Raw genomic sequence first — 271,484 nt, 5'->3', positions numbered from 1 at the left:
TTTTAGGAAACGGACTAAAAAGCCTGTGGAATACCACAAAGAAAACTCTCAATAGAACTAAGGCAGACGGAAACCTTTGGATTTTCTCTCAAATATTCCAACTAGTACTTATAATTAAGGAGGAGATATGGTGTAAGAGAATAAAAATTATAAACAATAGTAGCTAGCTAGCTTGGTTTCAAAGCTCCAAATTGATAAGAAACACATCAGGAAAAAAAAAAATTAATCCCATAAGGAACGGAACATATAAAAACAAATACCAAAATAGAACATAAAACCAACATAATATAAGATGAGCAAAACTCCAAAGAGAGAGATCTGACACCATAAGTGATAATAACACGTTATTAATTAAGGGATATTGTTTGTTTGTGTGGATGGATATATACTGGGTCATGATCATGATGTTGGAAGAAATTAGTAAAGTCAAGGGAAGACTAATATGCGGAGGCAATCCATAAAGTACTACTCGATGGAGAAGAAAAATAAAGTTTTTCCAAAGCGTTCTTACTTTGTCAAATATGGGTATAAGTTTTCTTTATGAATTGGGCAGTGAGAAAAATCCAAAATAGAGATCCCATCGACACTGGAGATCGGAGAGATAGGGTAGATCAGAGGTGGGCACATAACCAAGAGTACTGATAGAATTAGCTATAAAGTCAGAGACACATTGCATGACTTTTCATCTATATCGATGTGGTGTCCCACACGTTTTGGTAGCTAGATATGTCTCAATGGATTTATGTTTCTGTCTGCTCCGGATAGATATCATTTCCGGCATCGTTGGGAAAATGCACTTTGCTAGCTAGCAAGTTATAATCATTTATAAGGCCATTTCATTTTATTAATTAATTACTTGTTTATTTGCTTTTTATTATATCTAACCATATTTTTGTTTATTATTGTTAAGTAATTAATTCTGCTATTGGCTCCTGATCATATATATATATATATAGCTTTTTATTCAGCAAAAACAAAAAAGAATTCTGCACTTACTGGGATTAAAATATATCTTCAAATGGTTTAAATTATAAAGTCTGCATGCATGTACGTACTTATCCCTAACTAAAACTATACAATATTCATAAATGTATGGCGAATGACATTTATTGATGACAATCAACAAAACAGTAACTGACCCAATAATAAGCAGTACTAAAAATCGATCAAAAGACTGTCTAATAATATTATAATCGAACGTGCACAAAAAGAAACACCCTGGAAACAGTAGTAGTAAGGGACGCTCGATCGGAACAATATGCTCCAATATTAATAACACACACTGAAAGAAGATTCTGATCTGAAAGCTTTAGAAATTGAATCTTCAACAAGATCAGGATATATATTTTACAATATAGCATTAAACCAGCAGCTTTAATGTTGTAATATCAGTACTACTGCATCCTCTCAATATTAGTACAGTATGTAATAAGGCGAAACAAATGAAAAATAATCCTTTTGGAGGACAGAGTCACAGACCTAACCCTCTCTAAAAGATCAGTACGATGAAGGCTTTGTTGAGTAATGTGGAGTCTGGTTCACACCGCTCGAGCGGAGTCATTGGCCGCTCGAGCGAAGTCAGGCAGAGTCGAACGCTCGATGTTGGCTCGACAGTGAGCTCGAGCAGGAGGAGTTCGCTCGAGCGGAGGCATTGGCCGCTCGAGCGAAATCAGGCAGAGTCGAACGCTCGACGTCAGCTCGACAGTGGGCTCGAGCGGGATGCGGAAGGGAAGTTCGCTCGACGCGCGCTCGACACGCCGCTCGAGCGAACATGCGTTTTAGGGATTCCGCCGTTTGAACTATATATATGATTTTTGCCTCTTTTGTCTGCAACAGAGCAGCTACGAAAACACTGTGGATGAACAGTGTTGTGACCCATCTTGTAGTGTGATTCCTCAATAATAAAAATCCTCTGCAGCTCCCGTGGACGTAGGCAATTTGCCGAACCACGTACATCTTGTGTCGTGTGTGATTGCGTGTGTGATCGTTTTCTCATTCGGTGTTATTTTTCAATTCATTGTCATCGTTTTTCACAACAATTGGTATCAAGAGCCAAGGTTCGGGTCTGAGGAGAAACGATGGCTGGAGATGAATTGAAGGTATCGGGGATCGAGAAGTTTGATGGCACGGATTTTGGATACTGGAGGATGCAGATAGAGGACTACCTCTATGGGAAGAAACTCCATCTTCCACTATTGGGGCAGCAACCGGAAAAGATGGATGATGCTAGTTGGAATCTGTTGGATCGACAGGTTCTGGGGGTTATTCGATTGACCCTGTCGAGATCCGTTGCACACAACGTCATCAAGGAGAAGACGACGGCGGATCTCATGGCGGCTTTGTCAGGTATGTATGAAAAGCCGTCAGCGAATAACAAGGTACATCTGATGAAAAAGTTATTCAATTTGAAAATGGCAGATAGTACGTCTGTTGCACAACATCTGAATGATTTTAATACTATCACAAATCAATTGTCGTCTGTTGAAATTGAATTTGATGATGAGATACGTGCACTGATACTATTGGCTTCATTGCCAAATAGTTGGGAAGCCATGAGAATGGCTGTTAGTAATTCTGCTGGTAAAAATAAACTGAAGTATGATGATATTCGTGATTTGATTTTGGCTGAGGAGGTGCGCAGGAAAGATTCAGGCGAGACCTCGGGTTTGAGTTCAGCCCTGAATGTTGAATCTCGAGGGAGATCACATGACAGGAATTCAAACAGAGGAAGATCAAAATCAAAGTATAGGGGCAAGAGCAAGTCGAGGCCTGGTCAGCAGGCAACTTGCTGGAATTGTGGCAAAGCTGGTCACATAAAGAAAAACTGCAAAAACCCCAAGAAGACGGAGAATGATAGTGCTAATGTGGTAACTGAAGAAGTACAGGATGCACTATTGCTTGCAGTTCATAGTCCAGTTGATGACTGGATACTGGATTCAGGGGCTTCCTTCCATACATCTTCCCACCGGGAACTAATGAGGAATTATGTTGCAGGTGATTTTGGGAAGGTATATTTGGCTGATGGTGAGGCTTTGAACGTAGTGGGGATGGGAGACATTGACATTGCACTCCCTGGCAAGAACAAATGGACCTTGCAAAAGGTCAGGCACATTCCTGAGTTGAAGAAGAACCTCATTTCTGTTGGGCAGCTTGATGAGTGTGGTCATTCAGTGGTGTTCTCAGATAGCACCTGGAAGGTCACAAAAGGGGCATTGGTACTAGCTCGGGGTAAGAAAACTGGTACACTTTATATGACTACTGGTTTAATTGACACTATTGCTACTACCGTTGCAGAGAGCACAGCAGATCTGTGGCATTGTAGGCTTGGCCATATGAGTCAGAAGGGCATGACGGAACTTCTGTCTAGAGGCAAGCTACCAGAACTGAAGACAGTTGATCTCGGTATGTGTGAGAGTTGTGTTATGGGGAAGCAAAAGAAGGTCAGCTTCTTGAAAAGTGGCAGGACGCCAAAGACAGGAAGACTTGATCTTGTGCACACAGATGTGTGGGGTCCTTCTCCAGTTGCATCTCTTGGAGGTTCTCGCTACTATGTTACGTTCATTGATGACCATAGTAGAAAGGTATGGATTTATTTTTTGAAACATAAATCTGAAGTATTTGATGTTTTCAAAACTTGGAAAGCCATGGTTGAGACAGAGACAGGCTTGAAACTGAAGTGTTTGAGGTCTGACAATGGTGGTGAGTATGTTGATGGCGGGTTCAAGGAGTACTGTGCAGCTCAGGGTATCAGAATGGAGAAGACCATTCCTGGGACACCACAGCAAAATGGAGTTGCTGAGCGTATGAACAGGACCATTAATGAGCGTGCTAGAAGCATGAGGTTGCACGCTGGACTACCACCCACTTTCTGGGCAGATGCAGCCAGCACTGCCGTTTATTTGATAAACAGAGGGCCATCAGTTCCACTGGATTGTGGATTGCCTGAGGAGGTTTGGAGCGGGAAAGAGGTTAAGTTTTCTCACCTTAAAACCTTTGGTTGTCTTTCTTATGTGCTTGTTGATTCTGATGCTCGCAGTAAGCTTGAGGCTAAGTCAAAGAAATGCTATTTCATTGGCTATGGAGACGAGGCATTTGGCTATCGTTTCTGGGATGATCAGGGTCGGAAAATCATAAGAAGCAGGAATGTGATTTTCAATGAGAAAATGATGTACAAGGATAAGTCGAGTACAGTTCCTGCAGTAGCTCCTCAGGAGTCTGAGTTTGTAGGATTGGATGACCTACCAGAGGTCACAGTGCAGTGTAGAGATGAGAGTGACGGGGAGAGTGGGTCCAGTACACCCATTCCTATTATTCCGCAGGCAGTTTCAGAACCGTCTACTCCTACAGTTGCAATTCGCAGGTCAGTTAGGACTATACGTCCCCCACAGCGTTTCTCACCTACTTTGAATTACATTCTGTTGACAGATGGTGGAGAACCGCAGAGTTATGAAGAAACCTTGCAAGATGAGAATTCTAGCAAGTGGGAGCTGGCCATGAAAGACGAGATGGATTCCTTGCTAGGGAATCAGACATGGGAGTTGACAGAACTTCCATCAGGGAAGAAGGCATTACACAACAAGTGGGTGTACCGGGTGAAAACTGAGCATGATGGCAGTAAGAGGTACAAGGCTAGACTTGTTGTAAAAGGCTTTCAGCAAAAGCAGGGTATTGACTACTCTGAGATCTTTTCTCCTGTGGTAAAGATCACAACTATCAGGATGGTACTGGCTATGGTTGCCACTGAAGATCTATTTCTTGAGCAGTTAGATGTGAAGACAGCCTTTCTTCATGGAGACCTTGAAGAAGACATCTACATGCACCAGCCTGAGGGGTTTGTGGTACAGGGAAAGGAAGGTTCAGTTTGCAGACTGAAGAAGAGCTTGTATGGCCTGAAACAAGCTCCTAGACAGTGGTATAAGAAATTTGACAACTTTATGCACAGTGCAGGGTATATTAGATGTCAGGCAGATCACTGTTGCTATGTCAGGCATTTTGGCAATTCTTATATTATTTTGTTGTTGTATGTGGATGACATGCTTATTGCAGGGGCTAGTATTGATGAGATCAATAATCTGAAGAAGCAGATGTCAGAGCACTTTGCAATGAAGGATTTGGGAGCTGCAAAGCAAATCCTTGGCATGAGAATTGTCAGAGACAGAGTCAGAGGTACGTTGAGACTCTCACAGGCTGAGTATGTGAAAAAGGTACTCAGCAGGTTCAACATGGACAAGGCCAAACCAGTTGGCACACCCTTGGGAAGTCACTTCAGACTCAGCAAGAATCAGTCACCAGAGTCAGAGGAGGAACGAGATTACATGAGTAAGGTTCCTTATGCCTCAGCCATTGGTTCACTTATGTATGCTATGGTTTGTACAAGACCGGATATTGCCCATGCAGTGGGAGTTGTGAGTAGATACATGAGTAACCCAGGAAAGCAACATTGGGAAGCAGTGAAGTGGATTTTGAGGTACCTAAAGGGTTCCTCAGAAACCTGTTTATGTTTCTCTGGAGAGAGCTTGGAGGTGCAGGGCTATGTTGATGCTGATTTAGCTGGAGATATTGACAGCAGAAAGAGTACCACGGGCTTTGTTTATACACTTGGTGGTACTGCAGTGTCATGGGGTTCTAATTTACAGAAAACAGTTTCTTTGTCTACAACAAAAGCTGAGTATATTGCAGTGTCAGAGGCTGCAAAGGAGATGGTATGGCTACAAGGCTTCTTGGAAGAATTGGGTAAGAAGAATCAGAAAGGCACTCTCTACAGTGACAGTCAGAGTGCCATATTCCTTGCCAAGAATCCAGCATTCCATTCCAGGACCAAGCACATTCAGATCAGGTACCACTTCATACGGTCATTGTTAGATGACGGACAGTTGTTACTTGAAAAGATATGTGGAAGCAAGAACCCTGCTGATATGTTGACAAAGGGTGTTACGCTTGAGAAACTGAAGTTGTGCGCAACTTCAGTTGGTCTTCTAAAATGAAGACAGGAGCAGTGAGTTGCAGAGGTGGAGGATATCATGTTTGAGGAAGACGGTGATACAGCGAGTGTACCAGTCTCCAAGTGGGAGAATTGTTGAGTAATGTGGAGTCTGGTTCACACCGCTCGAGCGGAGTCATTGGCCGCTCGAGCGAAGTCAGGCAGAGTCGAACGCTCGATGTTGGCTCGACAGTGAGCTCGAGCAGGAGGAGTTCGCTCGAGCGGAGGCATTGGCCGCTCGAGCGAAATCAGGCAGAGTCGAACGCTCGACGTCAGCTCGACAGTGGGCTCGAGCGGGATGCGGAAGGGAAGTTCGCTCGACGCGCGCTCGACACGCCGCTCGAGCGAACATGCGTTTTAGGGATTCCGCCGTTTGAACTATATATATGATTTTTGCCTCTTTTGTCTGCAACAGAGCAGCTACGAAAACACTGTGGATGAACAGTGTTGTGACCCATCTTGTAGTGTGATTCCTCAATAATAAAAATCCTCTGCAGCTCCCGTGGACGTAGGCAATTTGCCGAACCACGTACATCTTGTGTCGTGTGTGATTGCGTGTGTGATCGTTTTCTCATTCGGTGTTATTTTTCAATTCATTGTCATCGTTTTTCACAACAGGCTTTCGGTTAATGATCTTCATCAACCTGTGTACAAAGCGTGTGAAAATCCGACGCTTGATTGATCCTCTCCTGGGGGGCAGCTGGACTCTTTCTCTGTTGTTGCACTTTCTTATTTTCATTTTTGGCTCTTGAAGTTGGAAACTGATGCTGGCTACTCTTCTTTCATCCATCTTAAAGAACAAGATGTTCGAATGTATACGTATCATGAGAATGAGTACTTAGAATATCTCGGGCTTTGTCTGCCTGTGTCCTATATATAGAAAGAAAAATTAAGTAAGAGCTCGCAAACTTAAAGAAAAGGCAATTTGCTGGCCAGTACAAGACAACATAAAAGTGGTTATACTTCGTCAAGGACAAGGAAATAGCGTGGTAGAGCCGTCGCAGGATCACAACAAGTACTGATCTAGCTAGCTATAGGAAGGTATCTAGCTAGGGAAAGTGATTACTTTAAACCCCAATAAAAGAAAACCCGAGGGAATGTCATGAAATCTTGATTAAACTAGGGTGTTGGGTTGATGATGTTAACGTGGGCAGCGCCATAAGATGAACGGGTTTGGGTTTCTTCAATGAAGAATAAAATATAAAGAAGAAAGATTTGGTATATATATATATAATATATGTAATTTAGAAGTTACTCCAATTATAAAGTACTACTACTGCAGACATCATGAAAATGAAAAAGTGATGATTAAAATAACCGGCCCTGTCAATTGGTCATCATGAAGAAACTCGAAGACCCTTTCCAATATTTATATTATAGATTCCTCGGTTAATTTAATGTATTTTCTCTATATGTGACAACTTTGATGGACCATCATTTAGCGGATTTAACACTCTAGGGAACCCATGCATCATGTGTCAACCATATAATATACCAATAGATCATAGAAAGATTTGTATTAAAGGACCCTCCCCTTTGAATTTAATACCGATCATGACTATAATATATATTAATTTCACCAAATGCTTCTTCTTCCACCCAGATAAATGCAACCAGCCAATATCTATATATGAAGTGCACGCGCAAAAGTCAACGACAGGTACGTAGATAGTAGTACTACTCGATCCATTCATGTGACTCCTCGATCCATTCATGATCGATCATCTGATCTGATGCCCGAATGTCCATCGCGTGATTGACATGGAATTAAGGGTTAGTTATGGAAAAGTACTATAACTCAACCCGTGGATGGCATGGAATATTACTGGCCGTTGACTTGGAGTTAGGTGAAGCGAATTAAATATGAAGCAAATTCTCCAATCACATACCCACCCTGCAGGCCAATAATTTCAAGAGGAAGAAATTCTTGTAGCTGTATAGAAGATATGACCAGCTGGATACACTTAATGACTTTGCAGAAAAATGGGCATATATATGACTGATGGAGAAAGAATTATGAATTTTCAAAGAAACGTTCCTCGAAACAATTTATGACTATTTCAGACGAAGCTGGATCCTCCTATATTTTTCTCCTCCACCAGTGGGACTATGTACCCAAAAAGCTGTCTGATCTTTAATTCGAAGTGATCATCTATCTTTTTCCATATTCAATATGTATCAGATCATGATCTATGTAGGCCACTTTTTAGTATTCCTATTAATTAACTTGTTTTCACATCTAGCTGTTCATTATTATTATACATTATACACAATTATTTATAGACGAGTTATTTTATTCACAAACCGAAATACTGATCTACGTACACAGATTTGAGAATAAAATTAATTTTCTTTACATGATATAGTACATCATTATGATGCATGCTTATGAAAGAGTAATGCCAATTTTCATTTAATTAGAACTCGTCATCTTCAATTTAATTTATACAGTACTTGTTGATATGTCACATCTTTAATAACTGGCTTAGATCGAATATTATGTCATATATATAAGTTTTTTTTCTCGTGAAAATAATGATAAACAGTAACGTTTTCTTCGAGATGATGATGATATATATGAAGATGATCACCCCGGCCACGTGGTACGCGTTCACATGTTCTCGATCGGAAACTTTGGCAGAACTCGTCCATATATATGTACGAACGTGCGAATTGGGTTTTTTTTTTTCTCATAATTAAACGCGTTAATTAATTTCTATTTACACGTGTACACTGTGTACGTGTCCTTGTCATGTTCATAAGTCATAACATTTCGCTGTTAAAGACAAACGTTCAAAGTAGGTTGTAGAAATTCAATTTATCGAACGCCAACGGCCATATCATGTGCATTTGAAACCACTTTTTGAATTTTGTAGTTGTAACTAAATCTGATCTTGTACAACAGTCAAATGTTATCACAGTAGAGTGTTATGTGAAAGTTTTTATACCACATATCATTCATTTAGTATAATTTAATTTGTAAATTTTTTAAATTAAAAAAATAAATTATACTACGTGAATTATATATAATGTAAAGACTATTAAATAGAATTAAATATAGTATAAATAAAGAAAATATTGTTTAAGGAATCATATTCATCAAAATATTTGTGAAACATAATGAGAATATTTATAATAAGATGATAATGTTATGCATATGCATTTTAAGAAATAATAACATGTCAAATAAGGAAATCACACGTCGTTCGTCGTCATGACACCTCACCATCTGCATAAAATGCATATGATTCCCCGCTTTAAAACTTTTGAATGAGTAATTAAAGTTGGGTCGTGGAAATTCATTGGAAGGGCGTTCACATTATCCGACTTGTCGATTTAATTGAGGTTAAGATGATTTGAGTTGAAGTAAGATTAATTTAAATAAAAATTAAATGTTGAATAAAATATTATTAAAATAATATTTGTTAATATTACTATTATTTTAAAATTTAAAAAATATAAATTATTTATTATATTTTACATAAAAATTTTAAAAAATTTTTAACAATTAAACGAGTTAAAATAAGTTACAGATTAACGCTTCATATAATTATCAATTATTAAAACGGCGTACGAATCTGAAAGGGTAAACGTCCTCCTCTAAAGAGTGAGGTTTTCTGCTCTCTTTTGAGGAAGCTTTTGTCTCTTGGACGCAAGGCTTGAGAGTGTCACCATGGACGAAGATCTTAAATAGCGATGGAGTTCCATGAAGCTCATAGACATAGAACTGCAAGAGCTGTTTCTACTTGATGAAGATGTGTTGTCATCCAAGCTTAGAGGTAGCCTTTGTCTCCTTGCCTCAATACTAAATTTTAAAACCACCATGGCCAAGGTATGGAACACTTTTGGTTGGTTAACTTTCAAGGAATTTGGCATGAATAAGTTTCTTCTAGAGTTCCAACTCTTATCCGACAAAAGAAAGGTACTCCAAGGAAGGCCCTGGTCTTTTGACCGTCATCACATATGCATTAAGGAGTTCAGGGGGACCTATCTCCCAACGAGGTAAAGTTCAACTCAAAACCCTTCTGGTTACAAGTTCATAACCCCCCCCCCCCCCCCCTCTTGTAGGTATGAACAAGCAACTAGGGGAAAGGATAAGGGCAACCATCGGCAAGGTTTGCATGGTGGAAGTTGACGACCAAGGGTATGGATGGGGGAGTTTCCTCAGACTTAAGGTGGACGTGAACGTGTCAAAGCCCCTGGTGCTTGGTCTGATGGTTAACGTGGGAGGAAAACAATTTTGGTCCCATTTCAAATACGAACGCCTACCCAATTTCTATTTCAAATGCGGATTACTAAAACATGTAAATGGCAAGTGCCCCAACTTTGGCCAGACCTCCCAGTCCCAAGACCAATATGGGCAATAGATGAGAGCTCCCAATGTTTTCCCTCCTTCAATTCCCATGAAGAAGTATGGCGGGACACCGAAATTCCCACATCAAGGACCCCCTTCCCCGCAGCAGGTAGGGGGCCATGGGAAGTCACAATCAACAGTAGAGATAGAGGAAGAATGGTAGGACAACCTAGCTAATGTCAACACCCCAAAAAGGGTCCTGATCACCACTGGTCAGTCCAATCAAGTCAGGGACATGTCCTCTGAGCAAGTCACCAACCCTACGAGCATGCATGTGGATCCCTTAAATCTTGGGATTCTTGTAGAGTCAAACGAGTCTCAACTCTGGCCCACAGGGGATACAGAACAGGTTAGTCCCACAAGCCATCCTTTCCCTTCTAATGTTTATGGCAACAGTAGGGCAACTGACACCAACAACCCAGATAAAGTTTATTCCCCCTCTAAGCCACAACTTACTATGTCTGGCAACCCTATCAGTGAAGCTCGACCAATGCACACCTTACTTACCAAAGGTAGCACTTGGAAAAGGAAGGCAAGAGGCCTGAACTTAACCTTCTCAAACATCACCAATACCCAAATTGCCCCTCCTGCTCTTACAAAAGCCAAAAGGCCAACTTCAGTTATTGAGACAAGGTCCTGCACCCATGGCCCTAAGAAATCAAAAACCAAACTCACACCTGCAATGAGTCAAAATCAGGCACAAGTAGTGGAGGCTGCTCAGTAGCCCCACCTCACCAAATGAATTGTATAAGTTGGAATTGTCGGGGGCTTGGGAACCCCCAGACAATTCATGAACTTCACCTCTTGGTGAAAACTAAGTCCTCACACTTGGTCTTCCTCATTGAAACCAAGTGCAGTAGTACCAAGATAGAGATAATTCGAAATAAACTGCACTTTGACTCCTGCTTTACTCTTAGTAGTAGGGGTAGAAGTGGTGGTTTGGCCATTTTATGGAACTCTTATGTTGAACTCAAAGTCTCAACCTATACCAACTGGCATATCTCAGCATCCATCAAACTGCCTAGTGAGAAGTCCTCCTGGATGCTAACAGGTTTTTATGACTACCCAAACTCTGCTAAAAGAAGAGAAACTTGGCACCTCCTAAGAGAATTAACCCCAACACAGAATGTCCCTTGGTTGTGCTTTGGAGACTTCAACGAGATCACCAGCACAGATGAAAAATTTGGGACTGCCTTCAGACCTTACAGGCAAATCATGGACTTCAGGATAGCATTAGAGCAGTGCGACCTTAATGACCTAGGATATGAAGAGGTCAAGTTTACCTAGGCCAATAACAAAGAGGGAGGGCAATTCATAAAAGAGAGGCTTGATAGAGTTCTAGGTAACACCAAGTGGATAGCTAAGTTTGAGGAACACACAGTCCAACACCTGGCTGCTTCCTTCTTAGACCACAAACCCCTCTTTGTACAAATTCAAAACATATAAGCAAGAACAAATAAAGAGAGGCCCTTCAGGTATGAAGCTTTCTAGAGCAGTAAGGAGGGTATTGAGGCCTTGATCAAACAGCATTGGGATAAGGCAACAGGCCAGCCAAGTCCTCTACAAAACACCCTCACTGGTTTAAGGTATTGTCAAGAAGCATTGATAAGATGGAGTAAGGATATGCAGAGAAGTCAAGGGGAACTACTCAAGGCCAAAATGAAAATGCTCAATTCTCTCAAAGAAACAAACGAGGGTCAACTATATGCAGACATGGAAGAGCTACAGAAGCAGATGAACTCACTGCTAGAGGGTGAAAACACCAAGTGGCAATAAAGGGCCAAGCAGAATTGGTTAAGAGGAGGGGACATGAAAATTATTTCTCCCATAAATGTGCTAGCCAAAGAAGAAAGCAAAATTCATTAGTAACATCAAGGATAAGTCTGGTCATGAGCACACTAGTCAGCAGGATATAAGCCAGACCTTTCAGAGATTTTTCCAATCCCTATTCACTTCATCTAGCCCATTTGGTATTGCTGAATGCACATCCTCTATGCCCAAGAAACTCACTATAGAAATGAACCTCACTCTCTCTTGACCCTTTAATGCAACTGAAGTAAAAGAAGCCCTGTTCAGCATGAATCCTCTAGGTTCACCAGGTCCAGATACCCTGCAGGATTTTACCATGCTCATTGGTCCATTATAGGGCCACGAGTCACCTCTGCAGTCCTAGAAGCTTTGATCCCCAAGAAACCATCCCCCTCCCAAGTGACTGATTTCAAGCCTATTAGACTCTACAACGTTTTTTTACAAAATCATTGCAAAGACCTTGGCAAATAGACTGAAACATGCACTTCCAAAGATCATTTCCCCCACTCAGACAACCTTTATCTCGGGCAGGCTGATCATCGACAACATCATAGTGGCTTTCGAGTCTCTCCACACTGTGAAGGCCAGATTGAAAGGAAGAGATGGATTCATGGCACTCAAACTCGATATGAGCAAGGCCTATGACAGAATTGAATGGTCTTTTCTGAAATCTTTTACACAGCAAGCTGGTTTTGATTAAAAAAAAAAAAAATGGGTGACTTTGATTATGAGGTGTGTAGAGTCAGTTTCATATTCCCTCATTCTCAATAGAATTCCACAAGACAACTTTCATCCAACAGGAGGGCTGAGGCAAGGGGATCCTCTATCCCCTTACCTATTTATTTTGTGCTCATAATTGCTTAACTGTATGCTTAATGAGGCTGAGGGCTCTGGACATATCACTGGCCTACCAATAAGAAGAAACAAACTCTCTATTAACCACTTGTTCTTTGCAAACAATAGCCTACTGTTTTGTAAAGCAAACCCTATAGAATGGAGAAGCCTCTACCACTTGCTAGAAACTTATGAACTTGCCTCTGGTCAGAGGCTTAATAAGGAGAAAACTTCTATATAGTTCAGCAAGAACACAAGAGAGGAAGCCAAGGTTTTCATCAATAATATAGCAGGGATAAGGGGCACCACCTCTTATGAAAAGTACCTAGGTCTTCCTGCTTTCATAGGAAGGTCTCGAGCTCATTGCTTCAAAAGTATTATGGACAAGGTGCAAGCAAGAATATCTAACTGGAAGAACAAGTTCCTTTACTAAGTTGGGAAAGAAATTCTCATCAAAGCCATCATCCAAGCCATCCCCACCTACAGTATGGGGATTTTCAAATTACCTAAGCTATTGGTCCAGGAATTGAACAAGCTGGTAAGGAGGTTTTGGTGGGGCCAACAAACTCGAGAACATAAAATCCATTGGATTCATTGGAACCAATTGAAGAAAGCAAAGAGCCAAGGAGGCTTGGGACTAAGGGACTTTTCCAATTTCAATTTAGTGTTACTAGCCAAACAAGGTTGGAGAATTATCGCCAACCCAAATTCTCTTACTGCACAGGTGCTCAAGGAAAAATACTTCCATAACAGCTCCTTCCTCTCCACCAAACTAGGCCAAAACTCTTCCTACCTATGGCAAAGTTTCCTAGCAGCTAGATCCCTTCACAAAAAGGGATTGATCTAGAGAATTGGAGATGGGGTATCCATTGAGATTTGGAATGACAAATGGGTTCCAAGGCAAACCACTTTCAAGGCCCCCAACTCTATAAGGTTCCTGCAGGCCGACTCCAAAGTCTCTTATCTCATTAATGAAACAACTAATCAATGGAAGAGAGACCTAGTCTATGCCATGTTCTCAAAGGAGGAAGTTGACTGCATCATTGCTAGGCCTGGGCTCCGACTCCGACGGAGTCGGAATTGCCATTTCCGACCTCCGACTCCGACTGGAGTCGGAACCGGAAGTTCACTCCGACTCCGACTCCGACGAGGAGTCGGAGTTCGACTCCGATCGGAGTTCGGAGTTAGGAACTCCGATCGGAATTCCGATGGCTTCCGAAGATCACCGTCCCAAAAATCCATTGAAGATCACCGTCCCAAAAATCCCTTGAAGATCACCGGTCGTATCCTTCGATTCCGTCGACCTCTCCTTCTTGACGACCGCTACCTTCACTTCCTCTTCCTCACGACGTCGTTTTCTCTCCTTCCGTCGACCTCTCCTTCCGTCGACCTCTCCTTCTTGCATCCGGCTGGTGTTTGGCGTTGCTTTTGCTCGGAAGCGAGATCTCCAGCAAGGGTTGATTGGGAATTTGGGAGGACGAGATCGAAGTAGGGGTGACGTTCTCCTATTAAAAACGGCGTCGTTTAAACTTTAAGGTTTTCCTAAAAAAAATAGTTGCAAAATGTGTAATGGTGCATGAGGGGATTCGAACACAGGATCCGGAGAAACAAAACTGAGCCTCAACCATTGAGCTACCTGACTACATAATATTCATAATACAATATATAATATATAAAGTATAAATAGTCGGAGTTCGGAGTCGGAGTTCGGAGTCAACAAGGCCTCCGGACTCCGATTCCGACTCCGACTATGAGAGTCGGAGTAACTCCGACTTCGACTCCGAATTCCGAGAACTCCGACTCCGTCGGAGTCGAATTCGGAGCGGAGTCGGAAATCTCGAAAATTTGCACAGCCCTAATCATTGCCAAACCCCTCAGCCCTTACCCCAAGCCAGAAAAGCGTATTTGGAGATGTACCACCTCTCGAGAATTCAATGTAAAAAGTACCTACCATCTACTAATTAAGTTGGATGAACAACTGAAAGGCCAATCCTCAACCCCAAGTTCCTCTTAGCCCCTATGGACTAAAGTTTGGAACCTAAACATCCCTATTGCTACTAATACTTTCCTTTGGAGGGCCTACCTCAATGGACTATCTACCCGAGACAATCTATTGAAGAGAAAGGTCATCGAGTACCCTGCATGTCCAATTTGCAGTCTGTAACCAGAAACTTTAGATCATATCTTGTGGAGTTGCCCTTCAGCTAGGGACGTGTGGGCACTAAGTACTAGGAAACTTCAGAAAGCTAGCCCACTCTTCCACCAATTCCAAGACCTGGTAGAAGGTTTCATAGAGAATCTGCCCTTGAGGATCTAAAGCTATTTGCTTTCACCACGTGGTTCATTTGGAAGAGGAGAAATGACATGGTGTTTAAGGAAGTCCTCCTACACCCTTCTAAGGGGATCCAACAATCCTCTTACTTATAAGAAGAACTACAGCAGATATCTCGGCAAGGAAGGACTCATACAACCACTGGTCAGCAGCACACACATTAGGAAGCCCCACCTCAAGGAAGGTTTAAGTTGAATTGGGATGCATCACTCTCTAAAGCCTCTTGCAAAGTGGGAGTGGGAGCAATTATAAGGGATTGGAAGGGACAAGTGCTTGCCACCCTCAGAATGCAGCATGATCTAATCCCTAACCCACTTATGGCATAAGCATTTGCAGAATTTCAAGCCTCTCTATTTTGCAAATCCATCGGATATAGAGACATCATCATGGAAGGGACTCGCTGCAGGTTGTATCAGACCTAAACTCATCATCAGAAAACCAAACCTATACAGGCCAGCTTATAGCAGATACAAGATCAACCCTCAACTCTTTTTCTTCTTGGTCAGCAAGGCACACTATAAGAGCAAATAATTGTGTTGCTCATGCCTTCAGCAATTATGCTTTAAGAATCAGTGATTACACCACATTTTTTTTATTTTATTCCTCATTCAATCCAAGACTTGGTTTAAGTATCATCAATATAGGACACGTTTTCTCAAAATAATAATAATAATAATAATAAAAGTTGTTAAAAAAAATAACTCTGAAAGGTTAAACGGAAGAGGACAAAAATACCTTTTCGCGTTAATTAAAGTTGGGACGTGGAAATTGCATGGAAGGGTTAGCGTTCACATGATAGGAGTCTGACAAATATTTTGGTGTTGTATATATATATATTTTTTAAATGAATGGTATATATAATTAAAAAATTAAATTTTTATATTTTTTATATTTTTTTTATTCTTTTCAAAAGAAATAATTTAACAACTCTCGGTTCCTTTCAACACTCCCAACTGTACATGTGCGATATCATCATGATGACACTCTATGCATGCAACTCCATCTATTCATTCCTCTTTAATTTTTTAACGCTAGGGTGTAGTTTATATAATGAGATGATATGAGATAAAATGAGTTTAATCTTTTAAATAAAAGTTTAAAGTTAAAAAAAATATTATTAAAATATTATTTATTGATATAATTATTATTTTAAGATTTGAAAAAATTGAATTATTTATTATATTTTATATGAAAATTTAAAAAAAATTATAATTATAAGATGATATGAGATAAGATAAAATACTTTTACTATTCAAATGGGGCCTAAATTATCTTTTGATAAATAATCCAGATTGTCAGCTATTTTCTAATTAAATCATAATTACTTCATATTGGCATAATTGATAGAGGGGTTACATGAGTCTAATCCAAAATAATAATAATAATAATAAGCTAAAAAGTGTTAATTCAATAAAAAGAATTATGGCATCCAAATGAGTTGAGATAGATGAGTTGAAATAGTTTCTAACTAGTACTGAGATTGTTGAGTTGAAAAGAGATAAGTTGGTTGTTAAAAATTTGTGTGTTTGGATATAGAAATGAGATGAGATGATTTTAACTTTTTGAAAGATTGGATAGTTGTGGGTCTGGTCCCATCATTTATTGCAAAGAATTTGTAATGATTGAATATTATTTATTAATATATTTTATATTAACTAATAGCAATTAATAAATAACATACCCAACAAAATATTAATATCACATAATAAATAAGCTTATATTTTCCAAAATTTAAGATTAATCAATAACTCTCAATAATCAAATTTTTATTATATTAATATACATCGTTCTAATTTTGGGTGGGTCTAGCGAAAAATTGATTGTTTGATCTTCACATTACAATAAAGAAAAGTTATCACCTGCTTATAGCGGAAATATTATATACATGTCTAATCCCTGCATATATATAGTATTAGCATTATGATCTGGAATGTTGGATGTTAAATTCTCAACGTTAGCTTACTCCAAAAACATTTTAATTTAAAGTTTATTGAATACGAATATTCAAAAACCGCTAAGAAATTCAAAATGTACTTCATAAATGTTTATAAATTTCAATAATACAAGTATACCCTTACACAAAAAAAGAAAATTACATACATGCCCAGTTACGGAAAAAACATTCAATGACGACTCATATCTGCCCACATAGGTATGGCATTCACATCCCTCATTGCAACCATAGATGGGCTCATGTCATGATTCTGCGGTGTCCACATGGTCATTTCAATTGAGCCTCATGTTGCTCCATCTCTCAAACAACCAATTGTTAGGAGTCATTATTCTAATAAAATTATGCAACGTACAACATACTGTCACAATAAGCCCTTGTTGCCTAATTGAATATGCCGACATTAATCTTAAAATTTTAAACTGTTTTTTCAAAATGCCAAATGTGGATTTGATTACATTACATACAAATTGATGAGTGCCGATAATTAAAATAGTCTTTATACCCTTGACGCTCCTAACCCCCTCTTGGGATTAGATGGTGATTGAAGTATCGAGACATATAACTCAAAGCTACATACCCTCATCCATGATAGTTAATATACAATACACCTAGCATATTTATAGTAGTATGCAATAATCGCAACGAAAAATAATTTGATTCTAAGTTAGATTGTGAGCAATTCCAAAAGTATGGTACAATTTAAACTAAAAAAACCAAAATAACATATGTGCTCAAATTCCCAAAATACAAGAGGGTTTCAAAACCATATCCCTCTGTTTCATCATTGTCATAGGGTTTCTTTTTATTTTTTTCAAACTTCTTCAAACTTTTCCTTTGAGCATACTTTGCTTTGTCCTTGTTGATGATTTTCTTCAACTCTTCAAATAACTTTAGTATTTCACTTGTGAATTGGTCGGCTGCCTCTAGTATGTCCTCTAGGGATGGCTCCGCCGAGCACTCAAGGCTCTTTAGGGCCTCCTTAACTATCGAGGGATCCTACCTCTTGCATTTTCCTATAGTCGATCTCTAGTCCTGTTACAACTTTTGCCATTCTAGGAAGGGAATCATAATAGAACTACCACAATGAGATTTCAAGAAATCTCAGTAAGTTAACAAATAATGTATAAGCAGATAACATTAGCATATAAAGGAAAACCATGAGAATTTATGCATGAGCATGTACTTGACCTAAAAACTTGACTTATGCATTTACATTTCAGAAATCGGTGATAGTGAAATCTTGTAACAAAAAATCATGCTTGAATTTTCAAAGAAACGCTTTTCTATTTTCATATTACGCAATACTTACAGCCTTATAATCCTTTAAGCATATGAGTGGACACCTCATGACTCCCCTACTCACTATGAGCTCCTTGCTAAATATCGCATCACTTCTTGGCCCACTTGACAAGTAGTGACTACATCAGAATTTTTATCATGCGGCAATTCGCATTTCATCTTCATCAGATCCATCTTATGACACTCATTAGCGTTAAGTGCTACTTTGCTCGGGAATCCTTTAAAAATGAACCATTCAAGGCCCGCCGACTGTGTTTCGTTAACTCATGAGTTACTACTTCCAATTTATGCACTCCAAAAGTGAACAAAGGAGTTCTAATGGGACATTCCCTTGTCCTAGCATTTGAGATCGTGACAAATCATGCAATGACATTTTTTTTACAAAATGATATACAACCCAAAATGCATGTGATATGTACTTTGAAAACTTTTTATTTCCTTTATGAGAGACCAGGCCAAATCATGCAAGGTTGTGGATTACACATTTTCACGCCAACACTTCTAAGCACATTACATTTATAGCTTGAAAATATTAGAACAAACGATACACTTGTCATAACACAGCAATCGGTACATGGCATGTTGAGCAAAGACATTTTGATCATGGCAAACTAGGTATGGCTGAATATCACAATATCCATAGGTGACACATATAAACATGGTAAAGTAATGAGAAATTGCAAAGAAAGCATTCAACAGTCAACAATTTCATAATGCAATTTCTTCGATAAAATGCAAAGTTTACACATTATATACGAACATTATCCAAAGGTAGCTTAAGAGTGAACTTACAAATATCCAAAGAAGTGAAATATTAATGATGTTATACAAGCTAAAAATATGTTATACAACCATTAGACAACAGAACCCTAATTTGAGAGTGATTGTGTTTGGCGTGTTTAGGGTTTGTTTGATGGTTTAGTGTAGCTTTCCATGTGAACAGCCTCAAGGAAGTGCCCTAGACCAAATGACACACATGTTCAATATGGCTTGGTCTTAGTGGTGTGCATGTGGGGCATGTGTCAAGCATGGTAGTCCTTCCTCCTCTTAGCCAAAACTCCCATAAAAGGAAAGCCCTAACTCAGCCCTAGCAGTGTCCGAGGATCTCTCATACTTCTCAAGGTCTTTTTCACTCATATTTTGCTAGTGAAGGTTCGATCTTCCCCTCTAGGAAGAATCCTAGTTTTCCAAGCATCCCTTGTGAGAGCTAAAACATGGAACTAATCATGCACCCTTTCAAAGTTGTGATACCCAAGCCCTTATTCACCCTCAACTTCCATGTGGCTATGTGTGTATGTAGAAGAAAAGGTTGGGATGAAAGGTAATGGTTCTTACAGTGCGAATTTCCTCCTTGCGTGGGCTCTTTGCTCCTTCTACCCGTGTGGTTAGATGGTAGGGAATGGTATGGGCCTAGGTAGTGTTTGGGTGTAGAGAAAGTCGTGTTTAGTAGGCGAGAAAGTGAAGGAACTCAGTCTCCTCCTAAGGTGGTCATGCAAGAGAGAAGACAGTGAAATGAAAGGTAAGTGTTTGAAAAAGAATGACAAAATGACTCTTTGGATACCCCCTTTAGGCGCTGGCCCCCCTTAAAGGATGCCTTAAATAGTTCCTCATTTTTCACACTAGCCCTCCTCTTTTGTCATCATTTCTAACATTGGAAACCAAAAAGACTTTATGCATGGGTGCCAAGTGGCACCTTCCTTCTTACATGGCCAAAACCCTTTCCTTTTTCTCTCATGATTGCCTCAATTTTGAGAACATCACTAGTCCTCATGCATGAACAACACATGGCACAAGCCTTGCCCTAAACCAAAACCCTTAGTGCCCATGGGCGTGATCCTCTTGTGGTCTAGGTTTATTGAACCTTTTGGTGTGTGTATGTCTTTTTACAAAAACCCTAAGGCAAGTCCTAGGGTTTAGGGGTATGCATGGCAAGAGGTGTGTGTGTGTGTGTGTGTGCCCTAGCCGCACACAAACATTCTTCTAAAATCTTCGAGAATGCATGTGTCCCTTCCCCATGCACCTCTTTCTCTTCCTCATAATTACCTCTTTCTAGAACACCCCCCTCCCCCCCCCAAAACACCTAGCGCATCCATGACAGATAGCAAAAATGGTGGTTGGTTTTTCATGAGTAGGCCTTTAACCCTTTAGCTGAAACCCTAAATCTCTTTGAGACTTGTGCTTCAGACTTTTGGCATCCCTCATGCATTCCTTATCATTGCAAATTTTCTAGGAACTCACATAAGAGCATGGGTGGGCGTGTGCCTCTTAGGATTCTGAAACTCTATTCTCTCTCTCTCTCTCTCTTCTTCCACTTTCATATCCAGGTTCAATGTATTCTAGAAGTAGGTTTGCATTTGAGCCATGTAGCATGTGGGTAAGTGAGATGGGAGTGTGCCCTAGGTGCGCCGAGCCTTGCATTTTCTTCCATTTCTTTAGCTTCTTCTAGAAGCCTCCCTGCATGCTTAACAAGTGGCAATTATGTGCTAACAAAGAATACTTCTTCCCTCCATTCCAATGATAGGATTTCTACGAAAAGCAAAAAAGGTCTTCCCCTTTCAAGTAGGCGCCTCCCATGCTCTAACCCTAATTAGGGTTTTTCCTAAACCCTTCTTGTTCCCTTCGTGGTCGAATGCCACTTAGCCACTTCTGGACCTTTATTGGGCTTGGTTGCCTATGCTATCAAATCCAAGTGGTTTTTCATAACTCCAACATATCCTTGCCTTGTTATGTTATTGGCCAAAATCTAATTAATGCTAAAACAACAAGTGGAGATTTTGGCAAAAATTTTAGGTTTTCACATACCCCCTAAGTGATTACTAACTATGATGGTCACTCAAGTGATACCTTTCTCAAAGTCAAGGATATGGGGGCATAAATCCCAAAGTGTATGGAAATGCCGAATCTACTAGATAATAATAACCTACTAACTCATTGCAATAAAAAAATCTGTTAATTACGAGCTCATCTAAAAAATATAAAAAGATACAATTGCATACAAACAATTAAATAATATTGGAGTCTAACCATCCGCCGACCATGGAAATTGGACTAATGCTTCACTCAATGCACAGAGGAAGAATCAAGCATCATAAATTGTTCCCTCCCACCCTTTCTAGAAAAATATGAACTTCATATAGAAATCACATATACACAACACATTTGGGGCAATTCTCCCACGGCAATTATGATAAGCTTCACACACATCAGCTAGTACAACCACATCCATCATGGTGCAGTCCATCCCACCAATGCATTGTTGCAAACATATAACCAAGTGTATTATCTCATGTGCACAAAGAAACTTGACTTGCTATTACTGAAGTACGAGAAAATGAGGAAAATGTTACCTCAAACCATGGATAATTTCGAGGGTTGCTTGCAATGTAAGGATCATCTTTATACCAATTACATGCAGTGTTAACACTTGTGAAGTGACTATCTATATGTATCGATACCCTACCACCTCCTAGATCCCTCCAATCACATTTAATTAAATATGTCACATTTCCGCCCAAGTATTTTAGCCCAATAATGTCACTATGACACCGTACTAGTCAATATTCTCTGTTGCATGACTACCCTCGACCAACACACTACAATTTTGACTCTTCAAGTTATGTTCATGGTCCATGGTATGGAACCTATAATCTCGAAATGTGTAACCTATGTAGCAAAGTACTCTATTTGAAAGACCGGGTCAATGCATGCAATTCAGAATATACTAATTGTGGATCCTAATCATGAAGTTGCAAAGATTAACATGTGAAATAGTAAACATTAGTCTGGTTAATGTGAAATAGTAAACATTAGTCTGGTTAATGTAAAGTAAAATAATTGATATTGATAAAAAAGAATTAAATTTTTCATTTAAATGCATACACGTTGTTCAAACCATTTCATAAATTCTTTTTCATGCTTTGCCTCTACATGCTCTACACCTTATGACCTAAGTTCATCCATGTGCTCACTAAACAGATGAAAAAATAAAACAATTAACACTTTGTTTGGTACTATAATAGTCTAGAATGTAGATAAAACTTAGCTTCAACAATGGGACATACCTGAGATACTCATCAATCTCACAACAATTATTCAACACGTACCACCAAATTTTTTAAACTTCTCCACCAATTAATTCATAACCTGATCGTGCACCCAATGGCCTTTTGGGAGAATACATATCGCTCATGAGGAGAGTGGTTGGCACAACAATCTGCTCTGCTCGATTGAAATGCATATCAACCCCATGGATATAAAGCGAACAACATGTAAACTCTGCAAAAACTACACCAATCCACCTAGCAGTGTCTCTTGAGGTAAATCTACTTAAGTGTACCATTACATCAAAGAATGAAGATGAAAAGCTATGCTTAAATTTAAATACGATCATTGTAATATCACCTTTCATCCTTTGCAACGCATCCCGATCTAACACTCGTGAGTAAAAATCTCAGTAAAACATCCATAACTCAGTTAATGCGATATGAACATTAGAATTTAACTTTCCACGAATGCCTACCTGTAACAATCTCTACAAGAATATATGGCAATCATGACTTTTCAACCCACTTATTTTCCATTCATCAAATAGGTAGAGATGTAAACCAGTTGAATAGTGATAGGACTCAAACTCAGGATGATGACCGTGATAAGGACTTCTTTAGTCACATGGGGAGATACCGTACCCTGCTAGAGACAAAGAACTCGTTCTAGTATAACACACTGCTACTATCTCTTAGAATGTTGCAACTCATAGTTATAACAAACATAGATCTTGTGGCACATAAAGTCACATTCAATCATACTCGTGCCCAATTCCTTCTAGGCTTGGCACAGGGAGAACCTATTGACTTGCCATTGCGGATATTTGTGAAGATCTGCTATGAGGCCAACTCATCTCCACTAAAAACCTTCCATATGTGGCTGATCATTACTCGGTTGTTACTGCAACGGGGAGTGGCACCCCAAGCTGAGGAGTGATTGGCCTAGCAGATGAGCCCGTTTGACATGGCCTCACATCGGTAAAGCCTTGGACAGGCAAAAGGGCATGCTTAGCATGAGGTTGGGCCTCCACTAGATCTTGTGCCACCAACCTAGGCTGGGGCTGGTGTTGCTCCCCACAATGGGAGCACTAGTGGGGAGCCGATGGATGGAGCTATAAGGGATGCGCATCCTGCTACAACAAATATTGCAGCACATGTCGAGCAACAAATTGGGTCTCCTCGGGCATCAATAGAGGACACTACGTCCTCAATTGGCCATCGTTTAGATATTCTCAATGAAAAGATAAACATGTTGTCAGAAGAATTTCATACATGTTTAAACAAGACATACTAGGCTTTACTAATCCATTTTTTACTTTTATGTTTATCATTTCATTTCATTTTTTGTTAGCTTTATGTAATGAACAATATCAGTTAACCCCATTCGTGTTTATGTATTTCAGTTATCAACAATATTTTAATTTATAATTTTCTGTTTAATATTATGTTCTTTCTTTTGGTTTGGATATTTAAATTTGCAAATTTAAACTTCAATATACAAACGTTCGAAGCTTAAGCACATACATTCAAAAATTCATGCATATTGTTTGCACGAGAAGACATTATTACATTTGAACTATATAGCAGTAATGTTTGCATGTCTCTTGTAACGTTTGAACGTAATTCATTCAGACAATATAATGTTAATTTATAAACAATACTTTCGCACATAAATCTTATAATGTTCGAATAAATTACAAAATTGTTGGTATGTATAAACATATGTTCGAACGTACTATCTACTTTCGCACGTCTAATGATATACGTTCGATTGTAATGAACTAAGAAACGATAGTGCAGTGACGTTAACGTTTGAGAGTATAACCCTTAAGATTTGAATGTTGGTGAATTTATCCTCCAACCACTAAAGATTATATTTGGAGATGGTTTATTGATTCATAAATTCTAAACCAACATAAAAACTCAAATATGTTGTAGTAGTGTGGCAAACGACTCATTGTGAATGACACGCACAATTAATATTCTTGTTATAATTTTTTATATAATTATATTTTAAAATGAGGGTATTTATGTAAAGTAATGTTACTTTTATAAGTTATTTTATCAAGAATGCCTCTCATTTAAACTATAGTTGTATAAAGAGTTGTATGTCTATCATTTTCCTTTGTATTTATGATTGTATTCTAGTAATTGCTAGCGTTGCAAATTCTAAACTAAAAAACTACCATTAATAATGTTTGTATTAATTAATAATGTCGGAGGTTTCAATTTATCACGAGCTGTAGATCAGCAGTGACGCGGTCGTGTACGTTATGGTTATAATGATCTATTATATAATATAATTTCGAAAGTATTAATTAATATCTAGGTACGTAGTTTAATTTGTCAATGGTTTCACGATCATTGATGATTGTCAATGTTTTCACGATCGATCGATCCATTTGTTTCTTGTTTCTTACATGTAATTAATTACTAGCTAGCTAATAGATTTATAAAGATTATTGAATTTGAGAGAAAACCAAAGAAATAAATATTATTGAATATTAATTACAGTACCTAGCTATCCGGTTCTAGGAAACCAAAAATACCATAGGATTTTTTGTTATTAAAAAAATGAAAATTAGGTAGAATCGGTCAAGGACAGGCTGACAGCGAAAGGATGATGATGGCATGATCAAGAATAGAGTCCAACGAGGGGCGCAAATTAAGTGATCAGTAATTCCCATAAAAGGCTTTATATAGTTCAATGTATATATCAATATTATTATAATAACTTAATTAACAACACATCAATATGTACGTAGAGCTAGAATTGTTCAAACCAATGAAAAATCAAGATCCTTCAATCGACTTTGAAACATTTCACTTTTGGTCTTGCATCTAGAATATCATATTTAGGGCCAGGTACTCTGATCGATATATCCATCCATGCTAGCTCGATGCAAGACTAGTCTGCCTTTTGAAAAAACTGTCCCCAGCTCGTTTTCTAACACCATTCATGCACGCATGTTAGGATTGGCTTTTAATTGCCGAAAATTTACAGAAAAAATTAAAACCCATGCAGTTTGTTTCCTACCGATTCGATCGTTGAGCAATTAATACTGGTTCTGGGCGCAGAAATTTAATTATATATAAGCTAGCTGGCTAGTCAATGGAACGAAACTTGTGGTGTGTACTAACCAATCCGGAATAATTACTTCCATGCACATATATATATATATATAAGTACCTTTGTTTGATTGCTTTTTCCTGATCATCATGATCTGCAGGCCGTTAAATTGGGAAGAATTAGTTACCTAATTAATTAATTAACTCCGATCCAGTACCCTAGAATATGTTAGTCCAGGCGCTATCCATGATCTCCACAACGCAAAACAGTAGTTGAAAATCGTTTTATAATATTTAACAGTAAAGGCATCATGCGTGAGAGTTCGAATCCATATATACGAACGTACGTAGGCATGCATCTTTTTGCAATATGCCCATATATCTTGGAACACGAGAGTTTGAAATTTCATGCATGTTTTATATTCAAACCACATGATGACCAAAAGCTGTAACAGAATATATATTCAACATCGATCAACCTGCATATTCTGCTTATCCATATTATATTACTTTGAAACTACATAAAGCGAGCGCACATGACTTCGATCGTACTGGGTACTCTTAAAAATGCAAACATACAAGATTGATGCTACATTATTTGATCTCCATCCATGGTTCCCTGCTAGCTCCTACAAAAAAAGAGAGAAAAAAAAAAAAAAAAGGTTTATCTTGCAAGAAATCTAAACTGAAGTGCAGAGCAGCAGATCGAAGAAGAAGAAGAAGTAACTAGTTGTCACTGGGGCGTTTGCAAAGAAGAATGAACTTCTTTATCTTCTGGATAAAAGAGGCAAATATCTTGCGCTTCATACGACCTGATCTAACGGGAGGGAGTGAATTCCCCTTGCCAACCTTTTTGCTCCCCGCAGAGTGCTTCAGCACTTCAGGTTGATTATGCGATCCTAAAGCCATGGCAGGCTGGTGCGCAGCTAATTATCTTAATCCTAAATTGGAGTTGTAGGCTTCTGCAGCTGGAAGCAAAGAAGCAACCATCTATATATATATATATATAGTTCATGTGGTTCTTACCCCATTGATCACGATACTATTATATGAAGACAGATTCAATATTGGAGGTACATGTCAAAAGATTAATTATGGAAGTAGCAAGAAAATAACTTGTGGGGTAATTTTGAATTAAAGAAAACCCTAAGGGAACCCGATCTTTTTTCTTTTTTCTTTTTTCTCCTAAAAATATTAATATGATTCTCTTCGTATGAAAACGTTTAACTTGTATTTATTTATCATGACCAACAAGATTAAGACACGTACGTGCATGGTTGTTAATTGAAGGACACTCGTAAATTTTGGAAAATGATTGGGGTAAGTTTAGAGTGTGCAACGACTTGCGGTACCTTTGAAAATAACAGGTTCATGCAGTACCGTGTGTTGATAATAATTTTTTTTTATTGTGGAGTTTACTTTTTCTAGATAGACTGTTCAAGATTTACACATCTTAAACTTACCCATTTTAATTTGTTATATGTATGATTACTCGTAAATTTTTGTTATATTTACAATTTTTTGAACCGCCGAAAAGACGGACCTTGTTCGTGGCACGTACACATATGGCTTTCACGCTTGATCTGAACGCGCTAACCGTACGCACGCGGTCATCAGAACGTGATTAAAAGAATGTTGCCACAATTTATCAGTCCACGAGTCGTCTTTTGGTGTCGATGTCAGTAATAAGTATACCAACTTCAACAAAATTGTAGCTGGATACTGATATCGACACCAAAAGACGACTCGTTGGTATACTTAATACTTAACCCTGAAGTTAGTATAAAAATTGAAGGAAATCTTTCCGTGTAGTGCTGCATTTAGTAGAACTCCACTCGTTTGATTTTTTCTTTTTTTTTTTATCAGTGCCTTATTATAATTAGGTTTTAGTCTTCTTTTCTTCTATTTTGTATGGCCAACAATTAATAAGATTCGAGTCCATAACATGATACCTTTCAATCCTAATTTACCATTGAATAAAACATATTCTACACCGTTGAATTACTAGATCTGGACCGGTTGCTTCCTTTTTCATGTACGTGGGTACGTAGCTAGGTACGTATATATATATACATACTCTTGGGGACGCCAATCTTATTATATATCGATCTGCGCTAGCTAGCGCTGAGAATAATAAACTGTATAAAAAAATTAAATTATTAAGCACCGGCCATTAATTAAAGTAGAGAAATATTATGACTTATGAGATTCTCACCAAAAAAAAAAATAATAAATAGAGTAGAGAATTATGACATATATTTACGTACAACTCGGAAAATAACAACATACGATTTCTTATAATTATTTTTTAATTCTACATAAGTAATTTTATATAATTGAAATTCATTTTAGTGGAATAATATGAAGATTGCATTCATTAATTAAAAAAAATTAATATATTATTATTCGATGAAAAATTCTATACATTATATTATCATTTTATTTTTATCACATTAAGTAAATAAGATGTGATATATTTATTATTATTGAATAATTATTTATTATATTTTTTATTATTTAATGATAATGAATATACTATATCTTATTTAATAGGAGATGAAAATATTAGAACGGAAGGTCGATCGCGGCCTGTATGAATTATGGCATTGACTAATTTAAATCCTTTGAATTATAAAGCTATAGATCAGCCATGATCAGCAGCGGTGAGCGCTGAACATGCTGAAATTGACATCTTAAGGAGATGAAAATATTAGAACGTAAGGTCGATCGCGGCCTGTATGAATTATGGCATTGACTAATTTAACTCCTTTGAATTATAAAGCTATAGATCAGCCATGATCAGCAGCGGTGAGCGCTGAACATGCTGAAATTGACATCTTATATATGCCTTTAGGCATAGGATCACATATAGGTACGTAACTGCATACGTGATGAGATAACCAGGAATATCATCAATAATATTAATTAATTAGACACGTCATGCATGCATGCATATATGTGATCATAACCACACATGTTGAGGGAATTGATCGATATCGATGAGTTTGTTGATCATCATCATGACTTCCATCAAAACTTTTTGATTATTCAAGCGTTCGGCTTTCAGCGCGTAATCATGATGATCGTGACGAGTTCCAATTTGCAAGGATTTTGATAAATTTATTGAGAATATATAATTATACATATTTATGAAAAAATCTTCTCAGCCTCCTCTATTTTATCTACACTGCACGAATATATTGAAATGATATATATATAGATGGTGTTATAGGCATCGTTGGTAGCTCCGGTTGAGAGTCATCATTAGGTTAAAATAATTTTTTATTTTTTTAATTATTTTTTAAATATTTTTAAACATTTTAAAAAAATATAAAAAAATATTATAATAATATTAAAAAAATTCTTAATCATTAAAAAAAAAATTAGCCAGCGGGGCCCCAGCGGAAGCCACCAGGTGGCTTTAGTGTTTTCCTATATATATATATATATATTTTCTTTGCTATTTCTCTTTCTTTACGAATTCTTCCCCCCAACACCTCCCTCCAAAAAAAAAACCCATTTTCGATATTTACCCATCCTCATCTTCTCCTTCACCACACACATGATGTGAATTTCACGCATGATCTGAACGCTAGCTGAACGCACGCGGTCATCATAACGTGATTAAAAGAATGTTGCCACAATTTATCCGTCAACGAGTCGTCTTTTGGTGTCGATATCAGTATTAAGTACACCAACTTCAACAAAATTGTAGCATAAAAATCCAGATTACAGTTGTGATCGTCATCTCAAGTTGGAGGTCATGATCCTGGTACGTACGTTTGCGGGCATGGTTTTAATTGATGAATGACAAACAACACTAGTTCTTATATATACACCCATGCCATCTCGCGGTCGATCCTCTTGATCATTAATTAAGCTTGTACTTAATTAGACTGCAATATGATATATATCCTTATAAGCTAGCTTGGGGGTTCAGAGATCATTGGAATATTAATTCTCAGTAAACATGACATACAATTTCCTTGCGTGAAGAGGATTTTATGCTCAGCATGACATTTACGTTCTATATATATCCGAGTAAAAGGAGAATAATCGAGTAGCATTAAATGAATATATAATAAATATTGTAGATCTAGTTTATTTAGTACTTCATATGTCCATATATAACATGATAGCTTTCAATCCTAATTTACCATTGAACTAAAACATCTACACCGTTGAACTAGCTAGATCTCGACCCGGTTGCTTCTTTTTTTATCATGTACTTGGGTACGTACCTAGGTACGTATTATCGATCGGCTATATATACATACTCTTGGGGACACCAATGATCTTATAATTATCGATCGGCTGCGTGTTGAGAATAATAAACTTTCTAAAAAAAAGGCAAATTAAACACCGGCCATTAATTAAAGTAAGTAGAGAAATATTATGAGATTCTTAAAAAAAAAAAAAAAATTATAGAATATTCATGATGCCATGTTTCCGAACAACTATGAAAAAAACAATTTACGATTTCTTATAATTATTTTTCAATTCTACATAAGTAATTTTATATAATTGAAATTCATTTTATTGGAATAATATGAAGATTGCATTAATTAATTAAAAAAATTTAAATATATCTTTATTCTCTCTATATATATATATAATAAGCCGCAGAATACACGTTAAGTTACGTTGTCTCGTAAAAAGCAGCCTGCATCATGATTCATATATATTCCGCCATAAAAGAAACAGAAGAAAAGAAAGAGGCCGCAAGTATGCATGCATTCAAAAGTTTTGACTTATATATATAGCTTTATAATTCAAATTAGGATTTAAATTAATCAATGCCGAAATTCATAGTACTAGAAAAACGTCGCATGCCCCCCACCCCACCAACACAAAACAGCTTTACAATTCAAAGGATTTAAATTAAGGAAAAATATAGTTGTAAACACAATTATGTACTAATTTACATATCAATTTGATGTGATTGGTTAAAAAATAAATTTTATTAAAAATAGTATTAATTTAAATTTTAAGTATGAATGAATAAATATTAGTATACAGATTAGTAGGTGATTTTTCTTGTATGTAACAAAACTTTTAAATTAATCATTGCCCCCCTCCCCCCAAAAAACAAGGTATACTAAGTCCACCACTGAACAGCATAATTCATATTATATATTCCACCGTAAAGGAAACACAAGGAAAGAATTAAAGAGGCCGCAAGCATGCATGCATTCAAAAGTTTGACTTATATATATAGCTTTATAATTCAAAGGATTAAATTAATCAATGCCGAAATTCATAGTACTGGAAAAACGTCGCGTCCCAGTACTACTATATATTAAGACAATTATTAGTGAAGATGGATGACTTTTGATCATGAATACTGCTCTGATCATGATGAAATTGACATGCATCTTATGGCTTTACGCATAGGATCATATATATTAAGGTAATTTTTTTTTTTTTTTTTTGAAAATATATTAAGGTAATTGCATACGTGATGAGATAACCGGGAATATCATCAATAATATTAATTAATAAGACACGCGATCATCTCCATGGGAAGGAACTAGTCAACGATGCGTGATATTTAACTCTTTTAGAAACAAGTTCCACGTGTGGTGATGACCAATTGAGGGTACGTACGTACAAGTGAAATGTATCTAATATTATTCTAATTATATATAATATTTTGGCCTTGGGTTGGCTGAGTCGTACGGTTATATAATATATATGGCTCAGCTAGTCTCATGATGTGATATATGGCTCAGCTAGTCTCATGATGTGGTCCTCCAGAGATCGTGCTAGCTAGCTAGGGGACCTGCAGGGGGAAAACTGAAAAGGAAATGCATGCAGGTCGCCAGCCAGATCAGAATGTATATGAATATATCTGCATATAACAAGTTCAGTGTATGACTAATTTTCCATCTGAAAACAACTTCATTAATATTATCTTATTCGGAACCTTTTTCAACCTACATTTTGCCACTACAACACGTACATACGTCCAAGCAAATCTTGAGAGTGAAGTTCGTGCATGTCTGATGCAAGAGGATCCAGGTATAATGATAAATATTCGTAAAATTTGTGCGACAAACAATATATTAAAGCGAGGAAACTTATCTCTTAGTTGGGTGACAACAAGTAGCCACATTCATATTTTAACTATATATAACTTTGGCTATAAGAGTGAGAATCGCACGTCTTATCTCAATTCAAAAAGCCACTACAACAAAAATAGGTTTTAGTGACAGATGAAACTGTCACAAAAAATGCAAAAAATGTCACGAAATATATTTGGTGACGGTTTCTGACCGTCACAACAACTGTCACGTAATGTGCGTCACGGATTACATTTGGTGATAGTTTACTATACAAGCGCCACTAAAAATATTTTTAGTGACGGTTGGAGATGTGCCGTTTGAAATAACGTTCGAACGTATGATTTTCTGTGACGGTTAGAATCCGTCACAGAATATAACGTTCGAACTTAAAATTATACGTTCGAACGTAAAAAGGAGGAGCTGACATCCAAACGAGAAAAGCTAACGTTAGTTGATTATAGTTCGGACGTATAATGTAAACGTTCGAACGTTTATACGTGCGAACGTTACGTTCGAATCTCGAATCCAACGAAAATGAAATAATGTCCGAACGTTTGTATCATGACGTTCGGACGTTAATTCGAATGTTAAGTGAGTAGAGTTCGAACGTAAAGTGTACGTTCGGATGTTTGTAACGTTAAACTTTTTTTACATTCGAACGCTTTTTTAAATTGGGTTAAACGTTTTATTACTATTTTGTAAGGTTACGTTCGAACGTATTTTCGAACGTTTAATACTGTTGAAACGTATTTTTTTTACATTCGAACGTACATATCAGAAATGCTAAACTCATCCACTTAATAAACAAACCAATTGTTTCACATTACAGTACATATTTCACAACCAATATTGTTTGAAACTGTTTTCAAATTAGATGTAAAAAACGTAATACAGAAATAAGATTCATTTCTTTTTCTTTCCTCGCCCAGCACGATTCTGTTGCAATGACATAACACGCTCCATTTGCAGCATCATCTCCCGCTGCACTTGCTCTTGGACCTCACTACGGATTCTTTCCTCATGTTCTCTTTGTTGGTCCTGCAAACGCGTCTCTAAATGAGACTGTCGCTCTAAGAGGGACTCCAACTCTTGCTGTCTAGACCTCATATACTCATTCTCGCGTCGTGCAGCTTCTAAATCTTTGGTAAGATTATTAATTTGTGATGTCGATGAGGTTGAGGAAGATGAACCGGAATGCTTGAAAGATCGTCCCAAACCTCTTGCCATACTAGAGTTGGGCCCAAGCACCTGTGAAAAAATGTCCAAGTCACTAGGAGAAGAATCCCCAGAAGCTGACTGCATCTCCATCATTTTTCCCTGCAGTTTGAAAGATCAAAACACACAATAAGTAACATATTAAAAGAAATACAAATAAAAAATAATTTAATCACATGTTACATAATTTATTCAACAAAAGGAACACCGCTTACATAATTAATTGCAGCTGCAGGATCCATCCACTCACTATGCTCATTAGTGTGAGCAGCAGCATAGACATGAATGAGGGAAAAGTTTTCAGGATCATCACGTTTCTAAGAAAATGACATTAGCAATTTGAAAAAGACAATATTAGTACTTATATAAAAGAATAATAAGAAAAAATATGAATTATTACGTTTATTAATTACCATTTTTTCAGCAAGACGATGGAATGATCTTGAACCAGCACGATGGTGAATAGTCAGAGCAGATCTATTATTTGCATTTGTAGAACTTAAGTGCTACAAAAATAATTCTCACCGTTAATTGTAATATATGTACATACATATAATATAAACAACAAATATAAATGTAAATAATTCTAGAAAATAATTCTAGAATACCTGATATTCTGGAGAGGCAAAAAGATCACAACACTTTATCCAGTCGTCTAATTTCATCTGCTGGAAAGGGGACTGTGCAGCCTCTTCAAACGTCTCAAATTTCTTGAAATGGTCGTGACATCGTCCCTTGTGACGTCGGAATAGTGTAGCCATTAACTCATTCACAGTTCTCAAATCCTCGCTACGACCAAAGTCGAGGTCAAATTCATCCTAATTATAAATTAGGAACGTTAAAAATATAATAAACTAATGTAGGTGAAAAAAATGATATAATAAGTAAACTCACCAGCACACGACTCCGAATGTGTTCCTTAATCTCATTCGGCACATCTCTCCAGGAGCGCACATAAAATGGAGCGTAAGCTCGAATTACTGTGCCAATATAGGAGGAAAGCGTTGCTGCACTATCATTCACTCCTCCAGTGGAATTATCAGGAATTGTGATTTTCAATTTACCATGCCTTCGATTTTTCTCAAGTGAGATGCCGCGTGTATAGCCACGACCGCGACGAGCCAATTGTTCATCAACTAATAGATGATAGTATAATTTTGAAGGTTATATATATTATTTATTGAAACAAACATCTTCAAGTATATATAGTATTAACGTAAACATTCCTTACTGGTAGGTGTCGACTGTGCATCGTTCTCTGTAATGTTAACTTCATCTTCGGGAATAGACTCCTCAGGTGGGGAGTCCTCGATGGGTTCAGGACTTGGACTCGGTGGAGGAGGCACATTTCTCCTTTGTCTTTTTGGCGGTATACTTGGAAATGATTATATATAACAAAAAAATATTATTAGAATAAATTTATATTTATTATAAAATTCTATAATGGCTGTATATGAATAAACTTTTTAGTACTTTTAGTCTTCATCTTCGGATGTATTTTCCATGTTTGTTTCAGAATGTCTCTGTATAACATCTTCGTCATCATCATCAAGCTCTTGTTCGTCATCCTTATCCACTTCCCCCCCGGATTCTTGTTCGTCTTCTTATTCTGACTCTTCTTCTGTACTTTTCTCACTTTCTTCAATTGAGTGATAATTTAATGAAGACGGGTCGAGATGGATGAGTGGGACGTCATCTCTACATAAGGGGAGCAACTCGAGTGCACCGAGGTCAACAAATAAGTTAATACCCCCTCCTCCATCTTCCTGGTAGGCCTCTACATTTAGAATGTCATCTTCATCTCCACTATTATCGTAATCTGCACTCGTTCCTACTTCATATATATTTCGAGGGACAAATTTTTGTACAACTCGCCAAGTTATCTCTCCACTATCTTCATCAGCACTTTTCATTGGATCAATCAAGTAATAGATTTGAGTAGCTTGACAAGCCAGTACGAATGGATCATCTTCGTACCATTTAGATGCAGTATTGACACTCGTAAAATGATTATCCCTATATATCGAATCCCGACCACCGCCTAGATCCCACCAATCACATTTGAAGACATATGTTATAGACCCACCCAGATATTTCAATCCGATAATATCACGAATGACACCATAATAATCAATATCATCTGTTCCATGACTCCCCTCGACCAAGACACCACAGTTTTGAGTTTTTCTATTACGTTCACGGTCCAGAGTATGGAATCTATAACCTCGAACTGTGCATGCAGTGTATTGAAGTGCTCTGTTTGATGGACCACGGGCCAATGCATACAATTCAAAAGAGACTGATTCGAGATCACGAGCACGTTGTTCCAATATCTAACAATTTAAATAATGTCATTTATTAAATATTAGCTAGAGTTAAAACTTTCATCATGTAACATATAGTATAGAGTTTAGTTCATACACGTTGTTCAAACCATCCAGAAAATTCTGACTCGTGTCTTGCCACTATATCCTCGACGCCTTCCATCTTAAGTTTGTCCATGTGCTCACTGTATAGTATATATTATCATATTATTTTACATAACAATAGTTAAAGTTGTATATAATCTTTAGAATTATTTAAACCTTGTACAACGACATACCTGAGATAGTGATCAATCTCCTGACAATTATTTAGTACGTACCACCGAACTTTACCCAACTCTGTATCAAGTAAATCGTAACCCGTTTGTGCACCCAAAGGTCGTACATTCTGAGAAAACACTGATAGCTCACGAGAAGGCAGAGCAGCAAGATCAGCATTTCGTTCTTGACGAATAAATCGTGTCTCAACACCACGAAGATATAAAGAGCAAAATGTTAACCATTCATCGTGTATATAGGCCTCTGCTATTGAACCCTCAGCTCTGGCTTTATTCCCAACAGTGCGCTTCAGTCGACCTAAATATCTTTCAACTGGATACATCCAACGGAACTGTACTGGTCCACCCAACATGATCTCCCGAGGTAAATGTATTGCTAAATGGACCATGACATCAAAAAATGACGGTGGAAAGATTTGCTCAAATTTACATAATATAGTAGCAATGTCTTCTTCCAGTTTCTGCAGCATATCTCGCTTCACTACCCGAGCACACAAATCCTTAAAATACATACACAGTTCAGTTATGGCAACACGTACAGGAGATGTTAGCTTCCCACGAATTCCCACCGGTAATAACTTCTGTAAAAATACGTGACAGTCATGACTTTTCAATCCACCAATTTTCCAGTCATCATGACTTACGCATCTACTGATATTTGAAGCATAACCATCTGGCAACTTCACACCTTGCAACCATTTGCAGAAATCCATCCTCTCCTCCCTTGTCATTGTAAAACATGCATGCAGCATGACCACCCTCTCACCATCCACTCGTAAATGCAAATTATGTTTAATTCCCATTCTCTCAAGATCTTTCCTTGTCTTAATCGTATCTTTCGTCTTTTTATTGATGCTCATCAATGTACCCAGTATATTATCACAAATATTCTTCTCAATATGCATTACATCCAAACTATGTCGCAACATGCAGGACGACCAATACGGCAACTCAAAAAAAATACTACGCTTTGTCCAATTCAATTCTGCTACGCCTCGTTTTCTCTTGTTCTTTTCCCGACCTTTGCCAAAATTGTTCGCTGCCACATGTACCAATTGTTCCAGGATCTCTTCCCCAGACAACTCATTTGGCGCAATTCTATCTTCTACGCGTCCATCAAACTTAGCGGATTCTGTTCTCCATGCATGATTAGTTGGTAGATAACGTCGATGACCCATGAAACACAACTTTTGAGAATATTTTAACCACTCACTAGTAGTTTCTTTATTACACGTCGGACACGCTAACTTTCCTTTAGTACTCCAGCCAGAAAGATTCCCATATGCCGGAAAGTCATTTATCGTCCACATTACCGCAGCATGCATCTGAAAAGTTGTTGATGTGGATGCATCATAAGTTCTGACGCCTGCTTCCCATAACTCTTTCAACTCTTCAATCAACGGCTGCAAATATACGTCAATGTCATTCCCAGGTGATCTCGGGCCGGGGATAAGCAAAGTTAACAAAAAGTTGGGCGCCTTCATGCACCTCCATGGTGGAAGATTGTACGGAATCAACACTACAGGCCAAGTGCTATAACTTGTACTCATATTTCCAAAAGGGTTGAATCCATCAGTTGTGAGTCCGAGACGCACGTTCCTTGCTTCTATCCCAAACTCTGGATACTGATTATCGAAAGATTGTCACGCAAGTGAGTCAACAGGGTGCCTCATAAATCCATCATTTTGAACTCTTTTCTCTTTGTGCCACTTCATATCGTGAGCTATTTTCTTACACATGTATAATCTTTGCAACCGGGGTTTCAATGGAAAATATCGCAATACTTTAACCGGAACGCTTTTCTTATCCTTCCACCTCGACTCTCCGCATACAGGACATGCTTGTTTCTCCTCGTTCTCATTCCAAAATAAAACACAATCATTCTTGCACGCATGTATGGACTTATACTCAAATCCTAATCCCTTTCTCAACTGTTTCGCTTCATAAAAGTTCTTCGGCAATGCAGATCCTTCGGGAAGCACTTCGTTAAATAAGTCTAATACCATGTTAATTGCTTTGGTTGACATTCCACATAATGATTTTATGTGAAGCAACCGCACAATAAACGACATTTTAGAATGTTTTGTACAACCTGGATAAAGCTCATGCTTTGCATCTTCCCACATTTCTGAAAAATTATCTGAATCATTCCGTCGCCCACTTGAGCCATTGTCGTCAACCTCATCCATAAACATCCCAGCTCCAATGTCACTCAACATCTCCTCCATCTCATCTCGCTCATAATCATCATCCACGTTGTGCAAATTTTCCCGCTAACTGAATAAGTCATCCGCTGATTCAGCATACGGCTCACCATGCAGTACCCATCGAGTATAGCCCAAATCCATACCATTCACAAATATATGACTTTCAGCTTCATCCAATCCGATTGCACACAAATTTTTACAACGTCGACATGGACACTTAATGTAACCACGACTATCAGCAGACGCCTTTGCAAAATCAATGAAAGCCCTTACTCCACGCGCATAGGGTATGTAATCTTTTCCAAGTCTATCGCGTAGACGCATCCAACTTTTATCCATTTCTAAAAACATCTAATTTTTTAGTAATTAAGGTAAAGTTAAATACACATGCATGTCATGATACATCATGTTCAAAGTACTCTTTCTCAAGGTAGTTGGTCCTATCCCATTCGAGATTATATTCTCCATATTGCACAATTCCCGTCACTCTACTACTTTGAACGTTAGTAAAAATTTCGGCAGCACTTCCCCATAGTTCTCCAAGTATACATGTTCACATATAGGGATTATGACCCTAAGAACAGTATACCCAAAGAACAAATGAGGAAGACACCGAAATTTCATACTAAACGTTCAAAGTATGAATAACGTTTATGTGCAATACAGATAATATAATCTCAAACTGTCCACACTGGACAATTCAGGAATTAATGTACACCTAAATGTACACTAATTCCCAAACGGGTCTAAGGTTATTTATGCAATGTTATACAATATCTAACAAAAAAGTTTACAAATAAATTAGCGCACATTGTTTGAATTATACCGATGTACTAATAATATTTATATTATTAATGAATGATAACACTTAGAAATTATTTGTAGACTTATATAATTCCTTATTTATTATATTATATGTCATTTATCAGCTATATAATATATAACACTACTATAAAATATATTATAATTACAAATATAAGTTACTAATAACACTTATTATATAATTATTACTATTATTGCCAAAATTATTATTGATAACACTTAAACAATATCAGTTATTATATAATTATTACTATTATTGCCAAAATTATTATAATTTTTATAATAAAATATAGTTATTAAAGAAGTAACTATTATTATAATTACTTATCTATTTCTTATTAATCATTTTTTTATACTATACATTACATGATAATTATTATTATGGATTAATACTAATATACTCTATACTATATATTATTAGATAAAATATTTAGGATTATTGAGCTATTAGATAAATAAGTATTATTATTTTATAATACTTATTTATATTATAATTTTAGTAATACGATTTTTTATATATACTAAATAGTTATGCCTTATAATTGACACTTAGGGTCATGTGATAATTTATTATATTAGTTATTTAACTAATTATATATATAATAGTTATAATTGTAATATTATAATTTATAATTATGATCATCCAATAAATTATATACCAAAATTGTTATTCTTACACAAATAATATAATAAATATTAAATAAATTGTTATATATATTCTTTTATAACAACAAATTACTAAAATAGACACATAAACTAACAAAGAATTATTATTCAAAAACATACACTATACTAAAACATTATCACATTAAGAATAAACATATTCAATAACAATAATTTTTCTTTTTAATTCATCCAAACAACACAAACTTAATCACAAATTATATCCACAATAAAATATAACAATAGAGTTTAGTATATATACCTTGTGCTTTAAATAAATTCTTCTTCAAAAATCACAACTTCTCAACAATTCACAACAAATGATCCTTCAAAAAATACACAATACTAGTTAGTTAAATATATATGAAATAAAACATTGATAATTATCATGTATATTACAAATAAAAAATGAGAAAAACCATTTACCTTAATGCTTAAAAAAATACCTTTGCAAACATATACTCACTATAACCCTCCACTTCTTCTCTTCCTCTCTCTAAAACTCTCTCTCTCCCCACTGCTTTCCACTTCCTTTAGTACTCCGTCTCTCTAAAACTCTCTCTGTCTCTCACTCTAACACGCACGGAGGAAAGTAGAAATGAATCTGCTTTCCCGTGCGTGAAAGTTTTATTTTCTGCTTGTTATGCAATTAACGTTCGAACGTTCATTAATGAACGTTCGGACGTTTGATTTTACGTTCGAACATTTAAGCATTAACGTTCGAACGTAAAATTATCCCGCCCTATAATTATACAGTACGTTCGCACGTATGTACGTCCATCCAACGTATTCGTCAGTAACGTTCGAACGTTAATATAGTACGTTAGAACGTACTGTGCAAATTTGGTTTAAGCGGGAAATTTCCCTCCGAATTTATTATAACGTCCGAACGTCCGAATTTAAGTTCGAACGTTAATATTATTATTTACATATTATATATTTAGTATATTCCTCATAATATACTTATATATTAAATTATAAATTATACAATATTAATTAATATATAATTTGTACCAATTATATAATATATAACATAAATATTATATAAGAATGTACTATATATATATTATAACTTTATATAAATATAATATATATAAAATATATATTATATTATAACTATAATATATAATATACTTATTATATATTATAGTTATAACAAGTATATTATAATATATTATATTGGAAAAATTGTATATTATCCTAGTATAGTATACTTTAATATAGTATATCTAATAACTATATTAAAGTAATATAGTTATATACTAATGTAGTATAAATATTATATAATATATTATCTATATTATAGTCTATAATATAGTATAAGTATTATATACTATATTATCTATATTATAGTCTATAATATAGTATAAGTATTATATAGTATGTTATCTATATATAATAACTATATAATATCGTATAATATATTATATAGTAAATATATTATAGATATAATATAGTACCAGTACTATGTTATATATACTACTTGTATATAATATAGTATATATACTACAAATATAGTGTAATACTTAGTATACTATACATATACTTTATATGTATATACTATATATATATTATAGACTATATAATTACTATATAATATATTATAGTTATTATATAGATACTATAGTATATACACTATAGTATTGGATATATAAATAACTATATAATACTACTATATAATATATACTATATATATTAACATTATATACTACTATATAATATATACTATATAATAACGGTTTCAATAATACGTATATAACACTATATACGTATTAAAACTACATACACTATAACACTATATAGTATACACTATATAGAACATAAGTGTAATATACTATATACTATATAGTATAACACTATATAGTATATAATATACGTATATTATACGTATATAATATTATACATTATATAATATATAATATTATATATTATATATCATATTATATAGTAATATATAGGTAATATAATATATATTACATTATATATATTATATAATATATATAATATAATATATAGTGTAACAACGTTCGAATGTTATAACCAAAATGTTCGGACGTTTTGATTGACGTCCGAACATAATAGACGCACGTTCGCATGTTAACACAACGTCGGAACGTAAAAGTTATACGTTCGCACGTATGCTTTTAAGTCCGACCGTGATATACATAACGTTCGCATGTGGAGTTAACGTCCGAACGTTAATTAATTAACGTTCGGACGTTAACTGTATATAAGGCCAGGCACGACGGTTTCCAGGCCATAACTTGTACAAAACCGGTCCGGAAACTCAAACTCTCTCATCCTCTCCGCCACGCACGCCGCCGCAACCGTCGCCATCCGCCACCGCAACCGTCACTAAAAGGTAATGTGCCCTCTCCCTCTTCTATTTCCTTGCTTTTAATCGGTGGGTTTCAAAAATTCGAAACCCACCGTAGCCCGGTTATAAAACTTGCATTTCCGGCCACCATTCGCAGTAAAATGATAGAATAGGACCGTAGAAACATTTCCCATCTTTTGAAATTCATATTTTGGTTGTTTGTGGCTTCAAAACATGCGTTTCGAAGCTTTCGGTAATGGCTGAGTCGACTCAGCGATTCCGTGTCGTAACGTTCGGACGTCACGACACAACGTCCGAACGTGTGACCTTTTGTATTCAATACGTTCGCACGTTATATTGTTACATGCGAACGTATTAATTTTACGTGCGAACGTTTTTATCCAACGCTTTAACGTAACGTTGGATAAAACGTTCGAACGTAATCCGTTGGTCTTCTTCGGCTAGTAAGAACGTCCTAACGTATGACGATTCAAAATCATTACGTCCGAACGTTTAGGTAATACGTTCGGACGTAATGAACTTATTCGCACGTTTTTATCGAACGTTTGAATGAAACGTTCGATAAAAACGTCCGAACGTTTCATCTTTGTATATTCGGACGTATTTTAACGTGCGAACGTACATTGTATTAACGTTCGAACGTTTACAATATAAAATTTTTTTATATTGTTTCTTTTAGGTATTATTATTTTATATATTGAAAAAGTGAGTTTCTTTAAAAGTTTTACTCGCAAAATTATGTAAATTTATAAGGATGATATTTTAATTTTTAGTATAATCCATATATGTCATAATACGTATGTATCTGTGATTATAATCATTTTTTTAAAATGTTATAACTTATATATTTTTTTTTATTTTCAGGATATGGCTCAGTATATGACGACAAGGAAGCGCGGGAGGGATGGAGGCAATCCGGACATCGCTCGACTGGGGGCACGAACTGTTATGGGGGAACGAGAAATCCTTATTAATGAGTTTGATGAGCTCAGCTGGGAGCAAAAGACGCTGAGAGACGTCTTCGTCACCAGAGGCTGGGGCCCCATATGCACATTGAGGGGAAAGATTTACCCCACAATGGTTCGAGAGTTTTACATTGGGATGGCCACCATGCCTAACGATGCATCATCCCATACTCTCAGTGTACGCGGTGTACAGTTTCAGTTCTCGGCGGATGTTCTCGCCGACTTGCTCCAGATTCCGCGTATGCTACCTGAGTCGACAGCTGCTCAGGCTGATGACATAGCAGCTGCATTTTCCCTGGGCATATTCGAGGCAGATCCAGCTGCTTCTGCTTCATCTTCGGGCCCTGTTGAGTTTATGCCCAGTCATGAAGAAGATCGACCCAAGGGCGATCCTATTGCTGCTGAGGTTGGTGACGATGAGCGGGACCAGGATTTCTACATCCTCACTGGCACGGACCGCAAAAAGCTCGATAGGCCAAACTCCTTCAGCCAGAATCAGCTGCTGCCTTTCTTTCGCATGTTGCACATTTTTGTTGCAACAAATGTAGACCCGGTGGCACATAAGAGCACATTCAGTCGGGCTCGTGCACAGTTCCTGATTGGCTTGGCACGTGGTGAGTCCATTGACTTGCCCCTTGTTATATTTGAGCGGATCCGTTACGAGGCTAGCATCGTTACCACGGATAATCTCCCGTATGGAGTCATCATCAGCCGCTTATTACTAGCCCGGGGAGTGCCACTCCAGGCAGAGGAGATGGTGATAAACCAGATGAGCCCTATCGACATAACCACACACCGCCGGAGCATTGGACAGGGGAGAGGCTCAGCTCGGCGTCAGTTTGGTCCTACGCCAGATCTTGTTCCCCCGACTGAGTCTGAGGCCGATGTTGCTCGCCCGTCGGCGAGTACTAGTCAGCAGCCGGGAGTTACATCTGCTGGGGATGTGCGACCTGCTTGGGTTGATACAATGATGACAGATATGAAGGCGCATATAGACCGACAGATCGATAGACAGATTGCACATATAGATCAGGCTGTCGCACATCTTGCACATCATGTAGATGTGCTAAACAATAAGGTTGAGACATTGACTGAGGAGTTTCGATCTTTTGTAAACCAGCAGTTCTGAAAGTGATTTGTAAAAATTTATCATTCGAACATTTTTTATTTTCGACATATGTAATGGACACAAATATTTAATGTATGTATTGTGTAGCTTAATTTCTACTCTTAATTTTTTTTTAATATAACGTTACTCAACCTTACTATTAAAAAAAATATATATTATGGTTAATTTATGTAATTTTACATATAACGTTCGAACTTTATCACATTAACGTTCGAACATTGGCGCTAATATATTCACGTTCGCACGTAAATAGTTAAAATGTTTGAACGTTCGCGCTAATTTTTTTACGTTCGCACATAAATATACATAACATTCGAACGTTACTGTGACGTTCGAACGTATTATGGAAAACGTCCGAACGTTTTGAAATTCTTGCCCAACATTTAGTGACAGTTCTCACAAACCGTCACAGTAAATACGTTTTAGTCACAGTTTGGAAACCGTCACTATTTATAATCTGTCACTAAAAGCCATATTTGTTGTAGTGAGCTCTTTTCTGCACGCACGTCTTGGTTGCCAAACTCTACCTATTGGAACCCCTCTCGACTCTAAAATCAGTCATTTTTATTTCCGATTCGTTAATTTTAGTTAACTCTTTTATTTTTGGTTAACTTTCTTTTATGGTAACGTTTATCTTTAGTAACGATTTCATTCCGAATTCTTAGGCTAGATTTTAACTATAGTTATCTTATTCTATATTTTATTGTTTGGCCTTAATTATAATATTATCATTTTTTATTAACTATTTAAGTCCGACTCGTGTGCTTCAGATAATGATCTTTGATTTATGTTATCTTAAAATCTTAATCACAGAATTTCTATATATTTATAATTTTTTTAAATCTCAATCTCTAACTTCGGTTGTTTAATTAGCTGTCATATTAATCTTCTATTCTGATCCGGCGTGTCTTCTCATGATAACCTCATATGATGAGGGAATTGATCAATGACCTTGTTGATCATCATGACTCCCATCAGTTTTATGGGTCCTGATCCTTCGCTATTTTTTGGTACTAAAGTTTTGCGTTAATTTTGGTTAATATAATAATTATAATAAATAAAATTAACACTAGCCAATTAATAAGCTTACCTGTTTAGTATGGATCTTTTCATTCAAAAAAACATTATGAACAAACTAATTAAAGTGCTAGGTTAGCATTTTAAGCCACTTTTCATCATGACTGTGGGGCCGGGGAGTACCCTATGAACTAAAATGCTTATATAACTAAATATTATCTTGTGCTAGAAAGTGCGGTAGAAGGTCAGCTTTTTTCTCTCTGAAGCATGGAAGAATAGGAAAAACATATATATATTTATATATATAATGGAAACGAAAACGACAGAGATAATTTAGAAAGAAAACTAGATTATCAAAACGTGCAGAGCATGCCAACAATTAATTAGGTCTTCAAGTTCACCGAATCCACAAAATTTTCATTCGCCATTGACTTTGAATGAGATGATCATCATCGCTCTACTAGTCTTCCTTTTTTGTTCACTAAAAGCTGCTAATTCCCTTTTTGGCCTCCGCCGCGTGCACATTACAAGAAAATCTATGAGGCGACAGAGATAATTTAGAAGAAAACTAGATTATCAAAACGTGCAAAGCATGCCAACAATTAAGGTCTTCAAGTTCACTGAATCCACAAAATTTTCATTCGCCAATGACTTTGAATGAGATGATCATCATCGGTCTACTAGTATTCCTTTTTTGCTCACTACAAGCTGCTAATTGCCTTTTTGGCCTCCGCCGTGTGTATATTATAAGAAAATTATTTATTTAGAATCAATTATTTTTAACGAAATGAGTATTTTCAATTAAAATAAATTTATTTTAATTATAAATAATTATTTTTATTATAAAAAATTGATCACAAATACTCATTTTTCTTATAACAAAGAGAATTGACAAAGAAAAATGATACAAAGGTAATGGAGATTAGAGAGAGCTAAATAGCTAGCTAGGAGTGGAGCACCCCATCTAGGTGCCAAGGGGTAGATTTGGACCATTGGTCCGTTTGCTTCCAAATGGGCCCACGGTCCACTAGACACAAAACTTATTTTTGAGTCCAAGATGGCCCATAACCTAAATCAAATTGTCTAAAAAATAAAAAAGAATTAGAATGCTATATTTTACATATAAAATAAAATGTAACAAAGGTTGTTAAATTATAAAACATAAAAATCTAAGTATTCTAAGCTATTATAATAATACAAATTAATCTAATTATTAAAAATTAATATAAAAATATTACAAATTGTCAAAGAATTTAAATGAATGATATTACAAGGTTACAAATTGTAGCTAGCAAAATGACTTTGAGTTATGAGAATAGAATTTGGGGGTGGTGGGCAAATGAGACTGTGAGATTATAAAATTTGAAACATTAATAGGCCAAAAACAAATTAGAATTACAATAAATATATACATATGTAAAAAAGTTAAAAACATAAAACTATTAGTACAAACCAAGTGAGACTATCAAAAATTACATATTAGATCATTGGGATTAGGGTTGGGTAAGAGAGGGTGTGAGACTATAAAACTTGCAAAAAAAAAAAAAGAAAAAAAATCATAAATACAAGTATTACATAGATCAAAACTGCTATGCAATGATTCGCTAAACTTACCCCTCTCTAGGATTCGCTCATTTTTGTGGGTCTCTAGGATCTTCATGTGGGTCTTCAAGAGGCCGTAATGATTCGCTCATTTCAGTACATTTGGTTGTATTCTTTCCGAGGCAGTGCAAGCCTCCTCATATACATCTCTAGGAAGTAATGATTCGCTCTTCTTCTCCCAATGTAGTATTGATTGCTCGTGATAGAAAGGTTGCTACTCTTTTGCTTCAAAGGTTGCTCTTCTATTCCCTCCAAGTTCAGCTACAAATTTGAACACGTAATATGTTCTAATGTTATGGCTATGATATAGCATTGTATTTTACATATTGGTAAGATATCTATGAACTGTCTGAGTGCAAATTTTACATATTTTCATTTTTGTATGGCAGCCCCAAGGGCAAGTATTCTGATGGTTTTTTGTTTTTCTCTCCTTGATTCTTTTGCTTATCTTTCAGTTATGTTCTTGGTGATAAGTCAATTCTAAAACAAAACAGGGTACCTCATTAAATTTGGAGTGGTTTTTATTATGATGCTTAATTAATCTCTTCTGCTTTTCAATGTGCTGGAGCACTTTCAATCAGACATCTTAGAGTGTGCCTATGGTCACTGTAGAATGTCTATCCGAGATGTTCTTTGTTTGCCTTCTTTCATGTAATGTTAATTGTTTCTCCATCTCTGAAAAAATTACTAGGGTTTATGTGCTCATAGTCCTTTTGACATGGTTACAAATTAGTCGTTTATTGCATTGTAAGCATTTCATATGAAACTTGGAAAGCTTTTGTATCATCAAAAGGAGAAAAGTCAGATGTTCTAATGCATCTATTCTTGTCAAAGAGGGAACTGCAGAGGTGAGGAATGTGACTAGGTAGAAAATATCTTCCTTTAAAATGACAACAGAATTTCTACTATTCCACTTGAAATTAGAATTAAGTAATTCAGTCACTTAACAAGTCATAAAAGTCTATAGAAGTAATAATGATTCATGTGGTGAGTTGTTACTTTAATTTGTTTACTGAGTAGATGAGGATAGGGTCGTTGCTTGTTTCTTTGAGGATTTTGCCAAAGACTTCACAGCAAAATCTTGTATTTTGCTCTTGTATTTTGTCAAAGATTGAGTCGTTTCTCCAATCCCAGAAACGATGTCATTTCATTAAAAGAGCCTACCACATCAGCAGTCATCTGAGTCAATTGTGCGCCATTTGCCCTTACCAACTATATTTAGCATTTTTGTTACTGTTTACTTTGGTTTATTGAGGGGAATGGAATTTGGTAATGATTAATTATTTTTTACTTATAAAAAATTGGAATCTATACCAACTTCAACATTTTATTTTAGTTTAAATTTGTGTAAACGAGAAATGAGATGCATTTGATGAGTATAAAAAAATTGGAACCTATACCAGTTAGAGCATTTTATTTTATTTTAAATTTATGCAAATGAATATGAGATGCATTTGATGGATGATATCTTATGAGTATATATTGAGCTCCCCATGGCATTTGCTTATGTATGATACAAAAATTGTCTCATACTTCACACCATGTTTTAACATCCATGCTTTAAGGCCAGCGCCTACCTTTTGGAGTTGGGGAAGCTTGTATTAGGAGCCTTTGAGAACCATGTGCAACAAAAGGATTTGTTGGGGCTCTCTCACTTCTCTCTCTAGAAAAAAAAACTATATCTTCTCTCTAAACACTCTCCACAGATTCGGCTAGAGGGGGTGGGAGCTTTGGCTCCCTTCCCCCTTCCTCCATCTCTCCCCCTCCCTCCCCTCCCTCCTCCTCTGAGTAAGGATTTTTTCTGTGTTTTTTGTTTTCAGGCCAAATAGGGGAGAATCAAAGATCTGAAAGACTCTGATGACCACAGACTAGCACACACCCCTCCATGGTGTTGCCCAGCCACGGATCTTCAAGACCATCGAATACGATGCCAAACAGAGAACAAATGGCCCGCACATGCAGGTTGAAAGTTCTCAAAGTTTCAGCGTTTGGCTCTCACGCTCCACTGAGAAGCCCTCTACCGACGCCATGAGCGGCAATTATGGGGCTTGTGACTTGGGGACTTCTGAGATTGGCCGTCTGTTTTCTCCCAATGTGGTGCATGTTCTGCACACGCTATAGTAGCCCTTGGGTGCACTATTTTTCCATGTGTAATGTTTCCATTGTGGTTTATTTCGGGCCTGTCTTTACTTTTCAAAAAATAAAAATCCAAAAGGATAGTACCTTCGAACATTAGTCCGAATGGAGTGGTCCAACCCCTCCGCTTGGCGGTGCTTATGGTGGGGTCGGTGCTCCATACTCTGCTTAGTCAGGGTATGGAGATTTAGTAATTCTGTCATGAACAGAGTTGTGCTATCTCTTAAACTTATGTCTTTAGAGATCTGTCGTCTGAACTAGACCATATCAATCACGGTAGTGTGTTGAGAAGCTATTAACATTTATAATTAGCTTATTGTTAAGTCAAATTTGTAGGTCCTCTAATGGGGGAATGTGATCTGTTATTTCAAAAATAAAGAGAGAGAGAGAGAGAGAGAGAGAGAGAGAGAGAGAGAGAGAGAGAGAGAGAGAGAGAGAGAGAGAGAGAGAGAGAACCATGTGCAACTTGACTACTTGATGTAATAAAAAATCTTTATGAATATAACAAGAATCATGATTTGGTTTCTTATCTAGAAGAGTAGGTGTATGTCGCCATATGTTTGTTGCATACAACAGATGATGATTAGCATATGGTTGTAGGTTTAGAGTCTTTTTCTTTGCCACAAGTGATCATGAGGATATATATCATTGAGAAAAATTTTATCTTTTAAGAATTATAGTGATTGTTTTGAACAAACAACAAAAAATATGGAAAGAAAACTTATCTTGATTTGTATAAAGACAAGCCCCCTCAGCCTACATAAAAGCACCACTCAACACTATATTCTGATGTTGCTAATAGTTGTGCCAAGCCTCATGAGTATCGTCCATACTAATAAACAGATCGATAGCTAGGAAAACATGGATCAATATATCATAAGCAGGAAAGCTCCCATGCATGCATATATCTTTGTGTTTTTTTTTTTTCCCTAAGTATTTCTAAATTAATGACAACACCATTTATGAAGCCACTCAAAATATCACAACAATTAAAAAATAATAAGGTTCATAATAAAGAACATCATTTCTCATCTCTTTGCCTTGTAAATTTCATTCAGTTAAAATTTAAGATTATGAAATTGAAAAACAAAGGTTGTTGTACTGTTTGTATATATAGTTCTTCTTGGGATTGACTTTTCATATGATTATTGCAGATGAAATATGTGTACTTGGGGATTATGAACAATAATTACTATGAAAGGTCTACACTTATAATGTTGCCTAGCTTACAGCACAATGTCGGAGATTATATTGATATATATGAGTTGATGGTGATATTGTTGCGCTTAATCTATCGAAGAAATGAGAGTTGGATCTTGAACTTTTGGTATATGCTGTAAGATGTGTAACATATAAATCTTTACACTAAGTACCAAGTGAATTTTATCTTAGTAAAACGGTTTCAGTGCTTCAAGAACTATGTTTGTCAATTACTAGTCATCCAAGCCAACCACTTCGTTTGGTGATATATACTTGATGAGAGATGGTACTTCAGAGAAACGCTCCTTTGCTTGAATGTAATTCCTTGGGATTGAATGTATTTTTGTGTATTGAATGTATTTTAGGGAATTTTTATGTATTGATTGTTATCGTTGTGTATTGAATGTATTTTAGAGAATTTTTATGAATCTTTATGAATTTTTATAGGTACATTTCTAATAATATTTTTTTTGGATGAATGGTTGTAATGTCATTCAAGATTTGCATATCCAGATTTTTCTTTGGATAAGTGTATATAATCTTTTGAGTCCCAGATGAACTCGCGGAAAGGGACTTCTAAATATTTGTTTGGATATGTGCATGAGCCCTAGATTTTTCTTTGGATAAGTGCATATCCAGATTTGCATTTTTTTTCCCTCACTCTGATGGGGACTTCTAAATATTTGTTACTTTCATTTCCAACTTTATGTCATTAATTGGGCTACCATGAAAGTTCCTTTAGTCTGGCAACTCCACAGCAATAAAGTTCTAGTGCAAATGCATAACATCAAACCTGGTCCCAAAATATAAAAGAGGAATTGCCTTACAATTCTCCCTCTCTTGGGTAATATACACACATATGTCTATTCTGGCACATTTAGGTATGGCTTGATAGTAAGATGAGAATTTTGAGTTTTAAAATAAAATATTAAAATATTATATTTTAATATTATTATTGTTTTGAGACTTGAAAAAGTTAAGAAAAAATTAAATTATTTATTATATTTTATATGGAGATTTGGAAAAGTTGTAATGATGAGATGAGAATTTTGAGTTTAAGATGAAAATTTTGATTGGCCGAACCGAACCTTACAGCAACCCCATCTAATTGCATGGTCAGTGTAGAGCATCATCTTTTAGAGAACATATAGATCATATATTCTATCTTGTCTTGATGACTTATATGAATTTTCTTTTTATGAAATAAAAGTTATAAGCCTTTTTTTTTTTTTTATTAATCTCAATTCAATTTCCCAACTTGTTGTTAGGACTTGTGCAGCTATGAATCTCCACTTGTGCTTGTATAGCATGAAGTGGGGACAAATACATGATTGTTTTTAAATTTGAAATATTGTGAAACGAAGCTTCTTCATGTTGTATGAATGTGACTTCCAAAAGTGAAGTCAAATGGACCAGGTTGAGTGGAAGCGACTCCTCCATACCCTTCTTCCATCGGTCTTTCGAACTCTTTTGCCTCATATGCCTTGGCTCTCTACATTGTTTCTAAAACATTTGTGTTTGAGTTGAAGTCATAAAATGAACTTGCTACAGTAAGCTTCACTGAAAGGAACTCAACCTAATTTTGTAAAGACCGAACATAATTAATTATCTCATCTAGCATCACTATCATTCCCATACTCTTATAGCATCCAGGGACAATGTCTTGCAAGCATCTGAATCTTTCATTGATCTTTCCCCTTCTAACTCTTTCTGCTAAACTGTAACTAGCAATAGGTTGGCCTCTTATAGCTCTAACATGACTTATATCAATAATAACCAATAGCTACAGCTTCTTCATAGGAATTTCTGTAGTTCTCAAATTCAAGGCTGCATTGGATCATTGCCAAGAAGAAAAATAATTAATATGCGAGCGGTTGAGAGAAAAACAAAAAAAATAGAACACATAAAAATGGCTTCAGTCACTTACCTAGGATCATTTCTAGACAAGGATAGATAAACCCACCCAGTTGGCTTGACAAGTTCCATTTTTTTTTATCTCCTAAAAATATTTTCACGAAGCACAAGCAGATTAATCAAATTGACTTGGAAAATAGATTCCACTTAAAAACAAAAGATGTAAATCACTACCTAACTTATACATGTTTTGATTAAATCACTATTGACGTAATCACTCAGACTTATTATCAATAGTCCGAAATAGAAAACTTACCTTCAGGTTTTGGAAGCCATCACCGGCACAAATGGATATCTTACTAGGAGTATAGCTCCCATCAAGCTTGAAATCCAAATAAAGAACAACTAACTTCAAAACAAAACAAACCCATTAATTTCTATTAGTTAAGAAAAAAGAAAAAAGAACAATCAAGCAAAATCTAAGTTCAAAATATGCATATCACATACTTGAAACATTACCTTCTTTTGGAATTGAATATAAAACAAACTCATTAATTTCTACTAGTAAACAAAAAATTAAAAAAAAAAAAGAATCAAGCAAAATCTAAGCTCAAAATCTGCATATCGCATACTTGAAGCTTAACCTTCTTTTGGAATTGAAAATTAACCATATGAGGTTGTGCGCCATCTAATCTGAAACCCAGAAATATAATAATAAATGCAATGGTTAGGTTTTCAAAGATAGAAAGAGGAAGAAATTGGAGAGATTGGTTTTGGAGGGTGTGGGTGTAATTTAATTACTGGAATAGGTCTCGAGATTGTTGTCACGGAGACAATAGACACCTTTGTCGAGCTTGCAAGAGCTGCCATTCCAAGCCGCCTTCTTCCCCATTTCTCTAAGGTCATATTCCACTATCAGTACTGGGTTCCCACCTGTAACTTTCACTTCATCTTCTCCTTTTGACAACTTTTGTTGCCATAACCTAACTATTGTTTTTTTTAAATTTATTTTGTCGAAGGAGGTGGGGGAGAGAACGATTAGGATGGAGGGAAAAGGGAAGGCAAGTCTGAAGGAGGGAGCTGGTCTTCGAGAGGAGCTGGGGGAGGAACGATTAGGAGGGAAGGAACAGGTTCCTCGAATGGAGGTGGGAAAGAGAACAATTTAAAGGGAAGGAGAATGGGGAATATGAGGAAGAGAGAATGGGAGATCTCCTTGGCCTAAACCTGTGTTTTATCCAAAAGTCCAAAACGAACCATTTCTTTTTGCACCTGAGCATCACTTGCACCACGATTACGAATACCACTTTTATCTATCATTTTTCTATATAGATATATGAAAAGGTTTAAAAAGTGACAATGAGATTGAAATTAAGATGAGATCATTGGATTTGTGCATGTGACAATGAGACTACATAAAAAGCTTAAAAAAAAATAAGAAAACTAATTATAGCAATATCATTGGTAAAAGTGATTACCGGATGTAGCCTGATCACCATTAGTCTCCTCATTAATCTCCACAATGTCTACCATATCCAGAATATAAATTGGCTTCTCTTTGATCTAATTTTGAGTACAAATCAAGGGACTCCCAAATTTAATTTAGGGGTTTCAATATCCCTAACATAATTTAGGGGTTCGGATTAAACCCCTAGATTCTTATTAACACATCACACAATCATACAAATTTCCACAGCATACAAATTACAATCTCATCATCCAAGTCCATTCATCAACCACATCTTCCACATCAAGACACAATCTAAAATAATCCTAAAAAAATGGCTTGGAATCGAGAATACTTACAAAACATAGGAGAGGATGCTTGGCGACGACAATGACAATTGACGTTGGCAACGGCAAGGTGCGAGAATTAGAGTGAGAGTCTGAGATGCACAGGGGCAATATTCAAAGAGAGGGGAGTAAGGGAGAGTAGGAGTTGGGGGGTTGGGGGAGTTTAATGTTTTAGTAAAACAATGTCGATTTAGATATCTCCAAAACAGCGTTGTTCTACTATCAATATAATGTATTTTTTTAAATACACATCGTGTGTGTGTGTGCGCGCGCGCGCGCGTAGAGTGGGGGAAAAGTGGACAAGAGCCCAACCTGTCCAGCACCTCACACCTATAAGGGTGCCTAGATGCCGGCGGGGAGGGTGTTAAGGCCTCGTTGCCCTCCCCTATAGCTAGATTAGGTTTCCCTCAAAGATCTTTTAATATGACAGTGTAATTGTACAATACATCTCATCATTTGGGAACAAGAATGGTATGTAACAATACTCAAGAATACAATATTCCTTTCAAAACATTGTTAGACATTGAAAATTGTATTGGGAACTAATTAACTAGGTGCTTAATTACCTAGCTACATACTCTTTAATCAAAAAGTCCCAACCCCATTAAAAAAAATACATATGGCCAGCTTGTTAGACCACAAAGAATATTTAAAAAAAGGCTTTGATACAAAAAAAAAATTAATTTATTTCGTCTTATCTTATCTAATTATTATAACTTTCTCAATTTCTCGCACAAAATATAATAAACAATTCAAACCATTTCAAATCTTAAAATAATAATAATATTAAAAAATAATATTATAATAATATTTTATTTATCTTTCAACTTTCTTCTCAACTCATTTTATCTCAACTCACTGTCTAAACCTTATCTCAATCTTGTATCTATCAATGCTACTCGATCAAGATCAGCTATAGTGGCAGAACTTAGATTTGTGCAATGAGAAGCTCATACCATGTGTCCAAAATGCCTGGTAGGCACCAATGTAAGCAGTCGTTTTGAACAACAGTTCTTCTAACTCCACTATGGGACATGTGACCCTCATCCCTCAGTCTAGAAATTGCAGTTATATACAAAATATTCACTTGAGTACCCTTTATAGCACCTTCAATAATTGGATCGACTAATCCATCCTGCACTTCACTTCCTACTAATAATGGTGTGGTATTGTCACAGCTACCCCTAGGGTTCTAGTCCCCATTCACATAATGTCTAGGAGAGATAGTCCTAAAGAAAACTTTAAGACGTTGATGCAAGGAAAGTTGCAAATCAAGCCATCTGACAATGCTATGAATTGTAAACTTCTTGGCATTTTCAATTTCAGCAAGTTTTTTATTTTCACTGCACTTTCCATCTACAAACATCACCCAACGATTTGCATTAAGCTTAAACATGTACCAGTGGTGTCCTGTGTTAAGAACCAACACATCAAATTGATGAAGGAACCGTCTCAAGAAAGCTAGCGGACGGTCCAAATGCATAGCCACATGGGAGGCTCAGTCTGAGATATTAAGGTGCACTAGATCACTCAGACTTGCTTACTAGTAGTATAAAATGGTTGTATCGGTTTTTGGGAACCGATACACCCAGCCTTTCGGACGAATGGCTCCTCGAGCTTTCCCTAGACCATACTTTCTTCCCACATTTTCAACTCCAGGGCTCCCTTCCCCTACCGTGGCAAGACACATTAAAAACTGGAACTGCTGCCGACCAAATGATTCTCCTATAAATGCAATCCTTTTACCCTACATTCTGGAATGTATAGTCACACTTCAAATCAAATCATCAACATAACCAAAACATGCACCTTGCTTGGTCTATCACCATAGTATTTGACTTTTAAATTTATGACAACTATGTCAACCCATATTGAGTAGTTAACTATTATGCACAAATCAAGTGGGATGCCATCGAAAAAGATGTGATTGCAATCATAATCTATTTAAACGAAGGGATTTTTTAATTTTTTTTATAGTAAAGGCTCCTACCTTTTCAAGAATACTGATGGCTCAAACTCCAACATTTCACAACTTTCTGGCTACCAACGATATCCCTAATAAGAAAAATCTTTTCATTGTATCATTCTACATGCCCACATTGATGATAACCTGCATCCAAATCCTGAATACAATAGCCTTCGATTGTCTGCAACCCATCTACCCTTGGCATAATTGCAGACTACATAGGTGAAACATTGGAAAAACTTAGTTTTGGAGTGTGCATCAATTAAACTTAGTTCTACAAAATTCCCTAGAACAACTACAAAGGCTAATAAAAATCCAACCACTTTTAACCCTATAAATTTAATTTAATAATTTTGATTTCAGCCATTACATAAACATCCAAGGTTCTCTCACATTGTATTATAAATCTAAAACGTTCATGAGTATAGATAAAGAAAGGTAGCAAAGGTCTCCTTTCATTATTTACCAATTCTATCTCTAAAGAGGGAGAGCTAAATAACAGAAGGTTCAAGGTCCTCTCACATTGCACAAAGAACTAGAGATGTCAACTTAATGATCTTAGCAGGGGCGACCCAGAAATTTCCTCCCATGCAATCAATTAACAAGTAGTTCATAATACAATTTTTTTTTAACTAAATCAAAAAATCAATTTCATCACATAGCATATGTCCTGTTTTGTTTTGTAGAAAATCGATGGCCATATAAAGTTGAATGTAGGCCATTTGGAAAACGTTCCTATTGAGATTATAGTGGAGGCGATGGCCCCCACTGACTTGAATATGGCTTTGTGCCTACAAGACAGTTGTACAAATTTGCCTCATAAAGCAGAGGCACATGTTCAAAACCATAGAATCCTGAATTATTAGGAAGGACAGGCAACATGGTAAAACCATGGGCCCTGGCTTATTAAGCCCTCATAGAGAGAATATTAAGCCATTACTCTAAGTTACAGAAGTCTTGTCCTTGTTCAAATTTTATATTAGAGAAAAAATACACACACCTAATAAATATAAAACCATTATTTATAGAGTGAAATTAAAACATCAAAACTAGTATTCAGAATAGTTGCAAAGTCTTTAGCTTTCCATATTCAAATCCTTCTACATCTGGCTATTCTTATTGCTAGTAATGAATTACAGAGCTAAAAAAATTAATCATTGTCATTACTTGAGTGGATATTCCTACCTCATAGCCTCATGTCCTTTGCAAAAAACGTAGTAAATAAACTATAGTTTCATATACCAAATATCATAAGTTCCTTAAAATGGATGGATATATGCGGCTCAAGAGTATGAGTACCATGTACCTCTTGTAAGCCATAAAATATATATATATATATATATATATATAAAAATAAAAACTCAAGGAAAAGGGTTGAAAAAATGAGTTTTGCTACATACAAACAAAGTCGCGTAATAATCTACATACTAATACTGATTCATTCATATTTAAAATTTAAATTAGCATTGTTTTCAATAAAATCTACTTTTTGACTAATCACATTAGATTGGTGCATATATTAGTATGTAATTGTGCTTACAACTAGATTTTTCTTGAAAAAATAAATGGGGCGAACCTTTTTTTTCACTTACCTTTTTTTTCATGCCTTTTTTTTCATACTTTTCCCGAATGTCTATAGATAGTAAATGAGAGAACAAAACTGTTAAGTGCAAAATAAAAGTTTGTAAAAATTTCAAAGAAGTATGCTTTGTATTCAATATGAAAATTAACCTCACATGCACCTTTTGTTTTAGATGAGGATGTAATATTTGTTAAGCTTGAGGAATCGAAAAAAAACTTCTCTACTTTTCATTTTAGAAATAGTGTCTATTTATAGACTTTACAAATAATCAAGGGAATATTGGTTTGTTGCAAATCACAATAAAGAATAACTACCACTATGTACTCTGCAGTTCCTATTCTAGAATGTACTAATTTAGTACAATGTGTGTATTGGTGCTCTGTCGTGTAACTAGAATAATACTAATTTAATATTATTCTCTTAGTTATGTACTGTCGTGTAGCAGTAAATAACTAAGAAAGGGATTCCGATTCCACGGGTTCACATTATTTGGAATCCCTTGAACCCACAACCAATTTGAAAACTCACCCAAAAAATTTAAAATCAAGTCAATGGATTGAGAATCTAGACCTGCTGAGAACTCTTTTCAAGAACTTAAATTATATTAAAATCTAAACCCGTTGAAGAACCGTCCCAAGAACAAAGGAGGAATGCCACAAAGGTTGTGATTTACTTTTGATAAGTTCAAACATTTAATGAAGAACAAAAGGAGATAAACTCAACTCACAATGAATAAAATTCATCAATTTTCATAAACTTTCATATATTGTCTAATCTGCTCAAATAAGGCTACAAGTAATTTAAATAAACAATCCCCCAAAACTTAAGTGAATAGTGCCACGGGTATTGAGCATGAACAGTGCCATGCTATAGTAACTTCTAAACTCTAATTCAAATAAAATAATAACTTTCCAAATAAACCATTGACCAAAATACAAGACCTTTCCAAAAATCCTAGTTTATTATAAATAAAACATATGTGTGGGCTAGATATTCTCAAGTCTAATTATTCTAGATTAATTCATATAATTAATAAAATAAATCATTTTAATAAAATAAACAAGTCCAATGCCTTTAATAACAATAGGTCCAAGTCATGTCTTCCATAACTTGTTATATCACATAAATGAAACTGAATTTTCTTCTTTTAAGCCTAACTTGAATGTTGGGCTCTTCCTAACTTCATCCCAATTAGATTGTACCAATCATTGTATTACTTCCTTGATCTTTTTAACTCTTGATCTTGTAATTGATTCTTAAGACTCGATCCGCCTTGAGGCCCATCAACTGTGGTTAAAAATTTGTTGCAACGATTTTTTTTGTGACACATTAAAAATGTTGTAATATGTCACATAAACCATCCATGGATCTACTCTCCCTGCAAGGTCACTCTGTTGCAGCAGTTGTGAGTCACCACATTAAGTTTTCCATCATAACTGATTTGACTCAATTTCTTATAGCGTCAATCTAGAAAGCACTATTATAAGTCTTTGTATATAATGGGTCTGATTTTGATGAACCATGTACACTTGTTTAGAGTTGTTTTGCTCTATGCCCCGATCTCTCTCCCTTCCTTGAACAAATGATTGTTGTCGCAGCTGTCATTGCAATCCTACTGCCATGCCATCGAGTCGTTGCCTGTAAACTCCTCCTCTATATCTCATTCTTCCACCATCGCGTATGGTTCCTCTCTCTAGATCTATATATAGTCATGAAGGCCATCTCTCTCCCTCCCTCTTTCCCTAATTAGTGCTACCCTAGCCTCTCTCTGCGCCAGCTCCCTCCGTGAACTTTTTCTATTTGGTTGCCGCACCAGCCCAACATTTCAGAGCGCAGGCCACCTCCTGCGGTAAGCTCTCTCCTTCAACTACAATAGTCTATTGTGTTGTGTCAGGTACATATATTGAATTATATACATACATACATACATATATATATATAAGATGTCCATAGGCTGCAACCGAAATCTTCCATCTATGAAATTAGACTATAATTAATTTTAATTGAAATCATTTTAATTCTGTACAAAATTAGACTATAGGTATAGACCGAATTTAAAAATCTCAGTTGCAATTGAAATTAGACTACAATACAAATTGAAATCTTTGTAATTCCCTTGTATTGACGTTCAGTACTCCACATCTATTGAAACATTGTCAATTTAATTGCAAGTTGAGCACAAAACCATGAATCTCATAGAAGTATTGGAAAATCTTGTCATGGATGAGTGGACTCTAGCTGGGTGTTTGAAGTTTTGGCCAGCGATGAAACTTCCACTAATCTATGTTCTATTTAATTATTTGGGTACTGTCAATTTATAGTCTAATTTTGTAGATAATTAAAAAAAAAAAATCTCTACGAAATACCTACACATGTCTTACTTTAGATGTATCGGGTTTAAAGCAACGAGCCTTACTTTAGCCTTAAGTCTCTGTGTTTGAAAGTTACGATGTAAGTTACAAAGTGGGATATCACCACCAATTTTCCATATATAGTTAGCTTCACAAGTAGGAAAACATTTGATAAATTTCTGTTTTATTACAGAAAATGTCCAGCCAAAACAAAGAAAATAGATGTAAACAAAGGGTCAACTACACGAGCAAAATAACTTTGTCTATTATACTAATGGAAAGAAAGGTATTGACACTTTAAGACATGCTGGATGTTGTGGTTGGATATGTTAAATTTTATTTGGCAAAATATGCCAATGTGATTGGTATGCCTATATGTTCATGTAGAAGGACAAGAATCTTATTGATTTCTACAAAGGTGTGTATTGGTCAAATAAATAAGGAGATTTATCACACTAACTACAGAAGACAATTATGTGAGTATCAAATTGTTTATCTATAAGTACATGGTTGATTCTAGATATTTTTTAGAGTTTAGGATATGGCTAGTTCACTGATTAGTGTATGCCTCTATGTTTAGTATTAGCACTTTAGCCATGGAAGTGAGTGACTATGTTGTTGGTTGTATGATGGTAATGGTTTTAGTTGTTTTGGCCACAAAATCAGATAGTTCAATTGATAAATTGCAAAGAGCCAGAGGCTCGCACAGATGAAGCAGCATCAAAGATATTTGGGGAGGTATTAGGACATAGGTCAGGTATTCTAGAGGGATGGGACACTGTTATGCCAAAATCTACTTAAGTAGCTGGAGTATCCAATAAGGAGTATGAACAGCATGCCGAAGAAAATGAAGCAAATAGGAAAAGTGCAGAATATTACCAATATCGGCTTCAAGATATTGAAAGTGGTTTCGTCGCTATGAGGGAGCATATGTGGGATTATGAGCAACATGTAAACATGCGAATGTCAGAAATGGAGACCAATCAATTAAAGTCTCAAAGAGAGACTCAACTGCAGTTGCTTAGGAATTTTTGTGCATTCCAGCAATAGAGTTGTTTTTGTACTTTTGACCTACACCTTAGTAGTACTTTTGATGAAGGTGTGTTGGGGTGGCTGATTATGTTGTAATACTTTTGAAAAGTACTGACTATATTTGATCTTGTTAGAAAGGATCAAGGATCAGGGGAAGTAAATTGGTTTCTTTAAAAGGATATTAATATGCACGCTATATATTGATGTTGTTGGGTAGAGGCCATATATGATAGATTCAGTGACCTTTAAATTTTATTACCATTAAATTGATAATAGAAAATAATTTCTACTTTTGGATGTTTGACAGAATGCAAATCTTGTGAGGTAAATCTAATTGCAATGGTAAAATTGCCATAGAGTTACTTGGGGTGGTTATTGGAAGGTTTAATAACAATGCATGTTTAATAACAATGCATGATTTACCTACTGCATGCTAAAATAAATGAGTCATACAAATACTCAAGTTGGTATTTAATCCTATAGGTGGAATTCCAATTGGGCTGAGGTTGAATTTCAATTAGACTCTATTGCCATGTGATGAGGTTTTTAGGCATACTTAATGCTTTTATTTACAGACTAGTGTTATTGCTATGATCATTGTTATAGTACTCTAGAGATATGGTGAAATATAGCTACTAATAATTATGTTTAATCACTTATTTATTAGCCCCGTACAGTTGTTATATATACATGACATGGTTCTTACAAAGGAAAGGTAGAAAGTTCAGATTCTTACTGCCCTAGCAAGGTGATATTTAAATTATTGAATATGTGATTTTAATAACTTGCTTGGTTATGCATTCATGCATTTTCTTGATGGTCATTTTTCTACGTCTGTTGTGTATTGTCACTCCTATCCAGTAAAAGAGAATATAAGATTCTTGTCAATTGTTACACCTGAGTGATAATGTTATTCAAATCTCCAGTTTTTGCATGGTGAAACAAATTTGAAGAATTATACTTATGAAAAAAAAAAAAAAACAAATTTGAAGAATTATTATTAACTGCCCAAGATGCCATCCATTCCCACACAGTTTAGAGTTTAGTTACACTTCATTGAAACAAAAGCTTATTGCCTGAGAATTTTTGTCATGAGGTGGATTGGGAGTCCTATTCCAACAAGTTGAATCAGTTGAATGAGTATTAGAATGCAAGAACATGAGGTTGATAATTTTGTCATTTCAAATACAGGTCGCTCTGTAATTTTACCATCAGATAAGACTTTAGGATGAGGCTGCTAAGATAGTTTTTCCACTTAAGACATTTTCTTGGTTATGCATGAATGCATTTTCTTGACATTAATTTTTCTACATTTTTTTTTATATTAGAACAGGTCAATATTTTGCCAAAATCAAGGTGATTATTTGGATGTGCTACCCAAGACCCCAAAGAAGTTTAAGTTTAAATTTTCCCCAGTACGTGGGGTATGTACATGTACATGATTTATAGTAGGACTATTGCCATATTGAAATAACAAGTATGGATGAGAATGTTGAGATCATTGCTAAACTAAGTTATGGATAAATATGAATGAAATGTTAATCTCCAGATGAGATATTTGACATATTGCTTTTCAGTAAGAATGTAAATGATTATATCTTTAATTGTATCATGAGGTTTTCTAAAATTGCATGGTTGATTAATTTAGATATATATATATATATATATATATATACATGCCAAACCAGCCTAGCATCCAATTTGATCAAGATATATATGTTTGTGTGTGAAAAGTAAGTTATATTGTGCAAACCCAATGTGATAAAACATAGTTGATTAGTTTCAGAGTATCAAAGCTTCAATATAGATATTTCTATATGGTGCTCAATAAATGGATTAATTTGTAATAATCCATCCAGTCGTAGCTCTGCTTATGATCAATCAACATGCATGACTTCAATGTCGATTGGGAGGACCATCTCATCCAATCCCAGAAATTTAATTATTGACAAATTAGATCCATTTGGTTTCAAGTTCAAGTTTAAACTTGAAGTATTTAAAAGATTGGCTATGTATATTCATGAGCTTGTACATTGACACCCAAATTTGATGAGCATATGCAAAACCAAAAATTTTGGAGAAAAAAGAATCGCTAGAAATTTTATATGTAGCGCCGAATAATCTGGAATGGAAATCGGCGATAATTGTTGCTGCGGTGACTAGTGGAACGCCGTACAATTGTCATCTTGGCTGTCAAATACAAACTTCAAGATGCAAACAAGCATATTACTGCTAAACATTTGTTTGATGGAATCGAAGGCGCGGCGATATGATGAGACGTTGTATATAATCGTCATGAATCCCACAGAGAACCCGAACATCGGTGAGAAAAGTGTTGCCGCTAATTTATTTGGCGGATCTAAAATCTCTTAATGGACCACAACTTCGCGACAATTAGATGCTCGCAGGGAGTCCAGAAGACCTTATCGGTGCTAAAATTGACTTGGCCAGAATACAGTAGTAGCAGTTATTATTCCTTGCTTTCTCAGCAGGTGGATCAACGAGAAGAGAAGCTATTCTTTGGCGGCTTCCTTGCAGCGAAGAATAAAGCATAAGTCACACTTGGATCTTGGCATTTCATTTGTGACGTAAAAACCATGGCTTATTGACTTTAGCCACGGTTTTGACTCTTGTTACAACGATTATCAAGCGCCGTAAAAAAATTAGCATTATTGTAGTGATATTACACAAAAGTAAATCTATAAACTGACGTAATTTTATGAGATCCATTAAATCTATTTTATAATAAAAATAACATTAGAATCTGACGCATCACATCAAATCATGTTAATTTGTGAGTTTACTTTTGTGTAATCTTTTTATGGTTAAAATAATTTTATTTCATTACTATAACTTTTTTAAATTTTCATAAAAAATACAATAAATAATTCAAATTTGTTAAATTTTAAAATAATAATATTATTAAAAATAATATTTTATTTAATTTTTAATTATAATCTAAAATTATTCCATTTCAATGTCCAAAAGGTTGGTAAATGTTATAGATTAAGAGTAGGTTACTATGCGATGCCAAGAGCATGTGGCTCAGATGGCATGAGACCCAATCTCCATAAGAGAGGTCTTGGGTTCGATCCCCCTCCCTAATCCCCAATATCAAAAAAAAAAAAAAAAAAAAAAAAAAGAAGAGTAGGTTACTATGCTGCTTGAGTAATATCATTTCAGTTGACTGTACATTACTTTGCATATTTTTTATATTTTTTTAATATATTTTTCATATTTTTTAAAAAATAAAAAAAATATATATTAATATACTTAACATCAATTTTTTTAATTATTGAAATAAAAAATATTAACGATACACTTTAATAGACAAAGTAACTTCTCCTATAAATTATAGGATAGCGTTGTTCTTTCTGCTTCTGGGAGTCGGTGAGATGATGTAATCTGAACCGATTTGATGCTTCAGTCAAAGGATCTACCGTATTTATTTCTTAAAGTGGTCACGTTGGCCGCTTTTTATGAATTTATTGACTTAAAGGCCCAGGTTTGAAACGCGTCTGATCCTGTCTTATTTTATTTATAATTTTTTTAAATTTTTATATAAAATATAATAAATAATTTAATTTTTTTAAATTTTAATTTAATTTTTTTAATTTTAAAATATAAATAATATTATAAAATAATATTTTAATAATATTTTATTTAATTTTTATTATTTATATCTCATCTTATTTTATCTTATTTTTTAATTCAAACTATCTCTAAACAGGTTTAGCAAATAGGACGAGATTTAAAGTTTTTATCTTATCTCATTTTATTATTATAATTTTTTAAAATTTTTATGTAAAATATAATAAATAATTTAATTTTTATAAATTTTAATTTAATTTTTTTAAATATCAAAATAATAATATTATTAAAAAATAATATTTTAAAATAAAATTAAAAAAAATTCTCATCTAACTATTTAAATAAAAAATGTTTGTAAGAAATCTTATCATTCTTCAAAGAGAAATTCATCAATTAATAATTAAAGTCAAAAAGTTTTATTCGAGTTGGTCACAACCAGATCTCAACCAGCTTGAGAGGTGCATACATGCTGCCTCATCATGTCAAATCGAGTTTTTCCCTTTTTTATAAATACAAAAGTAACCTCCACTAAATGCATGCCATCCTTTTCCTTCATAAAATGATGGTTTAGCTGTACATTTAAAAACAAAAAGGTCAACTTTTGTAAATAATGGGTTGGCGAAACTTCACCTAAACTAGTGCTTCTCTAACGTTTTCAAATTTAAATTAAAAAAAAAAAAAACCTAAATTAAAAAAGTCCATTTCAAACTTAGAAGATATTGAAATTAATTTAGTTTAGTTAAATTTTAAGTTAAATTTAATATATAAATATTTAATTTTTAAATTATTAAATATTATTCAATTCAAAACTTTTTTATACGTAGAAGTCAAGATCAACAATATTTTTTAACTCAACATCTCTTTATATACAGGATCTAAAATCTTTTTCAGCTTCAGATAAGTATATTTAAACTCATCTTAATATTAAACACATCTAAACTCATTTTAAATAGATCTCATAAAACTTATTCGATTATCTCAACTCAATACTATTTATAAAAAAATTTATTTATTTTAACTCAGCTTAACATCTAAACACGACTTTATAATTAGTTTTTATATAATTTTAATTTTAAATTAATGAATTTTTTTATAAAAATAACTTATAAAATAATTACTACATTCTAATTAAATTTTTTTAAATAATAACACATTTATAATTTTTTTTACAATTGTTTATACAATCTTGTTGAAATGTAAGGTATATTTATAAATTCTCAACACGTTTTGTGTATATATTTTTAGCAAGTCGAAATCCCCCGACAATCGAGTTGTTGGACCCACGTTTGAATTAATTATTCTTTTGTCCGGTTAAAAGTCATAAGAGTTAAATTTATTTATTTTTATTTAATTTAATTAAATTAATCTAGAAGAGTCGGTGTTCGATCTAGTACTCCTGTAGCATTGCATCACCGACACCCACTCAAGGCCAAGTCGACAAAAGGCTTGGATTACTATGCCGCCGCCGCCCAGTTATAATTTTTTTTTATATATTATTTTAATAGATTTAAATATTTTTAAAAAATAAAAAAAATACTAATATACTTAAAATTATTTTTTTAATCAATAAGAAAAAAAAAAATCCCAAACAGTATACTTGACCAGTATTGTCCGAACAACACATCAGCATTTTCATTCGACAAATATACATAGGTTTATTACCAAATAAAAAAAGTACTTAATAAATATATGATCAAGCCACTTGTTTGTATCATAAAAGGATAATGCTTTTTTATTAAAATATATATATATAGGATATTTTTTTTTTTCCGAAGTCTTTTTTTATTAAAATATGAAGTTATAGACTACCTCCATCTGTTTTAACGTTAGGTTATAATTGATGCCATTTGGCATTCTCCACTTCGAGCTTGAAAATTTAATTATTTTTTTCGCTTTAAATTCTGGAGTTGAGTTTTTCGATAGAATAAAAGTAATGAGAGTAATATTAAAAAATAATATTTTATTCAGCTTTTATTTATATTTAGGTGTTGAGAATATCAATACTTTTTAACATACTTCACTATTATATATTATTATTTTTTACTTATTTTTTATTATTATTTATTATTTTTTACTATTATTTAATATTTTATTATTATTTTTCACTTACTTTTTTATTACTATTCGTAATATGTCTCAACACTTCTCAATATCTAAATTTAACTAATTATTTTATCTCATCTTACTATCTAAATAATTTTTTACTTTAACACTAATTTAACAAATCGGACGAGAGTTCTTTACAATTCATGTTGGATTAGAGTCAAAAAATTCTTAATAAATCATATGTTTTACATATAAATAAATATATATATATATATAATACCTAAAAGAATTTTTAAAAATTCTCTCCATGATTGATTATCTAAATGAAATTAGATTTTTACTGTATATTAATTATCTAAATATAACGATATTATTTATGTATAATTTTTTTTATAAAATGCTCTCACCCATCCTCTTCCTTTTTCTAATTATGTATCTTTCCCTCTTCCTTTTTCTAATTATGTATCTTTCTTTCTTCCAGCTAGGCTGATTCATTGACGAACTTAGAGGAAGAAGAAAAGACAAAAGCAAAAATTTACTTGTGTGCAAACTAAAAAGGGAAGTAGGACTCCTTCCTGTTTGGTGGGGTCATATGGGTAAAGCTCCCTTGAGAAAGAGACGGGGGAAATTTCTTGAGCCTGACAACCTAAGCTGTGAATGGGAGGGGCATTGAGAGAGACAACCTTAGTTGTGCTGGCTTGATCTTCTTTAGAAGTGAGCTTTTTCCAATGGTTGGATATGTTATTATTTATGGTAATTATATAATTTTCGATTTTCAATTTCATTTGTCACGATTTAATTGCGAACACATACAATCGATATAATAAATGATTATAAGAGAAAATTTATTATTAATCAAGCTAGATCAATCATTTGGATGAATATTATTTATTTATATCAAGCTGATCAATATGTGTTGAAACAAACTGGTTTGATTTTTTTTTTCTTTTTAAGAAAATATCATCTTTCATTTATTCATCAAGAGAAATTTACTTCTATGACCAAATATATGTGAAAATATCTCTATATTAACTATTTAAAGATCTACTAATATACTATTAGGCTGATCTGGACTTCACTGCTGCCTATACTTTCTACAGACAAACGTTTAAGAGATAACACTCTGCCTAAATAGAAAGACTTAACCTCCATCTTCTTAAAAAGGAAGTGATAAGTATATTAATAAATTATGCAAACAACATGACAAGACTTATTTATTTTAACGAATTCAATTATAATTGTAAAGTTCGACTCATCTGATAAAATTAGATTAATCTCAAGTCATATACAGCCAATGAACGCAAGTTATGGCCCGTGTGGCTGCAAATATATCCACATTTTAAAGATGATATCTAATGCATATGGCATACAAAATTTAATAAATAAAAAATTATGAAATTGATGAGATGCATACACCTAAAGTATAGAAGAAAATAGAAAGCCACGCAAACAAACATGACAATAGTTGTGCTGTCTTAGGACATGTTTGGTAGATGATTGAAGATTTTTAATTTTATTTTAGATATCAATATATATTGGTATTTATAAAGTTGTTTGGACAGAAAGTGAAATTCAAACCAAACATAAGTTTCTATTGAATTTAAAATATTTATGTTTATAACATTTAATGGTACAAAAAATCTTTCAAAAAATATTAAATTATATATAAAAGAAGAGTAATATTATATGTAGTCATAAAATGTATAAACATCGTATAATCATTTTGAAAAAATAAAGAGATTTATTATTAACAAATTAAATTTTTTTATATAAATCTCATAGTTATTTATTTATTTTAAAAAATTACATGGCACTTACAGTAGTGAAGTATACAATCTTTTAAAAAAAAGTAAATATAAAAAAATTAATATTTAAATAATAATTTTTTTTAATGATTGTGCAAATTATACAAGTGCACGAAACATTAATCTGGTATGGTTTAGTAGTAAGATGAGAATTTTAAGTTTTAAGATAAAATATTCATATTTTGAGATTTGAAAAAGTTAAGAAAAAATTAAATTATTTATTATATTTTATATAAAAATTTAGAAAAGTTGTAATGATGAGATGAGAATTTTGAGTTTGTTTTCAAAGATAAAATGAGATAAAATAATTTTTTTTTGAAATATATTGAGATGAGATGAGATTAGATGAAATATGTGTTTATTTTTAGAGATGAGATGAGATTAGTTTGACTTTGTTATAGTTAATAATATGATGAGACCCACATAAGTATTTTTAGTACTTTTTATAATATTTTATTTATTTATTTACCAATGTTCCAATGATAAAATCTTTTCTGCTTCTGTTTTTTTTTTTTTTTGCTGCTTCTTTTGTTTATTTATTTATCAATGATGCATTTTTTTTACTGTTTTTTTTTTTAATTCAGAGAAACCATTTGGTTAATTTTTTTATTTGTTTTTGTTTTGTCTACTTCTTTTGTTTATTTATTTACCAGTGGTGTAAATTTTTTTTCCTATTTCTTTTTTTAATCATTTGATCTTTTTTTTTTTTGCTGCTTCTTTTGTTTATTTATTTACCAATGATGATTTTTTTTATACTTCCTTTTTTTAATCATTTGGTCTTTATTTTTTGGCTATTTTATTTATATATTTATTTACTAATAGTGTAATTTTTTTAAAATGAAAATTTGGGAAGAAATTTGAAATATTTTGATATGAAAACTTAAAAAAAAAACTTAAAATCTTTTGAGATAATAACTAATAGATCAAAATGTTTATTTATTTTTATAAAAATTCTAACAGTACAAAATTTAAGAAAAATTTTTAAGATTTTAATTTTCAATCGTGAAAAGCAAACGAACCCAGTTGAAAATTTTATATGAGATTTGGAAAAGTTGCAAATTTTTTAAAAGAAACTGGTATTTCTCACCGTTGTGACAAATCTATGATGATAAAGTACAAGAGTTTCTAACGTATGTAAAAGGATGCTGGTGCTCTGACAGACGGCATGGGACGTTGATTCAGAGATGCACCGGATACATTCCTACTGTTTCCTGTGACGCCTCTCGCTGCGATTTCTTCAAAGGAAGCTCCTCTCTTTCTCGGGATATTATGTATAGATATTCGTATATTATTAATCCACTAATGAATATAATAAAATAATATAGTTGAACAGGAAGCAACTCAGATCCCCTGCCCATTTGCTTTTAAAATCTCATCTTTTCCAATCTTTCTATTCATCCTCTGCTCGCAACATTAATCCGTGTCTCTGGTTCTCCCTCAGAAAAATGGAGGACTAGCCCCTAGCTCCCAGTTCCGCTCCCACTCAGACCCGCTTCCATTTTTCCCGTAAGGTATCTGAGATTCAGATCATTGATATACTTGGTCTTTCATCGGATATTCGGCTTTTGCAGTTACTTTGGTTGCATAACGTCTTTTGTTTTTTTTTTTTTTCCTTTCTGGGCGAGTTCGTGCGCAGACGCGCGTTTCGGAGTTTGTAGTAAGCATAGTCGCATTCGAGCTCAATCAATGCTGGGTTTCTTAACTTTCATTTTCTATGTTGCTGGAATTACATGATGTTACGCAACTTTGATGCAGATCTAATGCAAATTCTTTGCTTTTGTTTGTTTCTTATGGCATATCTTTGACTTTGTGGCCGAGATCTCGCTGTCTTTTGTTTTATGTGATTTTTTGCTGAGTTGCAGTGCAGATTCTATTTTGGTTCTCGTGCATCAAGTTCATAGTGATTACCCTTAGGTGCCATTTGTTTCCTTTTCTGCATCTGAATCTGTGTTTGCGAAGTTCGAGTTTTGAATGCCACTTTATGAATCATAGTGGTTGGATCCCTGTGATTACTGTTGGGAGTCCCACGTTGGTTGGATCTGTACTTTCCCTATGGTTTAGGTAATAGTTGAGTCTCTGCTCTTACTAGTTTAGATTTTTTGGGGTTGGGTTATTTAATTGATGTTGGTGGGTCTTTCTATTATCCTTCATCAATATGTCTGACTCTGGTGGAACATTTAACGGATTTGTAATTGCAATATGGACATGTCGGCGATATTGATGTCTAGAGCATATACATAGGGTAATCAATCTTGTGTGATATTTGCACTTCTGCGTTAATCCTGTTGGATCTGTTGGACTTTTGTTCAATGGTGTGAGATGGATTTAATTCTGTTTTCATTTTCCAGGTGATTAATTATCCAGGAGGAATAGTGCTAAGAAAACATGGCTTTAGGGAAATATACTCGGGTAGACAACAGAAGATCATCATCATCATCCTACTGCTCGATGGTGTCTATTGTCATTTTTGTGGCGCTTTGTTTGGTTGGGGTTTGGATGATGACATCGTCCTCTGTGGTTCCTGTTCAAAATGTGGATGTTCCCGAGGAGAATAAGGATGAGGTGAAGGAACAAGTGAGTGAGAGCAATGGTGGTAATACTCGGCAATTTGAGGATAATCCAGGCGATTTGCCCGAGGATGCAACTAAAGGAGACATTAATGTAAATCCTGAGAGCAGCTCTAACACAGAAGAAACCCAAGAAGAGAAGCCGGAAGAGAAGCCTGAGGAAAGACCTGAAGAGAATCAGGAGGAAAAGACTGAAGAGAAGCTGGAGGAAAAGCCTGATGCAAATGAAGATACTAAGTCAGACGATGGATCAAATACTGAAGCAGGAGATGGAGAAAGAAGAACAGATGATGAAGAACCAAATTCAGATGGTGGGGAGGCAAAAAAGGATGGAGGTGATGGTTCTGAGCAAGAAGATGGTGCTGTTGAGAAAAAATCTGATTTGAATGAGAATGAGAATAAATCAGAGAACTCGGATGAAACCAAGGATGGAGAAAAGGTGGGTGGTCGGGTAGAGGAGAAGGTGGAGCAAAATGAGAAGAAGGAATCGGATGGAAACTCCAGCGAGAAAAAGGAAAACGATCAGCCCCAAGACCAGAGTTTAAACGAGGTATTTCCTTCTGGTGCTCAATCAGAGATTTTGAATGAAACTACCACCCAAAGTGGGGCTTGGTCAACTCAAGCGACGGAGTCAAAGAATGAGAAAGACTTTCAAAAGTCTTCCGCGCAACAGACCATCTACGATTGGAAACTTTGCAATGTCACTGCTGGGCATGATTACATCCCATGCCTTGACAATTGGCAAGCAATTAGAAGTCTTAGAAGTACTAAGCATTATGAGCATCGAGAGAGGCAGTGTCCTGAGGAAGCCCCCACTTGCCTTGTTTCTCTTCCTGAAGGATATAGGCGCCCAATTGAGTGGCCTAATAGCAGGGAAAAGGTAAGCCCAATTAGATCAGGTGAAGTTCATTTGTAATTTGTGTTTCTTGTTTCTGAGTTGAACTGATAAGATGCATTCCTGCAGATCTGGTACCATAATGTTCCCCACCCCAAGCTTGCGCAAGTTAAGGGACATCAGAATTGGGTGAAAGTAACTGGTGAATATCTCACTTTTCCCGGTGGTGGAACCCAATTTAAGCATGGTGCTCTTCATTACATTGACTTCATACAGGATGTAAGTCCTTTGATACATGTTGTACTCCATTCTATCCATATTAACGTTCATGCTGTTCTTTCTTCTTTCTTAATTTTGTACAGTAATTGATAAGGATTTTTCTAACCTTTTTCATTTGGTGCAGTCCTTACTTATGTTCGTTCTTCTGTCTTCACAATCCCCTCTTGTTTGGGCAGAGGTGGAAATAAATGTGTTATACATAGATCATTCATTACCTTCTCTGCTAGATAAAATACATCTATTATCCTCATAATTTGTTTTATTTTTTCTCCTGGAAGCACCTATAAAAAATAAAAAAAAATAAAAAATTATCCTGGAAGTGTATGTTATGCAGACATTAGATCATAAGTGGGGCAGAGTTTGAGCCTAGGATTATTAGGCTATGCTGTTGGAGCTTTGTCATTTGGCTTAGGTGGAATTTTCATGTGGGACTGTGCATTGTTCCACTTTTATTGAAATTTTGGAAATGTGTCCACCAACAAAAATTGTGTAGGCATGGTTGTTTGTGTTTCTGAACCTAAAAATTGGGTAGTGTTCCTTTGCAGTTGATAGCACAGGTTGTTATTTCTTTCAGGAATATTATTATCCCTTCATTAGTCCCAGTGAAAAACTACACCTTTCAAATATGAAAATTTAAGTAACATTACATCTCATAAATAATATTTATCCGCCCAAACTAATGAGTGAGCAGAACCAATCAAGCATTGGGATAGCTTAATTGGCAAAATCATGTTCTGGAACCTGACTCTTTTGACCCCTTCCCCAGACAGTTTCATCTGACTAGAAGCTATATGGCCGGCCTCTCAGGTTAAAAGGTGTAGCATGTGGATTCTGTACCCTTGGAAAGAGTACCTAAAACAGAGTAAACATATGATACTTGACAATGATTGCATAATTCAGTTTAGACACTGATTATTATCTGCAATGCAATTGATTGTGGATGGCAGCATCACGCTTATTGTCAACTTTATTTGTTTGTTTTGCTCCCCTTTGTTATTATATCCATGGTTTCAACCAGCGTTGTTGTGCCCATTCTTCAATTGATTTCAACTCACTTATCTGGAATAATTTACCATCTTAGTGCTATTTCGGTAAGGAAAATGATAGACACAGCCATTTTTACAATCCCTCATTTCAGTAGGACATTTTTGTAAAATAACTTATAAAAGTAACATTACTTTACATAAATACCCTCATTTTAAAAGATGGATGTATAAAGAGTTGTAAAAAGGGTTGTACGTGTATAATTACTCGGTTGGTAAAACTCCAATGCCAGGAAGGAAACTGAATGCAATTTAAGACTCATTTTTAATTAAGTACTTGATTAATTTGGAAAGTAAATCACAGTTTATCTCCAACTATTCCAAAATGACATAATTTGGGAGAAGCAGTTCATCCAAAAAACTATGGAGGCTATATTCTGCCAGTAAGTACACTTAATTAATTTCTGCTTGAAAAAAACCAAGATATCTAACATTATCATTGATAATTTTATAACGGGTAGGTTATACAAATCTTTCTACTTCCCACCTCTCTGAATGATGCTTGCTTACTAAAGCAGGCCTGGCAAGCCCAAACAGGCTTTTGTTCGTGTGAGTGTTGGATAACTTAGTTGTGGTTACAATTTATGTTTCCTTCCTTTTGTTTTCTCACAATGATTCTAAATCCCTATTTTTTTATTCTTTATATAATATTCATATTGTTTTACTTTTTCCTTTGAGAGTGAGGGGTTGGTTGGGTGAAACAGTCACTTCTTATTTTATGTGCAATAATGTTTCTTTCTTGTCCTCATCGAACAAAATTTGCTCAATGCCAATATCATGCTTTATGCAGTCTGTGCCTGATGTTGCCTGGGGAAAACGCTCCCGTGTTATATTGGATGTTGGATGTGGAGTTGCTAGCTTTGGAGGTTATCTATTTGATAGAAATGTGCTTGCTATGTCATTTGCCCCAAAGGATGAACATGAAGCCCAAGTGCAATTTGCACTTGAAAGGGGAATTCCCGCTATATCTGCTGTGATGGGCACGAAGAGACTTCCATTTCCTGACCGAGTTTTTGATATTGTCCATTGTGCACGCTGTAGGGTTCCATGGCACATAGAAGGTATTCCAATGTCCCTATTTTGAGAGTTGTGATTAAATGAACTCAAACGCTTTCAAGCTCAAGATATTTGTTAAGGGTGTTTTCCCCCTCCCTAGATTCAAATGCTTGTTTATCTTTGTCTAGACCTTTTATTTCTTGAAACCACCTGCTTTGACAGATTGTCCTGAACTACATGATTCTATTTAGTAGTTTCCTTTGTTTTGGAAGTTAACTTGTACTTACAAACTTTTAGTTACATGGATTTATTGTACGTGTCATGTACTGGGGATTCATCCTCTCCTAGTCATATAAAATCATTATCTTATCCAAAAAAAAAAACTAAAACTGACAATATGCAGGTGGTAAACTTCTTTTGGAGCTGAATCGTCTGTTGCGTCCTGGTGGTTTCTTTGTCTGGTCTGCTACTCCTGTATATCAGAAGCTTCCTGAAGATGTTGGAATATGGAATGGTAGGTTAATTGTGGATTCCCTGACAGAGCCTGAGTTGGTTGATTGAATCTAACAACTTGTCCAATTTTGGGGGAAATTTTTTCAGAGATGAAGGAATTAACAAAAGCAATGTGCTGGGAACTAGTTTCAATCAGCAATGATACAGTAGATCGAGTTGGTGCAGCTGTATTTAAGAAGCCTACTTCTAATGAGTGCTATGAGAAAAGATCACAAAGTGAGCCTCCTATCTGCCCAGAGTCCGATGATCCTGATGCAGCCTGGTAAACTTTCTCATTAGCTGCATCATAAAAATTGTATTGTACTTATGGAGTGAAGAGTTTAGATTTTATTTCAATTATACTTATGGAGTGAAGAATTTAGATTTTGTTTTTCCTGGATATTTAATTCACAAGATTCATGTTGGTTGGAAAAAAAGGTATACACTTTGGTTTTGGCTGAATAAGCCCATTTATATGTTTTTAAGTATGGGATGCACATCCTGTGTTTCTAGCCCCTAGGGGTTGGCTCAAGTTTGGTCTTGGTGGTATGCTTCCTCTAAGTCTAAGATTCGAATCTTCTTGGGTGCAAATAATTTATAGGGCCATTGGATTGGGGGACTTTCCCCTTGAATTACCCAATGTGTACTTTCAGGAAACTATTTGCCGTGAGTCTGTGCACTCATGGGATTAGTTGGGACTTTTTTCTTAGACACCTAGTGCCAATAATAATAATAAAATGTGTGCAGAAGACTGCAAAGCTATGCATTAGGAAGCAAAACAAACTGGCTTCCCTATAATAACTGATGTGTCTTTTGCCAAAAGGGCATTGTCTGCTGCAAACACAGACACTTCCATAGTCTTCTAGCGGCGTCGCTAATCTATCCATTGTTTTATCTGCTTGTTGGGTGTAGGAATGTGCCATTGCAAGCGTGCATGCACAAAGTGCCTGCAGATGCATCAGAGCGCGGTTCTCAATGGCCAGAGCAATGGCCAGCTAGGTTGGAAAAACCACCTTACTGGTTATTGAGTTCCCAGGTCGGAGTTTATGGTAAACCTGCTCCTGAGGATTTCACTGCTGACTATGAGCACTGGAAACGAGTGGTGACCAAATCATATCTTAAAGGGATGGGGATTAACTGGTCAAATGTGAGGAATGTCATGGACATGAGATCTGTGTATGGAGGGTAAGCAAAATGGGTTTGTTTTTTGGTTCAGTATCATTTGTTTCTTTTGATTGTTCAGATGGGCTTCGTAGACTACTATATTATTCTTTTTGCTTTTCTCCTTCTGATTTTTGGTTGGGCTTGCAGATTTGCTGCAGCTTTGAAAGATTTAAACATTTGGGTCATGAATGTAGTCTCCATAGACTCCCCAGATACCCTACCCATAATTTATGAACGAGGTCTATTTGGTATATATCACGATTGGTGCCAATCATTTAGCACGTACCCTAGGTCCTATGATCTTCTCCATGCTGACCATCTGTTCTCCAAGATTAAACAGAGGTGTGTAAAAGTATTCTATTTCATTTTCCTCTCCATGAAGTATTGTTCATTTAAATTGATGTAGTCTGGTTTGTGGGTTTACAGGTGTAAGTTAGTTTCTGTAGTTGTGGAGGTTGATCGGATCCTCAGGCCAGAGGGGAAGCTTATTGTTCGTGACAATGTTGAGACCATTAATGAAATTGAGAACATGCTGAAGTCTATGCATTGGGAGGTCCGTTTGACCTACTCTAAGGACAACGAGGGATTGTTGTGTGTTCAGAAGTCCATGTGGCGACCTAACGAATCAGAGACAATCAAGTATGCAATCGCTTAAGCGTGAACAAATCACTTCCTGAACTACCATTGTTGAGGTCATAACCCCAAAGAGGTTCGATACTCCTTTTGTTTTGCTCTTATGCATATTTATTGCGACTGTACCACCATAATAGCCCATGTATCATGTTAGATAGGCCTTTCAATCTGTTGTTTTTCTTTGTTTTGATTTTTAATATATTAAGAGGTTGCTGTCTGATTTTCACTGTAATATCATACTACTTGTTGATGGGATAATGGGACATGCTTGCAAGTGTAAATCACAATGTTCAAGATAGCCGATTATCCTAGATTTTTGGTATTTATCATTATGAAATGTCGTATTTACTCTTTTTTGACAAGTGAAAAATGTCTTTATGACTCGTGTGGGGCCTCATTATTATTATTATTATTAATGTTTTGTTTCAATCTTTGAAATCTAGTGCATGTCAAAGGGGCAAACTTTAGTCGCAACAAAGTAAAAGGATTCCAAAATCATAGAGGATGCAATTTCTGATCCAATTAGTTCATACTTCATATTCCCTGCTTTGATGGTGCTGTTTAGTTGAAATTGTGTATGGCAGTACACAAGTTCTTGATGGGGCTTAAATCTGATTGTCTCACTTCTGGTGACGAAACCAGATACAAGAAAGGCATTCTTTTAAGGGTGTTCAATATACTAACAATCAAGAAATGTACCCCCTTTCTCTTCTCCTTCTCTTTTTCTTTTGAGTGTGAGAAATGAGTTTTGCTATATACAAGTACAGTCGTGTATTAATCTGTGTATCAATATTAACTCATATTTAAAATTTAAATTAATACTGTTTTCAATAAAATCTACTTTTTGACCAATCACATCACATTGGTGTACAGATTAGTGCATAATTGTGCTTGCAACTATATTTTTCCGTGAGAAATATAAACCTGGCCAACCCGGTCCTGTACACAGGTCTGTGCTTTGATTTAATTCACTAGTCAGATTTATCGATTTCTCAAATTTTATTTATTCTATTTTTTATTATTTCCTTACATCTCTTAAGACAACATTAAATAATAAAAAATAATATTTATAGTCATAGAGTGTCTAAGTGCTGTATAATCTCTTTAAAAAAAATGATATTTATATGAAAAAAATTAATTTTTTAATAGTAGATTCTACCATTTTTCAAAATAATTGCTCAATATTTGTGTATTCTATGATTATATGAAGCAAATCTTACACTGGGACTCAATTGGCAGGGAACTGCATTAATTAGCCACAATTCAAATGATATTGAAATTGAGATCCTAAGATACAAACGATTTAATATCGAAGAATATTAAATTATAAATTATATAGTTTTGGACATTAGAAATTTTATATCGAAGAATATTGTAAATTCCAAATTAAAGATCACTTCAGGGTCAAGGTTGAATAGCTACAAAGTCCTTTTTTATGTTTTCCCCTTAAAAAAAGAAGACACGAGTCAGTACTGATTTTGAAAGCTGTTTAGTTGACCAAAGATGAATGATGCCACCTCAGTACTCAAAAGAGACAATAGGCAGAATTATATTCAACAAAAAGTTAGTTAGGTTGGGTAATGACAGTTAAATTAGCTGCTCCACACACAGAGCGCGTCCCTGGGACTTCGACTCTGAAAATTCATGAACCAAGACTTTTCCTCTTTTTTCCCTCTTCGCTTGCCTATCTTTATGCCCATCTGTCCATTTATCTTATCTTATGCAATTCCCAAATCATTCCCATGCAAGCAAGCTCACATGATCATTAATCTCCCAGACTGAGAGAGATTAGAAATAAAAGATTAATGGAAGATGAGTGCCATGGAAATGATCTGGATGGAGGAGGAAGTCCAGAAAGCCCATGTCTAAAGAGCAGCACTAGCAACATTAACAAAGAACAAGATCGTTTCCTCCCTATAGCAAATGTAGGCAGGATCATGAAGAAAGTGATTCCGGCCAACGGAAAAATATCAAAGGACGCAAAAGAGACAGTCCAGGAATGTGTCTCCGAGTTCATTAGCTTTGTCACCGGTGAAGCATCCGATAAATGCCAAAGAGAAAAGAGGAAGACCATCAATGGCGATGATATCATATGGGCTATCACAACCCTAGGGTTTGAGGACTACGTGAGCCCCCTCAAAACATACCTCCAAAAATATAGAGAGATTGAAGGAGAGAAGCTTAACAATATTCCAAAGCAGCAAAGGCTACAACAACAACAACACAAACAAGAACAAAATATACCGTACGATGATGATACTCATCATGTATATGGCCTAGACAAGAACGATAATAGATCAGTATATTCTTCCATAAGTCTTATGTCTCATGAGCCGCCTTTAATGGCCACCGATCAGCCATTCTCATTGCCTTTCTCCCCAAGTTCAGTTCAAAAACAATTACTGCCACAAGACCAGATGAATGATTCATTGGGGCATTGGTAGTTAATTAGCTTGAAGAAGATCAGATGAGAGATAGATCAGAGATCAAATCGAGAGAGATTGTTAATTAATTCTGTTGCTCTCTTATATACACATGCTTCTACTCTTTTTCTTTTTGCTAGGATTAATGTAATGTTGCTTGACGTGACATATATTTGGTTATATTGTCACTTGATGTTATATATATACACATACATATCAGCAAATTTTCTTTGTTCTTTGTTCGATCTTTAGTTGATCACCTCATATATATAAATATATATATATAGAGAGAGAGAGAGAGAGAGAGAGAGAGAGAGAGAGAGAGAGAGAGAGAGAGAGAGAGAGAGAGAGAGAGAGAGAGAGAGAGAGAGATCTCACCCAGCCCCTGCTTTCTCTGATATATCTAGCTTCATGAAATCAGAGTATTATTTTTCAGGAACCTACTGACTGAATACTAAAAGCTTGGATGAATTAAACTTTTGTTCCCTCTTCTCATCTCATGAATGAGTAGTGGTACTAGTACTCGAGAAGTCCTTGGTTACGGCCATACAGTAATTCCAGGATGAAATCGGTAATTTTTTAAATAAACTACTCATATCTATATATATAAAATATGTTTGCATGCATGAACTCATATACTAGGCAACAAATACTTCTGAGAAAGCAACGTGAAGCATACATACATTACACATTTTTTGCGTGTGATTGGATTCTAACGATCGAGAGGGATGTCTTTGGTTGGGAAAAATTTTTTGTACAAGCCTTGATAACATATCAAAAATTTTATGTATTGTCATTTTTACCTATTCATTTTTACACTCCATTAATGTGATAGACTGCATCATTTTTTTAATATAAAATAATTATTTTAGCCATTCACACAAGTGAAGTGCACAAATAATATGTAAAAATGACTGTATATAACAGATCAAACTCATAGTCAATGGAGTACCTAATTTTGAATGAGTCGGTACTGCCCAATATTCCATGCCCATGCAAATTTAAAAAACGCACAGATCATGAATTTGAGGAGACACCAAATTAATTAATCCTCTCAAAGCTATCTGAACTACAATTAATATAATTCGATCGATTGCTAATTAACTAGATCTCCTATTTGAAGAGATGAAAATATAACCAAATGCGTACGTAATGGACCATGACCTAAATGCCAACTAAATCCATAAACACATGCAGTACGTACGTACGTTGCCGAAATCAAATTATAATTGTGCCAAAACTAACTGATCATCACCTCATTGATCATCGAACACCGGCCCACTCTTAGTACAACTGATCGATGCAAACCCAAAAACCGTAAAAAAAAATGGTACCACTCTGCACCAGGAACATATTATATGCAGCATATATATATATATATATATATATATATATATGTATGACAAAATTAAAGTTACGACCACAAAACAGCTATCAGTCCATTTCTGATCTCTACAATGAGCTAGGTTTCGATCACATATACACGGGTTTTTCCTTACAGTTGATCTCACACAGCATTATTCGTGGTGAGTCTTTCTGGAATAACTACGTCCTCGATTGGAGCAAGACATGACCATACATGCATGAATGTACTTTTTTTTTCTTTTTTTCTTTTTTTTCCCCTCTCGGCAGTAAGACACTTGTCTAGGAACTGCGTGCATGATGGTGTGCTGGCTGAACTCGGCACAACTTACGCTGAATGCTAAACATTTTAGTTGTAAATAGTCTTTTCGTTGTAATAAATTGATTACAAAAATTCATTTTTCTTGTAATAAAAAACAGAACACATGCAAGGGCCTTTGTACTGGCCAACACACGGTCTTTCTTCAACCTACAACCATCATACAGCAGGTAATTATTGCACACGTTTGTGTACACACTGTACCGATCGAGGCAAAGCCACACATGTAAGAATATTACAAGCTATGTTCGGGGGCTAGCTCTTGGATATATAGTCTTGAGCCCTCATGTCCCGGCACCACGTGAATCTGATAGGGTCCTCGGTCGAGATCCTAGACACCAAGCTGCCGCTCCCCTTCTTGCTCCTTAATGACCGATGTGGGCTACCACTTGCTTGACCTTGATGGTTATGGGTGGTGTTGGTTGAGTTCGTATGGTTGATCAGTGGCTGATGGTGGGCGAGATTCTAGTGACTGGGCATGCATGCATGCATGCATGTGCAGTAGCTGAATCGTCAAAAACGGTTGTGAGTGGGATCAGGTGGTTAAGTGGCTGGCTGACCAAGTCAGGCACACGTGGCTCCTGCTGGTGGGCTGACCAAGTCAGGCACCAGGTGTCTCCTGATGGTAGTTGACCAAGTCAAGCACAGGTGTCACTCGCTTGGAGGGCTGACCAAGTCTCACACATGTGTCTTCTGATGATGAAGCACACGTGGCTAAGGGTGGTTTAAGTGAGTTGGTCGAGTGGGTGATGGTTGAGCAGTTTAAGGGATGGTTGGTTACTCCCTACAAAGTAGGGGAGCGGTTGTGGCTAGACAGGTGGCAAGGGCTGGGCGTGTGGCTTGGCTGGTGGGTGGTAACTGTCGGCTTGTCCCTGACCTTGCTCCAGATTTGACCAGGGTGGCCTGGTGCAGACCAGATGCCCTTCAATGGCAACTCGTGGCTGCCTTAAGCGATGCCCCACTCAAACGGTTCAAAATAATCAGCAAGCAAATGCGAATGTGATGCAATAGACACAATCCAAAATGCTGAAATACCTCAACAATGCATTAATCAAAGGAAAACAATGAAATGAATGGGTTACCCTGATTCACGAATTGCACAGGGTGAGCATTCTCCTTTGGGATTCACGGATTGTATCCAATGGAGCCTAAGTGACAAAGCACCAATGTGTCTATGAGGGCTTACAAGCCAAATTCGTCCAAATGTTCCAAAGATAAAAACTAAGTGATAGTCTATTGCCTCACTTATATTAGAAAGCAATTAAAACGATTACAAAGGGAAAATGGTTCCGGGCCCACGCCTCCTGGTTAAGGCCTCATGCTGTCAGTGGCCCATGGGTGGCCAGGATAACTCATAGCATAGGCTTCATGCTTGCACGCGTGGGTCTTCAAATTGGCCTACCGGGCTAGCCTTGGCTGGTCCATAGTTCTTGCATGTGTGGCCCAGGTTGTGTGGGCTGGGCACCATTGATGAGTCGCTGGGTTGGACCGTAGTTGGCTTAAGCATGACAAGCTGCTGCATGGCCCAGACCAGTGGGGCCTGAGCGTTGGCCTGCATGGCCCAGGTTGTGGTGCCTGGGCGTTGGTCAGCAAGACCCTGGCCAAAGCCAGGGTGTTGATCAGCATGGCCCTGGTCAAGACTAGGGCGTTGAGCGGCATGCCAGCATGCGTGGGCCTGCTGGGCAACAGCACCGTCAATTCCAAGGTGAGTGTGCAAGCGTGCGCTGCGCAGGTGCCTAGGCCATGCATGGGCCTTTTGCCTACACACGACCCATGCATGCACGCGGTGTGTGTGCATAGCCCATGCGTGCTCGCTGCGCACGCGCACTAGGCGTGCGTGCAGTCTAGCCGTGCGCTGAGTGTGGTGTGACAACCTCGCTTGCGTGCGCACGCCGACTGTTCGCTGCCTGATGGAGGGTGACCGTGGTCTAGCATTCACCAAGGGCTCAGTCTGTGAGCAATCAAGCGACGCCAACAGTGCTGCTGGCGTGTTGTCCTGGCATGGGCTGGTGCTAGTCAAGGCATGGCCTGTGGCCTCCTGCCTTGGGGTTTTGACAGAATCCTAGCTGGCATATACGACGTCCCACGCTATGCATGACTTAAGTTGCGTGGTTAATTTAAAACCAACCCATGCATATAATATATATGCAAGCACTTATGTCGTCAGATCATAGGGTTAACATAAGGCACGTGGCTTTTATATATAATACTTACGATTAGCCATGAATTAATTCATTGATGTAGATTGTATTTGTTGTGCCTCCGGCCTGTCCAAAAATCACACAAGACAATTTTAAAGTGGTTCAGCAAATTGCTTACGTCCACTGGAGCCTTTTTTATAGAATTTGTACGAGATTTACAAAACACTCTACAAAATTATATTTCTCTCTCTCACGTCCCTCTTTCTCTCTTCACCCACTGCCTTTGATCTCTCACCGCAGTGAAGATAATTTTCTTTTCACAAATCGTCTCCTTTTATAGGAGAAATCATGGGGGAGAAATAGCCACCCTTCTTGACCAAGTGAGTCTGAAATGGTGAGTGGGTGGGTGAGAATTTCGGTGCCTAACAATCCAAGAATGAAAACGGTGCATATGCAGCCCTTCATACTTGGGTTGATTCAACAATCACCCCCTCCACCCAAGTATGCCATATTAGGCTGCTTGCAAACTGATTCATTCTTCAAATGAATGCACCTCTTTCCTTGACATGAGAGATTTCTGCTATCAAATACGCTCCAATGCATCTGCAGGTACGTCTTCAAATGGATGTCCAAATGCTTCTCCAAATGCATCTTCAAATGCATTAGCATCGTCTACATCCACGGAGTTTGCAAGGGATTTTCTTTAGAGGAGATTTACAAGTGCTTCACTGCACAATCTCAACTCTCTAGGATTCTTCTTTCACTCGAGTCCATGATCAGCACTCATGTACACCTTGAGCAAATTGAGTTTCACTCGAGCCACAACCGAGCGAACAATCTACCTGGTGCCTTTACAGCTTTCAAACCAGGCTCCATAATCCTACAATCACACCAATCTCCAACTTGGAGATTGATTCTCAACATGCTAGTCTCTATCTCTAGCATGATCCCTTATCATCTATACAATTTTACAGCTCAGGTCTTCATCTTAGAAGACTAACTAAAGTGATGCATAACTTTAGTTCATCACGTACAGTGCCCTTAATCAACACATACATACAGGGCAACACATCTCCCACTGCATTGGGAATCAATGGTCTCGCACGGACCTTGACACATATCAGAGAACCTGTTGCTGAGGTCTCCTTCTCTGATCTGGGTGACTGATCATCCTGTTGCTGTCTTCAGTCGATGTGCTCATCTTGTGTGCAGTCTTTGACTTGCACAATCTCCACTCTTGCAAAATTTTTCTTCATACCGTAGTTCACTACTTTCATTCAGCAGGATACAATTTAAGGTAGTAACCACCATGGAAGTCTGATCGTCTTGGCAGCCATGTGATCATCAACTTTAGGTGTAGATATCCATGGAACATCTGACGTTTTGTTCTTATCTCTCACACCTTTGCTTCATATCGTGGTCTAGGGAGATTTCTTCATGTCCTTATCCAATTCACACGACTATTACCACAAGCCAAGACCAATGAATCATTCGTGACCTTCCATATCTTTTTAAGAAAACACTACTAAATGACTGTTGTTTTCAAGCTGTCTTTAACAGCATTGTGCACTGTAAGAAATGAACCGCCGTGTATTTCTTCAGTCACCATATTCACAGCATCATTCACAATTTTCTCCTGATTTTAGCAGTCTCTTGTGGCCTGTCTTGCCACAATTTATAGCGAGTCATCTGTTGTCCAGATCTTGACTTGCCTCTATCCTTACCATCAACATTCAGGACCAACAACTCGAGATCTTACCAGAATCTCTTCTGCGCACCTCCTCACCTAGGATAAGATCTCTTACATTGAGAAACTTCAACTTCGACTTCTTTGCAGAATTACTCAGAGCCATTCTCATGACCTCCCAACCTTTTGACCACAACGTCAAATGCTATTGGGCAACAATAGTACCTTCTGCCTTTTCTGAAGTTGAACTGTTTCTTCATCTGCATTTTGTTATTTGCAACTGACTTTTCAAAGAAAGCCACAATGAGATCCGTTGCGGTTCTCCTCTTAATAACATTATGCTCCATGAGTTGTCTAACTGCCAAAATCTGCTGATATAACAAGTTAATCAGCATCGTCCAATGATCAGAAGTTTGCTCCTCAAACTTCACGATCCCAACTGGCTTAGATCAAGCCCCAAAACCAATGAGTCTAGCCCGACTCCAACTGGCTGCGATCAAGCCCAAAACAAATGAATCCGTCATGACTCCAACTAGCTGCGATCAAGTCCTAAACACATGAGTCCATCATGACTCCAACTGGCTGCGATCAAGCCCTAAACAATTGAGTCCATCATGACTCCGACTAGCTACGATCAAGCCCACAATTGATCTGCAACTATGAATGGTTCAGATCAAAAGTACCGATGGTGAATCTCAACATTCTCACCGTACCGATGAGTCTGGAATGATCCAAATAGTTTGTCAGCACTATTTGATCATTGCAATGGAACTCCAATTGGCGTGGATCTAGCCCAAAATGATCTGCAACACGTGGACGGTTCAGATCGAATGTACCGATGGCGAATCCCAACATTCCCATCGTACGGATGAGTCTGGAATGATCCAAATAGTTTGACATCACCATTTGATCATCGCAATTAGACTCCAACTGGCGAAGATCTAGCCCAAAATGATTTGCAACACATTGACAGTTCAGATTGACAGTATAGATGGCGAATCTCAACATTCCCACCGTACGGATGAATCCGGAATGATCCAAATAGTTTGACATCACCATTTGATCTTCGCAATTAGACTCCAACTGGCGTAGATCTAGCCCAGAATGATCTGCAACACATCGACAGTTCAGATCGATAGTACCGATGGTGAATCTCCACATTTCAACCATACGGATGAGTCTAGAATGATCCAAATAGTTAGAAACCACTATTTGATCGTTGAAATCGGACTCTGAATGGCTTAGATTTAGCCCAAAATCGATCTGCAACTTTTGGACGGTTCAGATCAGCCTTCCGCTACAGTAGCGCGTGCCTGAGCGTGGGGGCGCGTGGAAGAGTGTATTCCACGCGTCTTCTTCCTCCAGACACGAGTGGGGGAGCGTGGGCGCGTGTTTCCCACTCATCTTCTTCCTCTAACGCGATTTAGGCGCGTTTGTGCACTCTCCAACTTCCAGGGGCGCGTACAGGCTCCTCCGGCATCCGTTTTTGATGCCGTTTGCGGCAACGGATTCGTCTTGATGCGAGGAACATCACTGTGTAGTCAAAAGTTGATTTCAATCAACTTTATTTTTCTGGACAGTACGAAACCAAAGCTCTGATACCAATTGTTGTGCCTCCGGCCTGTCCAAAAATCACACAAGACAATTTTAAAGTGGTTCAGCAAATTGCTTACGTCTATTGGAGCCTCTTTTATAGAATTTGTACGAGATTGACAAAACACTCTACAAAATTCTATTTCTCTCTCTCACGTCCCTCTTTCTCTCTTCACCCACTGCCTTTGATCTCTCACCGCAGTGAGGATAATTTTCTCTTCACAAATCATCTCCTTTTATAGGAGAAATCATAGGGGAGAAATAGCCACCCTTCTTGACCAAGTGAGTCTGAAATGGTGAGTAGGTGGGTGAGAATTTCGGTGCCTAACAATCCAAGAATGAAAACGGTGCATGTGCAGCTCTTCATACTTGGGTTGATTCAACAGTATTGCATGCTATTTAGACAAGTATCATGGAGATCGGTCTTGAATGTGGTAAGAAGGGATCAATTTAGAATGAAGAAAATCGCACAACAAATGATAGAAGCTGGCCAGATTTAGGCCCCGTTTGGATGGTGAAAATGTTTTATCCTATCTCATCTCATCTCACCATTACAATTTTTCTCAATTTCTACACAAAATATAATAAAAAATTAATCTTTTCAAATTCTAAAACAATAATAATATTAAAAAATAATTTCTAACAATATGTTATTCAACTTTCAACTTTAATCTAAAATCATCTCATCTCATCTTACTATTTAAGGTGCACTTAAGAGTTTGCTAGACTCCGGTCGGCCCACTAGATGCGCAATTGATCGAAACTTGTCATAAAGGGTTTGCTAGACTCTTGATCAAAGCCCAGTAAGTACATCCCAACTTGAGAGTTTACTCGACCTTGTTAAAGAAGTGATCAAGCAATAACTGTGATGTAATGGCATTAACATTAGTTTCTCTATATGCAAATACAAAATCAAATGTTTTGGAGTTTTTTTTGCCATTTAAGAAAAACTTTCACATTGAATTATACATCTTTGAGTCAAAATAATAATAAAATCTTAGTTTTTTCCTAAAATTATTTATATATATATTTTTTACAACTAGCACCCACTACATACATTTGGAATTAATAATATAAATATAATAATAAAAAAATACAATTATTTTTATATATTATATTAAAAATACAAAAAAATATAATATATTATAATAATAAAATGAAGGTGAAGGTGAAGATTGTGTTGTGCTGTTGATGGAGAGAGAAGATGAAATGGTTGTGTGTGTGTGTGTGTGTGAGAGAGAGAGAGAGAGAGGGGAGGGAGGAGAACCAAAAAATTAATAAATTACCATTTGAGGAGTGATCAATTTTGCATCTCCAAAGATGTATTGATAATACTGCTCATAGCTATAGAAATATTTTCATATGCATAATCCAATGTAATCAATTTAATGGTCTAGTTCTGCAAATATGTGTTTGCATTTACATATAGATAAACTAATGTCATTTCTCTAAGTTTGCTAAATATGATGCGGTAGACATCTCGGTTCAACTTATGGCCTGTTTCCATTTTTTCTTTTCATAATTTCAAATTTTAAGAGCTTTCCTCTTATTTTATTTGTAATAAATATTTATACACCTACTATTTCTTTTAAGGAAAACATTGTTATGCTTCCTAGTTTATTAAATACTAAAATCCTATTGGAAGAGATTTCTTTGTAATTCCCTATAATCTTGGAGTTAGAAGAGAGAGAGAGATTTCTTTATGATATTAATTAAAAATTGTGTGTAATCTATATGTGAAGTAGATTTAATTTATACAACATGATGGTGGTGGTTCAATAATACTCTTGGATCACTACAACAAAATTGGTCTTTTGTGACAGAGGAAAACGTCACAAAAAATGACTAAATTGTCACTAAAGACATTTGGTGACAGTTCGAAACCGTCACGAGTACCGTCACCTAATGTGCGTCACAGAAAATAATTGGTGACAGTTTACTATTCAACCGTCACAAAAAACATTTTTAGTGACGGTTGGAGATCTTTCGTTTGATGTCACGTTCGAACGTGAGATTTTTTGTGACAGTTGAAATCTGTCACAAAATGTAACGTTCAAACGTCCAACAGAGAGTTCAAGCATTAACCCAACTGATTGACATTCGAATGAGAAAATTTGACCTTCGTTGGTTATAGTTCGAACGTATCATATTTACGTTGGAACGTCAAACAAAATGTTCGAACATAAATCCTTTAAACATTCGAACGTTATGTTTATTTTGAGAGTAAATATGTTCGAACGTTGGGTTGTACATTCGAACGTTATTTCATAATTCTGTGTAATTACATTCAAACGTTAGTTCTAACGTGAACCAACATTCGAACGTTTGTTATATACATTCGAACATATAAATCAAAAATACTATTTTCATAAAATTAAAAAATATACAAATGTTATCATCATATTACACCATCAAATTATAAACTAACAATGTTTTATATAGTTGTAAAATTAGATATTAAAAGTTCTATACAATGAGAAAATTGAATTGATTTTATTTCTTCTTCTTTCCTCGTCCACCGCGATTCTACTGTAGTGACATAACACGCCCTATCTGGACTTTCATCTCCTTCTGCACTTGTTCTTAAATTTCACTGCACATTCTTTCCTCCTGGTCTATATGTTGCTCCTGCAAACGTATATCTAAATCAGACCGTTGCTCTAAGAGAGACTCCAACTCTTGTTGTCTTGATCTCATATACTCATTTGATAAAAAATAAATGCTGCAAAATAAGTAACATTTAAAAGAAATACAAATAAAAATTAAATTAATGACATGTTGCTTAATTTAATAAATTATTCCCAACATATTCAATAAAAGTTCATAAATTTATTCAAAATGATATCATATATTTCCACAATATATAAACATATTCACAACTAAATTTACAATATTTTACATATTCCCAACAATTTTAATAAATAATGTAATACACAAATTCACAATATATAAACATATTTCTCATAGACTAAACTAATTCACAAATCACATATACATATGCACAATAATAACTAATTCACAAATACCAAAATATAGTCACAAAAAAATAAACACAACATATGCTTCAAATCTACATGCACAATTGTAAAACATATTCATTTTAATCTATAAATATATACAAATATTTATATTTTCATTTTAAGAATAAGCATACACACAACACAATTTTTCATTTTAATTCATCATATTACATAATTCATATCACAAATATTTGCTTTTAATTCATCAACATAAACAATTCAATTCCTTCTAATTCATCAATAATATCCAATTCAAAACATATTCATAATATATACAATTAAAATTCACTACTCAACTCACAATATTATACCCATACCTAATCCTTCAAAATCCACAATCAACTCACATTATACACATCAAAATATTCATCATTATCCACAACAAAAGCACAACAAAATATATAAACATCTTAATAAAGTTTAGAAATATACCTATCACTCACAATATCTTCTTACAAATCACAAGTTTTGAACAAGTCACAAAACCAATCCTTCAAAAAAATCACAACACTACTTAGTTAAAGACATATATATATAAAAAAGCACAAAATAAATATCATAAAATTGCAAAACATTTAAAGGAAAAAAGAGTTTTTCCTTACCAAAATCAATGGAGAGAGCAAAAATATTAATCATCTCTCACTCTACTCTCTCTCTCTAACCCACAACCCTCTCTCACTCTCACTCTCTCTTTCACGCACGGGAGAAGCAGAAGAAATGATTATGCTTCCTCCCGTACGTTTCTTCATTAAAATCACTCTGATTTGATATGACGTTCGAACGTTTAAAAAGTAACGTTCGAACATTTAAAGAGTAACATTCTAATGTTAAATTTTAACGTTCGAACGTTATTTAAAAATGAGTGGGAAATTTTTCGCATTTTTTCACGTTCGAACGTACATGCATATAAGTTCGAACGTTTAAAAAGTAACATTCGAATGTTAAATTTTAACGTTCGAACGTTATTTAAAAATGAGTGGAAAATTTTTTGCATTTTTTCACGTTCGAACGTACATGCATATACGTTCAAACATTTAAAAAGTAACGTTCGAATGTTAAATTTTAATGTTCGAATGTTATTTAAAAATGAGTGAAAATTTTCTCGTATTTTTTCACGTTCAAACATATATGCATATACGTTGCATATACGTTCGAATGTTTAAAAAATAACGTTCGAACGTTCGAACGTATGTAAAAGAAATATACTCTATTATTATAAATAATATATAATATATTAACTATATATAATATTAACTATATACTATAATATAAACTATATATATTAACTATATAATATTTATATATTAACTATATTATATATTATATGTAATGACTATATATATAATATATAATGAGTATATATATACTATATATATTATATAATATATACTAGACTATATATAGTATAGTATATAGCACTAGACTATATATATAATATATATTATATACTTAACTAGTATATAATATATTATATATAGTATATAATATACTACAGTTAGCTTATCGAATTTTAATATTAAATCATTGCGCTTCAAATTTCAATCTCTTTAAATTTGTAATAATTGTTCACAAAGAATGCATTATTTTATTTAAAAACTACATAAAATTTAAATTATAGTCATATTTACGAAATATTATATCTAACGTTCGAACTTCACCCACTAATATTCGAACGTATGTGAAAGAAATGTACTTTATTATTATAAATAATATATAATAATATATATAGTATATTAACTATATACTATAATATATACTATATATATTAACTATATAATATATTATATGTAATGACTATAGATATAATATATAATGAATATATATATACTATATATATTATATAATATATACTAGACTATATATAGTATAGTATATAGCACTAGACTATATATATAATATATATTATATACTTAACTAGTATATAATATAGTGTATTATATAGTACAGTTAACTTATCCAATTTTAATATTAAATCATTGCGCTTCAAATTTCAATCTCTTTAAATTTGTAATAATTGTTCACAAAGGATGCATTATTTTATTTAAAAACTACATAAAATTTTAAATTATAGTCATATTTACGAAATATTATATCTAACGTTCGAACTTCACCCACTAACGTTCGAACGTCACTGATTAACATTCGAACATTACTGATTAACGTTCGAACGTCACTCAACGTTCGAATATCACTGATTAACGTTCGAACGTTGGCGCCAAAAAATATTACGTTTGCACGTAAAAATATTTAGTGTTCGAACGTTCATATAGCGTTCGAATGTAAGTTTTCCTACATTCGAACGTTAGACGAATTTTCATCTAGATTTAGTGACGGTTTGTATAAACCGTCACAAAACAGTTTGGAGACTGTCACTAATTCTAAAGCGCCACTAAATCTTAATTTTGTTGTAGTAGATAACTCCCAACTGATTTGACATGTATTAAGTTTTGGGTTCTAATTCAAATATGACTAACTTTAGATTATTAGCATTAGCCATGCATTAAAGAATTTGTTGAAATTTCTTAGTGGGTTGTGATCTAATTAGCTGTGACTCAAGTCTGATTTGAGGGATCACCTACGAGTTTTCTTCATTTAAGCTCTCCAGCCATGTTCTGTTTCTAATGTGTTAGGTGCTATTATGATCATGCTATATATGCTTAGATAACTACAAAAAAAATTATTTATTTGTGATAAGTTATTTTGTTTTCTATTAAAATAAGTCTGTTTTCGTCGCAAATAATCATTATCATCATAAATAATTTATCACAAATATTCTTTTTTCTTGTAATGAAATAAGTAAATCACCTCTAATGTTCCCTCTCATATCTTTTTATTTCTAAAAGAATATGTATATATATAATTGGTGCCCGACATAAAGATACATAAATATGTGGTTTCGCGAAGAGTACTTGTGAATGCAAATAAAGGTGTCCAAGTCAATAATTCGAAACACTTTTAAAACAAGTTGGAAACAAAATCTTTGTCTGGACCCCACACACGTGCCACTACTAAACAAACCTGGCCCGAAATCATGCACGCACACGTGAATGCACGAGGCCAAAACTATAAGTTGTGGAATAGTATCTCTGAAAAATGAATCAAATCATGTGAACAATTTCAGAAAAGGGATGAAATATATGTTGAAAAGGCTGGAGCAGGGTGACCACAGTGGCCATCATCTGTACGTACGTGGCATCTCTATCTACCAGTCGCCTCAAATTTGAGGGAGACAGTACTACTGCCTCTCCGTAAATATTCATTTTCTAATTATCAAGCTAGCTAGCTATCATCCTAGCTTACAAAAGTTTTATTTGCCCAGAGATGTTTTGGGGGCCCCTTCCTTACCCTATTTTTTATGTTTTCGTTTTAAGAATGTAACGACAACCCTTGTGGCAGTATTTGTCTTTGTGATAGTGATACGATTATGACAACTCGAAGTTATAGCTAAGTTTCCATGAAACCGAGGTTTTACTGGCATGAATGACCATGTCTCATTAAACAAGTGCTTCATTTGCAATTTTGTCCCGTTACTGAGCGGTATATATGTTTTAAAACATTAAAATAAAGTTCCCATGTATTATTTTACAGATCGAGTGTCTCAAGAATCCAAGATCAGGTGGGGAGGCAATTAAGAAGGAGCCGCAGTATTTCAGAGGACATGGTTTCCAGTACTAAACGATAGTACTGCTCGTTAGCCAGCCTTGATCTCATATATGTACAATACTACAGCTTCAATTGGTTTGCATTTGGATTATTGCGAATAGAACCCCAATACCCGATTATTGAGTACCAGGCATTGCGAATAAAATCTAATCGATCTGTTTTTTTCATTGCGTTGGGTCAACAATATCATAAAATTAGACTTAATGAATGTATGATCTTCCTAACATGATGATCGATTAAGTGTAGTTTTACATAGATTGCTGACTAATTATGGTCCATGCAACAAGTATACGTACGTGAGCAGGAGAAGTTTTACATGGATTTGCGTGATGCATGTGATGTCAAATACTATAAAGATCAATGAACATTATATCACTCCAAGTTTATAGAAACTGATTTTAAATAAATTAAAAATTAGAATTATTATGAATTTTCCCGAAAAGTTCGCATAAAACATAGAAATAGAGGTTCCAAAGATCATAGGGAGAGAAGAAAAATAAATTATGCAAGTTCAAGGCGCTTAAGTCCTTCAAAAACTCAGTTTATTATGATAATTCCACTTTTTTCAATGTTCTTACATGCGATAGGCACACCTTAATTAGATTTATGTGTGTGTATGTATATACATATTGAGAGAGAGAGAGAGAGAGAGAGAGAGAGAGAGAGAGATAGAGAGAGAGAGAGAGAGAGAGAGAGAGAGAGAGAGAGAGAGAGAGAGAGAGAGACCTATGAATTCAAATCAAAATTCAAAGCGCCAAACTTATAAAGCCCCCAAGCTAGCCGTACTTATATAGCTAGAGAAAAACATTATGAAAGTTGTCAGAAAAGATAAAATCATTAAATTAAAATACACAATGAAACAAGAGAAAGTTGTATACTTTGTCTTTTACGATATATTTCACACTGCAACACTTAAATCTGCGAAAAATCATAGGAAGTGAAAGACAAAAAAAAAAAAAAAATGGTCTGACAAGTTTAGCCAGCAAGTTGCCTGCATGTCCAGTTTGTACTCCTCTCATATGCAGACACGCACATATATATCCATGCGGGCAATAAGTACGTTGTCTCTTCTCTAAAACCCATGGTAATACACACACACACACAGACACACACGCGAAGATCAGCTGGACTCTTGCAAGAGAACAAGGATTATATAATGATGACAAATTAACAAACATCGATGATAAGGCTTTTTGTCTCAAAGCTAGCTGCAGCTAGAGTACGTAACGGGAAACATGAAGTAATGAGCTGGGAACTAAGCTAGGGGAATTAATACTGCACGCATGGGCAGAACAACATGATTCATGTAGTCAAACCAGCTATATTTAGTTGTTGATGCATGTCTCTCAGCCTTTGTGTAATATTAGAAAACTCGCGCAGACTGATGCATGCATCATATTGCATGTGATGTTGGCATCGCGCTGCAGGCGATCGATGTAGTCGCCATAAATGGGTCCATCGGCAGATATTAAAAATTAACGAGGTGGCCAATGTTTTAATTGATCCACATCCACATAAGGGGCATGCACTTAGATATATATATATATATATATATTTGGGATTATAATTCATAACTAAATTCTAAAAGTCAAGCAGCCCAAGAAGATGCCTTAAACTTGATGCATGCTTGACCGCATGCATGCAACTAATGTGAGTAATAATTCGTTGTATATATGTCCCAGTACCTGAAAATATCATTCATCCCCTCTATTAGTCCTCCGGATTTCGGTATACTGCAGTGATATGTAATTCCTGTGCACAAAAGGTACAACTCGATCCGGATGATCAGATCGATGCAACACATGAGTTTGTTTAATTAGTAGAGACCGGATCTAAGTACCGGCCAATTCAACCTTTCTCTATATATGGATAATTAGATATGAGAAGTCCTGTTCCATTATGTTGAGATATGTACATATGAGTTAGTTAGAGTTAGTTAGCAAGTTTTCATTTTAATTATAACACGTGCTGTAATTAGTTTTCTGTATAAATAGGACATAGGTCAGCTTTGTAATACACGGAATTCTTTTAATCAAAAGCAGAGGAAACTTTCCTTTTTTGCCTTTTAGGTTTTATGTGCGTAGTGTGAAACCATCTTTTCTACATGGTATCAGTGAAAGAGAAAATTACAATTCTGCATTAAATGGAGTCTTCTTCCTCTGAATCTCCTATCAATCTTACGGATAATTCATCCAGTCCTTATCATCTCAACAATGCCGATAATCCTGGCATTGTGCTGGTTACGCAGCCATTAACTGGAGATAATTACCATGCTTGGTCTCGATCCATGCGAATTGCTTTACGATCTAAGCACAAGCTTGGTTTCATTGATGGAAGTATTACCTTGCCATCTAATGTTTCTGATCCAGCGCATACTGCTTGGTTACGTTGTAATGACATGGTTTTTCTCGTGGTTACTCAATTCTGTATCAAAAGAGATCGCAGCCAGTTGTATCTACATCAACACAACACGAGAACTTTGGTGTGATTTACAGCAACGCTATTTGCAAACTAATGCGCCTAGGATTTTTCAGCTCCAGAAGGAAATTGGAGATCTGATGCAAGATGATCTGTCTGTAAGTGCATATTTTACTCGATTGAAGACTCTTTGGGATGAATTGATGAATTACATGTCTTTACCTTCTTGTATCTCTTCAAGAAATTGTAATTGTGAAGTTTTAAAAGCTGTTCTTGACCACCGGCAACGAGAATATGCAATGCGTTTTCTGATGGGACTTAATGACACTTTTGCAAGTGTTAGATCACAAATTTTGTTGATAGATCCATTTCCTGATATCAACAGAGTGTTCTCTCTGATCTTGCAAGAAGAAAGACAGCGTGGTATTCATTCCATTGTTAAATTTGTGAATAATGATTCTGCTGCTTTGGTTTCCACTACTCAGCAACAACATCCTCAGAAATTCACTCCAAGGAATAAATTTTCTTCGAAACCTAAACCAATGTGCAGCCACTATGGAATAGTGGGCCATACCAAGGAGAAATGCTATAAACTCCACGGGTATCCTCCTGGATACAAATTCACCAAATCTCGGATTAATTCTGTCAATGGTAACCCTTCTGATAATGTTTCACAGGAGGCACACACTTTTGAAGGATCTTCATTACCTTTTACTCAAGAGCAGTGTCAACAACTGCTTTCTATGCTTGATTTACACAAATCTTCAACCAAACCTCCAATGGTTTCACCCGTAGGTACTCATCACAATCCTCAGACATTCCTTCATCAGTCAGGTATATTACCATTTCCCTCACATAGTGTTTTTACTGCTCTTAGTTTTCAGCATTTTTCATCCTTCATCCATAAAGTTGAAAATCATCCTTCTAATGCACCTTGGATCATTGATACTGGTGCAACTGACCACATGGTCAGTTCTGTTTCTTTCTTAAATTCATACTCCTCTGTTCAATCTACCTTTGTGACTCTTCCAAATGGTCACAAAGTCAGTGTCACACACATAGGCATAGTCAAAATTTCTGATACCTTAATATTGACTAATGTTCTATGTGTTCCATCTTTCTCCTTCAATCTTTTGTCAGTTAGTAAACTTGTTCATTCTACTAACTGTGCTGTGTTTTTCTTGAACAAATCATGTATCATTCAGGACCTGTGTGCATGGAGGACGATTGGTCTGGTGTGAACAACGAGATGGACTTTATTACTTGCTGCCATATAAGACATCAACCCCTGATGTAATTGATGATTCTGTTTCTAGTGTATTTTCTAATTCCAATAATGCATTTTCTGCTTCCAGTATTCCTGCACCTCTTGTTTCAAGTCCTCAAACTTTAGACATATGGCATTATCGTTTAGGACATCCATCCAATGCTAGACAATGTTTGTTACATAAACAAGATTCTCTTATCAATTTCTCCTTGTACAAACATCTGTGATATATGCCATTATTCCAAACAGGCTCGTTTATCTTTTCCTCTGAGCAATTCTGTCACTACAGAACCATTTGATCTCATCCATACTGATATATGGGGTCCTTTTTCTACTTCCACTTTAGAAGGTTTTCAGTACTTTCTTACAATTGTGGATGATTTCTCACGAGCAACTTGGGTCTATATGATGAAAACTAAATCTGAAACTAGACCTAAGTTACTTTCATTCTTTGCTCTTGCTGAAACACAATTCAATCATAAAGTTAAAACCATTAGAAGTGATAATGGTCTAGAATTCAATATGACCAATTATTATACTTCTAAGGGAATCATTCATCAAAGGAGTTGTAATGCCACTCCTCAACAAAATGGAATTGTGGAACGTAAGCATAGACATTTGTTAGAAGTGGCTAGAGCTCTCAGATTTCAAGCACATCTTCCTTTATGTTTTTGGGGTGATTGTGTCTTAACAGCTGCTTATATCATCAATAGATTACCTACTCCACTTCTCTCAAATAAGTCTCCTTATGAATTGCTTTTCTCTACAAAGCCTTCATATTCTCATTTCAAGGTATTTGGATGCCTTTGTTTTGCTAGTACTCTTTCTGCCCATAGAAATAAATTTGACTCTAGAGCAAGAAAGTGTTTGTTTCTTGGTTATCCCTATGGTGTAAAAGGATATAAACTCTATGATTTACAATCTCATACAGTTTTTCTATCTAGGGATGTTATTTTCCATGAACACATATTTCCCTACAAGAAAAATCTTGTTCATTCTTCCTCACAACAAACTGTTATACCTATGGAGTCTTTTGTTCTTCCAGTTCCAGTTTTTGATCCTACAATAGATTCCACATTCTTTTCAACCACTATACAGCCACCCCTCAAAATCCTACTCAAAATATTGATTCTACAAATGTTTCTTCTCTTAGAAGATCCACTAGACAGAGACATCCACCAAACTATCTACAGCAATATCATTGTCATCTTACTTGTTCTCACCTCAGATCATAGTTCACTTGCTGCAGCATCCTCAAAGGTTAGTTCTCACTACCCTTTGTCTACTTATCTTTCTTATTCTAAATTGTCTCCTGCATACAAAGCCTACACAGTTTCTTTGTCTTCCAATTTTGAACCCAAATCATATTATCAAGCTGTCAAATTTTCACATTGGCGTGATGCCATGTCAGTTGAGTTAACTGCTCTTGAAGAAAATCATACTTGGGTTCTTACTAGTTTACCTCCTGATAAACATCCAATTGGTTGCAAATGGGTGTATAAGATTAAATATAAGTCAGATGGTACCATTGAGAGATACAAAGTTAGGCTTGTAGCTAAGGGGTACACTCAACAAGAAGGATTGGACTTTCTTGATACATTTTCTCCTGTTGCCAAGCTCACCAGTGTTAGGTGTTTGCTTGCCATTGCTGCTGCTAAAGGATGGTATTTACATCAGTTAGATGTAAATAATGCTTTTCTTCATGGTGATTTAAATGAAGAGGTTTACATGACACTTCCTCAAGGTTATGGAAGTGAGGGGGAGACACGAGTATGCAAGTTGACTAAATCCTTGTATGGACTCAAACAGGCTTCTCGCCAATGGTTTCACAAGTTATCAAATTGTCTTTTAAACCATGGTTTTTCACAATCTAAGTGTGACTATTCTCTGTTTACTAAAGTCACTACAAGTTCATTCATTGCCTTGCTTGTCTATGTGGATGATGTCATAGTAGCAAGCAATGATATTCAAGCTGTGCAAGACATCAAAAATATTCTTCATGCTGAGTTCAAGATTAAAGATCTTGGAGAATTAAAATACTTCCTAGGATTGGAAGTAGCTCGAACATCTAAAGGCATTTCTGTTTGCCAAAGACACTATGCTCTTGAAGTGTTAACAGATTCAGGTTTTATTGGCTGCAAACCAGCCAAAATACCTATGGATCCTAACCTGCGCCTCATCAATACAGATAGTGGTTCATTAGAAGATCCCACTGTCTATCGAAGGTTAATAGGAAGGTTACTCTACTTGACTATTACAAGACCAGACTTGGTATTCTCTGTTCACATTTTGGCTCAGTTTATGAATAAACCAGCACAAGTTCATCTTGATGCTGCATATCAGGTTTTGAGATATATAAAAGGAACTCCAGGGCAGGGTATATTTTTGCATGCATCTTCATCTTTACAATTGAAGGCATTCACGGATTCAGACTGGGCAACATGTCCTGAAACAAGAAAGTCAATTACAGGCTTTTGTGTTTTCTTGGGTGAATCTCTTATTTCTTGGAAATCCAAGAAACAAAACACTGTGTCAAGATCATCAGCAGAGGCTGAATACAGGGCTCTCGGTTCCACAACATGTGAATTAATTTGGTTAATTGCCTTGCTTAAAGACTTTGGGATTAATCACAACTCACCAGCATTACTTTACTGTGACAGCAAAGCTGCTCTACATATAGCAGCCAACCCAGTGTTTCATGAGAGAACGAAACACATTGAAATTGATTGCCATTTGGTTAGAGAAAAAATTCAAGCTGGAATACTGCATACTCTTCATGTGAATTCAAAGCATCAGCTGGCAGATTTTTTTACAAAGGCTTTGGCCTTCCCTCAGTTTACATTTTTCCTTTCCAAGATGGGAGTAATAAATATACATACTCCATCTTGAGGGGGAGTGTTGAGATATGTACATATGAGTTAGTTAGAGTTAGTTAGCAAGTTTTCATTTTAATTATAACACGTGCTGTAATTAGTTTTCTGTATAAATAGGACATAGGTCAGCTTTGTAATACACGGAATTCTTTTAATCAAAAGCAGAGGAAACTTTCCTTTTTTGCATTTTAGGTTTTATGTGCGTAGTGTGAAACCATCTTTTCTACACATTAATATTCTTTCTTTCATGCATGTACGTAGGCCGCCGCGGCCTTCGATCAATCGTTGCCATTACATTATTGACAAGCAATTGGGCACTAGAAAAAGTTTGAGATACCTGATGATCAGCCATGTTAATTTTATTGTACTTTTGGGTTTTCTAAAGAAGTTAAAATTGGAAGAAAATTTTAACAAAAGAGATCTCAACTCATGAGGAGATCAGAGTAAAGAGATATCAGGAAGAGCTAACACTTAGGTCGATCGATGATTATAGGGTTCTGCATGGCCAAATGCCTAGCGATATATTCATGATCAATTAATGATGGCATTTGATATTAATAATTGCATGCATCAATATCCCATGTTCATGACTTGCCATACAAATTAATGAGCCTTTTCAAATAAAATTACTCTCAACGAATGATGCGTACCGCGCGCGTACTGATTATATATTGTACTTAATTTGTTTAACCTAGTATATGTGGTTTAATTCAGAATTGAAGGAATGGTACGTAATAACAGTACTACATGCAATTAGTTGACATTCCATATATGTAACAAAGAGGACCGAAAAACTAGAAACCGATCGAATGGGACGAGAGAGCATAGCAGCTAGCTCTTGATTATATTGACAATTAATATATAGATAGAACTGACACGCGGGTACGTTCATGCATGACTTGGACTACTTGGATAACATAAAAAGTCTTCTCTTTAATAGCGTATGCATGCGTACTGTGCCTGAATATGCACGTGCACCATACAGTACTCAGAGAAAGATCAAATTACAGATATCATGAGTACGGTACTGATGAGAACTAGTACTGGTACTCATGAGAATTGTCATGTATATACGGTACTAGTACTAGTACTAGTAGAACTAGGGTACACCAAAACCAAATAATATTAGCTGGCTGGTGAGCTAGATATTTGCTTAAACGACATACATGCATATATATACAAAATAGGGAGGAAATTAAGGAGTTGGGGGATGGGAAATAGAATATCATGCATATTGATCAGATCGATATAATTCGTTGATCAGAATCTGCCAATTAAAGGTACTAGAAGTTGGATTTTTTGGTAGATAGATTAAGCCATTGGATGAAGCTTTGGAGGGTAGCGACATCAGCTCTGTAGTGCTTTTGGGTAAACTCCAAGAGGTCGGACCATGTGAAATCCGGGTACTTCCTTTGCCCTTCTCCGCAAACCAGATCTTGGGGGGGGCTCACTACTTTGTCCTCTCTAGGGCACACGAAGAAAACCAATGATCTCCTCTCCTTTTCCCTGTTCACCACTGCCCTGTGCAGGCAACTCTTATACCTCCCATTGGATAATGCCTATGTACGTACATTTATCAAAACAAACAAAAATCAAATCATCATAATATCTTTTATTGGCCTGCTATAGCAAGCTTCAGGCTGCAGCATATATACCACAGATCGATAAAGATTGACATATAGCTAGCTAACTACTCCAAATTTGATTTGTCCTTTGAGATGTTTCTGCCATGAAAACACAACACACACACACACACACACACATATATTTTCATATGCCCCTAGTTCTAAAGAAATTTACAAGGCATACCATTGTAGTTCATGTCCAAAATGCCTTCAAAAGAAGATAATTAATGGAATTATATTGGCCTTCTCGCAATTAAACAGATACATAACTAGGTACTTATCCTCATGGTTAGGTGCTATATTATACGTACCTTAACCGGTACGTACGTAAATCTTTGTCAAAATAAAAGCCAAAATGTTTCTGTCAAACAAAGAGTTACGCATGAGCTTAGACCATCATGACTTTCTTATGATCTCATGTGTTGACTAAACCCTAAGTTTTCATAAAATTATGAATTATAATGCTGATGGTCCCACAAAAATTACTCCAGATCGAGCCACCGGTGGTGGCTGCGTACTTGGATCTCAAAGTACTAGCTTCAAATTAAATTATTAGAAGAACTAGCAGATAGCTAGCTAGTATTCGGGAACGACTATATAGCAGCCAACACCTTTATCATGTGTACTGCGACTCTATAATTGATCATCCTTAGTCATTTCAAGGTCAAAATTCATGTCTTAATCTTAACAAAAAATAATTAATGCTGAGATCGACCTACTTGTCCCCATGCTGCATGCATGCATGTGTGTGTTTTACGCCTACTGTTACTCATGCTATAAAAACATAGACTAATCTCCGAGTCTTTTACATGACTTCACGATTTCAATTTAATTTTGCAATAAAATTAACACGAAATAATTAAACAAAATCAGATCGATCAATCGATTGAGGGCCGGGAATGATATCGGGAATTAATTTAAGGTCGACGTACGTACGTACCATAAAGGTATCCCCAATGTTTATAACTAGGGCATCTGGACGAGGTCGAATTGCTTGCCATCTGTTGTTTGCAAAAACCTCAAGGCCTCCTACTTGGTCCTGATGAAGTATGGTCAAGGAGGCTGGGTCGCAATGAGGACCGGTGCCGAGGGTGAGGCCAGATTTTTTGCAAGGAGGATAGTTGTTACACCTCATTATTGAGCTTCCATCTTCAAAAAACTTTCTGTAGTGTAAACGATCAACACCCAAGCTAAGTGCCAAGAGCTCCATAATCACTAGAGAAACTTCCTTCATGGCTTCACAGTATCTTTGGTAAACCCAACTGTAACAAATTAAGCATATATAGTTCATGCTCTCCGTTAATTAGATGATATATATGTGTGTGTGTGTGTAGAGAGAGAGAGAGTGAGCTATTTTCAAACTGGAACAAGCCTACTATATATCAAGTCAAAAGGTCAAGCTTTAGTAATTTATTTATATTCGAAAGCATCGAGGGAAAAAATGAATTTAGGTCCATGCAAATCCATCAACAGAAGTACTAGAACTACTGGTTTTTGTTCTTATTGAAAATAATAATAATAATAATAATAATAATAATAATAATAAGGGCACTAATTCTAGAAAACGGAATTGCTAGCTAGCTAGATTGAATTTGCTAAAAGCTAGGCATGGAACTTAATAAACAGTGCATCAGTGTCGATGTCTGGAGTATTAGTTAGCTACGCAATCGTCTATGATTATCTGACCCTGTCGGTTCAAAATCTTCTCCTAAGACAGACTTGAAATAGTTAACTACGGTGGGCTCGGACTCGTTCCCATGGTACCCAAAAGAAAATGTCTCCTTCCATGGCAAGTTAGACGAGTAGCGATCTGCATGGGCGCCGGAATACCCTGAGAAGCAGCCGGGCTTCCTGTAAAGGCTGAGCTTCCTGCCGGGAGGCATCTTGAAAATGGCATCCATCTCCTCATATGCGGCACGAATGAGACTGGCATCAACACCATGGTTGGTCACTTGGAAGAAACCATGGTTCAAGCAAGCAGCCCTCACGAGCTCCACTGCGCGAGCAGTTGCCGCATTGTCACCTCGAATGAACCGACCCAGGTCTATCAGGGGTTCTTTAAGCTCCTCTTCATGACTGTGTACCAAGTCTCGCAGTGGCCAGATAAACGCACTGGGCAAGTTCGATTGTTTCTGATGCAGGGCAGAGTCAAAAACCAAAGCTCCATTCTCATCTTTAAGCTCCATCAATGGACATGACACAGGAATGGGTGAAGTGCTAGAGTCCAATATGAGAGACATTTTAAAGGGCTCTGGAGCAAGATGAATTAGCTAGCTGTATATAACTTATAGAGCACAAGGACAGAGAGAACTATATATAGAACAAAACTGAGAGAATATAAATAAATGAATGAGCTACAGAGCTTAAATTAAAGAGAGCATTGTATTAGTAAGAGGAAATTAAAGATATATTATATATATATATATATATAGAGAGAGAGAGAGAGAGAGAGAGAGAGAGAGAGAGAGAGAGAGAGAGAGAGAGAGAGAGAGAGAGAGAGAGAGAGAGATGAGAGGGGTGAGAAGGGAAAGGCCAAAGCCGTTCATTGGAAGGTCGACGTAGCAAATTCAAGGTTTGGGAGGTTGTGAAGTGCCAACAACTGAGACGAGTGAACGTCCTTTAACCCTTTGGTCACTTTCTTCAATAAATTAAAATCACTAAAATCTCGCAGCTTCTATTGTCTATTAATTTAGGGTAATTAAGTTTAAATGGCAGGACAGATCTGAATTTAGTTCTTTAATTTCCAAATATCTTGTTTAAATATTCTATCTACTTGAAATCTATATAAATATTCCAACCCAGTTCCTTCTATCCAAACATGACTAGTTGTCTCAATTTATTTTGCAAGATGAAACCAATCAATCCCAAAACTCCACCAATAAGAGTAGAGAAATTCTTTAGCCAAAAAAAGAGCTTGCAGAAGTAAATCTACAAATCAATCGTAGTACTTAATCATGTGCTATGCTAGATTATAAATCTATTTTTATTATAAAATAAATTTAATGTACCGTGACAGAGCCACGTTGGCATCCCCCAAAGAAACTGTAAAAATATATATATGTTAATTTTTTTTATTTGATAAAATAATGTTAATTTATCATGTATTGGCCCCTCCTCTAAAAATTATTTTAGCTCCTCCATAAAATTTAATTTGATATAAAAATGAAATAAATAAAACACATATCATATAAAATAAATTCTAACTATAACTGGTAGTATTTTTAACCTCTTTCAAATTTTCAAAGCATTTCAATCTCCAAGTTATGGCTTACAACAATCTACCATTTACAGGCTGGCATTTCTTTCGCACATGACACAACACATCATACTTCACATCTTGTCTTTCACATTTTATTTTCTCCATTTTTCAACATCAAAACGAAGAAAAGAAACAGACGTTTTACCTGCTTGATTGTGAGGTCCAACGGACCCATTTCTAGTTTCTTGATCTCCAGAAACTGGAAATGATTTTGTTTATTTAAAAAAACGTAAGTTACAATTTTAGACACTATGTATTTCTTTTGTTTAATATATTTATATGAATATCTTTATAATATTATTTCAATAATATATTATTCTTGACATATCAAATACTTTTTTAATACATAAGTTGTATTAAACGTATTTTTTTTTTTTTATTGTAAATCTTCTTATTACATTATTATATATCATAAAAAATTGTATAAAAGTATAACAAAAAATATTTGATGTATATTGTTCTAATTTTTTGTTTGGCCCCCCTAGATTAAATTTATGGCTCCACCACTGCTAACGTATGATCATATATATATATATATATATATATATATATATATCATGAAGTACTCATATCAATTAATTGTGTGTTTATTTTTGTTTTTTAAGATAAATGCATGCATGCTGCTTCTTATCAAAATACTTGTATTAAACTTGAATGCCATAAGCTTGCACAAATCATTGTCCTTAATGAAATATTATATTCCATATATATATGGTATAGTCGTGGATCATTTATCATCTCTCTTACCACTTATAGCACCATTGCCTATTTGTACTACGTACATACACTCTCTCGAATGTCAGTAAGACAAGGTTATCGAATTAATTTTTTTGGAATCAATTTCCAAATTTCAATGTTTTGTTTCCCCCCCCCCCCCCCCCCCTCGCCATACAATTAACCCAAGACAAAAGTCACAAATCTGTATCTATTTCCCCCTTACATTAAACGTATGAAATGACAATGGTCCACCGAGCACCGAGATAACAACGACAATGAGCTAGATCGTAGATGCCGCTTGATAAATACAGAGAAAAGCAACATTAACATTGTTTCCTATTATTATTATGGATAAGATCATTGTTAGTACGTAATATCTTATAGTTGTAATTAAGCTGATCAAAATATTCATGGGATGTATCGATTATTGTGACTTTAGTAAATAGTTGTTTTCTGCATAATATATAGATCAGTACTAGTACTACTCGGCACTCGCCATATATAATATCTTAATTTATGTGAACATTATCATGAATCGAAAATACGAAGAGGAAAACGATCGATCGAGGCCAGTTAATTTGCATATGTGCAAGCTGCCAATCAAGGAATAACACTGCATGCATTACTAGATGATGCACGAGGAAGAATATTTTGGTAAAGCTAGCATACCGTTGATCAATATCATGATCATGCATGTTAAATATATCATGGGTAAATTAAGAATATAGTCTATATTGAGCGCAGCAGCTATCAGTACTATTAATCTTATATATGCATATAGGGTATTATATATATAAAGTAATGCAGTTGTACATGAAGCTGCCTTGTACAAGTTTTTTTGTAAAAATGTGGGCCCCATCAATAAAAAGTGAGTTTTTCCCACTTTTCCAGGGTGGAGTTTTCTTTTTTTTTTTCTTTTTTTTAATAAAAGGCTTGCGTTTATGGATTTGAAATTTATATATATCATTTCTCCTATATACGTATATATATATAAGCAAAATATAAATATATATATATATATATATATATTTATGGATTTGTTAGCTATCACCATGTAACTATATATATAGCTAGCATCTTATATGCAAATTTTGATGAGTTTGTCCAAGTCGTGTGGTTGTAATATTTGAATCTTTATTTTTGTTATCACTTAGTTTGCAATAATCCAAGCTTTCTAAGTTTGAATAAAAGAGAAGAAAAGAAAATAAGAGAGTTCAATGCTGTTGTGGCCTGCCAATGTTCCCAAAATCTCTTGAAAAGTTGGGTATATATAAGTAAAGATCGGTCCATTAATACTTGGAATTTTTTTTAATTAAGATATATAAAGTATAGAATTAGAGTTTAAACTCAGATCTAGAAAGTTTAAACTTATACTCGCAACATCCACCATTAATTTGTGGTTTCCAAGGTGAGGCTACTACGTCCAATCGAACAAGCTGCGGAGAGAGAGATCGAGAGAGAGAGAGAGAGACCATGTGGGATTGATAAGATTATTTTTCCAAACAAGATCACACATTAATCCCGTGATCAAGCATTTGGTGTAAATTTCACCTTCGACCTAGGTATAGTCCAACTGTTCCCACTGATTGAGCATGAAAATGGTGAAAGGACATGTGCCATGCATGTCAATACGATTGAGAGGTGGGCCTCAGCCAATCGATTGAGGGCATCTGTCTCTTTCTCTCTCTCTCTCTATATATATATTGATGACAGAAATGTCGCGGTCGTGGACACGTGATGATCACAATGTTTTGGAAGTATTTCATGCAGATCGATGAAGCCTTCTTCTCAACACTCTCAAATTCGTTAATTAGTTTGTCACCAAAAAGTAAAAACATATCAATCTCAAAGTTTTCAAATTAAACAACGTTGTCATAATAGATCAACATTAAATGCATGCTAATTCATCATTCTTCGCGATACTCCATGCATGCATGCATGCGTATATATACTATTTTAACTACCAATAATTAATAAAGATCGCAATGATTTTCGATGAAAGCTCATGATCATCACTGTTTTGCATAATACTTAACATATGAAATTAATTATTCTTATTAAAGTTTAAAATTATGAGATTTAAAATTAAAAATTTTAATTCTAAAAAGAATTAAAAAAATAGCCTTGTACATAAAATTATAAGTACATATATATTACAAGAATTAAAACTGTTCAATTGTGGACAATTATTTCCTATGAAAATTACTATATATTTTTTGTTAAAATGAGTGTTTTTAACCCAAATAGTCATTTTTGTCTCATATAATCCATTACAAATTATCATTTTTTTTTGTAGTATATATATATAGCATTACTCCATTACTATTTTGCATGATAATTAACATATTAATTCATGAGCACTAAAATATTAACGATGTTAACATGCTTCTCTCTCTCTCTCTCTCTCTCTCTCTCTCTCTCTCTCTCTCTCTCTCTCTCTCTCTCTCTCTCTCTCTCTCTCTCTCTCTCTCTCTCTCTCTCTCTCTATATATATATTCTCTCTCTCTCTATATATATATATAGACTGTCATGACATCATTTTTCGCACAATTCGACATGGTATGAAAGCTTCATTAATGCCAATATCTAAAATTCAAATCAATAATTTGTGAACGGAAATTCGATCCAGTTTAGAATCTAAAAATAGAAACTCTGAACTTCTATGTTAATTATAATTTGCTATATATATATATATGGTATCACTTTCACGAACAAACTCGATCATCTGTGCAACATCGAATCTCTAGCGGTAGCATCACCATTAATGAGCTCTTTAATAATATCTCAATCCATAGATTATGATCGATCAATGAATTATAAGGATGATCATGGTAATTTGTACGTATGTGTGAGATTGAAACCATCGATAAATCAAGCTTTAACGCATTCTAAGCTCTCTCTCTCTCTCTCTATAATAACAACGAGTCATACAGTTATATTAACAATTCTAGCTCTGATATCATTTATTGAGATTAAATCATTTTAGGTATGAAAAATTCTAAATATAAGCCCACACTTCAAACACCATTTTTTTTTTCTTTACCAATTAATGTTTAGTATATGAATAAGGAGTAAAAGGATTAAATTAATTTCAAAAATAATAAACCAAAAGAAAATTTAAAAAGAAAAAATTGATGTGTAGTGTATAGTTTTATGTGTAGCAAAACTCTTGCGGTATATATTGTCAACATACTTTATGTCATTAATTTATGCATGGCCTGAGCTCTTTTTTAATGGGCCTGGATTAGGCCCGTGACTTGTACCGGGAAAACTTAAGGCTTTTCTCGAAAGAGTTTTGCTACATACAAATACAGTTACGCACTAATCTGTATACCAATACTAATTTATTCATACTTAAAATTTAAATTAACACTGTTTTTAATAAAATCTATTTTTTGACTAATCACATCATATTGATGTACAGATTAGTGCACAACTATACTTGCAACTATATTTTTTCTTCTTGAAAATGGCACCGGCCTATCAAATATGAAATCATTTAACGAGGGCGGCCCTTTTTTGTCCATTGTCTGGCCTAGTTCTTTCATTGGAAAGAGTAGGACTATACGAGTTCCTTATCATTCGAGTTATAATAATTCTTTACACAAATTAAAAATTTTTATATATAATTACTTTTATATAATTTTTTATATATCTTATTAATATAATTAGTTAAATTATTTTTTAATATAAAATAAATACTGAATTTAATCACATTAATAAAATATATAAAAATAACTGTACATAACATAATTATTTACAAATATTATATATATATTCTTAGTTACGCTATGATAAATGTTAAATTTGAAAAAAATATATATATACTATCACAGCAATTAAGTACTGATGAATTGTCATTAATCCTCTTGCTATGAGCCTATGTGCATCCCAAAATTCAAAAACATTTTACAATGCATCCTCTACAAAAGTCTTAACAATTGGCAAAATAAATCGCGCGACACAATCTTAACGGTCGACTCTTATTTTTTTAAAAAAGTAAACAGTCGAATCTTAAAAGTGAATATGTAATAACTTTTTTTTATAACTTAAGGTGGATGTTATAACTTATTTATCATTTGGGATTCATATAACAAAAATTAAATAGATAATAATTTAGAATGAAAAATGTAATGCCCCATTATTTTTTTTCTCATTAAGAGTTTGAGATATTAAAAAAATAATTAATATACTTAATTTAGATTGATTTTAGCTACACTTTTTGTTATGGAAATATGCCATCCGGAAGAATTTGAGCGATCCAACGATTATGTCACCGTGAATTTTCTTCTAATGTCTGGTTCTAGTCTAATCTAGTCGAAATTAAACCAATTAAAATTATTAAAAATATAATATGAATATAAAGGAATAGAAATAAGGTATTACAAGTTGAGTGTGCCAACCTATTATTTTTTATGGAGAAGTGATACTTACAATTGTAAATATATAAGTACAGTTCACATAAGTATTTAAAAATAAATAAATAAATATAAGATTTATATAAAAATAAAATTAATATTTTAATAATAAATCTTATTTTTTTTTTAAATAATTATACCATACTTACTTATTTTTTTGCGAGACTCAATATAATTTAATCAATGCAAGTGTAATCAATATTGCACTTTTCAATAATAAATCTCGATCAACGGTAAATGACACGGCGACGGCGACGGCAACGGCAAAGTTATCAGCATGAGCCCACGTAAAAGTCGTAAGTAGTTTTTCACGTAGAAGCGAGAGTTTGGACCGAGCTGTACAAAGTTGAGAAAGTCAACATGTGCACGCAAAAGACGACTAAACCAGAAGCAAAGGAATGAATAGATTAAAAACTACAATAAAAAAAGACTAGACCGAGAGGTGGATGGAAAAGCCAGCGACTTATCGTCCAATCCCAAAACGTCCACCCTTAAAAGTCACCCTTTTGGAAGAGGAATAAGCAAAGCTGTGTTTACGAAACTCTAGAATCAATTTTGAATCTTCTTTCGTCTTGCGCTCTCTCCATATTGTTACAGGTATGATTCTCGCTCTCTCTGTTTCTCTTTAAACTTTGTACCTTTTGGAATTCAAGTTCTTGTTTTGAAGTATTGTTAGTTTGATTGCAATTTTTTGCAATTGAAGCTGGGCTTGTCAAATCTTTTGTGACGTGCGTTCTAATTTGTAAATTGTGGGTACCTTGAGTTCGATGTTATGTATAAGTTTATCTGCTTTCTGGGAAAACTGACAACATTTTGATAAGATATTACAATTATGAGTTACGGGTTTGGAGAAAACTGGTCATCGATCACCATGTGAAACCAAGGATTTGTTAGAATAGTTGTTTGCTGGAAACTGGATCATTCTATCAGCATAATGCTCCCTCTGTTCATGAAGAATTCGATTGAATGGTATAAAAATCTTGAGTGTTGACTTTATTTTTTTACGTGGCTGCGCTTAACTGATGGGAGAAATCGGATGATATAAATAATGCTAACTTTCAATAGTTAATGGTTGGGAATCAACTTACATTTCTGTTTAAGAATTTAGAGGTTATCTCCTGGAAGTAGAAACTATTCATATCTGATCAGCCCTTTGAGCTACGCTAAGTTTATCACCTCAGTGGTGCAGGGTCTAGTCTTACCGGCTTGGTTAAGGTATCTTAATTTGGGCCACAACTTCGAATTTTGCGTAGGGTCTAGTAAGTCTTATCCTTACTTATTGCCCTGAGAATTTTAATAACTCTCAATACTATCAAGGTTGCTGATATGCATTACTTTCTAGTATCGGTTACCAGGAATACAATAAAGCATGCAAGGCTGTGATCTTTGAGAAAATACATATGCTTATATATATCGTTCCCGACAAAAAAAATTCACAGCAGATGCTCCATAATTTGTTGGAAAATGCTGTTCGTTGCACTTCTAATGCTAGTTTCTTTACTTTAATGTACTTTATGTATTTTATAACCTTATTCAGAAGAAACCCATCTGCCTTGTTGTATTAAGGTAATACTGTTCTTGATATAGGTCGGTGATATCCAGATATGGGAAATGGGGAATCAACATATGATGATTCTCATGATGAATATCAGCAGCATCCACCTTCTTTTGTAGGAAGTTCAATGAATACTTACAATCAACCACATTATGATCCTCGCAATGACTTTCAGCATCATCCACCTCACGTGGGAAGTTCAGTGGATACTGTCGATCGACATAAGCAGCACCCTACACACATAGCTGATAATTTCAACTCTTTAGAGCAGGTCTACACTGTTACTTGACTTGTTGATGGATTTGTGATGTTATTGACTACCAATTTTTTTGCGGGTGTTAGTTCATTAGTATCAGAGTGCTTTTCTTTTTTATGACAAACATATAAGGTGCCACTTTACTTATTGAACAGCATAGAGCATCATACAATTCAAATAAGATAACTAGTATCATTGTAGAAGCAGGGCAACCATCTGAAACAACAACAGTCAACTCCGCAGGATCATTGATATTGACTATCCAGTTAGATGAAAAAAATATTTTGAAATTGTTTGGTTCTTATTTTCTTCTATATGTACTACTAATAAAGTTCTTATTTTCTTCATTTCTCTATTACTAATAAAGCAAATCCTGCAAGAGTTTTACATCGTATGTCTGCAGGGAATGTCTTGAAAAGTACACCTTCTTTTGTTAACAAGGCCCAACACTAAGACTAATGTAACTTGGTTGTCAAACAAAATGATCATAACCACTTTCTTAACTGACTCGAATCCCATGTTACTCCCTCTTTCCCTCTCTCCTTTCTGCTATCAATTTCTTCACTTTTTGGTCCCAATCTACCTACATTTCTCTTTCCTTTTTCTCAACAAAATCTTGAAGATGCATGTAGTCATTCGCAAAGAGGCTATTACAAATCTAAGCTGACAACCAAACAAGCATTACCACCAAAGCATTACCCTATGGAATGTAACTTTCTTTTTTTCATTGTTTTTTGTTTTTTTTACAGAATCAGCTTGTTTCAGGTTAAATTAATCAAACCCAGATTGCTCCTTGTTTTTCAAGTGTCTGGAACCTGTCCCGACTTAAGCAATAAACCTAGACCAAGTGACCCAATCCCAGTTTTAACTAAAAACAAGTGTACAATGGGCAATCTCTTGAATTGTGCAAAACAACTCGTCTGGTCTGAGGAGATGTAATCCATGTGTCTAAATAACTGGAATTTAAAAATAATATTGATGACGCAGTTGCTCTTTTCAGCTGTAAGTCTTTATCAGCATGACATATCCTTGATTTCTTGTATATCCTCCTTCACCAAATGATGAATATGCCAGTCAATTTATAAGATTGCAACAAATAACTAATAATGTGATTGAGCCTTAAAAAATAATGTATGCTCTTAATGCTAGAGGATACAAGTCTAAATAAGTTTAACACTTGGTTTAAGTATGTTAGTCCTCCTACACACTTTCTTGAGTTCTTCAGTCCTCTATATCAGTGGCTAAATAGGTGGAATTGGTGTATTTTGGGTAAATGGTTGTACGGGAAACATGGGGCTGGGGTTGGGGAGGTGTGTTCCATTCCAATTCGGGCTTGGTATATTTTGGTTAGTGTTTCACGGGCTTTTTGGGGGCATTAGGAGCTCTCTAGTATGGGCTAGGTGTTTTCTTGTATACGTCCAGTGTATTTGGTTTCTCCTATTGATATATATAATATTTTTACTCATAAAAAAAAAAAATGTTTGGGTTGCTGTTTTTCTTATTATTATTTTCTAGTCTCATAGGGCTTATCAAAAAAAATTTCTAGTTTCATAGGCTTTGGTGGCAGAAGAAAATTCAAAAGTTATTCTACCTTTATATTTGCAATTCCACTGTCTTATAAGAAAAATAGCTCCATATATTTTAAGCAGAAATCATTCTACCTGAGAAAAAGATATAATATAGTAATTTGAAAATTAAGAGTAGAGCAATTTTCTTTATAAAAAAAGCACTTGCTCATTTTTTTTTTCCCAAATAGCTAGCCTGGAGATGGGTTTTGTACATGTCAATAATCATACTATTATTATGCCCTAGTGGAATGGCACAATAATGTGGTGTGGCACCCAAATTTTCAGGTTATCTCTTCATTAAGAGAAGCTGGCCTTGAATCATCAAATTTGATACTTGGTATTGACTTCACAAAGAGCAATGAGTGGACAGGTGATTCTTTTTTTTTTTTTTTTTTTAAATGTTAAATGTACTGTTAATTTTTTAAGTCAATGTAAAAGTCACATTCAATGATCGCAGGCAAGTATTCATTCAGCAGGAAAAGCCTTCATGCAATCGGCAGCACACCTAATCCCTACGAGCAAGCAATCTCTATAATTGGCCGCACTTTGTCTCCTTTCGATGAAGATAATTTGATACCTTGTTTTGGGTTTGGCGATGGTTAGTATCTATTTATCTCTGCTCTTAGTAGAAGATGTAAAGATATTTCTCCATGGACAAGTTGTTCTGATTTTGTCTCTATCTCTCTCTTTTTTTTTTAAGCAACAACACATGATAGACATGTGTTCAGCTTTTATCCTGATCATCGACAGTGCAATGGTTTTGAGGAAGCTCTTGCACGTTATAGACAGATTGTTCCACACTTAAAGCTGGCAGGTTTTTTTTAAGGAGCTTTCCCTTCTGACTTCTTATTCATATTTTCTTTTGCCTATCAGCCAATGAAGTTTTGTTCATGCATATCTTCCTCTCATCTAGTCTGCTGAATGGATGTTTTCTTTCACATCTTAATTTTCGGTCTTTCTGGGTGCTAATACAAAACACCTCATGCAGAAGTAGTTTTGATGGTGAGAGATGGATGATTCCTTATTGAGAATTCAGGAACTTTGTAATACTAAAGGAATGATGCCGAAAAACTTGATCGATAATGAATGCATTCATCAAAAAAAAGTATTTTCCAGGATCAAGTTTTTTTTTTTCCTTTTCGTAATCAAGAAAAGTACTTTCTTGGTAAATTTTCTGCCTTCCTCTACAAACAAATCTCCCTTTTACTCCCTCATATTACTTATAGGCAACATTGATATTAAGCAAATTCCAACACATTTTAGCTTTACATTTTCATTGCTTTAATCAGTACGTAACACACACCCAGTGATCCTTGAATCAGTGACCTCGTCTTCCATGACGTACTTATAAGGGGAAGAGGTGTAGCCCTTTAGCAACACAAGTTTAATTTGAATGTTCTCGATTGAGACGTACATGTGTGAATCAAAAGTAGGGCTTGAATAAAATTAAAATGTTTCAAGATAATGCAGACCTCTGAAACATGCAGACCTCATTTGAAGAGGAGAGAAGGGGGGGGGGGGGGGGGGGGGGGGGGTGGAGTTTCCTATCTCTGATTATGATAGTTTCCCTTGCTCTTGTTTGTAGGTCCAACCTCATTTGCCCCAATAATTGATGCAGCAATTGACATTGTGGAGAGAACCAATGGGCAATATCATGTTCTAGTCATTGTTGCAGATGGACAGGTCTGTGAAACATGTTTTTATCCCGTGTGTTATTTATTCTTATCTGAGGTTCTTTTTTCTTCTTTTAATTTGCTTACGGTCTGGGATTTTACATAGGTGACCAGAAGTCCTGATACACCACCTGGAAGGTTCAGTCCACAAGAAAAAGCTACTGTAGAATCCATAGTTGCTGCTAGGTAAGGCAATTCCATTTGTATTTTGATTTGTTATGTTGTGTTGTTCTTGTTTAAAGTGGAATTCTCATAAACAGCCAATATCCTCTCTCAATTATTTTGGTTGGAGTTGGGGACGGACCCTGGGATGCAATGAAGCAATTCGATGATAACATTCCTCAGCGCTCATTTGACAATTTCCAGGTATTTGGTAAATGTACGATTACATGTTGATTTTTGCTTTCCTTATTTGTATCTTTACTCCGACAGTGTTTCTATGTTTCCACAACTTTGCAACTAGGTCAGCTCTGACCAAAGGATTGAATTGTGATGGGTGGTTAGATACTTGGATATATAGTGAATTTGTTTAACCAATGAAGCATGGTTCCTTACCTGTCCTTCTTTTCCTGCCTTCATCTTGTGTAAGCTTTGACTATGAAAAGGTTGAAAAGTAAACTCATCAAAGACAACATGCATGCTCAAAGTTAACTATAAAATTGGTCGCTGGTCTTGAAATTGTTGCTAAGTCCTTGTTCAGACTTGTCGGATCGTTCTGCTGCATGTTGGAGCCCTCCTTTTTAGTTAAGTTGGTGGGTACACTCAGTGGATGTTGTCTTTTGAACTCTTTACATTGTTGTCGGTTTTGATCCTCACAAGGATATTATTTGTTGGGACTCTCTAAAAGTAAGGAGATTCAGTTTAGATCTTTTTGTAAGGCATTTTGAGCAACTACAGATGGTATATTCGCTTGGGAGAGTATTTGCCTGTGCTGCTCCTTGCAAGGTGGTTTGGACTGCGGTTTTAAGTTGTGTTATATGAGAATTTTATGATGTGAAGAAGACACTTACATTGGCTTGTGTCACATGTTTACGAGGATGGTGAGACTTAGATTTGGTCTACTCTTATGCTTTAAGGCTCCAAGAGAGGCCTGCCCTTTATTTACTTATTTGAGATGTTTTTGGCTATGCCTAATTCACTGGTTTGTTTTGTTGTCTGTTTGGCAAGGAGCTTATCAATTTGCTACTTCAGATTTACAAAGTTTTTACTCTAGTCTCTCTAATAAAGAGAGGTTATGTAGGCAGTCAAGTGGGATTGAACCTGGTATTTGGGATTGTTAGAAATCAGTGGAAGTTTTGAGGTTCACGGTAAAGAAATTCAGTGATATGTCCACAATATGCAAAATATTGAGCCCATAGATGCTCTTATATAAGGATTGAGATATTTTGGCCAATACCTGGGCCAAAAGATTCTTTTTTTAAAGTTTTTTTACCTTTTTTTGGTGAAATTCTTCTCCATGTCTTCATTAATTCCTTCAAGTACTTGCTAATATGTTGAAAAGAGAGAGCAAAATCTGAGTGGCTTCACTGAATTTATTTTTTTTTTTCTTTTATCTTTTGGTTATATATGGTAGTTCATGACCCATACATAGAAAGAAGCAGTGTCCAAACACTCATTTGAACAATTAAATCTTCTATCCCTTACTATCCTTTATTTCTATATTAGGAAAACTAAATTTTAATAATAATTAGTAATCCAATTAAATAAACTAACTTTTGTTTAATAATTTATTTTTAGGCATTTTATCGGATATATTAATATATATTTTACAAGTTTAACTTAATGATATATTATTTAATTTTTATTTGATGATAACACAAATGAGTGCATAATGTGGTTTTATAACAGTAGTTGTCATTTAATAATAATATAGTGGGATGGTTGATGATATGATTCCATAGGAACAAAGATTCATTCTTTGAAATTATATGGAATAGAGATTTTTTAATAGGAGCAAAGCTCTATTCTTTTGAAAATTATATTGTATATAGTTTTTTCAAACTTGATTTAATATTATTATTACTCAAGTCAAACATTATGAGTTTTACTTTGCATTTTATCTATGGTCTATTTGGAACCTTGCACTTGGGTTAAAGAGATCTAGGAGATACAACTAAAAAACAGTCATGCTGTATGAAGACTTTGGGGTTGAGATGGTCTCTTTTGGGGTTGAGATAGTCTCTTTTGGGGTTTAGAGCATGACTGACTTACTGACTTGGGTATCCTTTTAGAAGAAAAATCATTTCATTGGCATGTCAGTTGGTTGAAACTAACACCGCAAAAGGTTTTCACATGCATAGTACTCCCTCTGGAGAATGGATATCGGATTCCATTTTGCCTATTGAATTATTCCTTTTCATTGTGGACAAAAATATGACACCTTTATTTCAATTTTATTTTTTACTCCCCCATGCAGTTTGTCGACTTCACAAAAGTCATGTCTGAAAACACAGAAGCATCAAAAAAGGAAGCGGAATTTGCACTTGCTGCCCTCATGGAAATTCCATTTCAGTTCAGGGCAACCCAAAGACTAGTCAAGTAAGGCCAAGACTCGTAGTCTTTAGTAAGTATTAACCAATTTAGGCAATTTTTAAAATATCAAGAAATTCAACTTTGCAGTCGAGAACCAGGAGCTGCTCCACGTACAAGACCTCTTCCGCCCCCACGTGGTGTGATTTATCATGATAATGCAGTCAAATCAGTCCCAGTCCCGCCTGTGACAGACTTTAAAACAGTTGAGGCAACAGCAGCTCAAGTGGAAATGGTAATTCCTATCCCCCCCTGATTCTACTTATTCACATTCATGTTTAAATCACAATGGTTTGAGAATATGTTTTCTTGTTCAAGGTCTGCCCTATTTGCCTGACAAACCCTAAGGACATGGCTTTTGGATGCGGTCATTTGGTAAGTTCAAGCAAATTGTGTTTTCTTTTGTAGTATGAATATTGCAGTATGGTCTAGCAGGTGAATTTGCTTTCCTGTCAAAAAAGGAACTTAAAAAAAAAAAAAAATTGCTATTGGAATTTTCGGTGTCACCAAACCGGTCATATTTTGGATTTTGATGATTTTCCTTAAATTTTCTGAAACTATTGAGATTTTTTTTAGGGTTTTATGGAAGTAGTGGGGCTCTTAAAAAATACAGTTAGGTTAAGAAAATTTTTTAGAAACTTTTTTATTGGGATTTATTATTGATCCTGTGGTAAATTTTTGAAATTCTTTTTAGCCAGGCATGGAAATTAATTTTAGCTTTTGTTTGGGTTTCTTAGCATTGGAAAGTCACAAAATGTTGCTTTTATACTATTTTCTCTTAATCACAGAAAAAGAAAGTATAGGGAGGGATTATGGAGAAGAAGATAATCGTCCATAATACCCCCTCCCCTCTTTGTTAAACTGAAGAGAAGTCATACTGTACCCTTTCATATAAAATTATTATATGCATGAAAATCTTGTAAAAATCAAACTCTGTAGTGTGTTTAGTCCTACAATTAGCATAATGGAATGATCCTCGCTGGTGACTTTACATTTCTTTACCCAAGGCCATTGTCAAATCTCTCTTTTGTCTTTGTTAAAGTGAATTTAACAATGCACAGTTTTAGCCATGTGAGTATGACTTGCCTTCCAACATTTGGCTCTCATATTTATCCTATTTTTTTTTTCTTGCTCAAGATGTGCCAGGATTGCAGTGTGAACCTAACATCGTGCCCTATCTGCCGGAATCCGATAACAACACGCCTGAGAGTCTATAGCTGATCATCACATCCTCAATATTAAGAACTTTATGAGGACTTAATAATCAGAGTTCAAAAGCAGCATTACCACTGTTCTATGATTCATATTGTGCCATTATAAATTTTTTCTATGTTCAAATACACAAAGAACAATCCGTACAAAAGGTTATATTTTAGTGGGCTTTAATTTTGTACATATCTTAATCAGACCAAGAATTATTGCAAACGCGGACAAGCATTACCACTGGTCTGATTATTTCTTAGGGTGTGTGGAATTTTCGAAATTTAAAGATTGCTTGTTGTTCTTATTTTTAGTATTGTTTTTACTTGTTTTGGGATGACTGTTGAATTGCTAAGGACTCCCATCTCACTGAATCTTGTATCATTGTAATTATTTAGTTTATCTATGAAATGTTTTACTTGCCGAGAAAAAAAAAGAAAAAAAAAAAGAATCTCAATATGAGTGCTATTGTTGATAATTGTTTTGCTTATATTGAGAATTATCAGCTGGTCCACGTAAAGCAAAAAGTCTATATAAACATTTATCTTGCATTGAACGTGTTCCCATGTGGAACGTGGAAGCTTAATTTTGATGCGATTATTTTTTGTTCGGTATGGGGTGGGTGCAATCTTGAGAGAAGCAAGAGGTGATTTGATTATGGCCATGTCTAGGAAAAAAGACGATATTTATGCGGTGGATGATACAAGAGAGGGAGTTCGGTCTCGTCCAGTCCGGCTTCGGGAGGTTTTGTGGACCGGACTGAACCTATTTGGTTCAAGATTTTCCCACCTTGAATTAGACCAAACAGCTTAAGGATTGGGCTGGTCCGGTCTCGTTCCATTCAATACGGTCATGTCCGGTCCGTTTGGTCCGCACCTAGTCCAAATGGGCCAAGGGCCTAATATTTATATTCCATATTTTTTGGCCCAACAGTGAAAGCCCACTAACAGTCTATCTAATTTTAAGTCAAAAATATCAAAAAAGAACTTGAAAGAAAAATAAAAATAATCATACAAAAAAAATCATTTATATATAATAAATTTGAATAAAAGATTTTATTACAAAAAAATAAAAAATCCATCCAAATAATTTAAATAAGGCTACCAATCATAATATTTAATATATCATGTAGCAAACTAGTAACTTAATTGCAACTTGCATTATCCAAAAAAAAGAAAAAAAGGTCTTAAAAAATAAATAAATAAAAAAACTGAAATTTGTCTTCATGTAAGTGACATATATCAAATTATTCAAATGTGCCTTCTAAAAGAAGAAGAAGAATAAGAAAAAAAAAAAAAAAACCATTCCCATGCATAGATAATGTAAACTAAAAACTATACAAGTTTCAAAAATTGAAAATTAAAAGGTCTTGAAAAAAAAGTAAGAGTAGAAGTCATATTTAGTAATTTAGATAAAAAAACACTATAACGATACATAAATTACTTATCAAAAAAAAAAAAACTATTAACAGTAGCATAAAGTATTTATAAAATTACATCAATATAAATTATACAATTATCGTCTTAGGCCCCGGCAGCTCCTACATCTTTTGGCTTGGCATACTTTTTATTTTTCACAATACTCTGTAAAGTGTAAACAAAAGAATTATTAGCAAAAGTTCTCATCACCAATCGCATGAAAATAGTTTAAACTTTAAACCATCTCATTCAAATCTTAACACAATCAAGATAAATCTTAACACAATCAAGATATTTAGATTCCAATGAAATGAATTGGACAAAATTCCTTGCAGTGAATTGTTTAATGATATTTAGCGCTACTAAAACTAGTTGAAAGAGTGGGCAAGAGGCTTTAAATCAAGGATTCAAGAGAGATGCTATGAAATGACGAGCAAATATAAAATTAAAACACGTAAAATACATGCCTATACATCATCTGCAGACCCTTAAAAAACAATCTAAAAGGAACTGTACAATGTCAACCCTCACTCAACTAAGCCTTATTTCAACTAATTAGGATTGATTACATGAATCCTTTTATGATACTGGCCCTATCTACAGCATGCCTTCATTTACCTCCCTTGAAGATCTTTGATAAGCAAAGTCTTCACGAGAAGTTCAATTAAATCCATTCTTAATCTAATAAAACAGTACAATCTTCTCACATTTTTAGTCTTTAATCAGCATTGGGTATAGGGCCGATAGGCATTGAATTTGATCCCTCCACAAAATCAGTAATTTCTCCAACAAGTTCTATCCATAAAAATTTAAAATAAAACAAGTTAAATAAAATTAAATAACATAGAAGATAAAACAAAATATAACATAAAAGATATCAAAAGTAAATTTATTATATACCCATATCCAACTGCTTCTCAAATTTCTCCACTTTATCCATTAAAGTCCTAAGTTTTATTAGAGTAGAAGAAGAACGAATCCAATTTTGTGTACATATGAGACCACCAACCGTCATAGGATTTAAACTACTTCGGAAAGGGTCAAGTATACGACCTGCAGTGTTAAATGTAGATTCAGAGGTCATAGTAGATACCGGTATTGCAAGTATATGTCGTGCAACATTTGAAAGTACGTGATATCTAACTGAATTCACCTTCCACCAATTTAGAAGGTCAAAACTATCACATTGATCCTCACATTTTTTAGCTAGATATATATATATATCAACCTCTAACTTGCTTTTCAAAGAGTCTTTTGACTGTAACTTTTGCTTAAATTGGGCTATCAAATGTGCATTTCTATTCATAGACTGATCTGTTGAAGGACTTACATTTTCATGTGGGGAACTTGTGCGCTAAGAATAACTCCCTTTTTCATTTTCCATGTATGCCTCATACATGTGGATAAATATATTTTTTACCCTCTAACTCAAATCAATGGTTCTTGAAAGATCATTTGCATACATTTTTCTTAACCCAAAGTCAAGATATCACATTTTGTAGCGAGGATCAAGAAAAATCCCAACATACAGCAACATATTCTGATTATCCAAGTTCTCCCAATACTTTTCAAACGTTCTCTTCATATTTGTGTTCATTAACCCCACCACAGGGCTTCCCTTTTCACACTCCATGTTAATGGCATATTTAATAGTAATCAACTCCATAAAAATAATATTGCAAATTACATATTCACCCACCGAGAAGCGTAAAGTAGCATCATGAAATAATCCAAGAAATTTCACAGACGATTGTACCTTTTCCCAATTAGATGCATTGGGAGGCCCTAACTTCTTTGACTTTCTCTTATTCACCATATTATCTTCATCATCGCCATCTCCAATACTACCTAAAAAACTCATATCTTGTTCCTCCAATCGATCAAAATTCTTTCTACATTTTGAAGCCTTCTCTAACATGAGATAGATGGAGTACCACCTAGTTGGTACATCTAGGCAAACATGGCTTTTGGATTGAATCTCTTCCAACTCCACACATTTTTTAAATGTACTCCACTTTTAAGTGGATGATTTAACATACTTCACAACACCTCTCACCTTCGCAATAGACTCCTCACATTCTTTCAACCCCTCACGATGATCAAGTTCAAAATGTAGGTACAACATCGAATATGTAAGAATTCATGTTCTAAGACCGTGCCTTCCTATACTTGATTTTTTTTTCTAAATAAGAAACAACCTCATTATTAGAATTTACATTATTAAGAGTGACTCCATATAATTTCGATCACTCTCAATCATGCAAACACAACTTTACGCCCTTACCAAGTATATCACCCTTGTGATTTTCAATCAAAGAAAAGGAAAGAATCATTTTGTGTAGCTTACAGTCATCATCAATAAAGTGTGCTGTGAGGTTTTGCACAGGTATTCATGTATCCGTGGTGAGGGAAGTTCGTTGCCCTCGAATAGCACTTGTCAAGTTATTTTTTTCCCTCATAAACAAATTAAAAATAGTCATTGGCAATCGTCAAACGGGATAGAATCGATACCCACTTAGGGCAAACCACAAGTATAAACTTTCTGAAACCATCCCCTTCAACAAATCAAAATGGCAACTGATCAATAATAATCATCTATGTTAAGACTTTTTGGCAAGTCTCAATACTAAATACAATAGGTACAAGTTCTCCACTACTACTACCTCCCTCCACCTTCCAACCTAAAGTCGTCTGAGACTTATCCGTCTTCTTAAACAGACATTTCTTACATTATTTCTCAATGTGATACTTCATGGATTTCGTACCGTTGATCTTTGTATCACATGCATACGAAGCACCACAATAATTACATGCATCCCTAAGTTTAGTATGATCATCTTATGGTATTCTTGTAAAGTGATCCCAAACTATTGACCTAACTCTCTCACTTTGTGACCCACTAATATTAGATTTATTACTTACATTGGATGGGGGTGGAGGCATATGTTGACTTTGTGTTGACTCTTGCATATCATATGTAGAATACTCCATCTACAAAAATAAACAACCAACAATTAGATTAAATATAAAGTTAACTATATCTTAAATAATAGTAGAAGACTCCAAGCTCTCTCTGCTAAGAAGGCACAAAACAAATCTCAAATTGTTGTCATTACACAAAGTTTAAACAAGTCTCAAATTGTTGTCATTACATAAAACAAGGAACAAACAAGTTTTGATTAAAATTTTTACCACAGAAAATGGTGGAAAGAGACATGCTTGAACTATGTAAATCAAGTATCACTTTTCCTAGTCTTGTTGAAGTAATAATGTGCTAAACAAAAATTAGAAAAGGCCCCATCACGACAAACCTCATTTTCAGCACGAAAAAGCAGCATAGGTAAATAGAAAATTGAGTACTCTCTTTATGATTATGTTCCATCTTACAGTCCTGCCCCTTGCAGCTTTTTGGTGTAATAGTTTTTTTGAAAGATAAGTTACAGTTGTGACTAATAAATATAGGAAAAATCAGAGTACAAGTCAAACTACTCATCTGTTTGGGGCACCCCCGCACACAAATTTTTTGGGACGGACATTGTCTTAACTTCTATATCCTCTCAAATGACAAAACTTATTGAAATTTCAATCCTGATTTGTCTGAGATTATACAACTCTGTAGAAACAGAGATAACCCACCCCCACCCATCACAGGAGGAGATGGATGAACCACCCCCATCATCCAAAAGAAGAGAGGGACAAAACACCCAATCCTCCAAAAAGATGAGTGAGACAAAAAAATGAAATAGTCTATTCCTTTTTATTATTAACCAACACAAACAACAAAACCAAACTACACTAAACCAGAAACATAGAAACGTAACATAGATCGACTGAAACGTAAAAGACAACAGAAATCAAAACACATCAAAAAACAGAAATGTAAAACACTGAGCAGGAAGCTGTAAAAGCACATGTAGAACACACACTACCTTGGGACTATGTCGATAAGCAAATTTGAAATGGTCGGTGACCCTGGCCCCAAAACAGCCACGCGTGGCAGCAGAAAATCTCCCTAGACGGAGGTGCGTGGGATCCACGCACCAACTTCAACTTACTCGTGTGACTCACGCGTCGCCCCTTTTAATGAACTACTTCGCCTGTCTTATAGATCGGCACCTTGGGAATCTAGTGGTGTGGCCCATGTTGGCTGTTGGGCACCGAAGAGCTACAAATCTACTTTTCATCCCCCTCCCTTGAGCGGTTTGCACTTTGGGTGTTTTAGAGAGAAGTTGGAACTTCTCTCTCTAAGTTTTAGGTTGTAAGTCCTATAGGATTGTAAAGCTTTCAACGTTTTTGTGTAATATAAACATCTTTCTCTTTTCTTTGTTTGCTGATAACTTTTGATATCGGCATTGTTTGGGATTGATTAAATCTCAAAACTTGGACTAAATAACAAAAAAATAGCTATTTTAACCAAATATAACCGAATGGTAAGCAATTTGAAGATTTTACAAATCAATATTTCTAAGCATTTTAGAATCAACAAAGTCAATAAATTAACTCAAGATTTTGCTGATGAACCAAGACCTCTTGAAGAAATATTTAAAATAAAAGCCACTATAAACTCCATACACAAATCAATTCTTCACAAAGGTTCCATAATAAAAAAACACCCCCTGAATTAGAATTATTTATATTGTACAAACTCCATTCCATCTTAATTAATCCTCACTTTCTTTTCTATTTTTCCTATATAAACTTCTAAACATTAATAGAAATGGAGAGTGAATGACTGAAGTAGACTCACAAATGCGACGGGATGGAGAGGAGGGTTGCGAGTGACTGCAAGTATGCAATGGAGCTTGGACAGGATGGAGGAGCTGAGAATTGTAGATGAGAGGGGCTAGGGTTTCAATATGGCACCAAGAATCGAGGATTTGAGATGAGAAGAGAGTAGAGAGAGAGCAAGAGGAATTTGAGGAAAGTTGAAACGAAAGTGAATCGGGAGAAGGAAATGGGGGGGTTTCATGAAATGGAAAACTTGTCTTAAAACGACGTTGTTCGGATTCACATTAATCTCAAACGGCACCCTTTCAAATGATATGGTTTAAGTTAAAAAAATATTCCAACAAACGATACCGTTCTCCCCCATTTTGGTCCCCATATGTTAAAAAAAAAAATACTATCTATTGTTAGTATTTGTATTTATGATGTTTAATAAATGTTTGATTTAAAAAAATAGATGTTATTTGTTAACTCTTATAATATGTTAATATATTAATATATACTAGTACTATATATTATAGTTATACGTTAAAGAATAATAATACATTGATCTAAATATATATGGTTATAGACTTAGTACCGATGGCCCAATACTATAACTAATAATTATATTAGTAGTATTACTTATATATTATATGTTAGCAATAAATTGGTAATATTATATTAAATAATACTCTATGTAGTTATAGTGATTTAATACTAACATATTAAGTTAACTACACTAATACTATTATATATTTATACATATACTATAATTTATACTATAACCCTAATAATATGTTAATATATTAATATACTAGGTGAGAGTAACGTGCAAAGCACGTTTGTCTAATTTTATGAAATGATTATTTGTAAAAAATAATATATATTTTATAAAAATTATTGATGTCACTTAATAATTTAAGGCATATTGGAAAAAATAAAAAAATTAGTTCAAAGTATCATATAATCCAATACATGTTTATAACATCTATAATTTTAGCAAAGATGTATACGAAAAATTTAATAAAAGTCTAATACAAACGGTAGTTCAAAATATGTATTGTTTGATGTTTGTATTATAATTCATTAATTTATGTCATCCTGTAGACAATCAATAGATACAACATTGAAATTCTTATTTTGCTGTTGGTTGAGTTGATCAGGGACAACATAAAGTTAAAACATAATCTTTTTATAAAATTTGTGGTATAATATTTTCTAGATATAGCATATATATAAATCATAAAATATATTTTGAAATTGTTGGCCGAATTTACTCTTTCTTGATTAGCTCAAGGATCACGGCCTTTGTCACGTGCCTATCATAACAAGCCCACGTATGGAATATGACTTAGCGGAAGCTACGTCCTACTACCATGGGAAAAAAAAATACTTTGATTAAACGCACTTATATTATATATTATATGAGATTTTTAAATTTGGAATACTCAATAATCTGAATTAATGAAACGTATAATACACGTATATTATACTTAGGGATTTACGTCTTATGCACCTAATACACGTGTATATGTTAAGGAGAAAGAGAAAAATATAATAACTAATCTTTAATTACTTATTATTATATAAACTATTAAGTATTATAATTATTGAGATTAATAAATCATATAACAACATTGAATGCTATCTCTCTCAATATTTATGTCTTCATTTTATGTGCCAAACCGTTAAAACAAACGGTGTTAACTTTAACGGAAAAATAAGAAAAACCGTTAAAACAAGATTTTCCGTTTCATACACACTTTTTATATATAGAAGATACTAGTATTATATTATAGTTATACATTAAAGAATATGATAATACATTAATCTAAATATTTATAGTTATAGACTTAGTAACAATAGTCCAATACTATAACTAATAACTATACTAGTAGTATTACTCATATATTATAAGTTAGTGATAAATTAGTAATACTATGTTAAATAATACTCTATGTAGTTATAGTGATTTAATACTAATATACTAAGTTAACTATCCTAATACTATTATAAATTTATATAATCTAAATATATATAGTTATAGACTTAATATCAATAGTCTAATACTATAACTAATAACTATACTAGTAGTATTACTCATATACTATATGTTAGTGATAAATTGATAACACTATATTAAATAATACTCTATGTAATTATAGTGATTTAATACTAGTATATTGAGTTAATTATCTAATACTATTATAAATTTATACATACACTATAATTTATACTATAACTTTTATAATATGTTAATATATATAATAGTTATACATTAAAGAATATAATACTTATGTAATATTGTAATATTAATAATTAATTATATATAATTCTTTATATAAATAATAAATACAAATAATAATAAAAAAAAATATATTTTTTTGGTCTAGTCTGGGATGAAAAATCTTTAGATTGGGACTGAATCGAATGAATTCGATTCTTCCAAAATTAGACTAGACCGAACTCAATTACCGGCCGAATCTCACCCCTAGATGATACTGAGGCCTTTGCTGCCTTTTGAGTTTTACAGATGATTTATCCTATGGAGAATTCACATTTAGTTCTTGAGGGAGATTCGTTTGTTACTGTGGAGGCTATTCGTTCCACCCTAGAACAATTCTTCAGTTATAGTCCCTTGATCCAAGAGATTCAAATGTTGGAGATTTAAATGTTGTTATCTTCTTTCCATTTTTTTGGATATTTTTCATGTTAATAAACAAAAAAAAATGAGGTAGTACATCTTTAGCGTGACATGCACGTTTTGTAGATGATACTCTTTAACGGTGGCACAAACCTCTTTATTTGGGTGGATTTGGGTGTTGAGAAGTGTTGAGGAGAGTTGTGAATAGTAATAAAAAGTAGGTGAAAAGTAATAATAAAGTAAAGAATAGTAATAAAAAGTAAGTAAAAAGTAATGAATAGTAAAAAAAGTAGGTGAAAAGTAATAATAAAGTAATGAATAGTAGTGAGAAGTGTTGAGAAGTGTTGAAGAGACTTCAACACCCAAACACAGCCTTCTTGCATGGATAGTGCTGGACTTTTTGTTGTGTAATTCTATTCGCTGCACATGTTAGATCTTGATGGCTTTCGGTAGAACTGTTTGTTTAATTAAATGAAAATTAATGCTATACATAATTATGAAGTACAATTGTTTTAAAAAAGAGTAATATTTATTATTAAAAAATTAAATTTTTTTTATATAATTTTTATATTTATTTATTTTTTTAAAAATAATTTTGTGAAACTTACATATTTACAATTGTTAATATCATTTTTTTTTTAATATAAATGAGTAATGTTCATTCTAGAAAAACAGAGAAAGAAGAAGAAAACGAGAAAAACCCGCAAAACTGGCGGGAATCTCAGAACAAGCTGCTAGTCCTTTCCCTCCAAATACTTATTTCTCTCTCTCTGCCTATTCCTCGGACGTAGACTCACGCTGCCCAGACGCCCCAAAATCCCAATTACTCGCCATGAGCAAGAACGGCAACACCCGGAAACGCCCGCCCCCGCCGCCCCAGCCCTCGCCGGCCCAAACTCCTAAGCACCACGCGGCATCCCAAGAGGACGACTTCCTGGACGAGGACGTCTTCCTCGACGAAACCCTCTTACTCGAGGACGAGGACGAGGAGATCCTCCGAGACATCGACGACCGCCGGGCTCGCGCGGCCCGACTTGCCAAGTGGTCCCGCCCGCCCCTCTCCGACGCCTACGTTTCTCAGTCTCGGAGCATCCGTGAGTGACCGACCGACTACTCTACTCCCTGGATTTTTTACTGCGCTAGGGTTTCTGTAATTGTTTTCATTTTGGTGTCTTAGTTTTTCAGCAACTGGAGATTGATTATGTGATCGGGGAGAGTCATAAAGAACTGTTGCCCAAATCAGCTGGACCCGCCGCCATTATCCGAATTTTCGGTGTTACTAGGGAAGGTTGGTAACTCATCACAGTTCTTTTCAACTCTCGTTTTGCTTAATTTTCGAACTGAACGTCACGACAAAAATTTTCAAAATAAATTTACTTATTTATGTTCGTATAATAGATTTACCAGCAAAAGGCGAATTACTGCTTGTTTAATCATTTAAAGAGTGACCTTTTACTCAGCTGCATTCCCAAGTTGTCACGATTGCCGAGCTTTAACATATTCATACAATTTTGCACAAAGTAAACTAACATTCGCAATTTTTTTTTTCCAAATCAAGTCGAACTGATAGAAATTAGTACATTTTTCTTTCAAGAATCTTTCCCCGAGTAATTCATAAATTCAGACTCCAACCATTCGGTTACCAAATCGAGATCAGAAAATAGTTTAGATCATTAGTTGCAAATTTTTTTGTTTAGTTGCAAAATTTATTGTGTTTTAGGTTTATAAGAAGTAATGAGCACTGAAAGATACCCTTCACTGTGCTAATTTCTTCTAAAAAATTTCCCATCAATATAATAAAATCTTTGCCTATTTTTTGGCAATCTGCTAGGGCATAGCGTTTGCTGCCATGTTCATGGGTTTGAGCCATATTTTTACATCAGCTGCCCTGCTGGAATGGGCCCTGATGATATCTCTCGGTTTCATCAAACTCTTGAGGTATTCATTTTCGTCACTTACAGGGAAATTATATACATTAAATTGCCGTAATTCCACTGATTGAAAGAGAAAAAAAAAATCAAGTCATCATGATACACTTTATTGTTTGGTGATGCTTCAGGCAAGGATGAAAGAGGTGAATCGGAATGGTAAGGTACCCAAATATATCCGTCGTATTGAATTAGTGGAGAAAAGGAGTATTATGTACTACCAGCAGCAGACTTCTCATCCTTTTCTTAAAATCGTCGTTGCATTGCCAACAATGGTGACCAGCTGCCGAGGTATAAATTTAGATTTACTAACGTAAGGATTACAAACTTTTGAAAATTATATATATATATATATATTTTATCTTAATGAATTGCATGGGAAATGCATTCATGGATGGATAACAACAAAAAAATGGGACACCTTCTTTGTCAAGGTTGTGGCACGTTTGAAAAATGTTATCGTTCATTTTCTGCTGAGCTTCGATCCTGCTTAACTTTCTAATGTTTTGCATTGGTTTATTTTCAATTTGTGTTTAATGCATTCTAACATCTTGGTCACAAAGTTCATGCTGAAAGCTGAAAACTCTACTTAAAGATTTTGCATTTCTATGGCTTATTCACGTGAAGTAGTTGTTGAGTCCAAGCTGATTAGCCTCTCAAAGGAAGGAAATAATTTTCGTTTTTCAGAACACGGGTGGAAGGAGAGGTATGAACTGTTGGTGGGCAGAAACACAACTTTGTGGATGGTGAAAGTGTTGGAGGATTGCCTGAAAGGGGGAAGGAAGGATGTATATTCAGTAATAAGAGAAGGATATCGCAGTTTTGTTGCCCAACGCTGTTCGAATTGGCGAGGGCTATATTTGTCGATTGCTGAATATGGAAAGGAGGGTAGAATCCGCTTACTCTGTTTACCAGAAGGTGAGGATGGATGGGGATGGAGGAAAGTGAAGAATCTGGCTTTAGAGTTGGTTCAAATTAGAGGAAATGGATATGGAACAGGGGGAGGAGTGAAGAATCTGGTTAAGTCCTCTAACACTGTGCCCAGAACTTTCAAGGAGGTCCTCACTGCAGGACCGACGTATGGGTAGAAGGGGCTTGCCGGAGGTGCAAGCCAGGTAGTTGGGGGGGAACGTCGAGCCCCACACCATCTTCGAAAAGCTGAGTCTGGCAGGGTAGTTGGAAAGGAGACGTGAGTGTCCAGCAAACGTCTGTTGGAGCTACAGGGCCAGTTAAGGAAGCTGCAGAAAGAAATGGATGAAGTCAGAATTTATGTCGGGTTGATTAAGGAAATAGGAGGGAGATGGGAGGATGAAAGGGAGAGGTCTGGAACGGTGGCGTTTCAGAGGGAGGGTCTTAAAGAATTTCATAAGGCTGGGTTGAGGCAAAGAGTGGGCCTGGAGGTGGGGGCCCGTAGCCCAAAATTAAGGCCACTACCCGTTTCTCACGGGAACAAGGCCTCCACGAGTGGAGGGCCTCGCTTTGGGCTTGGGCCTTCTCAGCCCAGGTCCAATTCTGAAGACCCAGATGAACCAATTCTGGGTTCTTTCAAGCCAGGTTTTATCAACCCGGTTGTCTGCGTTTCCACGGAAGAGGTGGAGAAGCCACCGTGGCAGACGTCGGCGGCGAAGGTGTCGGCGACGACACAGAACTCGCCGACGGTGATTCTGGAGACCGTCGACGAGATCCCGGCGGCCCTGCACGAGAATACGAAGTCATCGAGTGTAGATCCGAGCCCGAGGATATCTGAGAAGATGCTGCAAAGCTCTCCGACGGTGGAGAGGAGGGAGGTGAGACTACAGACAACGCCGATGATGGCGTTGGAGCACTCCGATGTGGTCCCGACGGCGAGGATGGAACAGGGCGAATTTTTGAAGCTATCGGGGGACTTGCCGTTGAATCTGGAGGGCAGTTTTCAGTACAAGGAAAGCCAGAAAGTGCCGATTTGCATGGATGAACTGGGTTTAGTGCCGATGGAGGAGCAGGTTAGAGTTGTATTGGAATCAGATTCAGGGGAGGAAGAGGGGGAGGGATCTGACGATTTGATGCTGTCGGTGGATGGGGATTTGGTGTTACCCGATGTCAGTGGTTGTAACACCCCGTTCCCGTAGGATAGAGACGTTACTAACAAATATGATAAAATGCCTGGTAAAGAGAAAGCGTGTCCGTGTTTCACTTAACTTGTGGTAACCACGCTTGAGTTCGTGGTACCGTCTTAGCATAACTATGGTAAACACGCTTGGGTCCGTGTTACCTTAAAATGTTTATCTTTCTTAATGCATGATAATTTTCTTGGACTTCATAGACTTTTCTAGCATGGCATATTCTTGTACATGGCATGGCATTACATGATATATTCTTGTACATGGTATAGCATAGCATGACATGACCTAACATGATTTAATCATTTTATGACATTTCATGGCATGCATGATCTCAAAACTACATGAATATGGCATACATGATCTGGCTATTTATTACATGGCATGCTTGACTTAAGTTATTGCATGAACAATATATGGCATACATGGTCTAAGCACTACATGAATGAAGCATGCATGATCTGGCTATTTTAATTCATAGAATACCTATCTTAAATTATTATATGATCATATCATGGCTTCCATGTGATTTTAGTAACATTCAATCCATCAATCAACAATCCATAAAAGCATAGCATATATATAGGCTTACTTTCATGTAAATCATCATAATTCATAGAAGTTCATGAAAGCGATCTAACCTTGACTTGGCTCTTAGCGCAACGTAGATAACCATCAAAACCATATCATATTATCATACCCAATTATAATATTTACATTACACATACATTTATATGATCATATTATTTACCTCTTAGCGCTGCTTTTGAAATCTCACGTCGTAGCTCGTGACCTATACGAGGCACTAGACGTTACTAATCTTTCTAGAAAACGTGTCGTAGCAATCTAATTACTTAAAATCTTACCATAGAGATAAATTAATAAAAAGAATAAATATAAAAATAACATAACTAAATCATTTCTAATTGAATTAACCTAAATTCTAGGTTCGTATGTTACAGACTCCCCTCCTTAAGAAAAATCTCGTCCTCGAGATTACGTACCTCAATCAAACAAGTATGGGTACTTGTTCTTCATGTCCTCCTCTAGTTCCCATGTAGCCTCTTTTTCCGTGTGGTTGCTCCAAAATACTTTGACCATCGAAATGGTCTTCTTACGGAGGACTTGAGTCTTTTGTGCAAGGATCCCAACTGGAAACTCCTCGTAGGTGAGATCCTCGCAAACTTGGAGAGGCTCGTATTCTAAAATGTGTGTCGGATCTGGTATATACTCCCGAAGCATGGAGATGTGAAAAACATCGTGAATGGCAGACAACTGCGGTGGAAGAGCCAACCTATAAGCTGCAGCTCCAATCCTCTCCAGTACATCAAAGGGTCCTAAATATCTCGGACTCAACTTGCCCTTCTTTCCGAACCTCATGATTCCCTTCATCGGCGCAATTTTCAAGAATACTTTGCTTCCTACCTCAAAATGCAGCTCTCGACGCCTCTGATCTGCATACTTTTTCTGTCGTTCTTTCGCAATGGCGAGCCTTTTCCGAATGACAGCTATCTTTTCACACATATCTTGAATAATTTCCTGCCCAAGGATTCTACGTTCTCCAACCTCATTCCAATAAAGGGGTGACCGACACTTATGACCATAAAGAACCTCATATGGGGCCGCCTGAATGCTCTCTTGGTAACTGTTATTGTATGCAAACTCGATCAGGGGTAAGTATTTAATCCAACTGCCCTTAAAGTCCATCACGCAAGCTCTAAGCATATCCTCCAAAATTTGCACTGTCCCCTCTGACTGCCCATCTGTTTGCGGATGAAAGGCTGTGCTATAGGTCAATTCTGTCCCTAACTCTTTCTGTACACTTCTCCAGAACACTGAAGTGAAACGAGTATCCCTGTCTAATACAATCTTTGAAGGTATTCCATGCAACCTGACAATTTCGCGTACATACAACTCTGCCAATTTGTCTGTAGAATACGTCATCTGAACTGGAATGAAATGAGCTGACTTTGACAATCTGTCAATAATCACCCATGCCGCATCCTGACCCCCTGGTGCCTTAGGAAATCCTGAAACAAAATCCATACCAATTTCATCCCAGGTCCAAACCGGTATAGGGAGTGGTTGTAATAGCCCGGATGGCCTCTGATGCTCTGCTTTGACCTGTTGACAAGTTAGACATTGAGCCACATAATTAGCTATCTCACGTTTCATACCGCTCCACCAGAACTGTTGCTTCAAATCTCTATACATCTTAGTGCTACCAGGGTGAACTGTATAGAGTGAGCGGTGAGCCTCTTTCAAAATCACATCTCTAATCTCTTTAACATTCGGAACACAAATTCTTCCTTTAAACCTCAGAGTGCCATCCCTAGATATTGAAAATTCCGGCCTTTTGTCTTTTGGTACCTCTCCTTTGATCTTCACTAAGCCTGGATCACTATTTTGGGCAACTTTTATCCGATCTATTAATGATGATCCCAAAGTCAGACTGCTCAACCGAGCCTGTGTGTCCATAATCATCTCTATCCCTGCTCTCTCCATATCCAAAAGAATGTGCTTCTGAGGGGTGTACATAGAAGCGAGGGTACTAGAGGACGATTTCCGACTCAAGGCATCTGCCACTACATTAGCTTTACCCGAATGATAGTTGATGTTGCAATCATAATCCTTTAAAAGTTCTAACCATTTGCGCTGTCTCATATTCAAGTCTTTCTGACTAAAGAAATACTTTAAGCTCTTATGGTCGGTATAAATCTCGCATTTCTCCCCATAGAGATAGTGTCTCCATAACTTCAAGGCAAACACAACAGCTGCAAGCTCTAGGTCATGCGTCGGATAATTCTCTTCGTAACTCTTGAGTTGTCGAGAAGCGTAGGCAATAACCTTCCCATGCTGCATTAAGACACATCCCAAACCCTTAAGAGAAGCATCACTGTAAATGATAAATCCCGTATTGCCCGAGGGAACAGTGAGTACAAGTGCTGTGACTAGTCTCTTCTTCAGCTCCCTAAAGCTTCTTTCACAATCTTCAGTCCATATAAATTTCTCATTTTTGCTCGTCAGCTTAGTCATCGGGGCTGCGATACTGGAGAACCCCTCGACGAACTTCTTGTAGTACCCTGCAAGACCTAAGAAGCTTCTGACTTTATTAACATTGGTTGGCGTGGCCCAGTTCACAACTGCTTCAATTTTCATCGGGTCTACTGAAATTCCTTCTTTTGACACGACATGCCCCAAAAAGGTAATCTCTTTCAACCAGAAATCACACTTCTTGAATTTTACGAACAACTGTTGCTTCCTTAATATCTGTAACACAACCCTCAAATGTCCTTCATGATCTGCTGGGCTTTTAGAGTAGATTAGAATGTCATCAATAAACACAATAACAAACTGATCTACATACTCCCTGAACACTCTATTCATTATGTCCATGAAGGCTGCTGGGGCATTCGTCAAACCGAATGGCATGACTAAAAACTCATAGTGTCCGTAACGAGTTCTGAACGCCGTCTTGGAAACATCTTCTGACTTGATCTTGAGCTGGTGGTAGCCTGATCATAGATCAATCTTGGAGAAAACTTGGGCCCCTTGTAACTGGTCAAACAAATCATCAATTCTTGGTAAGGGGTATTTGTTCTTCACTGTCACCCGATTCAACTCTCGATAATCAATGCAGAGTCTCATTGAACCGTCCTTCTTTTTCACAAAAAGAACCGGTGCGCCCCATGGTGACACACTAGGGTGGATGTAACCCTTCTCCAACAGCTCCTTCAACTGTTCCTTAAGCTCCTTCAGCTCCACCGGAGCCATACGATAAGGTGCCTTCGATATAGGTGCCGTCCCAGGTAGGAGATCAATTGAAAAGTCAACCTCCCGGTCCGGGGGCAACCCTGGAAGATCCTCCGGAAACACATCTGGAAATTCCCTGACAACGGGGATATCTTCAAGCTTGGGTCCCTCTACAGGTGGTGCTACAAGACTAGTCAAAAACCCAAAGCATCCTTGTCTTAGTCATTTGGTTGCTTGCAAAACTGGTTTAGGGTGCAACCGACCCTAGGATTCCTCACTCCTAAACCCTGATCATCAGCAAGGTACCGAAGAAGTCTGCTAGCAGCAGCAGCCAATACCTCAGGCTCATTCGGTGGTGGTTCTGTGGAGCCTTCAGGGTGCTCATTACGCCTAGTAACCGGTGCCATTCTAATAACATCGTTCATGCAATGAGTATAACTAATACAATCAATCAACAATGAAGCACTCAATCAAGCAAAGCAATAATTAAAACATAATCATAAAGATCCTCGTGGACCTCGAGCTGGCCAGGAGTCATCCTAGGTAATTTCTATCCTAACTTATTTCTTTTTTTTTTTTATATATATAAACAAAAAGAGTCTACAGAATCTCTCGACCTGAGCTCTGATACCAATTGTAACACCCCGTTCCCGTAGGATAGAGACGTTACTAACAAACATGATAAAATGCCCGGTAAAGAGACTCATTACTCTGAAATACCTCATTTATTGAAAGAAACTTAATTGGAAGGATATAAATAGTCTTGAAACTTGAAACTGAATAAAGCAAAACATGAGCTAGTCTTAAACAAGACTAGTTATTGAAATGACATAAAAGAAACTTAATCCTTGTGTAAATGACACTTATTCATCTCTAAGTCCTTATACTAAATCTACTCCTGGTCATCCAGCTCTGCATCATCATAATCACCATCTGTGGCAATTAACATAGAAGAAAACAAAAAGACAAACAACAAAAAATGAGTCGAATACTCAGTAAATAATACATCATACCGTAAAATACTATATAGCTTAGCATAATTTGATTTTTAAAGCCTTATCATAACTTTCATATAACATTCATGGATTAACATGAACGGAAACATTCATAATCGTGGCAAACATGAAGCGTGACTGCATGAGTAACTTGTTTATCTTGAATTATACTTATTTCATGGTGAACCACGCTTGAGTCCATGGCACCACATAACTTGTCATGTAGTGAAACACGCTTGAGTCCGTGTTTCACTTAACTTGCATAACATGAAGTGAAACACGCTTGAGACCGTGTTTCACTTATCTTGCTTGACGTGGGGTGAAACACGCTTGAGTCCGTGTTTCACTTATCTTGCTTGACATGGAGTGAAACATGCTTGGGTTCATGTTCACTTAACTTGCATGACATGGAGTGAAACACGCTTGGGTCCGTGTTTCACTTATCTTGCTTGACATGAAGTGAAACATACTTGAGTCCATGTTCACTTAACTTGCATGACATGGAGTGAAACACGCTTGAGTCCGTGTTTCACTTAACTTGTGGTAACCACGCTTGAGTTCGTGGTACCGTCTTAGCATAACTATGGTAAACACGCTTGGGTCCGTGTTACCTTAAAATGTTTATCTTTCTTAATGCATGATAATTTTCTTGGACTTCATAGACTTTTCTAGCATGGCATATTCTTGTACATGGCATGGCATTACATGATATATTCTTGTACATGGTATAGCATAGCATGACATGACCTAACATGATTTAATCATTTTATGACATTTCATGGCATGCATGATCTCAAAACTACATGAATATGGCATACATGATCTGGCTATTTATTACATGGCATGCTTGACTTAAGTTATTGCATGAACAATATATGGCATACATGGTCTAAGCACTACATGAATGAAGCATGCATGATCTGGCTATTTTAATTCATAGAATACCTATCTTAAATTATTATATGATCATATCATGGCTTCCATGTGATTTTAGTAACATTCAATCCATCAATCAACAATCCATAAAAGCATAGCATATATATAGGCTTACTTTCATGTAAATCATCATAATTCATAGAAGTTCATGAAAGCGATCTAACCTTGACTTGGCTCTTAGCGCAACGTAGATAACCATCAAAACCATATCATATTATCATACCCAATTATAATATTTACATTACACATACATTTATATGATCATATTATTTACCTCTTAGCGCTGCTTTTGAAATCTCACGTCGTAGCTCGTGACCTATACGAGGCACTAGACGTTACTAATCTTTCTAGAAAACGTGTCGTAGCAATCTAATTACTTAAAATCTTACCATAGAGATAAATTAATAAAAAGAATAAATATAAAAATAACATAACTAAATCATTTCTAATTGAATTAACCTAAATTCTAGGTTCGTATGTTACAGTGGTCAGTTGGGGTTGGAAGATATCTCTTTTGAAGATGATTTACACGGTTTTCAGAACTACAGGAGGGAGGATCCTGTTCCTTTGGATTCCTATTTTCCGGATCAATCGAAAGTGTCTGATTGGGTCTTTCATAAGGTGAGAGAGATCCAAAAATTCGTGGGGATAGAATGTGACGGATACGAGGAGCAATTTATGGCATTGCTCACAGCAATTGAAGCTGGGCATAATCAAAAAAACAAAGGCCATTCTAAGAAACAGCGGGAACTGAGAAGATTGACATGGTCTATGAATATGGAGGGCAGCTCCAGAAGGGGTAGAGGAAAAGATAAGGGGCTGGCTGCCTCCCCATGAAGCCTAAAATTGTTACTTGGAATGTCCGTGGGATTAATGAGCTTAACAAGTGCCTACGGATTAGGAACATGCTTCGAGAGTGGAAAGTGGATATAGTATGCTTGCAAGAGACAAAATTGAAGATGATTGATAGGAGGGTTGTGAGGAGTTTATGGAGTGGAATACATGTGGATTGGGCATACTTGGCATCTAACGGGGCATCGGGTGGGGTGTTGTTGTTGTGGGACAGGAGGGTGGTGGATAAGATAGAGGAGTTTATTGGACAATACATGGTAGCTTGTTCGTTTAAGTGTGTGTCCGATGACTTTCTATGGGCCTTTGCAGGTGTATACGGCCCAAATGGAGATATGGATAGAAGATTACTATGGGATGAATTAGCCGGGGTTTATAGTTGGTGGGATCTTCCATGGTGCATTGGGGGAGATTTCAATGTTGCAAGATTCTGTAGTGAAGTTGATGGAAGTAGAAGAATGAGGCCAGCCATGGAGGAGTTCTCGGAATGCATCTTTGATCTGAATTTGGTAGACTTGCCACTAGCCGGAGGCACTGCTGCTTGGTCTAACAATCAATCATGGTCTCGACTGGATCGTTTCCTAATTTCCCCAGAGTGGGAAAGCCATTTCCCGGATGTATGGCAAAAGCATTTGCCCCGGATAGGTTCAGACCATTGGCCCATTTTGCTGGATTGTGGAGGGTTATGTAGTGGCCAGCGGCCTTTTAAATTTGAAAATATGTGGCTGAAATCTGAAGGTTTTGTGGCAGGGTTAAACAAGGGTGGTCTTCCTACCAGTTACATGGTACGCCCAGTTTCATTTTTGCTGGTAAGTTGAAAGCACTTAAAAGAGATTTAAGAGTATGGAACACGGAATCATTCGGAAATGTAGGGGAAAATAAAAAAATAAAGATGCTGGAAATTCTAGAGATCGAGAGGCGTCAGGGGATGCAACCACTTACACAGGAAGAATTAGGTCGGAAGGCTGAGTTGAATGCAGATGTTGAGAGGTTGATACTTCTAGAAGAGGTGTCATGGCGTCAAAAGTCTAGGGCGTTATGGTTGCAGGAAGGAGATAGAAGCACAAGTTTCTTCCACAAAATTGCAAATTCTCATAGAAGAAACAACAATATTGAGATGCTGAAATTTGAAGGGGTGGAGTGTAGAGATGAACAGACCATTCACAATCATATAGTTGACTTTTATGAGAACTTACTTACAGAACAGGTGGAATGGCGGCCTCCTTTGAATGGGATGGTTTTTGATACTATCGAATCAAGTGATGTGTTACGATTGGAGAGGGAGTTCCAGGAGTTAGAGGTTCATGAGGTAGTGATGAAAATGAACAGGGACAAAGCACCAGGACCGGATGGGTTTTCTATGGGATTCTTTCAGGATTGTTGGGATGTGATAAAGGAGGACCTGATGAAGGTGTTCCAAGAGTTTTACAGGGTCAGAAAATTTGAAAAAAGTCTGAATACCACTTTCCTGGCATTGATACCGAAGAAGGTAGGGGCATCGGAAATCACGGAATATCGGCCTATTAGTTTAGTGAATGTGGTATATAAGATAATCTCCAAAGTTCTTGCGAACAGACTGAGTGAGGTGGTGGGGAAGATTGTTTTGAATCCACAAAATGCTTTTGTAAAAGGAAGACAGATTCTAGACGCTGTGCTTATTGCCAATGAATGCCTTGATAGTAGATTGAAGGCTGGAAATACCGGGATCATGTGTAAACTAGACATGGAAAAGGCATATGATCATGTCAATTGGGAGTTTCTTCTCAATTTGCTAAGGAGATGTGGTTTTGGGGAGAGATGGGGGAAATGGATCCATTGGTACATATCGACGGCGAAGTTTTCAGTTTTGGTAAATGGTGGTGCAGTGGGCTTTTTTAATAGTTCACGCGGGTTGAGACAAGGGGATCCGTTGTCACCTTTATTGTTTGTTATAGTCATGGAGGCTTTAAGCAGGATGATTACGGCCTTGGTTACGAGTGGCTTCGTTGAGGGTTTTAAGATAGGAACCCCGGAGAGGGGTTTTATTAATATTTCTCACCTTTTGTTTGCAGATGACACCCTTATCATGTGTGAAGCGGAACAAAATCAGATGCAAGCACTGAAGGCTTTATTCCTTTGTTTTGAGGCAGTGTCCGGGTTGAAGGTGAACCTAGAGAAGTCAGAACTGGTGCCAATAGGGGATGTGCCTAACACGCGCCAGTTAGCTAGATTGTTGGGGTGCAAGATAACGTCATTACCTATGACTTATTTGGGACTTCCTCTGGGTAGTGCCTCAAGGGCGTTGTCGGTCTGGAATACTGTGATTGAAAAAATTGAGAAGAGATTGGCGGGATGGAAGAGAATGTATTTGTCTAAAGGTGGTAGGTTGACTCTGATAAAGAGTACTCTCTCTAACCTACCTACTTATTTCTTATCTCTTTTTCCAATACCAGCGAGTGTAGCGGCACGTATTGAGAAACTACAACGTGACTTCTTGTGGGGGGGGATGAGGGAGGAGTTTAAGTTTCATCTGGTTAAGTGGGCACAGGTTTGTCGTCCAATCTCGGGTGGAGGGTTGGGGATTAAAAACCTAAGGGTGTTCAATCGAGCTTTACTAGGAAAATGGCTGTGGAGATATGCGATAGAACCAGAATCATTATGGAAAAAGGTGATCGAAAAGAAATATGGTGTGCTTTGGGGGGATTGGTGCTCTAGAGAAGTAAGGGGAGCCTATGGTGTTGGGTTGTGGAAACACATAAGAAGAGGATGGGAAGTGTTTAATCGCTTTGTGAAGTTACAGCTGGGTGTGGGCTCAAGGATAAAATTCTGGAGTGATGTTTGGTGTGACAATAGGGCCTTGCAAGATTTATTTCCCTCTCTCTTTCAGATAGCAAGTGCAAAGGACGTTTCAGTGGAAGATGTTTTGGAGACCACGGGGGGATATATTCATTGGAATGTTACCTTTAGTAGGGCGGCACAAGATTGGGAAGTAAGTGGCTTTGCTGAGTTTTATAGCCTAATATATGCCATCAGACCAAACAGGCAGCTTGAGGATGTGATGTGGTGGAAGCCGGCAGCTAAAGGCGCTTTCACTGTTCGCTCGTTCTATAAGGCTCTTACTATGGAGCCAAATGCTCAGTTCCCTTGGAAAAGGATTTGGAGACACAAGGCACCACCCAAAGTCTCCTTCTTTGTCTGGACAGCTTCTCTGGGGAAGATTCTCACAATTGACAACTTGAGAAAAAGGAGGATTATTATTACAGAGTGGTGTTGTATGTGTAAAAGAGAGGGTGAGTCGGTAGAGCACCTTTTCCTGCATTGTGACACAGCCGGAACCCTTTGGAATGAGGTATTTACTCGACTAGACATGGCATGGGTTATGCCGAAGACGGTGCAGGCAGCTTTGGCTAGTTGGCCAAATTTAAGAGGAAGGCAACCAATCAGAGCAATGTGGAAGATGATTCCTCTATGCATTATGTGGTGCTTATGGCAGGAGTGCAATGAGAGGACTTTTGAAGACCAAGAAAGATCTCTAGAGGAACTAAAAGATTTATTTTTCAGAACTCTTTGTAGTTGGGCCATAGCTGTGGATTTTAATGGCATGGTTCTTCAAGATTTTCTTGTCTCTAATGTGCCTACCTAGTTAGGGCATTAGACTAGTATAACTGGCTTTGCCATTCTTTGATCAATATATTTATTTATTCATCAAAAAAAAAAAAAAAAACAACAAAAATCATCTTTGAGAATAGTTTTTCATTCTCTTTCATTTTCTCTTTTTGTATTATTTTTCTTTCCTATAGTCTATTGATAAAGGTTTTATGCAGCATAATCTTGTCCTCATGTAGCTAATAGTGTAATTTATATAATTATGCAGTTGCTTTTAAGGTTTAAAACAAGAGGCTTATTCTTAAGAGAATTTTTTTTTGTAAATGATATGATTTCTTGTCAACATGCTAAAACATTGACAGGTATTCTTGATAGAGGCATACAAATTACTGGTTTTGGCACGAAGAGCTTCATTACATTTGAAAGCAATGTTCTTTTTGCTCTTCGTTTTATGATTGACCGTAATATTGTTGGTGGGAATTGGATTGAAGTTCCTGCTGGAAAATATAAGAAGACAGCAAAGAATTTGTCGTACTGTCAATTAGAGTTTGATTGCCTGTATCCTCAAGGATGATAGGTAATTGTATCACTTAGGAGAAGGGTCCAGTTATGTTTCTTATCGAGACCTTTTCTTCCTATGAAGAACCTTCCTTAACAACTTATCTAGGTATTCAGAGCTGATCAGCCATTCCCCAGAAGGGGAATTCTCAAAGATGGCTCCGTTTCGCGTACTTAGTTTTGACATTGAGTGTGCTGGTCGTAAAGGTCATTTTCCTGAGCCTACCCATGATCCCGTTATCCAGGTTCTTCTTTGTTATCTATTTGATTTATTTGGGGAAGAGAATTTACTTGCTTTATAATATCATTTTGTTTTATGCTTTTTGAAGTGAAATTGCTCATTTCTTTTTAGGTGGCCAATCTAGTAACTTTGCAGGGAGAGGACCAGCCATTTATTCGGAATGTGATGACCCTTAACACATGCTCTTCAATTGTTGGTGTTGACGTGATGTCTTTTGATACAGAGAGAAAAGTTTTGTTAGCTTGGAGAGTATGGTTTTTTATCTATACACAGTTAAATTAACTGTAAGATTTTGTACAGTTAATTTTTACTTATAAAAAATAACTGTACAAAATTTGTTTGCCCTTGGCCTTGATCTTCCCATTGATTGTTTGAATTATATGTGAATGTGAGTCCCATATTCTTAAAACTAGCTATATCATATGTCTTGGTGTGTTGTGTCTTGCATTGTCCAAGAGTGCTTATGGATTTCTGTTACCACTTCTATGACGACAGCATTCTAGTTTTAAGTTTTATTTTTCTTGATATTAGGTTCTTTAAGCTATCAGTCTATCTTCACCATTGAAACTTTGACTTCACATTTTACTTTGTAATTGACCTTTTAATTTGAAGACAAGGGAAATTGTCAAAATCAAGAGAGTAATATGCTTTGTGAGTGTAGTTGTGAACTTGTAGTCACCAAACTGTTTTGTAGCATACCTTCAATTTGTCATCGTGTTGCCATGTTCATCAAATCATCATGCTCATCAAATATCAAGATCATTGGAGATGAAAACCTCTTCTGGGAAAACCTTAATCTATTTAAAATATACTGGGTATGTAATTTTCGTTTTGGATAGAGACTGACATCCAATCAACACAATTTTTATTCATGATAAGTTCGTGGGTGATATTTAACCCAACAGCAGTTTTAAAAAAATATTAATCAGATAAATAGCTACCGAGTGGCAGAATATTACAGAATGCTACATCATGTGTAACTTAAATTTAACATATCGTTCTATGCTGTATAAAAACATGAACTCCATAACCGAAAATTAATGGAGTGTTAAAATTTTTATTATTATAGCTTAGAAAGAGGATATGGTCACTATATTTGCTAAACCCAATTAGATTAATAATATCAATTAGGAAAACATCAGAAACACTAATAATCTATGATGTAATTCATAGATCAAGCTAACTTAGCTCTCTTTTGGACAGGGTTATCGAAATAAAGCCCATTAAATTATGATTATGATTAACCGTGCATATGAATTGTTGACAGAGTGAATAAAAGTTCTTTATGTAATGGTGCCAATTATCGTCTCTATTGTGTATTGATGGATTAGTTTTGATAGAAATGTAGTAAGTAGTGAACGATATATCATTTTTACTTTCCCTTCGGTTTTTTATGAAACTTCTTTTTCATTGAAATGTAGCCAAGCCTATTTCCATTAATAAAATTTATTATTTACTGATAAAAAATGTAGCCAATGTATGGTAGAACTTAAATGTATGAACGGTCTATCTATGCATGTTTATAATCTAATAAGTAGGTTTTCTTGCAGGACTTTATCCGTGAAGTGGACCCTGATATCATAATTGGATATAACATTTGCAAATTTGATTTGCCATATCTCATTGAGGTAATTGACGTATTGGACTTTCTGAGTGTTGATGCAGATTTTTCATTGTAAATTTCCTCTACATTGTTTTAGCATCCTTATCGCCGTATCTTTTATTACAATTTACATCTTTTAATGCCAAGGTTTCATTTCCAAGACGTTCTCTACATTACAGCTAATCTCACAATCCTGTTTTTATGGTCTTCAGAGGGCTGAGACCTTGGGAATTGCAGAATTTCCAATATTGGGCCGCATCAGGAATAGCAGAGTTCGGGTCAAAGATACAACATTTTCTTCAAGGTAAACCCATTCCAATTCAATTAATTATTATTTTTGCACATAAAAAAGGAAGTTAATAGTATAGGTGACTTGAAGTAGGGGTTTATGTTTTGCCAAACTTGTTGCTTCTTTGCTAAAATTTTCATGTAGAAATAGTTTTTTGGCATTATTTTTTGTCTTTTTAGAATTCTTGTTGCCTTCTAGGAACATTTTTCTGAGGGCCGGGGGGTTATGCTTCCCTAGGTCTAAGGTTCAAATCCCCTTGGGTGCGAACAATCTTTAAGGGCCATTAGACTGAGGGATTTTTTTTCCTTGAATTACCTGCTGTACACTTGCGGGAAACTCTTTGCCGAGGGCTTGTGCACCCCTGGGATTAGTCGGGATGTTGTTCCTAGACACTCGGTGCCAATAAAAAATTAAAAAAAAAAAAATTCTGATATTTGTCGGTTTCACAGACAGATGGGAACCAGGGAAAGTAAAGAAGTGACAGTAGAAGGGAGGGTTCAATTTGATTTGCTCCAGGTTTTGTCCTAAGCTTTGTTTACTTAAGATGGTGTGCTTCATCTATCATATATGATATAGACTAACAACAAATAATTTATTTCATTATCTTTTATTGCAGGCTATCCAACGGGATTATAAATTAAGTTCTTACTCATTGAATTCTGTTTCTGCACACTTCCTTTCCGAGCAGGTAAATTTTATTTTTCAATTTTAAGTTTGCATCATCCCCTATGTTATTTGTTTGTATTAGTTGTAAATATATAACGGTAGATATGCAGGAAGAAAATTGAAGGATTCTGGTAAAACTAACATGGGATGAGCATTATGCACATTTTTTTTTATAAGAATTTTTTTTTTAGGATAAGTAAGAAACTTTATTGGAACAAATGAAACTAGGCGAAGCCCATGTTCACGGGAAGTATACAAAGTGAGACACCTAATCACATTCTAGAAAGCTGAAAAGACACCTAATTGTGCACACTCTTGCAGTTGGAGATTACTTTAATAAACTCTAGTTCAGTTTGTGTGGCCCTAAGCAATGCTTTAGAGACAGTTGTATGAAACTAGTGCTTTCTTAGTTCTGTGTATCTGTACATGCTCCATTCCTTGGTATTTTATATTGCATCTTTGGTACATGGATTTTTCTATTTAATGAATCTCATTGCCTTCTTGGTTGGGAAAGGCAAAAGAAATATCTCTCGTTGGTGCATAGTTGAACATTTTATTGTCTGTATTTTCTAGCATTTACATTTTATCATCTGAAGGTCAAGTTGACAAATCCCATGCTATTTAGTTGTGTGATATTCTTTTTGGTTGATTGGTTTGATATTCTTTTTGGGAGTGTGTGATTTGAAAACTTTTAATAAAGCATTATTGGGGAAATGGTTGTGGAGATATCATTTGGAGGGGGGATCATTGTGGAAGGCAATTAATGATGTTGGATATGGGGCTGCTTGGGGTGGTTGGTGCTCCAATGAAGTGAAAGGGGTGTATGGCGTGGTGTTATGGAAGTTTATAAGGAGGGGGTGGCCATGTTTTGAGAATCAGATTTGTTTTGTACTCGGTGAGGGCAATGGTATCAGCTTTTGGCGAGATGTGTGGTGTGGGGATCATGCATTGCAAAGGGCATTTTCGACTCTTTATCGTATTGCAGCGAATAGGGAGAGTCAAGTGGCGGATATGCGACTCTTTCTCATGGCTCTCAGCAGTGGAATATTCTTTTTAATAGGAATTTCCACGATTGGGAACTACCTATTGTATCAGATTTTTTCAGCCTACTATAATCCAAGGGGACTCCTATGGCCCAGAGAGAGAGATTGAAGTTGAGGTCTAATAATCATAAGAAATGTACTGTTAAGGCGTACTATAAAATTTTGTCAACACAAGATCATTCTCCGTTCCCTTGGAAGAATATTTGGAGGTCTCGTGTGCCCTCCAAAGTGGCATTTTTTGTATGAAATGCCGCTCTTGGGAAGATCTTGACCACGGATAATTTAAAGAAGAGGGGATGTGTAGTGATGGATTGGTGTTATATGTGCTAGAATAATGGAGAATCTGTGGATCATCTTCTACTTCATTGTGAGGTAGCAAGGGGCTGTGGGATGAGATCTTTCAAAGGGTTGATGTTGCTTGGGTTATGCCTTTGAAGGTGGTGGATTTGTTGGGGTGTTGGAGGAAGATGCAAGGTTGTCATCAAGTGGCAGTGGTGTGGAAGATGATCCCGTTGTGTATCATGTGGTGTATTTGGTCGGAAAGGAATGAGCATTGCTTTGAAGATGAGGAACGTACAATGGTGTAGCTGAAGAATTTCTTTCTTCATACTTTACTGTGGGATGAGATCTTTCAAGGCTTGATGTTGCTTGAGTTATGCCTTTGAAGGTGGTGGATTTGTTGGGGGTGTTGGAGGAAGATGCAAGGTTGTCATCAAGTGGCTGCAGTGTGGAAGATGATCCCGTTATGTATCATGTGGTGTATTTGGTCGGAAAGGAATGAGTGTTGCTTTGAAGATGAGGAACGTACAATGGAGGAGCTGAAGAATTTCTTTCTTCATAATTTACTGCTTTGGTTTTCCGCTATTGTACTAAATGGGGACAATATTCATGATTTTTTGTCATACATTCATTGCAATTTGAATGAATTTAGGTGTTTTTTTTGTATACCTCCTGTGTACACGGCCTATGCATATTTCATTCACATCAATAAAATTTATCTCTTACTTATAATATATATATATATATATATATAGAGCCATTCTTTCCCTGGGATGCTATCATCGTCATGAAGGTCTGTGTTCATTATTGATTGACCGACAGTAAATCTGTTTGCTTATGGCTCCATAATTAGAATTTCAGTGTGATTAAATAAGATTGTTGGCATGCTGAAGCCTATTAATTTGCTAAAGGTGAGGTCAAATTAGGATTACTTTTTTTTTAAAGTATATTATGGGCCTCCTTCACTGTTCACTGTCATATTGCAGACCTCCATCATCATGCTGGCAATCGATTTTTGTTATCTGCTTCTTTTTCCTCTTCTTTATTAAATAAACAGTTTTATAACTCCTTGTTAAGCATTGAGAATTTTATCTCTGAAATTTTTGCATCTAGTACCTTTTATAGCATGATCCCAATCATAACACCTGACTGGTTGGGTCTAGCGGTCCTGGGAAGTCTGTCATATTTCCTTTCTCTTTGTCGCTTTTGACAGATTGCTTGTTGTTTGTTGTGCTTATATATGAGGTTGTGTCCATAATGCCATTGACAGGCTTTTTATTGCTGCTTCTGCTTATGTTTACGATTGGGGCCCTAAAAGCATGGATTGATATGGGAAAAAATAACTTTCTTGCTTGTGGCATGTGTGTGATTTGGGCATGTATGAGGTTTTACTTCTGTTTTGCTTAACCAATCTCTTGCGTCTGTCACTATAATCCATGAATCTTCTAATTCCTCTAACCATCTTTTGTGTCCTTTTGTTTGATTTTTGCCTTACCTCAAAGTACTCATCAATACCTAGTGTTGATATTGCCGTTGCCATATTCCTTGCTTGCAGAAAGAGGATGTACACCATTCAATAATCTCTGATCTTCAGAATGGAAATGCTGAAACCAGGAGACGGCTTGCTGTATATTGTTTGAAGGTGCATATTCTAGTTTCTCTATATTGTGATTTCTTTCCGATCCCACCTTGTGCATTGTGTGTGCTTCTTTGCCTTATTTAAGTGCTGCCTTTGCTTAACATAATTGAGCAAATACCTTATCGCCATGTATCTTCAGTGTAAACATATTTCTTTAATGTTTAGCTTTACCCACTTTTTAACGAAGGGTAATAGGTTACCAATGGAAGGAAGGTGTAATCCATACAGTGCTGTGTTTTATTTTTAAGTGGGGAAATGTCATGCCATCATGCCTTTTTCGAAGTTATCATTAAGTTCTCTGTGATCTATATCGGTTTTCGCTGAAGCGAGGGACTATATAAAATAATTATGGAGACCATCAACTGGATATAAGTTTTGCTTTTCAGTTCATTCTTTGTATGTACAAGATGCTGTATAGGCCGAATTTTTCCTTGGAAGAGTTTTTGGAAGAGCAAGGTGCCTTCAAAGGTTGCATTCTTTGGCTGGTCTGCTTCTTTAGGGAAGATTTTGACTTTGGACAGTCTCAGGAAATGTGGATTAATGTTATGGATTTGTGTTTCTTATGCAAGAAATCTGGTGAATCTGTGGATCATTTATTATTACATTGTGGGGTGACTAGGGTGTTATGGGATGAGTGTTTAATAGGAGTTGAATGGTTTGGATGATGCCTAGGAGGGTGGTGGATCTTTTTGCTTGCTGGAGAGGTTGAAGGGTTAATTCGCAAATTGCTGCTGTTTGGAATATGATCCCTTTATGCCTTGTGTGGTGTATTTGGGTTGAGAGAAATGGTCGATGCTTTGAAGATAAGGAACACTCGATGGATGAACTTAGATGTTTTTTCTTTAATTCCTTATTTCAGTGGGCTTCAGCCATTGTTTTTAATGGAACTAGTGTCCATGATTTTTTTCTTTTTTAAATGTCGGGGAACCTCTCCAAGGCAGGGCCCTTCGGACCCACCCCTACATAGTAAACTCCAGTCCCATGCACTGTACCCTCGGAAGTTTCCGAAGTTTCCCTACACAAAACTAGTTAAATCGTTGGCTTTTCACCAAGGGGTGTGACCCCAAAGAATCGTTTGCACCCATGAGGTGTTGAACCTTGGACCTTGAGGGGAGTGATCCCCCAAGACCAAGACCAAGACCAAGACCTTCATCACATGGGCCAACCCCTTGGGGTTAAACGTTTGTCCATGATTTTCTTGTTTCTTTTTCTAGTTCCTGACTTGTAACTACGTCTAGTATTTGTATACTTTACTTGGCTTTGCCTTGTTACTTGTCTCAATTAAATTTTCTTATTCATCAAAAAAAAAAAAAAAAAAAAGTTTTGTTTTTCTCTTGACATTGGAAGGTAAATTTTGGTGGTATAGTTATCTTAGACGTCCATTGGTTTAACCATTTATTCCTTGTCTTTTTGTGGAGAGGTTTGCGATACAAATTTAACTTGTGAAGGCACCCTAGTTTTTATAGAAATAATCGAGGATGCCTCCCGCTCTGTAATAATTTTTTCTGTTAAATATTTCATCACACTACATTTTACCATAATTTGTGCCTATCACATCCACTATACAGTTCGCTTACTTGAAATAAAAAGTTTCCTTGAAAGAAAAATCAATCACAAAATGTTCATGCAATGCAACTCAATGAACGATCCTATCTTTTTTATTGTAGGATGCTTATCTCCCACAGCGGCTTTTGGACAAATTGATGTTCATCTACAACTACGTGGAGATGGCTCGAGTAACAGGTGTTCCTATCTCTTTTCTGCTTTCAAGAGGACAGAGCATCAAGGTTATAATGATAAACTCCTCAGCTTATGAGTTTCCCATATATACACAGAATGGTGAAAGTTGCCCAACTGTAGAATATGAACCCTTTCTTTTTCAGGTACTTTCTCAACTTCTTCGGAAGGCAAAGCAAAAGGGCCTTGTGATTCCAAATGTCAAACAGGCAGGATCTGAACAAGGAACTTATGAAGGTGCTACTGTAAGTCAACATTCTAATTTACAGTAATTTCATTTGCTGCAATTAATTTAGCTGGCATCATCATGTTTGGGATGTAAATTCACAATGCTTGCATTATTAAGCAACAATTATGCTTGGGGTTGCATCTTTTGTGAACTTGACCAATCATGTTTATGATTTAGAATGGAAGTGTGCAAGCATTATTGAGTCCTAATCAGGTTGACTTATGGTAAATTTCACAAATATAACAATATTAAGTGCAAGTTCCAAAGCTTTAGATTACGTAGATAGGAACTCCATAAAACATTCCAGTAAATAAGAAATATTTTTTGTAAAATATTTTAATTGGCCTTGTTTGTTTTACGCATTTTGACTATTATCAATTGTAGTCATGAACTGGCTCTCTTTTTCAGGTTTATTTTTTAAGAAAAACTTGCAAGATTAATTTTTTTCCGAGTTTGGACAGGCTATTTTTATTCATTTAACATTTTCTTTGCTTTTATAGGTACTTTCCCCCTTACTCAGAGTATTGACTTATGAATGCATGAACAGATCCTTTTATTCTCTCTCTCTCTGTGGCTCTCTGTCTGTCTGTCTGTCTGTCTGTCTCTCTCTCTCATTGAAGTTGGTATTTCTGCTTATTTTATTCATTTACTGTTGGAATCGTACCTAAAACAATATGGATAAGTATAATGAGGTGACTGATGCATAAATGGAAGCAACAAGAGAGGTGTGATGACTGTATGCCATGCTACAGGTGCACTGGGAATAGAATGTAACATGGAGCTTTTATTTGTATATTAATTTTTTGTAGAATAAGTAAGTGTTACTATGGAAACTACCTCTGTTGTTTCTGAGAATGATCTTACGGTGAAGAACTTTAATGGAGTATCAAATGATTGGGGTTGTGGCCCTCTAAGAAACTACTTAGAGGCATGGCATATGCCTTCAACTACAGATAATGGTTTTGTACATTACTTTTATTGTTCTGTTTTGGTTGTACATGTGAAGATGTTCTTTACATAACTGGATCTGCACGCCCTATTGCTGTTCCCCTGCCCCTGTGCAATTATCTTCTTTTTACTTTTGGTTCTGCCGTATTTGTATTTTCTGTATCAAAATCTTGACTTTCATGGTGAAGAGGTACATAAGCCTGTGGAATATTAGAGAGTGGATGCTTAAAGAGCTTTGTATGCTTGCTGCTTTAATTATTTTGCAAAAGTTAGTTAAAATAACAAGGGTGCTGGCTCAATGGTCTTTAGGTTACTCCCAAGTGGTTTGGAATGTATTAGATCATGGCTTCAAATCTGAATAGGATTCACCTTAGACTATTGGTGTTAGCTGCCTAAGGATTCATTGAATTCCCTAGAAGGGTAAGGGTCTAAGTTATAGTTCAAACCCGACTTAAGGGAACGCCTGTGTCTTCCTGCAGTCTAGGCCCATATTGTTCGGTTTCCAGCAGGTAGGATGCTACTATGATCATGCCCAGTTAGGGAAGTCAACTTCGGTTGCCCTAACCTTTTTGCCTATAATTTTTTTAATTTTTTTTTGAAAAATGAATATTTCTTCCTTTCTCTCTCATCCCAATCAAAATTCAATACTAGGCAACCAAAGGGGGAAAGACTTAGGGATTGTTTGGGAAAGTCATCTCATCTCATCTCAAAATTTCTCATAATTTTATTCCCAAACAACACTCAAACACACTTTTTGATTTAAAATCTTCAACTTTTTCATCTAATCATTATCTAATCATTACAACTTTCCCAAACTTTCAAACAAAACACAAAAAATAATACTACCTTTTGAAATTTCAAAACAATATAAAAAAAATTATATTCTAACAATATTTTTAACTTTATAATATATTTATTGAACGCTTTCTCGTTTCCCAAAACTCAAAACATCTTAACTCAAACCATTTCACTTCTATTCACAAACCATTTAATTATTCATGGAATTTTCATCTCATTCCCCAAGCATCATCCCCTTGGCAATCAAGCTCTGTGGTGTCTAGGGTGAAAAATCATAAACTTCTGAATGCATACGATTTAATATAATGAGAACGCTGGTACACACAATAATAAGAATATTGTTCTACTTTGAGAGTTCTGATATTTACATAAAAATGTTTCTTACATGAATTTGCATTGTGCCTCCCCCTCTTTTTCCCACTTTTTTCTGTTGACATGTCTTTCATTTAAGACTCCTATTGAAAATCATATCATATGCTAATGTGCTTTGATATTTGGGTTGTACAAAATGCAGGTTTTGGAGGCAAGGGCAGGATTTTATGAGAAGCCGATTGCAACCTTGGATTTTGCATCCTTGTATCCATCTATTATGATGGCATATAATTTATGTTACTGCACTCTGGTGATTGTTCTGGCTATCATTTCTGTTTGTTACCAGGATTTTTTTTGCTTGGAAACTATCCTATGATTTGACATGAAATAAGTTATAGCGTAGGTGCTTTTATTGGAGCAAAAACTAATTCCTAATGGTCTTTGTGAAGGTGACGCCAGAGAATGTTCGCAAACTTAACCTTCCCCAAGAATGTGTCAACAAAACTCCATCTGGTGAAACATTTGTTAAATCCAATTTACAAAAGGTGAGTTTTTTAAAACTCTATTATATATATAAACATTATGGTAGACATGAGTGAATGATTGAATTTAATTGGTTTGTATACAAGTTTATGTCCATTATAATGATATAATGAGAATGCACAATGATAATATCTCAGGGAATACTTCCTGAAATTCTTGAAGAACTGATTACAGCTCGTAAGAGAGCAAAGGCAGATTTGAAGGTAATTACCTTTTACTTGTGTTTTAGCTGCCATTATATAAACATTAGCATGCATTGCGATCAAGCTGTTTTCTTGGTGTTCTGTGCATGTAAATGATGTCCTCTCCACTTTTATTATAGGAAGCAAAAGATCCACTTGAGAAGGCTGTGCTAGATGGTCGACAGCTGGCCTTGAAGGTGAGCTTTGCATTTTTTATTTATTGAAGTTCTGTGGTAGTTTCGTGTGCTCACCGTTCAGGAATAGTCAGTTACCATGCATTTTAAGTTCTCTGATGTCTTCTTTTTGTTTTCAGATAAGTGCAAATTCTGTATACGGATTCACTGGAGCTACTGTCGGTCAGTTACCTTGCTTAGAGATATCTTCAAGTGTTACAAGCTATGGTACAGTTAAAATCTGGTTAATCTCTGCATGAGCTGAAATGCTAATAATTTCGAGTTCTAATTGTTTGCATGGTTTGGCTGCTGTGTAAAGGTCGACAAATGATTGAGCACACCAAAAAACTTGTCGAAGATAAATTTACAATGCTTGGGGGCTATGAACACAACGTTGAGGTATTTTGTGTAGACTTTTCTTTTCTAATGGTGAATAATACGCCAATCAAGGGCTATGCATGGTACACCTGTCGTTGAGGTAGCCTGGATTCCAGGTGTCTTATATGTGTGTGTTACTTCACTTTTTTCTGGGGATGATAATTCACAAAAAGTTCATACCTTTCTAGGAGATGTTCTAAGATTACATGCAGAATCCATTCTCGTTATTTTATGGAGAATTAGTATGAGATAGTAAAGAAATATTGAAGTAGAATGGTTCTGGTGGCATTATGGTTTGGGATTGATGAAAAAGGTTGTCTTTTTTGTTTAGAAGTACTATTCTATGGAGAATCAGTATGAGGATGTGGAACCCATATCAGCTTGAAGAAATTTTGGTCTTTCTTAGGCTTTATTGCTGCTTTCTATTCACTCTTGAGTGATTTTAGGGTGCCTTGTCCTGTTTCTGACTTCATATGCACAATGAACTGCAACTGCTGCACATTGTATTTGCCTTCATTTTGGGAATTGAAGTTTTGCATTAGGAATGAATGATGCACGTCATTGTTCTCTCTATACATATATGGATGGAATTAGTAGTATGATTTTGTTAATGCCCATGGCCTTTCCATTTATTTTTATTCTTGTTTTCTTTAATACCTTAGTCTCTTCAAACATGGATTGAATTAGAAATTGTATGGTATCAGGTTATATATGGGGACACAGATTCAGTTATGGTACAATTTGGGGTTGACACTGTGGAGGCTGCCATGAACTTGGGGAGAGAAGCTGCTGAATATATTAGTGGGACTTTCATTAAAGTAAAGAATTTATAATAATTCCATTATTCTTGATTCTTCTTTTATCTCACATAGCAGCTTTCCAATTGACGTCACACCAAGTCTTTGGCATCAGTTCAGAATATGATTCCAACAAGATATAAGAAAGAGTCTGCCTTGCTCAAACATTTCTCACATCGCCTTTATCTTTGTGTGGAATCGAAGATTTTCAATACAGTATTTAAAATAAATCTCAACAAATCCTTATCAAGCTAGAACAACTTAGTTGTTTGTGCAGGATCATTTAATTTGGCCAAATGCTATGACTCTTATGACTTTGACGAGAATAGTGCTCTAGCTGATTAATATTTACTTATCAATGCATATGTGGATATAGTGAATGGTACTGTTCATCCACCTGGATGCAACTTCCATGTTGTTAATTTAGTTTATTGGACTTCTTTGGAAAGGGAAATTTTCAAAGCAAAGCAATTAATGCATTTATCCCATATATTTTAGTTACAAACTTCCAGAATTGCCCTAAAACAAGGGTTACATGGAATATTAGAAAAATGCTTTGACTTCTCTGGGATGGACATAATATAAAGCAAACAATTTATTGTGGTACACATGGAGTAAAAAAACTTATGTGATTCCAATTTTCTTGTATGCTTAGTCTTATAATGGATTCTCTGTTTTTGTTTTCTTTGGTGTTTCGGTTCGTGAAGCCTATCAAACTGGAGTTTGAAAAGGTTTATTATCCATATCTCTTGATTAGCAAGAAGAGATATGCCGGTTTGCTATGGACAAATCCAGACAAGTTTGACAAAATGGACACTAAAGGTAATGTAAGAGTTCCTCAAGTTTGTGCTTCTCTATGTTTTTTTAATGTCAACTTTCAAGCTTCCCTTTTGTTACAGGTATTGAAACTGTTCGAAGAGACAATTGTTTGTTAGTCAAAAACCTGGTAAATGAGTGCCTACACAAGATTCTTATTGACCAGGACATTCCTGGGGCAGTCCAGTATGTGAAGAATATCATTGCAGATCTTCTTATGAACCGCATGGATTTGTCACTTTTGGTTATCACTAAGGTGGGAAAAATATTTGGCTAACATTGTTCTGATGTTCATTGTGTGCCCCCTTGCTTTTCTTTTTAAATGGTTTTCAATATACCGGTTGTAGTTACATTTTAGTTTGTTATGAACATATTTGCTTTGTCCCTCTACTAACATACTCATTGAGCAGGGTCTTACAAAGACAGGAGATGATTACGAAGTCAAGACTGCTCATGTTGAACTTGCCGAGCGTATGCGCAAGGTTTGTTGGTGCCTTATTGACTTCATTGCCTACTTCGTAATTGCTTATAATATACCATGTTCCTCTGGACCATAAAATATCTGTTTCACATTGTTACTTACAGCGAGATGCTGCTACTGCTCCAAATGTTGGGGATCGTGTACCTTATGTCATTATTAAAGCTGCAAAAGGTGCCAAGGTATCTCTTGGTGCTTTTCTTTTCTTTCTTTTTTTTTGGGGTCTTTTTTTTTTTGGGGGGGGGGGGGTGAGAATAATTATATTTATGGTGATCAAAACTAACCGATAAATTACCATCAGGCTTATGAGAAGTCAGAGGATCCCATCTATGTCCTTGAGAATAACATACCAATAGACCCTCATTACTATCTTGAAAATCAAATAAGCAAGGTTAGTTTTGTATTGTGCTTTGTGCTTTGCAGATGCTTCCCTGTTTATGATGCTGGTTTTCATACCTGTTAATATTATTATTCACGTTACAGCCACTTCTGAGAATATTTGAGCCGATTTTGAAGAATGCTAGCAGGGAACTTCTTCATGGAAGTCATACAAGATCTATCTCTATCTCTACTCCCTCTAACAGTGGTATAATGAAATTTGCAAAGAAGCAACTCAGTTGCATTGGCTGCAAAGCTCTAATTAGGTATGATTCTATTGCTTCACCTTGTACTATCATTTTTGTTAACGTTGAACTTCTGTTGGTAAATTCAGTATACTGAATATATTGCAGACTGGTTAGGTTGCTATTGTTGATAGTTGCACTAAAGAGTTACAGACATGTATTTCCTGCATTTACGTGCTAAGTGTTGATTGGCAAGCCTACAAGTTGTCTGGGAACTTTCCTCAGATTCAAATAGATCACGAAACCTCTATTAGGAAGAATCGTAGGGACACTTGAGAAATGGCTTTTATAATGGATACTTGCAGAGGAGAAAGATGACCATTGAGAAATGAGATTAATATTTGTGAAATATCTTTGTCGACCTTACAATCTTGTGTGGCACTGGACATGAAGTATTATAACAGGGAAAACTGATAACCTTTAGCATGTCAACATCGCCTGTTTTTCTTCATTGTTTTGTTTACAGTCTAATGCTATACTATTTGGTGTGCTCTGAACCAGCGATAAAGATCGAATTCTGTGCTCACACTGTAAGGGGAGAGAAGCCGAACTTTACTGCAAAACAGTGGCTCATGGTAAACACTTTAATATTTATTTTGTTAATATCTTTTTCCGGTTTAGAACACGTTTATTTGTATAATGGACGAACGAAGGGATTTTCTATTAGAAACAATGAACTATTGAGTGATTGCAGTGTCTGAGCTGGAGATGCTTTTTGGGAGGTTGTGGACACAATGCCAAGAGTGTCAAGGTTCTCTTCACCAGGATGTGCTCTGCACAAGGTATTCATATTTGTTTGCTTGTATGCAGTAGTAAGTTTTTTCCCCATGGGGATTTTTTGGAAAGTAAAATGCATGGGTTGGCTTATGTTTCCCATTACGCTATCTTTTTGTCTAACTTGCACATTTGTTAACAGTCGGGATTGTCCAATATTTTATCGGCGAAAGAAGGCACAGAAAGACATGGCTGAAGCCAAGCTACAATTAGAGCGGTGGAACTTCTAAAGTTCTTCCAAGGTTGGCGTATTGTTCCCCTTCCCCGAATTGGTTTACTAAATTCGATCTCCTGATTGATAGCAAGTGCATATGGAGGTATGCACAATTTCTCAAATGATATAGTCAAGGGGGATGGTACCTGACGTAAAGTGTGATTTTTGAACATTCGGGTTCAAGAGTTGAACATAGGTGTTTTTTGGCACGAGAAAGCGAAACTAAAGGGAATGGAAGTTCTCAGTAATTCTAAAATTAAGGGGCCAGTTTGTGTTGGCAATATTTTGCCCGATCGTACTCCTTCTACCAATATGTCAAGAATCGGCTTCAAGGTGCTTTGCTCTGCTATTAAAAATCTGCTAGTCATTCTTGACCTTTCTGCTAGAAGTTAGAGAGGAGGGATGAGTTTTTAAATTGGCTGGTGAATTGGATTTGTGGTTTTGGTAGTTGAGACATTTGTAGACTCAAACGATTCCTAATTAAACTAGCTCTATGCCTGTCTAGATCTTGGAGGGAGGGCATTCTGATAGATTCACTTCACAGTAGTGTGTTAATATATGTAGATGAGTTCATCGTCTTTGTTTGTTAAAGGGGACTTGGAAGTGTTGTATCATGAGATCTTAATATTTGTTGTACACTTTCTGAGAAGAAATTTGTCATTGATGCCTAATCCTATGAACTCCTTTGCAGGAAATATTGATGGAACTTATATATAGCCTCAGGTCTGCGGTTTTTCGCTTGGCAATATTTTAGTAGCAAAATTAATTATGTGCAATGAATACATCTTAAAACGGTGTTTGGCCATATAAAATTTTTATTCTAAATTAAAAATTCTCATATTATCATACAATTTTTTCGAATCTCTATACAAAATATAATAAATAATTAAATTTTTAAATTTCAAAATAATAATAATATCAAAATATAATGTTTTAAAACTCAAAATTTTAGTGGCCAAAGCGAATAGCCCAAGAAATTACTAAGGCAGAAAACTTGTAAGAGAAGCTATAATGATCATCTTCAAGTTTGTCGTTCTCAATTACACAACTCAGTAAAGTACATTTATAAGTTAACCATTTAGATAGGATCATAGAAATCAAGAATGAAAAGTAGTATATTGTCTATATATTTATCGAAACAATTTAGTTTAGTAGAACGTCGATGCTTCACTTGTTATAACAAGCACGCCCATTGCTAAGTTGCCTCTTAAGAGTCGTTTTAAAATCTTCTCTAACTAATAAAATGCATAGAATCCTAAGATTAAGGATAAGGACTGGTTTGGATAGAGAAATCTTTTATTTTATCTTATCTCATATCGATATCCAAAAATAACTATACCAATATTTTTTAATTTCAAATTTTTAACTTTTTCATCAAATTTTTATCTAATTATTAAAATTTTTTCAAACTTCCAAATAAATACAAAAAATATTAATTAAACTTTTTCAAATTTCAAAATAAAAATAATATTACAAAATTATATTATAACAATATTATAATATTTTTATTCAATTTTTTCTCTCATTTCTCAAAATCTCATAAAATAGTTTTACTTAAATTATTTCTAACTCATCTCATCTTAACAAAAATATCTCACTCCTATTCACAAACAATTTCAATTTATCTCAACTAGGTATTCAAAATATTTAAATAATAGTTTTTACCGAGTAGCCATGTTGTTGCTCTATTTCAAACTTGACATGTATTGTTAAATTTTAGGTTAAGGTTACTAATAGATGTTAAGCTGAATTTAGATAAATTAAATTATTTTATAAATAGTAATGAGTTAAGATAATAGACTGAGTTTTATAAAGTCCACTTAAGATGAGTATTTTAAATATATTTAGATGTTAAGATGAGTTTAAATGTATTAATAAAAAGTTGAAAAATACTGTGAGTCTCACGTATAAAAAAATGTTAAGTTGAAAAAAATTATAGATATAATATATAAATAAATTTTGAGTTAAATGATTAATGGTTTAGAAATTATGTATTTAAATATTAAAATAAGTCTATATTATAATCCACTGACGTAAGCTTAAAATATATATAATAGTGTGTAACACGTGATAAATGATTTTATTTCGTTGTTATCGTGACTGGTAATTTTCTTCACATGCATGCACGAAAGGCTTTTATTCCATCAAATTGGGATTTCTATTTTCTTTCTGCACATGATATAATATCTGCTTTGTCAACATGTTAATCATTCACTGCGTGACGACAGAAAATTCCATCAAATTGGGATTCGAGATGACCTTCCTTAAAAAAATAATAATAATAATAACTATAGTCATTATTATTGTTGTTTTCATGAGAACCGACCCATTTTAATCTTTCTTTAGAAGTTGCCCCACTTTTTTTGTTAATGGATTTGCAAGTTGCAGATTCATGCGATTGATTAAAATATATATATATACATATAAAGAGAAGAGCACCATGTTTTCTAAAACAAGAATGGTTTTGGAGATTGGCAGTCCCTTGTTTTCATTCCATGAATCCGGCCTTCTACTTTCACTTTCAGTATTAGGGCACGTGGAAGGCCAGGCCACTGTCCCTAAGGTCCCCCCCACTTTGGTTAGCACGAGTGTCTGCAAAATTGATGTCACGATTGTAAACATAAAATCTGTTTCACAACTTTGTGATCTTATCTTCATGTCTTGAAAAATTACCAAATTAGAAGACGTGTTTGTGGATCAACAGTAATTATTTTATGGTAGATTTTGCAGTTAAGAAAAGATATTTTTTTAAATTTTAAAATAATAATAATATTAAAAAATAATATTTTATTTAATTTTTAATTTCTATCTAAAATAAAAAATTCTCATCTCACCGTACAACTCTATCCTTAATCCTCTTCATGCAACATGAGATGACAATCTTTAGAGTTTGATCATGAGATTTTTAGCTGATCATAAATCATGGATCCATGATGATGTTTAATTTGATCGTGCGGCTTATATCCCTTCTTCTCATCGGTCCTTAATTTGAACTTTGAACTCTCTCTCTCTCTCTCTCGAGCTTAATTTCTTTCTTTCTTTTTCTTCTGATGGTAAATGTCAGGTGCAATATGATATATCTGTGGTCCGGTGTGGTTTGCTAAATAGTACTGGGCCTGTATATATATAGAACGTACAACTCGATCTAGTCTCAGAATGTTAATTAGCGGCCAAAGTAAAAGGAGATTAAATACATAATTAGCATGATCTGCTCATGATATTATATAGCTTAATCATCAGCATACACAGGAAGTACTGAACAACATAGATACATCGATTACCAGAAAACAAAGCATACAACGTATAAACAGGGTTCACATGAGAAAGCATAGACTAAGCAAACGGCAAGCTCCAGCCTCCTGATGATCTGATAACTACCTTAATTCTCAAACCCTATAATGGTTTGAAGAACATCAAAGGCATATAGAATGATCATCGATCTGCTCGTATCAGCCTGCGCATGATGTAGCTTATTTCGTGCACACTGCTGGCACACACAAATATTTACATCACTACTACATTAAAAAGCAACAGACACCTCGCAAATGGGTAGATACCCATCAATTATTTTTGGAAGAGGAACCAGGAGAAGTGGGCTTGGAACCCCCACTATTTTTAAAGATACCAGCCTTGATCTTGCCTCGGCTTGGAGGTTGGTTTCCAAACGAAGGGGACGGGTGGAGCCCTTTTTTCGGGCCGGAATCTTTGTTGCCGCCGTCACTCATGTTGACAGTACTCTTTCTATCTGTTTTCAGCTTCTTAAGGGTTTGAGTGCCGCCAATTTCCCTGAACGGGGAAGCAGATCTTATAGTGTTGGAAAAGGTGATTTTGCAGTGTAGGCATGATGCAATCATGTGACGGTAGCAGCAACTTGGATTGTAAACGTAAGGCATGATCAGTTTTAGGTGCCGTTTCACGCTTGGATAAGGTTAGATGAAATGAACTGTTGAAATTAGGTTGTAAGTTTGAATAAAGAGTCGTTCTATACAACCGCCTACTGTTTTGCAACCTCCGCACACCCAGCCTACGTGGCATTTAATTTTTTTTTTTTTTTAAACATGAAACGTACGTTTTGACCAAGGAATGAAGGTAGGTCACGGATTCTCATCTTCCTGAGTTCTCCGTTCTCCGTCCTCTGTTAGAACTTCCGTTCTCCTTCCTCTGTTTGAACTTCAAACAGACTCTTCACATGGCAAATCTAGTTCTAGGGTTTTAAGACACAGACTCTTAAACTCTCAATCTCTCTCTCTCTCTCTGTTGAAAACTTTTGCTTCATCACCGTCCTCCTCCACGCCACAAGAACCAGATCCCATTCTCCACCCCCTCTCCTCCGATCTACTAAAAAACCCTGAGTCGGAACCGTTTCCAATCTCCCAAATACTCCACCTAAGCTTCTCGCACATCAATCCAATACCTTACTTGGTCCTCTTCACAATCAATCTCTGCCCCGATGCTAGCCGTACGATCCTGGGGTTTAATCACTAGCTCATCTCCAACCCTAGTTTCACTCACATAGATTTAACCATGTCCTACTTCGTCGATTAAGTCGGCCGACGCAAAGATTTCAAGGAGATCCATGAATTCCTCATGAATGGAGGTACTCGTTGGGTCTAAAACCCTAGAATCTGCCATTGACAGGCTCATTTGTGCCGGGAGGTCGACTGATGTGGTGTAATTTTTTCAGAGGATGGAGATTGATTACGGGCTCAAGCGAGACAAAGAATTGCTTTTAATGGTGGTGGAGAAGCTTTGCGGCAATGGGAATGCGAGTTACACCGAGCGAATGGTGAAAAACTTGGCAAAAGAGACGTGAAGAAGGGGCTGGGTGAGAGGTGAGGAAAAAGTCTTTTAGGGTATTTCATGGGTGAGAAACGTTAAGGGGCTGGTTTGAAGGGCATTGATTTGTTGCTGGGGTGCTGGCTGGGATGAGCATTAGCGTCGGCGTCGAGAGATCTAGGAGAAGAGACTGTATGCGCGTTGTCTTGGTTATGAGAAGAGGGAGAACTGGAGAAGTAGGGAGCCGAGTGAGAGAAGGGAGAAACGAGAGATTGAACCGTGACGTGTGTGAAGAATCGGGTTCGCCATGTCAGGAGTGTGGTGTGAGGTGAGGGAACCGGGGGTTGGGTAGATTTATTCTTGAATAAAATATAATTAAAAAATTATTTATTATTTATTATTATTATTTTTATTTTAGATTTGAAAATGTTGAATTATTTATTATATTTTTTTTTGTAAGAATTTAAAAAAATTGTAATGATAAAATGAGATGAGATGAAATATTTTCACTATCTATCTTAATCATAGACAAATCTTTTATATTGAAATGAAATATGAACAATCTAAAAATATTACTGTCATATAATTTACAGACTTATTAGCTTGATAATTGTAGCAAATAATTGAAATTTCAGAAAAAATAAAACGCAATTAAAAATCTGAAAATATGAATTTTTATTTTCTAAAGAATTAACCTTATGTTTGATAAAATTCTATTTTAATTTTTTTGTGGATTTTCTAAAATATCAATTAATTTCCAGAGGAACTACATTGAATTCAAGTAGTACTACTAATGATCAGCTGGCCTGGATAATATTATATGATTTGTATCCACAAAAATTTGGATATCACTCTCAACCTATGAAATGACCGAAATGACCGCTGTCCATGATCTGAATATATAATTCAAACCATATCCCAAAATTCCAAAGAAAATCAGTACCCCCGGCCACTAGCAAGTTCAAAAAAATCGATACTTCTTTGTGAAGAAGAAGAAATTCAATTAGGAGTACTACCCATGGAGTCCACCAAGTCATTGATATTATCCTTCTAATAATGAGAAATATTTTAGATAAAAAAAATTATATAAAAATAATTTCATAAATTGATGTGACTTGACATGGTATGTCAGATTATAAAATGCGTTATTTTTATTATAAAATAAATCTAATAGATCACATAAAACTACATCAATATATAAATTTATTTTTATATAATATCTTTATATCTATAACATTTATCTTTAATAATATCCAGTAATATATAATATCATGTGGCTCTAAAGTACCCTGAGATCAAAGTTCAATACGTCAAGCAGCAGCCGGTACTATTAATCGTTAGTGGAGTTACCATCATTAAGTGAACCAATATATAATTAATTTGACCACGTGGGTTTATAACTTTATACTCGTTCTTATTTGACCACTACTATCTTTTGATCTTTTACAATATATTATATTTTTTAAGAAGTGATAATTCTAAAAATTATAATTCTTTATATTGAAAATTTATAAAAAAAAAAAAAAATAAATATAAAAAGAGTAATAGATAAGTTGTAATAGAGTAATAATTCTATTTTTTTTTTATATACTACTAGGTGGGAGTAACGTGCAAAGTACGTTTGTCTAATTTTATGAAATGATTATTTGTAAAAAATAATATATATTTTATAAAAATTATTGATGTCACTTAATAATTTAAGGCATATTGGAGAAAATAAAAAAATTAGTTCAAAGTATCATATAATCCAATACATGTTTATAACATCTATAATTTTAGTAAAGATATATACGAAAAATTTAATAAAAGTCTAACACAAACGGTAGTTCAAAATATGTATCGTTTGATATTTGTATTATAATTTATCAATTTATGTCATCCTGTAGACAATCAATAGAGACAACATTGAAATTCTTATTTTGCTGTTGGTTGAGTCGATCAGGGACAACATAAAGTTAAAACATAATCTTTTTATAAAATTTGTAGTATAATATTTTCTATATATAGCATATATATAAATCATAAAATATATTTTGAAATTGTTGGTTGAATTTACTCTTTCTTGATTAGTTCAAGGATCACGGCCTTTGTCACGTCCCTATCATAGCAAGCCCACGTATGGAATATGACTTAGCGGAAGCTACGTCCTACTACCATGGAAAAAAAAACACTTTGATTAAACACACTTATATTATATATTATATGAAATTTTTAAATTTGGAATACTCAATAATCTGAATTAATGAAACGTATAATACACGTATATTATACTTAGGGATTCACGTTTTATGCATCTAATACACGTGTATATGTTAAGGAGAAAGAGAAAAATATAATAACTAATCTTTAATTACTTATTATTATATAAACTATTAAGTATTATAATTATTGAGATTAATAAATCATATAACAAAATTGAATGCTATCTCTCTCAACATTTATGTCTTCATTTTATGTGCCAAACCGTTAAAACAAACGGTGTTAATTTTAACGGAAAAACAAGAAAAATCGTTAAAACAAGATTTTTCGTTTTATACACACTTTTTATATATAGAAGATTTCTGACATGCTAACGTGATAATTTGTCGGTTACACGGCAGTTACAAACGTCGGTTGACTGTAGCAGTTTTGGATATATACATTGAAATTCAAATATTTATTTCTTTCTCAAAAGCTAAAACCCCCACCAAAATTAGTACTATCATGTGGACGTAAGTGTAACACGAGGATGTATCGACCATCGTGTCTTCGCGTCGAAAATGTAGGGTATTTGTAATATTTGTCAGTGAATATTAAAATACAGAAAACAAAAAGATAAAGAGATTGATTGGCCTGGAATTAGGGTGTGATCAGACTGCACAGACAGCGACATCTCATCTAACTTGCATGCTGAGGCCCCTCGATCATCTCCAATATCATCCATTACTTGTTCAATTGACCCACTGTTATCCGTCCATGGAATTTTCACGCCCACAAACAGACATGATATTCTTCAATGTATTTTATTTTTAATTATAGATTATTGATAAATATTTTTAAAAAGAATATTATGTATACTGATTTTTATATATTCTTTATACACTCTATGAATGATTAAATTAATTATTTTTATATACAATTAAATACATCAATAAAATACTTAAAAAAATATAAAAGTGATATAGAATTTTTATATTTTTAATTATAGATTATTGTGAATTTTTAGATGAGACTTGTGCCACTAACACTTGGACGACCAACCGCATGCGCATCATTCTCAGCTGCTGTCTTTAGCTACCGGTGTTTCATGGTTTCATGTTTTTTTTTAAAAAAAAAAAAAAACAAAAAAAAAGTGGGGTAAGAAACAAAACAATATCTGAACAAAACGTTAACGCATATTTCGAAAAAGCAGATTCCTTTTTTTCTTTTCTTTTTCTTTTTTATTTCAACTGTAGGGGAGCTTTGAACGTTTTCGACATGAATATGCGCTTGAATTCCGTCCTGACTGAAAAAGACGTCCCCAACTCGATCATGGCGCGTGGCTCGCACTTGATCTAACTGCGGTAGTCTCAGATGGCGCCACTGCTCTCCTCGAGATGATCCGCCACCGCCAGGAGGTGCGACGTTCGCCGATCACGTTCAGTGAGAAGCCGTGGAAGATGGTGGCTGATTTGAGTAGGTATGGACGAGATCAGAGAGAGATTTAAAGATACGTGCAAGCTGGGAGGTAGGGAGGGTAGTTGCCCTGCCCCTTTGCGCCCGTTGGCTTAAGGGTGTATATATATATATATATGTAGTGGCCTGCAACTAAACGGCCTTCTGGAAACTAAAAAGAAAATGATCGTCCGGCCACAATAAAGAAAACCAATTAAAAAGAACCACGATGACCAATTTGGGCTTTGGGCGCCGAGGTTTAAGAATTCAACCTGTATATTTCTCCGGTGATCAAATGCCCATATCTCAAAACATCAAAGTTGAAGCACAAGATCACAAAACAGAGCATCAATGATTAAAAAAAGACATTAATTCGCACTACTTTTTGAACAGATAGTAGCAAAGTACTTGCTTACACTGCCAAAAAGGCTCAAGCCCAGTAAACCCCCCCCCCCCCCCCCCCCCCCACACACACAAAAAATTAAAAACCAAAAAAAACCATAACCATCACCATGATAGCACAGAAGAAGCTGGTATCATCAACGGCTAGCGGAGGCAGCGGCCGGCGCTGTGCCTTTGAACAGGTCATTGAAGATCATCCCCTTGATCTTGTTGGCTCGTGGCTGCGGAAGTTTGGTATAGTCAGAGTCAGTCGGGCGGGGGCGGGGGACAGGACCTGGACGGTCGCGGGGATTTTCTCCGTCGTTTTCACTCATACTTCACTCTCTGCGTCCCACCGGAATCTGCAGTCTTGGAGTCAAGTGAGCGTCCTTTTCCTTATAGAAGAAGGGAGATGATAGAATACCAACTTGATCATAACTATATAAAAAAATAATATTACTTTAAATCTTATCTTTAACTTTTACTTTTGTAACATCCATAATTACAGGGACCATCCATCCGCCACCGCCGGGAGTGGGAAAAAAAAGGCACGTGCGGCTATACTCATGCAGATGTCATCGGATTAGCGAGTGACGGATCTACGTAAGTACGTCATTACGTGCGTCTTTATATCAGAGTAACCCCTTTTCTTATGAGTTTTGTACATATAAAATGTGTGTTAAACATTATTTATTTTTTTAATATCAGCTATGTCTTGATTCATTGAATGTGTTTAAACAATGTCTTTTCAGATTATTTAGTCTAAAATTAAAGGTTGAGATAATAATGCTACTTCTGGCGTCGAATGCTCAAGTACTTTCGAGACTTCAAAGCGAAAAAGAAAAGCGCCCACTTTCAATTCCCCGTCAAAAGGTAAAGCACAAAACTGCCAACCGCCCGCCAAAGTTGTAGAATTCTTCTTGGCCGCTAAAAGGATTAAATAGAAATTTTGGCCCGTCATGACCAAATATAATATATATATATATAGAAATTTTGACAACTTAGGTTACGTTGGGAAATTAGCGAAATGAAAATGAGTTAAATTTTTTTATGAATAATAATGAATTAAAATAATGAAGTGATTTTTGTAATATCTATTTAAAATAAATTTAAACATATTTAAATGTTACATAAAAAAAATATTGTAGATCATAGATTAATATAATATTGGAAGAGAGATCTTACCGTAGACGTTGCCACTGCTCACAATCCAAAGGCCATGATGATAGTGATCAGGCTAAGTACCTCTAGTATCAATTAGATTCACATGAGGATGAAAGGGATCAAGATATTTAATCCTTGCCCACAAAAGATCATGGTCAAAGGGGTTGGAGGGACCATTCCAATCGGAGGGCCCTAAAGCATATAATATGGTCTATAATATATTAAATACCAAGAAACCCATAATTTGAGCCCAGCATGAGTCCAAAAGTACGAAAGGATGGTTAAGAAGAATTCAAAAAGAGATATACATGACGTCACCTTTAACGGAAGGATAAAAACAGCAAGAAGTGATAAAATTATTTAAAATCCTAAGCCTTAATCTATTCTGGTAAATCCTGGATGAGATATGTGTGGCAAATGAGCCTATATATACAGGTAATATTAAAGTTTAAAAGAAGAATCTCTCTAAACTGACTTTAACATCGGAATGTTTGCAGGAGGAACCTCCCTCGAATTTCATCAAAGAAGAACTACCGAGCTATGAGAGATTGAAAGTGAGACACGTCCCGAAAAGAGGTCATGAAGATATTCAAGATGCTGTGCAACTGAAAAAATATTCTTTTTATATATAGGAGAACAAGTAATACACAATTTAAACAAAACAATCATACAACCTTACGATGCCCCTTGTCAATCTACTTGTTGGACATTAAAACAACAATGCTGCTAGGGACAATCATCCCATGTCCCCGCTGTGGCCTCACGGCTCGCGTCAGCTGATAAATTATTAAAAAAAGAAGAAGAGAGAGAACGAAAAACCAGACACAAAATGCGAGGAGGAAAATTTATTTGGAAACTTTTGTAGAGCAAAACTACCAAAACCGGAGAAACAAAACGCCCTCGTGGTCTCCATCTTTCGTCGTTGTCACCAACATTTCTTCTGAATTTTTTCTGGATTCTTTCATCGACATTTCTAGGTAAGACAGAGGAGGCTCTTTTCTTGTTTGTTGTTCTTCTTTGATGAATTTCACACTAGAAATGGACAATACAACCCATTCAAATGTTGCTATAGAACCTTTATGGCCTCTTACTTCTTTTATTAGGATTTGAGTCCCCCCTCAAGAGGTAAAAATAAAATAAAATTGTAGGCTCTAGAAAAAGCAGATGAAAACATGAGTCATTTCTTGGATTTTGGCTAAATTTTATAGGGTCAATGGACCTATCTCAGAACAAGACAATTGGGGTGGTGCCCCCAACTGAGCCCGTAACCTTTTTATGTGAAAAGATATTAAAGTTTCATTGTTTGGCTTCTATATCGATCCAAAAGAGATCTGACGTGAAATGTGAGAGAGAGAGAGAGAGAGAGGGGATGCCAAATGGTGGAGTTTGTCCTTTTCAATAATGGAACTATTTTAAGCTTGATAGTTGTAAAGGTATCCCGTCTGTCAGTGGAGGAAAAAAAAAAGAAAAAAAAAGCGGGGGAGGGAAAGGTGGTGACTGGTGTACTTATTGGACCCTAAATGAATATATAGAACACCTATGTTCAAAGATAGAGAGTGGGATGTTAAAAAAAATTATAAGAGAGTGGGCATGCCCAAGTATATGGTACTATAGTCTGTCAGCAGCAAATGAACAAGAGGTCTTTCAGTACCTAACTTTAGGGCATGCAAGTATATGGTATTATAATCTTTATAAATAGAAATTCAGAAAAAGGATTGAGGTTTTTCAATCCCAAACTCCAATAGCCTTTTGATCAAGAAAAGTAAAAAGAACATACTTCACTGGTTAATATACAAGAAAATGTTGTTCTTTATTCTAAATTTTGTCATTTTTAGTCACATTTATAGACTCGAATAGTTTGTGCTAGATTGGGTAATATTCTTCTTCTTTCTTCTTGTCATTCCCCATGCTGAACTGAAAAAAAAAAAAAAAAAAAAAAAAAAACCTGGAGAAGAATAAGATTAGTATCAGGCAGGGCTTTGCCACCATGACAGGCCTGAGCTTGTCCAAAGTTGTGAAGGGGTCAAAAGATTGAACCCTACCCAATGTTATGGTTGTAATCTTCAAGCCCAAGCCTGGGCTGAGCCAACATTATTGATCCCATCTTTGTGGCTAGCAAGTCTACTTGGTGTTGTGGATAAATACAACAGAGCAATACCACTCCCAACAAAAGTGTCGAGTAATATCCATATATTTGGACAGAGTACGAGGGGCATAGGGAGGACAGAGTCGCAACTATCCATTTATTTGAAATATTATCAATTTTTACTCTTTGTTCATAGCTTCCTAGAGTAAGAAACTCTTATTTTGCCACCAATTATTCTCTCTTTAATAGAGATATTTAAGAGATATATTGGCAGTGCATATTTGTCTCCTTCTCAGCATAGGAAACGGGAAGAAGGAACAACCAACTATACAGACATTATCTAGCTCAAATTTCTCATCCCAGGTATGTTTGTTAATATCATTTAATATATCAATAACATTGGTATTGTTGAGTCGATATTTATTTCCAAAATACATCAACAACTTTATCTAATAACATGTTAGGACATACCATCAACTAGTCCAAACATCCCAAATTACATGCCTGGTTACTCTGGACTAGTGCCTACGTGGTCACCGGCTTTTCTATCATATCTGGTTGGCAACCAATATCCAATCAACATATAGGTGGTGATAACATGTTATGATTTATTTTTAATAAGTTGGCTTCTTTGCACCTATAAAAAAAAAATAAGTTGGCTTTTTTTTGCAGGAGTTTAATTGTAGACTTTTTGTATTTTTTGCAAAATGCTGGTTACCCATTTCAACATGGCATGGAACCTCTGACTTCTATCATCAATACAATCTCCGTTACAAGCAGAATAGTTGGTGGGGAAACTGAAGCGCCATGTAGATCTCCTAGAGTTGAAGAAAGTACTAAGGATAGACCAAATCCTCCGGAAACCAATGATGGCAATGTCGGGACATCTCAGAATGTGCAAGTGGATGATAATGATACAATTAAGGAGCCAAAGTTGGGGATGGAGTTTAATGCCCTTGAAGATTTAACAAGTTATTATAAGCAATACAGTAATAAATGCGTGTTTGGGGTGATGACAAAACAAATTGAGAGGGAAGAAGATGAGGTTGTTAGATATGTCACATTCGCTTGTGCTCGCGGTGGGAAGGTCCGAATAAGACGTTCAATGTTGCCAACCCACGTTCGATAGGAAAGACATAATGTAAGATAAAGATTAATGCCTTAAAGCAAGATGGAAAGTTTCGGTTGACTACAGTTCATAATATCCATAACCATGACCTCAGTCTAAAGAAATCCCGCTTCTTCCGATGTAATAGAGAAGTCAGTGATGCAGTAAAAAGGGTCCTAAATACAAATGATTTGGCTGGCATCTGAACGAATAAGAGCTACAGATCTTATTCGTTCGGATTCGAGAACTTCCCATTTTTGGAAAAGGATTGTTGTAATTATATTGACAAGACAATACATTTATAAGTTGGCGCAGGTGGTGCTAAAGCGCTTCGAGAGTAATTTTTACAGATGTAGTACAAAAATTCTAGGTTCTTTTAAATGATAGATATAGATGATGATATGAGGTTAAAGAATGTCTTTTGGGCAGACCCCCGTAGTAGAGAAATTTACCAATATTTTGGTGATGTAGTCACATTCGACACCACATTGATTGAATATGGGATGGATTGTGGAAGGATGATGTGAATATTTTTTGTTGTGGATGGATTGAATATTTTTTGCCTGGGTGTATACCAATAGATAGGCTTCTTATGCTCGTAGATTTTTTCAACTAGAACAGAGTCAAGCTACGATATTGTGATGGGGCATCTTTCATTGGGAATGGTCAGAATGAGGTTTGGTTGGAGCGATTTCTACTCTTAACACTTTTTCCTGAAATTGTAGCTACTAATTATGGCATGAGTTTCATGTATATTATGGCATCCAAGATGAAAATATATTATTTCATTTGATCACCTTACTAAAGAGGTGAGGTGCAATCATTTGCAAAATGATGAACCCCAAGATTGGTGTATATCATGATTTGGATGCTATTTATTATAGGACATGAGTTCACTATATGACCTGAGAAACAACCTGCATATTCCACAAAATAACAATCCCAACTGCTCAATGGCTAATACAAATATACAAGTCCAATACCTAAACACGGAACTATTAACAACAATCCCAAATTACGTATATAGTACTAGGTAAAATGCATGGGAATTTTAAGGATACACGCACATTATTCTGGCATAGGATGCTATATTCCAATTCTTGGAATCATTTCACAGAATTGAAATAAGCTGTCATAACCAGTGCAAAAGTTTGAACTTCTGCACTCTTTGTATATAGTCAGAGAGTAAATAGAGTAACCTTCTCATTAAAAGGAAATTAATATGCACTATAATTGCAATTCTAATCTCCATTCATAAACTAAAAAGTTAAAAGAAAAGAAAAGAAAAGAAAAGAAAAGAAAAAGTATTGTTTGCAGTTTTCATGTCCATGGAGTCCATATACTTGAATCAATCAAAAAACGTTCTTCATTAATGTGAGGGGAACAGGCCCCAGGCCCAACAGCTCAACTCAGAACCTCCCAATAGCCCCAAACCAAAGTGAACAAGGAAGCCCATTGCAGCCTAGGGTAGGGGCCCGACCAGCTGAACATGGGACCAAGAGGAGGAAGGACATGACCCGCCTCAGTGACCCCCTATGCCTCACAAAAGGGCACCCAAGTTAAGGCTCATAGCTGATCAAGAGGCCCATCACAGGCCTGAATCACCTTAGACCACATCAGGGAGCTGGAACCTAACAAAAATTACACGCACAGGAGATCGAGAGACAGGCTGGTAACCAGACATGCCCAATCATGGGCACCCTAGCCAGAGACATGTCGCATTTAAAGCATGTTAGAATACATAAACACACGAAGACACACCTCTAGGACAACACGGCCTCGGCATGGCACTGAACTGTAGGTGCAGAGGTATGGTAGGTTTGACCTGAACATGACCTGGCATCCTACGATCCCCCTCAATATCAGAGCTCAAGCTAGGTATAAATGCCCCAACCCCATCCACGAGAAAGGATTGGATACTCTTTCACTTCGTTCACTTAAGAACTTTCGACTAACTTTAGCATTGGAGGATGCACGGGCTCCACTAAAGTCCACCCTTTGCTCTTTTTGTAGGTTCCTAAGCGTGGGTCTAATGGAACTGCTTAGGTTGTGAAACACGATATTAACAGTGGCATCGTTTGTGTGATATTTTTCTTTTCCTTAACAGCATGTCCTTTGCATGCCGGCGGCGACATAGTCCGAAGCTATGCTAGGAAAGGAGTATATAGGAGCGGGTGTGATGAAGGCGAGGCTGACAGAGATGGAGGAGACAATAAGGAAGCTCACCGAGGAGATGGGAACACTACGCCAAGAGAATATAGCCCTGCAGCAAACCAACAAGGAGCAAGTGGGGGGAGACGAACTTAGCATCAACGAACATGTCGATTAGTGGCACGACCAGGCGAGTGCAGTGGCAAATGAGAAGAGGCGTCGGGTGCACCTCGAGCTGCGAGAACTGGGTGACAAGTATGTGGAGATAGCCAAAATGGTAGGTGAACCCTCCACTATCTACCAGCTACTTGGCAGCACGGACCTGCCCTATATTGCCGGGGTCATGGCAATGCCCCTCCTGTCAAAGTTTAAAGTCCTCCAAATGGAGCTATACGACGGAACTAAAGATCCCTTGGAGCACCTATATACGTTCAAAGCCTATATGACCCTGCACGGTTTCCCTGGGGAAAGCGAACGTCAGTATTGCAACTACCACATGACCAACCGGCATAGTGCCAAAGATTGCTATGCCCTGAGGAGAAGGCGAAAGGAGGATCTATAGAATCAGGGGCGTTGTTTAGAGGATCGCCGAGAACAGTATCAGGATGCCCGGTGGGGGACTAGCTCTAGGGAACATGTGACCATGAAAGAGGCCCAGAGGAGCCTTTAGAGGACAGAAAGACCAATTGAGGAGATTCGCACGATCATATAAGGATATGCCGGGAGAGGGAACACCTCATTCACTTGGAGAGCACAAGCTCGTAGGGCATGGTACGAGGAGGTCTTCACAACGGGCAGGGTCCCATCCGGAACTCAACGGTCGGCCAAGGGGGTCACCATAAGCTTCAGAGAGAAAGATGAAGAGGGGATCCTTCACCCGCACGATGATGCGCTTGTAGTTACCATGCAGGTAGAGAAATTCACAATCTGGCAAATCCTAGTAGACAACGGAAGCTTGGTGGACATCCTGGTCTGGGAGGCCTTTGTCAGAATGGGAATCAGCCCAAACTGGCTACGTCTAGCCCCCGAACCTTTGAAAGGCTTCACAAGCAATGTGGTGCAGCCGATAGGGGTCATCACCTTGTCAGTCCTGGCTAGGAAGGCTCTGAGGACTACAACAACCGTGTAGACTTTCTGGTGGTCAAGGCTCCCCCCTCGTACAACGTGATAGTCGGACACCCCACCTTGAACAACCTGAGGGTTATGACCTCCACGCATCACCTCAAGATGAAATTTCCCATCGACCTAGGAGTGGGGGAGATTCGCGGTGAATAGGTCCTAGCCCAGAAATACTACTCTCATAAGCTGAGACACGAGGTAAAGGTGGTCACAAGTGCTGAAGGGGCAGGGAAGGAACTGAACCACCTTTCCCCCTCCCCCCGACCTAACCAAATGGGATGAGGAAGTTCGGGATGAAGGGGCCTGTGCCAAGCCAAGCTGAACGAACCCTTGGAACTTGTCTTGGTCGACAACCAAAGGTCAGTGTGGACTGTCCGGGTAGGAACCAAGCTGGCTCTTGAGTTAAGGCAACCGCTGAAACGCCTCCTTGTCAAGCACCAAGACGTCTTCGCTTGGAGTCATGAGAGATGCTAGGGAGAGACAATTTGATCATAAAGCACTGGCAATGCATTAACCCAACAGCCTAAAGGGCCAAGCAGAAATGACGAAGCTTATGTGTAGAGAAGTACGCGTGTGACGCCCCCAAATCCCCATGCCCTGACACGGAAAAATCGAGACATCCAGATGGTGACATCGCTGGTCACCACCCTATCGACGAGTGTCAAGTGTGTGTAAAAGCAGCAAATGTGCTTGAAAAAACACGCGACGGATAGTAAAGTCATATAACTAAGTACCAGAATTTTTCTTAATATAATACAAAACTGTTCAAAACATACATAATAAAATATTACGAATTACAAATATTATTCAAAGCAACAACAAGATATAACTTCAACTCAGAACTCCGGCGGAGCCGCATCCTCGGGCTCAGCCTCCTCCTCTTCTTCGAACTCTGCACCAAAATCTACGGTACCAAAAATGGTACCGCAGGTAAGTAAAATCCAAACACCACCAGATAAAAACATATAAAACTCAAATAATATGCATGAAAGGATGCCAATGCACACAACCCATAAAATCATATTTTTACCACGCACGCCAAAAATCCCATTTGGCCCAAAATATATCCTTTAATCATATCCTCGCCATTATCCCAGATAATGGCCCAAAAATCAGTCTCGCCATTTTCCCAGAAAATGACCCATTAACCAAACCATCAGAGCACTATAGGCGGGAATCGCAGGCGGGACTCTACCACCATCCATGCTCACCACCATCCCTACGCGTGTACCGTAAGTGAGAATCACAGGCGGGACTCTACCACCATCTCTGCTTGCCACCATCCCTACGCCACGTGCACCGTAAGCGGGAATCGCAGGCGGGACTCTACCACCATCCCTGATTACCACCATCCCTACACGTGCCTCTGAATCAAACCAATCAATCCATACGTTCATACATACCAATAAAACATTTCTCGCTTGAAAACCCAGTTTTCAATATTTAACACATGCATATGCGTGCACAATGCAATGCAAATGATACGACACCAATTAACCAACAATTTCAAACATCCATAACAACCAAACAAGCAACTCCGTCCTCAATTCCATCCGACCCCCGACTCCTCAGACTCAGTCCGGAATAACCAACCAGTCATGAATAATTATTATAAAAGTAATAATATATTTAAATCTAAAATGAAGTTTGGAAAATACTTACAGCGCTATATGGTATTTTTTGAAACCTCGCAGCGTTGCAAATGACGTACGAAAAACAACGTAATAGTGTAATTTACACTGTGGCTGTGGGTAATAAATTACTCACTTTCAAACGGTGACAAACCAAGGCACGAAATTGATAGGGAATGGTCTTGAGATATTTATGAAGCTAAGGGAAACGAGTTTCGGCCGTGGGTGGCGGTGGAAATGGTGGAGGAAGTGGAAAAAGCTCAAATCGGAGTTGAGCTCGTGGGAGCTGCTCTGGCAACGGATCGAAGCCGGAAATGGGTGGTTTAGGTCGGCAAGAGGTAGGGTAAGAAGCTGTGAAGAGATGGTGCCTGGAGGTGGTGCGACGGCGCCAGAATTAATGAAAAACCGTGTGGCTTGGAGGAGCTCGTGGTGGCTAATGGTGGCTCGGATGGAGGTGAAACTTGGTGGGGATGTTCACCGGTGAGAGGGGAAGAAAAATGGGTGGGTGGTGTAGGCCACGCCGCCGGCGAGCGGCAGTTCTGGGCTGCGAAAGTAACCGGTGACAGGAGAAAAAACAGAGTAGGTGCCGTGACTTCCAGGGGCTCGTGGCGGCTAACGGCTTGTCCGATGGCTCTGAAAATTGGTGGGGATGATCTCTGGTGGAAGGGGAAGAGAATGGTGGGGGTGGTGTACAACACAGCCACCGGACGGCGGCGCAATGGGCGGCCGAAGTGGCAGCGACGGTAAGGGGAAAAAGAAGGGGCAGCGCTCGGGAGAGAGGAAACGGGGAAGAAAGAAGAAGAAAAAGAAAGAAAAGAAGAAAAAGAAAAGGAAAAAGGGAAAAAGAAAAAGAGAAAAAAAAAAAGAAATGAGGTCAAATCCTTACTCAGGAAACCAAAAACAGATCCGCCGAAAATGATTTTAAAACCGTAAAATGATTAAAATAAATTAAACACAACATCAAATAAATTAAAAACTAATTAAAATAAATTAATTTAAAATAAATGAACTAATATATTTATTAAATTAAAAACACTTCTTCAGTGAAAATACACGTAAAAACGGGTCATCACAACGCGGCTATTGCCGAGGAGGTGGATCTACTTCTGGCAGATGGCTCATTCACGAGGTACACTACCTGGAGTGGCTCTCTAATGTTGTTTTGATAAAGAAGGCTAGCGGGAAGTGGCGGATGTGTGTTAGCTTCATCGATCTGAATAAAGCTTGCCCGAAGGACAACTTCCTCCTACCCTGCATCGACTTGATTGTGGACTCAACGATGGGGCACCATCTCTTCAGCTTCATGGACACCTACTTTGGATGCAATCAAATCAAGATGAGTCCAGCTGATGAAGAAAAGGTAGCATTTGTCACAGATCGAGGGTTGTATTGCTATAAAGCCATGTCGTTCAGCCTTAAGAACATCGAGGCCACCTACCTGCAGTTGGTCAATCAAATGTTCAAACAACAGATCGGCCGAAACATGGAGGTATACGTGGATGACCTATTGGTAAAAAGCAAGAAGGTGGAGTTGCACTTGGCAGATCTCCAAGAGGCCTTCTCAGCTCTCCGATTGTACTGAATAAAACTCAACCCGACGAAGTGCGAGTTTGGGGTTGGGTCTGGAAAGTTCTTGGGGTTCATGGTCTCTGAGAGAGGTATTGAGGCTAACATCGAAAAGTTTGAAGCAATAATAGGGATGCTTTCCCCTCACAACCTCTATAAGGTCCAGTGGCTAGCTAGTAGGGTGGCAGCCCTTAATCGCTTCATTGTTGGGTTGACCGACCAATGCCTTCCTTTCTTCAAAGTTTTGAAAAAGGCCCAGGAGTGGGATGCAGGGTGTGAAGAAGCCTTCTCTGACCTAAAAAAGTACTTGACTTGCCCCCCTTCTCAGCTAGGCAAAACCAGGAAAGGACCTAATCATGTCTTTAGCTGTGTCCCCACATGCAGTCTAGGTAGTACCAGTCTAGGACATTGAGGAAGGACAAAGGCCCATCTACTTCACAAGCTAGGAATTCCGTGGAGCTGAGGCCCGGTACTCGTGAATGGAAACGTTGCTGTTCACACTGGTGGTTGCGGCAAGAATGCTAGTGCCCTACTTCCAAGCCCACCCAATGAAGGTATTGACCGACCTACCCCTCGAGAAGATCCTTCAAAAGCCAAACACCTCTGGTCGGCTCACTAAGTGGGCGATCAAACTCAGTGAGTTTGACATCGAATATCATCCCCATGCCGCGATCAAAGCACAGGTACTGGCAGATTTTGTCACAGAATTCACCAATTTCCTGAAGGAAACACCAGTGGCACCCCTGGAAAAACCATGTCAGGTCTATGTAGATGGTTCATTCTGCCGAGCTGGTGGGGATGTAGGGGTGCACATCGTAATGAAGTAGGGGGAGGAGCACAATTACACGGCCAAGCTTGCCTTTAAGGCGACCAACAAAGAAGCCGAATATGAGGCTCTCTTAGCAGGAATGATAGTAGCACGATTTTTGGGAGCCAAGAGGTTGAAGTAAGGGCCGATTCCCAAGTAGTTGTCAACCAAGTGCTCGGATATTTCACAGTAAAAAGGGAAAGACTGAAGAAATGCCTTAAACTCGTCTACAACAAATGCGACCACTTTCATTACTTCCAGATCTAGCAAATCCCAAGAGGGGAAAATCAAAAGGTAGATCGGCTGGCAAAGGTAGCGTCGGGATAGGAGGAACCACCACTCCAGGAACAAACTGTGATCAGAACAGTTGATACCCCATCAATAGGAATGGGGCAACTCGCCATAGTCTTGGCATCCCCTGAATGGGAGGTAGATATCAAGGACTTCCTGCAGGAGGGTAAACTGCCCAGTGATGTAGAAAAGATGCGAAAGGTTAGAAATAGAGCAGCTTGGTTCACCATACTAGAAGTGGTTATATACAATAGGGGCTTCTCCGAACCCCTCCTCAGGTGCTTGTCGTCAAATGAGGTGCCGTATGTCCTAGCGGAAGTTCACGAGGGTGTTTACGGAAACTACATGGGAGGCAGGGCGCTAGCTGCAAAGGTGACCCAAGTTAGTTATTATTGGCCCCATTCACTTAGAGGTGCCCAAGATTTCACCAAGAAGTTCCCAAAACGTCAGGAACACGAGCTAGTGCCGCACTGCCCCCAGAGGAATTAACTTCGATAACTGCCCTGTGACCTTTTGCACAATGGGGCCTAGACCTGATTAGCTCACTCCCGATGGCCAAAGGAGGGGCTAAGTTTGTAATGGTAACAGTCGACTACTTCATGAAGTGGGTTGAAGCAAAGGTCCTGGCAAGTATCACCTCGCAAACGATCAAGAAGTTCCTTTGGAGGTTGGTAGTCTGCAGATTTGGCATACCCCACACCTTTGTGTTGAATAACGGGAAGCAGCTTGTCTATTCGCACTTCCTGGATTGGTGCATAGCTCGAGATCAAGGTAAAATACTCATTAGCAGGACACCCACAGGCCAACAGTCAGGCTGAGGCAACCAACAAGACTCTCATCTCCACTCTAAAAAAGAAGTTAGGAATGCACAAAGGACGAGCTTCCAAGCATTTTGTTGGCATATCTGACGACTGTCTGAACCCCCACTAGAGAAATGCCCATAGCCCTTGCTTGTGGGAGTGAAGCGGTAATCCCTGTCGAAATTAGGATGCCGACATTCTACATACAACACTTCGATCTAGCCACCAACAATGAGAGGCAAGCAGAAGAGTTGGACCTTCTAGAAGAAAGGGAGAAGCGGTGGCCATACCGACGATGAACAACAAACAGAAGGCAGAGCAATATTTCAATAAATGGGTAAGCACTCCTTCAGAGTGGGGGACCTAGTATTGAAGCAAACAAGAGTCACGACCCAGGAGGAAAGAAAACTCGAGCCTCAATGGGAAGGGACATACGTGGTAACCGCGAGTAACATGCTCGACTCCTACTGCCTTAAGACCAGCGATGGACTCGAGCTTCCCCATCATTGGAGCACTGAGCACTTGAAGAAATATTTTGTATAAGGGCAGAGAGCAACAACTTGTATGTGAAAGTGAATCTTATGAATGAAAATCTGTAACCGTTTGTCTCAAACCTCTTTGTTATCTCAAGTTCGAAAATAAAGTCGAGTATCTAAACTCTTTGTGGGGTAAGGCCAAGTTTCCAAGACTAGTCGACCCCCCTTTAACAAAGAGGAGTCCCTAGACTCGCTACGGGGTTAAGCCAAGTCTCCAAGACTAACTGACCCCCCATCTAGCAAAGACGAGTCCCTAGACTCGCAATGAAGTTGAGTCCCTAGACTCACTGCGGGAGAAGGCCAAGTCTCTGCGGCTAGCTGACCCCCTTGTCTAGGAAAGACGAGTCCCTAGACTCGCTGCAGGTTAAGGCTAAGTCTCTGAGACTAGCTGACCCCCCATCCACCAAAGACAAGTCCTTAAACTCATAATGAAGTCAAGTCCCTAAACTCACTGCTGGGTAAGGCCAAGTCTCCGTGACTAACTGACCCCCTATCCAGCAAAGACGAGTCCTTAGACTCGCTTTGGGGTAATACCAAGTCTCAAATACTAGTCGATCCCCTGTCTGGTAAAAAGGAGTCCCTAGATTCACAACAAAGTCGATTCCCTAAACTCACTATAGGGTAAGGCCAAGTCTTCAAGACTAGCCGACCCCCTGTCCAACAAAGATGAGTCCCTAGGCTCGGAACAAAGTCGAGTTCCCAGACTAGCTGCAGGGTAAGGCCAAGTCTTCGAAACTAGCCGACCTCTCGTTCAACAAAGAGGAGTCCCTAGATTCACAACGAAGTCGAGTCCCTAAACTCGTTGTAAGGTAACACCAAGTTTCTAAGACTACCCAACCCTTGTCTAGCAAAGACGAGTCCCTAGACTCGTTGCAGGGTAAGGCTAAGTCTCTGAAACTAGCCGACCCCCCGTCCAACAAAGACGAGTCCTTAGACTCACAAAGAAGTCGAGTACCTAGGCTCACTGCGGGGTAAGGCCAAATCTCTGAGACTAGTCGACCCCCCATCCAGCAAAGACGAGTTCTTAGACTCATAATAAAGTTAAGTCCCTAAACTCACTGCGAGGTTAGGCCAAGTTTGCGAGAGTTGCCAACCCCCATCCAACAAAAACTCCTTGGTCAAGTCCATCAGAGAGGCATGAGGGAACCCACCCCTTACTCCCAAAGCATAAAGAACAAAAAGTATAACAAACAAGATGCAGACATAAAGGAAAATGCTTTCATTAATCATGCACACAAGGTGTTGTTTACAAAAAAGGGGAAGGGGAATAAAAGGAAAAACCCAAGGAAGGGAAAGAGGTAGGATGGCTCAAGCTTGTCACTGAGGAGGTGGGGTAGAACTGCCAGAGGGGTAAGGGTCTCCCGAGGTTCTTGCAGTAAGCCCAAACCTTAGGGTTCGGCGTGAGAGTTTGCAAGTCTAGCTTGGGCAAATCCGACTTGGGCTGTGCCAACGAATGCTTCTTTCGTCGTTCGAGGCCCTCCCAGTAGCCATACAACCAAACCGTATTCCAAATGGTGTTGGTATTTTGATCCAAACCTGTATCTCTGCAGCATTCTGGCCATGATCTTGAGGCTCGACTTCAAACCCGTGATGGAGAGATCCTGCATCAGAAGGGTTGCATTCTTTTTGGACACCTCCTGCTTTAGTTTCTGGGCCTCCTTCTCGACCCGGCCAAGCGTTCCCCTTAGGGTCTGTGCCTCATTTGTGCTTCTATAACTCAAGGACAGAAGCTACGAGTGCTGTCCACTAGCCTAGCATGGTCCTGACGGAGCTGCCTTAGCATCGCTTGGTCTCGGGCCAATGCGATCTCTCGAGCGACCAAATTCTGCACAACTGTGTCATGTTTTTCTGCCAGCCATTTGTTGTAGATAGCCAGCTTATACCCATCGTCCTCGGCGTTGTCGAGCTACGTCTTCAGGTCTTCTTTCTGACACTTGCTCCTGGCAGACTCCTTCTCCAATTCCTCGATGCGTTTCCGCATGTCCTCAAGCTCTCGGATCCATCCCTGATGATTGGACTCAAACTCATCGTTTCACTGAGCCATTTGCTTCAGCTTATAATGCTCGAGATGAACCAAGAAGGCCAGTTGACAGTTGGCCTCAAATAGCTCCCCAAGCTCCTTGCCAACCATAGCTGCTAACTGGTCAGCAACCTACAAACAGTACAAATAGTAACAATGCACGTAAGCAGATAGTAACAATGCACGTAAGCAGAAATATTATGCTAGAAAAGAATACTCAAGTGTTCAGATGAAAAGTAAGGGAGAGATGCACAAGACCACACCTGAGCGAAGGCAAGGTGCAACTTCCGAGCTGTCCGTTCAATAGTAGCCACACAGGCCTTCTCGATATCCAACTTTGGACCCTGGCTCGCCTCGATTTCAGCTGTATAGGGAGGGTTGGCAGGGCCCAGGGATAAGGAGTGGCCCGATCCTGATGCCCCTGCCTCCTCTTCACCAAAAACCCCTCCCAACTAACCTGGGCGGCTCAGCGACTAAGCTTGGGAAGACGACCCTCTATAGAAATCACGGCGAACATCCAGCTCTGGCTCCTAAGGATTGTCATCATTGCTCTACACGACTAATGAAGGGGAGGAGTAAGGGAACTTGTCATCCAGGCCAGAATCAGGCAAAGGAGATGAGCGAGAGTGACTTCTCGGCGCATCCTTCTGGCTCCCTTCGGGAGTCCATTCTTCCAGCTCTTCTTCTTCGTCTTCATCCTCGTCTTTGTCCCCCTCTTCCTCCTCCTCGCCTTCGTCCCTCTCTTCCTCATTTCCGTCTTCTTAGCCTTCTTTATCGTCTCCCTCCTCTTCTGCAGCCTTTTCACCTTCTTCTTCTTCTTCCCTGGCAGAAGTAGCAGGGAAGGAGGAGGGAGATACGGGTGACTCACGACCCACCCCTGAGTGTCCAAGAGCAGTTTCCTCCCTCAGAGTGTCCTCAAAGGACTCGAATGCCTCCATCCCACTTGAACAGTGCGAGGGAAGTGTACAAATGAGTCGAGGAAGATGGCCTCAAAGACCAAATCTTCCTCCTCCTTGAAAAGGGGAAGTGGCAGCTCGACGAGGGCATGGCGAGGGCCAACGGAAGAGGAGGGCCCAGCTGTTTGACTCCGTAGGGATCAGAAGAGGAGTAGTCAAAAAAAGAAGCACCAACAGCAGCATTCGACTCGCCAGGGAACGATGTCATCCTCCCCCATGTGGGGGGAGGAGGGGCCCGGATGTGTGAGGGCTCGGTCTGTCCTCTCTCATTAGGAGAATGTCCCCAGGGCTTAGAAATCCTAGAGGACCTTTGGTCGTGGCACGCCTTTGACCATCTGGCTTCATGTCTAGAAGGGTCTGCCATCCTCTTTTGCCCCTTAGGAGAGAATCCCCAGTCAGAGGAGACCTGGTTGGTTCGGGGGGAACAACTGGGCGACTGGTAGAACTCCTGTATGTTTCTGTCGAAGAGGGACACGTTAGTATTGGATTTGAACTCGTAGGCCCGCGCCCAGGCCATAACCTTGGCAACACACACCTCCTCCTTTGGAGTCAGTCTAATCTTCAGACTCTATGCGGAAGGGAGGACCCCCCAATTTACTTGAACGGAACTCCCCCTATGCCAATTCTTCCTCGGGGAATTTTCGGCCCGAGCCCGATATGAAGAAAAATTTTTGAGTGTGATCTTTGACAGTCGAATGTCGAGACTCGAGCATGGCTATCCTCTGGCCTGGTACCCTAGCCTGAAAGCCACAAAGGTTTCCCAGGTGGTGGTTGATGTAGTACACCGATAGGAACTCCATAGACATCAAGTCAGGATACAACTCGTCCACCACAGAGAGGGCCTTCCTGGTAATAACACAGTTGGACATCAGTAGTCTCCAACCATTGGAATTGAGTTGGGTGGAAGCCAACCCCAAATAGTGAAAAACCTCCTAGACAAGACGACAGAATGGAAAACGAGCCCCACTAGTGAACATTTCGGGGTAGAGGACCACTTGAATCATTGACCCATCTGAAGACACAACGTGTTCCTATAGGCAAGGGATCTCCAGAATGACTCACCGAGGGATACTGTATCGGATCTGAAAGGCATAAAGGTCCTCGCTGGTCACCATGAAACCCAGAGTTTGCCGTCATAAGAAGGGGCGAGGCCACTAATGGAAGTTTTCCAAGCCATAAGAACACAAAAAAGAGGGGTGGCAAAAAGGGACAGAAGAAAAGCGAGAGAAGAGAATAAGTGTTTCGGTCGAAAGGGAGAAGAGCACTAGAGAAAGCATTGGGGAGAGAGGGGCACTGGAGAAAGAGTTGTAGAAATGCTAAAGGAGGAAGGAGAGGGAGAGCCTTACATAGCCTAGAACGCCTGAGCAGGGCACTAGAAACAGTGCGTTACTATCATAAATGGCGTCAGCGAAGCAGCTTGCGAATCCCAATCGGCATGAGTAAAGGAAGGGATGTCAGGTGCATGATGAGCACGGGCTAGTGAGCTCTTGAGAAGGCTAGCGGTCGAGTAGCCAACCAATTCCATCAACTGCCGTTAGGTCTGGGCAGTGTGAGAAACAAGGAGACGCATGTCCTGCGTGGGACAGGTGGCATGAAAGCTCGACCGACAGGAAAGCTAGAAATATGAAAACATGGGAGGAGAGACGTGTGGGGACCACGAATCAATCACTAACGAGGAAATGGAAGCCGAGCCGTCACCCCACTGCCAGAGGGGTTGGAAGCTCAAGAGGTACACCTCCAACCCTGCCCCTCCCCTCTCGGGTCTAAAAAACTGAAGCGTCAGAACACCTGTGAGTAAAAATAAAATTTTGAAATCCCACCACTTAACGTGGTGAGAATTCGTGGAGTAATGTGAGGGGAATGGGCCCCAAGCCAACAACCTGGCCTAAAACCTCCCCGTAGCCCCAAACCAAAGTGAATAAGGAAGCCCATTGCAACCCAGGGTAGGGGCCTGACCGATGGCACACATGGGGACAAAGAGGAGGAATGACATGACTCACCCAAGTGACCCTCTTTGCCTCACAAAAAGGCCCCTGGGTCAAGGCCCATAGCTGATCAAGAGGCCCATCACAGGCCTGGATCACCCCATACCACATCAAGGAGCTAGAACCTGACAAAAATTACACAGTTGGGCGACGCGCCAGTAACCAGACATGCCCAGTCATGGGCACCCTAGCCAGAGACACGTCCCATTTAAAGCATGTCAAAATGCATAAACAAGCGACGGTGCATCTATGGGACAACATGGCCTCGGCATGGCACTGAACTGTAGGAGCAAAGGTATGGCAGGTCTGACCCAGATAAGACCTCGCATCCCATGATCCCCCTCAATATCAGAGCCCAAGCCAAGTATAAATACCCTGACTCCATCCACAATAAATGATTGGACTTTCTTTCACTTCATTCACTTAAGAACTTTCGACTGACTTTAGAATCGAAGGATTCATGGGCACGACATTAACAATTAAAAAGAAGTATAATCATCATAAGCTGCCCCTGCATTTCCAGTACGCACTGGATTGAGAAGACCCTGCAATCTCAAAAGACAGCTTTGGTTGGAAGGTTATCTTACATATCTATTAGTTGTCACGACACTGGCAGATGTTTGTTCAATATCAGCACGAAGAATGGATAAAGCACTAAAGTCAAGATTAGGGAAAACTGAGAAACGACACCAAGGACATTATACATTCAGTCGAAACTACTCATCAATACATTCTACATGGAAATTGTGAGCACATGGCAGGCCACGAACCTGCAACAATTTTAGTAGAAACTTGTGTTCAACTACACTTGTTATAATCAGACCACCATTAGACAGTACAATTTGCACCACTAGATATTTAACACCCTCAAAGGGTATTGAATTATTTTTTTTTTATTATTTTTTTTTATAGGGAAAGAAGGTATTAAAGAAAGTTTGGCACCTTCATTGTAAAGATCCAGAACATGCCCAAAAAAATATGATAGTTTACAGAGCTCAGGAATTAGCATTAAACAATCTGATTGCGCAAAAATAAATCTAAATGACTAAAAAACCTATCTCAAGTAACCTTCATATGGTCCCACATATAACCAAATGATGAGAAAGGAACTCAAACCAACCATGTCCATATAGTTTGAATACGAATTCATTAATATGAATAGATAGGTTTTCCTATGAGTAATGCTCTCTTCACAAGGTTTCTTTCACAATTTATCATCTCCACCATTGAGTTTGAGAATCAAGTACAGTTTCGACAACTGTGAAGGAAGGGTTTTCATGATACATCATGAATGGGTTGTGAAATAAATCTTGAGAAAACAGACTAACTATTTTGCCTCATCACGACAAATATAGTAGTGCAACTGATTTGTTTGAAATGATAAATAAAAAGCATATAGGAACACAAAATTACCTCATTCCCTACGTGGAACTCTTCTAAGAAAATGGGACATTCACTGCAATCTTTTGGAACAACCTTTAGCCTGAACTTTGGAAGTTCCTGAATAAGTGCTTCCACTGCTTCTCTTTGTGACACCCCCCCATCCCATTAAAATAAGAACCCAAACTTCAAGATTTAGAACTGGATAATATTAGTAATAAAGTTGGCAGATGCAACATGGCTTTCACATCGGAAGAGAACTAGAAGTATTATGAGAGCATTATAAACAGAACAGACTAGAAGGAGACCAATAGAGAGTAGTAACAAATGCATTCTTGAATAAATCAAATACAAGTCCACCAAATCCCTAGCATAGTTTGTGCATAAAATACCTATGACCACATGCACATACTGCATTATTATGAATATGTATAGGCAAAACACATACAACATCAGTAACGCCCTTGAGGCTGTGTTTGTTATGGCAGTAAACATTTTTTGGGGGGAGAACATTTTCTTTTATGTGTTTGGTAGGGACGGAGATTCACGGTCAAAGGAAAATTTTACGTTGTTGAATAGGACATTTAAGCTTTGAGATGTAAAATGGCTTATCAATCTCAAGAAACCTAAAGGCCATTTTCCAGACCTCTCTCCTGTAGTAATTTTAATCCCATAACTAGGCTTGTCGACCTATGCTCAGCAACCCAACAACCACCTTTATTCACCCACCACCCAGCATTTCACCTAAACTACACCTTACCAACCACCACCACTCTACCTACACAACTCTCTACTGGCTGCCATCCCTTTTACTTATTGCAACAACCCTGCTTTGGAAGCATCCAACTCATTTTCGTCCTCCCTTTTTCTCTCTCACTTCTTTAACTCTATGCACTCCATCAAGTTCCACCTCACCCATTGAAAACACTTCCGACTCCATTGAGATGTGAGACTTAGAAGAGGGTTTCGGGGCTTAAGAAGAAGACACTCTTTGGGTAGATTAGGGTTAGGGTTTTGGGGTTTTGTGGGAAGGGGGTCCTTGTGGATTCATGGGTTTGTTGGCTCTGGTTCGAGGATGCAGATTGGTTCATGGCCTTAGAGGTGAAGACGAATGGGATGGAGCTTCGCAAGGTCATGCAGAAGAGAGAACACAGAAGGAAATCGAAAGAGAGGGAAATCGATAGAGCTTCAGTCGTGGATAAGAGAAAACATAGGGAAATCGAAGGAGAGGGATAAAGAGAAAGGAAAACTCAGAGAAAAAGAGAGAGGGATTTAGTAAAAATAAAACGATGACATTTTCTTTCTTATGCCACGTAGGATGCGAGGTCGCATCGGGGACATGGGACAGTTGTCCATAGAGTTTTCCTTAAACAAAAAACAAAACATCCTTTGTAAGAGTCCATTTCTTGATCTTGTCACCAACCACTAGTCCTTTGCCAACCCCGTGCCACGGCCTCCTTCTGATCTTGTACATGTTCATCATTGATTTGAAAAAAAAAAAAAAATCAAATGAAAGACATGAAGATCATATATATAGATATGAGTAAAAAAGTAACAGCTAAAGTAACATATTTATGAAAAATTACGAATCATTCTAAAACGAATAAAGAATTAATGAGGTCTGACCAAAAACCCTAAGTATAAATCTAAAAATTCTAACAAAACCCATGTCCAAGCTGGAAGAGACATGCATTTTGAGCTATTTAACATAAGTAGTACTCCTCCATTTCAATATATGCCTGTGAAAATTAGGATGCTTTCCAACATTAAAAGTTGGACTCGCAGCCAGACAATACTTCAACACTAACCTTCTCGACTTATAACATACCCCGAATGCGTTGCACAACATCTTTATTTGGTCCATCGGGACCTTCTCACCACTATGATGTCTTCTCCACCTGATAGTGCTTACACTTCCCTTTCATGTTTTGAAAACAATTATTGTTCTGATTTTCACTCATGTCAAATGATGCAGATGAACGCCCACACCGTTGTTTGGTCCTTGGTTTTTTACCCGCGCTATTAAAGTCTATAAAGTCAATCTGTTCATTATTGTCATGGTTTTCATTACTAAAACGATCAGAGGGAATATGTGTATCTTCTGTAAAGTAAATGTTTTAAAGGATATTCATAAAATGAAAATACTTTAACCACAAAGAGATTACATAAAAGTAATCTCATAAATTGATATGGTTTGATATGATACATCATATTATAAATTTACTTTTATTATAAAATAGATCTAATGGATTTCATGAAACCATATCACTTTGTGAGTTTACTTTATGTAATCTCTTTGTATCTGTAGTGTTCTATTCATAAAAATAAACATATAAATTGATGTGACGTGGTATTTCAAAATACGAAATTACTTTTACAATAAAATAAATCTAATATATTATACAAATAAAGTCATATCAGTTTATAAATTTAGTTTTGTAAAGTTTATTTATAGTTGTAAACTTCTCATTTTATAATATATATATATATATATATATATATATATATAAGTCAATGGGGTTAATTGTGAATGTTCCACAGTTCCACTATTAGATGATTTTCATACCCAATAAATTTGAAGGGCACCCAAACTCAAATAAAAGATATTTTAGTCACAAAAGAATTTTACAAAAATAAATTTATAAATTACTGTGATTCAATGTGTTACGTTATATAGTAAAATTATTTTTATTGTAATTTTAATTTAATATATCACATGAACCTATATCAATTTATAAATTTATTTTTATAAAATGGTGTAAAATTTCTCAAGTCAAATACCACTCTCCTTATCGTCAATGGGTTTAATATTTGTTCCCTGGTCAAGCCATCAAGGTGGGCTAGCTATTTGGGTAGTTTTGCATGATGGCGTGTGTGCCTGTCCTAATATAACTTGTTCTTCTTTGCGGCACCAACATTTATCAAACTTTCTACTATATTGTTAATACTGTTTATTGTTTTACAACTCATATTTTTCACTCTCAACTCCATGATGAGCCTGCAAAACTACGACAACTGTATATAGAACATCAGTGGCACATAGAAAAGGAAAGAAATTGGATTTGGATTCTGATAGCGTTTTGGGTTTGGAACTCCATGATTGTTGTACAAACCTTGTTTTCAGTGATATATAACGTTTTGGGTTAATTAGATTCTGATAGCACACCAGAACATGCTGCACTCTTGCATACCAGTCCACTGCACTCATGCCCTGCCAGCTCACCTCAACCTCAACAAAATGCAAGGCCAAAACCGTGTGAGACTACCTCTGAAAATGGAAGAAAATAATTGTACGTAGAAACATCTGGAATTCTCTGTAAAAATCCATTGGATTATTATCTGCTCTATAAATAGTGTACAGCGCTATGTGCTAGATGTGTAGAAAACATACTCTGTATTTCAGACTTAGAAATGACATATGCCCATAGAGGCATTTCTTCAAATGGCTTGTCTCTATAACACTGTGTCATTCTTCAACGTGGTATCGAGAGCTACATAAGACCCCTGTCCAATTTTTTTTTTTTTTTTTGTTTTTTTCTGGTCATCCATGGCTCCTCCCCCACCTCTGAATTCGAATCCCTCCCTCACCAATGCAGCTGCTCACCTTATTACAGTGAAACTTGCTCATGATAATTTTCCTCTTAGGAGAGCCTTTCTCGCCTTACTCAAAAGCCATTAGCTTTATGGCTATGTCGATGGATCCATTCCTCTTCCCCCTTCCACCATTGATGACAAACCGAACCCTGCTCATAGCTCATGGCTTCTACAAGATCAAATGATAATTTCTGCCCTCTATTCTTCTCTCATCGATACTATCCTCTCTCAAGTAGTCGAATTGTTCCACCTCTCAAGAAATCTGGTCCACACTTACCCATTTGTATTCAGCTCAGGTCCACACTTATCCTCTCTCAAGTAGTCGAATTGTTCCATCTCTCAAGAAATCTGGTCCACACTTACCCATTTGTATTCAACTCAGTCTACCACCCACCTCATGCAAACTCAATACTAGTTAGCTACTCTAAAAAAAGGTTCTGACTCTGTTTCCGTCTATTTCTACAAAGCTAGAGCACTAGCCTCTTCTCTAGCATATGCCAGACATCCCCTTTCTTCTCATGAATTTATAGTCTATCTTTTAGTTGGATTGGGGTCAGATTATGAATCAGTGGTCTCCTCTATCACCACTAGACCCGAACACCTTTTTGCATCTCAGGTTTATAGTTACCTATTAATCACGTCTTGCTCATCAAACTCAAACCACACTCTCAACTGCGTCCTTCTCTGCCAATTCCACTCAGTTTCGTCCATCTTCAACTCTCTCAAATTGTGGTCATGGTCGCAGTTACCATCGGGGTTGTGGTGGTGCTCCCACCTCCTCTTCTGGACCTTCAAGTTTCTTTTCCTCTCAAACTCAGAATAAACCCACCTGACAAATATGTACACGAGTCGGTCACTCTGCTTTCCAATGTTATCATCGCTTTACTCGTAATTATCAGCCTCCACCACCTACATCACTCTTCGCTAATTTCACCTCAGTTCCAACTTCTTTATCTAATTCATGGTTTCCTGACTCAGCTGCTACAAATCATTTCACGGCGAATTTTTTCAACTTAAATCTGACATCCACACCGTATAATGGACCTGATCAAGTTCATATTGGCGATGGGTCGGCTCTTCCCATACAGAACACCAGCACTGGCATTCTTCCCATACCTACTAGCAAATTTCTTCTCCGACATTTACTTCATGTTTCTTCTATTTCTAAGAATTTGTTATTAGTTCGTCAGTTTTGTATTGATAACTCTGTTTTCTTTGAATTTAATTCCTCTAGTTTTCTTGTGAAGGATGTTTTTGATACCTAGGAAGTACTTCTTCGTGGACCTATTAAGAATGGCTTGTATGTGCTTCCAATGAATGAAGAGCTCATTTTCGGAGCTACTAATTCTAGTCCACCTCAAGTTTTCATTGTCGAAAAGACAACTTCTCAAATTTGGCATTCCCGTTTAGGACATCCGTCATCACGTATTACCTCGCTCACTATCCGTCAACATAATTTACCTGCTACTTCTACATCTCATTTCACTTCTTGTAATGCTTGTTTTCAAGCGAAATCTCACACTCTTCCTCATCCTTCCTCACCTTCTAGATCACAGTCTACTTTTCAACTTTTACTTTTAGATGTTTGGAGACTTGCGCCTGTGCTATCCTCTAGTGGTTTTAGATTTTATTTTTCCATTGTTGATGACTTTAGTAAATACATTTGGTGTTTTTCCTTACACGCTAAATTTGAAGTTTCTACTCTTTTTTTAGCATTTATTAAATTTGTACAAAATACATTTTCCAAAAATTGCCGTTCAAACTGATTGGGGTGGAGAATTTCATCCCTTCTCTTCTCTTCTTCTTAACTTAGGCATTTCACATCGTATTACCTGCCCCTATTCTCACGCTCAAAATGGTAATGTAGAAAGACGTCATCGTCATACAGTGGAAACTGGGCTTTCTCCCCTAGCCCAGTTCTCAGCCCTATCCAAATTTTGGGCTGAGGCCTTTCAAAACTGCCACTTTTTTAATCAATAGAATGCCTACTTCAATTTTAAAAAATATCTGTCCCTTTCAAGCTTTATTCAATCAACAGCCTGATTATAAGTTTTTGAAAATTTTTGGCTGCGCATGTTGGCCTAATCTTCGATCGTTTAACCGGTATAAAATGGACATGCATTCTCAACTTTGTGTTTTTATTGGATACAGATTGAATCGCAAAGGTTATAATTGCCTGCACATTTCTACTAGTCGCATCTATGTTTCACGTGATGTAAGATTTGATGAAACATATTTCCTTTTTTCTAATTCTTCCTTACACGCATTTGCTTCAGAATCTCCTCAAAATATTCTACATTTTTCATCACCACGCCCAGACTTTCGAATCACTTCTCTTGAACTCAATAACATTCCTTCTTCTCTTAATTCTCCAAACTCCACTTCTACATCTTTGGCCCAAGATTCCCCTTTATCTTCAGCCCAAATCTCTACTCCCTCTCATGAGCTAACCCATAATTTCTCTTCAGTCCAAGACAATCAGCTCACCAATACCCTACCCACAACCAACCCATCAAATCCTTCTTCTTCATCCACCTCACATGCACCGACTACCTCAAATCCCACAGTAACAACTTCCTGTCCTCAACATCCGATGCTCACTAGATCCAAAACTCATCATAATTCCTCTTTCATCCGGGTCTCTTAGCCAGCCAATACTTTTCTCAAAATAAACCCAACTAATCCCTCATCTCCATCAACATCTCCTGCGCTGAAACCCACAAAACCCAACACACACACTTCTCTTCTTGCACATTCGATGCTCACTCGATCCAAAACCCCAAATTTTCGACCTCTAAATCGCATAGATGGCACTATCCTTTGGCCTCCTCCAAAACACTATGCCTCTCTCTCAAAATCCACTCCCATTATGGAAGAACCAGCTTCCTATACTATAACGTCACAATATCTGGCCTAGCGTGAAGCCATGGCCACTGAGTTCGAAGCACTTCTACGGAATCACACCTGAGATTTAGTCCCTCCCTCTCCTCATCTCAACATACTTGGTTCAAAGTAGATTCTCAAAACAAAACGTCATGCGGATGACACCTTAGAACGTCGAAAAGCTCGACTAGTTGCTAAGGGATTCCATCAGCAAGTCGGATTTGATTATTCTGAGACTTTTAGTCCAATAGTTAAACCGGTTATAATTCATTTAATTCTCTCTCTTGTAGTGACACGGAAATGGCTTCTTCATCAATTGGACGTATAGAACGGTTTCTTGCATGGGGATCTCGAAGAGGATGTCTACATGCATCAACCAACTAGGTTTGTGATCCTGACTATCCTCATTTTGTCTGTAAACTCAGAAAATCTATATATGGTTTGAAACAAGCCCTTAGGACATGGTTTGCTAAGTTGAGTTCTCGGTTACTAGATTTAGGCTTTCATGCTTCTATTTCAGATTCTTCCCTTTTTATCCTTTCTACTGTCTCTGCATTTGTTTTTGTCCTAGTCTACGTTGATGATATTATTGTTATAGCCTCTCATAAGTCTCTGATAAATGAATTCATTCTTGCCCTGCGCCACTCATTTCCTGTTAAAGATCTAGGCATGTTATATTATTTTCTTGGTATTGAGGTTTGTAGAAATAATTCTGGTCTATTTCTTTCTCAGCAATGATATATATCTGAGCTCTTACATTGCACTAATATGCATCACTCCAAACCTGTGTCAACCCTTATGGCTTCCTCCACCAAACTTACTGCAGTTGATGGCCCCTCCTTTGAGGATCCACAACTGTATCGTAGTGTGGTTGGAAGTCTCGAATATCTTTCTTTTACACAACCAAACATTTCATTTACTGTTAACAAAGTCTGTCAACATATACACTATCCTCATCTTCCTCATTGGCAAGCTGTGAAACGCATTCTTCGCTACCTTTGTCTCACATCTTCCTTTGGTCTATACCTCTCTCCTACCTCTTCCTTTAAAATAACTACCTTCTCGGATGCAGATTGGGCTGGTTGCCTGGATGATAGAAAATCTACTGGGGGTTTTTGCATTTATCTTGGTTCTCACTTAATTTCCTGGGGTTCAAAGAAACAACCCACTGTTGCAAGATCCTCAACTGAGACAGAATATAAGTTCGTAGCAAATACCACGTGTGAAATTCTTTGGTTACAATCCCTATTAACAGAATTAGGAATTGTTATTTCTGATATTCCTACTCTATTTTGTGATAATCTTGGTGCTACTTACTTATCTGTTAATCCGGTTATGCACTCACGCATTAAACATGTTGACTTGGACTATCATTTTATTCATGATCATGTTGCTGCCAAATCTCTTGCTATCAAGTTCCTTCACAGTAAAGATCAAATTGCTGATATCTCATCAAGCCACTCTCATTCGCTCAATTTTCTCTTCTACGATCAAGCCTCACCATCAAGATGGTCCCGCTTGAATCGCGGGGGGATGATAGCACACCAGAACATACTGCACTCTTGCAAACTAGTCCGTTGCACTCATGCCCTGCCAGCTCACCTAAACCTCAACAGAATTCTCGATAGAATGCAAGGCCAAAACCGTGTGAGACTACCTCTAAAAATGGAAGAAAATAATTGTAGAAACATCTAGAGTTCTCTGTAAAAATCCATTGGATTATTCTCTGCTCTATAAATAGTGTACAGCACTATGTGCTAGATGTGTAGAAAACATACTCTGTATTTCAGACTTAGAAATGACATACGCCCTTTGAGGCATTTCTTCAAATGGCTTGTCTCTATAGCACTGTGTCATTCTTCAACAGATTCTAAATACATGAATTAAAGCATAATAAAGCCTTTTTTCACTCGAAACTCCAAAAACTGAATGGAAATCCATTTATTATCTTCCCAAATTGCAATTAAAAAAACGAAAAAAGAGCATCTGGTCTCCAAAGAAGGACAAATTAAACAGCTTTTACATCAACAGATTACGTACGCAGATGAACTTGATGAAAATTACCTACAGCTTTACTTTTCCTGAAAGCATAAATGCCTTGTATGTCACAGTTCTGATCTTATTCGGCCCACCCCAAGCACTCTCAAGATCCTCAATCACTCCTTCAGATAACAAATCCACCCCTTGGTGCTTGGCTGCGGTGACTGCCGACAATGACCTCATCATCCTCACAACCCCTTCAATGGACAACTTATGTTGCATTTCAAGTTGCAGTGGTTCTCCCTCAGAACCTAAACCCACACTTTCAAAAGGAAATGGAAGTGTCCTATAACCATCCAGCAAGTGATGTGCCCTGGGGTCCCAAAAGGGGTTGGTTGCTTCTCGGAATCTCTTTATTAGAGGATCAAAGGTTGTGCTTACTACCATTCCATAGTAGCCCCAAACGGCAATTACTCCTCCTGGCTTACGCAGAAGACGCGTAACGAGGGAATAGAACTTTGGGAGGTCAAACCAGTGTACGGCTTCAGCCACGGTCACCAAATCAAATGAGTTTTCACCCCCCATTAATGTCACAAATTCATCATCCGAGAGGGATAATGGGGTGTGGATGTATTTGACTCGAGGATGCTGCTTCGCCTGTTTTAGTTGGTTTTCACTTATATCTGTTCCAATCACTTGCTCATAATGCTCAGCAACCTGGTAATAGAAAGTCAAGAATGCTTTGGTGTGCATACAGATACGTACGTGATATATATATACACAGTACACTAGAAAAGTTTTGCGTAAATAAAGTTCATAAACTGGCGTCACTTACTGCGATACATCAGATTTTAAAACTCGCAAAATATGCTTCGTCAATGAACCAGCCAAAATATCATCGGAAAATGCAAACCCCACGTTATTTTTAGCTAATTACAAGGCCGGTGTTTGCAAATTGCGAAACTGAAAACGTTAATCAGCAATATTAGGTTTGAGTCAGAGAAGAGACTGACCCCAAGAGCTGCTTGTCCGTTGCCGGTGCCGACATCCCAGGCTAATGAGTGTTGGGGGGTGAGAGCAGCGAGCTTTGAATACCATTCGGTTGGATATGTTGGCCTCGCATCCACATAAATCTCCGCCTGTTTGTCGAACAACCCTGCCATAATATTAGATAAGAATACCTGTGCCCTCCTAAGCTAAACTGTGTCTCAAAGGGAGAGCATAGGGAATCTTGAATACATGGGTTTTAAAGTGAAATGCAGAGAACCCACGAAGGTATTTCCTGATTGGTCATGTCCAGCTTGAACTGCGAGGAAGAGTTGGTAGCCGAAGCCAAGTCCAACATGGCCTGAATACTTTGAATGGACGACACTCACTCATTTGCGCGTGGCTTGTTTAATAAGTAATCTTATTTTCTAACCGTTGGAGTGTTTGGATATGAAGAGAAAAACCATCGACAAATGGGTCCGAAAAAATAAAAAAATTTATCTTCTCGGGACGATCCAGCACATCCAGCACCATTAAAAATTGTCGCAAATAACTTCTAAAATTGCGGCAATTATTTTTTCTCAATAATTTCTACTGCATCAAATATTAGTCACATTTGTTTATTCACTTATAAGCAAAACTAGTGAAAGCCAAAAATTGCAGCGATCAAATACTGAAGAAAATAGTTGCAAATGCACATCGCATTTATGTCTGAAATTGTAGAAAAAAATTATTTACAACGGCACATCACTGCCACAGATAGCTAGAATATTGCTACAAATAGGTGTTCTTATTCGCAGAGCTTCCAAAAATTGCTGCAAATAGGTGATGGTGATGTTATTTACAATGTTTGAAAAAATCGCTGCAATGAGGTGTTCTTATTTGCAACGTTTGAAAAAATTTTCAATCGCTACAAACAATACTTTTCACAGCGTTGAAAAAATGCTACAAATTGTTATTTTCAACATCATAACCCAGTGACGATTCTAAAATCATTGGAAAGGATGACCAATTGTAGGGATTTTTTTTTTTTTTTGCAACAATATAAAAATCACTGCAATATGTGGTTTTTCTTTTAGCAAGTCTCATGCTACAGCTACATCCTCGGTTGATGTAGCACGACTCAGATATGAAATAAAATAAATTCAAAACCGTTTCTAAGCAGTCGGGCTGGTAAAGGGCTGTTAACAGCCAGCCAATAGAATTTAGACACGTCAGTTATTACATCTTAATAGAAGTAGAACCGGTTACATAGGATGGAAGGCAACAATCTAAAACCGAGTGAAAAGAACACGGCCATCTCTGAAACCGAGTGAAAAGAAAGCAGCCCCCTCTCTAAACTCAAACGATGATGAACCTCACCCCAACATTTTTCCACCTGAGCGCCGTCCACCTCGCCGATGCCACCTCCACCAGTCCACCACCTCGATTCCGAGGCTGAGTCGTGCTTGGTTTGCCCATGATTTTAGTCGGGCACGAAGCCGATATTCACGTCCAAGCCTGAGCGCCGACCACCTCCCGACGCCACCTCCACCAGTCCAGCACGATTCCGAGGCTGCCACCTCCGCCAGTGGGCTTTGATTTCGAGGCTGCCACTTCCACCACAATGCCTGAAAGTCGACCGATTGTTGACGCCCAGGTAAAAACGATTTTCCGCACACTTTGTGTTTCTTTATTTTTTTTGAATCGGTTTATTTATTTTTTGAATCGGTTTAAAGCTTTGTTAAAAACGTTTAAAGCATGTTGTCAAGTTTACACAGAGCTGGGAGATTGATGAAAATATCTTACCTCAGCCTGCAAGTCATGACTTCGAGAATGCACGAGAAAGAAACAATAAATCGTGAATTAAATGTCCAATACATAACTACTTGATAGTCCAATACAAAAGATGTGGGGTGCAGATGGGGGGAGGGAACAGAGAGGAGAGTTTCCCGTGGGGTTCAAATGGGGGTGGGAACAGAGACGCAAATGCCATTTTTGTTTAGTGAGATGGGGTCAGGAACGCAGACGCAGATGGGAGAGAGGGAGAAAAGGTATAAAGAGGGAGATGGGTTCCTTGTGGTAAGGTTTATCTGCCCTAAATTAAAATTGCATACGTGTCTAAGCTGGAACAAATTGTTTTTCAGATTAAAATAAGCCTCTTTTTGACTGAAATGCATCGTTCAAAGTCCGCAAGTTCATTTCTTTGTGTGAATTTTCTGAGACCCGTTAATACTTTTGTCGACAGTTCCTTCATTTTATTTTCTTTTAGTTTTTTGTCTATTTGTTTTGGTTCATATTCAACCAGAACTATACATGTTAAAGAGAAGTTTTTGGTTTTGGTAGAAACAACTTGTTATCTGGTTGAAGAATTAGGATTTTAACGCAAAGTTAGGAGAAGCAAGCTTTGCTTGACTTTGTGAACAAGTAGACATATGTGGGTTTTGCTGTGAGAAGATGAGACAAGGGAGAGGAGGGAGGGGAGAGGATGGGCTCGTTCAGTGGGTGCAAGTTTTCACTTGAGATGCAAGTACATCAAAATTAGAATGGGGAGTCTACTTGTCAACAGCACATTAGAGGGCTGTTATTTGATGATTATTAGACTGACCGGTCTAAAGTTATTCTTGGGAAAGAAAGGAATTTATTCATCATCATGGTTTATCTGATATGATGATTACAATGGCCCACCAATTGTTCAAAGTATGCTCTACTTTTACTCCATACTCCATACTCAATAGCGATCACAGGACCATGATACCATTCATCTTGAGTGCAATTCTACAGAATAAACATAGAAAAAAAGAAGCACCTCAACCCAAGTGCCCCCAACCCCTCCCCCCAAAAAAGGAAGTACTTCAATGTGACACCAGAAAGGATCCTGCAACAAACAAATTGGTAAACTAGACGTATCTGGAAACCTGCAATGAAGTTAATAATAACAAAATAGGAAATATTTCTTATTAATAATTTATGTAAAATTAAAAAAACAAAGATAAGAAAAGGGTCAAAATGGTAACCCTTGAAAGTCTCTATTTTCAACTTAATTGCAAGTTATTTAACTTCTTCGAAGTTCTATATTTCATTATCGTTCTTAAATTAAACACTTGAGTAATTCCAATAATATGCAGTTTGTATTACAAATATTAAGATGAAATATATATATTTTTAATGTAAATATAACCATAGAAATAGCCCATGTACTGACTTGTATTTCTTACTTTGACACAAAGGACAAAACAATGAGTTCTGATAGTGATGAAGTTGAGATATTGATGAGTAACACAAGTGTACAAGGTGGTGTGAATTTAGAAGATGTGAATTTAGAAGATGTGAATTTGGAAGATGTGAATTTAGAAAATATTGTTAATTTGGAAGATGGAGTCCAAGTGGAAGATGGAGCGAATGTTGATGGAGGAGCCAATGTCATTTCCTCGTCGAGTAGTGGTCCTTCGGAGCCATTCATTGGTATGTTATTTGAGGATGTGGAAGACGCCCAAGCATTTTACAAGGCATATGCAAGACGAAAAGGTTTTGCAATTAGAACGAATCATACTCGGTTGTCGAAAGATGATAAAACTCTTTGTGCAGTAGACTATGTATGCACAAGAGAAGGATTTCGGCGGGCAAGTCGGAAAGAACAAGATCGAACAATCCCTGAACCAGCTGAGACGAAAATTGGATGTAAAGCAATAATGGGAATAAAAAAGGATGGTGAAAAATGGATAGTCAACAAGTTTGTGGTTGGACATAACCATATTTTACTTACACCGAGAAGTACTAGTTTTCTTCGTGGACACAGGGGAGTTAGTAAAGTCCAGAAAAAGCTTATTATGACTTTGAATGAGTCCTGTGTACCGACAAGAAAGATTATGTCGGTCTTGAGTAAAGAATCTGGTGGTGACTTTAATGTTGGCTGTATTGGCAAGGATGTTGAAAATTACGTGGGAAACAAAAGGAGAAAAGTTTTTGAAGAGGGAGATGCACGAAGGTTATATTCCTATTTTGTTGATCGACAACTCAAAGAACCTGGGTTTGTTTTCTCCATGCAAGTTGACAAAAATGGGTGTATGGGAAGTTGTTTTTGGGCTGATGCGCGATCAAGGGCTGCATACCAGTATTTTGGGGATGTTGTTACATTTGATGCCACGTTCTTGACTAATATTTATAAGATGCCATTTGTGCCATTTTCTGGAGTTAATCACCATCATCAAACCATTATGTTTGGTTGTGCTCTGTTAGTTAGTGAAACAGCCGAATCATATACATGGTTATTACGAACATGGCAGGAGGCAATGCTTGGTCGTGCTCCTTCAACTATAATTACGGATGATGACAAGGCGATGGCAAAGGCCATTGGAGAGGTACTCCCGAATACAATTCATAGACTGTGCTTGTGGCATATTTTACAAAAGTTTCCCGAACACTTGGCTCATGCATATAACAAATATCCGAACTTTCAAAAAGATTTCCGTCATTGCATCCATGAGACAATTACAACTGAGGAGTTTGAGCAGGAATGGGCTTTGATACTAGTGAAGTATGAGTTAGGAGAAAATGCTTGGCTGCAAAATCTTTATGCTCGACGGGATAAGTGGGTTCCGGCTTACTTACGTTCAACATTCTGTGCTGGTATGTCAACAACTCAAAGGAGTGAAAGTATGAATAAATTTTTCAAAGACTATGTCAAATCAAGCACTATGGTTAGTGACTTTGTGCATCAATATGAAAAAGCTATAGATGCACTTTATTTCAAAGAGAAAGAGAAGGATGTGCGGACAAAATCTACACGGGCGATAATGAAGACACCTCTTAAAATTGAAGAGGAAGCGGCAATGGTTTATACAAGAAAGTCCTTCATGATCTTCCAAAATGAACTTTTCGATAGTCTACTATACCAAGCAAGAAAATTATCAAAAGAGGGTGAGACCAAGACATATGGAGTCAATTCTTACGGTAAAGAAACACCTCTTTACCATGTGACGCTTGAGGGTGATGAAGAACATGCAACATGTACTTGCCATAAGTGGGAGTTTATGGGAATTCTTTGTAGGCATATCTTGTGTGTTTTTGGGAAGAAAATGAAGTTAGATAGATTGCCACAACATTATGTACTAGATGATAAGAGCCGACCCATTCCTGACATACCATCTCCTGAAGGGCATATTCGGGAAGGACTAGATGAGCCTATGATGAGAAAAACCAAAACGATGTTACAACTTTACGATATTGTCGAACTAGGATCACAGTCAGTAGCGAAACATAATCACCTCACAGTTGCATTGGAGAAGGTTCACAAAGAGTTACTTGAGATGGAGGATAATGTAGAATGTTCACGAGCATGCGAACCAACGAAAGATGATCACAACATGGGAAGTCAAGTTATATCGAACTTCTCACAAACAGTCCAGGATCCTCCAAGGGTGCCAACAAAAGGACGTCCAAAATCTTTGAGAGAGAAGAACCCAAAAGAAACACATGCGACGAAGAAGAGACACTGTAGCATTTGCAAGAATGAAGGGCATGCTAAAAACAATTGTCTGTCGGTGAGGTAATGAAGATTTATGATTATTTTGTCTTTATTAAGTTTTTAATTGAAGAACTTAATAAATTTGGCCATCGAATTGGGTTGTTTATGTAGGGATATTGGGCAAACAATTGACAACATATCGCAACACGTTGATCTATAGTGCTATATTTATGGTATGTGACTTTATTTGTCTTTTAACATAATGTATTGGTCGGTATTGTTAATTTATTCCGCCTTTACTGTTAATCTAATCCAATTTTATTGTTAATGTGACAGGGAGTAATGTGGGTGGAAGCTTGGGAAGAGTGGGCATGTTGATTCCGAGCTAGTAGTAGAGTTCTTGGGAAATTACATGTTTATTAGAAGCTTTGTTAAATTTTGTATATTGGTAGATGAAGGTTTTTAAATTCCGAATAGATGGAAATTAAGTTAGTCAATTTTATTTGGGCGGAAGCTTTGTACAATTTTATTTTTTGGTAACTTGGTTGTTAAATTTTGTTAAAAACAATTCTAAGTTAAATTTTATTTGGGCGGAAGTTTTGTTAAATGGAAACTTTGATTATTTTGTTTTTGGAAGATGCATTTTGTGCCATTATATTTTTTGGAAGCTTTGATAGCCGTATCGAATTGGAAGCTTTGTATGTATGGAGAAAATTGAGCTAAGGACATGCAGAATTTAGTCGGGTTGCTAAAAACATGCAGGTTGTTAGGATTTTGTCTTCCAAAAACATGCAGGTTGTTATTTTTTTTAGAGTCCAGCGGCACCCTTATGATTATAAGGGTAGAGAGAACATGCTTGATTTAAGGGTCAATTGTTAGCCATATTAATGGATAGGCAAAAATGTAACGTGCAGGTATAACATAGCAGGGTATTTTTCAGCATTTGAACATTGCAATTTATTCCAAAAAATTCCACTCAACAAGATAGATGGACTTAGAGAATAAACTAACCAAAACATCCAGTTACATCCAGTTACATAAACTAACCATCCAGTTACATAAAGGGCCAACAAGTTACATCCAGTTACATAAACTAACCATCCAGTTACATCTATTCAAGTTACACTAACTAACCAAAACATGTCTTAAATTACACTAACCAAGACGTCTTAAATTACAGCACAAACCAAAAAAAATAAAACCATGACAAAATTAACACAATCAAGACTCTATTGTACTTCTTCTCCATTGATTTGAATCTAGTTTGTTCGATGCGTAGACGCTCATGAAGTACCCTCTCGTTCCTTCGTTCCGCTAACTCCAATGTCAGCTTACAGCAGTTGTTTTGGTCACTTTGAAGATCAATCCACTCAAAAAATTCACATTGTTGCTTCATTTTATAATTTGGACAATTGTATAATCTTCTATCAAAACTATTGGATTTTCTTGAAATCCGTAACGATGCTTGGCATCCACAATAGCAGAATGGTCGCTCAACACACGCTTTGTCTTCCCCTTTTCCAGTACACTCACTTGAAGCAGAAGAGGAGGCCATTCTCTAGAACTTGCTGTAAAAAAGAGACATGAAAATCTATGCTAAAAAAGAACCAAGCAGCTAATAAATTTCACAAAATGTTAACACAAACTAACCAAGCAGAGCAAAAAATTCTGAGAATGTTAACACAATATTCCAACTTGAACATAAAGACATCGAGAAGCAAGAAAAATTTCAGTGTAGAAAAAGGGAAGGCATGCATATGTTTGCTTGTTTTTCTTGCCTACAAACACCAAAGTTCTCTATGCCACACTTACATCAGCAACCAAAGTACAACATATCACAACTGCAAGTATCATTATTTTAGTACATACATTTTTAATTTCATGTAATGTTTGCTCATTTTTAATTAAAAAAAAAAACAGGAAAGAAAAAGAAGTCAACCATATAAACACAACTCTGGGTGTCTTAGGCATTGGGATGGTCCCATGATGGTGCAATTGTTCTTGCACTTAAATTAAGGTTGTCACATTGCTCTGGAGTCGGCAATTACCAGTCTACGCAAACCATATGAAGAATCTGAAACAAAATTCTTCTCCATGAAAGGTCACTTATATTGAAGACAGGAGAATTCCTACAGTTTATGTTAATGTATACATTCAAGCCGCAATCCTACAGCGCAGCTCGAGTCCTCTGCTAAATATGTCAAGATAAAGACTCAAACAGGTCAGTCCAGAGCAGAAGCAGATATAACACCCATACACCGAATCATCCTCACCGAAATCATCACTTCCACCCATGCTCGTGCCCTTCCACCCAACGAGGCTAGAAGGAATTCTCTACTACATTGAATATATATTCAATAAGTAGGAGCAATATCAAATTTCCATTTCCATTTTACCATATATACAAGAATGACTTACCTCCTCCTGGATTTGCGCTCTCTCTTTCCACCATTCATAAACCTCACTCTGATGCTCCTCTTATCCAAGACAAGCCTTGGCCTCAAGATCATGTCATCTTGACATTTTGATCCTTGCCCATCCCCTTTTTCTTCTCTTTCTTGTCACTCTCATTCTGCTCTTCCTTTCCATATCTGTGAAGCTTCCCCTCACTCTCACTATGCAGCCAATCCGCTTGCGTGTGGGAGATTTCTCTCTGCCATTGACTCTTTCCATGTTGGCTTCACTCATTTTCCCGCCGTCACTCTGCTGAGTGATCATCAGAAGAGTGATCATCACTCATTTAAGCAACAAACTTAATTTTCTTTTCTAAATGAGTTTTCTGACCCAATTCTGAGATCCAATTTCATAAATTTGGGGCTAAATTTCAAATTTTAGATCGAGATTACAAACCCTAAAAATTTCATGACTATTTCATAACTATTTGTATATTCACGAAATTGAAGTGTGTGTGCGTGAGTGGTGGTGACAATCTGAGTGTGAAATCAGTGGCTGCAAAAATGCTTACCGGCGTCGAAATCGCAGAGAAGAAGACACGAGCACGATTCGTGGCGAAGTATTTCCCGATTCGCTCCTTCACCTGCGATGGCACGAGCACGATTCGCTCCTTCGGCGAAGTATTTCCCAACTCGCTCCTTCACCTGCGACGGCACAAGCACGAGCACGCGTTCGGTGGTTCCCTTCGTTGGCAGGGAAGGAAGGGCACGAGCACGAGCACGCGTTCGGGGTTCGAACTATACGATTCTAGGTCTCGTTGGGTGGAAGGGCACGAGCACAGGTGGAAGTGATGATTTCGGTGAGGATGATTCGGCGTATCAAAAGTCTACATTAGTTTAGGTGGAAGACTTACGTGTCAAAATATTATTGGGTGGCTGTTAAATGGGAAAAGGCAGCTCGACCGGCTAGAAGGAATTCTCAAATAAATTCCAACTCATTGAAAATCATAAGTGATACAAAACAAGTATGACTCAACTATTCAAATGAGAGAAAAAGTATTCTTTAAAAAAAAAAAAATGCTCCATAAATTAAGGCAGATTATTGACTCTCTTCCGGATTTCTATAATGAATGCATCTTCTTCAACCACTTGATTGTAGTAAGAGTAACAAGATGCCGTGAGAAACTATAAAACCACCTAATATAAATGTAACTTTTTATGTCGATCTATGTAAATCTTTGTGCCTGGTCTCTTTATTTATAATTTATATGCTTTATTTGTCAACTATATATATTGTTGGGATCGATCACGCCGGACAAATGCATCAACATGCAGGATTTTTAAATTTCTAATGTTAATTTCTTCTCGTTTAGAAATTAAACCGAATCTGTTAATATGCATAAAGTTCTGTCTTGTTCACAAGTAGAAGTGTCTAGCTTCTTTATACATAACTTCCAGCTTGAAATCTACAGTTCAAACATATGTCATGAACAAGATTATTATGATTTGCTAACATGTCTCTGCTTCTAATTGCTCTCTCTCCCCAAGGATTGACTTCTCTTTCTCCAAGTTTGGACTTTCCCCTGCATCAAGATTCCCGGCAACAAAATCTAGGAGGTTGCTTAACTTGAGAAAGGAAAATTACAGCTTAACTTTTCCGGCAATCATGAAGACCTTATAGACGACAGATCTGACCAATCCAGGCCCTCCCCAAGCACGTTCAAACTCTTTAACCACACCATCAGATAACAAGTCAACGCCTTGATCCTTGGCAGTAGTGACTGCAGACCATGACCTCAGGAGCTTCAAGAATCCCTCAAATGACAGCTTCTTTGGTATATCTAGCAAAATTGGTTTTCCCTCAGATCCTAAACCCAAACTTTCAAAAGGAAATGGAAGTGTCTTATAGCCATCAAACACGTATTGTATTTTCGGGTGCCAATGAGAAACAGTGGTGCCATGAAAGCGATCCATTATGGGATCAAAAATGGGGCTCACTTCAATCTGATTATATCCCCAAACAGCAATTACGCCTCCTGGTTTGCGTAGAAGGCGTGTCACGTTGGAGTAGAATTTCGGGAGGTCAAACCAGTGCACAGCTTGGGCCACGGTCACCAAATCAACTGAATTTTCTCCCCCAATCAAGGCCACCAATTCATCATCAGTGATAGATTCTGGAGTATAGAGATACCGAATGCGAGGATGAGGCCTTGCAAGTTTCAACTGGTCCTCACTCACATCAGTTCCTACTACTTTTTCATAATGCTCAGCAACCTGCAGGTTAGACCAATATCAGAGTTCCAAAAGTCCACTGAGCTATATGCTTTATTAGAATTAACAGAGATCAGTGCTAATTTCTGTCATCAGTTCCAAAGTTTGGGAGTTTAATTAGTTGTAATATTTGTTAGTCAGTCTTCCATAAAAGAGCTCATCCGATGTACCCAAGAAACAGACTACTACAATTTTTCACTTCATTTTTCTACTCCAAATCTTGGTTCTGTTCCTCCTGGCAACTTTCCTTCTTAGGTTATGTTTGCTTGTTAAACCAAACTCATGTCAATCTATTTCATACATTTAAACCTAAAAAGTTAAACTAATCTCAACTTAAAAAAGTTAAAACTCATTTCAATAAGACCCACAAAATACTACTATTCACAACTCAACTCAACATCCAAGCATAACCACATCCTTCGAAAACATAAATTTTCTACAGCATGGACATTGTGATACATAATGTAATCCGACTCAAGTTCATAAATTGAAGAAACTATGTCATAGGTTTTAACCTCTTCCCCTCAAAATAACTGCTTTGTCACTGTTTTGTTTATGGGGTCGGGTGGATTCTCGTTTCTCAATGATTATGTGATAAAATTGTGCAAATGTTAAATTCAACGAAATCACCAGTATACCAGGCAGCTCGGTCTCCAACCGAGTGTTTCAAGAACTGATCTGCGTGACACAGTAACACTACTTAAATAAAAACGTCAGAAAAAAAAAAAAAAAATTGTACTGGATATACGAAGATCGAGTAGAGAGAGGAAAGCTGACACCAATAGCAGCTTGGCCATTGCCGGTGCCGACATCCCAAGCTAAAGAGTGGTGAGGGGTGATAGCGGCCAGCTTCGAATACCACTCGCCTGGATATGTTGGCCTTGCATCTAGGTAAACCTCTGCTTGCTTATCAAACAAACCAGCCATTTTTCTCGACAACTCGAGCTTCTTGGTGCACAGGCCCTCTGAATACTGAATTCGCATTTAACTGGGGCAAACTTACATATGACGTATAGGCAGTAACACAGGTATGTGCGTCTGTTTCAGCTTATTTCTTGGGATTACTTGGACAGCAAGGACTGACATCAACTGGGTATATAAAAAAATAGGCAAGGACTGACTCAGCCGTTGCTATTCGAGCACTTGCAGTCCAAACCGTTCCTGCAGCCTACAGATGGAAATTTTATATTCGAAAAAGAAAGGGTCAAAAAAAAAAAAAGAAAAAATTTCATCGTCCTCAAATTGGAAGTATATCAATCTTTTGCTACTACAAAGAAAAAATCAAACTTTCATATGCTTTGATATAAGCCATTTTTTTCCTCTTAAATGACGTGGAACACGATACATAAAGTTACGTTTAGATATTGAGATGAATTAAATTAAATTGTAAATAATAATATTTTACGAGTCTCATTGAAATGAGTTTAACTTTTTTTACATTAAGATAAATTTAACTTTTTATATTGAAATATATGAAGTAAGTTGAGATGATTTTAAATCTTTTATAAAAATTTAAAAAACTAATAAATCTAAATAAAAATTTATTTAAAATAAATTGAATTTAATTCAACAATAAAAAATAATGTCTCATCAATTCAAGAATTTATATTTATTCCTATATATAAATATAATATACAAACGTGTATTGACAGATATAACTTGGTCTTATCTCAAGTCACATTTTTCTTTGAAAATTAACTTGGCCACAAAGAGATTATACAAAAGTAATCCACAAATTAATATGATTTAATGTGGTTTATTAGATTGTAAAGTTAGTTTTATTATAAAATAGATCTAACAGAGCACATGAATCTACGTTAGTTTGTAGGATTGCTTTTGTGTAATCTCTTTATGGATGTAGCATCCTATTTTTCTTTTGGACGGAAATTGCTTTTTTGGCAAGTCTACCACAACTAGATATGTGCTAGTAGTTTATCGGAGGGAATACGTGTGTCTTCTGTAAAGAAAATGTTTTAAAGGATTTTCATAAAAATAAACATATAATTGATGTAACTTGACATGATACATTAGATTACGAAACTACTTTTATAATAAAATAAATCTAACATATTATACACATAAAGTCATGTCATTTTGTATTTATTTTTGTGAAATTTATTTATAACTATAACACTTCTCCTTTTATAATATATATATATATAGATATAAAGTTAATTTATAAATTTATAAATTTATTTTTATAAAATGGTGTAGAACTTCTGAAGTCAAATACCCCTCTCCTTATCCTCAATGGGTTTAATATTTGTTCCCGGTCAAGCCGTCAAGGTGGGCTATTTGGCTAGTTTTGCGTGATGGTGTATTTACTCCTGTCCTAATATAATTTGTTATTCATTGGGGTAGCAACATTTATCAAACTAATTTCTACCATATTGTCAATACTGTTTATTGTTTTACAACTCATATTTTTCACTCCCAACTCCATTTGATGAGCCGGCAAAACTAGGGCAAATGTAAAAAGAACTTCGGTGGCACATAGAAAAGGAACGAAATTGGATTTTGATATTAAGTTATTAGCCATGATGTCAATTGGCATTAATCTTCACTACAGAGAATGTATGATTGTTCTACAAACTCTGTTTTCATTAATATATATATATATATATATATCTGTTGATGCTGTAAAAATCGTTCAACAGGTCGGAAGGAAAGAAAGAGTTATTCCAAGCCCACTGACACGATCCGGGTCTCTATTGGTGTTGTTTGGGACTCCCAGCAGAACCGTACGGTGTCGATGCGTACGTCCATGGCGGTGAATAGAAAGCAAGTGCAGATAAAATAGAGAAAAATGGACGCATGGATTTACGTGGTTTAGCACTAGGCGTACATCCACAAGGATTTGGAGATGGAAAATTTACTATAATATTCTTGTTTATAGACTTTCATGACCTCTCATCTCTCACTATACAAGGAAAGCTTGTGATACATTTACTGGTGGAGAACTGTTAGGGATCTTGGTCTAGTCCTTAAACATTAAGGTCCACGAACTTGCCTTGTTGTGGTGATAACCGATTGTGCCTAGACAACTTGTTTGGCCTTGAACTTGCGTGATAATAAAGGGTTCCTAGGTTGATGAAGGTTTAGTTTTTGAGTGATGGAAGTGATAATAATGATGATGTAGTAGGGTAATATAAGTAATGATTTGGTGTGTTTTATGCAATGTGGAATGGCTTGATGGTTGCCCTTGATGTTAGTGCCCTTGGATGATGATTAGGGTTGGTATGGTGAACTGAGGATAGGGTTTGAATGATGGATGAATAATGCTGCGAATTTTGGAGGAAGTGTTTTGGATAGTCTAGAGTTTTGGCTAGGTCAAAGATGGAATGGATCTTAGAGTTGGTGATGTGTAGGATGAGATCTAAAAGTGTAGGAAGTGTTTCAAAGTTTTACGGAATTTGGCTAGGGTAAAAAAAGATAGGATCTTTAAGGTTGAAGTGGCTTTAGGAAAGGTCCTAAGATTTAGGAATTGAAGGCTAGGATTAGGGTTTCCTAAAATTTAAGAAATCCTTATGAGAATTAGGGTTTTTGGCAAGGATTGTTGGAGGCAATAGATCTAGGGTTTTATGGTTTTATGGAATAGATCTATCATGAAATATAGATCTATGGAGGCTTATGAAGTGTTTGATAGGTAGGAAAGTGTATGGAATGTATATGAAATGTATATGAAATTATAGATCTACGCTATGGCACGTGAGAATTATAGATTTATGGATGTGGACATGTGTTGGGCATGATTTATGATTGGGAGATGGGAATTTGGCTTTGGAAAGATGGAGGCTTAGGTTATGTCTGTTACGCGAGAAAATGTAAGAAAGAATATGAACAAACTAGAAAATATAAGAACATAAATGTATTTTTTGGATTTTTGAATAGAGAATGGAAATATGCAAAAAACTGATAAATGGATGATATGAAGATTGAATGAAAAATAAATATGAGACTGATAAAAAGAATCAACACATATTCACGAATTGCAAGGTAACGAAACAAAGATAGATAAATAGACAACACATATTCATGAATTGCATCCAAAAGAGCCAAAGTGCACAAACACTAAAAGTATTCACAAGAACAACCAAACCGTTCCACCAAGAAAAAAAAATATGCCAAAAGATCCTAAAATAAAAGCTAATGGTCCTATTCATAAGCTTACAAGGTGAAAACCCTAAATTGGTCCCATAAATAATAAAACACTTAAAATAAATTGAAATAATAAATAAAATAAATAAATCTGGCCATGGGGTCCATGGGCCCCACGGCTTGCTTTGGTGCTGGCCATGAAATGGCCCATGGCATGGGCCATAAGCGTTGGCTGGCTAAGCTACATGGTTGGTGGCCTGCGTTGGCCTGGCTGGTGGGCAGTACGCCTGACCTGCGCATGTGCCAGGCCTAGCATGGCATGCAAGCTATGCAGGATAGCCTGCGCATGAGCAAGTGCTGGGCTGGCCTGCGTGCTCATGCTGTGCTGCACGCTAGCTGGTCTAGTCTGGCCACTAACCTCGCTAGCGTGTTGGTGCAGGCTATGTGGCACCCAGGCTGGACCAACAGCCTCGTTGGCATGCTGTGGCATGCTGGCCGTGCTGTTGGCTGGTTGCGGCATGGGCATGCCATAACATGGGCCATGGCATGCCTGTGGTTCATCAGTGGTGTTAACGAGGCATGTCAATGGTCGTGTCGAGGCATGGCCCGAGGTCACTTTCCTAGGGGTTCTGACATTCCCCCTCCCTTCAAGAACATCCTTGCCCTCAAGGATCAAATTTGAAACTCTCCATGCCCTCTTCTCATACTCTTCCTTGGCCATCTCCATGGAAAACAATGTTTCCCACCTTTGCCCAACTTCTCTAACATTGAGACCTCTCCCGACTTGGCCTTCTTGGATGCTACAGTTGCCCGAATGTTTTTCTTAGACTCGAGCTTGAACTCCATGGTCATCGTTTTGTAGTCAAGCACTATCCTTCCAAGGCCTTTGAGCCATGGATTGCACAAGAACACTTCAAGCTCTACTAAAGGAAGCACATGTAAGTCTGCCACTATTCTTACCCCTTGTACGTTCATCTTCACTTCCTTTATTAGCCCTTCACATTTTATCTTGTCCTCATTTGCCATTTTCACCTCAAATGGCTCTATAGCCATAGATTTCAACCCAACATTGGTGATAATGTTGGAGTTGGTAAAGTTATGTGTGGAGCCACTATCCACCACTAATGTGACCTCAACTGTCCCTATCCATGCCATCACCCTCATGGTGGTATGCTTTTGGATCCCGGTCATGGTATTAAGGGATAACTCGGCCTCATCTTCTTTTTCATTAGCTTTGGTCTCTTCTTGATTGGACTCTTGGCTAGATGGTTCAACAAAGCAACCATCATCCTCTTCATTATTTCTCTCATTCATCAACATGTACACTTGTCCCGATCTACATTTGTGCCTTATGCCCCATTTTTCACCACACTTGAAACAAAGGTCCTTCTTCATTTTTTTTTGGACTTCTTCTCTTGTGAGCTTCTTCACTTCAAGCGGCTTGGACTTAGAAGCACTATCCATTTCCTCCTTGCCTTTCCAAGGATCATTGGTTTGCAAGAGTGTAGTAAGCTTGCTCCCCATATCCTTAGATTGGCATTTCTCCATATGTGTGCTTTCCTCTAAAATTTTCGCCATCATCATCACTTCTTGAAGCCTTGTAGGTTGCTTCAATTTGATCTCCTTAGCCAACCATGGCTTCAACCCTTCCACAAAAGTGCCAATCAATGCCTCTTCCGACCATCTCCTCACTAGTGTTTGGAGTTGCCGAAACTCCTCAATGTAATGGTGCACTTTCCCTTCTTGCTTCAACTTAGCAAGTTGCCCATGATGATTAATGATGGGCAACGGGCCAAATTGTAACAAGAATTCCCTCTCAAAGGCCTTCCATCCCAAATGCTTTTCATCCTTCTCATATTGGTGTCTAATCCATCTCCACCACTTACTTACTTTTCCCTCCAAATAAAAACAAGTCGTTGACACCCTCTCATGTCTAGGAACTTCATATGCATGGAAGTAGTGATCCACCTTGTCAAGCCACTCATATGGATCCCCCCATTGAACTTAGGGAATTCCACCTTTGGTTTCTTTGGTCCCTAGTCATAAGCTCGGTTTCCCCTTCTATCTTCATAATGGTCATCTTCATATCTTCGGCCATGATGGCCTCTTCTTCTCTCATAGCGATCTCCATGGCTATAAGGCATCTCATGCTCATGCCCATACTCGGCCTCATAGTCTTTTTCTCCTTGTGGCCGTTCAAACCATGCACCTTGATACTCATCTTTCAAACTAGGAGTTCTAGTGCGTTTATCCTCATTACGGATCCATCTCTCCACAACCACTCGATAATTTTCAATTCTTCCACCCCTTCTAAATTCATGCCTTGGTGGTTCATGCATGGAACCTGTAATACTTGTTTCGGCCCCTTCCACAACAGCCTCATGCCTTTGCCCATTGATCATAGGCATTTGCTCACAAGCATGCCCATTCGCCATCCTCTTCCCGAGTCTCCCAATGCTCGCATGTGTCTCTCTTCTCATGGCTTCCATGATCCTTCTATTTTCTTCACAATCTCGGGTAGTGGCATTCAAGGCCATCCTTAACTCGGCCATAGTGGTGGTGACCTCACCAGGGATGTGGTGAGTCTTGTGGTGTGCCCCTCCAAGACCTCAATACGCTCCCGGTTGGAGCCTCTTAGTTCACCGGTATCTTGCATATGCTTGCAACTGACTCTTCTTCACATGGCACTTGGCTTTCTTGAACGCTTGTTCAAGGATCACAAGTCCAACCTTGGGTCCCCCACCTTCAAGGGTGGTCGACCCCTCTTGCACACATGTCCAATCACGGATCCCCCACCTTTAAGGGTGGTCGATCCCTTCAAGTCACACTACTTCATCCTCTACCTCAACCCCCAAACTTCGATTCACGATGCCATAATAACAATAAATGGGATTTCAGATGAACTCCCTCAATCCAATCACAAAGGCTAAGTTATCACATTGTTTACCTCAAAGAAAAGTGAGAACGAGATAGGGTCTTTAGGGTTGAAGTGACTTTAGGAAAGATATTAAGATTTAGGAATTGGAGGGTAGGATTAGGGTTTCCTAAAATTTAAGAAATCCTTATGGGACTTAGGGTTTTTAGCGAGGATTGTTGGAGGCAATAGATCTAGGGTTTTATGACTTTATGGAATAGATCTATGATGGAATATGAATATATGGAGGCTTATGAAGTGTTTGGTAGGTAGGAAACTATATGAAATGGATATGAAATTATAGATCTAGGCTATGACATGTGAGAATTATAGATCTATGGATGTGGACATGTGTTGGGTGTGATTTATGATTGGGAGATGGGAATTTGGTCTTGGAAAGATGAAGGCTTAGGTTATGTTTGTTATGCGAGAAAATGTAAGAAAGAATATGAACAAACTAGAAAATATAATAACATAAATGTATTTTTAGGATTTTTGAATAAAGAATGGAAATATGCAAAAGACTGAGAAATGGATACGAAGATTGAATGGAAAATAAATATAAGATTGATAAAAAGAATCAACGCCTATTCATAAATTGCAAGGTGGTGAAACAAAGATAGATAAATGGACAACACATATTCACGAATTGCAATGTGTTAATCATTTCCTCGGGATTTACGAATTGCATCCAAAAGACCCCGAGTGCACAAGCACTGAAAGTGTTCACAATAACAAACCAAACCGTTCCACCAAGGAAAAAATGTCAATAGATCCTAAAATAAAAGCTAAGGGTCTTATTTATAAGCTCACAAGGTGGAAACCCTAAATATGTTCCATAAATAATAAAACATTTAAAATAAATAAATAAATTGAAATAATAAATAAAATAAATAAATCTGGTTGTGGGGCCCATGGGGGCCCACTGCTTGCTTTGGTGCTGGCCATGTGCTTAAATGGCCCATGGCATGGGCCATGGACGTTGGTTGGCTAAACTGCATGGCTGGTGGCCTGCGCTGGCCTGACTAGTGGGTAGCACGCATGGCCTGCACATGGCCTATGCACGAGCCAAGCTGATGGCCTACGTGCTGGCCAGGCAAGTGGTCTGCACATGTGCCAGGCCTAGCATGGCCTGCACATTATGCAAGCTAGCCTGCGCATGCGCGAGCGCTAGGCTAGCCTAGCTAGCCAGTGCATGCACGCTGGCTGGCCTAGCCTGGCCACTAACCTCACTAGAGTCTTTGTGCACCCTGTGCGACACCCAGGGTGGACCAACAGCCTCACTAGCATGCTGTGGCATACTGGCTGGCTGCGACATGGGCATGTGATAACATGGGCCATGGCATTCCTATGGCTTATCAATGGTGCTAACAAGGCATGTCAGTGGTCATGTCGAGCCATGGCCCGAAGCCACTTTCCTAGAGATTCTGACAAGAATGTCTGCATCAAAGTCCTCTGGAGTTGAAGAGAAAAATTGAGGAAGAAGGAGAACTCGAGGCCCCCTTTTTCGCTCTGGCTAGAGGCTTTTTATATTTCCTCTTATTGCGTGCACTGATATACAGTGATGAGACCCTACCTCTTTGTGTGCTCTAGCTTCCTTTCTTTTCCCACTTTCCCTCTGACTTGCCCTGAGGCCTCTTGCCATTTGCCTGTCCCATGTCCCTCATTGTCCCCCCCCTTTGTCCTCTAGCTCCGAACTAGGTGGGTTGGGCTTGGGCTTGGGCCTGGGAGTTTACTCCCCTCACAGTATCGTTTTGGGTTAATTAGTGTTGGTATTTTTTAATAATATTTATTTTACCGTTGCTTTCCTTCACATAAATAGCAGCATTCAAGTGCCAAAGATAAAGATATCTTCAAGTTGTTTTTAACGGCCATCTTACCGTTTATTTCTTTAACGTTGGCTTTAAAGGTTATTACGAGGGTTATTTAAGTTGGTTGCTTTTATTCTTTTTCCAGTTTATGTCCAGTCCGTTTGGTGTTTTGTCCAATAAGTTATAAATATATATATATATATATATATATATATATATATATGTTAGTTTATTTGGTTGTTATTGGACGTACGAGGAAGAAAAAAAAAATATATCTTGGATAATTGAGATAAGAAAAATAAACTAGTTTATATTTTTTAGAGTATTTCCAAAAGAAAAGAAAGGTGTTCCTTTGATGGATCTTTGACCTCAAGCACTTATACAGAGTTGGTTCGGGCTATACGACGATCAGTTGAACTGTTGTATCCTGGATGAGTCAAGTCAAGAGAAGTTTTGCTGCACCAGTTAATTTTAGACTTTGTACACTGCAAAGGACTTAAATCTCCTTAAAGAGAGATATTTCTGTCCCTCAGTTTAGACTAGTTTTGTTTGAATAGTATTGTATATTTCATTAATAATTTTATGGAGATTTAGATGGAGTCTACAATCGAAAAATGCACGGAAAGCGATGGACATTTCAATAAATCCTTTTAATTTGTTGAAGGGTGGTGGGTAGATTCTAGTGCTAATAGGCATATATGCTATGATAAAGGTTTGTTCAAAAATTATACTCCTTTTGAAGTAGAGAAAGAAATTACACTTGGTGATTCTAGTAAAACCAAGGTTGTTGGTAGTGGTGAGGTTGAATTGAAATTAATCTATGGGAGTATATTGACGTTGAAAGATGTGCTTTATACACCGTATGTAAGAAAGAATTCGTTGTCGAGTTTTTTACTCAACAAAGTAGGTTTCAAACAAATTATCGAATCCGATAAATTTGTTATAACAAAAAATGGAGTTTTTGTGGGCAATGACTATGTTTGTGATGATATGTTTAAATTAAATGTTGAGCACAACGCATTGAATATTTTTGTTTATATGCTTTCTTCTTTAAATTTTTGGCATGCACGTTTATGTCATATCAATAGTAGATATGTTGCTGTCATGAGTAGTTTAGGATTAATTCTCAAACTGACAAAAGATTTTAAAAAATGTGAAGTTTGTAGTCAAGCAAAAATTACAAAATGGCTTCATAGAAGTGTTGAAAAAAATACCCAATTGTTAGATTTAATTCACACTAATCTTTGTGAATTTGAAGGAATTTTAACTTGTGGTGGAAATAGATATTTTATCACTTTTATTGATGATTTCTCAAAATATACATATGTTTATTTATTAAAAAATAAAAGTGATGCTTTTGAAAAGTTTAAAGAATTCCTCCATGAGGTTGAAAATCAATTTGGTAGAAAGATTAAAAGATTTAGAAGTTGAAATTTCCAACATACCCTTGTGGACCACGAAATTGTCTACCATTTTCCTTGAATAAATAGGTTAGATCTTAATTATCAAGATTATAAAACGAATCAAATACTTTAAAATAAATAATCAACTTTGTAAGACACAATGATTGGTTACGAAGGGAAATCCTTTAAAAAACTCTTTAAAGGTAAAACCCTACTGGGTAGCCAAATTCAGGAAAGTCAATCTTATTATTTGAAAAACAATTACAAGCAATCATCAATTACAAAATCTTTGCAATTCGACTTTCTTACTTGTCTAGACAAACGACCCGTTTGTCTTCTACCGTATTAGCAGTCAGAACCTCTGACGATTTTCAAATGTTGACTTCCCTTCTAAAACTCCAGAGGCTAAAATCTAATCGATGTTACTTCACACTCAAAGTACGATCATACTCAAGCAGATATGAAAAACCAAATGAAAATTCTCAAGTGAATTTTCTCTCACAAATACTCAGAATATATTCTCTAAAATTCGTGACTCAAACTCTCTGCTGAGATACAAAACCGAATCCCTTTAAATAAAAAGCCTGGAAAGAGTTCTAGTCACAGTAGGATTCTGCTGACGGTTAGCAACAGTCACAAAGACGTGTTCCGACGGACTGCTAACATTTCGCGATAACATTCTTCTATCTTGACTAATCTATGTTTAGCTTTCTTCTGGATAAAAATAGATCTACCAACACTCGATTTTAACGTCAATGACTTATCTAAACAACACCTAAGACTTCTAGATAGACTCAACATTGTTTAAACATAAATCAATAATTATTTTACATTCATCCAATAATTTCAAATATAATGATAAGATAAGTCTTATCATATAGTCATCTAATCCTAGCCAATTTTTACCTCTATAGAAGTGATAGAGGCCGAGAGTATGTTTCAAATGAGTTTAATATTGTTGTTTAGTTTTTGAAAATTATTCATGAAACTACTGCACCATATTCACCCGCATCCAACGGTGTGGCTGAGAGAAAAAATAAAACTTTGATTGAGTTGACAAATGCTATACTTTTTGATTCAGGTACTCCCTCAAGTTTTTAGAGTGAAACAGTTTTGACTGTTTGTCATGTTTTAAATAGGGTGTCTTACAAAAATTCAAAAATTACACATTTTGAATTATGGAAAGGGTATAAGCCAAATTTGAGATATTTTAAAGTTTGGGGTTGTTTGGCTTTTATAAGGCTAGAAGATCCTAAAAGGTCCAAATTGAGTGTTAGAACTACCACTTGTGTCTTTCTTGGATATGCAAAAAATAGCACAACTTATAGATTTTTTTGATATTGAAAATAAACTTATTTTTGAATTGGGCAATGCAATTTTTCATGAAGAAAAATTTCCTTTTAAATCAAAAAATAATGAGGGTCAAGAATTTAGAAAAAATATTTTTTCTAAAACTAGTTCTTCTACTCCTTTAAAAAATGAAGAAAATTTTGAATTAAGAAGGAGTAAGAGAGCTAGAATTGAAAAAGATTTTAGTCCCGACTATTATATCTACAATATTGAGGAAAATCCAAAGAATTTACAAGAAGCTTTAGCATCACCTGATTCTGTGTTTTGGAAAGAGGTCGTGGATGATGAGATGGATTCACTAATTTCTAATAAAACTTGAAAATTAGTTGAATTACCACCGGGTTGCAAATCCATAGAGTGTAAATGGGTCCTTAGAAAAAAATTTAGACCAGATAGAACAGTTGAAAAATTTAAGGCTAGGCTTGTTGCAAAAGGTTTTAAACAAAAAGTCGATCTTAATTTTTTCGACATTTTTTCTCTAGTTACAAGAATAACATTCATTAGATTATTGATTGCAATTGCAGCAATTTATAATTTAAAAACTCATCAAATGGATGTTAAAACAGCCTTTTAAATGGGGACCTAGATGAAGAAATTTATATGGATCAACCTGAAGGCTTTGTAGAGCCTGGCCAAGAAAGAAAAATGTGTAAGTTGACTAAATCCCTATATGGCTTAAAACAGGCCCTGAAACAATGGCATGAAAAATTTGACTCTTGCATGATTGAAAATGGCTTTAAGTCAAATGAAAGTGATAAATGTATTTATCATAAATCTTGAAAAAATTCACATGTTATTATTAGCCTATATGTTGATGACTTATTGATATTTGGTTCTAATTTGCATGTCTTAGATGAAACAAAAAACATGCTTAGTAACCATTTTGATATGAAGGATCTTGGTGAGGCTAATTTTATTTTGGGTATGAAAATTACCAAAACATGTGATGGTATTTTTCTTGATCAATTGCATTACGTAGATAAATTATTAAAGAAATATAATTATGTTGAATGCAAGCATGTTGTTACTCTTTTTGATTCTAGTGTTCATTTATTTTCTATTGACAATGATGATGATGTGATTAATTAAGAGGAATATGCTAGCATGATTGTGAGTTTACGTTATGCGACAAATTGTACTAGACCTGACATTGGTTATGCAGTAGGAGTACTTAGTAGATTTACTATTAAGCCTGGAAGAGACCAATGGTATGCAATGGATCAGATAATGAAATGTTTATCTGGTGCAAAAAATTATGGCTTATTTTATAAAAGGTATCATGTTGTACTTGAAGGTTTTAGTTATGCTGATTAGAATATCTTGTCAGGTGATTCTCTTTCAACTACTGGTTATATTTTTACATTGGGTGGTGGTGCTGTATGTTGGAAGTCTAAAAAATAGACGATTATTGCTAACTCAACTATGGAAGTTGAGCTTATAGCTTTAGCTTCAGCACGTGAGGAAGCAAACTGGTTGAGAGATTTATTACATGAGATTCCATTATGGAAAAACCAGTTTCACCCATTTTAATTCATTATGATAGTACTGCTACTATTGGTAGAGTACAAAACCGTTATTATAACGGTAATTCCAGATCCATAAGAAGAAAACATCATACTATTATATTTTATTTGACTGATGGTGTTATTAACGTGGATTATATTAAATCTTGTGATAATCCTGCAGATCCACTAACCAAGGCCTTTAGAAGAAAAATGGTCTAGAATACATCGAGATGAATGAGATTAAAACCCATAAATTCATGAGCCATGTATGAGGATACCCAATCTAGGAACCAGAGATCCTGAGAACAGGGTTCAATAGGAAAAATGAATCATATGATGGTCGTAAGAAATGAACTATTTTTTATTTCTCATTCCTATGATGTAAGTGCATTTATCCTGTAATGTTGTGAATGATGAATATTTGAGAAACTCTTAATGAAATTTTGTAGCTCTTGTAAGTAGGGTGTAAGAATTACAGGAACACTCTAGATAGATTTCACCTATGTGAGTGTGAGAGTGGGGCCGCTCTATTTGAGATTTAGGTTTATTCTCAAATACACTCATGAAACTGGGATTAGCACAAGGCCGTAATGTGCTGGCTAATAAAACTCATGTCAACACCTAGATTGCTATGTGTGGGTAATAATTCTTTATTTCCCTTAAGCAGTCATAGTTCAAGTCTGAGACTACTACTGACTCTGAAGTAAAGGTTATTATTTCACTAAGGGAGGGTTTAATGCAGAGCACACCTTCATGATGCATAATAATCCTTCTTTGTCTGGAAGTATTTTTATTTATTTTTTATTATTAAAAAATAGTGGAGAAATGTTGGTATTTTTTAATAATATTTATTTTTACCGTTGCTTTCCTTCACATAAATGGCAGCATTCAAGTGCCAAAGATAAAGATATCTTCAAGTTGTTTTTAACGGGCATGTTACCATTTATTTCTTTTAACGTTGGCTTTGAAGGTTATTAAGAGGGTTATTTAAGTTGGTTGCTTCTATTAGTTTTCCCGTTTATGTCCAGGCCGTTTGGTTTTTTGTCATGTTAGTTTATTTGGTTGTTATTGGACATACGAGTAAGGAAAAAAAATACCTTGGATAAGTGAGATAAGAAAAATAAGCATAGTGAGTTTATATTTTTTAGAGTATTTCCATAAAAAAAGAAAGGTGTTTCTTTGGTGGAGCTTTAAACTCAATCTGTAACAGCCCGCTAGAAATTCAATTGTGAAATTTCTATTAACTTTAGGAACCTCGTGAAAACCCCATAAGTTTTCACGAATCCATTAATCGTATAGGTTTTTGTCTAACTACATAGTTAGTGTTATTATTTACTATGGTATCAGAAGTGTGTTTTTGATTATTGGAGATAGTTAGAAGTGTCAAAATGTATTATGGTTTGTGCCATTAGACTCGGAGGGTTATTTAAAGTCTTATGGCGCAATAACATTTTTTCATATTTTCGGACAAAACGTCTGTTCAAAACTGTAGATATTATTGGATAAAAAGAAATATCTTGAGGTAATTTTCATGAATATTATTGGGTAAAAATATTTTGAGTTGATTTTTATAGATATTATTAGATAAAAATATCTTAAGTTGATTTTTGTATATACTATTGGATAGAATATTATAAGATAATCTTTTATAGATATTTTGGGTAGGAGAAAACTACACTCAACTCTCAACTCCAGCCTCATCTCTTCCATATCTCATCCATAAGTATCTCCAGCCACCTCTCCCCACGAAATTATCTTCATTTACACTTTCCATTGAAAGAATATCAAACACTCTCTCTCGGACAGCTTTTAGGAGGTCTTTTGCACACCCATTTCGAAGCTTTTGTAAGTGTTTTATCATGAAGTCTCCTTCATATAAGTTGTTCCTTTTTTAGTCTAGTTTACATGGATATCTTATTTGCTCCATTTGAAGATCATTTGGTCAGTCAAATATTGTGTAAACTATAGAAAGGTCATTCTGGGAGATAAACTGGAGAATATGTTATAGTTTGGAGTTTTTGACCAAGCTAATGGATAGATATTGGTCCGAAATTTTTATGGAGTATTGTTAACATGTATATGTGACTATTGGTTGAGGATTTTTGTATGATTAAAGGTTTTGATGAAAGATTTTCTTAGATTTAGAAACTTAGAAACTGGAAGAAGAAAAACAGTTTCTGTTTTGAGAAAGTTTAACTCTTTGGTGGTCTAAACCTATTCTAATGACTTTAATAATTTTATTGGAGGATCCTAAGTATCTTATATACATGTTATATTATTATTTTGAAGATATTTGATGTTAGTTTCAAAGATATGAAATTTTATACAAAGAGATATTCAAATAAGCCAAAGTGTGGATATTCTTGGCTAAATTTATGTTTTGGTTCATTTCTAACCATGTGATATTGAATTAGAAGCTTATATATGTTTTAGGACATCTTTTTAAACCATGTAATGGTTTGGTTTGAAGATCATATATTTATAAGTCATAGATCAAGAGATTTATCAAAACTAGTTGAGGAAAAAGTTTCTGTTTTTGGACTAAGTGTAAAACCAAAAACTCCAAATGTTATTTTGTGATTTTGGTGACTTTAGTTTGATGATTTAAAGCATGGTTGATGTTAGGATGATATTATGAATATGTTAGAAGTAAGATTTGATTTTTGAAATTCTTGGAGATGTTTTGATTTAAGGTCAAAACTTGTGATTCAAGTGCTTGGATTTTTTACAAAAAGTTTGGTGTTAATTATTAACTTTTTCTAAATGGATGTTTTAAGTATGGTTTTGAACTTAGGATTGGAAGATGTTTGTTGCAAAATTTTGGTTTAAGCATGAGTTTTGAAGTTGGAAGGAATTGCAACAAAAATCAAGGGAAATGACCTATGGATGTTTCGGTCATAGTGTGTTCTTCATAGTTGTGTTTTGTTTTAAATTTTTCTGAGTTGATATTTAAGTTTAGGACAAAATTTACATGAAAAATGTAAATTTTGGAAACTTTTGGAGTTAGTATGCAAAATCCTTAAGTTATGGGTAAAACGGTCATTTTCTCAAATGTAGAGAGTAAAATGAAAATTTTACTCTTTAAGTTAGTATTTTTCATATTTCAAATTATTAGTGATTTAGTTCTAACTTTTAGAATCACTAATTACAGTTCCTCGTAGTCGCACTTGAAGTTTTATAAGAAACGCGGAGATCGAGGTAAGTTAGCTTTTAACTTACTAGCAATCTACTGTGTATGTGTGCTAAGTAGAGGAACTACAGTGTATGTATGTGTGTTATCATATATGTCATGTCATGCCAAGTTATCACGTAATTGTCTATTATACAGAATTTATTCTGTCGTCAATTTTTATCTGTTACATAATATATTCTGTTATGTATTACTGTACCTTACAAGTACGTCATGCTAAGTATGCCATCTATTACATGTATGTCAAGTCATGTAATATTTACTGTTGCAAATATATCATGTTAAATATGTTCACTACAACAAAAATCATTTTTTGGGACGAAATTGCTTTGGGACGAATTGGAAATCGTCCCAAAAAGTGAGATTTTGGAACGAAATTTGAATTTCATTCCAAAATAACGACGGAATGCCAGACCGTTCGAATGCGTTCGAACGCTATTCTTAGGGACGAAATTTTTTGTCCCAAATAAGTTAACCGTTCGACCGTTAATGATTAACCATTCGAACGTTTAATTGTTACCGTTTGAACGTAATATTGGCGCGATAGGCAAAATTATTTTGGAGGGAGAATGACAAACCGTTCGAACGGTAAATTATAAACATTCGAATGATGCATATTCACCGTTCAAACGTTATTTGAAGCGTTCGAACGTGGTACCGTTCGAACGGTAAGTTAATACCGTTCGAACGTATTAACTGAAAATTAATACCCTTCCCTAATTAATCCAAATTCATGATAATAAATGTTATTTAAATACAATATTCGGTATTAATTATATTAAATATAATAATTAATTCAATTATAATATATTTTAACTGTTAAATATATTAAATACAATATATTTAATGCGCTTATATATTATTAAACACTATATATTATATTTATAATTTTTTATATATATATAGTATATATTATATTATATTTAATTAAAATATATTATACTATTGAATATTATATAGTATATAGTATAAGTTATATTATATAGTTTAATTAATATAATATAGACTACTATATACATGAAACTATGTTCATGTATTTATATAACATATATATTATATGTGATATTAACTAATATATATATATATAATAGTATATGTATTACATGACTTGTTTAGTATATTTTTCATATTATATTGCAGTTATAGACTAATTAGATGACACTCTCTATTCTAGCACTATAAATGACACTATATATACTCAATTTTAGTTTTTGTATCATTATAATATACTCTAATTGCTAGTAGTATAGATGACATTATATATAATAGTAGATATCCTATTATTAAATAATATTATAATAATAATAATATAATATAATAAACACTATATATATATGCATGTGATACATATAACCCTATGCTATGATACCATATATATGTTATATATAATAGGTTAATATATGTACTTGACTATAATACTAGATGTAATATGATATTTTACACTATATATGTTACTAAACTATATAATATATGTTTGATTATATATTATATAGTTATATTACTCTGTCTCTAAACTATAGTATATTTACAAGTTATTATATTTAAAGGTATAGTGTAAAAAAAATACAATAAGCAACATTTTAATTTGACGTTTGAACGGTTTAAAATAACCGTTCAAACGTATAAGAAAACGTTCGAACGGTAATTTTCACGTTCGAACGTTTAATTAGAGGGGGAAAATTTTCCCGCTAATCTATTTGACGTTCGAACGTTCATTAAATAACCGTTCGAACGTCAATGTTCTACATTTACACGACAGAACCTCACAATCTCGCACTCGTTCCAGTCGACTTCCAATCTCTCCCACACTCATTTTCTTCCAACCAACGCCATTATTCTTCAATCCAGCCCTCAAATATTACTAACTTCTATCAATCTCTTATATTTTCGGATTAAGAGGTTGTTTTTACCGTTTGGTGAAGAGTATTTAAGTTTTGGGTATTGGATACGGGTGGATTTTCCGGTTTATCTCTCCAAATCAGGTATTCTCCTTAAATATATTCTCATTTTAGATTTTATATAAGTGTTTTCGTTTGCTATAATGAGTTCGTCATATAGTTTGCTGTCTTTTGATGTAATTTGGACTGTAAATGTTGAGGTTTTTGGAGGTTGAAGACGACTGTAATCTGGAATTAATCCGTTCGAACGGTATTCGTGTGCCGTTCGAACGTATGTCCTTAGATTGAACGGTGACTAGCACCGTTTGAACGTTATGTTGGTCAGTGTTAAAATAATTAATACTTTAAATGCAGGAATTGAATTAAAAATTAATTATTTATAATCTACATTTAATAATACTTAAATACTTAAAAGATTAAAGTAATCAAATGAGAATGAATTCAATTACAAATCATCTAAGATTTAATAATACTTAAATATTTAATAGTTGAATTATTCAACTATAGGTTAATACAAATAGTTTTGTTTTAATAACACAAAAATACTTAATCTTTGAATTAATAAAATGAATTTTAAATAAAATAAAAATAATCTAGATTTAATAATACTTAAATACTTAAAAGTTAAAAGTAATCAAATGAATTTGAATTAAAATATAAATTCCGAATTATAATTAATAAAATGAATGTTAATTACAATACAAATAGTTATAATTATTAACTAGAATGTTAATTACAATACAAATAGTTATAATTATTAACTAAAATGTTAATTAAAATACAAATAGTTATAATTAATAAAATATTTTGAAAGATATAAAACAACTATCTAATTATTTAATAATATAAATACTTAATTAACATATCTTGCATTGTTTGTTTGATACATGTTATATTGAATAATTGGTTGCAAAACAACAAGAGTTAGAGGCTCAATTAGCGAGACAAGGAGACATGGAAATGCGCCTCAAACAACATAAAGAAGAACAAGCAGAGTTCAGGAGAGATATGCAACTCCAAATGCAACAGTACAGGCCTCCAACCAATTGATGGTTTTTTACGTCTAACTTATGACATTATCTAATTATGTATGAACAATGCTAGTATCATGGTTATTTATTTCTTCGCACTTATTATAAAACTTTTGTGAGTAATTAAACAGTTCCTAATTTATGTTTTTCAAATATTATGGATGTTTATTTAATTTTTTTTTATAATTATTGATTTTAATAAAAATAATATCCGTTCGAACGACCGTGTCACGTTCGAACATTAATGGGTAGGCCGTTCAAACGATAATGTACCGTTCAAATATTAATGACCAAACCGTTCGAACGATACCAGATGCTAAAAAAACGTTCAAACGCAGGTCATTACCATAGCGTTCGAACGTTGATCAACACCGTTCGATCTCTTCTACCGTTCGATCTGTTCCTTTAACGTTCGAACGTAATTCTATTAATCGTTTGAACGTATCTTGATAACCGTTCAAAAGATACATTAACGTTCGAACGGTAACTGAGAAGCATTCGAACGCCATTCTGGAACGAATTTTAACCGTGACAAAAAAGGTCATCGTTCGAACGGTATCGAACAGTCAATTTCAAAATCGTTCTAAAAGATATATTTTGGGACGAAATTGTGATTTTCGTCCCAATATATCTTCTGGGACAGTGATGTTGGGACTACCTTGGGACGAAATTTTTTCATCCCAAAAAATCTTTCGGAACGAAATCTATATATTTTGGGACGAAAATTTTCGTCCCAAAAAATGTTTTTTGTTGTAGTGGTTGTCTATTATATGTTATTCAATGTTACGAAATTTTTCTATCTCAAGTTGGTCATGTATTTCAAATTATATTCAAGTCACGTTATGTTATGTCAGGGCTTCAGTCATTTCGTATTCCAGTCACGTTTCATCTTGATTACTTATGTATGGGGTCACAGCAATTGTGACGCATACACTACGTGAGACACAGCAATTACGACACGTAGAATACATGGGGCCACAACAACTGTGGAGTATGTATTTAAGCAGTTAAAGAATAAGTTTCTGTAGAATACATGGGGCCACAACAACTGTGGAGTATGTATTTTTCATGTTAAGTCAAGTTTGTGTAGAATACATGGGGCCACAACAATTATGGAGTATGTATTTTTCATGTTAAGTCAAGTTTCAGATCAAGTTCATGTCAAGTCAAGTTCAGTTCATGTTTCAATTTAAGTTATGTCAATTATGCTATGTTGTACGCCAAGTTATGCTTTAATTACTTATGAATTTGATTATGCATTTATGCTTTTACTGTCATGCATGCATCATTAGCTTGTGTGGAAGTTTTTTGTTAACTTACTGAGATTTGTAATCAAATCTCACTTTGGTAGTCCCAACTACCATTCCCCCCGAATGGTAGATCTTTTTACAGGACCTGGAGGAGAATCAGGAGCTGATCAACTAGACACAGTTGACTAAGCGACGGTGCGACGTCAATGTTAATATAGTAGTTAACGTAAATTACTACTTGTACAATGGAGTTACATCTTTAGTACTTTTTGTATCATAACCATTTTGGACTAGTGTTGTGATCTACTCAATGGGTCTTTATGTATGAAGTATGTTTTCAGCATTTGGGATATTTTCAATTTGGTGCATAGTATTGCTAAAGAAAAAACATATCCGCTGCGAATATTGCATAATGTTAAATGCATGTTAGGAACATTGCATCTTATATGTCATGAACGGGGGCAGGTAACCTTGTGTTGCATGTCTCAACGCTTCAAATGTCCGTCCGATCCCAAACGAAATTTGGGGGTTTCACACAATCACTTGTACAGAGTTGGTTCAGGTTTTCGACGATCAGTTGAACAGTTGTATCCTAGAAGAGTCAAGTCAAGAGAAGTTCTGTTGTACCAGTTAATTTGAGACTTTGTACACCGCAGAGGGCTTGAATCTCTTTAAAGAGAGCAATATTTTCTTGCCTCGGTCTAAACTGGTTTTGTTTAAATATTAATTTTCATGTAATTTTTATTATACTATTGTGTATTTCACTAACGATTAGTGAGATTCTAAATACAAGAAGTAAAGCATAATAAAGCCTTTGTTTACTCAAAACTTCAAAAACTGAATGGAAATCCATTTATTATCTTCCCAAGTTGAAATAATTTAATTAATTAATTAATTAAAAGAAGAAGAAGTAGAAGAATACAAAGGAGGACAAATTAAGCAGCTTTCATCAACAGAGTGCGTACGCAGATGAACTTGATGAAAATTACTTACAGCTTTACTTTTCCTGAAAGCATAAATGCCTTGTATGTCACAGTTCTGATCTTATTCGGCCCACCCCAAGCACTCTCAAGATCCTCAATCACTCATTCAGATAACAAATCCACCCCTTGGTGCTTGGCTGCGGTGACTGCCGACAATGACCTCATCATCCTCACAACCCACACTTTCAAAAGGAAATGGAAGTGTCCTATAACCATCCAGCAAGAGATGTGCCCTGGGGTCCCAAAAGGGGTTGGTGGCTTCTCGTAATCTCTTTGTTAGAGGATCAAAGGTTGTGCTTACTACCATTCCATAGTAGCCCCAAACGGCAATTACTCCTCCTGGCTTACGCAGAAGACGCGTAACGAGGGAGTAGAACTTCGGGAGGTCAAACCAGTGTACGGCTTCAGCCACGGTCACCAAATCAACTTTGTTTTCACCCCCCATTAATGTCACAAACTCATCATCCGAGAGGGATAATGGGGTGTGGATGTATTTGACTCGAGGATGCTGCTTTGCATGTTTTAGTTGGTTTTCACTTATATCTGTTCCAATTACTTGCTCATAATGCTCAGCAACCTGGTAATAGAAGTCAAGAATGCTTTGGTGTGCATACAGATACGTACGTGATATATATACACAGTACACTAGAAAATTTTTGAGTAAATAAAGTTTATAAACTGGCGTCACTTACTGCGATACTGTTGTGCCTCCGGCCTGTCCAAAAATCACACAAGACGATATTTAAGTGGTTCAGCAAATTGTCTACGTCCACTGGAGCCTCTTTTATAAAATTTGTATGAGATTTACAAAAACTCTACAAATTTCTATCTCTCTCTCACGTACCCTCTTTCTCTCTTGCTTCTCTTCTCCCACTGCGTTTTTACAACTGAGCTCTCTCCTATTTATAGGAGAGAGCAGCCTACAATCTACAATTTTGGTGCAGCTACTTCTGACTTTGCTGCAGAGGTAGTGGGTGGGTGGCCTAATACTCCAAGCAAGGAAACAGTGCTGATGTCCAGGGGGTTGGTGAATGAATTTGCATGGGTTTGGTTTCACACTGCAGGTGGCTTTCAACAGATACATCAGATTTTAAAACTCGCAAAATATGCTTCGTCTATGAACCAGCCAAAATATCATCAGAAAATGCAAACCCCACGTTATTTTTAGCTAATTACAAGGCCGGTGTTTGCAAATTGCGAAACTGAAAACGTTAATCAGCAATATTAGGTTTGAGTGAGAGAAGAGACTGACCCCAAGAGCTGCTTGTCCGTTGCCAGTTCCGACATCCCAGGCTAATGAGTGTTGGGGAGTGAGAGCAGCGAGCTTTGAATACCATTCGGTTGGATAAGTTGGCCTCGCATCCACATAAATCTCCGCCTGTTTGTCGAACAACCCTGCCATAATATTAGATACGAATACCTGTGCCCTCCTAAGCCAAACTCTGTCTCAAAGGGAAAGCGTAGGGAATCTTGAATACATGGGTTTTCAAGTGAAATGCAGAGAACCCATGTGCACGAAGATATTTCCCGATTGATCATGTCCATTTTGAACTGCACGGAAGAGTTGGTAGCCGATCGAAGCCAAGTCCAACATGGCTTGAATACTTTGAATGGACCAACTCACTCATTTGCGCGTGGCGCGTTTAATAAGTAATCTTCATTTTTTTCTTTTGGGTGTTTGGATATGAAATTAAATACAAAAATTTTATATATAGTTATTTTTATATATTTTTTATATATTTTATTAATGCAATTGATTATGTATTAAAAAAATTAATGTAGCTAATTCATTAAAAATCATGAGTGATAAGTATGACTCAGCTATTCCAATAAAGGAAAAAGTCTTCTATATAGGGGAAATAGAAAAATCTCTATAAATTAAGGTAGATTATTGACTCTCTTTTAGATTTTTATAATGAATGCATATTCTTCAACCACTTTAAGAATTATAATTTTCTCTATTATATTAAGAGTTACGAGATGTCATGAGAGACTATAAAACCATCTAATATAATAGATTTTAGCCCCAAACAATAATCAAGGAACATAGGCTTTTATGTCATTCTATGTAAATTTTTGTGTCTCTCTTTATATATAATTTATATATTTTATTTATCAACCATATGTATTGTTGGGATCTATCATACCCAGTGGCAGAACTACATGCATCTAAGTTTATGAAAAATCAAAATATACCTTAGTTTTTAATCATAATTTTATAAATATAGAAAATGACCCACCAAAAATCATTTATAATTGCTATATACTCTATAAAATTTTAATATACTTAGAAATATCTCTTCAATTTTTTTCCTATAATATCAAAATTTTGTATAATTCCTATATATTATCAAAATTAAGTTTAGAAAAAATAATAAACTTATTAATATGAATCTTAAATTTTTTTTGTTATACTATATTAGGCGTCTTAATTTGGAATCCAAAGTAAAAATATAAGAAAAATTATTTAAATTTGGTGATTTGAAAAATAGTTGAGATGTTTTATCCTCTAGACTTCATTAAATAAGAAAATTCTTATTTAAGATCTCTACTATATTATTATATGCTTAATGTGATATGAAAATATCTAGACTTTGCATGAAATATAATAAACTAACATATATACTATAATGAAAAATGATATTCTAAAAGATCACTTGATAGTTTATGTGAAGTAAATAAATTAAAAATATTTCATTATAAAAATAATAATAGATAAATATTATTTCATGAAACATTATTGTAAAAAATCTTAAATATATATTAAAATGTTTTATTTTTAGAATTTTATTTATATGTATATATTGCAAATTATCGAGATCTAATTTTATATATATTTATGTTTTTTATAATTTTTAAATTTCAATGCGTCGCATACTAGAAAATTTGGCCCCCACTCAGAAAAATTTCTAGTTCCACGCTGGACAAATGCATCAACATGCAGGATTTTTAAATTTCTAATGTTAATTGCTTCTCGTTTAGAAATTAAACCGAATTTGTTAATAAGCATATATAAACTTCTGTCTTGTTCACAAGTAGACGTGTCTAGCTTCTGTATACATAACTTCCTTGAAATCTACAGTTACATATGTCATGAACAAGATCATGATTTGCAAACATGTCTCTGCTTCTTGCCATCTCTCCCCTAGGGTTGACTTCTCTCTCTCTCTCTCTCTTAGTTTGGACGTTCTCCTGCATCAAGATTCCAGGCAACAAAATCTAGGAGGTTGCTTAACTTGAGAAAGGAAAATTACAGCTTAACTTTTCCGGCAATCATGAAGACCTTATAGACGACAGATCTGACCAATCCAGGCCCTCCCCAAGCATGTTCAAACTCTTTAACCACACCATCAGATAGCAAGTCAACGCCTTAATCCTTGGCAGTAGTGACTGCAGACCATGACCTCAGGAGCTTCAAGAATCCCTCAAATGACAGCTTCTTTGGTATATCTAGCAAAATTGGTTTTCCCTCAGATCCTAAACCCACACTTTCAAAAGGAAATGGCAGTGTCTTATAGCCATCAAACACGTATTGTATTTTAGGGTGCCAATGAGGAAGAGTGGTGCCATGAAAGCGATCCATTATGAGATCAAAATGGGGCTCACTACAATCTGATTATATCCCCAAACAGCAATTACGCCTCCTGGTTTGCGTAGAAGGCGTGTCACGTTGGAGTAGAATTTCGGGAGGTCAAACCAGTGCACAGCTTGGGCCACGGTCACCAAATCAACTGAATTTTCTCCCCCAATCATGGCCACCAATTCATCATCGGTGATAGATTCTGGAGTATAGAGATACCGAATGCGAGGATGAGGCCTTCCAAGTTTCAACTGGTCCTCACTCACATCGGTTCCTACTACTTTTTCATAATGCTCAGCAACCTGCAGTTTAGACCAATATCAGAGTTCCAAAAGTCAACTGAGCTTCATACTTCTTTGGAATTAACAGAGATCAGTGCTAATTTCTGTCATCAGTTCCAAAGTTTGGGAGTTTTGTTGTAATATTTGTTAGAGTCAGTTTCTATTAATAGAGCTCATCCGATGTACCCAAGAAAGTCTGCTACAATTTTTCAGTTCATTTTTCTACTCCAAATCTTGGTTCTGCCAATTCTGTTTCTCAGGTTGTTTTTTGTCATTGAACCAAACTCAACTCATCTCAAACTAATCATTGTTATCTAAGACCCACTACTTTTTCAACTTCTCATAAAAAATTAAACTCATCTCAACTTAAAAAAATTAGACTCGTCTCAATATAACCCACAAAATACTACTATATATTCACAACTCAACTCATCATTCCAAATGTAGCACTATCCTTCGAAAACAGAAATTTTCTACAGCCCGGACATGGTGATACATAATGTAATCCTACTCAAGTTCATAAATTGAAGAAACTATGTATAGAGGTGTAAAAATTAACGAGAAAATTGGAAAACTTGACCGGACCGAACGGAATCGGTTGGCTTGGGATCAGTTCCCTTAGTTCCAAAACCATATCATACTGGTCCGGTTTCAGTTCCAATACTATGCTTTTTAGGACTGGACCGGTTCGCTATATTATATATTTTAAATTAATTTTTTAAATATTATATATAATATTTTTTATATTATATATAATAATATAAATTATAATTATATATAAAAAAATGTTATTATAATTTATAACATAAAATTTTAATCTTGAACATGAAAATTTATTTTATTATATGCTTTAATCGTAATATATATATATATTAATAACATTCTATGGCTTAATAAATTCTCAATATATTATTTTTTATAAGTATATTAGTAAATTAGTAATACTAATATACATTAATATATAGATCATGTATATTAATTACAATTTACATTATATGGCATAATACTAATAGTCTAATACTATATTACTATTGGTAATATATTTTAAGGCTTAATATAAATTACTATACTAAATAATTATATATGAAATAATGATATATAGTAATACTAATACTATTATTATCAATGATATAGTTATAATAAATTAAAATTACTATAACAAATACTAATATATAATTATTCTAATCACTATAACTAATACTAATATATATACTAATATTATTAAAAGTGGAAAACTGAACTCGAACCTGAAAAGAACTGATAAAATCGGAGGTACAAGTTTATGTGGGTAACTAGTGTGTAAATATTTTTGAAAATGCAAAGTCAGTACATACTGATTCGATCTCAAATTTTATCCAAAATAAAATCAAACTAGACCGATTACATCCCTACTATGTGTGATAGGTTTTAACCTCTTCCACTCAAAATAACTGCTTTATAATTGTTTTGTTTATGGGGTCGGGGGGATTTTCGTTTCCCAATGATTTGGTGATAAAATTGTGCAAATGTTAAATTCAACGAAACCACCAGTATATACCATGCAGCTTGGTCTCCAACCGAATGTTTCAAGAACTGGTCTGCGTGACACAGTAACACTACTCAGATAAAAACGTCAGGAAAAAGAAAAATGTAAAACTTCTCTATCGAACTCATGACTAAGGTACTGGATATATGAAGGGAGTAGGCTAGGAGAGGAAAGCTAACCCCAATAGCAGCTTGGCCATTGCCGGTGCCGACATCCCAAGCTAGCTAAAGAGTACTGGTGAGGGGTGAGAACGGCCAGCTTCGAATACCACTCGCCTGGATACGTTGGCCTTGCATCCAGGTAAATCTCTGCTTGCTTATCAAACAAACCAGCCATTTTTCTCGACAACTCAAGCTTCTTGGTGCAGGCCCCCTGAATACCGAACTCGCATTTATAGGGGCAAACTTAAATATGACGTATAGGTAGTAACACGTATGTACTGCGTGTCTGTTTTCAGCAGCTTTCTTGGTATTACTTGGACGGCAAGGACTGACTCAGCTGTTGCTATTCGAACACATGCAGTCCAAAACGTTCCTCGCAGATGGATCGAAAATTTATATTAGAAAAAGAAAGGAAAAAAAAAACAATAAATTTCAACCCCAAATTAATGGAAGTATAAAAATATTTGGCTGCTGCAAAGAAAAAGCCAAACTTTCGTATGCTTTGATATATATACCATTTTTTTTTTCTCTTAAATAACGTGGAATCACGGTAGATAAAATTATATTTAAATGTTCATATGAGTTAAATAAAATTAAGAATGAAAAATTTTATATACCACACCACTATTTTATTTTTATTCTATTATATAAAATATGACATATTTATTGCGATTAAATAATATTTTATTAAATAATTTTTTATCTTCTAATTAATGGAAGCATAGCTCAGGCCATATAAAATGTAGACAAAATTGCTCGATCCACGGCTCCTCTCTGTCGATGATCGATGTGACATTTTACAACTTTTGTATGCGATTCAGGACTCTTCTCTTTGTCGATGATCGATGCCACCTTTGTTTTGTATGTGATTTCGATATTCACGAGGCTTATGCTGACCGTCGCCATACCGGATATTAGCTGTCTTTTGAACCCCGGTATAAGCATGCGTTTGATTCTTAAACCAAACTTTAACTCATCTCTTAAATAAATTATAGATGAGATTCGTTATTTTTTAATTTCTTATAAAAAATTTAATGTCATTTTAACTTATTTTATATATTTTAAGTTAAAAAGTTAAACTCATCTCAATATAAAAAAGTTAAACTTATTTTAATAAGAAAATATTATTATGAGTCTATGAAAAATTCTATATACCATATTATCATTTCACTTTCATTTCATTAAATATGATATGTCACATTTATTATCATTAAATGATCATTTATTATATATTTTTTTATTATTCAATAATAATGAATTGCATGTTTCTTTATTATTCAATAGTGATAAATGTGTTATATCTTATTGAATAGGTTGATAATAGGACGAGAGTGTATAGAATCTTTCAAAATAAAAACACATTTTTATCTTCTAAGTTACCCAATTTTTCAGCAATATGATGATTAATTAAATATTAAGGTTATTTATTTTCTCTCAATTAAAATCAAAACTATATTAATGTATCATCATTTAAAGATGGGTGAATCGGTCCGAAAAATAAAAGAGTGAAAATTTGAAACGTGACACCATCCAACGGGGCATATATATGCTCGTGTTGTGTACGTGCTTCAGCCGCTCAGCTCTAGTTATGGCAATATGTTATATAATCTGTTGACTTGATACAAATATGATATGAAAATAATAAATTTAAGTTTAATTTTAATGGATTCGGATCAAAATGAATTGACTTATTAAACATGATTATTTAACAGGTTGATAATGGATCAACCTGTTTTGACAAGTTATAACCCGTTACGATCCATTAAGAAAATTAAAATTAAAATTATATCATTATATTTAAAAATAATATTTTTAAAATTTTTAATTTCAATATATTTATTATTTAGATTTTAATTTTAGATTTATAGTTAGTTTTATAATTTTTATAAATATTGTGATTTTAATATTTATGTAAAATTATATTAAATTTAATCAGATTAAATAAGTTAATTTCGAATCTATTTAATTTAAATAAATTAAAATAAATTAACATGATACGATTCGTTATATTAATAAATTATAATAAATTTTAAAATTTTGACACAATAAATTTAATGGATCGAGACCAGATGGTACATACTGTAACATACATTCGAGTCCAGATGGTACATACTGTAACATACATTTGCACGTTGACACACCACGAAAACCATCCGTTAACGCCATTTACACCCTAGCTAGCCCATCCTCTCCTGCGACTTGGCCAATCCATCCATGCCTTCGCAACTGAGGGCGTAACACCGTATTGACCTCTTTCCCACAATGGCAGCAACGCTCACGCTTCATCTCTCCCGCCTTGCCCGTCACTTCCCTCTCTGTTGTCCAATTCTGAACCTTCCTAAGTCTCATGTCCTCACCTTCCGCCGGAGGCCTAGCCGACGCCCCCTCTTCTTCAACTGCCACTTCTCCCACCGGCTTTCCGTCTCCGCTGTTTCGGGCTCTCGTGGTACCGGTACGTTCATATTAGCTTCGTCATACTCTTTGATGAGTTTAATCAAACATGTCTGTGGCTGTGGGTTGGGGGGAGTGCCCGGGGGTGGGTAATTACATATGTTTTGTTTAGTTGCTGAGAAAAGTAGGGAGGAGAAAGGAAATAAATAACAAGACTTTTGGGTTTTGTGCTGCTTGGTGGGTTGGGTGCCTCACAATTGGAAAACTGTGATCAGCTAAGGCAATGAGGATGGTAGGAGTTATAGAAATTTCCTCTTATTTTACATTGTATGTACAGGGAAACAAAGCGAACGGTTTGGAGGACTCAGAGAATAAATTGCAGTTGTTGATATTAACGCGAAGTGACACGTTAAAAGTACTTATTTATTTTTGATAAGTAAACACGTTAAAAGTATTTATGCACCTAAATATATTGTTGTACTCAATATATAGTTTGAACTCCGAGCTTTTTCTGTTACGCAATGCATACCTTTCTGTAAACTCTTGTGAAAAAATCATTTTATGGAACGAATATTGTACATCATCTTTATTCGCACATAGAAATCTATTCTGCATTATTTTTTTAATTTTAAGTATATACCTTGCCATTCTCATATCAAATCGACTTCTCTGTTATTTTCTTTTTCGTTGATGAATATCCAAATCCCTGCAAAGGCATAAACTCCATTTTCGACATTTTTCAGACTGGACGGATAATGTTGGAGCAGTAGATGAAAGATTTGATGTCATTGTTATTGGAGGAGGACATGCAGGCTGTGAGGCTGCACTTGCCTCTGCTCGATTAGGGGCAAAAACTCTTCTTCTCACACTAAATATTGATCGAATTGCTTGGCAGGTAACTATTTGAGCTCCTTATATAGGAAATTTAGTCTAACTGTGTCTATTGTATCTTTCTTCTGACCAAAATTTTCAAATATAATGAATGTTAGATAATATCTTACATTCATCCTATTGTTTCCTAAACTGCTCTTTTCTGTTTAAACATTTTTTGTTAAGTAGCTAGTGAGTGCCATTGACAATTTTGCACATATTTTTGTTGCCTTAAATGTTATTTTGATTGGCTTTAAGGCTTAATAGTTTATTGTTACGAAGTTCAAGATTATTTACATGGGATAGAATATCTAAAAACAAACAGTTATGCACAGCAAACCTCTGGATGGGGGATGATGATGTGGGCTCAAACTCACTGTGAATGTGTGTAACTTGGCAATAAAAGAAAATTATGTACATAAACCATCATTCTGCAAGCCAACTCTCTGACTTTGAAACTCAGGGCTTGCGAGCTTATCTCTCTCTCTCTCTCTCTCTCTCTCTCTCTCTCTCTCTCACACACACACACACACGCACACGCACGCACACGCACACACGCACGCATGCACATGCACAAGATTCACGATAAACAGCTTTTTAATTGTCAGATTCATATTTCAAAGTTATAGAAAGAGATTCTTACTAGGAAGTTCAATTCAGCCTTGCAATCCAGCAGTAGGTGGACCTGCAAAATCACAACTAGTACATGAAGTGGATGCACTTGGTGGTGAAATCGGGAAGGTTGCCGATAGGTAATGTTTGGTTGCTATGCTTTCTTGAATGTACTTTGGCCACTGACTTATGGTCAAGCGCAATTGTTGAAATCTTCTTACTAAAAAAAGGGGTCTTGCTCAATTGTTGCTCGCTATTGATTTCTTAAATGGAGTTTCCTTTAACCCATAATTATTTGTTTTCTTTTTCTTTCTTTCTTTTTTTTAAATGTGAACACTTGGACCTTAAGAAAATCATCATGAAGTTAATTAGATAAAAATATGATTAGAAAGTCATATTACTAGCTTTGGGGTTTTTAGGGTGGCATGTGCTGATATATGGGTTCAAGTGCAGGTTCAAATGACACTGGGTATCGTATAAATAAAATTAGAGGACCTTTTCAGAAATTGTATTTTGCATCAGATGCTACATATGCCTATGTTAAGGAGGATGGTGGAAAGTATGATCAAAGGGGGAAGAGAAAAACTTGGCTTATATAGTGGTATTATTGCGAGCATAGGTTGATCCGAGTCGTGTAGACAAATTTGATACTAGGATGGGTTAATGATCAAAGGATGCCAAGTTTAAGGACAGTGGATGAGCAATGTAAAAGATTGCTAGAGACGAATTTAAAAGAAATATTTTTTTTCTTGGCTGTATTTTCTGTGAAAGACCAAATTCTATATGCATAAAGGTGGATGGTGGATAGAATGGATGAGTGAGAAAGGAAAGGAAAAAAAAAACTATGTCAATGTAAGTAAATGTATAATTTGAGCCATTGAATAGAGTGACAATGACCAAGCAGTAAGGTTTCTGTTCAGTTAAAATATGCCAAGGTGAAGTTCAACAATGTGTTTTCTTTGCTTTGTACCCTTTCGGACAGGGAGTGATCTACCTTTGGGGGAAGCACCCGTGTGAGCAGTGGTGTAAAATCCCATGAAACCATTTCATAGAACCTCATTGATGCTTTCTGATAATTTCCCATTCTTCATTAACTTATTAAAAGAAAAAAACTTCTCCATTCTTATGTTCGTTGGTGAATTTTTCTTCTCACATTTTCTGGTATTATCTGATTTTCTTTTTGTAGTTTTAATCCCTTATACCTAATACAAGTTTGTGCAATTATGTGTACTGTGGGAGTTACGTTTTGTTTACGGTGTGGTTTTACTCTCTAAGATTTATGTTCCTGCTTTGTATTATTAGCAACTAATCTTCACTTTTATTTTATCCTCAGGTGCTATTTACAAAAGCGTGTTCTCAACGTCTCTAGAGGTCCTGCAGTTCGAGCGTTGCGTGCACAAACTGATAAACGGGAATATGCTATGCAAATGAGAACTATAGTGGAAAGGCATGTGTGCGTGCGTGCGTGTGTTTAATCTCCGTGCAGTATTCTTTCTAGTGTCTGTTTTTTTGGCTAAGGTGATTCTTACACATACTGTTCTAAATTAGTGTTTGGCAAGAGGAATTTTCATTGTACCATATATGACTGATTTGATGGCCCATCTTGGCATTTAGTTGACCGTACAAGAGCGCCACACATTTGTGTGTGATCTAGAGCCATAAAGTTCAGATTGTGGAAATATGTACTCTCATGCTGTGCTTAAGATGTAATGTTCCACCAGGAATCTATGTACCGACAGTAATTCATTTTGTCTTCTTTTTGCTGAACTTGCATAACTACCTATATTATTTTATCCTGCATCAGAGAGAAGTGTGAGATGATCCTGGTGGTGCAAAATTTTGTTCTGTCTTCCAAAATTCTGTTCTGTCTTCTTCAAAGTATCTTCTTTAGAACCCTAAACTTCATTTGATGCAAATAATTGAAGATTTGCATTGTTTTCAACTTGTCATGAAATGTGGAATATATCATGAAATTAAATCTTCCTCTTTCCCACTTTGGGGTAATATGCATTCACATGCTCAATCTCGATTCAGGTTTTTAGTGTTTGTTTTTCCCCTTGTTGAAATTTGTAGCAGCTTTTGAGGTCATCTTGATGGAAATCAAAATACTTGTAAGCATGATAAACCAAAATGTCATCTATTTGACAAGAGGCCTCTAATATTGTGAGTTCCTTATCCCAAAACAAGTCAATGGGACTAAATGGTGTCTTGTTCTTACCATAAGGATTATAAAAAAATAAATAGATAAATGAATGAAACAGACCATCATGTTTATCTGCTTGCTATAAACTGCCCTTTTATTAGCATTGTCCTGAACTTGCTTTCATATATGTGTGGGATTCTGTTCCCTTCCTTTTAGTAACTTTGTGATCTAATTCTTGTTTCAGCACTCCAAACCTTTCTATCAGAGAGGCAATGGTGACAGATATCTTAATAGGAAATAATGACAATGTGGAAGGTGTCTGCACATTTTTTGGGATGAACTTCTATGCTCCTTCTGTTATATTGACTACGGGCACGTTTATGAGTGGCAAAATTTGGGTTGGTAGAACTTCTATGCCTGCAGGAAGAGCTGGTGAGTCGGCATCACATGGACTTACTGAGAACTTGCAGCGCCTTGGTTTTGAAGCCGACCGTCTAAAGACTGGAACCCCAGCACGTGTGGATTGTCGTTCAGTAGACTTTTCTGGATTGGAACCACAGCATGGAGATGAAGAGGTCCTTCCATTAACACTCATATGTAGGTTCTGTTAAAGTATCCAACCCAAAATTTGAACTAGTTGGTAGGGAGACCCAATAACTATAACCACCTGCATAACCAAGCACATCAACCAATGTGAATTTCTTAACACACTCTGCATACACACCCAACATCAAAACCAAGGCAAACAGTCCAAATTACCTAACAAACAGTGGCCTAGCACATGGAGTCCATGGACAAACACTTAATTCTAGTACCATGTTAGAGCATCCAACAAAAATGTTTAAACTAGTAGGTGGAGAGGCTCTATGAGTGCATATGCCCATAAGTCCATAACCAAACAGCAACCACACACCTAACTGATATGAGACTCCTTAAAACACCCTCTGACATCCAGTCTAATCGAAACAGAAATTGAGACAAGCAGGTCGAGTGACCCAGCCTACACTGATACACCGAGCAATGTGGACTCAAATATGGAGTATGAGAACAACTATGCCATACTTTGATACCATGTTAGAGCATCCAACCCAAAAGTTTTAGCTAGTAGTTTGAGAGACCCAGCAAGTATGTCTCATGACCAAGCACACACGTAGATGATGTGGGATTTCTTAACAACTTCAGTGGATCAGTCATACTTTGTGCAAGTTTTCAGATAACTCTTCACAAGGTGCTTTGTGAAAACACATTATTAGTGTATAGTTGACATGCCATTAGATTACATGTCCAAACTATTTATCAGTACGCTCACCATGTTAGTGTGTTTAAGGGTACTAGTCACTTTTTTTTATTTCTGATAAGTAATAAACTTTATTGATCAAATGCAAGAGGGTACTAGTCACTTGTCACTGGGTGGGCAGGATCCAGGATGATTCTTAGGTTCTTTTTCTGCCTGACTAGACAAACCTCTTACTGAACTTAAAGTTGTGATGCGGTATTCTGCATATTATAGCTTCAAGGAGTTTATGCTTCTCATTTTGGAGAGCAAGTAAACTTCTTTTTTTTTTTTTTCTGTTCTTTTAAGTAGTAAATGGATGATGATGGCTGATAATTCTGCTTGATTTCCATGTCATTAATGGGGGTTAATAATTATCAGGTCAGCTGGTTTAGCTTTGATCCTGATTTTCATATTGAAAGGGAGCAAATGTGCTGCTATCTGACACGTACCACAAAGAGCACTCACCAGCTAATTAAAGAAAACTTGCATGAAACTCCCACTTATGGAGGATGGGTCGAAGCTAAGGGGCCCAGATACTGCCCTTCAATTGAAGATAAGGTAAACTTGATGGTTTATGTAATGCCCCAATATCTTGTAAAATTCATTTTTGTCATTCACCAAATGGACTAATTGGCATCTCCTAATGCTATGGAATGGACGCTAAATTTGTGTATTTCCTTCAATGTATCAACTAATAACATATTTCTTTTCAAATATCACTGATAACGAGTATTTCTTCACCACTTCGTATGATACTTTGTTCTTTATTAAAGTTAATCTTTTTCAGTTCCATATCCATCTATATGAGGTCATGAAACGTGATTCCCTACTATACGAGATTTATACTTTCATCTTCGATACATTTAGCTGCACCGAGTGACAAGAATTATTACGATATAAATGTATTACTTATTGAACTAGGTACTGATACAATGTTTACATGTACACCTTACTTTCTGTATAGTTTTTGGTTGTTCTGCAAATGATTAACAAAGGAATTAAACAAGGAAATCTCATTCTTCTTAGGTTTTCATTCTCCAACTGATACCTATGTGAAAGCATGCAGATGGCCATTCTTATCCTAGTACTTATGTTATTTTGCAATTGCAAAGGATCATTATCGTTGTCCAAGCCATAAAACAACTGTATCACTGTACATTTGTTTCTCTCACCGCATTAACTATTTTTGGAGGCAGAGATCTCTGTATATTTGTAGAGCTCAAACGTTTCTGTTGCTATAATGATAAATCTTCTCACCTTATCACTATACATTTTTTGTTCTCTCACCCAATTCATTATTTTTCCCCACGGGAATGTCTGCTGTTCTCCACTCATGTATCCATGGATCTCCCTGTTTCATATAATGGACAAAAAAGATACTATACTTCAGTCATCACTTGCCATTTCTGTCATGATAACCCCTGAAAATTTAAATCTTTCTTTCTTTTTCTCATTTGTGATGATATCCTGAGTATAGTTTCAAAATAAGAGTTGTTCATCTGAAAATATTGTACATGGGCTTTGCCTAGACATTTGTTTCTAATAAAATTACTTCTTACTTACAACAAAAGTACTAAAAACCTGCAAGCCTGAGGCCATTCTTATCCTGCTCCTGTATTATGCTTTAATTTTTTATTTGTTAAAAGTATGAGTAATTTACCGATTATATTTACTCTGGTATTTTTTTCTTCTCTCTCTAACATATATATATATATATTATTAGATTGTGAGGTTTCAAGACAAAGAGTCTCATCAAATATTTCTTGAACCAGAGGGTCGAAACGTACCAGAGCTTTATGTCCAGGTGAGCCTGCAAACCAGACCTTTTTTTGTTTGCTACTGTTTGAATGGAAAAGCATATATATATATATATATATATATGTATTTATATGTTATTTTGATTCATAAGTCTCAAATGGCTTAAAGTTTTTGCATGTGTTTTCTTTTTGATAACCCCTAAAAAGTGAATCGAGGCACAAGGTTAGTTGTAGGCAATAAGCCTTGTCATCTTTTGTTAATTGAATTCGCTCCGTAGTCTAATGTGATACGGCTTGGAATAAAGGGAAAAAAAGCCTTCATGCTTTGTCCATCTTGTGCTGATAGAAACATCAACAGGGTGTTCATTTCAAGGCCCCAATAGATTTCCCTTTGCTTGTTTTCCTTTTTGGCTTTTGTGAAAGATATGTACACCACCATCATAATTGAATGCCTAAAATATCAGGATCACTGTTTCCATTTCAAATGAGGGCTTTGCTTTTCAATGGAACACCATATTCTATAAGCTGTACAAAGATTTGGACTTAGGATCCTTGGTCTCATGTCTTGAAAGACTTACTAATTTACTCAGGAACTTGAGGATATAATGATTTTGAGCTAAGGAGATGCACACTCTTGTGCTTCACTTGTTTGCAGTTAAATGGGTCTTGTCAAGAATGTTAGTTGAATTGTTGCATCGATGGAATGGGGACTTTGGTGGACATTGTAGTGGTGAAATTTGGAAGTTGATTCCATATTGTTTAATGTGATGTCATTGTTGAGAAAGAAATGCACACTTTTTAGGAATGTCAATCATTGAAAATGGGGTTGAAGCTTTTGTACTCAAGATATTCTATATAATTGGATGGAACCTACATCATTTTATTTTATTTTTCTAATTTATTGGAGTTCTTTGTGTGAAATCACCACTTGTCCCAAAAGCTTAAGTTGATAGAAAGAGGTAGATTTTATTACTTATTTTATATCTTAAAACCCCCCTTCACGTGTGGGCCAAACTCCTCCTCAATGGGTGGCCCAACACGTGAAATATTTAATTAAATGGGGAAGAGTGTAGTCAGGGTTCGAACTTAGAACCTAGCTCTGATACTATGTGAAATTACCATTTGTCCCAAAAGCTTAAGCTGATGTAAAGAGGTAGATATTATTATTTATTTTATATCTTAACACTTTGACCTTCTGGATGTTTTTTTGTTTGCATCCCATGTCCCAGGGCTGCCCCTTATTGTGCCTTTTTAATTAGACTTGTTACATGTATGTGAAATCACACTTGTCCCAAAAGCTTAAGCTGATGGAAAGAGGTAGATTTTATTATTTATTTTATATCTTAATACTCCCCCTCACGTGTGGGCCAGACTTCTCCTCAATGGGTGGCCCAACACGTGGAATATTTAATTAAATGAGGTAGAGTGTAGTCAGGGTTCGAACTCAAAACCTAACTCTAATACCATGTGAAATCACCACTTGTCCCAAAAGTTTAAATTGATGGAAAGGGGTAAATATTATTATTTATTTTATATCTTAACACTTTGACCTTCTAGGTGTTTTTCTTGTTTGCATCCCATGTCCCAGGGCTGCCCCTTATTCTGCTTTTTTAATTAGACTTGTTACATGTAAAAAAGTAATAAAAAAATAAAAAGCATGCAAGGAGGTACTCTTATTCTCCATTCTCGTAGCCTTGCTTTGTATCTATGGAATTTGATTATCAACATGATTTCTGCTGGCACTGACCAAATTCATCTAGTTGTATTAGCTTCTGTTTGACTGTTGAACTCAACTATTTCTAATGTAGTCAAATGATTTTGTGCCATGAGTCTTGAGCAGATTACTTCTTTATCATATTTGTTCTATTGTAGAAGCATATATTCAACAATTTTCCTGTAACTGGTTTTTTTCTTCCTTTACAGGGTTTCTCAACTGGTTTACCAGAGAGACTACAGTTACCACTCTTAAGAACTTTGCCCGGACTTGAAAATTGCTCAATGCTGAGGCCTGCTTATGCCGTAGAATATGATTTTTTGCCTGCTCATCAATGCTCTAGGTCACTTATGACGAAGAAAATTAGTGGACTTTTCTTCTCCGGTCAGATAAATGGAACCACAGGCTATGAAGAGGCTGCAGCGCAGGTAATTATCTTTGTAACATTTTTTGTTCTGGGCTATTATGGAAAACATTACTGGTGGAGTTATTGGTTTATCTTTGTCCTCTTGCCTTGGTAGAGAAAGAATTCTTTGCTTCTTGGCAGTACGGATTTTCTGTATGTAACAAACCTTCTTTGGAATTATTTACTCCTTTATCCTTAGGGCATCATTTCTGGTATCAATGCTGCCAGACATGCAGATGGTAAGCCTCTTATTGTTCTTGAGAGGGAGAGCAGTTATATAGGGACACTGATTGATGATCTGGTCACTAAGGATCTTCGGGAGCCTTACCGAATGTTGACAAGGTAATGACCTCAAAATATTGTTACAATAATTTTCTATGGTTATGTATTTATTGCCCTTGGGAACTATTTCTATGGTGATAATTGCTAATATTTGAGTAGAATACTTGATTTTAATAAAAATAAATAAATCATTTATGTTAAGCACTACACTTCCCTGTCTTATATGCACTACATTTCCAACATCGAGTCAAATAATTGGTGTCTTTTTATGCTTTTAAAATGACATTGTCCATCAAGTCTCAGGCCAATATTTTCAGACCACGTGATGGCTCCTCCCCCTTGTAAGGCATGGAGAGTTAGGTCGTAGGTTATTCCATATGTGGTATATTTATCCATATTGCACTACCATGTAAATGCAAGTACTTGCATGTCCAGGAAACTGACATTTATTTATTATTTTGATCGGTAAACAAAAGTGATATTTAGTATCCTAACTAATGTTCCATATTTGACATTTTGTGTTATGCACCAGTCATGTCATGGACCATTTTATGAAATTTGCACAAAAGGTTGTAGATGGATGCCAGAAATTGCCTAAGCTAGAATGTAAGAATGCATATTGAGGGTTCAGAAGTAAGATGCTAGAATGTCACTTGACAGAAACATAAGTAGAATGCTTTCTCAGATCCTGCTGACCTTGTGTGTGCATGACACAATCAATTAATTTGAGAATGGCAAACTAGTACATGAACTGTTCCTGTATTTTGTTCACGAAAATTTTATTATTCAAATGTTCTTTCTTTGTTTCCCTTAGCCGCTCAGAACACCGATTACTACTTCGATCTGATAATGCTGATAGCCGTCTCACACCTTTGGGCCGTGAAATTGGGTTGATAGATGATAGACGCTGGAAACTATACCAGAGTAAGCAAGCTCACATTTCAGAGGAAAAGAAACGGTTGAAAACTGTTAGGATTTCAGGTTTGTGCCTTTATTCTTTTTCTTTCTTCATCTTCAACTATGCTTGGTTTGTCATTAAAAGAAGAGAAGAAAGAAAAATGGCTCCTCTTTTATTTGAAAGAAACTCACCTTTGTTTGTAACAATGAAGATAAAAGGAAAGAAAGATGGATAACATGACTCATGTTCCCTTTGGTCTCACCAAGATGTTATATCCAAAAATGGTGAGAAATGGATGGAGAATTGGGTAATATGAATGAAAAAGCTACCAAAATTCACTTTCTTCATTTCATTTTTCTTTTTCATATTCTCTTCATGTAATGATCCAAGAGAAGCTTAAGTTATATTTGAGCTTATACTCCAAACGACTAGTCAATGTGGGATCCCATTTACCACATTCATATGCTCAATTTGGGGTATTACTATCCTCCTTTAAACTCCTGATGTCCTCATTGTCATTCCATCATAGGTGGCACAACTCAAGTCTCACCCTTTAATGAATCCTTTGGTTACAAAACTAAGAAAAACATGACTTGAGAAATCAAAAAGACGTGTTAGGAAAATTAAAAGATTAACCTTAAATGAAAATAACTAACTTAATACGATATTATAATTTTCATTTAATAACTACTTTTTTACACTGTATATCAATTTTCATGTAATATAACGGAGGAGTAAATGATGTGGCTGAATAAAGACAGTTCCATCCTTCCAAATTATATGTTGTAATAATGATATGTATTCAGAAAATGGAATTGTTTGTTATGACATTTGTATGCTTATTCAAAAGCTCCTCTTATTGGTTCCATAAAATGTTAATAGAGAATCGTCTTGGCATTCTTTCTCTGCTCTCAAGACTTTCTCAAAACAAATGAGCAGGGGGAGCAGACTTCAAGCTTTCATTTGTTCCTTAACAACTGCTCAGGTGTTCCAGGGTATTGAACTATAGATCCAAGAATATCTTAAATGGGAATACCAAACTTTTGGCTACTAGTTGTACTTGCAGTTAGCATAATACCAAACATTTGAACACGACTCATATATTAAACTCTTTTTTTTTTTTTTTAGCCTTTGAGCTTGATCCTTAATGAACATTATAATGACCAACTTGTTTAGGTGGCCTGTTGACTGTAGGGATTTAATATGTAAACTGTTTTGTTCTCTATTTTAACCTCAGGAGGAGATCTGGCTGCTGATGTTACTAGCCTATCTGGCCAGCCTGTAAAGGACTCTTCAACGCTTGAGAGTCTTCTCAAGAAACCACACATACTTTATAAAGTTCTTGATAAGCATGGTTTTGGGAATGAAGTCTTATCTAGAGTGGAGAAAGAATGTGTTGAAATTGATATCAAGTATGAAGGCTTCATTGCACGCCAGCGAAACCAACTTCAACAGGTGCATAATGAATCTGTGGTTTGGTTTTCGTAAAAATCCAGAACCAACTCACCTCATTTTATTCCCCATCTGGAATAATATTTTCATCTTCATTTTTTTGGGCATTGAATTAGTGGAACAAAAAAAAATAAAAATAAAATCGAAGAGGGGCCAAGTTTATTTAAATATTGAGTTTGACTTGCTTCCTGTTTTGACAAGTCACAATACGGTGGTAACACATCTTATACAGGACTGACCTTGTGCGCATGTTACAAGAAACATGAAAGAATGAAACCAGATAAATACAATTTCAGATTACTTTTTGTGTTATGCACATTTATCAATGTGATGCTAATATCAATAGTCTGTCCGAATAACTAATTATTGGTTGGCAAGACAATAGCATATTTTCCCAATGACTTTCATGCTAGTTTTCAGCTTTAGTTTGTAATTAGGCATTTTCTCTTGTATACTTCCTGTGTACTTGGGCTATGCCTATTTACATGGTTTCAATAAATTTCTTACTTATAAAAAAAAATACTATAAATATGATATAATAAAGTAAAGAGATATTGGAGCTTCATTTTAAGGGATTTGAGATCTCCTCTGTCCCTTCATCATTGCGTTGAATGATGGGAATTTTACTGGTGTGCTAATTCATTATGCCATATTTTCCTTTTTCATTTTCTAGATGGTCCATCAACAACATAGACAACTTCCAGAGGACTTGGATTATTATGCAATGACAACTTTGTCTATTGAAGCACGTGAGAAACTTTCCAAGGTGTGTGGTTATTTTTTTTAGAAAACAAATTGTGAGCAGAAGTGATCTTTGCATAATTTGTAAACTCCTAATTGAATCTGTAGTGGTTCTGCTCCCCCTTCCCTCTGCCTCCCAAGCCTCCAAAAATAGTCCCTGGCACAAAAACAAGAATTGTCTTTGGACACAAAATTTTGGAACTATCGAAGGTACATTGGTTTTTTTGGGAAAAACGAATTTTCAGAGTAGGAGGCTGTTGGAGATGCACATACATGAGAGTTCAGGTGTATGAATATATCCATTCATGATATAAAAATAATAAAGACCTGCAGAAGATTTTTTTTGAGAGGGAGAGAGGAAAAAAATTGTTCAGAACTGTTCTTATTGGGAGTACTCTGTGATACCGAGGAAGTATTGGATTGTTTATGTGCTAGTTACTAGAAGATGCATATTTTTGAACTAGTGAGCCACAATATCAGTCCACATAATTTTAAAGGATTCTGTTAGAATATATTTCTGTTTCATTTTCATTGGTTTTTCCTGCTTTCAGGTCAGGCCACAAACCATTGGTCAAGCAAGCAGAGTTGGTGGGGTGAGCCCCGCTGACATTACTTCTCTCCTCATTATTCTCGAGGCCAATCGAAGGAAAGTTCACGAACAACAGAGACAACGGATATTGACTTCTGTCCGCATAGACGCAGATCGACATTTGCCTGAAGTTCCTTTGACCGAGACGACCATCTCTTGAGATATCTCTACTTGCTACTAACGATTCTGCACATCAGATTCCAGATTGAGTTGAAACCTTAGGGGCAATTTCCTAAAGACGGCGGTTCAGCAGTAAGATAGTATGAAATTCATCTAATGTGCTTCAGCCATCCACACTTGAGGAATTTTATTCATGTTTGACACAATTTTTGCAGCAACAAAACTGAAGGGTAGTTCAAAGTCACTTTTTAAAGTCGAGTGCATCACTGCAAATTCTTGGAACTCTTGCTATATTTTCAACAAACGAATTGTGTTGGTCACCCCAAAAAAAGCAATGCCTTAAAAAGTGTTTGTTGATTCTTACTTTTGCTTTCATTTCAGCAAATAGATCTTGTATTAGTAGCTTTCTTTGTAATTAGTATATGTATACATACATGCTTAAAGTCTGCCGGTGATTGTACCAGAATATCGTGATCACTCCTTTGTTAAAATAGTTGTTTTCTCATTTATGCAAGGGCTGGCTTCCCAATGCTTTTTTTTCATTTCAGATTTATAAAACATTATGGTGGATTTTATTTTATTTTTTAAATGTTTGCATAAGACTTGCACCTCCTAAACTTGTATCTAGCATTACTCATTATTAAAATTGCAACATTGTACTTCAAACTATAAAAACTGCTAGTAACACTGTGTCTAATAATTCTGACATCTCATGGATGATGAAATGGCAATTGGGCGGTTGGATCTTAATGGAAGGAAGGCATGGATTGTAACTTTTTGGTAATTTGAGTAAATAATGTATCAATTTTGATAGTTTGTAGGGCAAAACATAGCACACATGATCAAAGTGTACGTGAGATGTATATTTCATTTCCACGTGAATGTACACACTGCAAAAGATTCAAATGGTTAGGTTTTAAGAACGTGACCTCATATATAGTCCGCAAATGTCTAGATCAACTGTGATGTGCGATGCTGATCTGCGTATTGCAAGAAATTTACAAGATAATTTTAAGGATACGCTGATCCATGTGTAATGCTTTTTGCAGCACAACAATTTAGACATCAACCACCAATCTGAATTAACTCTCTCTCTCTCTCTCCCCATTCTGTGCATAGGTTTGTTTCGTACCAAAGCCATATTTTACGTGAACGAACTTTTGAATACGTCCACCATCTGAAAATCTCGTCACATACCTAGATTCTCAAAGACCCTTCTCTTATATATAACCTTGAACCAATCTTCTTCTCGTACAAACGATTAATCCAAGCGAAACGAAATGGGTGATGAAAAGAGGAATTTGATCTTATAAATCCAGGTAGTTAAAACCTTCTATATATCTCTAATGACTGAACCCGATCCAAGGGCCGGAAGCACGTTCATATGGCTAATCACTGGCATTTTATTTATCTCTATAGCTGCTGGAGGCGGCTGCCTTGTATTATATGTAATGCAACCTGATTCACCTTACGCTTCCTGGCTTCCCTTTGCTGGGGTGGCATTCGTTTGCCTTCCTTGGTTGTTCTGGATGCTCACATGCTTTTATCGTGTCGTCTCTCGGTCCTGTGGATTTAGAGACGTTGGCATTGATCGCAATGGAGGAGGAGGAAGAGGAGCAGGAGGAGGAGGTGGTGGTGGTGGTCCTATTGTTGCGAATGCAGCAGATAATAATATGGCCCTAGAGGCTAGAGCTGTAGAGCGGCCACCGGTGAGGTCTCCAGAAAGTGATGCAAGAAGGCGGGCTCAATTCGAAGCAATCCTAGGATTAGACAAGCAAGATGATCATGGCATGAGCTCACAAGGGAAGAAGAACCAGAAGAAAAGTAACTCATCTTCAAGCCATTCTAGCAACCATTCGTCCGTGGATTCACGTGAGAGCGAAATGCCATTAACCTCATCAATGGCATCTTGATCGCATATATATAGGTAAGTAATATGCCGGTTTTACCTTCATGCAGCACGTACGGTTGCCTCGGATCATGTGGTTATGATCTGAAAGACGAAGTTCCCTCACGAACAGTCAACATGAAGTTTTCACCTTCGAAGCCAATATTCCGTTTCTTGATACAAAATAAGTTCGAGTGTACCTACACCTACACATACAGTCTTCATGGTCACACAGATTACTGACAGATACTGCAGCTTTTGCGACCCCGTGCATGGGTCCTGCAGCCTCGATCTCGAAACTACACGCAAATACGTACCAAATCCACATTGTCATGGTACTGGTAAAAGTGGACGGCAAATTTAAGCCCTGACTCATCAATTCTCATGACCAATCTTTCTTATACTAATGGCCGGCGGGAAATTGGGTTCTCTTGTGATTGGAGAAAGTAGAATTCCTAAATACATTTTCCCGGGTATGCATGTTCGTCAAAGAGGATTGGATACCATTTCTTTGTCAAATGCAAATTAATTAAACAGTTATATAGTACTTCTTATTCTTTTATCTTCTTCTTCCTTTTTTGTGAGCCATTGAGTTCTGGGTTTTGTACTTAATTGCGGACATTTTTCTTCATTTCAAAGGCGGGAAAAATCAAGCCCGGCCAGCATTTATCTCGCTTTATACGTTTTCATTGTAGACCTTTTAGATCGACATATTATTATTATTTCCATCATGCATCTGTGTTACTGATCATTCTTACAAGGCCGTAGTCCGGACTCCGATCATGTACAAGTTATGTTTAATTCTTCTAGGCAAACTGAAACCTCTGATCAGGGTGTTTCTTCGTCACCCAAAATTATGGCAAAAAAGAGAGTTGTCCGGTTTACAAGCTGTGTGCTTGTGTGTGCTATCAGATCATGTACAATCCATACAAGCACATATATAGACAGAGTGTGCCAGTTCATTTCAACAGTTACTAAAATATAATTGTTGTTGCCTCCATTGATACAAGAATAGATGCAGAATGTCAAGGCCATCACGATCAATATTATATTCATGTTCAGTACTTTAAAGAATCCTTCTACATTGAGTCAAAGAGCCGGGCGTGCAACCCACTCCCCACAACAACAGAGACATCAGGAGACAAACACACTAACCTCAATCCAAGCTTTCACAAAGTTTTAATCTTTTATCTCAGCCAGACCATCCAAGATGTCTGCAACCGATTCAGGTACCGGAAGTGCATTCATATGGCTCGTCTGCTCAGCTTTATTCATCTCTATAGTCGCCGGAGGTGGATGCCTTATTGTGTACATGATCCTGCCCAAATCTCAATCCACCTCTTGGCTTCCAATTGCTGGGGTGACACTGGTTTGCCTTCCTTGGTTGTTTTGGTTCCTCAACTTCTTATATCGAGCCATTTCCAGCTCATGTGGATTTAGGGTTAGCTCCCACTTTGGTGCAGGAACTGGAGGAGGAGGCTGTAATATATCTGACGGAGGTCAAAAAATTGTGGCTGCTCAAGCTTCCAGTACTGGGAAGGTTGGGAAGCAAATTAGTAGTTCATCAACAAGCTTTCCAAGCAACAATTTGCATGAGAGTGAGATGCCATTGGCCTTATCATTGGTATCTTAGTTGAAGTAATCGGTGGATGTATAAGCTTTCTTTTGTCAGATTGGATTGTAATTTGCAAGAAGGATTTCCCTTGCATGCATGGGGCCGTACTTTGATGTTATCTTCTCACTAGAAAATAAATCAAATGCTGAAGATGATATTTTTACCAAATATTTGTAAAATAATTTAGGAGGGGATAGAACTTTTTGTTGTCTTATTCTTGTATTTCTAAATCAATAATTCTAAATGTAAGCCTCACATCCCAAACACCACCTAAATTACATGTGATTTTCTTTTTTTACTCTTATATTTAAACACACATTTCTCATTCTCTCCCCCTTTCCCCTTCTCCTTCTCCTCCTTTTGATTTCCATACGTCCCTGCTCTTTTCCCTCTTTCCCCCATATCCTTCTCCTTCTCCTTCTCACATTTTGCTCTCATCTCTTCTCCCCCTTCCCTCTTCTCCTTCACGTCATCGGTCTCCTTCTCATTCACGTTCCGGCAAAAACAAAAGCTAGGCTGGGCAGCGAATGCAATGAATAAAGAAAGGAAGCTCTGCTTATGGAGGAGCATAAGTTGCTTTTATCTAATATCCAGAAGTCAAAAAAACAAAAAGTATATTGAAAGACCGAAAGTTTGTCAAAGAGAGCTAGCTATAAAGTAAAAGCATGCACATGAGAGATATATAAGACAAAAGAAAAATGGATTTTTCCCTTAATTCAGTTAATGTTCGTTACCTAGTCAAAAAGAAATTACTTTGTTCATCCTTTATGATCAAGTGACTCATTTGCGGACCTTCAATACTGGATTTTAATGTGGGACCTTCAAGAAAATGTGGTCCATCAGTGTTCCCAATCTCTAATAAACTTGGACTTGCAACTGCATAAGGCGGGGACAGAAGAACATGGGTTGCTTAATAAAGGAAAGGGCCTGGCGTTAGTTAGGCCTCAAGGGGCCCAGTGGCCTATCATGCAGGCCCATCCGCACAAGCAAGAGGCCCAGTCTACTTTGCAAGCCCAACCTATGTTTCTCTAGCATGGTAACACGTTGAATGCCAATACACCATCGTCATTGTGTGGGTCCCAACTTCCACCACCGGCGATGGAGCAGAGGCCATCACAGAAGGTGGTGGTGACGTCGGCGAGGCCACGGGTGTCAGAATATACGCTGGCACAGCACAATTTAGCATATATGAGTGTGTGCAACATATATTCACCAGAGTTGTCGAGTGGGCCTCAATCTTCGCCGTCGGCGATGGAGCAGGGGACGATGACGAAGGCGATGGGTTCGCCGATGAGGTCTGGGATTATGGATTGTGTGCCGACAGTACTCAGAGATTTAGATACGAGTATGGGTAGTGTTGAAAGACCCATTCTGTCAATAGATTTGGCACATAAAGGGTCGCCTAAGATGGGCGGAGGAACTACCGTCTCTTCTGTACCGTCCAATACACCGGAGTGTGGTTCCTTGCTCCTATGGTCTCCGATAAGCACTGTATCATGTGAGATGGGTGGTGCTGATGGGAACAGCTTGTGTAAGGAGATAGTTGGGGTCTTTGAAGTCTCCCATCCATCAGAAATAATGGGGTCTCTGGGGGATAGCAACATTTTAAAAAATGTGAGGCCCTTTGAACCTCTGGAGGTTACAAGAGGTGATGCTAATTTGCAAGTGGCCCTGTTTGTTGACGATTGTGTTGGTGGATAGGGGGCTGTCTTAACTCCCTTGTGTACACTCCCTCCTAGAACTAAAGTGGGGAATTGTTCCTCATCGTGGGTTTTGAAGAAAGTGAATAAGATCCAAGCTGTTATTGGGATCTCTTGTGTAGGCAACGAGGAACAATTTAAGGCTTTTCTAGTGGCTTTAGAAGAAAGCCATTCAAAATTAGCCATAAAGAGGGATAGAGAACTCAAAAGGCTAACTTGTTCCATTAATTATGAAGGGAGTGGCGGAAGGGAGAGATCGAAAGGGAGGGGAAATTTAAGTTTACATGCAGCCTAAGATTATATCTTGGAATGTGCGGGGGCTTAATGATCACAATAAAAGCCTTCGTATCAAATCTTTATTGGGGATGTGGAAGGGTGATGTGGTGTGTTTTCAAGAAACAAAGTTGCAGAGCATTGATAGAAGCATTGTGCGTAGCTTATGGGGGTGTTCGTATGTGTGTTGGTCTTATTTGGCCTCATTGGGAGCCTTAGGTGGAGTATTACTTTTGTGGGATAAAAGAGTGGTTGAGGCAATAGAAGAGTGTATAGGTGATTATTCAAAAGCAATTATGTTTAAAAATATGGTGGACGGTTGGAAATGGGCTTTTGTAGGTATATACGGTCCTAATGTGGACAGGGATAAGAGAAGGTTATGGGAGGAGTTGGTGGGAATTTATTCCTTATGAGATGTGCGTGGTGTATGGGGGACAATTTTAACATTACTCACTTTCAGAGTGAGCGATCAGGGTAATATCAAAATTTTGTGGCCATGGAGGAGTTCTCCAAGTTTATTTTTGACTTGAATCTCATGGACCTCTCTCTGGTAAGGGGCGAGTATACTTGGTCAAACGGTCAAGTTTGGTAGAAATTGGACAGATTCCTGGTTTCTCCAGAGTGGGAAGCCCATTTTCTGGAGGTTTGTCAGAAACGGTTACCTCAAGTCAGCTCGAATCATTTTCCTATTATTCTAGATTGTGGGGCATTCACAGTGGTCGACAGTATTTCAAATTTGAGGTACTCCAAGTTTCATTCTTACAAGTTAAAGGCTCTGAAACAAGACCTAAAGAAGTGAAATTTGGAAGTCTTTGGCCACATTGATAACTAGAAGTCCATCCTATTTGAAGAGTTGCAGGAAATAGAGGGACGGGAATTACTGGGAGATATGTCGAAGGAGGGGTTGTTGAGGAAAGGCATGGTTATGGCAAATTTGGAGAGAGTTTTGTTGGCAGAGAAGACCTCATGACGTCAAAAATCTAGGGCACATTGGTTGAAAGAGAGGGATAAGTGTACAAAATATTTTCACAAAGTAGCAAATTCTCATCGGTGTAGTAATGCTATTGAGGCATTATATTCAGATACTAAGGTGTTGTCTTCTCCTCTTGAGTTAGAGAACCATATTGTGCATTATTATGAGTCCCTTATCACTAAATCGGTTGGTTGGAGGCCGAAGCTTGATGGGCTGTCTTTTGAGACTATTGATTCCTAGAGTGTGAGTGTGAGTGTGAGTGTGCTGGAGAGACCTTTTGATGAAGATGAGATTTACAAAGTCATCTCTAGTATGGCTAAGGATAAAGCACCGGGTCTGGATGGTTTCTCTATGGGTTTTTTTCAAACTTGCTAGAACATAGTGAAGTGTGATGTTATGCAGGTCTTTAGAGAATTTCGTACTTTTCAAAAGTTTGAAAGATCCTTTAATGCGACTTTTATTGCTCTTATCCCCAAGAAACAAAGGGTGTCAATTATTGAGGATTTTCGCCCTATAAGCCTGGTTGGTGGTGTATACAAAATTATTTCGAAAGCTCTTGCCAACCGGTTAAGCCCTGTGATGGAACAGATTATCTCCAAGTCACAAAACGCATTTATTCGTTGGAGGCAAATTCTTGACTCAGTGCTTATTGCAAATGAGTGCTTGGATCACAGATTGAGGAGGGAGATCTATGTATTATTTGTAAGCTTGACATGGAAAAGGCTTATGATCATGTGAACTGAGAATTCTTATTATACCTGCTTGGGAGGTGTGATTTTGGTGAGAGGTGGATCTCCTAGATGAGTCACTGTATTTCTGCTGCTCGCTTCTCAGTGCTAATTAATGATACACCTGCTAGTTTTTTTAATAGTTCTTGAGGCCTGCGATAAGGAGATCCATTATCTCCCTTTTTGTTTGTAATAGTCAAGGAGGCTCTAAGTCGGATGGTAAAGGTTGCAGTGGATGGTGTCTCTTATCTGGTTATCAGGTAGGTAATGGCACTAGTGATTCTATTATCATTTCACATCTTTTATTTGCAGACAATACTCTTCTGCGATGCAGATACTAGCCAAATTCAGACTCTACGAGCACTGTTATGTTGTTTTGAAGCAGTTTCGGGGCTCAAGGTAAATATGGGGAAATCAGAGATGGTTCTAGTGGGTGCTGTCTCAAATATCCTCGGCTTAGCAAGCATATTGGATTGTAAGGTGTCCTCTTTGCCGATGAAATATTTGGGTCTCCCTTTGGGAGCAACTTTTAAGACTAGAACAATATGAGATGGGGTGGTGGAGAAGATAGAGAAAAGATTGGTTGGTTGGAAACAGATGTATTTATCGACAGGAGGTCGTCTCACCCTTATTAAGATCACAATTACTAACCTCCCTACATATTATTTAGCCTTATTTCCTATACTCGTAGGGGTGGTGAATAGCATCAAGAAACTTTTTAGGGCTTTCTTATGGGGGGTATGGGGGAGGAGAAGAAATTCCATCTAGTTAAATGGAATACAGTATGTGCCCCAATTGAGCATAGGGATTTGGGAGTGTGTGACTTGAGAACTTTTAATAAAACGTTATTGGAGAATGGTTGTAGAGATATCATTCGGGGGGGAGGGGATCATTGTGAAAGGCAATCATCGACGTTAGATATGGAGCGGTTTGGGGTGGGTGGTGCTCTAATGAAGTGAGAGGGGGGTATGGTGTGGGATTATGGAAGTTTATAAGGAGGGGGTGGCCATGTTTTGAAAATCAGATCTATTTTGTAGTAGGTGAGGGCAACCGTATTAGTTTTTGGCAGGATGTATGGTATGAAGACCATGCATTGAAAATGGTGTTTTCGGCTCTTTATAGTATTGCAGCAAATAGGGAGGCTTCAGTGTCGGATATGCAACTCTTTTCGCATGGCTCTTACCAATAGAATATTCTTTTTAATAGGAGTTTTCATGATTGGGAACTAGCTATTGTATCATATTTGTTCAGCCTACTATACTCTAAGGGGATGCCTACAACACAAAGGGATAGCTTGAAGTGGAGGTCTAATAATAAGAAATGCACGGTTAAGGCGTATTACAAGATTTTGACAACACAAGATCATACTCCATTCCCTTGGAAGAACATTTGGAAGTCCCGTGTGCCCTCTAAAGTTGCTTTCTTTGCATGGAATGTTGCTCTTGGAAAGATCTTGACCACGGATAATTTGAGGAAGAGGGGTTGTGTAGTGGTAGATTGGTGTTATATGTATAAGAAGAATGGAGAATCTATGGATCATCTTCTATTGCATTGTGAGGTAGCAAAGGGGTTGTGGGATGAGATCTTTTAAAGGGTTGATGCTTCTTAGGTTATGCCTTTGAGGGTGGTGGATTTGTTGGGTTGTTGGAGGAAACTGCAAGGTTGTCATCAACTGGTTGCGGTATAGAAGATGATTTCGTTATGCATCATGTGATGTATTTGGTCGGAAAGAAATGCGCGCAGTTTTGATAATAAGGAACGTACAAGGGAGGAGCTGAATAATTTTTTTCTCCACACTTTATTGCTTTGGTTTTCCGCTATTGTACTAAATGGGGATAACGCTCATAATTTTTTGTCTTTAATCCATCGTATTTAGAATGTATTTAGTATTCTTCTGTATAATTCATCGCTTATGCCTACTTCATTCATATCAATAATATTTTATCTCTTACTTATAAAAAAAAAAAAAATCTAAAACAGGAACTTTGGATTTTAGGAAATACAATAAAAATAATTGGACAAAAATTATTAAAATGTATTCATAGCCCCCGCCCCCCCCCCCCCCCCCCCCCCCCCCAACAAAAAAAAAAACAACCAAAAACTTCACAAAGGGATTGAAAGATCCTAGGGGAAGAATATTTATCAAGCATTGAGCCATTATTGATTAATGATTGCAGGGTAATGCATATATGTGTATCTTCTCTAATCTTGCAATTAATTTCCTTCTGAATTTTGTTAATCCATCTATCATGTGCCTAATTAATCTTTTTTCTCCAACAGCTATCACCTTGGGTGGTATGGCTTCTATATTTTCTTTTAAAGGCATTGAATGCCGAGAAGCAAAATTATTGAATTAGTTATACTGTGGAGATCATTACCAAATAATTAGACATGGATCTTATCTCTCAATCTCATGATGAATTGTAACATGAGATGGCAAAAGATTTTATTTTCTTCTAGCTTAGATATATTGGAATGATTAAATTTAATGGTAAAGTTGACAATAACATGCAAAGTTGTTTAACTTAGCAAGTACAATACTTAAACAACGTTTCATTAAGTAGGTTACATGATATATATTTATGGAATTGTTTTCAAGTTTCCTCTTCTCCAGTTGTTTACTAATTTTGTTCTTGTTTCTGCAGGTTGGAGTTATCTGCCATTTAGAGGTTAAATGATAAGCTTCAAAAGAGCTGACAACAATGGATTAATTCAAGTGTATATAAAAAAACTAGGATCATTTTTATGTGATGAAGTTTGGAATGTGTTCACTTATTCTGGTGAAAGGCTCCTTTGAAAATTTTATGATTCAATGTATAAGCATGTTGGTAGAGTGGCATGTTTAACTTTTGTTTATTTGGTGCCGTGTTTACAATGTATAAGACTATTTGGTGTCGTGTGTACATATAGATGTTTATATGTATATATTGCGATTTAATTTGTGCTAGTGGATACTCTCTGGGGACTTTGAAACTAGAAGTTAGCTTGTGAACTTTGCTCTTATTCTGTGGATTTTGAATACTGGCAGTTGAGTGTATATAGTGCAGATCATTTTAATTCATTCAGTATTTGGATTCAGATTCAGATTCAGATTTTTTTTCCAAGTTTGAATACTGGCAGTTATGTATATAAAGTCTCTTGAATCGTAACTTTGAATACTAGCAGTCAAGATTTCTAGTGTTCTAATCAAACTATTTTACAAACTAGCAGGTAACATGCAACATCTATATGGAGTACAATACAAACCAGTTAAAAGCCCCTCAACCTTCGAGACATTTATGCATAGAATTACTCTACTATCACATAGTAACTTAAAATATGGAGTACTTATACAGGAGATTTTCTGCGATCGCAAGCTTTCTTTGAAATATCTTTTAGATCAACAAGAAGGTCCTCCTGCTCTTTTTCTTCCCAATTGGACCAATAGCAGCTTCATTTACAGGTTTGTTATTGAATGAGCTGCCAAAACCAAGTAAGGATATCACTATGGTAAGATTGTGATGAAAGTCACATTTACATGGTAAGCGGAAAGATTATAGGATTAAAACTACCTACATGACTGCATCACTGAGTATACAATAAAACCAAGATATAAAGCAGCACTGTTATCAATGTCTTTATCATTTTCATCAAGTTCACTTGTCTTTTCCTTTCAATTCTTCTTCTGAGTGGATGACCTGAAAAGGTAAGACTTCCTTGAAGGAAATTAATGGAACAAAGAATCAATAAAGGTCAAAAAAGCATAGTTACCGCTATTAGTGCATCCAAACCCTCCATAACAAGAGGTTTCAAATCACCCAAGTAAACTGCAATAATAAAGCAATGCTCAATAAATAGCACTAACCACAACTATTGTTTATAAAGCTATTCGTCTAACATATATACGATATGTTGAACCCAAAGTTTCAAGTTTTGTGTAATTATATATCTACACATAGATTTTGATGATAACAAATGAATTCAAAGAATAAAGGAGTCTCAAGTTCAAGTTGTCTACACAATGGAGTCAAGCACATCAAGGAAACAAGAATGAGCAAGAAGGGAATAAGGTCACATTAAAGTCATAGAATAATGTTGTAAATCTCTTAAAAATTCGAAATTAGGATTAAGGCTCAAAATTAATATTTTATCATAAAATATTAAAATACATTTTCTACATGTGCATGAATATTTTGAAAATTAAATTTGAAAATTTTGAAAGATGATTGATTGTCATCTTTCACATGTGCATATCTTGATTAAAGGGTTGAATTTTGAAAATATTAAAGATGATTAATTATCATCTTTCACATGTGCATGTTTTATTTGAATATTTTCAAAAGTGATTGATACTTTTTTTGACTTATACAAAAGGTAGATGATTTTGTTTGAAAAATTTGAAAAGTAAAATGTGCTCCTTTTGTCATATGCAAAAAGTAAAAGATTAGATTTGAATTTTTTTAAAAAGTAAAGTGTGCTCCTTTTGTCATATGTCAAAAGCAAAATATTAGGTTTGAAATTTTTGAAAAATGAATGATGTTTTCTTTGACAACTGAAAAAGAAGAACATTTTATTTGAATTTTTTAAAAAAGTTAATGATATTGTCTTTGAAGTGCGAATCTTTTTAAATTTGAATATGAAGTCTCATATGCCTATAAATAGATCATCTGAAAGCTTCACATTTACAACATCCAGAGCATGCAACATTCATTCAAAGTTTTCATTTTCTCTTCTCTAAGCATTGAGTCTTAATTCTTGTTCATTTTGAGAGATATAGTTTGCACTGTATTGTTCTTATTCCACTCATTGATGAGTGTTTTCTGATAACCTACCCACTATCAGCTCTTGTATCAGTAAAAGGGTGTGTATAACCCTTGTAAGGTGATTGCAAGTATAGAGGATGTTCTACACGGATCCTTTGTAGCGGTGTTGTTCAAAGGTGTAATAGATTTCTATCTCCACCTGAATGAGGTTAAATAGTGAATTTAGGAATCCTCAAGGGGTAGCTTGGGGCGAGGATGTAGGCAGTGGGGCTGAACCTCGTTAACATACTGAGTTTGTTTCTCTCTTACCCTTACTCTATATATTTATTGCTATTTCATATTTTGTTTATATTTTATATTGTATATTTGATTTATAATTATTATTTTTTAATACAACTCAATTCACCCCCCTCTTGTGTTAGTCATTTGGGCAACAATTGGTATCAGAACTAAGAGCTCTGTTATAAGATTAACTATCTTTTGAGTTAAGATCTTATGGCTAACATTGCAGCTTCATTTGGTGAAGGTCAATCTAGCAGTCGACCTCCACTCTTTTATGGAGACAATTACTCATTCTGAAAAGTTAGAATGAGAATATTCCTTTAGGCTCAAGGTCGAGAAATCTGGAAATGCATTGTAAATGAACCTTATATTCCAACAAAAGTAGTTGATTGAGTAAAAGTCAAAAAGGAAGAAGAAGAGTTTAATCGTGAAGATAATAAATTTTATACTTTGAATTTAACTGCTATGAATTTATTATTTAATGCTCTCAATGGAAATGAGTTTAATAGAATAATGACTTGTGCTACGGCAAAAGAAATTTGGAAAAACTTGGAAGTTACTTATGAAGGAACTTCGCAAATTAAGGAATCAAAAATTTATATTCTTACTCATATTTTTAAACTCATAAAAGCACTATATGGACTTAAACAAGCTCCTAGAGCTTAGTACGAGAGACTCAGTGGTTTATTGATTGAAAAAGGTTTTTCAAGAGGAAAAATCGACACAACTCTTTTCATTAAATATGAAATGATGATATTCTTTTGATTCAGATTTTTGATTCAGATTTATGTTGATGATATAATATTCGGTGCTACTAATGAAAATATGTGTCAAGTTTTTGCTAAGACTATGCAGGAAGAATTTGAGATGAGCATGATGGGAGAACTTACATTCTTTCTCGGATTGCAAATTAAGCAAGCAAAAAGTAGGACATTCATCAATCAACCAAAATATATTAAGGAATTACTGAAGAAGTTTGGGATGGAAGGTGCTAAGGAAATTGGAACACCAATGAGCCCATCAACTAAACTTGATAAAGATGAATCCGGTAAACCAGTTGACTCGAAGATATATCGAGGTATGATTGGTAGCTTATTATATTTAACAGCCAGTAGACCAGATATTATGTTTAGTATGTGCTTATGTGCATGCTTTCAATCATCTCCAAAAGAATCACATTTAATTGCAATTAAGCGCATTCTTAGATATCTTAGTGGTACAATTAACCTAGGGTTATGGTACCCTAAGCACACATCTTTCGATCTAATCAGCTACACAAATGCAGATTATGCTGGCTGTAAAATAGATCGAAAAAATACTAATGGAACATGTCATTTCTTAGGTCATGCACTAGTTTCCTGGTTTAGTAAAAATAAAATTCTGTTGCACTATCTACTGCTGAGACAGAATATGTTGCTGCGGGTAGTTGTTGTGCTCAAGTTCTTTACATGAAGCAACAACTTGAAGATTTTAAACTCATGTATAATCACATTTCAATCAAATGTGATAATACAAGTGCTATAAATCTTTCAAAGAACCCAATACAACATTTTAGAACTAAACATATTGAAATAAGATATCATTTTCTTCGAGATCATGTGCAGAAAGGCGATATAGTACTAGAGTTTACAGACACACACGATCAGTTAGCCTATATTTTCACAAAACCTTTACCAGAAGATAGATTATGTATGATCAGAAGAGAAATAGGTATGATGCATACTATGAATATCTCTTAAAAGATAGACCAAAGTCAATAAAAATAGAGATAGATTTTTTAAATACTTTTATATAAACTTGAGATTTTTAGCCTCATGTTTGAGACGCTCATTCTCTTCATACAATATCATGTCATTCTTATTCATGGGAACCGGTAAGCGGAATGAAGAATCTAATAAAAATTTCAATTGTTTATTCTTATGCCAAATGATTCCTTTCTTTGTGTGAGACTCTTGAACAATTCGTTGAAGTACAACAATTTATTCTTTGAGCTTTTCAATTTCATGATCTCTGACTTGTAGCCGCTGGGAAAAAGCAATAATAGAGGAAGAGTAGCGAGTCCCAAGACTCACCAGGTCATAGATAGCATCAGAATCTGACTTATTAGACAAATTATTATTTTCTTGCTGCAACATGGCACCAATGGCATCTGCAGAAAGGACAGGAGGTTGAGGTGCAGAATGCCTAATGGATGGATCTAGAGAAATGTTAGAAGAATGAGCCATTGAGAAAATAATAGAAGGCTTAAAACGAGAATGTTGAAAGAATACAGATGAGTTATAGAGATAAGAAGAAAACTTAATGCGGATTGGATGAACTTTAATACTGATTTTATAGAGATAGCATAAAGAACCAAACGATCTATCATCTAAGTCAAAGAGCAATGTGATTTTTTTCCCGATCGGTAAAAATGACATTTCTTAGAAACTCGGATCCTTCAATCTTGTTTGTCAACAACATCAAGCGATTTTTTTCAAATCTCCAGCCACACCTGTCAGGTCACGGACGGATCCAATGTTTTTTCAACTATCTACAGTGTCTACTAACGCACTGTTTTCTTCAGTCCATTTACTTGTTACGGATCCTTTTTAATGATGCCAAAAGGGGGAGAAGTGTTAGACTAGAACATTAATATTATTTGAATTGCTAAACTTGTTATATATACTTGGAATTATATTTATACTTTTGCTTGAAAAACTAACGCACATTCTCAGGGGGGGCTTAAATATTAATACAGGTTTCAGGTTCTATCAAGTATTTGTCATCATAAAAAAGGGTGAGATTGTTGAACCCAAGATTTTAAGTTTTGTGTAATTATATATCTACACATAGATTTTGATGATAACAAATGAATTCAAAGAATAAAGGAATCTCAAACTCAAGTTGTCTACACAATGGAGTCAAGTACATCAAGAAAACAAGCATGAGCAAGAAGGGAACAATGTCACATTAAAATCATAGAGTAATGTTGTAAATCTCTTAAAAATTTAAAATTAGGATTAAAGTTCAAAATTAATATTTTATCATAAAGCATTAAAATACATTTTCTACATGTGCATGAATATTTTGAAAATTAAATTTGAAAATTTTGAAAGATGATTGATTGTCATCTTTCAAATGTGCATACCTTGATTAAAGGGTTGAACGTTAAAAATATTAAAAATGATTGATTGTCATCTTTCACATGTGCATATTTTATTTGAATATTTTCAAAAGTGATTGATGCTTTTTTTGATTTATACAAAAAGTAGATGATTTTGTTTGAAAAATTTGAAAAGTAAAGTGTGCTCCTTTTGTCATATGCAAAAAGTAAAATATTAGATTTGAATTTTTTTGAAAAGTAAAGTGTGCTCCTTTTGTCATATGTCAAAAGTAAAATATTAGATTTGAAGTTTTTGAAAAATGAATGATGTTGTCTTTGACAATTGAAAAAGAAGAACCTTTTATTTGAATTTTTTAAAAAAGTGAATGATGTTGTCTTTGACATGTGAATCTTTTTAAATTTGAATATGAAATCTCATATGCCTATAAATAGATCATTTGAGAGCTTCACATTTACAACATCCAGAACATACAACATTCATTCAAAGCTTTCATTCTCTCTTCTCTAAGCATTGAGTCTTAATTCTTGTTCATTTTGAGAGATATAGTTTGCACTGTATTGTTCTTATTCTACTCATTGATGAGTGTTTTATGATAACCTACCCACTATCAGCTCTTGTATCAGTAAAAGGGTGTGTATAACCCTTGTAAGGTGATTGCAAGTATAGAGGGTGTTCTACACGGATCCTTTGTAGCGGTGTTGTTCAAAAGTGTAATAGGTTTCTATCTCCACCTGAAGGAGGTTGAATAATGAATTTGGGAATCCTCAAAGAGTAGCTTGAGGCGAGGACGTAGGCAGTGAGGCTGAATCTCGTTAACATACTGAGTTTGCTTCTCTCTTACCCTTACTCTATATATTTATTGATATTTCGTATTTTGTTTATATTTTATATTGTATATTTAATTTATAATTGTTATTTTTTTAATACAACTCAATTCACCCCCCCTCTTGTGTTAGTCATCTGGGCAACATGATAAACATTTACAGAAATGTGAAAATATTTGCAAAACCAATTTTCCAATTCATCAATTGAGTTGAAGCAACGAATGATTCACAGATATTGGCAAGAAAACGAACGAAAACTAATGAAATCAAACCTATTTGAGATCTTGCCTGGACAAATTGGACATAGAGAAGAACTTAGTAGCACCATTTCTGTTATACGGCCATCTCCATCTAAACAAAACGCATAGTTCAAATATACACAAAATGCAGTGAGCCTATAATTCAAAATCTTAAGATGGAGAATTGATTTTTACTTAAACAATCTTCAATATTCTTTCAACCAAACAAGAAATGGAAATCAAATTTGGTGCAAAAAACTAAATTTAAATAGAAGGTGTGAATGTACCTGAATCAGCTTAATTGGACCACTCCTGATAGATCTTTTGGTGCTCTTTAGAGCATGAAGTAATTGGAATGAAAGCAATCTCCAATTCTCCATGGTTGAAAAGAATCATGAAAAGAAAAGAAAAATCACTTCTCCCCCATTTTTCAGCGCATGTGGTTTTCGAATCCTATGGGGCTTTGTGGAAAAGGGATTTCAGATCTAGGTTCGTGGATTTCAAATTTGGGTGGAGGAGAAGAAGAAGAAAGAATAGGCTTCGTGGAGAAGACGAAGGGGCCGGTTGTGGCTCTGTGGCTTCTTGGAGAAGACAAAGACAGTGACTATGGGTGTTCGTGGGTTCGTGGGTTGGTGGAGACCATGAAGACTGATTGTGGAGAAGATGAAGACTGGGTTGTTGCGGGCTACGGCTTTGTGGGCCAGTGACTTTGTGGAGAAGATGACGAGGCTTCGTGAGGATGTAGGATTTGGGTGTTGAGAAATGTTGAGGTGTGTTGTGAATATTAGTAAAAAAAAATAGATGAAAAGTAATAATAGAATATTAAATAGTAGTAAAAAATATATAAAAAATAATAATAAAATAATGAATCGTAATAAAATATATTGAGAAGTGTTAGAGCCCCTTTTGTCTTCAAGGAAAGAGAAACGGCGTCGTTGTGTTTGCCACATCAAACCCAATGCCGCGGGGTTTCCAGGACGATTGCGAGTAGAATTTTTTATTTCTAAATATGAAAAATAAATTTATTTATTTATTAACTATAAAAAAATAGAAAATAAAAAATAAAAAATAAAAAAAACTATTATCCGGAGCGTCTCTACAGCCCTACTGTGCAGCACTAATCATACGAAGATGTTTGGAAACGAGAATATGGTTTGCATAACCTGTCCTGAATATGTCCGATAGAGAGAGTGAGAGAGAAACCAGTCGTCAATGGCGTTAAGGATGATGCTTCAAACTCGCTTCCTTTCCCTCCGACTCCAAGTTCGCCCCTTCTCGTCTCTCTACCTCCCTATCCTCGAGCCCTCGAACGATGCCGAATCGATCTCGAAGATCCTTCTCCACCACTATAACCCCTTTCATGCCATGGAGTCTTCTCTGCAGCTCCACGGCATCGCTCTTACCCCTCAACTCCTCCACCAAACCCTCCTCCGCCTCAAACACTCAACCAAGATTGCCTTCGCCCTTTTCAACTATTCTAAGTCCCTTCCTTCCCAACCTCTCACCCCTACCTCCTACCACCTACTCATTGACCTTGTAGCCAAAGTCCGCCAGTTCGACCTAGCCTGGCAACTTATTATAGAAATGGATCAAAGCAACCTCTCCCCCACTCCCACCACGTTCTTGATCTTAATCCGTAGACTAATATCCGCAGGTCTTACACGCCAAGCCATTCGTGCTTTCGATGACATTGAAGGTTTTACTCAAACTAAGACGAGTGATGAAGATTTTTGTTTTCTGTTGGATACCCTTTGCAAGTACGGGTTCGTTAAGGTCGCAACCGAGGTTTTTAACAAAAAGAAACAAGGGTTTTTGCCGGATACGAAGATGTATACCATTTTGATATATGGATGGTGCAAAATTGGTAGGATTGATATGGGCGAGAAGTTTTTGAAGGACATGATGGGTAGAGGGATTGAGCCAAATGTGGTCACGTACAATGTGTTGTTGAATGGGATATGTCGGCGGGCAAGTTTGCACCCGGAGGAAAGGTTTGAGAGGACAATAAGGAATGCGGAGAAGGTATTTGATGAAATGAGGGAGAGAGGGATTGAACCAGATGTGACTAGTTTTTCAATCGTGCTTCATGTGTATAGTCGATCGCACAAGCCTGAGTTGTCGCTTGATAAGTTGGCGTTGATGAAGCAGAAAGGGATTTGTCCAAGTGTGGCAACATACACTTCGGTGGTCAAGTGTCTTTGTTCGTGTGGGAGGCTTGAGGACGCGGAGGACTTGATTGGGGAAATGGTGAGGAATGGGGTTAGCTTGTCTGCAGCTACTTATAATTGTTTCTTTAAGGAGTATAGGGGGAGAAAGGATGCTGATAGTGCTTTAAAGTTGTATAAGAAGATGAAGGAGGAAGGTTTGTGTACGCCCAGTATGCACACATATAACATATTAGTGGGTATGTTTTTAAAGTTGAATCGCATGGGGACTGTAAAAGACATATGGAATGATATGAGAGAGAGTGGTGTTGGACCGGATTTGGATTCATACACGATGTTGATTCATGGGTTATGTGAGAAACAGAAATGGAGAGAGGCGTGCCAGTTTTTTGTGGAGATGATAGAGAGGGGGTTTCTTCCTCGAAAGGTTACTTTTGAGACACTTTACAGGGGCCTCATACAATCTGATATGTTGAGAACTTGGAGAAGATTGAAGAAGAAACTTGATGAAGAGTCGATAACGTTCGGTTCAGAATTCCAAAATTATCATTTGAAGCCGTATAGGAGATGATGCACCATTTATTTGTGGATCCAAGTCAAGTATTCCTATCAGTAGGTACTCCTGACCTTTTTCACGTTTTATTATTGGAAAGTTGGTTTAGAATTTGGTTGTAGGATAATAAGGTATTTATATTTTGAAATGGAATGTGATTGTAAGATAGAAAACATGAATCATGGCAAGTGCATGTTGGCACTTGAATTATATCTGCCCAATATTTTCATGACTTCGGACTTATCAAAAAATATATATTTTCATGACTTGGGTGATAATAATTGTGCTCTAAGCCTTAAATCATCACAATTGGTTCAGAGTTGATGCCAATTGCTATTGCTGTTAACCAACTATAGGATTAGTAAAACTCGGAATTTAAGCCAATGATTTGGCCAAGTCAGCTGTGCCATGCATGATGAGCTGATGTTTCTTCTAAATGAGCTCTTACTATTCCAATGAAACAAATGGGAGGGAAAAAACAAATGCACAGACAATTGGTACAAGTTAATGATAATTCCCTAGTACTTATCAGATTCAAGTATGGAGTGCTGGTTCTATCTTTTTCCTTACCTTTTTTCTCCTTGGTGGGAAAGTAAGTTACGTTTGAAACTGAGAACTGATTACTTGTTCTTAGAATGTTCTCACAAATCCTCACAAATCTAAGTTTTGTTGGTGAGTAGAATTGAAATTTTTCCCAGTGGCTTTCAGTGCTAGTAGCTGCTGCCTACAAAGATGTTTCCAATGTATCCAGTTCGAAGTTCTCATACTAGGAGTTATATTGTGTTCTCTCTCTCTCTCTCATGACTGAATAGCGTGTATAAGTTGATTCTTATGCATATTTGCACAAGGAAGCACCATAAATTGCATGTATTGTGATTCAAATCTGTCTGAATCATTAATCTTATGATCTCCATCCTAGGCCTTCCTATTCATTTATATGCTTTATGTTTTTAGTGTAACTTGAATGAAATTCATACTATTCATGTAGCTTTTGTTTGCAAAGCTTTAGCGTTTTTTTCCCTCTTATGCTTCACACCCCCTGTGGCGGGACAGAATTTGAGCCTTATTTACCATGATTATAACAGGTTGATGCTTGGCCTCAACTTCACTTTTCAATCACAATCAATTTGATGGCCTTGAGTTCCTGCCATTGTCCATGGATTGGATTTACGGAGAAAGAGATCCCGATTCAAGGAGCATCACAACCACCCAGGATGTGAGAGGGGGTATTACGTTGGAGACTGCAATAAATGGAATGGTGAAGCTGATTCCAAACGCCTGAGTTACCGGTGCAGTGTGCAGTCTGATTAATATAAGCAGGTTTCAATTATGAAGCCATGCTAGGCCAACGAGTCATGAATGACTGCACCATGGAGGAGTATGCGATTCAAGTTAAAGTCAAAAGTGCAGAGGGAACGAGTAGATAGCCAAAACAATGTGCCGAGGCTGTGAGAGAAATCAATGGGAGCAACTCATACTGATAGGGCCTTAGACGAAGCCGAACAACAGAAGAATATTAACAACCGTTGGTTTTTATTTCACTTTGTATGAACCCAACACACATTTTTTTTTTTTTTAATTCCTAGAATTCTTAACCTTTTCTGTTTATTTAAAGGGAAGCCTAATTTATAGGGATGGCATGCAGCACTCATTGAAGCGGGTAAGACTCATTACAAATTTACAAGCATAGATTGGCAGAGAACTCGAGGAAACTGGAGTCTGATCTCGACCAACTCCTGAGAAAATAGGACAATAACATTTTTATTAGAAATTAAAGAAATTAGATAACCACTAGATTGACAAGATAATCATGAGGCACTTATTATAATAAATAGGACAATCCTAATCTGAGGGGATGTCGCATCAATCGCTAAAAATTTTAAAAAACGAAAAACTCGAGGGTCCAACAGCTAAAGAGTTTGTTTATTTTCATCAATTTTGTGTATGCTTTTCATAATAATGGATAACAAATCAACCAGGAAATCAAGTTCTTAAATTGTTGACGTGGCAATATCCTAACGGGACACCTCCGTTCGTCAACATGAAGATATAGCGTGGAAGAGGAGTCACAGCTGGCTTCATATTTAACATTGGAAGCACATGGAACGTGGATTTTGCCATGGAAATAAAAATGCTGTATGTTTGCTGTGTGTACGTTTTAATTTTCTGCTGCAGTTAATGGGTTGGATTTCATATCCTATATCTCTCTATATTGGGCCAAAATTTGAATTTGGACATTCCCAGATTTGGAGATTCCCAAAGTGTTTCTGAAATGGCGACTCCCATATATTTACATTTTAGGTGCTAAACACCATATCTGGTAACAAATTTAGTTAATTTCCCAAATCAATAATATTATTTGTATGGGTGGTCAGGAAAGTTACCATTGCCACCTTTTAGAGATACAGCTTTAACCCGAAAACACATTTGTGGACAAGGAATCCAAAAGAAGAATATTAGGAGGTGGAAGAGTATACGCAATGAATAAAGGGTTCCCAACTATGCACTTCAGCAGGGGAACTCAATGGAAAAGGAATATGAATCAAATGACTGATGGAGAAACACCGAAAAGATATGGATACTAATAAAGTGGAAAAAGAGCAATGAGGGAGGCTCACGACATCATATAGAAAAAAGAGAAGAAAAAGTCATGTTACAGAAGATGAGAGAGAGAAGTTAGCTAGGGAGCTGCACAAAGATCCACTTGTTCACCACTTTACATGAACGCAATGACAAGTAATATATGCTCTCATTTTACGTTTACCGCAGCCCAAAGAAACAAGGATTTTGACATAACTACCAAGTCCAGGAGGGGGCCAAACCTCTTGCAAAGAACCTCCTCTTCCAAGACCCAGTCTAAGTGACTGAACTAAAAATTGGAAATACAAAACACTAAGGCATATACAAAAGGGATAAAAGAAACAGGATGCAGAAAAAGAACAATGTTTGCTTGCATAATTGCAAACCTCTGCAGATAAACTTAGTCAAAGTTAGATGAGCGGCTCCATCTTGCTTTCAGATAGTCTTCTATTGAGATACTTTGCTCACTGCTACTACTAGAATGTGAATCATCCTCAACGTCTAGCAGCGCAACATTAAGATGGGACTGGATGTTAGCAACAAATGATTCTCCATCTAAAACGTCAACTTCTTCTGATGTACTGAGTTGCTGCTTTGCCTGCCTTGTTACTTCCTCATCACCTTGAAGAAGCTTTGAAACCTGTGGCAAAGAAAAAAAAATTGATAAATAAACAAGTAGATTCAGGACATTTCAACATGAAGACACCGTCATTACGAACGGGAAATTGCAGTGTTGAGGAAATTTACAAGGCTTATTTGAGGCCGTAATATAGGTTCACGTCTAATGCAAAGGGTCGCAGCCAAAACCATCCTCTCAATCTGATCATTGTCATAGTCATTTTCCAAGCTTGGATCTAGCAACTGAGGAAACTTCCCACTGTTCAAAATTGGCCGTGCCTAAATATCACATCAACCACATTATTTGACATGAGTCAAGGGTATTTTCAGAACCAAGGCAAACAAAATAAAAGATGAGCTTGTTTGTAATTCAGAGCTGTTCTTTCTTTTTTGGGTGCAAAAATTCAGAAACGCAATTAGCAGTAAATAATCCTGAAAACGCAGTTTTTCACACAGAGGAAAGAACTTACCCACATTACTAGGCTCTCCTGATCCTTTGGATGTGTACTGTTAATTGGCTTTCTACCTGAAAGAAGCTCAAGAAGTACAACGCCAAATGCAAAGACATCAACTTTGTCACTCACTTTGCCTTGCATAAAGTATTCCGGGGCCAAGTAACTGCCACAAAAGTGAGTGTTAGAAGTACACGAAAATAAGAGAAAAATAGGAACAGGGGAACAGATCACACACCCAAAGGTTCCTGCAACATCAGTACAAGTAATATGGGATGACGCTGAAGCCCAACTAGCAAGTCCAAAATCTGAGAGCTGGAGAAGCACGATGAAGGGAAATGAGCACAAAAATATTCATACAATGTCGCAGAAAGATTGGAAGTTACAGACTCAAAGTACCTGTGGCTCAAAATCAACAGAAAGAAGGATATTGGAGGATTTCACGTCCCTATGGATCACAGGTTCCACACAGCCGTTGTGTAAAAAGTCCAACGCCTCAGCGACCCCCATGGCCACGTTAAATCTCTCTTGCCAACCAAATGCTTTTCCACCTTTCTTACTACCTAAATCAGAGTACCTACAATTAATCAAAAAGAGAAGGAAAAAAAAAATAGGGGGAATACAACATAATTTTCTCTCGTTCCAAGCAGATGAACCCAAACGACAGTTTACCATGAAGGTTCTCTTCCAGGCTTCCTCTTGAAAGAAAATCGTAGACCAATAGCAAGTTGTTGTCCTCAAAACAGAAACCAAAAAGAGATATTATGTTCTTATGATGTAAAGTAGTGATGATCTCAATTTCCTGAACGAACTCTTTTAGAACATCTTCAGATGGCTTCAAAATTTTAACTGCCAACTCCTGGCCATCAGGAAGACACCCTTTGTAAACATAACTACTACCACCTTTACCAACCAGATTCTCTGAAAGATACAAATCAGACTTTATTAGAGAAACTCAGAAATTTAAGGGAAACTTGAAACCAGGTCCATAAATAAGGAAAGCATACAAACCAGGCATGAAGCTAGAGGTTGCCGACGAGAGTTCCTGGTAGGTAAACAGCCTGCAGATGGATGAGTATTTCTCATGTAAACCTAACAATTCTTTAGGAAGACTACCCATGGCATTGCAAGGGGAAAGAGGACCACACACAGCAGCAGATCCGAATGGCACAATTGCACCACTCTCTTCGTCAAGCGAGGAATAATTATCATCATCCTGATCAGAAGTTCTCTTCTTCCGACCAGGATACACCACAGCTGAAGAATGCCAGCTCGGTAATCTCGATACCCACTGAAACACAGAAGTCCTTTTCGCAGATTTCTCCGCACATTGCCGCTTGGGTAGAAACATCCGCCGAAGAATTGACCACCCAGATCCCAAACCCGGTGACTCCTGGACAACAACAGAACTTGAATTTGCATCAACCTCAGCTGATTGGTACGGTACCAAAGCCAACGAATGGTCCTGTACACCATCTCCGGGCAACTCTTCCGTAGATTGGATTCCACAATTCTCCGGCAATAGATAATTTGATGCACAACTCGAGCAATTCTCCTCTGGGGTCTTCTTCTTCAGAACCGAGCTGGATTTTTCCACACTCCCGGGACCCTTGCTAAAATTTACTCCTCCTGCGCCATCATCGTATTATTTAGTTCTAAAATCTTGCCTAGTTACTAATGAAGTATCCACAGTTCATTGCAAATTACTATTTCTTCCACACAAGAAAAATAAACCAAACTCAAAAAATAAAAATAATTATTTTTATATCAATTTGAAATATAAACATATATGAGTATTAATCTTGACTCAAAATACATACATACGCACATAACATATTAAATATATATATATATATATAAATGTAAATTACGACCTCGCAATTTATTGGCGTTACTAGAAGTTTCCACTCTCTGGAACACAACTTTGCCATTTTCAACGGCGAAAACGGCAAAGTATTTGGACAATTTCCTGGCGCAGTACTTGGCGACCGAGGCCGATGATCTGATTGTTTGATGTGTTTTAGAAGTTCCCACAACCACCGTTGCCGCACCGTACAATTTCGTCTCTCTGACAATAATTTTCCGGACCGTCGAACCTCTACAGACCTTTAGCTTCAGATCAACCTGCACATTCCACCCAATTCAGCATCCTCAACCCCACCGACTAAAAAACCGAAATTCAGATTAAAAAAAATAATCACCAACTCTGTTTGTTTACCGAGAAAACGTATCCTACTGTCCTGCGTTCTCTCAGCAACCAAACACAGAGACACAAAATGAGTGTAAAAATCGACAATGTAAGAGTGGAATCGGACCTGCTTTAAGTTGCAGAAGCCTTCGTACACGGAGAGCACGGAATCAAACGTCTTCACGAGCGAGATAAGCGACGCTGTGCCCTCTACAACCGAAACAACCAACATAAGGGGTAGAAACATAAATTTAGCATCAATGTCAATCCAACCCAACTCAGCAAAACCTACAGGGAGAGAGAGAGAGAGAGAGAGAGAGAGAGAGAGAGAGAGAGAGAGAGAGAAAGAGAGAGAGGAACTCACCGGTTAGGGTATCTAGGACGTGAAGGGCAATGACATGGTCGCCAGGCTGTGCCACCTTGACCAGAGCCCACGTGAGCAATTCCCGGCTACGCGGGTCCAACTTGACTCCCACCACCACAATACGACCACCACCGGCACATTCGCCGTCGCCGTCTTCCGATTCTCTGGCCGAACAGTCTCCGGTCAACCCCATCTCCGTCGTCGTTGCTATAGTCTCTCCCACAGACTCCCCTTTCTGTGTCTCTCCCTCTCTGCAATTAGCAATGCGTAGAAGCGTTGTCTCTGTTGGTTCCCACTAAGAGCATTTTCATTGGGAATTGAGAATTGTCAGCCTGCTAAGCGAGAACCAACCATTATTATGAAGAACTGACTCGTGGGGACTTATCTGGTGTTACGCATCATATATTCTTGTCATGGACTCGTGCGTGACAGCGTCCTTACAAAAATAATGAAAAAAATTCACGGAAGAAGGACACAGTGAGTCTTGCCCCATATTGTTTACTATGGTCCGCCAGTTTCTTTTTTCTCTTTTATTAATTTTTTATAAAATATCACAGA

General features: G+C 36.5%; 12 protein-coding genes, 3 long non-coding RNA genes and 2 pseudogenes across 26 annotated transcripts; 7 read left to right on the top strand and 10 right to left on the bottom strand.

The window, feature by feature from the left end:
* Positions 1–26,133: 26,133 nt before the first annotated feature.
* On the bottom strand, positions 26,134–26,662 carry LOC122305823. The gene is made up of 2 exons (XR_006241257.1): positions 26,402–26,662; positions 26,134–26,303 (listed from the first exon to the last, which is right to left on the bottom strand). It is a non-coding gene; the product is annotated as an uncharacterized LOC122305823 (long non-coding RNA).
* Positions 26,663–54,208: 27,546 nt separating this feature from the next.
* Positions 54,209–56,128, bottom strand: LOC122304509 (annotated as a pseudogene).
* A 12,635-nt stretch (positions 56,129–68,763) lies between these two features.
* Positions 68,764–76,477, top strand: LOC122303362 (probable methyltransferase PMT26). 6 transcript variants are annotated; one of them, XM_043115120.1, is made up of 10 exons: positions 68,764–68,924; positions 69,095–69,159; positions 70,002–71,100; positions 71,185–71,334; positions 73,168–73,438; positions 73,777–73,887; positions 73,974–74,148; positions 74,778–75,050; positions 75,177–75,371; positions 75,456–76,024. In XM_043115120.1, the coding sequence occupies exons 3-10, from the start codon at positions 70,039–70,041 to the stop codon at positions 75,682–75,684; spliced, it is 2,466 nt and encodes an 821-aa protein (XP_042971054.1). In that variant the 5' UTR covers positions 68,764–68,924; positions 69,095–69,159; positions 70,002–70,038; the 3' UTR covers positions 75,685–76,024. The 6 variants fall into 6 exon arrangements, 5 of the variants coding, with proteins under 5 accessions (XP_042971054.1, XP_042971053.1, XP_042971052.1 ...); XM_043115119.1 differs by having other exon boundaries at positions 68,765–68,924; positions 69,095–69,164; XR_006240660.1 differs by adding an exon at positions 76,106–76,477 and having other exon boundaries at positions 68,768–69,164; positions 75,456–75,738.
* Positions 76,478–76,578: 101 nt separating this feature from the next.
* On the top strand, positions 76,579–78,320 carry LOC122303363 (nuclear transcription factor Y subunit B-1-like). Its single transcript, XM_043115122.1, has one exon. The coding sequence runs from the start codon at positions 77,468–77,470 to the stop codon at positions 78,104–78,106; it is 639 nt and encodes a 212-aa protein (XP_042971056.1). The 5' UTR covers positions 76,579–77,467; the 3' UTR covers positions 78,107–78,320.
* Positions 78,321–99,315: 20,995 nt separating this feature from the next.
* On the bottom strand, positions 99,316–102,453 carry LOC122303452 (gibberellin 20 oxidase 2-like). 2 transcript variants are annotated; one of them, XM_043115233.1, is made up of 3 exons: positions 101,818–102,453; positions 100,994–101,315; positions 99,316–99,987 (listed from the first exon to the last, which is right to left on the bottom strand). In XM_043115233.1, exons 1-3 carry the CDS (start codon positions 102,291–102,293, stop codon positions 99,712–99,714), a joined length of 1,074 nt encoding a protein of 357 aa, XP_042971167.1. In that variant the 5' UTR covers positions 102,294–102,453; the 3' UTR covers positions 99,316–99,711. The 2 variants fall into 2 exon arrangements, with proteins under 2 accessions (XP_042971167.1, XP_042971166.1); XM_043115232.1 differs by having other exon boundaries at positions 101,740–102,452.
* A 6,406-nt stretch (positions 102,454–108,859) lies between these two features.
* Positions 108,860–117,568, top strand: LOC122303361 (E3 ubiquitin-protein ligase RGLG3-like). Its single transcript, XM_043115115.1, has 12 exons — positions 108,860–109,044; positions 110,035–110,273; positions 112,112–112,196; positions 112,284–112,424; positions 112,527–112,640; positions 113,412–113,509; positions 113,606–113,685; positions 113,760–113,865; positions 115,916–116,037; positions 116,119–116,263; positions 116,347–116,403; positions 117,166–117,568. Exons 2-12 carry the CDS (start codon positions 110,052–110,054, stop codon positions 117,247–117,249), a joined length of 1,254 nt encoding a protein of 417 aa, XP_042971049.1. The 5' UTR covers positions 108,860–109,044; positions 110,035–110,051; the 3' UTR covers positions 117,250–117,568.
* Positions 117,569–118,612: 1,044 nt separating this feature from the next.
* LOC122303360 lies at positions 118,613–123,634 on the bottom strand. 2 transcript variants are annotated; one of them, XR_006240659.1, is made up of 5 exons: positions 123,394–123,632; positions 122,576–122,911; positions 121,569–121,637; positions 119,354–119,441; positions 118,613–118,811 (listed from the first exon to the last, which is right to left on the bottom strand). It is a non-coding gene; the product is annotated as an uncharacterized LOC122303360 (long non-coding RNA). The 2 variants fall into 2 exon arrangements; XR_006240658.1 differs by having other exon boundaries at positions 122,576–123,634.
* A 3,043-nt stretch (positions 123,635–126,677) lies between these two features.
* Positions 126,678–156,133, top strand: LOC122303359 (DNA polymerase delta catalytic subunit). Its single transcript, XM_043115114.1, has 30 exons — positions 126,678–127,091; positions 127,175–127,285; positions 127,829–127,935; positions 128,057–128,216; positions 140,505–140,700; positions 140,810–140,945; positions 141,053–141,190; positions 142,492–142,569; positions 142,757–142,848; positions 143,283–143,349; positions 143,450–143,521; positions 146,377–146,463; positions 148,128–148,247; positions 148,344–148,442; positions 150,687–150,794; positions 150,934–151,029; positions 151,165–151,230; positions 151,350–151,406; positions 151,523–151,610; positions 151,702–151,781; positions 152,465–152,578; positions 153,265–153,379; positions 153,457–153,629; positions 153,784–153,855; positions 153,959–154,033; positions 154,153–154,242; positions 154,335–154,495; positions 154,976–155,049; positions 155,169–155,256; positions 155,391–156,133. Exons 1-30 carry the CDS (start codon positions 126,830–126,832, stop codon positions 155,476–155,478), a joined length of 3,270 nt encoding a protein of 1,089 aa, XP_042971048.1. The 5' UTR covers positions 126,678–126,829; the 3' UTR covers positions 155,479–156,133.
* A 7,996-nt stretch (positions 156,134–164,129) lies between these two features.
* Positions 164,130–184,114, bottom strand: LOC122303357. Its single transcript, XR_006240657.1, has 3 exons — positions 184,102–184,114; positions 171,063–171,065; positions 164,130–164,647 (listed from the first exon to the last, which is right to left on the bottom strand). It is a non-coding gene; the product is annotated as an uncharacterized LOC122303357 (long non-coding RNA).
* Positions 184,115–192,249: 8,135 nt separating this feature from the next.
* Positions 192,250–193,688, bottom strand: LOC122303356 (putative methyltransferase DDB_G0268948). Its single transcript, XM_043115113.1, has 2 exons — positions 193,324–193,688; positions 192,250–193,027 (listed from the first exon to the last, which is right to left on the bottom strand). Exons 1-2 carry the CDS (start codon positions 193,471–193,473, stop codon positions 192,395–192,397), a joined length of 783 nt encoding a protein of 260 aa, XP_042971047.1. The 5' UTR covers positions 193,474–193,688; the 3' UTR covers positions 192,250–192,394.
* A 2,827-nt stretch (positions 193,689–196,515) lies between these two features.
* Positions 196,516–198,828, top strand: LOC122304507 (protein FAR1-RELATED SEQUENCE 5-like). The gene has a single exon (XM_043116782.1). It carries the CDS (start codon positions 196,516–196,518, stop codon positions 198,826–198,828), a length of 2,313 nt encoding a protein of 770 aa, XP_042972716.1.
* Positions 198,829–202,504: 3,676 nt separating this feature from the next.
* LOC122303513 (putative methyltransferase DDB_G0268948) lies at positions 202,505–204,564 on the bottom strand. Of its 2 annotated transcripts, XM_043115327.1 has the most exons (3): positions 204,185–204,314; positions 204,046–204,085; positions 202,505–203,410 (listed from the first exon to the last, which is right to left on the bottom strand). In XM_043115327.1, the coding sequence occupies exons 1-3, from the start codon at positions 204,217–204,219 to the stop codon at positions 202,778–202,780; spliced, it is 708 nt and encodes a 235-aa protein (XP_042971261.1). In that variant the 5' UTR covers positions 204,220–204,314; the 3' UTR covers positions 202,505–202,777. The 2 variants fall into 2 exon arrangements, with proteins under 2 accessions (XP_042971261.1, XP_042971260.1); XM_043115326.1 differs by lacking the exon at positions 204,046–204,085 and having other exon boundaries at positions 204,185–204,564.
* A 20,240-nt stretch (positions 204,565–224,804) lies between these two features.
* On the bottom strand, positions 224,805–226,420 carry LOC122305700 (putative methyltransferase DDB_G0268948). The gene is made up of 2 exons (XM_043118264.1): positions 226,093–226,420; positions 224,805–225,417 (listed from the first exon to the last, which is right to left on the bottom strand). The coding sequence occupies exons 1-2, from the start codon at positions 226,240–226,242 to the stop codon at positions 224,947–224,949; spliced, it is 621 nt and encodes a 206-aa protein (XP_042974198.1). The 5' UTR covers positions 226,243–226,420; the 3' UTR covers positions 224,805–224,946.
* A 1,445-nt stretch (positions 226,421–227,865) lies between these two features.
* LOC122303829 lies at positions 227,866–230,583 on the bottom strand (annotated as a pseudogene).
* A 1,925-nt stretch (positions 230,584–232,508) lies between these two features.
* On the top strand, positions 232,509–246,180 carry LOC122303355 (tRNA uridine 5-carboxymethylaminomethyl modification enzyme MnmG). Of its 3 annotated transcripts, none has more exons than XR_006240655.1 (14): positions 232,509–232,839; positions 233,522–233,673; positions 234,309–234,400; positions 235,594–235,707; positions 236,648–236,978; positions 238,058–238,237; positions 239,403–239,483; positions 241,360–241,578; positions 241,756–241,898; positions 242,653–242,819; positions 243,974–244,191; positions 244,862–244,954; positions 245,481–245,770; positions 245,854–246,180. XR_006240655.1 is itself a non-coding variant. In XM_043115112.1 (13 exons), exons 1-13 carry the CDS (start codon positions 232,650–232,652, stop codon positions 245,676–245,678), a joined length of 2,178 nt encoding a protein of 725 aa, XP_042971046.1. In that variant the 5' UTR covers positions 232,509–232,649; the 3' UTR covers positions 245,679–246,180. The 3 variants fall into 3 exon arrangements, 1 of the variants encoding a protein (XP_042971046.1); XR_006240656.1 differs by having other exon boundaries at positions 245,481–245,778; XM_043115112.1 differs by having other exon boundaries at positions 245,481–246,180.
* Positions 246,181–263,113: 16,933 nt separating this feature from the next.
* Positions 263,114–266,375, top strand: LOC122303354 (pentatricopeptide repeat-containing protein At2g13420, mitochondrial-like). Of its 2 annotated transcripts, none has more exons than XM_043115111.1 (2): positions 263,114–264,787; positions 265,810–266,375. In XM_043115111.1, the coding sequence occupies exon 1, from the start codon at positions 263,219–263,221 to the stop codon at positions 264,740–264,742; it is 1,524 nt and encodes a 507-aa protein (XP_042971045.1). In that variant the 5' UTR covers positions 263,114–263,218; the 3' UTR covers positions 264,743–264,787; positions 265,810–266,375. The 2 variants fall into 2 exon arrangements, with proteins under 2 accessions (XP_042971045.1, XP_042971044.1); XM_043115110.1 differs by having other exon boundaries at positions 263,115–264,783.
* Positions 266,376–267,314: 939 nt separating this feature from the next.
* LOC122303353 lies at positions 267,315–271,264 on the bottom strand. Its single transcript, XM_043115109.1, has 10 exons — positions 270,927–271,264; positions 270,690–270,772; positions 270,249–270,498; positions 269,386–270,003; positions 269,047–269,295; positions 268,774–268,937; positions 268,613–268,689; positions 268,393–268,540; positions 268,052–268,201; positions 267,315–267,944 (listed from the first exon to the last, which is right to left on the bottom strand). Exons 1-10 carry the CDS (start codon positions 271,117–271,119, stop codon positions 267,705–267,707), a joined length of 2,172 nt encoding a protein of 723 aa, XP_042971043.1. The 5' UTR covers positions 271,120–271,264; the 3' UTR covers positions 267,315–267,704.
* Positions 271,265–271,484: the final 220 nt, after the last annotated feature.

This window comes from Carya illinoinensis, chromosome 3 (assembly GCF_018687715.1).
Source record: "Carya illinoinensis cultivar Pawnee chromosome 3, C.illinoinensisPawnee_v1, whole genome shotgun sequence".
Lineage (NCBI taxonomy): Eukaryota > Viridiplantae > Streptophyta > Magnoliopsida > Fagales > Juglandaceae > Carya > Carya illinoinensis.
Note: the sequence above shows the minus strand (reverse complement) of the source record. Positions and strands in the feature narration are given on the sequence as shown.

What these genes read in the sequence shown, in the direction of transcription:
- LOC122303354 (XM_043115111.1), top strand. Translation starts at nt 263,219, where the DNA reads ATGGCGTTAAGGATGATGCTTCAAACTCGCTTCCTTTCCCTCCGACTC.
- LOC122303356 (XM_043115113.1), bottom strand. Translation starts at nt 193,473, where the DNA reads ATGGCAGGGTTGTTCGACAAACAGGCGGAGATTTATGTGGATGCGAGG. An exon ending in ACGGACAAGCAGCTCTTGGG is followed by an intron (nt 193,028 to 193,323) that starts GTCAGTCTCTTC and finishes TTCTATTACCAG; the next exon opens with GTTGCTGAGCATTATGAGCA.
- LOC122303353 (XM_043115109.1), bottom strand. Translation starts at nt 271,119, where the DNA reads ATGGGGTTGACCGGAGACTGTTCGGCCAGAGAATCGGAAGACGGCGAC. An exon ending in AACCTCTAGCTTCATGCCTG is followed by an intron (nt 269,296 to 269,385) that starts GTTTGTATGCTT and finishes TGTATCTTTCAG; the next exon opens with AGAATCTGGTTGGTAAAGGT. An exon ending in CCTGGAAGAGAACCTTCATG is followed by an intron (nt 268,938 to 269,046) that starts GTAAACTGTCGT and finishes ACTCTGATTTAG; the next exon opens with GTAGTAAGAAAGGTGGAAAA.
- LOC122303362 (XM_043115120.1), top strand. Translation starts at nt 70,039, where the DNA reads ATGGCTTTAGGGAAATATACTCGGGTAGACAACAGAAGATCATCATCA. An exon ending in GGCCTAATAGCAGGGAAAAG is followed by an intron (nt 71,101 to 71,184) that starts GTAAGCCCAATT and finishes GCATTCCTGCAG; the next exon opens with ATCTGGTACCATAATGTTCC. An exon ending in TTCTCCAAGATTAAACAGAG is followed by an intron (nt 75,372 to 75,455) that starts GTGTGTAAAAGT and finishes GTGGGTTTACAG; the next exon opens with GTGTAAGTTAGTTTCTGTAG.
- LOC122303361 (XM_043115115.1), top strand. Translation starts at nt 110,052, where the DNA reads ATGGGAAATGGGGAATCAACATATGATGATTCTCATGATGAATATCAG. An exon ending in AAAGAGCAATGAGTGGACAG is followed by an intron (nt 112,197 to 112,283) that starts GTGATTCTTTTT and finishes CAATGATCGCAG; the next exon opens with GCAAGTATTCATTCAGCAGG. An exon ending in TCATTGTTGCAGATGGACAG is followed by an intron (nt 113,510 to 113,605) that starts GTCTGTGAAACA and finishes GATTTTACATAG; the next exon opens with GTGACCAGAAGTCCTGATAC.
- LOC122303363 (XM_043115122.1), top strand. Translation starts at nt 77,468, where the DNA reads ATGGAAGATGAGTGCCATGGAAATGATCTGGATGGAGGAGGAAGTCCA.
- LOC122303513 (XM_043115326.1), bottom strand. Translation starts at nt 204,391, where the DNA reads ATGCGAATTCAGTATTCAGAGGGCCTGTGCACCAAGAAGCTCGAGTTG. An exon ending in ATGGCCAAGCTGCTATTGGT is followed by an intron (nt 203,411 to 204,184) that starts GTCAGCTTTCCT and finishes TCTAACCTGCAG; the next exon opens with GTTGCTGAGCATTATGAAAA.
- LOC122304507 (XM_043116782.1), top strand. Translation starts at nt 196,516, where the DNA reads ATGAGTTCTGATAGTGATGAAGTTGAGATATTGATGAGTAACACAAGT.
- LOC122303359 (XM_043115114.1), top strand. Translation starts at nt 126,830, where the DNA reads ATGAGCAAGAACGGCAACACCCGGAAACGCCCGCCCCCGCCGCCCCAG. An exon ending in GATACAACATTTTCTTCAAG is followed by an intron (nt 142,849 to 143,282) that starts GTAAACCCATTC and finishes TCGGTTTCACAG; the next exon opens with ACAGATGGGAACCAGGGAAA. An exon ending in GAACTTATGAAGGTGCTACT is followed by an intron (nt 148,443 to 150,686) that starts GTAAGTCAACAT and finishes TACAAAATGCAG; the next exon opens with GTTTTGGAGGCAAGGGCAGG.
- LOC122303452 (XM_043115232.1), bottom strand. Translation starts at nt 102,293, where the DNA reads ATGTCTCTCATATTGGACTCTAGCACTTCACCCATTCCTGTGTCATGT. An exon ending in GAAGATTTTGAACCGACAGG is followed by an intron (nt 101,316 to 101,739) that starts GTCAGATAATCA and finishes AATTTGTTACAG; the next exon opens with TTGGGTTTACCAAAGATACT. An exon ending in ACATTGGGGATACCTTTATG is followed by an intron (nt 99,988 to 100,993) that starts GTACGTACGTAC and finishes GTACGTACATAG; the next exon opens with GCATTATCCAATGGGAGGTA.
- LOC122303355 (XM_043115112.1), top strand. Translation starts at nt 232,650, where the DNA reads ATGGCAGCAACGCTCACGCTTCATCTCTCCCGCCTTGCCCGTCACTTC. An exon ending in CCTTACCGAATGTTGACAAG is followed by an intron (nt 241,899 to 242,652) that starts GTAATGACCTCA and finishes TGTTTCCCTTAG; the next exon opens with CCGCTCAGAACACCGATTAC. An exon ending in CACGTGAGAAACTTTCCAAG is followed by an intron (nt 244,955 to 245,480) that starts GTGTGTGGTTAT and finishes TCCTGCTTTCAG; the next exon opens with GTCAGGCCACAAACCATTGG.
- LOC122305700 (XM_043118264.1), bottom strand. Translation starts at nt 226,242, where the DNA reads ATGGCAGGGTTGTTCGACAAACAGGCGGAGATTTATGTGGATGCGAGG. An exon ending in ACGGACAAGCAGCTCTTGGG is followed by an intron (nt 225,418 to 226,092) that starts GTCAGTCTCTTC and finishes TTCTATTACCAG; the next exon opens with GTTGCTGAGCATTATGAGCA.